Source organism: Martes martes (genome assembly GCF_963455335.1).
Source record: "Martes martes genome assembly, chromosome: 14".
NCBI classification, from domain to species: Eukaryota; Metazoa; Chordata; class Mammalia; order Carnivora; family Mustelidae; genus Martes; species Martes martes.
This window is the reverse complement of record NC_137902.1, coordinates 31,666,902-31,937,856: the sequence shown is the minus strand read 5'-3', so window position 1 is coordinate 31,937,856 and position 270,955 is coordinate 31,666,902. Positions and strand designations below refer to the sequence as shown.

Here is a 270,955-nt window from a genome sequence, read left to right as displayed (position 1 = left end):
GGGAGGTGACCATGGGAATGGAAAGGAAGAGACGCCTCATTGAGTCATTCATTCATTCGACGGATGTTTCTTCATCACTGAGAGCCAGAAACTGTGCTAGATGTAGGCACCAGACTCATAAAGGGAGATGGGGCATGGCTCGTTGTGGGCTGGGAAACAAGTGACTGTCTGCTAGGCAGAAAGTAACCAAACATGAGCCCCTAGATGATAAGAATCATCGTGTGGCCATGAAGAGAAATGGAGAAAGCAGAAGAAAGACCTAGCTTGGGCATCGAAGAAATAAATCCTGAATTTAGTTTGATGATACAGTAGGACAGGAAGACGGAACTATCCAGCAGGCAGGTGGAAATGTGGACTTGAGCAAGAGAGCGTAGGGAAGACAGAAGACGGACACGTGGATACCTCTATGAGGAGAGAGGCTGCAAACCCAAAGGGAGCACCGTGACCTTGGAAGGTCTGAACTGGCCTGCCTGACCTCCATTCCAGACTCTGAGCAGAGAAAGCACAAGGTAGCCCGGGTACCAACCTGCTGCCTCCCTCCTGTCATTCCTGACACTCCAGCCCCACTGCACATGTGGAGATGAGTTTTCAGAAGTTGCTTATGTCGAGCCTCCAATCGGACTCCCGTGTCACCTCTGGCTTGAATAGTGCTCCCCCCGTCCCGGCTAGGAAAGGGTGTGCTGCAGCCAGATGGTAAACTGTGAACAGAAATAAACTCTCCTCACATGTAGCAAGTATATTTATATCCAATCCTATAATATCACTGCAGGCGTAATTATAGCCAATCCTCTAATCGCGTTGCGGATATCAGGCACCCAAACCTCACCAAATGCGCTGCAGAGACCAGGAAGATGGTTTTTGGGGTGGGGGCCGCTGGGCCAGCTGCTGCCCTGTGAGACAAATGGATGAAAACAGGGCAGGTTTACAGCTGACCAGGGGCTCCGCCAGGAGAGGAGAGACATGATGATTCCACGGGACACACAGCTCACATTCCTGTTTCAGTAAAACTGCAAGTTCTTAGCTTTATTTTGTAAAAAAATTATAAAATCAATGCTTATTCACTGTATAAGGTTTAGGAAAATGAAAAATCACCCAGAATCCCACAATATATTTGTCATTGCCGCATTTTATTTTGTATGCATGTGTTTTGTGTTAGACTATAAATAATGTCTTATATATTGTGTTTCTCACTTAATACCATGAGTACTTTCCTATATCATTAATATATATTCCCAAGCATTATTTTAAAACTTCTTATTGTGATATGTTCATATGATGGAATGGTATACAGCAGTTAAAATGGATAACCTAGAGCTTCATATATAAACAAAAAATTCTTAATAGAAGATGAATAAAAAGGTATTTTTAAAAATAATAATATATATTATATATAGTTGTATAAAATGTAATTATACATATTAAATAATTTTCAAAAATAATATTGTATATTGTTAATGCTATATGTTGTTTTATATTGTTAATGTTGACAAACATGTAAAAGGTATAGAAAAATAAATGGAAGGAATTTTCTCTGGGGAGGGAGGTTAGAGGTTGAAGTCAGGGATGGATGTGAAGAGGCTTTCATTGTTTCTATAATTTGTTGTTTCTTTGAAAAATAATCTAAAACAAATATGTCAAAATCTTAAGACATTAAATCTAGGTGAAGAATACATGTGTGTTCATTATTGTCTCTGTATTCTACTGCCTGTATAGAATAGCTTATTACTTTCTGAATTAACAGAATTTATTTGCTACAGCAGTTTTAGGTTTACAGAAAAGTCGAGAGCAGAAAAGTATGGGGGTGTTCTTCTACCCATTCTCACCCCTCTCCCAACACGCACACAGGCCCCTCTATTAGGAACATCTTGTCCGACTGTGGTACCTTTGTTACAGCTGAACCGATATTGGTATGTTACTATTAACTAAAGTCCATAGTTTACATAAGGGGTCATTCTTTGTGTTGTGTATTTTATAGGTTTTTTTGTGTGTGTTTTTTTTAAAGATTTTATTTATTTATTTGACAGACAGAGATCACAAGTAGGCAGGGAGGCAGGCAGAGAGAGAGGAGGAAGCAGGCTCTCTGCCGAGCAGAGAGCCCGATGCAGGGCTCGATCCCAGGACCCTGGGATCATGACCTGAGTTGAAGGCAGAGGCTTTAACCCACTGAACCACCCAGGCGCCCCTGTGTGTGTGTTTTTTTTAAAGATTTTTATTTATTCATTTGACAGAGAGAGATAACAAGTAGGCAGAGTAGCAGGCAGAGAGAGAGGGGGGAAGCAGGCTCCCCGCTGAGCAGAGAGCCAGATGCGGGGCTCGATCCCAGGACCCTGAGACCATCACCCGAGCCGAAGGCAGAGGCTTAACACACTGAGCCACCCAGGCACCCCAGGTTTTAACAAATGTATAATGACATGTGTCTATCATTACTGTCTCTTGCAGTACAGTTTCGCTGCCCTAAAAATCTTCTGCTCCACCTACCTAGTCATTCCTCACTCCTCCCTCCCTCCACCCAAAGCCCTGGCAACTGCTGGTCTTTTCCCCATAGTTCTGCCTTCTCCAGAATGCCATAGGGTTGGAATCATACAGTGTGTATAGCCTTTGTAGAGAGGGTCCTGAACGAATTATTTTTAAATCAAACATTTAAAGCCAACTGTAACAAAGAAAACAAAAACCACCAGGAATTTACTATTTTGAGGTAATCACTCTTAGCCAGGAACACCGTGTATCTTTTTTTCACGTAAATGGCATCATAGTATCTAAACAATATATTATGGAATCCATGCGATTCAGAATTCTTTCTAAAGCCTTCAGGAATGTTTCCGGGTATGGAATATTCTATCAGTGAGTTAACCAATCCTTTACTGTTTTCATCTGTGGCAGGAAGCATTTCTGGCCTTGGAGAGCCCCTCAAACTAGAAAAGGCCTTTGAAGTCTCTCCAGAGAATTAGGAATAGTCAGCCTTCTAGATATGTGTCCCCTGTTAATGTGCTTGACATTAACTGTGAGTTCCCTGCAGTCAAAGACAATGTTTGCCAAATTTTCTCCTCTCATTGCAAGGTCCAGCACATGGCAAGTACTTGGTGAACATGGGTGGAATGGATCTGAAGTGCCTCCAATCCAAGTGATTTTGGGGTCACCTCTAAGGAAATTCCTAAACCATGGAGGGGGCAAACTTCAAGAGCTTGCATTATTCACTAGGAACCTAAGAATGGGATCAGGGAGCCCTGTTTTGTGGAGCAGAGCTAGACCGGTGCCCAGAGGAACTGGGTCGCTGGGCTTGGATGGGAACAGAGGCCAGTGGGTGTGTCTGTCTACCAGGAGGCTCTGGCAGGTGGGGGTGAGAACCACCCCCGCTGCCCTGGGGCTCCACAGTGGGGAGTGTCTATAGTGTTATGTAGGCCCAGGGAGTGCTCAGGCTCCAACTTTTCTTCCCTAGGTTCAATCATACCAGTTGAGACCTTGGGATCTACTTTGGGACTTCTGGTCGCAATCCCAACTTGGCCACTTTCAGACTATTTGGTTCTGGACAGGTGGCTAAGTCATGACGGCTTCAGCCCCCAAAGGGGCCACAAGAGCCTGGCCGGGAGGAGCTGTGAGATGAGGTGATACAGGCAAAGGACTAAGCAAAGTGCCTGGCACTCAGCAAATCAGAGGAATGACAACAGCTTAGCGTCTGTTCTTAATAAAGCAAGGTTTTTTTTGAAAGAGCCAAGCCAGAAGGCCAGCAAACACTTTCCTCCTAGACAAAGGCCCAGCACACTTCATAAGGGCCAGGTATGGTCTGGATTTAGGTGGGTGGGGACCACAGGAGCAGGAAATGGAAACCCCCATTAGTTGACTCAAAAGGAATCTGGGGGGCTCTGATGATTTTTGCAAGCTACCTGCCGGTGTGTGTGCATTCCCCGTGTTTTTATGTTTACTCTCAGATGTGGCCATCCTCAGCTGCTATCTTTTGATGTTAAATCCAGCCTTTGCAGATATATTTTCAAATGGATGCATGGCCTTTGGAGTCACCTGATTCTACTTCCCTCTCAGTGAGGGGATTTCTAGCCATAATATCCCTACGTGTCCCTAGGAGACAATCTGGATCCTCCCCCGACTTTTTCTCAGTCATTTCCAAGCAAACCTTGTCAATTGCATCTTCAAAACTGACCTTGGCTCTCTCCTCTTCCTGCTATTGCCATTGCCGTGCTTCTTGAGCAAGCCTCCTGCAGCCCTCACCTAGAGACGATCAGCCCCACCTGGCCTCTTTCTGCCCACACTTCCAAATCCCCAGTCTCTTCTCCCCCAAAAACCAGGGTACCTTTTAAAAGTGTAAATCTGACCATGACTCTCTCCCCATCATAGATGGAGTCCCCCAGAAGCACTCCCTGAAATAAGGACTCAGCAGCAATTGTTTTAAATGCTCCAGGAGGAGCCAGTGAGGGAGTGGGGGAAGCTGGACAGGGCAGCACAAGACACCAAGCAAAGGAGATGCCTGGGAGCCTGCACCGCATCCAGAACTTTGTTCCTGCTGAAGATAAAGGCTAGGTTTTCATATTCCTGCTCTATTAGCAGAGTCCTTGGCCAAGGAGGTTAGAAGGAGCTCTCTGTGCACATGGGCCAAGAGCTCCCAGGACCCAAATGCTAGCTTTGGGATTAAGCTGCAAGAACTGATCATTTAAGCCAAAGTGTGCAGAAGCTGGGAGACTGGCACAAAGAAAATGTGACAGGGACCCTCAACAGAGCACCGACTGGATCCATTCCAGTTCCCTCCCTATTTCCTGTCTCAGGTCCTTGTTCATATCCTTCATAGCACATGTCGTACTTTATAAGTAGTTTATATAATTATTTGTCTCTCTCTACTTGTTTATAATCTGTTTTCCCCACTACAATGAAATTTCTAGGTATAGTGAGCACATTTGTCTTGTTCCCTTTTATACCCCAGTCCCTAGAATAGAGATGGCACATTGTGGATCCTCCACAAAAATTTTTATAAATGGACAAACAAATGGTGGGAACTTGGTTTGGACACCTTCAGGAACGGCGATCTCCTACAGCATGAAGCAGCTCATTCCACTGCCAGGAAACCTTAATGGAAAGCCTGTCGCAAGACTGAACTTCCTTCCTAGTCTGCTTCCTTGTCGCACCAACTGGTGTCCTCTCTGGAACGGCTCAGGAAATCACTGTCTCTTCCATGCCGGTCCCTCAAATGACCAATGTCCCACCTTTCTCACCTCCAGACTAGTCAACCCAGATCCTCCAGAAGTTCCTTGGATGACATGGGTTTTAGAGCAGTGGCCTCTGTCATTTCACTAGTCTGAGAAAATTCTTGTTATCTAGCTAGACAATGCAGAGCCATCTGTCCCATACCATGCTGAATACACCCAACCTTGGAAGGCAAACTGGGTCAAGCCAGATGAGAATCTGAGCGAAACTAAAGATTACCTAGTCGGGGCTCCAGAGTCAGCAGACCCAGCTTTGAATCCCAGATCCACTTATTAAATGACTGATCTTAGACAAAGTACTTTGTTTCTCTAAAGCCCAGTTGCTTCATCTGTACAATGGGAAGAATAAGAGCACCTCCATAACAGGGTGGGTGTGAGAGTTAAATTAAATAAGACAACAGATGTAAACCACTTAGCAGAACACCGTGCCCATCTTTCATGGCCTGGGAGCTTCCCCAGATCTTACCTCTGATTCAACAGCTCTCTTTTCTCCCAGTCAAATCCTCTTCTGAACCCAGCTCCGTTTCAGATACCTCTGCACCCATTCAGTCATGATGAGGCTTCCAGGAACTGCATCCAGATGTTTTCTTGGTTATTGTTTGTCTCCTCGCTGTTCCTGCACAGCCATCCTCCCTTTCCTCCTTACTTGTCCTTCTTGCTCACTTAATCCTCTCCTCCTGTTTCTGGTCCTCCCTCCCATCTTTCTTTATGTCATGGAAACTCTAACCAGAACTTTTTTCTCTCTCTCTCTCTCCTCTCCCCCGCCCCCCATTTTCTATTCTGCCTCCTACCTGGGCTCCAGAGAACCAAGAGGAAACGATCGACCCGGTGAAAGTAAGATCAGTACACGGTACCTCTCTCACCGCATAGTCATCTGAAGCCACAGGCTTCAGTGGCTTCCTTGCCACAGACTGAATGGTAGAAACCAAGGTCAAATGAGGAGCCAGCAGCAGTGAGGGCAGAGGAGAAACAGGGCATTCTCTTCCCCCTCCCCTATGCATATGTTTCTCATTCCTTTCCATGCCCACTGCATTAGTACACTACGGTGATAGCTGTTTGTCTTGTTCTTGACTTTAATGGAAACGCCTCTAATAGTTTGTCATTAATTATGACTTTCCCCCCTTGGCTTTGTGCTAAATAGCTTTTATCCAATGGGGGAGCTCTCTTCTACATCTAGTTTGCTAAGCTTACGCGATATGTCATTGTGGTCACTAGACTTGAGTTTCCAGGTTGGAAGTAGAGCCCTGAAAACCAGGGAAGCAGGGAGGTAAGTAGGTTGGCTTGGGAGGTAGCCCAGGAATATCAGAAGGAAGAATTGAGGCCAAGCCGGTAGGTTGGGGGACGATGCCGCATCCTGTCCTGAGGGACTGTCATGGCACCGATAGAGCTCTTCATATTCTGCTCTCAGACTAAGTGTGATACTGCGATTCAAAGACTCTACTGGACCCTTGAGGGTAGCAATGACAAAACTTGGCTCTTGTTATAGTTCTCGTTTCTTCTTTTATTAATTTAAATAAGCAATTCTGGATTTTCAAGAAGCCTTTGGACCTTCTTGAATTGGAGCAGATAACTGAAACTTCATCCCTTTTCACGTGAAAGCTTTTTGGAGGTGGATCTGATCCTGGTTTTCCATTCCAGTCAGTTGCTGTGAAAGCCACTTCTTGTTCTTGCTGTGGGCAAATCAAGCCTCTTTTTCTCCCTGATGGAAATTCAGGAAGGAAACCAAATCATTCCCAACAGAGACAAGAGCTGACCACAGTACCATCCACAAGGGCTTTTAAAGATTTCAATCTTGCATGTGAGAACGTTGGCAACCGAGGCCGGTGGCTCACTCTCCATTGTCAGCTTGACGGAGATGTGGTTCTGCCATTCTGACAGGAAGATCTTTTTTGATGGGGAAGAGGTTGCAATCGAAACACTGCTGAGGTCCACTTTAACACTGGGGAACTGTGGTAAAAGCGTTTGTGACAAACATCCAGAATAAAGTACTAAACACTGATAGCTCGTATTTCTCAAGAAACCAACCTGCACATACTCTGGAATTGGTGAAAGGAAAGGACATTCTAAGCAAAATTACGCCATGTGGCGTCGATTGATAGTTATTCTACTGATATGTGGTGACTTTGCGGTTTTTTGTGTTGTTTCTACCACGATTGACGGAAAATTTGCCAGTCTGCTCCAGGATCACCAGGAGATGATTATGCTTGACTTCTTTAATTAGTTCCACTCTTAACTGACGAGGGGTGGGGAAAGTAAGTGCTAAGCAGCCTGTCACAAAGGGAAAATTTAAACCAACTGGTAATGTGTCAGACAGTTTGGAATAGTCTCAGAAGGTGGCAAGTAAATAAAATCTATGAGGAAAAGTTGAAGGAAGTGACATACCTGAGCCTTACAAAGAGAAGGTGACAGGCTCATATAGTGCCTGTTTCTAGTACAGTGAACTAGATCATCAACACTCCAAAAACACCTTCTGTGCTCAGCAGACAGTGGTGCCCTGGAAAAAGCAATGGCTTTAGCTTAGAGGAAGGAGGCTCCAGCGGCAATTCGGCCAAAGGGGGACTTTGGCTTGTCTACCTGTTTCCACCTCTGTCAAATTGAAAAACTTGGACCACTTTGGGGTTCCCAGCCAAGCCTTCCTTTAAGGCAATCTAAAAGAAAAATGTTTGAACATTTCACACCGCTCCAAGGATATAGGACTTTTACTTTATTACATAATAAATGATTTAGTGATCAGAATTATTCAAACGTGAAGCTCACCAGGAATAAGAGTAATAAGAGAGGTGTTCGGTGGTAAGAGTTTGGGAACCAGTCTGTAAGACACTATGGAGAAGAGACCTTGCAAGCTTTGGCTTAGAGACCTTAGCTGCCAGCACAGTGCCTCCTTAAGTGCTCATTAAGCTTCCATCAAATGCAAATGCAGAGAGACCCCCAATAAACTCCCATGTACCCATTACTCAGCTTCAGGAATGATCCCTCACAGCCAGTCTTGCTTTTCTGTGCTCCTACTCAAGTGACTTCTAAACCTCCTCACAGATTATTTTGGTGCAAGTTCCAGATATCATATAATTTCACCCACAAACATTTCAATATGTCACTCTGAAAAGTCAGTATTTTGTAAATACAGTATCATCACACTTAAAATAAATATCATCTAATGTCAATTCAGTGTTCAAATTGCCCTGATTGTGTCCTAAATATTTTTTAAGGTTTGTTTAAGCTCTAAAGATTGCAACTGGGTGAAATGTATATTAAATTTTGTTTAAGCCACAGTCACCCCACATGCACCACTCACACACACATTTCTTGTGACTTACTTGTTGAGGGGACTAGGTCTCTTGTCCCAGACTTTCCCTAAGTCTGGATACTGTTGGTTGCCTCTCCAACTGTCATTTAAAGTACACTTACCTTGTACTTCCTATACACTGGTAGTTAGATCCAAAGACTTAATCTAGGGGCTCCTGGCTGGCTCAGTAAGTTTAGCATCTGTCTTTCGCTCAGGTCATGATCCCAGGGTCCTGGGGTCGAGCTCCACATCGGGCTCTCTGCTCAGCAGGGAGCCTGCTTCTCCCTCTCCCTTTGCCTCTCCCCCTGGCTTGTGCTCTCTCTCTCTCTCTCTCTCTCAAATAACATACACAAAATGTTTTTTTAAAAAGACTTAATCTAGTTCAGGTTCTTCTTCTTCCTCTCCTCCTTCTCCTTCTTCTTTGTCAAGAATGCTCCATAGGCAGCTTTTTGTATTTCCACCATGCCCTGTTATCTTTCTTTTTCAGACATTGGCCGGCGTTGAAGATCATGGCATAGATAGATCCATTATTTCATTAAGAGTTGTAAAATGTTGGTATGTTAACTTCATGTCTTAGCTTCACTTCTTCATTTACTTCTATAAAGAAAAACTTTATATCTGGCATATTTCTATACAGAAAACCTCCTAATCAACTATTCTGTTATCCCGGCACACAGCTGGAAAAAGAATAGCAGAATAAATGCTATGTCTTTCCTTTTATTTACTAGTTTCAAAATAATAGGCTGATTCCCTAGGATCCTTCAAAAGATGATAAATGAGAGGGCTTTTTTTTTTAAGCACTACTAGGAACTCATGGGTTTAAATATATATGAGAAGTTCGAGTTCGATGCAGTTACAATCCTTATTGATTATCCCATCATTGGCCAGTGGCATTGTGGGAGCCTCTAATCTGTTCCAGAGTCCTGTGGACCAGCTCTGGTGATGTTTGGTAGGTTCTTAGTTTCTGTAGACTCAACTTTGGAGATAACTTCTAAGGTCCTCCTTAGCATTGCCCTGGCACCAGGGAAATAAGAGCCCCTGCCCTTGGCCACACATATCACATACACTGAGACATAAAGTATTTTTTTCCCTCTTTTCAGATTTCATAGGAAAGTTTTCTGAAAGTTGGGTGACTGATTGAGTCAGGGAAGGGAGGGGTCATATATGGACCCAACTGGTCCCCTCAGGCTGACATGAGGGCTGAGGCTGACATGACAAAGGGTTGGGGAGTGGGCAAAGGGGAGGGATGGGAGATAAAATCCCAGCTTCTGCCCTCAGAAATCAAGGAGAGACTGCCTGGGCACCTGGGTGGCTCAGTCAGTTAGGCATCTGCCTTGGGCTCAGGTCACGATCTCAGGGTCCTGGGATCGAGTCCCAAATCAGGCTCCCTGATCAGCTGGGAGCCTGCCTCTCCCTCTGCTTCCCACTTGTTCTCTCTCTCTCTCTCTAATAAATAAAATAAGATTTTATTTATTTATTTGGCAAAGAGAGAGAGATCACAAGTAGGCAGAGAGGCAGGCAGAAAGAGAGGGGGAAGCAGGCTCCCTGCTGAGCAGAGAGCCCCTATGCGGGGCTTGAACCCAGGACCCTGAGATTGTGACCTGAGCCAAAGGCAGAGGCTTAACCCACTGAGCCACCCAGACGCCCCACAAATAAATAAAATCTTAAAAAAAAAAAAAAGACTGCCTACGTCAGTTTAAAGTTGGCCCCTCAAGTCAACACAAACGGGTGTCTAGACAGAACTTATTCCTCTAACTACCCTCCTGCACATTCCCCCTGCCCCACTCCCTGCCTTTGACTGGGTTGCCACAGATTTGGGAGGCACTTAGAACTGCTGGTACTCTTGAATTGGAAAAATAAGGTGTCGGGGAAGGTAATCTGCCTCTGCCCTAACTTTAGGGCCTTCAGTCAGTTTGTATCCTGGGATTGGATGCAACCAACCAACCACCCACCAGGGTCCTGAGGCCAGCTTCTGCCCTGCCCTGACCTCCCTAGTATGTCCATGTAACTACAACTCAGGTGTCCAGATGGCAGGAACAACCCAGGGAGAACCTTGTTCCTTAGCTTCCGCATCTCAAAGAAGTGGAGTGGGCTGTTGGGGGAGAGAAAAGCTCGGTTGGAGCAGAGGGCATAGCTTGATTTATAGCTTTTAAACATTTACAGCTTTTAAACATTTAGACATATCTGCCAAATGATAGGGCAGCACTGGTCCTCGGCATGAGGTCCATGGCTGCTGGCTGCTGTGCTGTCTGGAGTTGTCCTAACTCCTTCCTCACCTAGATTTTCTTTGTTAATCTCTTCCTTCGAATAGGTGACACACTCAACAGCCTTTGAAAAGATTATTTTTTTTTAATCAGTAGGAGCTAACTTAAGCCAGTTTCTAGTGCCTGCATGTGCACACACACACACACACACACACAAAACCCTTAACTAAAACCATTGTTAGGAGGAGCACTGGGTGAGGAACCAAAGCACCCAAATTCTTTCCTTTACCTCTGACACTCCCATCCCTATCATCACATCTTTTTTTTTTTTTTAAGATTTTATTTATTTATCTGATAAAGAGAGCATGCGTGCGAGCACAAGCAGGAGGAACAGCAGGCAGAGGGAGAGGAAGAAACAGGCTCCCCATCCGGCAGAGAGCCCAATGTGGGATTTGATCTCAGGACCCTGGAATCATGACCTGAGCTGAAGGCAGACGCCTAACAACTGAGCCACCCAGGTAACCTTCATCACATCTTTAAAAGCCAGACTTATTATCTTCTCTTATAACCAGAGCTAACGCAATCAGGTGAAATAGAAATAGTAATGATTAAAAATAATGATGATAGCAATAATACCTTTTTTTTTTAGACTTTTTATATCAGGAACCGTGTTAAGTGCTTTACATAAATTATTTTATGAATCTAATCCTCAAAAACAACATTGGGTTCGTTAAGATGGCTTTGACGTTGTATAAGAGAAACCCCAAGCTGCAAGGGCACCTTCGGGCTTGGTTAACTTAGAGTCCCAGTGAGATTATCAAGGACCAAGGTTCTTTCCATCTCTTTGCTCAGTTGGCTCTGGTCTCCAGGCTAGCACTCCTCATGACTGCAAAGTAGCCACCGAATTTCCAGGAGTCACGTGGAACATGACAAGGTTTAGCAGAGGGATGGTCTCTTCCTTGTAGCTCTTTTTGATGAACAAAAAAATTTTCCAAGAAGCTTCCCCTGGATCACTCCCCCAACATGAATGGCCAGAATTGGGCCATACGCACATGCCTAATCCAACCACTGACCAGGAGTAAGGTTACTGCAATGGGCCTAGACCAAATGTAATTCACCCCAAGTTGAGAGGGGAAGAGGTGAAACACTCTGGAAAAAAAGAATGAGACTTTTGCAGCAAAGAAGGGAGGAAACTGCTAGTTGACCAAGAGTGTCTGCTACAAACTTTGTGAGATGTGCAGGAAAGGTAAAGTGGCTTGCCCAAGGTCAAACAACAAGTTAGTGGCAGATGTGGGATTTGAACCTAGAGCTGTCTCTAAAACACTGTCTCTGAACCTATGCTCTGGGCAGCAGTTAGTCCTCACTAGGCTCCGGGCTTTTCGGTTTTTTGTTTTGGTTTGGTTTTTTAGTCATCACTAGATTCTTTTGCCTTTGAGGAACTCAAGTCACTAAGGCTATCCTGGCTGTTACGTGAGAAGAACTGGTGTGGGAACTACCAGTCAGTCAGCTTCAAGGGACAAAGCAACAGAGCTAACTTTTCCAGCTAGTTCAACACCTCATTCAATCCCTTCTCCCACGGCTTGTTCAATCCTCTTCAGCTGTGGTGGAGAAGAAACATAGAACCACAGCAGGCTTCAGTCCCAGATTTCTGGCTTTCTGAGTGAGTATCATAAATGAACAAACATCCCTTTTCTTTTTTTTTAATATATTTTTTAAGATTTTATTTATTTATTTGACAGACGGAGATCACAAGTATGCAGAGAGGCAGGCAGAAAGAGAGAGGGGGAAGCAGGCTCCTCACCAAGCAGAGAGCCCAATGCGGGGCTCGGTCCCAGGACCCTGAGATCATGACCCGAGCCGAAGGAAGAGGCGTTAACCCACTGAGCCACCCAGGTGCCGCCAAACATCACTTTCCATGTCCTTCCATTTTTCCTCTTATTCTGGTATTGCCTCCTTTCAGGGAATTCCTTCTCCCAAACTTTAATCATTGGTTCTCATGGGGATTTTCAATGACAGTGCTGAGAAATGACATCAAAATTGTTGACAATGGAAAGGATGGTCCCAACCAATCAGAAGGGACATTTGCAACAATGGTAAAGCAGGTCCTGGAGGCTCCCAGCTGGGTCAGCAATGAACTCAGTTGCTGGATCATGAGGAAATGCCAGTTGTCCCAGGAAGAGACACATGGCCATGGACATGGAGGACAGGAAACTCAGAGTCTGGGGCCAGTAGGTATTAATTAACAGGTAGGGCAATATTTCATTTAATGGGTTCTCAATTTCAGATATTGCATTTACCAGTTCTAGAAAGTCTATTTGATTCTTTTTTATATATAGATTCTAATTCTCTGTTGAAATTCTTTATTTTTACATATATTGTGTCCTTTTCTTAACCTGTTTATAATACTTATTATAAAGTCCTTGTCCAGTAACACAGTATCAGAACTGTTTGTAGGTCTGTTTTCATAGGCTGATTTTTCTCTTCATTATTAGTCATATTTCTCTGCTCTTCACATGCCTCATGATTATGTAAAAGAACCATAAATGCTGTAGATGATATTATTTTCCTCCAGTCGTGATTCTCTTTTGCTCCTGTTAACAGATGGGGTGAGAGAGAGCTCATCCCAATCGAGTTGCCTAGGGGCTTGACTATAGCTCTGTGAGTCCATCCCAACTCTGGGTCATCTTGTTCCTTGGAAGGAGTCCATGCAAGCTTTTGACTGACAGCCTGGCAGGTCTCTCTCTTTCTAACCCTCAAAGCCTGTGGAAGATTCACTTCTGTTCTTAGGAGCTCACACTCTTTGGTCTCTTGCCCCACACAGTTTCAAAATTTAGCAAATATCTTGAGGGAGACACCCACCGTATGTTGGATGCAGCCCTCTTCCTTCTAAGAGGACTTTGTTTCCTACATACTGCAAGTCTGGGAAATTTCCCTTTGCTAGTCAGTCGATACTTCTAGCCCAGCATCTCCTGCTCCATCTTGGAATTCAGCCAGTGTCCCCCGTGGGGAAAACCGGCCATGTACTTAGAGCTACTCTCGATTCCAGTGTTGGGCTGTTCCAGATCACAACGACCAAAAAAAGTTCTGCCAGTCTCATGTTGTCCCAGTAAACACCTTATTCCTGGGCCAGCCTCTATCCTTGGTCCGCACCCAGTTTTGGCAAATACCCCCACGGAAGAAAATGATTACAGATTATCAGCTCATTCAGAAAATGCTCCTTGGGGAGGCACCTGGGAGGTTCAGTTGCAGACTGTCTGCCTTTGGCTCAGGTCATGCTCCAGGGTCCTGGGATTGAGCCCCGCATTGGGCTCCTTGCTCCGTAGGAAGCCTCCTTCTCCCTCTCCCACTCCCCCTGCTTGTGCTCCCTCTCTTGCTGTATCTCTCTCTGTCAAATAAATGAAAAAAATATTTTAAAATAAATAAAAAAATGATTTCTGTAACTTGGCCAGTTTTTTCTAGTTGTTTCAGCAGAAACATTGGATTGTTGCTACCTCTGCTACATCCTATCCAGAGAGGAAGTCCTATGAAATTATTTCAAGATTTAGGCATGTGTGGTCACAGGGGTATATGTGGCTGAATCAACCCAGATCATGCCTCAGAGGATGATACAGATCTCCTCTGTATCTCCACTACAGAGAGGACAGCTGGCCCAAGTAGACCAACCAAAGTTCTTCTGCATTGGAATGGGAAGATGAGCCTTTTTATTTTTGCAGTGGTTGGGAAGTGGGACAAAGCCATGAGAATAAGTTTCACTTATTCACTGGAAGTTTCCAATGACTTGGTCCTAGGCTCAAGGAAGAAGCCAGTCTCCAACAGAAGGAAATGAAGCCGTCACAAAAAGGAGAAGCATAGGAGCATCCAGACAATGTTGGGGTCCCTGATTCTAGTCACTCAAGCTCGCTGTGGTTCGCTTACTCAAGTCACAAGTTTCTTTTATGCCAGAGCTAGTTCCAGTCTCTTGAGAGGCTGGGTCAGCTCTGTTTTTTGCACTTGACTTTATGAGACATCCTAGGTCCATATAATACGTTATCCTCTTCTTCTTAAGCAAGGGAAAGATGGTTTATGTTACCTGTAACTCAAAGAGTCTTAACTAAGACTGCTTCTTTAATGATGGGCAGGCATAGAAGGGCCTAGTGAAAGCTAGAGAAAGAGATGGGGGATGGATGGTGACTAGCGCTGAGACCTCAGCTTTGGGTCATGAATCCTCACCCCAAGGAGAGATGGGTGGTTCTGGATTCTGGACACTGAGCCCACCGTTGGAGGAACTTCAGACTTGCCTAAGAAGTTATCCAAATCTGCCTGCCAAAACCATGCTGTTTTATGTTAACCAAACTGGGAAACTGCTTCCTATCCTCAACAATATTAAGATGGGAGGGAATGGAAACAGGAAGATTCCCGTGTTTGCACATTTTACCTGCTCCTGGGGCTCCTGACTTGCAGATGAGCCTGAAGTTTACACCAGAGGGTAAACAAGATAGCTATTTGGACATCACACACCACTTTGCCAGTTTCCGTACTCTTGAATTATTTACCATCTAATTGTCTGCATTGAAACAGAATCTGGAAACATGGAGTCAGAGATGTAGCCTTATTTGTGAGTTAGAGAAGGAAAGCTAGAGTCCAGAAGCCCCAAGAGCAGGAAAGCTTCGTGGCTTTCTGAAGTTCTCTTGCTTTGGGAGGTTCTGTGACCACAGGGCGGGGGGAAGCAAAGCATCAGCAGACAGAGCCACAGGCTGGAGGCGCCCCCAAACTAACCAGTCCCATCTCTCCTCTGAGGCCACAATCCCTGGGTGCCAGTCTGGACTTAATCACCCTGAGCCTTGATTTCTTGTCTGCAAAAGACAGACTGCGAAGGGGGATGGGACAGAAGAATAAGCCTCTCTTCAGATTTAAAAGACTGTTAGGACAAACTTTATCTTCACCATCATAGCAATAATTTCCGATAGGAATAAGTATTAGTAGCTGTGAAAAAAAAGAAAAATATTCTAAAAATACTTCAGGCAGTAACAGAAACTTTGGAAAGTTTGGAAAAGTATAATGACAAAAGTCACTAGTACTCTCACTATTTGGTAAGAATCACTCCTTATATTTTGATGTATTTTTTTCCAGTACTTTTTTTTAAACCAAATATCTGTAATAAAATTGGGAAACATTAATTATATTATTAAAAATTACACTATTTTATAGCCTAGTTTTTTTCTATTCAACATTTTGTTGTGAGCTTTTCCCCCATGTCAATAAATATTCTTTAAAAACAAGATTTTTAACCAACTGGGTGCTAAGCTGGTTAAGCGTCTACTTTCAGTTCAGGTCATGGTCCCAGGGTCTTGGGATAGAGCCCCACATCAGGCTCTCTGCTCGATGGGGAGGCTGCTTCTCGCTTTGTGCTCTCTAGCTCTGTCTCTCAAATAAATATGATCTTAAAAAAAAAAACAAAACAGCAAGATTGTTAGGGATACCTAGGTGGCTCAGCTGGTTAAGCATCTGATGCTTGATCCTAGCACAGGACTTAATTTCAGGGTTATGAGTTTCAGCCCCGTGTTGGGCTCCCCGCCTGGCATGGAGCCTACTTAAAAACAACAAGATTTTCAATGGCTGATTGTTTTCAAACAGTTTGCTGTAAAGAGATCCAGGATTAAAATATTTTTAACTAGGATTCAATGGATTCAGTTTGATTTCACACTGAAATCTAACTGTGGGACCGCACAGGATGCCGATCACAATATGGAGTCACAGTCTGGACAGAGAGGATCAGGAGCAGATGTGCAAACGATTGTTTCCCACCAGGACAACTTCGGCTGCACAGTGGCCCATGGGCAGGAAGTGAGAGAGAGAATACGGTGGGTGGATGGTCAGGGTCAGTGTGGATGGGAGCACCCAGGTGAGGGTGTGTGAGTGGTGAGCAGATCCTAGAAAACCCATGACTCTAATCACTGGAAATATTAATAATTGCTATTATGCCATTCCCTATGCTCTTATGGCCTAAAATCTGTAGTCCAAGTGCCACCTGTATATTCGTATTTCCTTCCAGTCTTTTTTCTAAACATAATAGCTTTTTTTTTTTTACATTGGTGAAATCTATAGAAAGAATATTTTTGTTACCTGCTGTTTTTTTTTCATTTATACAAATGCAGTCTTCAAGTTTAATTTGTATAAACTTAGGATAGAGGAAAAGGAACTGTGTATCAATAGAAGACAATTTATCCATTTACTAGTTAGGGTCTTAGTCACAACAATTTCCACTCAAATCAACATGATTTTGAAATTTGCAAGGAAAACGGTCCACTTACAAATAGTCGTGGGGAGGAGATATACACGTACACACTGTGGAGTCGGCTGATGCCTCCTTTTCCTCGCAGGCAACTAAGGGGAGGGAAAAGGGGTAAATAAAGGCATGTCAGGGAAAGTCAGAGAAGCATCCACACCTGCTCGTTGTATCAAGTGTCTAGAGACTCTCTAAATAATTCAGTTGCAGCCGGCTCCCTCCAGGGGCAGGTGCTGAGGAGAGTTTCCAGACAAGCATCTCCTCTTGCAAAGCTGGAGCTGACCTAGGATCTGATTACTTGAAAAGGGGTCCAGTTAGTAGCTATGGCAATCTCCTTCTTCAGCCTTACAACTTACCTTGCGTTAAGCTTCTAGGGAAATACTACTGCTACAGGCCGCCATGGTGGGGAAGAGCTCTGAAGCCCAGGTGTCTAGGTTCTACTACTTCCTAACTGTGTGACCTTGGGCAATTTACTCAACCTCTCTTATCCTCAGTTTCTGTACCTATAAACTAGGAATAAGAAGTCACTCATTGAGACTGCTGGGACATCACATGCGAGACTCCTACTATAGTGTCTGATACATAATAGATATCTCCTCATAGTGTCCCCAAACACATGTCCTAAGAAGAGATGTCTGTGCTTTAAATAAAAGAGCAATGCCCAGAAAGAAGAGAAAGATATTCCTTAGAACAAAATAAATATAACAGCTAACAGTTTTTGAAGGTTTACCATAGGCTGGACATTGTGCTGAGTGCTTTACATATAATCTCACAAAACCCGTTATCAAAGTTCTGGGAAGTTAAGACACTTACCCCTAGCAGACAGCTAGAAGATGGCGGAATCAAGGTCCAAACCTGTTCTGTCCCTCGTCTAAAAAAAAGCCTGTGTTCTTACCCTCTAGGCAAGTTGGTTTCTGAAAGTCATTTTACTGTGCCAGCACTTGTCTCCAGGCGGACAACCTGAGGGTGGCAGTGGGTAGAGGGCGGATCTCCTTAGGTCCATGCGGCCAGACTGCCCTCTAGTGTTGGAGGACTGTCAGGGCCACATGGAATAAAGAGCGAGTGGCTTTTCCTTTGAGGTGGCAGTGAACGCTCCTCCCTTCCATCCTGGAGTGCAGTCTGCCCAGTGCCTTCCTGTTGGCCAAAGGGTTCTCCTAGGAATGGGGGTCAAAAAGGTGGTAAAGACTGGGAGTTAAGGAGAGGGACTATCTCGGGACAGAACAGCAATTCTCAGACAGGTTAAGCTTCAAACCACTGGGTAGAGGGAGTGTTTCCTATTCTTAGCACACAGCATATACTAGGTGCTCAGTGAGTACTGAACTAAGTTTTAAATCTCTTTCTCCTTATGAGAGTTCTGCCAGTAGGAGAAGTTATGGAATTATTGGTTTTTGCCAGAAACACTAGCAGAAAATACACTGCAACATGTAACCCACCATCCACCCTAATAGATTCCAAGGAAATGTTCATGTTCATGACCAGGTAAGAATGACGACACTCCTTGGTTGTTCAGAAATGAGCTGCAGTCAGTAAAGATGTGTTATCATTTTTGGCTGCCACCCTCACACCAAGTCCCTAATGGTCCAAGGGTCTCAAGAAGGCACCCCCACCTCCTGCTGCATCCACAACACTGCCGAAGTGGTCTGCTTCACCAGGAGGTCAGTGAACACCTGTAAGCACTGCTGCTAGCTGGACCACTGGGGAACGTTAAGACAGACATACCAGGAAGGGCCCTATTGCTAATTGTGGCTAATGCTGATGGAGCTTCTTCCCTGAGCTGGGTGTGCAATCTAGCTCTCCCAGGTCTCTCCTCACAGGTAGGTGGTAGTCTCCTACTTTTTCCAAATAAGGACACTGAGGCCCATTTTGGTAGAAGTAACTCTGTGATGTTCACACAATTTAGAAATGGTAACACAGGCTGACTCTCAAATGGTAACACAATTTAGAGATGGTAACACAGGATGACTCTCAAATGCAAGCTCTTTCCAATATGGCACTAATTTTTTGGAATAACTGTTACTGTGACTGTTGCTTTTTTCTAAAATATAAGAACCTCCAAGAGGATTAGCCCCATGGAGCCATCAGTTTACAAACAAGTGGCTTTTTTTTTTTTTTTTAACACTTTGGTGGTCTAGTTTTCTCCAGCCTAATTTCCTGCAGATCTTCAGTCTGTACCCGCTGCCTAGGGCAACTCTAATTTCCCACTTTCCTCTCCAGAAGTGCCCAGGAATTTTTCCTTTTCTCCATCTCCTACAGAGCAATTCGGCTTTCCCACATCCTACCATAAAATCTGATTTACAAAACCCATCAATGAGCTCAAGAGAACAAAAGGGGCTTCTGGAAAAAGCTAGTCTTAAGAGGGGGTTTAGGGTAATTGTGGCACACAGTGCTAGTAGCTTATCCAATGTTTATCCTTTCTCCTTCCTTATGAAGAAGATCCTGGTTTTTGTTCAGGAGGAATGTGCCCAACTGTAAAGATGTATTTCTCAACCTCCCTTATAGCTAGAGTTGTCCACATGGCTGCAAGAAACAGTTCTTCCCTAAAAGCCATGTTGTTTAGGTGAATGGACGCTTCTCCCATCTCCCCAAATCAGAGTAATTTTCTTCCCCTATTCAATTTCTCTTCTCCATTACCAATAGACTCCTTCTTAGAGCTACAGTATGCCCAGATTAAAAAGTCACATTCCCTAGATCCCTTGTAGAAGCTAGGGGTATCATAAGCCAGTTCTGGACAAGCAGTTGGATGGGTCTTCCTGGAAAGTCACTTGGACGAGGCAGCTGGCACGTACTCCTTTGCCTGTGGTTCCTCCTATTTCCTGCTGTCTGGAACATGGTCCTGATGGTAGGGAGATCACTGTCATGTGGATGAGGGCCTTACCCTACGATGGGAGAGCAGAAACTGAAAGGAGCCAGAGTGCCTGATGACAACATGGAGCCACGGCCTCAGCCCTGAGATGCCTACCTCCAGATCTCTTCTTACTGGAGATGAAAATGAACTTCTATCATGTTCAAGCCCTAGCTGTTCGCATTTCCTGGGACAATGCAACTCAATTCCTACATTTACTACAGTGATTGATTCAGGCCAGTTTAATAAGAGTGGAGGTTAGGACCTCTGTCTGATGGTAGTTTTACCGGATGCCCTCCCATCATCCAACCCACATTATTAGAAATGCAAATTCTCAGCCCCAACCCCAACCTACTGAGTCAGCAATCTATTCTAATAACCCTGTGGGTGATTCTGAGACTCTCAAATTTGAAAATCACTGATTTATAGAGATCTGCAGAGAAAGGGAGCCAAGCCCTGATCAAATCAGGCCTAACTACATGTCTGGATTTCCTCAATTATGTAACCCAATAAATACGCTTTCTTTTGTGAAACTAGTTAGAGCAGAGGGTTCTGTTACTTGTACCTGAAAACACTCCCGCAGTTGCAGCCTCATGGTCACTATCCTCACAGGGCACAAAATAGTACCCAGAAATATTCTGTTCCATGTCCGTTTGAGAGGCAGAATTAAGGAGTAACCACATCGACAACAATGGCTCCAGTCAAAAAGGAGACTTGATTAGATTTAAAGCCTTAGCCAGACAGGACTGTCAGAGGATGCATCTAAATAGGCAGAACCGTTGTGCTGGCTTGGAGGTTAGGAACAAATCTCTAGTTCAGATGCGCGCACACCGTGTGTATTCTGCGCTGTCCTGCAGTGCTCACCTGTTAAGTGAGACCCGGTCTCTTGCCTTGCTCCCACCCCTGCATACAGCGGGCCTGCTCACCTCAGTCAAACCGGGACCACCTCTTCTTTCAGGCAGAGCGTGCCGTTCACCTGGGTCCACCTTCTCTTTCCCAGACCCCAAATAAGGTCCCTACTGCTCACTCCCTTCTCAGTAGCAGCTGCCCACAAGCTCTCGGGGCTGAAATGTTTGATCTCAGGCTCAATGCTCCTTACTCAAACGCGGAGGGCAAAGCTGGGCTTCTGGGGACTAGATGAAGCTGGGATGGGAAAATCTGGCTTCTGCAAACTGCCTCATGAGTAACAGGGGAAAACTCTGGTTTCTTGTGGAGTACAGAGCCAAGCACACAGCTGGGACCCTGAAAAATCAGTGAGTGACCGCCCTTCCCCTACGGAGTGCTTGCCATGTGCCTGTGCGGTGCCAAACATCTACCTTACCACTTAGATCGAAGATGTTAATGTTCCCAGGAGGAAACTGAGGCTCCCAGAACCTAAGGAACTTGCCCAAAGTCACTATTTAGTAAGTGGCAGAGCAGATAACTGAACACAGGTATGTTACCCAGAGTCTCCTATGATGGAAGGGATAGAACTCAAACACAAACTCAACCAAATTCAAACTAGCCTAAGAGGGGCAGGGGCGGGGGAGGAGGAAAGAATGGAGTCTGGCTGGCCTCCCAGTCTAGTTCAGGCAATGATGGAGCCCGGCAAAATCTCCATATATCCCCTGGCTCCCTTTCCTCTGTGTTGGATACTTCTAAGGGCTTGTTTTTCCTAATAACTGCAGTAAAAATTTAGCTCTACTAGCATGCCATTTGGCCAAGTTTAAATCATCGTATGTCCAGCCCTGAAGCAGTCACTGTAAGCAGGGAAACATAGTACTCTGACTTATCAGAGCCGAGTCATGTGACTACCACTAAAAATAGTACAGGATGGGGGTGATCAGCATAACCTCCCCTGAATTAGAGACTGAGTGGGGTTACTGCAAAACGCAGGAGAGATGGTTCCACAACATAAGGGATCTAGAGCAAGTAACACTGATTATAATCTAGTCCTTGACTGTCCAATTTTCTTTCCATAAGAATACTTTAAGAATTTATTTGAAAGAGAACGAGAGCAAGTGCACACATGTGCACAAGCAGAGGGAGAGGCAGAGGGAGAGGGAGGAGGCTCCCCACTGAGCAGGCCAGACGTGGGGCTCAATCACACAACCTCTGCTAAAGGCAGACATTGAACCCACTGACCCACCCAGGAGCCCCCATATGAATACTTTTCTCAATGGCCCCATAATGTATATACTGTATCACTCACATACTTTTGGCTGTAGCAGAAAACCTAAACTCAAGTAAACGGCTTGACAAATGCTTGTTATCTTACATACCCCAGAGGGCCTTTTCCCCTGCTTGGTGGGGTAGGGGAGAGCGCCAGGGTCGGCTGGTTCAACAGCCTGCTGTCCGGGGTTGGTAGCTAGGAAAGGGCAGGACCACAGGAGGGATTTCAGAATAAAAAGTTCCCTTCCTACAGGACAAACCATAAGTACTGAAGACAGCCTGCGTGGGGATACTTACGAGGGAATGGCTGCCTTTTGACCCTCCTTTGGGGGAAATCTCTTTACTTTTGGTGGAAAAATAAATGCCTATGGCCCGTGGCCTCTGTAGAAGAGGACTAAGCCTGAGGTGGCTATAGGAGAATGGCCCTGTTGGATGACTGAGCTTTAGCTGTGTTTTCCAGCCCAAACCCCGTTTCTACCCCCTGCCCCAAGAAGGGTGGCCACCCTGGGATTCTTCTGCTGTCAGCTGTATGGGATGTAATGCCTTCACTTAGAACTTCTGCTCAGCACTGGTGTGTTCCCTGCTCCACAGACCTGTGTTTCAGCCCCACCTCTGGCCTTCTGCTTGGATCAGTCCCCTGCCCCAGTGCTCGGCCCACTCCCTACTCCTGTGACTCATCTTGCTCAGGGCCCGGATTCAGGCCTGCCTCCTCAGTGGCGTCTTCCCCAGGGCCCTGGCCTTCTTGGGTCACTTTCTATTTTCGACTCCAGGGGTGTTTGCTATCTGTTGGGAGCTGATTGTGGTATTTGCCATAGTTTCTGGCAGGACTTTTGTCTATTGCCTTTTCAGGCAAGCTATGCCGGAATTCCCCATTCCGAGGGCAGGGCGGGTGGGGTGGCCTGCCGGACCATGTAAGGGTCTGGATGAGAGGGAGAGTTGGGAGCCGGCCTGAGAACACGCTCCACAGGACACTGGGATTCTTTTGCTCATAAAACATCTTTGGAGGCTAAGCAGCAGCATGTCAGTGAGCGCTTCTCTCTTTGGTAGGGCCCCCATGAGACAAGAGAGCTTTCAACTACAGACTACTGAGCACCAGGGACCCTAAAACAGGAGCTGGATGGAGGGTGGGTCTTCCGAAGTGAACCAGGATGTCAGGTCTGGGACCACAGCTGCCCGAGTGGAGGCTGTGTGGTCCTGGCACCGTGGCAGCACACTTGTGCTGTCCATACCCGCCGACCTCATTCTGTCACCATGCTCTCAGTCCTGATGCTCCGGGGCCCAATCTCCTGTTTTCCTCTCCTCTGTCAGGCTGGGTCCGTCCTCTGGGATCTGCCTTCATGGACACATGAGGCAGACAGACAGTCTCCCCAACCAGCTTCCCGAGAAGAGACAGCGTGTCAAAGCAGGCGTGCGGGCCCAGGGAGGGCAGAGGAAGAAGAGGGCCAGCGCAAGCGAGGGTGCGGACTTTAACCACACATACAGGCTTTTCATAAGAACTTTATTTCTCAAAAAGGGGGAAGAATCCAAAGTATTAAAATAACCTTCTAAGTTTTGTTCTGGAGGAAAAGGGTAGGATGACAAAATAATTTATATAAAAATTTCAAGCATAATTGCTGTAGATACTTCATCCCGGGACTCGCAGCTCCAGGTTCCAACGGCATCCCCAGTCGTGCTAAATCTTCTGGGCTTGGAGAGACACAAGCGTCTGGAATGCTGCTTTATCTTAATCCACAATAAATATAAAAGGTCAATCCTCTCCGTGGAAATGATTCAGTCCATTTTTGCGACTGTTTCTGATAAGAATGCTGAAATGAAGAGCTGCCCCTCTTCTAAATTCCAAGTCTTTCCTTTTTGAAGATGAGTGTGAGCGTAAGGAGATGAAATGTGGAAAAACATATTAGGTGTGATGGGCTCTAGTGCCAACCAAACGTCAGGGGAGATGTTACCTCATTGAGGCGATAAAAAGGTAAAAGCGGCCATGATTTTCCCGTTGACTTTTTTGTGGGGAAGCTGCACCTTTCTGTTCCTATCATGAAGGGAACTGGGCCATATGAAGCGACATCCCTAACTGCAGCAATTAAGCGAAGCCCCCATTCACAGCGATTATTTTCTAACTAAAAAAAGAGATGGGTGAATTGGAATATGCACATTAGCCATCCCTGGCGTAGCCAAATGGAGCCCAGAAGCATCTAGGTGCACTTTCCAACAGGCAGACCCTTCCACGAAGTCAGAGATGAGAAATGGCTCATCCCCTGAGATTCTTAAGACAGGTTTAACTGTGAAGACTTCTTGAATCTTTCCCGGCTCTTCTTGGAATGCTTTCAGTTGGTGTTTCTCTGAGGCACAGGGAGGTTCTCGTGAAGGTATTTTAAACTTCCATGTTCTGAGAAATCCGAGACCACATGGTCCTGCCCTCGCAGCAGCCACTTAGTGGTGAGCAGTCCCTCAAGTCCCACTGGTCCCCGTGCGTGGATCCTCGATGTGCTGATGCCCACTTCGGCTCCTGAGGAAAAGCATGGATGAGGATGCGGCTTTTCCCAGCCCCTGCTTCCTATCCGCCCACCAGACCCACAGCTCTTCCTCTCTTCATGTGCCACCCTCTCACCCCACCCACTCCTGCTCCATCCTTCCCAGAGCAGCTTGAGCTCCACGGTCCCCTTCAAGGAGTCCTCCGGTCATTATGAATCATAAGCCCTCTACTTCTGATAAAACACAATGTGTGGGCTCTCCTCCACACTTTTATCCCAAATGCATTTTGACAATACTAAGAGTGCTGGCTGATATTTGCTTGGTGTCTAGACTGTGTATCATAATTTGACATTCAGGCATTTTTTGAAGTATACAACAATGTCCAGTATCAAGGTTTCATCTCCTCAACAATTCTCTAAGTCCCAGAATGGAAGGGATGGGACAAGTTCTCAGTATCCCCCAGAATTCTTAGTACATAGGCACTCACTAGACAGTTACTGAATACACGAAAGGGGACTGTTCGTTTTCCTTCCCTCTTGCTCTAAGCTTAGACTCATGGCGTTAGGGGTTTTCCATGGTCTGCCTGGGTGTACCGCATGGGATACAGTGAAGGCAGGGTTCCCTTGTCTGTCACAATTTTCCTGAGCATGTACTATGTAAAAGGCACCATGCTGGGCCCTGGGGAGGCAGTGGTGAATACCCAATGCAAGGTCATGTTATCTTAGAGCCCATACTTCTGTGGGCAAGGCAGTCAAAGAATAGTTTAGCAAATAATTCCTTGTGGTGCTGGGAGTGCACAGAAGGGTGCTGGGACAGACTATGTGAGGTGGGGGGCCACCACACCGGTAGAGTGGTTAGGGAGAGTCTCCCTGAGAAGGGACTTTCCTCTGAACCCTGAACAATGACAAGGATCCAGCCACTGGAGGGGCAGGTGGAGAGGCGCTGCAGGCAGAGCCCTGAGTGAGGATGTGCCAGGGAGTAGTGGTTGGCAAGGACAGTGTGACCACCAGATTTGAATTCTGGTTTAATAGCAAAGGGACCACAAGACTTCGGGCATATGGTCAAACCATCTTCCTTGCTTCCACTCATTTGGAAAACGAGGAACAGAATAGAACTCATCACGTAAAACTAAGTGAGAAAATGCATGTGATACACTTAGCACAGTGCTGAGAATATGTAAATGCTCAATAAACACCCTCTGTCACTGTTATTAATGTACTTCATAGGAATTTAACTCAACCAGAGTTTGAGCGTTTGCTCTGAGCACGTGATGGACAGATGATGGAGTGGTCATTTGCTCTTTCCCCATCCTGGACTTTTGCTTGCAAGCTAGGTACCTCAGCCCCTAAAAGTATGCTGCTATTTCTTCATCAACAACATGGCAAATGAAAATCAGTGAAAGGAAGGGATGTGACAATTAAATCAAAACCCCAACATAATAGAAATAGGTAACTAACAGTAAAGAGCCTAATGACTAAGAATAACTGGGTAAAATTCTCTTTAATAACCTTTAGTAATTCAGTGAGAACTGTTCTATAGGCAGATCTATTCAAAAGTTCAGAAGAATTAAAATAATTCTCAGATGTGTCACAAATGCCTATTGGTGCTCTTTATAATGTACTCCTGAAAATCAGAGACCGTCTGAAAATCTCTATACTGGAAATGGAGATTTTCTTTTGTTCTTTCTTCATGGGGCTCGAACTCATAACCCTGAGATCAAGAGCTGTATACTCTACCTGAGCCAGCCAGGTGCCCCTGACTTTATTTCTAATGATGGATGGGGAGAAGGGTAGGGGGAGGGGTGTCTTTCTTCCTTTCTTTTTTTTTCTAAAGTTACTTTTCTGAAGCTTTTTATTTCAAAGGTGTGCTTTAGAAATAAACCTTGCACCTCTGGACTTACTTGTTTTTGATACTGCCTATTTAAGCCCAGCATACATATTAAAACCTTCTATTGTCTTGTCCTCACGGGGAATCCCTCTCAGGCAACCTGGCTTTGTCTCTTTGAAGGAGTGAGTCTGCAACAGCTCCTGAGGGACCTCGGCATGCACACCTGTCATGACCTGTGCACGCAGGCATGCTGTGCTCTGCCCGTACTGTAATAGGAACAACCCAGGCTCTGGACTTGTCCAAGTGTGGGTCTGGGAGACAGTGGGGGCTTTGGGCAAGTTACTTCACTTCTCTGAATTTCAAAGATCTATGAAAAAGAAAAACAAGTACCTACCTTCTTAATACACTAAATGTTTAGAGCACAGGACTTCTCCCAGCCCATGGTTGCTCTGAGGATTCTCTCTCATCAACCGCCCTCCCACAATTCTTCTCTTTTATCTTAATCAAGCCTGTGACTTCAAAGAACAGGTGTCTCCTCCACCCTCACCAGCTCCTTGGACACAGTGATTCACAAGGGGCCTCTTTTTCTCCTGATCAGAATCTTTCTTACCCAGTCCAAACCGGTAGCCATCAGAGAAGCGAGTGCTGGCGTTCCAGAACACACAGGCACTATCTACGTGCTGGAGAAAGAACTCTGCTGTTTTCTCTGCAGCATAAAGAAAGGACACTGAGTTAGGGTGACCCATGGAAAATATCCCGCCTTATAGTCACACATTGGTGACTGACCAGGGCTGGGCCCAGGCCCCTGAAGAGCTTCCCCACACATTAAACATGGAGACTTGTGAAAAATCTGAAAAGGAAGAAGGCTAACCCAGCTTCATCAGTCCCTGTTATGGAAAGAGTAGTTGCCTGGAAAAGACTGGGTTGGAATACAGATCTCCCCCTGTAGACATACCCTTCATGCTGCAACAGCTTAACATACTATCTCTTTATAAGGCTCCGGAACCAGAATCCCTAAGTCTGAATTCCAATTCCATGCCATGCCCACTAGCTGGGTGACCTTGAGCAGGTTTCTGAACCTCTCTGTGCCTGAGCAAAATGGAGACTAATAATATTATCTAGCTCACAGCGTGTGTGGAGGATAAAAGGACTTGACATCCACAGAGCACTCACCCCAGAGCCTAGCACACGTAAGTGCTAGTAAACATTAGCTATTATTATTGGCGGTGTTGTGATTCCCCAATAAACCAACCACAGATCCCTTGAGGGGCCATGCTGGCTGCCTTTCCCGCTGGGCCTCCAGTGCCTGACAACTTGGAGGTCTCTCAGTACACATCTGTGCAATGAATGAATGTGTGTGAAGAGCTGCTTCTGCCCTCAGCCCCCTGAGCCTGGGTTTCCTCAGCTGTAAATGGGTTTATTCCAAAAGCCTGGTGAGACTGTTGTCTGGATTAAATGTAATCCCTGCAACAGAGAGTGAGTCATCTCCAGAGTGTAGCTAACCATCTCTTCCCTGCCTCCTCCCCTGGGGCCGCTGTGACAATACAATGAGGCAGCAGATGGGCAAATACAACCAATGCCAGGCATTATCATAGTCTATTTGGACTATGTTTTCCTGTAGCCAGAGGGGCTGAGAGGAGCAGGACCCCATGGAGACCAAGGTGGAAAAACCAGGCGCCATATGCCTGAGGCACGTGTGCACATGTGCACTGACCATTCTCCGTGACGATAACATCTGTGTGCGAGCTGCCGTACTTGTGGATGTGGTCAATGGCCTCCTGGACGCTGTCCACCACTTCAATGCACAACTCCAGGTCCCCATACTCCGTTCGGAGGGACTTCACTTCAGAGGGGCTGAAGGTCAGATAGGAAGCGAACTTGGGGCCCGCGTGAATTTTCACCTGGAGCAGAGGAAGTTGAGGGGTGACAATATAAACACAGCAGGAGGAAGCCAGCTCACATTTCTCTAGGACCAAATAGCCAGACGAGCCTGAAGGGGGGAGCCTGTGGGTGCTACGGCACAGATGATTAAACCAGCCCTGCCTTCCTTTAGAAGCAGCGCTCCACCCTCCAGGATGCTCTGCTTGGGAAAATGCCGACTGGCCGCTTGCCAGCAAGGAGCCCTCAGTTAAAACTGGAACAGGGATTTAAGCAGGAAGCCTCTGAATGTTAAGAATGTGCAAGGCATTTAACAGGCTACCAACATAAGCCCTCGACCACTGGCATCTTACTGAAACGAACACTTGACTACAAAAATCCCATCCCCTGCATATGGGACTCAGATATGGAATCACATGGAAAGGGGGAGATGGCTCGTATACATTTCTACTCCTTCCCTCCAGAGAGTCATAGGTGTGCTTTAGAGGAAAAGAGTATTTAGTCGGTAGCCAGGTCAAACTGTGGTTACTTGTCAGACTTCCAACTTTTGTCAGGCCCCACCTCTAGGCTCAGCTCAGTGACAGACTTGGGGGCTAATTGTGCTCCTGGCTGGAGGAATTTAAGATCTGGGGGCTGGACACTGAGGGACCCCCTCACAAGTCTGATCCCACTTAGGCTTCATTCTCTGAGACCTCCATAGGGTAGCGCTCAAGCCTTGATTCTTGGGGACCAAGCTCTTGCTTTCGCTCAAGTTACAACAAGTGGTGTTTGTCCTATTCTTGTTGTTCCCAAGGCCCTTTACCTGGAACCCCTCTCCCTCCAGGCCTGGGGACCAACCATGTTCTCCTCAGGGAGAGGAAACCCATTCCTGAGTCCTAGCTCTGGGCAAGTCACCCTGCTGGTTTACTTCTGGCAATACAAAAGTATTACATGAAGTACACATATTAACTAATTTTGATTCAAAGAATATTGCAAGGCAATCTTGAGAATGACTAAGGATATCATGGGTTTGTCTGAATCAGGAACAGAGGTTTATTCCTGGCTAAAGGACAATTTTCCTCCTGTCTAGTTCAGTTCAGTGTGTTGTATGGCATACACAGGTGGCCCATCAAATAGGCCAATAGTATCAAGGAAGGTCCCAAACATGAGTGATCATGTAATCTAATTCCATTTTAATTTGTGGGGTGCATTTTCATTTTCAAAACAATCCTTTCAGGCTCTTACTGGGACCATGCCCACCCATTTATAAGATGACTGGGGCCTTCCTTTCCAGGTAAAGGATGAAAGGGAAAAGACACACTCAGGGTCAGAGCAACCAAGGCCAGCAGCCACTTTCTCTAAATGCTGCGCTTGTTTATGTAATTATGAAAGGGTGCCATGACATCAGATATTAAAGTTTACAATGCGTTCTGCCAGAAAACTTGAGATTGCCCACTCTTGCCTGGAGAGCATCTATTTTCTTGCAATTAGGAACTTAAGATGGAACATACATTTGTCTGAAGCTTACCGGCACTGGTTTTTACAACCTCAATGAAATGGTAATAAAACAATCTAGAGAGAACATTATATAAATTGTTGACTCCCAAATATCATCGTATTAAGTACATCAATACTGGTAATTGAAGACACTGGTGGAGGGGTGGACACATATAAATCTCTGTTTGAAAACATTTCTGCACAATCTTTCCAAATCAAACCCAAGCAGAAATGTGTGTTCAGAAATAAACTTTAAGGGGCGCCTGGGTGGCTCAGTGGGTTAAAGCCTCTGCCTTTGGCTCGGGTCATGATCCCAGGGTCCTGGGATCGGGCCCCGCATTGGGCTCTCTGCTCTGCGGAGGGCCTGCTTCCTCCTCTCTCTCTGCCTGCCTCTCTGCCTACTTGTGATCTCTGTCTGTCAAATAAATAAATAAAATCTTTAAAAAAATAATAATAAATAAACTTTAAGCAAGGCTGCCTGAATAAAAGGATCCCAGAAACAGAACTGCCACGTGATCTGTCTTATCTTTGCCCTCTCTTAGCACTTACCACATTCCATTCTGTAATACAGCTATTGGAGTATAGGTTTCTTCCATGTACCAGATTTTGACAAAGCAGGGATATGTCTTACTCGCTGTCTACTGAGCACAGAACTATGTCCACAGTAAATGCTCAAAAATACTGCTTCTTAAATTGCCATAAATGGTATGGCAGCTGCTCCTGGTCTAATCCCACAGGCTTCGAAATCTCAAAATGGAAGACAGGAAGTGATGTATGAGTCCTGGGACTTGTCATACCTGTTCCACTCTCAGCATGTCAATGATCTGGTCAAATAATGGTGTTCTCAGCAGATCTCGGTGGATTAAGAGAGTCTCCAAAGCATTACAGGCAGCTGGATATTCACATTTAGAGTCTCGGACTGAAAAAAGGAAGACAAAGAACTGTTCCTAGTAATGTGCTCCCAAGCCACACAGGATCTGATAAATATCTTGCCTGCAAACAGCAGGGGCCCCATCCAGCTCACCCAGTCTGGTGACTTTATCGACGCTGGCCTCTGAATCCACATACATGTGGCAGATCCCCTCACTGTGCCCCATCACTGGGATTCCCTTAGCAGCTTTCTGGATATCTCTGACCAGCTGGGAAGAGCCTCGTGGAATGATCAGATCTATCATTTTGTCTAGGCGACAAAGATCTTCCACTTCTTCTCTGGTATTCACCTGAAGAGGTACAGAATAAAAACAAAAATGACATCTGACTTAACGAAATACAAAGTAGCAGCACTCAGAGTGCTGCTGACCACCTCTATCCTGCGATGAAGCACTTGTCAAGACACTGGGGTGATGGCCTTTTCCCCTCCTCTTTTAATTTCACCCATACGTCATGTCACTTACAACAGAAATACAAATACGTATGTACGAGAATGTTCATAGCAACTTTATTCTGTGTAGCCCCAAACCGGAAACAACCCTAAAGTTGGCCAAAGGAAGAAAGGACAAGCATATACATGTAAATGGAACACCACATGGCGACAGACAAGAGAAAACAACGGCTGGAGGTAACATCGTGGATGACCTTCACAGACATAAAGGTGAACGAAAGAAATACAACACAAAGGAGTGCCTGGGTGGCTCAGTTGGTTAAGTGTCTGCCTTTAGCTCAGGTCATGATCCCAGGGATTGAGGCCTGGCATCGGAGCAGGGAGCCTGCTTCTCCCTCTTCCTCTGCCCATCCCCCCGCTCTCCCTCTCTCTCAAATAAATAATTTTTTAAAAACCCGAACAACACAAAAGAGTGTATTTTGTATGATGCCATTTATAATGAAGTTCAAGAGTAACCAAAACAGGGGCACCTGGGTGGCTCAGTGGGTTTAAGCCTCTGCCTTCGGCTCAGGTCGTGATCTCAGGGTTCTGGGATTGAGCCCCGCATTGGGCTCTCTGTTCAGCAGGGAGCCTGCCTCTCTACCTACTTGTGATCTCTGTCTGTCAAGTAAATAAATAAAATCTTAAAAAAAAAAAAACAGATTCAATGTGAAAGAAGCAAAGAAGTGACCATTGCAGGGGGAAGAGGGCCATACTGATTAGGAGGGACACAGGAACCTTCTGGGGTGCTGCAAACATTCTACAACTGGATAAGGCTGCCAGTTATGTATGTGTGCACTTGGATCCATGGAAAAAGTCCTAGAGTTGTTCACATAAGATCTGTACAATTTACTGTATGGATACTATACAGCAGTAGGAAGAGCACTGGAAGGAAACCTGTCTAATTAAGCTAGGATGCAGCAGAGCCGGGATTTGAATCCATCAGGTCTGTGCCCTTTCCACCCCCCATGTTGCTATAGGAAAAAATCCAATTCTTGTCAGTGAGTATGTAAGACAGCAGGTTTACAGACACTGTCCAAGCAGCCAGCAGAATCCCAGCATGTTGGAGTAAGTGGGCCTCAATAGAGAAAGAGAAGGATCTGGAGTCAGGTGAGGTTCAAATCTACACTCTCCCACAGACTGTGATTTTCTGTGAGTTACTTTTAGCACTGAGCCTGTTTTTTCCCTAATACTGATGGCATTTTCCTGCTACAGTTGTTGTGAGGGCTGAATGAGGCATGGATGGAAGCTGCCTTGCCTACAGCAGGTGCTCAGTAAACTCCGGCTATTACAGTCCAGTTCAATGACTCCACTAGCTGATTGAGGAGAGTAAGACGATAGTTAAAATAACGAGCACAATGACAACAGTGATAATAGCATGACCTCATACTCACATGCTGCACAATGGCTTCATAAACTGTGTTTCATCTGACTTGCCCTAAATCACTCTGCCAGTGGGCAAAACCCTGACCTGACACTCTACGTAAGTGTGCCCCAAGAATGAAGGGCTACCAGGCATTCTTATAAATCACAGTGCCAGGGCACAGCTGTACGACAGTGGCCTTCCCAAGCCACTGACGACTTCTTGGGCCAAGGAAGCCTCTGGCATCATCCAGGGTCAGCAGGTGCACAGGACCTGCCGCTCCTCCAGTCAAGCTTGCCTGTATAAGTGGCTTGGCCTTGGGTAACCTAAGCTTTGCTTCAAACACCCAAACACCTGACCTGGGGTTCTGTGCCTGATGGGGCTCATTCCCAAGGACCTACCAGCTGTATGGCCTCTTTGACTCCATGGATTGAGAGGGCCTCTTGGGCCAAAAGGTGAAGAATCCGATTGCTGTGTGTGGCCTCCTTCCCTCCTTTGAGTAACAAGCCGTTACCACTCGCAATAGCCAAGGCTGCCACCTGCAGATCAAAGAGGGGAGCAGTGAGCCAAAGGGAAAAAGCAACCATTGCAACAGTTAGCACTCAACTGAGTACTCCTCCTGTGCCAAGCACTGTGTAGTCACTTTATAAAACCTAATCCATTTAATCCTCAAGGATTAAGGGAGGGAAGACTCCCATGCTCACCCTATGTCCTAGAGTAAACAGGTGCTGGTTTTTCACCTGTTGTTTTTAAGTAGAACTGCTCCTACTTAAAGAAAGCTGGTATCATCCTACTGGTCAGTATGGTGGGAAAATGGTTCCAGATTTCTGGGAGAGTGGGTAAACAGTGGGGCAACCCTCTAATGCCACCTTATGAATCAAGGCATGGCTGCTTAGTAAAATCTTAGTAAAATCTTTGGTTTCTCAACATTAGCCTGAGATAGTCAAATTCCTTAAAGAGGTTGCATTCTAGTTTCCTTGAACTACTAAAAGTTTTCCTGAGAGATTTACATCCAGGAGACCATCTGTGACACTAGCAATAAAGGATCTTTTTCACATGGGCAAAACCAGCTACTAGATGAATGACCTTGCAGGAAGCTAGAAGAGGTCAGGGAATAAAGCGCCCCAGTGAGCTGAGACATGGAAATGTGCTCCTGCATTGTGCTGTGAAGGTTTTATCTGGGTTCATGTCCCAGCTCCACCCTTTACAAGTGACAGGAATAGGAACTTCTATAAACTTCAGTTTCTTCAACTGTAAAATGTACATATGAATGCCTACTTTGGAATCACTTGGAAGAATCAGTAACATAAATTAAAGACCTGAAAAGTCCCAAAAATTACCTCTGGGGGAGGAAAAAAGGTAAGACTTTCTCACCAAAAAAAAAAACAGAAAAAAGAAAACTATCTTTGGGAGACTTATTTCACGTGCTGAAAATACATTCTTCCCCTACCCCAATGGCAGACCCATACCTGGGGCAGACAGTCAGGGCGGGACTCAAAGATGACCAGCAGGACTCCAATTGGGACAGTCACTTGTTCTAGTTCCAAATTTTTGGCAATTCTGGTTCGGCGCAAAACACGCCCCACGCTATCCTGTGAGGAGGCTGCAATTTGTCGAAGGCCGATGGCCAGGCTGTTCAGTTTGGATGTGGAGAGGCTCAGGCGTTTCAGCAGAGGAGCTGCAAGTCTCCCTGAAGAGGTGTGAAGAACACAAGGTAAGGGAGCAGCTCTGGGCAGGCTGCAGCTGCTCTACTGAACACACTGCGGCACTGTGTGAGGAACAGACACGAGCTTAGGGGGTCTCGAGCAGACAATGACATGCCCCTTATACAGCTTCTCTAGAGGGCTTTTGGCAGGATAGTTCACCATATAAAGGCCCTAAGCCAATACCCACTGTGCCGGCAATTTCAGTTCCAGAAATCTGTCATTTGCGTGAGCAAACTTGCATGTAACGAGATACTTGTTATAGCATTTTTACAATAGAATAGAATAGAATAGAATCAAAATTCAACTTGAAAATTTAGACAATAGAATACTATAGAATAGAATAGAATCAAAATTCAACTTGAAAATTTAGACAATGAGCTATAGTGCAGTTGTACAAATAATGTATCTATACAAACTGCTATGGAAAGCTGTCCAGGATACAGTTTGTGAAAAATGCAAAACTACCAAAAAGCATGCATGATAAAATCCTATTTATCAAATTTTGCATACACGCATGTGGACATGGAGATGTCTGCTGATGATTTCTCTCAGCATTATTTTAATTTTTTGTAACAAGCTTATTTTTATAATCAGAAGCAATAAAGATGCTTTCTTTTGAAATAAAAACTTAAAGAGAATTATGATAATTTCACATACAGCATTTTCTTTCAATTTAAATACACCATTTGCACGGTGTGACTGTCTACACACACACTCCTGATACACATACACACACACCAGAAAAATCACCTGGAAACACATAACACAAATCATTACTATAGTTAATGTTGAGATGAGATGATAAAAAATTTCTGTTTTTTTTTTCTTTCCTTTTTTTTAATAGTTACATCCACCAAGGTAAAATTATAAAAAGTTTTCTACTTAGGAGGAGAGGAACCAACATTATATTAAGAAAAAAATTAAATCATCATTTTACCAATTACATCAATCCATTTTCTTCACTTTTCCCTATGTGTTTTTTTTTCTAAAGATTTTATCTATCAAAGAGAGAGAGTGAGTGAGCACAAGTAGGGGGAGTGGCAGGCAGAGGGAGAAGCATTCTCCCTGCCGAGCAAGGAACCCAATGAGGTACTTGATCCCAGGACCCTGGGATCATAACCCAAGCCAAAGGCAGATGCCCACCCAACTGTGTCCCTCCCTATGTGCTAACAAGTTTTAAACACAGTGTTAAACGTTACATTCCAATTTTCCACCTCACAATGCATGTGTTTTCCATGTTGCCAAAACCGTTGTAATTACTGCTAAATACTCCACTGAGTTAACGTAGCTTAATGCACTTAACTAGATCTATGTTATTAATAAACACTGAGGTCGTTTGCAGTTTTCAGGGTGATAAATAACCCTGCTCCAAGAATCATTGCATACAGAATGGTTTTCTCTTACTGAAATAATTTCTTAGGATACATTTCCTGAAATGCACTTACCGAGTTAAAGGGGACCACCACGCTCATGTATACCCAGGACTTTGTTCTTAAGCCACTGTGTGTCCTTATGAATTTCCAGAGAGATATAACTGGGATCAAAAGTCAGAGGTCTGCCAACAACTAGTTGTGTGACTTTAAGCAAAAGCTTTAACCTTAGTGGATCTTAATTCTTTTACTTTTAAGCAACTGGTAAGATTATCATCAAAGATTTCTTCCATTTCTGAGAATCTATTTTATGACTTTCCAATACTGCAAAAATTCAAAAGACCAGATGTAAACTCTAAAGGAAGTTCCAAAGCAATAGCTCAAAATGTTTTAAGAAATCAAAGTAATGTTGATGAGCCAGCCTTGCAAGGTTTCTTTGAAGGGAAGACCACTAATCTGGATGTTTAATTTAAGGCACATTTATTCAAGAGAAAAGGAAATTCAAAGCCTCATAAAATCACCCCCCATTTTTTTAGGGTGGAGATACAGAGAATTAGGAAGGAGAGAAAGACTGAGGCTGACTTGACTCTCTACGTATTTAGCTGTCTGCAGTGTGAGTTTGGCTGTATCACTCACTCTACCATTTGCACCTCAGGGGCATTTGTGGATGGCATCTGTTGCTAGCTCTGGGCAGACTACGCACTGATTAATTAACTACACGATACGCTATCTCTCATCACAGGCCCCACAAACTACTTCCACAACTATTTTACATGCATAGTCCATATGGGTTTGAATCCTGGATCTGTTACTGGCCATATGGTTTTAGGCATATGTCAGCTTGCCTGTGCTTCAGTTTCCTCCTCTATAAAATAGGTATAATAAATATTAACAAACTCAAAAGTACCACGCTATAAAGATAAAATGATATCCTGTCTATAAGCCTTTTAGCACAATGCCTTGCAACATGGAAAGGCCTCAGTAAGTGTTAGCTGTTATTAGTGGAATGTCTAAAATGACGGGGTCCTCAATCTTTTTTCTGCACTGAAAATGCCACAGTATCCATGGCTCATGACCTGTAGGTATAGAAAAAGCCCTCTGGAGGGCTGCACCAGGGTATCTGGGAAAGGAGCTAAAGATGGTATGTACAATTTGAAAATGCCCAATGAATGTTAGCAAGCAACTCTTAATAAAAAAGATGTGTAATACATGATTTCTTCTATAACAATCTCATCTTTAGGCAGACTATGACATAAGAACTATTAGTAAAACAAAGAACAAAAACCAAATGAAATCCTCCATAACACTGACTCCCAGTCACTTGGTCTTTACCCTCTGCCTCCTCCAAGTCTTTTTTGTTGGCTAACAGGATCTCCTCACGTTGGTCCGTCAACAGATCAGCCAGATGATGGATAATCTCTGCTCTCTAGGAAGAAAGGTAAAAACATTAAACAAATAAGCAAACACATTAATCCAAGAAGAACGTACAGCATACTTTTAAACCTACTCCTCTGAATAAGCCAGGTCTTGCTCCTAAACCCAAGGTCACCACTGACTGAAATGTCCTTACCTCCTTTCAATCCCCATCTCAGCTCTCACTTTTTCCTTCCTCTCTCACTACTAATCTCCCCAGTGAATGACAGACACAATCTGTCCCCAAGGGAGCCAGCATTTTGAATCAGCAGAATATAGCCACCTCCGCATACTCAGTATCACTGGCTATATAGTTTAACTCCCAGGTTTTTTTTACATAATTATTTATTTAATGAATTCAGCCAAAGGGAGAAAACCAAGAGACCCCAATCCTTACCCACCTAGATTAAGAAGTGTAGCAAATGAGTGAGATTACTGAAGGAGCAGAGGGAAGTGGCTTAAGAGACAAGCTAAGCTCTTCCTTTGCTTTCCTCTCTCTACTTGTAGTTGTTTTAAATTCTCCTATTCCTCAGGCCACATTGCTTCCTTGAAGAAACCTAAATGCACAACTCTCAAATCTATCCTTAACAACACAAGCCTCAAGAAGCCAATCCCCAGCTTCCATCTGCCTCCATTTCCAGAATCTTCGCGTCTGCCACTTCCCTGTGGGAAGAACCCTGACTAGAGAGCAGGCTCTTGAGCTTGCATCTAATAGGTAAGTTAGGTGATTCAGATGGGTTAGAACAAGCAGTTTTCCTCCATTTCCCTGTCCGGGATGTGGCAGGATTAGGGAGCTTCCTTGGTCTCATCATTTTCATGATGTTTTTGATCAAAACATCAGATTGATGAAAAGCTACCTTAGGCCTCAGGCTACAAAGACAAAAGGGAAAATAAAATTTGGAGAAAGAAAAAAGGCAGAACAAATCTGAATCATACCTATAACTAGAATAACTCTCTGGGGCCATGAGGAATGAAGGGGGAGACAGGCTTGACTGTGCACTAAACCTTACAGCATGACTCACTCTGAAATCCAACAAAACTATTAGCTAGGGTTATTACCTGCTCAGGTTCCAAAGTGGCCAACATCCTTCCTCCTGATCGAGCCATTTCTCCCTGCTGCTCAACGGTAGGACCTGTAAAAATATTTGCAAACATCAGATCACAGACTGCTACCCGAGCATGTGCACAGAATGAATGCTCGGTGTTTTGGTGTGTTGTTTCCCAGAGGTCACTTGGACCGATAAAATGGCAAAAGAATAGACTAGATTAACTCAAGCACAAATACAAGAAACTTGTCTGTATTTCTAAACTGGACAACATAATTTATATCTTATGGAGTTCTTTCAATTCCACTTTGGCTTATATTCTCTAATATGTTTCCATTTCTGAATGCAGATTATTTGACAATTCAGTTTTTGTGAACAATTCAGAGTACATATCATGTCTTACGCATCTTTGCATCTCTAGGCATCCAGCATGGGCCTAGCAAATGTTTCTTAACAAAATGGATGCTTATATTCTTTAACTTAGTGGTTTTAGAGAAAAACAGGAAGTCTAGCAGGGCAGGTTAGCTAAATTTAACAAAAGCAAAGCAAAATCCAATTTTGCAAGAGTGTTTGAGACAATAGCAGAATTCATGATATCAACACATCGATTTTATGATCTCTGTTCCTAGAGGAGACCTTGGTCTTCAGTCTCATCTAGGCCATGGTGTGGCTACCTATCATTCACAAACCATGGGACTCTATAAAGAATTACTTACCTGCAGGCTTTACTTCAGAAAAGAAGGTGCCAACTTTCTTTCCCTCCACGATATCTGTGATGACATGCCCAGACACCTTTGGGTGGGTTCCGTTGGCAATAACCACAGAAGTGCCACCTTGCAAAGCCCAGAGGGCTGCTTTCACCTAATAGGAGAGGTTAGATCCCATCATGAGATTCAGACCTCTGCAGGGTCTAGTCATCCACACTATAAACTTGCAAAAAGACAATACAATGTGATACTGAGCAATCGAAGTATATGCAGGAATGTTTCCAACAGCTCAGAAGGTCTGAACACACACTCAGCTCATGCCTTCTTCCCAGCCCAACTTCAGCATGTGCTGCCTAATGCTGAGTCAATTTGCCCTTTATGCTCAGTGTTCAGTCTGGTGTTTGACCTGAGTCTGAGCCTGAGTTCTTTTAGCCTTTGCATACCTTTCTCGTATGTCTCTGCCATTGCCACATATGATGCTGTACCTTAAGGGTATTACTTCCTAGAGTAATGGGAGGGAAGAATTTCTGAAAGATTTCATAAAGAATATTTGAGCTGGGGCACCTGGCAGCCTTAGTCCATGGAGTGTGCGACTCTTGATCTCAGGGTTGTGAGTTTGAGTCCCATGCTGGGTGTAGAGATTACGTAAAAAAAAAATAAAAAATCTTAAAAGAAAAAAAGAAAGAGGGGTGCCTGGGTGGCTTAGTCAGTTGAGCATCTGCCTTCATCTCAGGTCATAATCCCAGAGTCCTGGGATTGAGCCCTGCATTGGGCTCCTTGCTCAGCAGGGAGCCTGCTTCTCCCTTTCCCTCTGTGTGTATGCCCACTCTAGCTCTCACTCTCTCTCAAAATCTTAAGAAAAAAAAGAAATTTTTGAGCTGATAACATTAGATAACATTAGAGGATTTATGAATTATGAAAAACATATAGACCCTGCCCTTGACAAGTTTACAATATGAATGCACCATATAATATTAGTAAAGAGAACACATACACAGACACGACTAAATATAGGTACACAATATGCATTAAGTCCGTATTTAGATGTGCACATTTAAGTACGTATGTGCTTAGTATCATAACCATTAATTCCCAAACACTCACAAAGTAAAAAGGGTAAAATATTGTCTGGTTTCATATCTGTTACAGGCAGTAAGAGCATCAGAGCCTTACCTTGGCTTCCATGCCACCCATTCCTACTCTTGACTTGGTTCCAAAGGTCACAGACTGCTGATCTCCAGGATAAAATATATCGATGAGCTTTGCATCATCTGACCCTGGGGGACTGTCAAAAAGACCTAAAAAGCAGACAAAAGTCAGTAATATTGCTGTAGCGGAAGGGAGTGTCCCCTAAAACAGACCCCTGGGCACCTGCCAGCCACTCTGTACATGACTGAGCCAAATGAATTCTGTGTTCTAACAGCTCTAACCAGAAAAGGGAAGAAGGGATGTGTATAGTCTACCCATGTTGAAAATCAGCGACAGGAGGACTCTCTTTACATACTTTTACAACCTGGCTTAATGAATGAATGCTTGCTAGTATCATGGCATGACCACATCCTTGGCACAAAACTTACCAGCCCTGCCCATTGTCTACAGGGAAGCTGTCCTCGCCTCTGCCACTGCTACTTATGATGCTGAATTAAGGAAGTAACTGAAAAGGATGAGTGGCCACTGCAGAAGATACAGCAGCCGTATACTATAACATGACTGTCTCCAAGTGGGATGAAATGGGAGACAGGTTTTCATTAGCTCTCACAGCACCCTTTGAAACAGCCACTGATTATACTCTGCATATTATGGGCAAGCCGATGTGAAGGTTAGGCTGCGCCAGCAGAAGAGCACAGGACTCCCAGCATTCAGTCTAGATTTATCATCACAAAGCCCATGTCCCTTTTATAACCAAACAGAATAACATAAAATACAAGTTACATGAAACACTATGCATACAACCCATGATTAAAAATCTTCATAATTTCACTTGTAAAAAGAGCAAGTTGGAGGCTTGGAAAGAAAAGTCATGGGCCTGTGAAAATGGAATCACTTTAAGGCCTGCGTGGGACACATACAGAGAGGAACTGCCCTGGGCTGGGGACTGGTCAATGATATCTGGGCAGTGATGTTTTTGGTTTAAGTTACTGCTTTTCCTGTGTGAAGATACAGCCCCTCTGCTTCATTATTCCAAATCTCTAACACAACCCTGCTATACACATCCTCTCCAGGAGAAAGGTATCAAAGGAGTGATGGAAATGGTGTCCAGTATAGAATAAAGCAGTGCGAACCGTGGGCAGGAATTACAGGGGGAGGAAAAACCACCTCACCACCTCTGCCCACCACAGCCCAGCACGCATAGCTCCTGGATTCAGGGCTGGAGTCCTTTCAGAAGGCACTATGCTATAAGATCATAAGCGTGGATCCCAAGGCTGTTTTGGTTTCATACAAAAATAGCATGGGCAAGGTTGTAAAGTTCTAAGCGAGACCTTCTCAAGAGATGCTGAGGAGGGCCTAGCATTCTGGTATTCTGCCTGCTCCTCTCTTCCCCTTATAGTGGCTTCTCAAACCCATCAAGAGCATATTTAAAATTCTAATATCATGCTAAAAATCAACATTCAGTGGATAACTAATCAGGGTTAATAACCCAAGCCTGTTTTATATACCTGAATGTTCATAGCAGCCATTAGTTATAATAGCTCAAATGTCTACCAACTGATGAATAAGCAACTAAAATGCGGTGTATCTACAGAGTGGAATATTATTTGGCAATCACGAGAAAAGTACTGATATATGCTATCACACTGATAAGCAGTTTTAGTGTTTGAGGCTGCATTAAAAATGTTTCCTAGAGTCTAGTTCAAATTGGGTGTTATATACTTAACTTTCAAATTCATGTCCTCTACCTTGCTAGGCAGTACAGGAGAGGGAAGGGTGTAGATTTTTAAACTGAACAGATCTAGTTCTAAAACCAGCCTCTGCTAAGCACTGTGTGACTCTGGATATACCATTTAACTGGTGTGAACTTAGTTTCTAATTTCTTCACCTGAATAGCAGAGCTAACCTATCTACTTTGTAAGACTGCTATAAGGATTCAAAAAAATTGACATTTATAAAGTACCTAGCACAGTATTTGTGCATAGTAGAAATTTAATAAAAATCTGCAGATTAACTGAAAACCCTTCCTTTCTAGAGTGGCTCACTCTTATCCCAACCTAGCTATTCCTGTCCTGAGATTTCAAATTTACAGTGGATAAAAATGGCACCAAAACTTCTTACAGGTAAAGAAACTGACATATAGGTATGATATATCAGACTTCCCACAAGGGCAGAAGACAGATCAATCCATCTATATCTGCCCCTACCTCCATGAGGCAGCTCCCTGCTCCTAATCTTACACCCATGGAGTGTAAATGGAAAACAAGTCCTGCCAAAGTACCCTGCCTTGGGTCTGGGCTGGGGACCAAATAGGTTTTTGTGATCTCCTGGGAATGTAATGAGAGCCCTCTGGGATCCTGTTAGGTTTGGCCTATTTTAGACACAGCTACCATATTCCTTATGGGTCAAAATGTAAACTGGGAACAGCTTACAAGAGTGAGAAGAGTGAATGGAGAGTCAAACCGGAACCAAGAGGGACCCCTCTGAGGAAGGGGAAAGCAGGGTAGAATAGATTAACATGTAAGACCATGGTGGCCACATAGGCAGGACTTCTGCAGTGGCTCCAATTTAATATCACCTGTCTCATGATTTACATTAAAAACTGAAAGTGATCAAACCACAGTGAAATAGCACTTCACACCTATCCGCGAAAAGGCAGATTATAAGAGGTAAGTGCTGGCAAGGATGTGAAGAAACTAAAACCCTCATACAGGGCTGACAGGGCTATAAAATGATGCAGCTGCTTTGGAAACCAGTCTGGCACTTCTTCAAAAGGCTAAACATACACGAAATTACCAAATGATCTCGCAATTCTACACCTAGGTAAAACAAAAAACATGTCCGCACAAAAATCTGGACATGGATGTTCAGAGCGGCATTTAAGTCTATCCCCTGACAAACATGTAAACACAATGTGGTACGTGTGCACAATGGAGTAGTAGTTGGCAATAAAATGAGTACTGACAGATGCCATGACGTCCATCGATGAACCCTGAAAACATTATGCTAAATGAAAGAAACCAGTCACGAAGGATCACATATTGTGTGATTCCACTTCTACAGAATGTCCAGAACAGGAAAATCCATAGAGACAGAAAATAGATGAGAGGTTGCCTGCGGTGGAGAGTGATGGCAAATAGGTACAGGGTTTCCTATTGGGGTGATAAAAATGTTCTAAAATTGTTGTCAGGGTTGGGCAACTGTATGAATATACCAAAAATCAATGAACTGAATAGTAAATCTTGAATAGCTGAGCTATATGGTATATGAATCACATCTGTATAAAGCTGTTCTAAAAAGCAAACCTGAAATGCTGGAAATGACAATATTTCAGCATTCAAACTCCATCTCCCAGATTCCCTTACCTTCTTTTTTTTTTTTTTTTTAAGATTTTATTTATTTATTTGACAGACAGAGATCACAAGTAGGCAGAGAGGCAGGCAGAGAGAGAGGAGTAAGCAGGCTCCCTGCTGAGCAGAGAGCCCGATGCGGGGCTCGATCCCAGGACCCTGGGATCATGACCTGAGCCTAAGGCAGAGGCTTTAACCCACTGAGCCACACAGATGCCCCCCCTCACCTTCTTTTGAGCCATAAAATCCCTTTGTTAGACCATATGGCTCAGAAAAAAATGGTCCATAGGGTAAGAAAAAAAAAATCAAAAGAACTCAAAGAGAGGAATTCACATGCTCCCCCATTTAGTATTTAAAACAAAGGCTGGATTAAAGGAAAGGGCATCGCTTTGTACCTTCTACATCTGAAAGAACGATCAGGAGGTCAGTTTTCATTTCCACAGCCAGACGCGCAGCCAGGCTATCATTATCTTTAACACTAATAACCTGGAATGCAGGTAAAAAGTTAAAAGTGAGTGAACTATGCAGCTCAAGAAGATGTTCACAGAAGCACTCTGCTAGGTTCTGGCAGGCAAGATTAATGACTGAGTGTGTGGGTGACAGCTCTTATAGGCCCCTTCTGTCTCAAAACACTGTGCCTACTGCCCCCCCCATTTCAAAACATGCACCCTTCTCTCCATTGACTGACACAAGCCATGCTCATAGCACCATCTAAAACCACTATAGCACCTCACCCTGTTGAATGAGACCCTCCCCAACTTCAGAAGAGCGTATGCAGCCACTGCTCCATGAGGCCAGCTTCTGTCCCAATTTCCCCACCTTGTTTAGGCCAAACTTCCGGTGTTAGTACATGCAGCACAGCATAGCGTTAGACTCCAGCATGCTCAACCCTTAGGAATACTTTACCCACATTTACCCCCTGGAGATCACTATTGGGCTCAGCTGGGGGTACGACAGCATCATTCGTGTTGACAATGGGGACGATGTTCATTCGGAGGAGCTCATGAAGTGTCCCATTAAGGTTCCGGCGCTTCTGTTCATCGTGGAAATCCAAGTTGGTCACCAAAATCTAAAAGTTATTAAATGGATCAGAAATGCAGAAGGGAGAAAAATTATGAACATCCTAGCAACAACATACAAAAGATGCTAAGAGGAGGGGAGTTAAACTCTAGGTTTCTGGATCCCATACAGATTGGAATGGAACACTTATCTGTGGATACTGATCTAATTCTTTCAAAGATGGGGAAAAAAATCAATTACTTGGCATATTTAAGGAAGCTCAAGACTTCTTGTAGAAGTACTTTAATTCTCAAAGAGCAACTAAATCTCTTCTATTTACAGCATTAAGAAAATTAATGTATGAACTTTAGAGAGATATGCTTTGGAGGAAGTGATGTCCATCCATCAATTTCTAAAATATCTCTGTATCCTAGCATCAGATTCAGGGGCTGGCCACAATAGGCACTGAAACATTAGGTGAGTGAGCCAAGAACAATCTGCCCTGGCCAGAGAAGTGTAGGAGACAAAACGGAAGAGGGCTGCGCTGCCTCCCCTGCTCTGTCACCAACCATGGCTGAGGTTAGCAAAGACGGGGTCTGAGCCTGTGTGACTAGTCTCAGAGGCTTATGAACACGAGTCTTCAGTCAAAAACTGAAAAGAAGGTCTAGACTTAACTTAGTTCAGGGGAGGCTGAACTAAGCTACTCAAAGGTCTAGTGGTGAGTTGGATGTGGGGGTGGGCAGGAAGCTCCACTTCCTTGTTTACAGCAGAGTACTAGGCAATGGCTACCAGGAGAAGGTAACAGAGAATAGCAAGAAACTAATGGTAATAAGCCCTGAAGCTCATAAATAAATGTTTCAATGAAATCCCTCTAATGTTTAAGGAAGAAGGTTCTTGCAATGTGGGACAGGCTGAAGTAGGAAAGGCAGCAGGCAGATGGTCAAGAAAGAAGGTACCCAAACAGTAAAAGTAGGCATAGTGAAGCCCAGAGGGTCTGGTTATGGTAACTGAGAAGATGGTAATGCAGACTTAATGATAAAAAAAATGTAGGTAAGGAAGACAACATGGTTATATGAACAAGGGAAATAATCTACTCACTCATTTGGTAAAAGACTTATTCAATACTTCAGGAATGTCAGGCCCTGTATGAGCTGCTGAGATAGAGAATAAAACTGTTGATAGTTTGGGGAAGGTGGGTTGGGGCACATTTTTTTAAGGACAGATCACGAACTCTTTTTTAGGAAAGTCAATCCTGTAGGAAACAGAACCTGGTCAAAGGCAAGTCTATAGATTCTAGCCATAGGGGTGAAAGGTCAAATGATAAAATAAACATGTGTGTAGGATAGGCAAGCAGGAGGTATAAAGGTCCAGTGAAAATACCTGTTGCTCAAACAGTTTAACAAAGAAGGAGTAGAAGACAAGAGCCGTAAGAGAGAAAAGTATGTGCATGGAATTGGGCAGTCTGTTAGGATGCAAATCAATCTCATTTTTATGAAGAGAAAACAAGCTGCTCTACTTAAGTCTTCAACCTGACTTAAAAAAGCCACTGATGATGGTCTTTAATTTTAAGGTTTTATTAATTTATTTTTAGAAAAGAGCGAGAAAGAAAGCATGTGCAGGCATGCAACAGGGGGCGGAAAGAAAGGAGATAATCCCAAGCAGACTCTGGTGAGTGTGGAACCCAACATAGGGCTCAATCCCACAACCCCAAGATCATGACCTAAGCCAAAATGGTCAGATGCTCAATGGCTGAGCACAAAGGCACCCCTGATAATGGTCTTTAAAACAGGACTACTAAAGACAACAAGAAGCCACAGAAGGTACAAATGGCAGAGATTTCTTACAGATAAGATCCTAGGGAAGGCAAATGTGTGAGATGGTCTCAAGGATGGATGTTTGTTGGAAATCGGAGGGGACCGAGCTCTTTCACGTCAATATTAATGGAAGCCACGGCTGATGTGCAGTGACTTTTAATGCTACTTTCATTAAAACCAACCAACCAAAAAAACAAAAACAAAAACAAAAACAAACCCACAAAAAAACCCAAAAGCATCATATCCGGGAAAAAACAAAACAAAAGCAGTTACTGGACCTAAGTTTCCTCATCTGGCTCCAGACATTTTTAAAAAAATTAAAGACGAAATTGCCATTGGATTGTGGAAAAGAAGAAAGCTGATAATAGTGACTGACGGAAATTAAGATTTCTATTATATTTATGCTAACAGGAAAAAAAAATCTGAAAGAGTGGGGTACCCAGCTACAGAAAACAAGTGGACAAGTCCATGACTTTCTGCTTCAGCTCACTTACTCAAGAACACTCTGGAACAATACCACAACGTAACTGCTAATAGCACTGTGAGAATTATGAAGAACCAGAAACAGCAGTAGGAAATGAAAGACCAAAATCTGAAAGGATGTATACATAACAACATCAAATATGTAAAATAACACCTATGTAAATGGTGGGATCAGGGACAGCAAAGGAGTTGGAAGACAGTAACTTGGGGAGTTCAATTTTTTCCAACTATTTTGTGAAATGACTGTTAACTTGTTTTGTGATATTTACATGTTTCTAGTGCATAGTGGTACTGATGATCAAAGATATAACTGAGGGGCGCCTGGGTGGCTCAGTGGGTTAAAGCCGCTGCCTTCGGCTCAGGTCATGATCCCAGCATCCTGGGATCGAGTCCCCCGCCTCAGGCTCTCTGCTCAGCAGGGAGCCTGCTTCCTCCCTTCTCTCTCTGCCTGCCTCTCTGTCTACTTGTGATCTGTCTAATAAATAAATAAAATCTTAAAAAAAAAAAAGATATAACTGAAAAAATAATTACGGAAATTTAGGTAAAATGTGGAAAGAAGGTTCTAGAACATTTCAAGGGCACCCACTAAAAATGTATAAATAATTACGGAAATTTAGGTAAAATGTGGAAAGAAGGTTCTAGAACATTTCAAGGGCACCCACTAAAAATGTACAAGTTTCATAAGGACGGGAACCATGGTTGATTTGTTTACCACAGTATCCCCAATGCCTAACATACTTCTTGGTATACCATAAGTGCTCAATAAATATTTCCTAATGAATGAAAACCAACCATATGCATTCTTCTTTCTTATCAATGCTTGATAGAAATTTATTATACAAGGCAACCAGGTATAAAGAGGGGTACCTGGGTGGCTCAATAATTAAGCGTCTGCTTTCAGCTCAGGTCATGATCCCAGGGTCCTGGGATGGAGCCCTGCTCGATCTGGGCTCCCTGCTCAGCAGGAAGCCTGCTTCTCCCTCTCCCACTCCCCCTGCTTGTGTTCCCTCTCTCGCTGTGTCTCTCTCTGTCAAATAAATAAAATCTCTAGGGAAAAAAAAAATAAGATAACCCAGTACAAAGAGAAGCAAGCTGCCCGAAGCCAAAGAAGCCAATGAAAAAAAGATACCTAATTTTCCTGTCATCAAAAATATAAACAGTAGTAGCTATAACAGTTACTAGCATAAAACAAGTGCTAATAATTACTGGGAATGACACTGCATTAAATGCCTTTCATATATTTTCTCATTGACTTCTTCCAAAAACCCTCTCAAGTAGGCACTGATGTTATCTTCTTTTTTCAGATGAGGAGACTAAGGCACAAAAAGGTTACACCTAACAGTTTCTCTGCATTTCCCAAATAGCAAGTGTGAAGTTAAAGCAGTCTAGCTCTAGAGCCTTGCTCATCACCCCTTTGCTTCACGGGAATCACCCTCGAAGTTCCCACACCTCTCTGCAATGGTGAGCCTCTCACCTGGGCAGCACAGATGCTGTACTGGGTAAACATGGCCTCATACAAGGCCATCAGTCCACTCTGACCAGCGGCTGCGCAGGCTCGTGCTTCTAAGACTGGAATTGCCTGTAACACACAAATAGATACAGTGTGGTTGGAGTGAGGCAAGGAGGTCTATAGACCCATTACAGGGGCTGGGGAGGTAGCACTCACCATCTCTTTCAACTGGTTCTGCCCCGAGTGAAGAGCCTGTCGGACACTCTGAGACAGAAGGATCTCATGGCGCAAGCGTTGCTTGCCAAAGGCTACGGCTCCACTGGTTACCAGCATCATCTCTCGGCCTTGATTCTGGAGCACAGACACCTAACATTGAGGGAGGAAAAGTTACGAGTTATTACTGTATCATCTCTTTCCTCTCTCACAAGAGACTCAGGTAGGGTAGATGACTGAGTGGATCCCAAATGCTGGTTTATGGACTAGCACTGGGCTGGCTACAGAAGAATCACCTGAGTTGTTTGGTAAAAATACAGATTCCTACATGCTATCTCAAATCTGCTAAGCAGATGGCAGACAGAGATCAGACCTTTTGAATGAGGGGATTCTGGTGTGCAGGCACCTTTGACATGCACAGCACTTGATGGTACCTGTGGGAGTCTACAGTGCAGAAGGCCTAGTTGTTCCAGAAAAAGAAGTCTGGAGCTAAGAACAGCAATGTAAACTTAGCAGATGGCATCTTAGGTTCTAAGGCATGATGTGTAAGATTGAGGCTCTTTCTGAGGTATGTTGATCCCTATGAGTCACCTTAGGCTAAACCAAGGACAGATGCTGACCCTGTTCTGCCCTGTCTGCCCAGGTTGAGCTGTGGTCACTTTGTTCCCTACTTTGGACAGATGTGAAAGATCCAAAGACTCAAGCTACAAATAGAGTCCATAGTCCTAATATGTCCACTCCTCCTGATGTTTGAGCACTAGAAGCTCAGGAACTCACCAACATCTGTGATGAATCACGACTTTGAAAAACAACTTTTTACAATAGAAAATTTCATACTTGGGGCACCCGGCTGGCTCAATCAATGGAGTTTGAGACTCTTGATCTTGGGATTGTGAGTTCAAGTTCCATATTAGGTATAGAGATTAAAAAATGGAACAAATGCTCCACACACAAAAAAGGGGGAAAAGCAAAAAAAGAAAATTTCATACTTAACCACAGTGGTAAGAACAGTTTCATAAATCCCCACAAACCCATCACCTAGCTTCAACAACTATTTCTCATGCCAATTTCCCAGTCTCTGGTACTGCTTTTACAGCTAGCCCCACAATTATTTAATCTTATTTTTTTTAAAGATTTTATTTATTTGACAGAGATCACAAGTAGGCATAGAGGCAGGCAGAGAGAGAGGGAAGCAGGCTCCCTGCTGAGCAGAGAGCCTGATGTGGGACTCGATCCCAGGACCCTGGGACCATGACCTGAACCGAAAGCAGAGGCTTTAACCCACTGAGCCACCCAGGCGCCCCACCCCCACAATTATTTTAATACAATTCCCAGGCCCTGGACACACCATTTCGTCTATAAACATTTCAGCAGTAATTGCTAAAAGACAGAATATATATGCATACATCTAAAAACCAGTGTCACCTAAGACATTTCAATAACTCCTTAACATAAAAGATCCAATCAGCTATAGCACTACTCCAATTTTTTCAGCTTGCCAAATGGCAGTGAATGAGGGGTCCAAAGATGGGAACGCCAAATCAGAGTGTAGTTTTTCTTGAGGCCTCCTAGGACAGAGCTAGGACTCGGCCTGGGCCTCCAGGACTGGGAGAATTTGTACCTGCTGCTAAGTGCACAGTGTGAATGATGCCCCTGGAGTTGTGCAACCAAGGGGTTCCTTCTGAAGAGGAGGCTCTAAGAGTGGATTCCAGGTGGGGGACCAGGACAGGAACGAGTATGACATGCTGGTGGGCCAGGGAGGAAGTAAGCTTGAAAGCAGGAGTGGTGGTCTCACCAGGGAGAATGGGAAATAAAGTACATCATTCCATTAGGCAGTTATGTGTCAGTGAAGTCTCTTACAATGTGGCCCTTTCATAAGTATCAGCAGAGTCAAATTTCACCTGCACCTGGCTTTGTAAATAAAGTTATACTAGAACATAGCTCTCCCCATTCATTTACGAACTGCCTATGGTTGATTTTGTGCTACATGGTAGAGATAAATATTTGAGACAGAGACCATCTGGCCTACAAAGCCTAAAATATTTACTATTTGGTCTTTTGTAAAAAAAAAAAAAAAAAAAAAAAAAAAGTTTACTGATACCTGCTTTTGGCAAAGATATGTAGTAGGATATGTAGTATAATGTTTGAAACTCTCACATCAACCCTTCTTTACTGATAGTCTACGGTCAGCCTGGCTTGCTTGCATAGCCAGTGGGGTATAAAATCCCTACTGGAAACTTCTGCTTTGCGCTCTTTGAAAGGTAAGATTCCCTGCACGGATCTCTTAGTAATTTGATCTGAAGACAGACTGTGGTCCTTGTGCAAATAAAGATGTTGGAGGACTTGGGCACAGATGTCTCTGAGACCCCAATGCCTGCCTGCACTCTCTCTTGCTGCCTCGTATCCTTTGCCTTTATTTATTTTATTTTATTTTTTTTTTTAAGATTTGATTTATTATCTGATAGAGAGAGACACAGTGAGAGAGGGAACACAAGCAGGGAGAGTGGGAGAGGGAGAAGCAGGCCTCCCACTGAGCAAGGAGCCTGGTGCGGGGCTCGATCCCAGGACCCTGGGACCATGACCCGAGTCAAGGGCAAACGCCTAACAACTGAGCCACCCCGGGATTCCCCCCGACTTTTTTTTTTTTTAAATCCTTTGCCTTTAAATGAAAGTCTTATATGGGTATTTTCTGTGGATTCTGCCAAATCCTTTAAAATATATTAACTTGGAAAATCTTTGTAATGATAGCTCACATTTATTTCCTAATTAAAAAAGAAAAAGCCTAGCAAAACAGGAACAAAAAAAGCTCAATATTCATAAATATCCATCTGGGTACTCAACCCTAAGTACTTATCAGTCACCTGTAGAAATTTAAAAATCCAGGTGCTGAATGTGAAGCCTAGGAATCTCTAGGCCCCTAAGACAATTTTAATGTGCAGCCAGGATTAAGAATCATCAACAAAAATCATCACCCAATGCCTGGGTGGCTCAGTTGGTTAAGCATCTGCCTTCGGTTCAGATCATGATCCCAGGACTCTGGGATCGAGCACCAAATTGGGCTGCTTGCTCAGTGGGGAGCCTGCTTCTCCCTCTCCCCCTGCTTGTGTTATCTCAAATAAATAAATAAAATCTAAAAAAAAAAAAAGGGAATCATTGACATATACAGCTCCTTATCACTAAGAAGCCTGAGGGATGAACTACATGAAACCAACTTTAATCCTTGACATCCCTTTGATTGCCCTGGGATGCTGGGTTCACTGGTACCTTTACTGGAAAGGAACCTTTCCCTCTCTCACTGAGTTTTTCAGACGGGGTTACATCTATTGTACTCAAATTATTTTTACCAGCTGATAAGCCTGAGCTGATGGTTAGGATGGGTTAGGGATAAAATTAGGGTTGGAAAAAAATCAAACAAACTCCGTATTATTTTTATTCACCAGAGTCTTCCATCTTGGCAATTACCTGCTCAACAATAGATGCCAGGCGCCCCAAGGCAAGGCCGCACTCATCCCCCCGGGTTACTACAGCACTTCCAAGCTTCACCACGATTCTCTTCGCGTGCTTCAGCTCACTGCGGTGGGCAAAAGACTTGCCATGTGTACGACTGAGGGGTACAGTGATAAAGGGGATGTTGCTCCAAGAACGAACATGTCTGATGGCTGAAGGCTGGACACGATCTGTAGCTCCCAAAGTCAAATGCAAGAAAAAAGATTAATATATAATAAAAAGTTCTCATTAAAAGCATACACATGCAATATTAATCAGTTTAGTCAAAAAATAGCCTTATCATTCTTAACTGAGTCAAACCAGCTAAATCAAAAGCCGGTATACCCAGCATGTTCTTATTCTAGTATTGCCTGGAGTTCACACCCAGTATACAGGTCCCAGATATACTCAAACACTGTGAAGAGTTTAAACAAAATAATCTTTCCTGAAGACAAGTTGGCAAAATACACCAAAAGTCTTTATGTTTATGTCTTTTGATCCAGTAATTCTATGTTCAGAAATTTATTCTAAGAAACTAATTAGAGATAGAAACAAAAAGATTTATCAGAAGGCTGCATCAGTGTTATTTGTAACAGGAAAAATCACAAGCAGAGTAAACATCCAAAAAAAGGAAGAAGGATTAACTTTTTCATAATTTTTAATAACATAAGAAAATGCTCATGATGTTAGTTTCCTGTGTCTAAATGCACAGAAAAAAGATGAAAATAAATCAGAATGTTAATGTTTTTATTTTTGATGGAATTACAAGTGATTTCAATTTCCTTCCTTATTATCTATGTCTCCCAAATTTAAGCAATAAAAATACATTGTTTAAAAAAAAAAATAGCGTGCTTTTAAAGAAACCATACCACTATAAAAAGAGAGTGAGCCTGACTAGCAAAGACAATAAAGGGCAAAGTAACTGGTATGAGTAGTAAAAAGCATAACTGATCCACCTACAAATTTTCCCTCTGACATGGTAGCATGATTCCAGATGTCTGTAACAATGATTAAAAATAACTGGATAGCTTTCTGAAGGACAAGGAATGTTGGAGTCAGTTACTTTCAGTCCTTTTGGACATCTGCCTCTAAGCAATCCTTTCCTGATTCCTTTTTCTTGCAATGCTGTACAGAGTTTCTAAGGAAGCAAATATTAAATACACACACACACACACAAACACACTCATATATAGGTATATATTGTCTTGATTAAAAAGCTGAAGATTTATCTACATAAAGCCAAAAGTAAAACAGTAGAAGCTCAATGTCAGGCACTGAATCCCTTCACCACCCTTACGGATCCAGCTCGTCCTGCTGGCTGCTTACTAGTTACGCATTAGCCCTTTCACAAATGAAGAGACTTCTCTACTTTGAGCAGAGCACACAGCCACTAGTCAAAGGCTACATTTCCCAGACTTTTTATGCAGTTAGACATGGCAGTATGACTTAAATTCTGGTTAGTGAGATACAGTGAAAATGTTACATGGAACTTCTAGGAATTTCGTTCAAAAGAAAAGTATTTCCTTCTTCCTTCATCCATCCTGCTGCTTAGAACATGGGTATGAGGCAGGAGCTCAAACATAATTTTAGAATATAAGCAAAACATCAAGAACTTTGGAGTAAGAAGAAAGGAGGAATGTGGATGCCCAATGATTTCACAGAGCTATTCTGAAAGCCCTGGACTGCCTCCCTTCTTAGAGAACCCCAGGCTCCTTTCAAAAGAGAGAGGGGTGCCTGGCTGGTTCCATGGGTAGAGCATGCAACTCCTGAACTTGGGGTCATGGGTTCGAGCCCCACGTTGGGTGTAGAGATTATTTAAAAATAAAAATCTTTAGGGACGCCTGGGTGGCTCAGTTGTTAAGCGACTGCCTTCGGCTCAGGTCATGATCCCAAGGTCCTGGTATCAAGTCCTGCACTGGGCTCCCTGCTCAGCAGGAAGCCCGCTTCTTCTCCCTCTTTCACTCCTTCTGCTTTATGTTCCCTATCTCGCTGTGTCTCTGTCAAATAAATAAATAAATAAAATCTTAAAAAAAATAAAATAAAAATCTTGAAAAGAGAGAGAGAGAAATAGGGCGCCTAGGTGGCTCAGTCGGTCAAGCATCTGCCTTTGGCTCAGGTCGTGATCCTGCGGTCCTAGGATTGAGTCCTGCATCAGGCTCCCTGATGGTGGGAAGTTTGCTTCTCTCACTCTCTGCCTCTGCACCTCCCCCCTGTTTGTACTCTCTCTCTCATGCTCTCTCTCGCTCAAATGAATAAATAAAGTAGTTTTTAAAAAAGAGAGAGAAATAGACTTCTATTCTATTTGAGCCATTATTTTGGAGTTTCTAGTATACACACCTGATCTAATTGTATTGACACAGAAGAATGAGTGCCCAGACAGAGAGCCAGGTGAGGCCTTGCTGATGGATGGTCTCACTCAGCACAAATAGACTTTCTCTTGGTGGGATTCCCTGATTGTAAGAAGCAAGTCAACATGAGTACTACAGGTCCTTAGCAGGACTAAACTTCAGGTACTTCCTCCCTAAGAGGTCTCTGTGTGTCATTACAGGCACTTAATAAATATTTGCATGAATTACTATAGTAATCATTCCAAGCCACTATTCTACAATGGTACTACTGCAGAGTAACTTCCAACACTCGTATCAGCCATTATCACCTCCCTTTATATTTACAGACAGATTTCCCAGATTTCTCTAGAGCCACTACCTCTAACCCCCAACCACTAACTCTTCTAACTACAATGTAGCTTCTATTGTTTTCTTTATGCTGTAACAACCAAGAGAAAATGAGCAGAATCTTATTCTCATGGAACAGAAGATCAGTGTGTTCTCCTCCTCCTCTGCTTCCTTCACACACAAATCTTAGAATGAGTATTTTTAATGAAGCAGTAAAGAGTCCTTTCTTCCCTCTCTTAAATGACCACTTTAAAAAGTGCTTATGTTTTAGGTTTGTGGAGATACGAGAAGATGACAAGGTCTTTTTTTCACAGCAGGCTTGCAGTCCAGTTCCTGGCACAAAGCTGCTCACTAAGTCCATCACCTGGGACGGAACCCGGTCCTGGAACCCTTGCTCACCCACAGATGGGTTGTCTCTTCCTGCTGGGGGGAGTCCCAGGGACTACCAGGCTGGTCTGTTATTGGGGCCAAGTTCTGTGGAGAGTTCCCTTTCATTAAGTTCGTCATCAATACAGGTACTGTGCCTCAGTCTTCAGTGCTATTATCATAAGCAATAATACACCTAAGTCTAAGCTTAGAAGTTGTATATGTAATTCTGTCTTCATTAACCTGGCAGAGAGAGGACTGGGTTTGGACCTGGGACCTTACTGGCTATTTGCAAAGCTCAAAGCTACACCCCACAAAAAAAAAAAAATAAATAAATAAAAAAAAGCTACACCCAAGTATCAGTATCCCTTTGATATCTGTCAGGACTAGGCCTGATAGCCATTTTTCTTTCCTGTCCCTGCAGATCTTGTCCTGTCATGGAGAGTGCTAAGCATGGGTGAAGCACTGTTAAGAGGGCACTTAAGGACACAGGTAGTGGCAAGCATGTCAGTCCAGGTGATCAAACAGCAGAAACCAATCAGAATCTAGCAGGCCAGGTTAGCATGAAAGAGGCTCCTGATCCATAGTCTTTATCAGCAAAGATACCGGCACACCTGGGTGCCAGGCAGTCAAGGGTCATTCTGGCTATAGGCAACTGGGTCACAGCAGATAGAGCTGACAAGGTTCAAGAGGAAACAACTATGAATAAGGTTTCAAGCAAGTAAAGGCTCAGTTACATCCAGTGGATTCTAGCACCAGGGAGAGTTCTATGGGGTCCAGAGCTTTTTGGGCTTCCTGTTCAACAGTGCTGAGGACCTACATTACTCCCAGATTAAGCCTACCTTTCTTGGGGGCATTTTTTATGTTCCACAGTGTTGTGTATTTTTTTGAGTCTGTATTGAGGACTGAGAAGGCCTTGATTAGTTAGGAAAAATCCAAGGCTTCTGGAAGAGCAATCTCTTCCCATCTTCTAGTGAACCTTTAGGCTCTAAGTCTCACAGAAAAGCCATCTCCTCCTGGTTAGTATAAGGGGATACTGAGAGGTAGGTGTGTGCACTGTGTTGGGGGTGGGTGTGAGAAGAGGGTTGTCCATATTCCTCAAAAATGCCATGCACCATACTCCAAGGGAGGAGAAGTCTGTTACCTTTTCAGCATCAGAGTCCTTATGCTCAGGAATCAATGAGCCTGTGTTCTACGCCTGAACAAGAGAGGACCCTGACAGGATTTCTATCTCCTTTCCTGGCCTTCCATTTCCTTTAGTGTTTAAATGTATATGCTTTCTCACTTGGCCTTTCCTATTTCTTTTCTGTTCTTCTGCTTATCACGGTCAGTGAACACAGGGCTCCAGAATTCAGAGGAATGTGGATACAAAAATCGAAAAATCTAGCGAAAAGATCAGAAAGTACCTCTTCCTATGAATTAGACTAAAGAGAATAAACAATAATAACAATAACAAAAATGCTGAATACCTACTATATACTAAGAGCTATGTTAGGTATCCACACACCTTTTATAGAGGCAGAGGACATAGAAAAGGACAGGTATAGATTCTGGAACTAGACTGACTGGGTTGGAATCTAAATCCTTCTGCTTATTTTCTGTTACCTTAACTATCTCATAAGGTTGCTGTAGGGGATAAAACGAATTGATGCATGAACAAAAACTGACACAAAATAAACACTCAATAAATATTAGCTAGTATTATTAAAAAAAAGTGTCTGCTATTGCTATCATCATACTGAATTCTCATGAGTTAAGTCTCATGAGTTAGGTATTATCATAAGTTAGTTGGTGTTATTACACTCACTTTTTAAATGAGGAAACTGAGGCCCAGAGAAGCTGAGTAACTTGCTAACATTACCAGATTGCAAAAATGGCCACAATACTTTGAAGCTTCTTCCATCAACAGGTAGAATCTGTTCTCCCACCCCTTAAATCTGGGCCTGCTCTATGACTTGTTTTGACTAATAAAATGTAGCAGAAGTAACACTGCATAAATTCTGAGCTTAGGCCTCAAGAGGCCGTGTGGCTTCCACGCATGTTCTTCTTGGGAACCCTGAAACCATCATATGAAGAAGTCATGTTTAGCCTGCTGGAGGACAGGAGACCATGTGGAACAAAGAGGATCCATCATCCCAGCCGAGGTCATTGAGCCCTCAACAATCAGCCCTGAGCCAAAGAGCTCTGACACAAAGAACTACCATGCAACTAAGCTGGGCCCAACACAGAATTGTGATCTAAATCTATAGTTCTTTTAAGTCACTAAAGATACTTAGTAAGTAAGTAGCACAGCTAGTTTCAAAACCCATGGTGCCTGGCTCAACCTTGATCTTTTCTCCCTTGTATTCTTCCTTATGTGAATGGGAACACAGAGATTTTTTTTCTAGACAATGATAAGCTTCATTAGTTGATAAGCAAGTTCTCTTACAGTAAAGTCTGGAGACAGACTACTGGCAAGATTTAACTGATACCAAGGAGACAGCCACTCAAAACATGATAAACAGCCTCTCAACAAGTGCTGCTGGAATAACTAGATGTCCACAGACAAAACCATAAACCTTGACCTAAACCTTACAAAATTTAACTCAAAATGGATCATACACTTAAATGCAAAATATAAAGCTATAAAACTTTTAGAAAAAACACAGGAGGAAATCTTCAGTATGTAGGGCTATACAAAGCCCGTAGACTTGACCCCAAATGTACAATCAATGAAAGAAAATATTGTTAAATGGGACATCATCAAAATAAAAAAACTTTTCTCTGTGAAAGATCCTCTAAAGGAATGAAATGACAAGCTAAAAATCGGGAGAAAATACTTTCAAACCACTTATCTGTAAAGGACTGGTATCTAGAGGAGAAAGAACTCTAAAAATTCAAAGCTAAAAAACAATATAATTAAAGATGAGAAGGAACCATTTCACTAAAGAGGATTTAAGATGGCCAACTAGCACATGAAAGATGTTCAACATTGGGGTGCCTGGGTGGCTCAGTCGGTTAAGCCTGCCTTTGGCTCAGGTCATGATCCCGGGGTCCTGGGATGGAGCCCCGCATCGGGCTCTCTGCTCAGCAGGGAGTCTGCTTCCCCCTCTCTCTGCCTGCCTCTCTGCCTACTTGTGATCTCTGTCTGTCAGGTAAATAAATAAAATCTTAAAAAAAAAAAAACCCACATGGAGGTATGATTACACACTTATGACAATGGCTAAAATCAAAGGGTGACAATATCAAATGTTGATGAGGATGGAGAGAAAGCGGACTGCTCATACACTGCTGGGGGGCGGGGACAGAAAATGGTACAGTCATTCTGCAAAAACAGTGCAGTAGTTTCTTACACAACTAAACATACAACGGCTATATGATCCAGCAACTGAACTCTCAGGCATTTATCCCAGAGAAATGCAAACTCTGTCCACACAAAATCCTGCACACAAATGCTCACAGCAGTCAGATGCATAAAAAATTGGAAACAACCAGATGCCCTTCAATGGGTGAATGGTTACACCAGCTGTGGTATACCCATACCATTAAACACTACGGAGTAATAAAAAGGAACCAACCGATACACACAGCAACTTGGATGTCTCTCCAGAGAATTATGCAGAGTAAAAAAAACCCATCCCCAAAGATCACATACTGTATGACTTCATTTATTTAACATTTTTTGAAATGACAAAATTATAGAAATGGAGAACAGATTAGTGGTTGCCAGATGTTAGGGATGGGGAGAAGGAGGACAGACATAAAAGATAGGAGTGAAGGATCTTGTAATGGTGGAAATGTTCTTATCTTGACTAGGTAAGTGTCAATATCTGGATTGAGATACTGGAAGAACATGTAAAAGGGCATAGGGGATCTTTCTGTATTAGTTCTTACGACAGCACATTAATCTCCAGGGTCTCAAAATTAAAGCATAACTACAAAAAAGGGTAAGGAACAAAAAGAGCCTGTAAAAAAACTTTGGGAAAATAGAGGTAACACCTCATTTGAAAATTTAAAAAAAAAATTTTTTTTAAAGATTTATTTGACAGAGAGAGAGATCACAAGTAGGCAGAGAGGCAGGCAAAGAGAGAGAGAGAGAGGGAAGCAGGCTCCCTGCTGAGCAGAGGCTCATGCGGGACTCCATCCCAGGACCCTGAGATCATGACCTGAGCCGAAGGCAGAGGCTTAAGCCACCCAGGCGCCCGAAAATTTTTTTAAATTTTAAATTAATTAATTAGGCATACAAAAAGCTATAAAAAATTAATGTGTACAACTTGATGATTCTGTAGACATGTATACACCTGTGAAACCAACACCACAGTTGATGCCATAAGGCTATCACCTCCAGAAGTTTCATTTTATTGATAAATACAAACACTTAGAGCATTTCACCAGTAGGTTGTTTCCTTGCTTACTCTTTGTCCAATTCTGCCAAATTACACTTTTTTCTCCTTTAAAACCTTGCTTGAAACACACTTCCAAACTTCCCACATCCTTCTAAGTTTCCTGTGGTACGTACGGGATCTGGAGAGGGCTGTGGATTGGAGCCAGGGAAGGAGACGTTGGCGGAAGGGCTGGAACCCGGAGCAACAGACTTGTCTCAACATGCTGCAACGTGGTCACTGATCAAAGTATCTGTAGAATACATTTTTAAAAGATGAAAATGAAAATAATAGGCAATTAACTTTATTTTCTTCCACTTTCTTATACTCTCAGAGTAAAAACTTGACTCTTCTGCTCCAAACTCCTCTGTATTAGGGACACTCCTACCTGTTCTGTATACAGAAAAGAAAGAGACAAGAAATGGCTCCTTCCCATGTCCCACCTCTATCCTTCCTTTGCTAGGACCTCCTTAGTTTTTATGTAAGCAAATGACAATTCAGGTTTATAAATATTCTGGTGACAAAGTTAAAGTACAAGGTTTCTGTATTGATACTAAATCTTCACTACAATTCCTACACCATTCGGGAGACTTAAACAAATAAAAAACAGATCCAATAACATCCAATAAGCGGCCATCTCCACCTTCCTGCTATCCCCTTCCCAAAAGGAACTCTGAAAGCCACATATTTGAAATGTCTGTCCAAAAAGAGGATGGGCAGGCCAGAGGCTACTGTCATCTTTCCTCCTGCTGTCCACAGGAATCTAAAGCTCACTCCCGCATGTCTGAAGGAGTGCAATGCCTGCAAAGGGTCGGCATTTTAAATGACTATGGTCATATCCCATAGAGGATGAGTACCTGGCTAGAAACCTGAGCTGCGAATATGGTGGTTATGGGCATTTTCCTGCCCTGGGTCAAACCTAAGGTTTCAGATAAAGAATAGTTTATTTCACAAAAAAGTAGGGGGCTCCCTCCTATATATGCACATGAGAATAAGCCATTCATTATTGCACCTCTTGTGCTACGGGGACATTGCTGTTTTCACAAGATAAGAAAAACACTGCACCCTCTTTGCTTGCAAGCTTCTTTTTAACTTTTGCTCTGTGGATTGGTGAATATATTCCAACCCTCTTACAAGTGTCTCAAAAGACTAGCCGTTAGCCCCACAGTGAAGAGAAACAAGGAGTGGTATGTACTGCTCTTCAATTTATATTGCTCAAATGAACAGAAAGGGGGAGAGAAGAGATTGGCAGAATACATCTTACATCTGCTGTAAAAGATATGTCATCCAATAGAATGTGTTAAGTGCTGTCTTTGTTGACTTCAGTTTGTGACAGTCTGGAAGATCCCAAGAGAAAATTGTCTGCGTAATATTTAAGGAGGACATAAGCCCATGGTCTTTGTGAGCTGCTTATATAAATTCCTTCAGTAGTTGTTGTTGTTTTTTTTAAGATTTTATTTGTCAGAGAGAGAGAGATAGAGAGAGCACAAGCAGGGTGAGTGGCAGGCAGAGGGAGAAGCAGACTCCCGGCTGAGCGAGAAGCCCTACGACAACTATGACAACTAATCCCAGGATACTGGGGTCATGACTTGAGCTGAAGGCAGATGCTTAACTGACTGAGCCACCCAGGCATCCCTCCTTCAGTAACCATTGCTAAGCAATTATTTACATATGAATTCTCCAAAAGGAACTTCAAGACAGTAAAATAAACAAATTGGGACACTAAAATTCTAGTTCTGTCTCATGAAAACTTTCTCAGCAGCTGTAGCATTCAAAATTGGATATAACCTGACAGGTTATCTTTTAACTGGTTTATATGCTACTGTTGCTTTTCCCACCTGGATTATCAACTTCCCACCTACAGCAGGGTAAATTGGACAGGGAACATGGATTGTGGAGGTGGACAGATTTGGGTTTCAGCTCTGTACTTGCTATGTGCTTTCTGGAAGATTACTCAATCTTTCTAAGCCTCAGTTTCCTCTGTTGTAAATCAGGGACAATAACAGTAAGGACTTCTTGGGATTATTGCGAGAATTAAATGAGACAATGCATGGAATCTTGAGTACAACAGATGCTCAACAAATGTCAGCTGTGGTCCCTCTTCTAAGCACTAATGATGTCCTACAACTTTCTCTTTATTTCCTTCAGGATGTGTCACAGGCATGAGAATTCAATGAATATTCTTTGATGGACATAATCACAAATTAAATTTACTGCTTACCTCTCTCTTATCTAATAACTGAAAGCTCTGAATGTTCAAGGTCACTAACTTGTTAGGTTCAAAACTGACCTAGAAACCAAACCTCCCTGGCCTCTCCCCTGTACCACACAACTTCTGACTGACGGCAATGAATGGTTCTCCTGTCAGAGCTCATTAGGCTCTCTAAAGCAGACAGCTGATTCCAGGGAGCAAAGGGTATGTGTGTGTCTAGACTCAATGTCTTATCAGCTAAAAAAAAGTGCCCATGTTTTGACTCAGGTCATTTCTGAAGCACCTCTTTCACTCATGTTTTTATTTTTGTTGTTGTTGTTGTTTAAGATTTTATTTATTTATTCAACAGAGAGAAAGAGGGAGAGAGAAAGCACAAGCAGGGGGAGCGGGAGGCTCTCCGCCCAGCGGAGATGTGGGGCTCGAACCCAGGACCCTGGGATCATTACCTGAGCCGAAGGTAGACGCTTAACCGACAGAGCCACCCAAACGTCCCTACTCGTTTTTTAAACAGAACGCCTTTATCTTACTGATTTGGACAAAGAACTGAACTTTAGTCCCAACAAACTTCATCCAGAAACACAGACTTGGTATATGGTTCAGCACTCAAAGACAAAGACCGTGTGATAAACCTAGGCGCCTCAGAGAGCAGGGGATAATGATGGGGGGCGGGGAGTCTGGGTGCGCCCTGGAGTGCCACGGAGGTACTCCTCACAGACCGTGTGCCACACTGCAAAGGGCAGTCGTGAGCGAACGCCCCCGCTGCCGGGGGCCTGGTTTTGAAAGAGAGGGTCACGAGGGCCCGGGGGTGGGGTGCGGCAGGGGACCCACACACACGCCGCGGAGAGTCGGCGCGTGGCCGATTACAAACCAGGGTCCATCACCGGCCGCGGGGCAGGTGCACTGGAAGCTGACCCCGGACTCCCCGGGAAGGGTCGGCTGAGCCCTCAGGCCTCAACCCGGAGCGGTTCCTCCACGTGGGAGGAACCAAGCGCGGCCGCGGAGGTCAGTGCCCCAAGCCCCTCGGAGCCCATATGGGACCACCACAAGGCGGCCGGCGCTCCCTGGGCCGCCCAGGCAGCCGCCGTCAGTAGCCGCGAGCCCACGCCCAGTCTCGGGCCCGGCCTCCCCAACCGCCCGCGTCCCCGCAGCCCCCTGGGTCGCCCGCGGGCTGGCGTTCACCCTTTCCCCGCGGCGGCCCGAGCGCCCCATCAGCCCCCGCGGAGGCGCTGGCGCCGCGCCATTCCTGCCGCCATCCCCGCCGCGTACCTGCTTCACGCCGCCGCCCGACCCAGCTGTCCGGCCCGGCCGCCTGGTCCGCAGTCCACGCCGGGCAGATTCTGGCGCCGAATAACTCGCCTTTTTCTTCCGTCCACGTCCCGCAAGATGACGTTACGTCAGCTGCGTTGGAGTAACGCAGGCCCCGGAGCCTCCGCTGCTGACGTGGGGCGAAGGGCCGAGCCGGAGCTACGCTGCGGCAACAGCGTAGGCCTTTGGAGAATCGGGTCTGCGCTCCACGTGGCGGGGCCCCGCCTGCCCACACCCGGGCAGACGCCGGGAGGCGGGGCTCGACATCTCGGGGTGAACGTCCACCTTCCGCTGGGGTCGGAGGCCCCACCGGGCTTCGCAGGGAGGCAGGAAATATGCGTGACTCCCGCAGCGGTTGGTAGATCCCATAGGTGTGTCTGTCAGTGTTGAACATTATACCCCCGGCGCGCCTCAGAAATACGTTGGAGAATCTACAGAATCCACACTTTCGGCAAACTTCTGCTGTTGAAATGCGAAAATTTTGTCACTGCAATAAAATGATTTGCCGCCTAGGTGTCTGGAGATTTCCCCAAGGGTCTCAGCCCAACTCCTGTTCGACAAGGGCATTGGTGAGAGTATTACATTTAAAAATAGTTTTATTAAAAAAAAAAGTTGTATTTAATCCCTGACAATGGGAACTATTCCAAAGGTGAATGCAGATCCACCCTTTAAATTAGAACTGAGTCTCCCTCTTCCCTTCTTGTGTTTTCCTCAGAGGGCGTGTTTTGTATGGGCACAGGCAAGGCTGGGCAGGTGTAGGGGTGGGGAGCTGCACAGCACTTTACTGGAGGTCAGTGACAAGGAAAGCGTCTTTCTCTTCTTGAGAACATCCTGGGCCGACTTATTCATTTCCTCATTCATCAATTGCCTACTTGATGTGCCAGGGTTCCCTAGGTGTGGAGGAAGACATCGCCCCTTCCTAGATGAATTCTTAGCCTTACGCGAGAGACAGGAGAGCCAATGATTACAACACAATGCGATTAATGCTAGAGGAGGAGTCAGGTAAGGCTTTAAAAAGAGAGTAGACATTTGAATTGTGCTTTGAAGGACAAAAAATAAGTCGTTCACCTAGAAATGGGAAGCAGGATCATATGAGGAAGAGGGTATGCAGTAAGTAAAGGCATGAGATGTCCTATGAGAAGACACTGCACAGGGACGCCTGGGTGGCTCAGTTGGTTGAGCGGCTGCCTTTGGCTCAGGTCATGATCCTAGCGTACTGGGATCGAGTCCCACATCGGGCTCCTTGCTCGGCAGGGAGCCTGCTTCTCCCTCTGCCTCTGCCTACCACTCTGTCTGCCTGTGCTCGCTCACTCTCTCTCTCTCTAACAAATAAATAAATAAATAAAATTTAAAAAAAATTTAAAAAAAAAATAAATTAAAAAAAAATTAAAAAAAAAAAAAAAAAAGAAGATGCTGCACAGAGGATGTGAAAAAAGAGATGTGTTTGGTGGGGGGGCCATCTTGCAAGAGGATTTCTGTGCCCCACTAAAGAGCCTGAATTTTATCATCCTCAAAGATAGAGAACCATGACTTTCAAAGTACCGGAATGGCACAATGATGAGAAATCATTGTGTGTCTGAAATCAGTAAAGAAGGGTAGAAGCTGGGAGGCTGGGAGGCTGTTTAGACTAGTGCAAAGACCCAAATAAGAAATGGTCACCGGAAAGGAGGCTCCAGCAGTGAGCACGGGGAGCATAAAGTGGGGAGAGCTGACATCACTTACTACTTTAAATTTGGGGGGGTGGAGAGAGAAGAGGAGGGATTCTTGCAAATCTGATGATGTTGCATCATAGTATGTTAGGAAACAGATGGGAGGTAGTTCTTAGAGGTGAAAGATAACAGTGAACATGAGTTGAGTTGTCAGCTCTTTAGCTTTGAAGTAGGCTGGGGGACACAAAAGTAGTAAAAGTGCTTTCCAGTAAGTTTCATCTGGTACTTCAGCTTTTAAGATTCTTACCATGAACTTAAATTAGGTAACCATGGGGATAGCTAAAGTCATTAGAGACAGGCCTTCTCCACTTGAGAAATCCTTTCCTAGTTCTTAAGTCGCATGTTGCCTTAGGTAATTGCTTGTCTGCCTTCTCTGCTAGAATATAAGATCTTGAGCATAGAGCCATGTAATAGACACTCAATAAATACTTGATAAATAAATGAATTTAATTCCTTTGGGTTTAGTTTTCTCAAATAAGAAATGGACTAACAACTCTGTCATTGTCTATTCCATAGGGTTGTTAAGAGGAAAAGATACAGAAATCCTTTAACACTGTGCATTTCTATTTTATTACTGTTATTTTTTATGGCTATTTTACTATTAATATTCTACCCAGTGAGGAGAAAGGAATGGGATATGTGACTATGGATTGGGAGACCAAATCTAGAAATATAAGCTAGTTTGTGCCTCTGCAGAAATAGGGGAAATAACTTAGCCATGGTATCCTTCCTGCATATGATTTTTAAAATGATATCTTTTTTTAAGATTTTATTTATTTATTTGACAGACAGACATCACAAATAGGAAGAGATAGATAGAGAAAGGGAAGCAGACTCCCTGCTGAGCAGAGAGCCCAATACGGGGCTTGATCCCAGGACCCTGAGATCATGACCTGAGCAGAAGGCAGAGGCTTAACCCACTGAGCCACCCAGGTGCCCCGATATCTTTTTTTTTTTTTTTTAGATTGGAGGGATCTTTTGTCTCAGCAAGTGGAAATAGAGCTGGCCATGACTAGAAAGTCACAAAGGAAGTGGACTATTTAGAACTGGACTGTAGGAATGCAGGATTGAAGACTATTCCTTTACATGATATGGAGTATTAGTTTAAGTTATCTTAGCCTTGGGTTCTTTAATTGTTGATAATAGAAACACCCAAATAAGGCAGTTTAGTAGAAGGAGTAACAGTCTCCAAGAACAAGAGGTAAAACTGAATCTCATGAGAGGTGGGTACAAGGAACTGGAAGTTGGGGACTAAAACTACCCTTCCTCTCTGGGTCTCTTATTTATACTTCTCTCTGCACATCTATTTTTCTTTTCCCTTTTAAGGTAGGCTCTTCATCAGTTAACACTTGGTGGAGAACAGCTTCCTCAGCCCTCAAATATCCTTAGTGCCGGCTCCTGACTGACTTCCCATCTTGGTCCCAGTTCCGAAGTCTTAGGAGAGAAAATCTTACTGGCCTAACTTGGTCCAGGACTCCGCTTTGGACTGGTCAGCTGTGGAGAGGCAGAATCATGGAGGTAATGTGAGCCTGGAGGCTGGGCCTACCCTTGGCAGAACTCTGAGTGATAGGAATTCTAAGAGAAAAGGTAGTAGGCTAGGCTGGCAGACATATCACATGAGTTGGCAATGACAAGACAGACTTAAATGAAATCCGTTTCAGCCACACTATACACGTAGTTCTGCAAACCAGGTTGCATATCAGAAGTACCAGGAAAGCCTTTTAAACATACAGATTCTTAGAACCTCCTTTTCCCACCAGTGAATCAGAATCTTGAGGAATAGGGCCCAGGAGTCATTATTTTCATAAAGTACCCCAGAAAATTATGATATGAGTGGCATTTCAGAACCCCTGATTCCAAAGACAGGCCCAAAATGCCAAATAAATACATCAGTAGAAAAGGGAAGTTACTCATACAGAACATTCTTACATACACTAAACGGGGAGTATTTTTTTGGGGGGGGGAGAGTATGTTTTCTTCAAAATATAGTTTTATGATTATAAAAATCAGAAATGCTTACTATTAAAAAAATCCTCATTTTGGGGGGCCTGGGTGGCTCATCTGTTAAGCATCTGCCTTTGGCTCAGATCATGGTGCTGAGATGGAGTCTGACATCAAGTTCCCTGAGTACTCAGCAGGGATCCTGCTTCTCCCTCTGCTTGCTGCTATCCCTGATTGTGGGCTTGCACTCCAGCTCTCTTTCTCCCTCAAATAAATAAAAATCTTTAAAAAACTATTAAAAATCCCCGTTTTGACATGCTAGCTTTCCAGACTTTTGTTTGCCTAAATACACATGTATAGCTTTTGTTAAAAAAATGAAATAACAGAATATATGCTCCATTTTGTAGCCTGTTTTGTTCATTTAAAAATAGATCATATTGTAATGAAGGTAAGTCTACTCAATTTTCAGTGGTTGTACAACACTGCAATCTATGGATATATTATATGTAATTCTCCACTGTTGGATATTTTTCCCTCCTTAAAAAATGTCCAATAAGTGGAATTGTTGGGTCAAAGTTTACCAATGACTTTAAGGGTTTTGATACATATTATCAAATAGTTATCTGCCCTTCTCTCCAAGTTTCTACCAGTTTATAATTCCCCAGAAAGTTTTTGAGAGTACTTGTTTCTCCACCCCGGCAATATTTGCCTGGGATTTCAATTTCATTCTATCCAAACTGTACATATCCCTTTAAAATAAAACTTATTCCTTAAATTGAATACGTGGTTACAATACAGACCTTTCGTGCAGTAAGTCAAATAGCTGATAACTTATAGAGATAAAGGGAGGGAACTAAGAAGACTGCATTGTGCTATAGATGGTTTTTAAAAAAAGTCTTGAAGGTCTACTACAAGGAGAGTGACTAGAGAGAACCATAAAATCTTATCTAAGGTATATTAAGTAGTCTTGTAACTGGAATCTATGTTTACAAGCTAATTAAATTAGCAGAGAGGAAGAGAACACTTGAGGTATTCCTGTCTTGGAAGAACAGATGTGCTGATTTCTGGTGTAAGATCTCTATGTATTACAGTTTAAAAGGGCATGGCAGAGCACATGAAATGCCAGGATACACCCCCAAGGATGGTGAAAATAAGACAGACAATATCAAGTGTTAGCAAAGATGTGGTGAAATTGGAATACTCACACATTGCTGGTGGGATTTCCACTTTGGAAAATACTTTGGCAATTTTTCAAAAAGAGAAACACAGAGTTACCATATTACTCATAAATTCCACTCCAAGGTATATACTCAAAATAAATAAAATTGTAAGTCCACACAAAAACTTGTACATGAATGTTCAAAGCCACATCAATCATAACTTCCAAAAAGCAGGAACAACCCAAATGTCCATCAACTGATGAATAAAATGTGGTATAATCATACACTGGAATATTCATCATCTATGCTACAACAGGAACTCTGAAAATATGCTACAGACACTAAAGTTCACATATTATGATTCCATTTATATGAGACATCCAGAACAGGCAAATCTACATATAGAGAAAACAGATTAGTGACTGCTAGGAACCCAGGGGAAAGGGGAAATGAGAAATGACTGCTAATCAGTGTGGGCTTTGTTTTTAGGGTGATGAATTAGTGGTGACGGTACATAAATTGGAATATATTAAAAACCACTGAATTGTATTTTAAAAGGGTGACTTACACAGTATTGAGTTATATTTAATTTTTTTTGGTAGAGTGATAGGATGGTTTCATAGCACCTGGGCATGGGACTAAGCATGTGAATAAAGAAATAGAGGGATCAGATTCTAAGAAGGACTTGTAGGCTGTTGGGAGTAAATTAGATGTCTCCTACCCCAAAATATAGGGTTGTCACATAAGCTTATTCCCCTTTAAGAAGCCCAAACTGGAGACCCTGAATCCTCCAGTAGCTTGTGGTCTGTTTTGTTACAGGCCTCTTTGGAGGCAGGGCTGCTGAATTCACATTAACATCTTCATAACGGACTCTAATGGGAACCTACCATCAGCTTCCCAGGTCCTGACCTCCCCGGTGCAGAATGTCCCTTGTACAGAAGCACTTCCTCCTGGTTTGGTAATAACTGCTATGAGAATCTTGCCACTTTCCTCCAGGGAGGTAGGTTACTTTTAGGGTACTTTGGAGTGGGCAAAATGATAAACCCATCAGTGATGGCTTCTACAATTAGCATTTTCTGCTCATGAAGTAGGATTTATTATAACTAAGTATATGCTTTATTAAAAGGCAATTCTAGATTCAGATTAATATGTTGTGGGGGAAAAAAAAGACTATCTCCCAGCTCTCTCTGCCTGGATTTCAAGTCCCCATATAATGAGCTCCCATGTTACTTAACCCATATCTTAGTGTCTCTTTTGTCCATTCAGCGTTTCTACTACAGTCACTTTAGGCTCCCAACCTTCTGGCTCCCAGCATCACCTTCACCCTTCCATGCTCCCTACCAATCTTACTTATCATGCTATGTTTAGCTCCACTCCCAGGAAAAGAGCCCAAGTACTTCTATTTGAATGCCACTGTGCAATGTATGAAAGTTTTTTCCCCACCTTTTTAAACCTCCTGCACATAGATAATCATGAGGTGATCACATGTCAGCTTCTGTGTGCTGCTGGAATTAGTACAACAAAGCTCTCTCAGTTTTGTTTCTCCTCACCGCAATGGAAGAAAAGTACAGAAATGAGCGGTAGGACCATTTGCTAGTAAAAAATGGGGGTCTGGGATTCCACAGTCATTTTGGAAACTGACTAGAAAGAGTTGCTCTCCTCACTCATGCCCAGAGAGAGTGTGGCCCAAGGGAATGGGGAGGGGCGAGATGAAATCCTTAGCCAGCAGTTTTCAGCTCCTCTCAAGTCCAGAGGGTATCTATTCCCAAGTTCATCCAGGGGACAGCAGGAGCACGTTCCTTTCAATGCTGGGTCTCAGTGTGCCTGTGAGCAGATGGATGAAGATCCTGCAAAACTTTAGTGAGGCAAACACAAACTGAAGGGCTGGAGGCAGGGCTCTTTGTGTTCTTCCTAGCTTGAGAAGTAGAGAACCTAATGTGTACTTGGTGGTCTGCACAGTCCTAGGCAGAGAACCATGATAAAGAAGGTATTTTTATTGCTTTTCGAAAATCCCTTCTTTCACATACAAACATTCCTTCAGTTAGGTCCTCTGTTATCTTATACACTCTCTTCTGGTCACGAGCAGGTATGGACCTATCTAGCCAAGATAAGTAGGCTGTCTCCGAACTTCCCATAGGGAAAATTAATATCTGATTCTTCTTGTTTCACCTGGTTTCTAGCTTGAGAACTCCAAGTACTAAGAGACACAGGATAAGGATGGGAGAGGCTGAGCCTTTTTGAGAGTCTACTCTGCTGAATGCCACTTTGAAGGGAAAAAAGAAGTCGAACGGCAGTTTCCAGTCTATTCTAGGTTGGCCCCTTGGAGGCTCTGGCTTCTGGGTAATGTCCACAAAGGTCACAACAGTTGTCAAAGGTACATCTATTATTTGCTGGGAATCCTGCAGGAAGAAAGTCCATGACAGGTCAGTGCTTGGAACCCATTCATATAGCTCTCTAACTTGATTGTTACTATTACTTTCCCTGAAAAAAGACCAAAACCAAATTGCTCTAAGCAGGATATGCCTTTTTCTCACATTGGTCCTATGTAGTTCTCATTCTATGATACACAGGAAATGAATTTCGTAGCAGCAGTCCACGACACTAGAACCGTGAACAGTTACACCTACCTAAAGACTGAAAAACTGACTCTACCTTCCCCCAAATGGGGAGCTGGCTGATATCAAAGAAGCCAGCTGGGAAAACTGCTGCTGTTATGTGCTTAGCAGCTTTACCTTATCAAGTCCCAGAAGGCTCCAGGCTCTGAAGCAGTACACATGTGCACATACTAGTGGCATTTCTAGTCCACTTCAATTGCAGAAAATGTGAAACTTCACGGGAAAAACAAAGAACTCGTAATGTCGATAAAAAGCCCACCAGACTGACAGAATCTTAGGGTTAGAAAGGATCTTCTCAACCACCCAACTCAAGTCAAATGAAACAGATGCTCCATGAAGAAGGGACCTCATCAAGCTGACTCAAGTATCTTTTTTCTTTCCCCCAAGACTTTATTTATTTATTGGAAGAGAGAGACACGGCGAGGGAGGGAACACAAGCAGGGGGAGCAGGAGAGGGAGAAGCAGGCTTCCTGCCAAGCAGGGAGCCCAATGCGGGGCTTGATCCCAGGACCCGGAATCATGACCTGAACCGAAGGCAGACTATTAACAAGTGACCCACCTAGGCGCCCCTCAAGTATCTGATCTAATACTACACATAGCTTTTGGTAGATACAGTTGTAGCCTGATGACTGAAACAAGTTTATGTAAAATGAATTCCTTTTGTTCTCTTTGCTTATCAATCAGACTTCTGATTATAATTTGACAGTAAATAACTATCTTGTTGAACCAGAAATGATTATTTCCTCCACTCACCTTTGTTTACCCTGATGCTACATACTATCTGCTGTGGCCTTTGGCAACAATAAAACTAGGCTCTGGGAATACAACTTTTTCTGGAATAACCCTTCTAGGTACTTAAAAATATGGGTATGGGGCCAGTGCTGTGATGATCTTGCATGTCATATTAACTCTTTGGAATTTTTTTTAAAACAGTGTAGTTCCTGAGGGACTTGGCACAGAAGTAATGTAACTTTGGGGCACTGAAAGAACCACATGCATTCCAGGACAGCCATCTTAGGCTAAAGCTGAAAAGGCAACCCTGACTCCAGCCAGGCATGGAAGACTGGCTGAGAATAACGAAAGAAAATGGGGGGACAGAATATAACATGATGGCAGGCATGAGGTAGGGACAGAAAGTGGTTACTGAATTATACCCCCTCAGTGTGATCAGGCAACCACCCCTTCCCCACCTCAATAAGAGATTGGATAATTTAAATAAGAGAAATTCTGGATTTAGGGACATTGGGCATAAAGGAGGACAGAGTGATGTATGGAACTAAAAATAGAAAATTTTTCCGTATAATGAAAGCCTTTCCCTCATTTAGTTCCAAAATGCTGACAGATGGTCTTATATCCACACCTGTCAGTCAATAATCAGGAGGGTCTTTTCTGGAGAAAATGATCAGTTTCAGCAACAAGACAAAAAGACTGACATTTGGCAGTTCCATAACCCCAAAAGCAACTGTACCTAACTGCCCTACTGAGGAGGCCACCAGTCAGCAAGTTTCATTCATGAGCACAGAGCTTTCAATTAGCTTTAACTGCTTACTCTTAGGTTGGACAGACAGCTAGGGACTGCCAGATATGTGGGGAAGCTTCTCACATTAAAGAGGAAAAACTGTACCAAGTGAACAGAATAAATAAACTCAGAACAAATAAACAAGGAAAGATAAAGATCAAACTTAAGATCTTTATTTTTTATTTTATTTTTTAAAAGTTTTATTTATTTAAGTAATCTCTACACCCAATGTGGGACTTGAACTCATGACCCTGAGATCAAGAGTCATGAGCTCTTCTGACTGAGCCAGCTAGGTACCCTGGATATTTAAATATATATAAAAAAGGATATTATGAAATGAAAGAGAAAATAAGAGCTCTTAGATTTTAAAAATGCATAGTCAGAAAAAAAAATCAGTAAAAAGGTTAAAGACAGGTGAGGAACTTTTCTAGAAAGAAAAAAGAGCTAAAGAAAGAGATAAACAATATAAAAGAGTGTGAGATGTCTTAGCTTTTAGCTCAAAGAAAACTAAAGAAATAAAATGAGGTAATTATTAATTTCAGAAATAAAACATTTTGCTTTCCATGAGGACAGGGATGATGTCTATCTTGTTTTCCATGCATCATATCTACAGCATCCACCATAGCACCTGGCACAAAATAGGCACTGAATAAAGATTTTTTTTTTTTTTGGACAAAGGAGTAGAGGTATTTTTGGAGATAGGGCACTAATACAAAGTAGCAAGAGATAATAAAACAACACAAGGAAGAAAGCATACCATAGCTATTTAATAGCCAGCAGTTACAGATCACTTTGACCCCCTTATTCTTTCAACACTGTAATTAGGATCCCTAAAGGTTATGCTTCCTTCCTTCATATATTTATTTATAAATTAATATTTCAAATGAAATGCTTTTTTTCCATATATTAAAATACTGCCTCCATAACTGTGTGGAGGTTTGGAACCAATACAGTCTAGCAGGAACTTGAATGTACTTGAATGTACTTGAATGTACTTGCCAGGTCACTGGATAAGACTGAATGTTACTGGCCCATTTTAGAATTTGTGTTTTAGTACCACATGAAGAACAAGGTTTTTAAGTTCAGTGTGTTATTCATAAATTCTGAAGACTCAAGTTTTTCTATTGCGTTTTAAAAGTTATGTATAAGCAAAATTAGAGAATTCACATTAGCTTTAAAGTGTAGTCAGAGGGGCACCTGGGTGGCTCAGGGGGTTAAAGCCTCTGCCTTCAGCTCAGGTTGTGATCTCAGGGTCCTGGGATCGAGCCCCTCATCAGGCTCCCTGCTCAGTGGGGAGCCTGCTTCCCGCCCCCCTCTCTGCCTGCCTCTCTGTCTACTTGTCTCTGTCAAATAAATAAATAAAATCTTTAAAAATAAATAAAATGTAGTCAGAGATGTATTTTCTTTTTTTTTTTTTTTTTTTTTTTTTTTTATTTTATTTATTTGACAGAGAGAAATCAGAGCTAGGCAGAGAGGCAGACAGAGAGAGGGGGAAGCAGGCTCCCGCCGAGCAGAGAGCCCGACGCGGGGCTCGATCCCAGGACCCTGAGACCATGACCTGAGCCGAAGGCAGAGGCCTAAACCACTGAGCCACCCAGGTGCCCCAGAGATGTATTTTCTAAAAGTGTTTTTCAAATTGCAAATTGTGACCCATTAGTGTCTAGCATTAAACAAAAACCAGAATCAACAACAGAATAGACAATATCACACAGCGTATTGCATAAAATATTGTTTTCTAAAATTTTTGTTTCAGTTTTATATATGTGTGTGCTATAATGTGGGCTATGTTGTAAAATACATTTCTTACCATGGGTGACAGCCAACAAAGATTGAAAAATACTGCTCTAATGCCTGCTTATCTCTTTGGTTTTTTTGCTTTAAACCTTCTCGATATGCTACTTCTATGGAAATTTGGAACAAAAAAAGTTATGATGATAAAAATAATAACAATGTTATGATGAGCAATATTTATTGAGTATTCACTATATGCCAGGAAATGTACTATTTTACTTTTATGCTCTCAATTAATATTTATAATTCAATGAAATATTATTAATAATCTCCATTTTATAGATGAGAAAACTTAGATTTAGAGAAATAACTGGATTTAGACCTAGGTCTGACTGACTCAACACCCGTGCTCCCTAAACTGTAAAAAATAGGTCTCCTAGATAATCTAAAAAGTTTGATAATCCATTTAAAGATAAAGATGAAGTGAACAGGGGTGACTGGGTGGCTCAGTGGGTTAAGACTCTGCCTTCAGCTCAGGACATGATCTCAGGGTCTTGGGATCCAGCCCCACATCGGGCTCTCTGCTTGGCAGGGAGCCTGCTTCCCCTTCTCTCTCTGCCTGCCTCTCTGCCTCCTTGTGATCTCTCTCTCTTTGTCAAATAAATAAATAAAATCTTAAAAAAGAAAAGATGAAGTGAATATTATAATTCTATAAAGGTTCAGAGCCTTGATCCTGTGATGCTACATTGTTCTTGTCATTCACTTATTGTTTTTTGTGTGTGTGTTTTTTTTAAAGATTTTATTTATTTATTTGACAGAAAGAGACACAGCGAGAGAGAGAACACAAGCAGGGGGAGTGGGAGACAGAGAAGCAGGCTTCCCGCCAAACAGGGAGCCTGATGCGGGGCTTGATCCCAGGACCCTGGAATCGTGACCTGAGCCAAAAGCAGATGCTTAACGAATGAGCCACAAGGTGCCTCTATTGTTTTGGTTTTGACTGATCCAGAATATTCTGCAAAAGTAATTGTTTCTTTCTAGCGATAACTTTATTTTTAAATTAAAAATGTTTCTATTCAGATAACATACATATTGTATTTTATTAATTCCCAAACTTAAAGATCCCTTTAAATGCTCAATTAGTACAAAATTATAAGCAGCAAAGTACCATGTAGGTAAACCCTATTTAATTCATGGGTTTGTTATGAGGATGCAACATTTACTAAAAGAAATTTGTAAAAAACACTACCAGTAATTATCACAAAGTAAATGACAATAAATGTTTAGATATTATTATCATACAAGAAGACAGGGAAGTGTTTTGCTTGAATTCTTCCTTGCTTAGTAGTTTGTTTTTCCTTTGGGGACTTCTAAAAATTTTGCTACTTCACTTTTTATAGTGAGAGGAATTTAAAGTGTTTCTAAAGCAACATCTGTACAATGAAGTCATTCAGACAGTTTGATTCAAAATTTAACTGACCATCTAGCAGCTTCATTCCAAGGGTCATAAACACAAATGCTTACTGTTCTAAGCAGAGAACCTGAATGAGAGAGTGGGATGGCTAAGGGTGCGTAGGCATAGGTTATGTGCAAGGGGCCCTCTATTTAAAAGTGGAAACAACCATTCAGTGACAAGAGATTTTATGCCAGGCAGGAGTGCAGGATTGCTATTGCTAGATTTTCAAGAGAAGTCAGAAATCTGGATGTCAACATGAAATTTCCTGATTTTTCAACACGGCACAAATTTAAACAAAACAAAACACTGTGGGTAAAATGAAACAAGTGTATAGTCTAACTCTAGCCCACAGCCTACAGCGTGCCACCCAGCTTTACTTTTTTTTTTTTAAATTTTATTTATTTATTTGACAGACAGAGATCAAAGTAGGCAGAGAGGCAGGCAGAGAGAGAGGAGGAAGCAGGCTCCCCGCTGAGCAGAGAGCCTGATATGGGGCTCGAACCCAGGACCTTGGGATCATGACCTGAGCCGAAGGCAGAGGCCTTAACCCACTGAGCCACCCAGGCGCCCCCAGCTTTACTTTCATGCCCTCACTCAGATACAGAAGCTGACTGACATGGCCATGAGACTGCTACCAACCACATGGCCAGTGGGTAGGGAGAAAATCACAGGACATAGATCTTCTGAAAGTTTAACTCGTCTTTTTACTTTAGAAGCTTTGGGAACACGTACACTAGCTTTCTCTGAATAGTCTCTTGCTATTCTACGAAAAAAATTTCATAGGGAAATCCTGAGAGACAAGCCTGTGTGGATAAGGATTTGAAGTAGAGGACAAATAATCAAAATATAAATGCATTAAGAGAAAGTGAGTATGTTTATAGGACTTCAGGAGAAAATATCCACTCATGACTGAAGAAGTAAGAAAGTCTTTCAATACAGATGATAAAATTGTCTCTTTATTATAGAAATAAACATTTGTATTTGCTTAATTTTTCTGAGATGACACTATTGTTTCACAACTTCTTTTATGTTTATAGGGGCATGGCAACTTTCATGAGGGCAAGTTACTCAAGTCAGCCCTTAAAGTGACAATTTTTGTATAGTCAACATGACCTTTGCACATCCTTTAAATCGCCATAAGTAAAGGCATATGATTTTGTATATTCCATACCATTTCTTGGTACGTTCAACAGAGTAATTTTTGGTCCATGACTGGAATAGATTCTATCTTCAGTTATGCATGAATGAAGCACAGCTGAAATTCTCAATTGTCAACCACTTAGGCCAGTTAGATGTGAATGACTATAAAGTGTGATTTTGTAGAGGGGGAAAACTAACCCAAAAAGCTAACCTCTCCTAAGTACTAGAATAAAATAATGATTAAAATATCTACATAAGAGAGAGGCACTGGGTCGCTTCCATGCCTAAGAGAACCAGAGATTCAGAGAAAGAAGAATACTCCTGTGGGTATCTTCCCAAACTACATAGGTACTTGCAAATAAAGATACAGTTTAGAAAAACAAAACAATTTATTCAGTGTAGGATTTGTAAAAGACTCAAAGAGTCTTATAGAAATACTGCTATTTTATTCAGTAAACCAATACAGAGAAAAAATGGAGTGCTCTCACTAATAATTTTGGGTAACTTGAGTTTCAACCCTATCTGTAGGCAAAGAGAGCGAAGGTACTCAACCCTGTTATAAGAAGGAGCTGAAGATATTTTATTTTTGGCCTACATGTAGTCTCTAGTTTATTTCTTTTCTGGGATATAAATGCAATGACATATAGGTAATAATTTCTATTAGTTTCAGTTTTCATTAGAAGTTAATAAACTGGCATGCAATTTATATGTGAATCAGTTCACTGGGACTTAATCATTTTTGTTTTTGCAATTCTAAAGCTAAGGATTAGATACTAAAATCAAGGCAGATGTGTTAAAGGTGTCTTAACACACATCATAAATAGCAGGTATATGTTTACTCTGTAGTAAAATTATCTGTCTTAATGGAGTGCAATCAATCAAGAATTGATGACTACCAACTAGCCCCAGCAAAAGCTTTAAGCAATGAACAAGCTCAGAGACTCTGATAAGTATGTGACTGTCATACTGAATGCACAGTTATGGAGAATGTTTTCTGTAGTTAATCAACTGGTATAGTAACACTGGTATGATAATTGAAAAGACATTAACCTGTATTACAGTGTGGGTTCAGGAAATTAAAAGAGAAAAGAAACTGGGGAAAAGGATATAGATTGTTTTTATCATGACAACATGCTAGTTTCAATAACCAAGCAGAGGGACTGACTTAGAAGTTGTGTCAGCTCACTCAATCCAAATGTTGGCTGGTAGCATAAATCGGCTCTCATTGTCAAAAAGTGATCTGCTTAGGGCGCCTGGGTGGCTCAGTGGGTTAAGCCTCTGCCTTCGGCTCAGGTCATGATCCCAGGGTCCTGGGATCGAGTCCTGCATTGGGCTCTCTGCTTGGCAGGGAGCCTGCTTCTTCCTCTCTCTGCCTGCCTCTCTGCCTACTTGTGATCTCTCTCTGTCAAATGAATAAATAAAATCTTTAAAAAAAAAAGTGATCTGCTTCTCATATAGCTTGTAAGACAATCTAGGCATTGCAAGGTCCTTTATGAGCCATGACTTACCTTTATGGATTGGCACCGGTATAGGAACCGGGCTCCTGACACATGAGCTTGTGGGTTGGACTGGAGGCCTATATATGCCCACAATACCTGGATCTCCAGGGAAACTGGTATGACACAGCAGGAAGTACAATGTATAGCCTGTAGAAGGGTAAAGAAGCATCTGCTTGAATTGCTGATGGTTGCCTACAGTCAGTTATCATGCATTAAGTAGCTATTGTTTTTTAAACATTATATATAACAGAGAAGGTAATATGTCTTAAAGAACACAAAGTTCACAACAGATCATACTATTAGATCTTAAAAAATTAATATTCTAAAATGGGAATGACTAACATAGAGATTAATAAAAGGTGAGCTCATGTACACTGGTTATGAGAAGTGTTCTATGAGTGGTACATAGTGCTGTGGAACGCCAAGACAAACTGCCACTTTTTTTTTAAAAAAATATTATTTATTTATTTATTTGACAGAGAGCGAGATCACAAGTAGTCAGAGAAGCAGGCAGAGAGAGAGGGGGAAGCAGGCTCCCCGCTGAGCAGAGTGCCTGATGTGGGGCTCGATCCCAGGACCTTGAGATCATGACCTGAGCCGAAGGCAGAGGCTTAATCCACTGAGCCACCCAGGCGCCCCCAAACTGCCACTTCTGGTTAAGGATGGCTTCATGGGACGGGGATGAGTAGTATGTGACTGGAAGGAGTGGTGATGGTAAAGGAAATTCAGGCAGAGAGATGGCATATAAAAAAGGTGTGCAAGCAGAACAGCTTATGATGCCATGGAGGGACATTCATTAATTAAACTGAATAATGGTGGCTGAGAGTCATCTATGTGCCAGGCATGATGGAGGCACTGGCCTTGAGCACACCACTTGAGTGAAGCCAAGGATTTGGACACAGAAGCAGTGAAAGGTTAAGGAAGACATTTCCTTCTAGGAGAGTCCCATCATCTATAGAAACAGGACTGGTTTTAATTTTGATATCCATAATTTACACACAAAACAGGAAAATAAATTTTTGTGAGAACGTGTTATTTGTCTCCTCACCGAAACACTGCAGTTGCTGCTGAGAATCCTCGTCCACTCACTCTTCCGGGCTGGGTCAGCATTACCAAAGATGGCAACGAGTTCTGGGCTGGTCTTTCCACGAAGAGCCTCATAAGTCTCCTGCTGTAAGTGGCTGCAGTCCACCTTTTTCAGCCTGAAATGAAACACCACGGAGGCTGCAGTTCAATGTTAACATATTAATCCAAACATTAAAAATGATACTATAAAGTAAATGAGAAGAAATAATCCCTATTATTAGATACAGAAGATTGTCAGAAAACTTTTAGCAATATTAACATTATTTAGATTATAAACTCTCCTAACTAGCATTGTCATCCAAAATATGAAAGTTGTCCTATCAACATATTCTCTACAGAGACAAAATTGTGGAAAGTGATGCGGAAGCAAAGAGTTACCTGAGCTTGCATCCAGATACTGCATTCACTCCAAATTGTACTTCATGTCTCCTAACAGAGCAAATTCCATCACCCCGACTCTGTAAGAGGGTCATCTGAGGCAGAAAGCGAGGGTCAAGGATAGTATAACAGAGTAAAAAGAAGGCAGATTGGAAAATTCACACTCTTATTGTGTCCTTAACACTGTATTTTACCAATGTCATGACACTGTTCAAGTCACAAATTTGTTTTTTAATCTAGTAACTGAAAAACACACAGAGACAAGAACGATTTCCCCAAAAATGGCTAACCACATAGCAGTATAAAACTATTTCATTAAAACAACAGGAAGTGAGTCATGATCCTTACCTTCAGCCAGTTTAACACATTTTAAAGCCTTTGGTAGCAACAACTTTGAGAACATAATGTATTAATGGCTCAGTAAAGAAAGTCCTGAACACCTAAAAAATCAGGGGACCTCAGAATTGGGATACCCAGAAGATGAGCAGCCACAGTTTTTCTCATCAGGCTGCAACAGGCTACCCAGCTCCAAAAAAGGATACAGGGTGATTTAAATCACCAGTTATGGCCAAAAGTGGCTTCCCAACAAGATAGCCAGGATTTCCACTTCTAGGATGAGTAAAAGAAGTAGCTATGCTCTGTTGAAAAGCCTGCGGAAAGAGGGAAAGTCACTTACAGAGAAAAGCATGCTCTCACACCTTCCACTGCCTGGCTTCATACCCTTCCTTATCGCAAAGCAGTAAGGTCGCTGCGCTGAACAATCTGGCTCCCTTCCACAGTGGAGCATTTTGCAGAAGTTTCTTGCAAAACTTCCATGTTTTACTTTTTATTCACTAAAATAGGTCCTGAGTGATCTTAAAATTCTTTCAAGGATTACAACCAAGGATCGACCAACCCTGTTTCTCAAAAATTACTGTCAATTGAGGGTTATGTTCAGCCTGGCTAAAATGAGAAGAATTTAAACATAATTTAGAAGTATCTTTTAATTAACTACAGATGTTCCAGAGATAAACTAAGAGACATGGGACTTGGTTGATCACTTGAGGGCAGAGTGAAGAAGAAACAAGAGTCTGCTAGGTTCAAAAAGAAGAAGTAGAAGAAAGTCAAAAGACAGTTATCACGATTGGAAAGTTAGATTAAGGGGAAGTGAATAAAATGCTGACTGCTGTCACATTATATTTTGTCATGTTCATAAATATACACAAGCAAAAATTTGTTGTAAGTATATAAACTCAAATAATGCAGAAATATAAAGAGTAAAAGTGTGAAACAAAAACCTGCTGAACGCGCAAAAATATGAGAAAAGGTAGTTAAAGAATTTCTGTCGTAGGTTGGCTGAGTTTATGATTCAAAGTGACTATTTTTTTCTAAAAATGGAGTTTGGATTTGAGACTAAAGTACTGCTTCATTGGGGGGCCAGATAATCTGAGAAAATGTTACTGAATAAATGTTGTTAAATATCGTTTGTAGTTAAATTATGAAATACTAAATGCTGAAGCCTCAACTGACAGATTGTAGGCCTTCTTTTTTTTTTTTTTTTTTTTTTTTTAGGCTGGGTGTGGAACCCTAGGCCTTCATATTCTTAATCTATTCTGCATGCATCGCAGAAGCACAGAAATACTGAATTTCTAATTTCTAATTCAGTATTTCTGCCCCCCTTAGTCCCCCATAGAAGAAGGGTTCTAACCCTGAAGCGAATGATAAAGTGTTGCTCTAAGGAAGTGCCTGGCTCGACAGTCAGGTTGGTTTGTCCAAAACTGACAGAGACTTTCTGGATTCCAAAAGTCCCATTCGTCTCTATCTCATAGATGACCTGAAATACAAAAGTAGAAATCAATTAATATAAATTGTTTAATGGGCCAATTATACAGAAGATTTTCTGTCTCTAAGAGTTTTATTATACCTGAATGAGGGTACAACATAGTGACTATAGTTAATAATAGTTTATTGTATATTTCAAAGTCATTAAGAGAGTTGGTCTTAAAAGTTTTCATTGCAAGGAAGAATGTATAACTGTGTAGTGATGAATATCAACTAAACTTACCGTGGTAATCATTTCACTATATGTGTATATATGTGTGTGTATGTATGTATATATGAAATCATCATGTTGTACACCTAAAACTAATGATATGTCGATTATATCTCAATAAAAGAAATAACTGAATGAGGGAGACTAAACAAGTAATCTTAAAAATACCAAACACAAATGCCATGAAGAGAAAGACTTCATATAATATCTACACAAGCAAAAACAGACTGGATAGAGCTCTTTGAAAGGGTTCGTGGGATAAGTTTATGGTAAGTATTGAAAGGGGAAAAATGAGTTTTGACTATGTGCAGAGAAGATGAGTAGAGAGGGAGCATGGAATGGACACCCAGTTTACTTGGCTCTCCCAATGTCTGAGGATGAATGAAGATAACAGCTAGAGATGGAAGTCATAAGCAATTGAAGGTAACCTTCGATTTCTGAGCAGTCTTTACAATGATGCTTAAGATAATTCTTCCTTCTGTAGGATAATCAAAAGGGAGAGAGGAGGAAAAGAAGTTGTCTCTTCTATTTCAGAATTTTCAGATGATACTGATTTTGTCAACAGAAGAAAATGTGGTAAGAACTATAATAAACCACAAATGGGTAAAGAAAGAAGAGTCAGAAGTAATCATAGTCTTTTGTATATGAAATACTGGAGGATGGTAGAAATGGAAATTGAAATATGGTAGGAAGGGGAAGGTGATGGGCTCAATTCTTGACATGTTAAGTTCCATGCACAAACATTCATGTGGGGTTGCTCTGGTACTTAATGGAAGATGAGGCACCTCTGGTAATGTTGATCAACAAACATCAATCCAGAATCTGACGTCAGCGTCCTCACCTGGGAAACCACATTCTGACAAGTGTTTCCAGACAAGAAAGGAGGATCAGCTTCTGAGACAAGGGTTACAGGAACCTGGAACTAGCAAGGGAAAGAAGCAAATCAACTGAAATCAAAGCAGTATTTTCTCTTCTAGCTATATATCATGCTGAAATGAGTATTTTTCATTTTTGACCGCCTTCCCCTCTCCTTCCATTGCCAGCCTACAAGTTAAGATCAAAAATGATTTTAAGTCAGCTCTTCTCAAAACATATTTCTCAGAACATTAATTCCACTAGATATAAAATAAAGGTTCCACAGTCAAATAAATTTTACAATTTTTTGTGGGTTTTTAAAAAAGTTTTTATTTCCCTTAAGTAGTCTCTACATCCAGTGTGGGGCTTGAACTCACAACCCCAAAATCAAGATTTGCAAACTCTACTGAACCATCAAGGTGCCCCCAAATAAATTTTGGAAATATTATATTCGGTATTCCCCTCTTAGAGAGTACCAAGTCCTTTAGTACATTAAAGACTCCAAGAAGTCCACTCTAAATATAGTATTTAACTTTACTTAATCCAATGTTTCCCAAACTTATCTAACACTTTATGAACTTGTATTTCATGTAATGCTTATTAATCATATAGAACATACATGGGAAAAATGTTTTAGATTCACACTTAAGGGTTTGATATATCACACATAGATTTCCTTTCACAATTACTCTAGACTGAAACTGACTCAGATGCAAAGGGATCAAACAGTCTCCTTCCTTTCCAGTGATAAACAGTATCATACCTTCAAATTCTGCGGATCAGTCATACCTTTTGGAACCTAGAATAAGAGAGTAGCAAGAACTGTGAGTATGTATACACCTCACAGAAAATATCCAGGAGCTTGTGGTTTCACGTGTGGGGAGGAAAAATCAACACATTAGAATGATTCTTCTCTTCTACCTGACTCTTTATACCAAAATGCTCTGAGTAAAGCTGAGGGGGGGTTGGGCTACAACATACCCACTCTGAGCAGAGCTCTAGTGAACAGAAAAGCAAGAGGTTTTGGTAAAAGAGTGAAATGTCATCCCCTGCCACCCTCCCAAGCCAATCCCATTATCCAGAAGGGAAGAATCTCTTATTCTGGACATATATTCCCCAACTCTTTCATCTTTCTTCGGAGGGTAGGGTTTCCGGGCCCTCTGTTTTTTTATGTAGTTCTTAGGCATTCTGACTTTCAGTTCAGTGCTTTTTCCACAACCCAACAGAGGAAGCATGATGACTTTACAAGAGTGACAGCAGGGAGGAGGGAATACCACCTTTAAAACTGTGAAGTTATAATAAGAGGCAGCATTGAGGGCTGGATCCAAGGTGCAGCTACTTGTCAAGTTCTTGAAGAAACGAGCACAGGTTGTACTTTTACTCTCCAGAAAACCTTAGAATGCAAAGAATTAAGGGAGTGATAAAAGAGAAAGCCTATTTTATTTTTATGAAAAGCAATTTTTAGAACTTTTTTTTAAAGCAATTTCTAAGAAAGCCTATTTTAAGTGGAATAAAAAGGTTGGAACTCCTGTTTTGGACTCACCTGCAGGATTGTTCTCGGCACAGAGCCCCCAAGCTCCAACTCCCGCAGGCTGCCTCAGCAAGCTGATTACAGACCATGTGGGGAAGTAAGTCAAAATGGGGTCCCCAGCCTGAACAAAGTACAGTAGAAATTTATTCACACTGAGATTGGACTGAACTCCACCAGAAAAAAAGAAGTAGAGACAAAAATTAACTCAAGGGCTTGTGAATGTGGATAATACTGTCTTCTAAAAGAGTTGACCCCATTGCGGGGACGGGGGGGGGGGCTACCTCAAAGATACCTGGTCAACTGTCAGCCATGAGGGAAAAACCACACCAAACAATCCCGCCCCTATCCCCAGGCTCACCCTGTAATGAGGTGGTGGTGACTGGGTTTGGAATGTTGAAGTGAAGGATCCGCCTCCAAACTCTGTAGCGAGGGCCTCAAAGTGGGTTGCATTGACCTTTTGAAGCTTCTGGAAATAGTTTAATTTTGCTAAAATGTTTTTTAAAAGAAAAGGGGTTCAGATAAAAGAAAAATATTTATTTAGAAGTACCTGGCACACCAAGTAACTGCTTTTAAAAGGTATATATTTTTTTAAAGATTTTATTTATTTTTTGACAGAGAGAAAGAGATGACAAGTAGACAGAATCAGGTGGGTGGGGGTGGGGGGAGCAGGCTCCCTGCTGAGCAGAGAGCCCAATGTGGTGCTCAATCCTGGGACCCTGAGATCATGACCTGAGCTGAAGGCAGAGGCTTAACCCACTGAGCCACCCAGACACCCCTAAAATGTATTCTTATTGGAGCATAATACATAGCAAAGTCTGTAAATGCACTATTCTTAAGTGTACACTCAAAAGAATTTTTACAAATTGCTACACTCCTATTCTTACTACTCAGATTAAGTTATAGAAATTTCCCCAGAAGACTCACAATCAATAATATTCCACTTTCAAAGATAACAGTTCTGATTTTTATCAACGTCTACTGCATGTATATTCTGTTGAAAGAATTACTGCTTTATTATTAAGATCTAAGGTAAGAATATGGTCGACAAATGCCAGGCAGTTCCACATCCCTGATACCAGGAATGTTATTAGCAATTTGTGATGAAAACAGGAGGTTCAATAATGCTCACATTTGCCCCATACCAGATAAGTCTCCAGTACAACAAAATGGTACTACTTCTGTCAGAACATGGCAAAGTTGGAAATAACATTCAATTTGTCCTCTCCTTCCTGTTTCTTCTAAACTTCGACTGACCAGTCTCAATAATAATGTTTCCATCTCTCAAGTATATGAATTTGTTGTTTCTCCCCTTTCACTTCACAATTTCTGCATTTAGAATTTCAGACACTCCAAAGAGGTATATTCTGTAATAAGTCTATACTTTATAACAATACAGAAATCTATTCAAGTTCCTGCAGCCATCTCCTTATGGCTAACAGGGATGATTGGAATTAAAGTTCTATATGGGTTTTCTGATCCACAGCCAACAGGGCATAAAAAATTGCAAATGTTCACTAATAAGAGAGAAGGGGCAGGTGGAGAGGTGGAAGAGGGCAGATGATAGAAATTCAAAAGACAAAAGAAAAGTTTAAAAACAAAAGTACAGACACAAAGCCAATTTTCAACAAATGCTAGGTAACAAGCATAGTCAACACAGCTCTACTCACAATCATTCACATGGACACAAAACTGCCTAATTCCATTTGAATCCACGAAAACTCTTGAAGGAAATGGGGAATTACTCCTGAAGATAAGAGAGTTGTCCACACACACCCAACTTGAAGACCTGAGAGGAAATAGTATGAAGAACAGATACATTTAGAAGCGGAGGGTTAGATCCAAAAAAGTGCTGCATGGATGTCAGCCAATGCCGAAGAGAGGCCTCCTTGGGCAACCACAGGACAACACAAAGGTCCTATTCTATTGGACTGCCCTACGCTGGAGAATTCGAGGAGGAACTTCACTCCTGGGTAAAAAACCAACATGATTCCACTTACAGAAATGCAAGTGGGATAAAAAAAAATTAAAAATTAGAAAAAAAAAAAGAAATGCAAGTGGGGGCTGAAGGCAGGAAAGATAAATCTTCCTACTTCCAAATATGACCTATTCTAGGGTCCCAGTTTTCCTAGGATTCACCCGACACACGGCAGCTCACCTCACGCTGCCTGGAAGGCAGAAGGAGAAAACCGTCCTCGGATGGAGTAGATAGCAGTCCTTGTCGCAGCAGCAATTCATGTCGCAGGTACCAGGAGTCAGGTCACAGACACAGATCGGTAAGACTATGAAGATAAAGCAGAGCGAACGGGATGAGGGTTCCCAAACTTCTGAGCGCGAATTCCCCTCTTCCAATAGCCCCACTCCCCACTTTGCGGCATTTCACTTTGTTCCCAGAATTTCAGATCGAAGTCAGTGGTTTCCATTCCCACATCTCCTCCTCTCACCTGGAAAGAGGTCTACGGCCCCATTCCCAGGTGCAGAGGGGGTCACTACCGTAGGGCCCACCGTAGAGATCCCAGACACAGGCCAGGGAGTTTCAGAGCTCTCCGAGGAGGACTGAAGGGTCCCGCCCGGCGACCGCGGCCCCACGTCCGAAGGGGTGGGCACAGCCCCTGACGGGGAGGATGAGGGCTGAGACCAGACGCCCTCGGGGACCAGCAGGAACAACACCTGCAGTAGTGCGAGCTGCGACGTGCACATGGGGCGAGATGCACACGGGGAAGTCAAGACCCCTCCCGCCCCCCAAGAGTTCAAAGTGGGTTTCAGCGGTCGCCAGGCGCGTCGCTAGAGGGTGGGAGGGAGGAGTCGCATCTCGCCTGACGTCATCCGCATGCATCTGCTTATTGGCTCAAGGCGATGGCCGAGAGCTCCTTAGCCAATAGAAATCGGCGTTGTTACAGTTCTTTTCCTCGGCTTTTAGTGCGCGCCTTCCTCCTTAGGCCAGGCCTCGCACCGCCTCCGTCGCTTGGTAACGGCCAAACTCGCGGGGGAGCCCTTGCCTCTTCTCTCCGCTAGGTGACAGTAGAAGGTCAGCGGAATGACAGGTGCGGCGGAGTGCCGCGCCGGCGTCACAGCCCACAGGACCGAGCTCTTCATCCACAGAGGGAAACCCCAGAGGCTGGAACCAGAATTGCGTATCTTTCCCACCACGGATTCTAAAGATGAGAAATTCTAAGGAAGGATAATGATCTCCGGGTGGAAAATACACAAAAGTTCATATACACATTAAAAAAAAAGTTCCCTCTAAATATTGTATTTTTTGGAAACAGAAAGATTAGGCTTCTTAAATTTTAACGATGAGAAATTATAAAAAAATGTAAACCGCAATAAATGCTGCGGTCTTAAACTGTAGACTTCATAGTTGTTATTAGAGAAAATAGAGAAGGGGGTGAGAAATGGAGTGGGGAAAAAATGTGAGAAGCTACGAAGAGAAAGAGTAAGGAAAGGAGGGGTTTTGTAAGAGCTGAAGGGAAAGTAAGACGCGGGAATGGAAACAGTCAAGGGATAGAGAAGACAACTTATATTTTTGCCATTAAAATTGCCACTTGCTGTAACCCTTTTCGGGAAGTTTGGGTCTTTCCCAGGAGGGGCGGCGTTTTCTTCTCATTCTCTAGAGCACCACTGTCCAATAGAACTTCTGCAGTGTTGGAAATGTTCTCTGTCTTCCCTCTTCAGTTTGGCTGCCATGGCTATATGGGGGCTTTTTGTGCCCTAGAAATGTGGCTCATGTGACTAACGAGCTGAATTTAAAATTTTTAGTTGATTCCAAGTTAAATAACTACATGTGACTACAAGCTACCATATGGGGTACTACAACTCTGGATGATCAAAATTTTGCTCCCGCTGACCCCGTGTATTCCTCTGTCTGCACAGGTCTGACATCTGGATTATTTCAGTTGCTTGTTCACAGATATAAATTGAGATCTGTTAAGATTTGTCTAAAATCTGGTATACTTACCTAAAACCTACCCAATACCTCCTTTTCCAATGAATCACGTAGGCAGATAAATTTTAGGACCCCTGACCTTTCTTACATTCTCTGACAGGGTATTGACTTCTCACGTTTTGAAGTCAGTAGCTAAATGTATCTTTGTGTTATAAATGTTCTTAAATATTTATTTATTTATTTACTTATTTAATTTTTACTGAAGCATGATTAACATAAATGTTTCCGGTATACAACATATTGATTCAACAATTCTATATATTACCCCATGCTCAGCATGGTAAATGTAACCACCATCTGCCACCCAGAAACATTATTACGATATTATTGACTATATTCCCTATGCTATACTTTTCGTCTCGGTGACTTTATTTTAATGCTGTAAGTCAAACAGATTTCCATATGATTGTATGATGGATGGCTATAAGAGATGTGTATATTTGTGTTTGGACATAAAGCTTTTATCTACCTTACTAGTAATTTCTGTCAGAAAGGACCAAGTTCAAATTATTTAAGTTATATCTATATTTACTAGAATATAAACTCCACAAACCAGGGGATTTTGTCTGTTTTGTTCACTGATATGTCCCATGCCTAGAACAATACCTAGGACATGTTAGATGTGCATTAAATATTTTTTCAAAAGATTGTTTTGTTGAACTCTTTGGGTTTAACACAAGAATATTTAGAGTTTGTATTATTTCAGGATTGCACGTATTTATGTTAAATTTCTATTGTACAACTACCTGGAGATTATTTTAGATTTAAAAATTTGGAATTTGCACTGTAACAATCAAGGTAAATCAATGATATATTATTCCTGAATTTATTAGTGTTGGTAAAAGAATCTGTTGATTGAAGTAATTTTAGGGTTGAATACAGGGAAATAACATCCCCAAATCTTTTTTTTTTCCATCCCAGGATTTTTCTGAATTGCTTTTTCTTATTTTTAATTTTAGCACTTAACAATTTTTTATTATTAATTATTTTTATTAACATATAATGTATTATTTGCCCCAGGGGTACAGGTCTGTGAATTGTCAGGTTTATACACTTCACAGCACTCACCATATCACATACCCTCCCCAATGTCCATAACCCAACCACCCTCCCCACACGCCCCTCCCCGCAGCAACCCTCAGTTTGTTTCATGAGATTGTGGTTCGTCTCCCTCCCTATCCCATCTTGTTTCTTTCTTTCCTTCCCTACCCCTCAAACTCCCCACTCTGCCTCTCAAATTCCTCAAATCAGGGAGGTCATATGATAATTGTCTTTCTCTGATTGACTTATTTCACTCAGCATAATACCCTCTAGTTCCACCGATGGCGTTGGAGATGGCAAGATTTCCTTTCTTTGATGGCTGCATAGTATTCCATTGTGTGTGTGTGTGTGTGTGTGTGTGTGTGTGTGTGTGTACAATAAAGATGTGATATATATATATACATATGTATATATATATATCACATCTTCTTTATCCATTCATCTGTTGATGGACATCTAGGTTCTTTCCATAGTTTGGCTATTGTGGACATTGCTGCTATAAACATTCAGGCGCACGTGCCCCTTTGGATCACTACATTTGTATCTTCAGGGTAAATGCCCAGTAGTGCGATTGCTGGGTTGTAGGGTAGCTCTATTTTCAACTTTTTGAGGAACCTCCATGCTGTTTTTCAGTTGCTGCACCAGCTTGCATCCCCACCAACAGCGTAGGAGGGTTCCCCTTTCTCTGCATCGTCTCCAACATCTGTCATTTCCTGACTTGTTAATTTTAGCCATTCTGACTGGTGTGAGGTGGTATCTCATTGTGGTTTTGATTTGTATTTCCTTGATGCTGAGTGATGTTGAGCCCTTTTTCATGTGTCTGTTGGCCATCTGGATGTCTTCTTTGCAGAAATATCTGTTCATGTCCTCTGCCCATTTCTTGATGGATTATTCCTACAACACGCAACAACAACAACAGAAAGAGTATTTTTGCTCAACTATAACAAAAATGAGGGGGAAAGTAACTGTTCTTAAAAATTCATTAAGTGCAAAATCTATAAAGAACTTAGCACTTTACAAATTTTAAAAATAGTTACTTACCCCCTCATTTTTGTTACAGTTGAGCAAAAATACTCTTTCTGTTGTTGCTGTTGTGTGTTTGTAGGAATCTGTGATACAGAACTCTCAATTATTTTGGGATCTAATATTAAAATCTAAAAGATAATTTTGTTGAGGGAGAATGGAATTTATTCACATATGTCCTGCAAATACTAGTTTTAACATGGAAACCAAGTCTGCATGGAGCACTGGGTGTGGTGAAAAAACAATGAATACTGTTACGCTGAAAATAAATAAAAAATTTAATTGAAAAAAAAAGAAATAGCTTAATATGACATCATTTCAGAAGCAGATATTTCTAAATTAGATCATATGATACTAGCAGCTGTATTTGGTATTAAAGAGTTCAGTATGTACTTAGAGATAACTGAGATTGAATCAGGATGGCCAACTGAGAGCGAGTTCTAGCCTCTAGCCTCTTCCAACTCTTCCTCTCTTTCCCAAATCTAAAAACTACAAAAACCTTACATGGGTACACAAACTCATGTGCATACCTTAATACTGAAAAACATGAAGGGGTGCTCTCAGTGGACCAGGCTTTATGAGAATCCTTGAAAAATAGGAAGCAGATGGGATTGGATTGAAGGTAGACAAACAAAAGTTGCATAACAGAGGCTTACTGCAGAAATGCAAGGTGGTTCTTGGGGATGTTCTAGGTACACAGAAAAAAACCCAACTATTGGCATCAGTAGGGCCCTTGGACAATGTGTGAGTTATTGATTGGGGAACCGTTCTAGGAAGAAACAGTCAGCCTCTCCGCCTTACTCTCACTTGCACATGCAGTGGGTAGCAAAAGAACTTGCTCCTAAAGCAGGAAGGGGCAGTCCATGTCAGTACTTTTGCTGAAAAGCTGCCATGGCTTTTATATGTGGGAGGAAAAGAGAGACTTCACACCTTGAAGACTGATACGAGCTCACCTTGGGAAGCTGCACGTGCAGCATTCCTCCTTCAACACCCTCAAGGCAGAATGAAAAAGAGAACATCTACAAACAATATGGGTTATAAAGACATTATTACCTTCCACAGAGAATAGTAAGACCTGAACCTGACTTTTTTTTCTTTTTAAGATTTTATTTATTTGAGAGAAAGAGAGAAAGCATGAGTGGGGGAAGGGGCAGAGAGGGGAAGAAGGAGGGAGAAGACTCTCCGCTGAGCCATGAGCCTGATGCCGGGCTTGATTCCAGTACCCCAAGATCATGACCTGACCTGAAGGCAGTCACTTAACCAAATGAGGCACCCAGGCCCTCCATTGAAACCTGAATTTTTAACAGAAATGAGGAAAGCCATAAAAAGTTGAGTAATGTCTTAGAAAAAGCCGCATTATAATTCTATACCTAGCAAAATATCCTTCAGAAACGAGGATGAGATAATGTGTTTAGAAAACAAACATTGAGAAAGAAGATCACCACCAACAAACCCACACAAAGAATTGCTAAAGGGAGTTATGCAGGCTAAAGGAAAAATGATCCCACATGGAAGCAGAGAAATATAAGAATATGAGCAATGAGAAAGATAAACACAAGGTCAATACATAAACTCAACTGTATTATAAATATCTAAAATTTTAGATGGTAAAGTTTATAATAACAAAATATTACATACCTAAGATCTCTGAATATCAAACTGTATATTATTTCTGAGAAAACTAAGCCTAAATAAATGGAGAGCTACATGAAATTAATGGCTAGGTAGATTTATGAATGAAAACATGTCAGTTCTTCCCAAATTGATGTATAGATTCATTACAGTCCTAATAAGATTCTCGGCATTTTTGGGTAAAAATTGACAAGCTGATTTCAAATGTCATGTGTAATTGCAGAAGACCAGGAGTACCCAAGAGAATCTTGGAGAAGAACAAAGTTGGAGGGCCTGTTCCTACTATATGTCACCTCTTATTATTAAGATAAAATATTTATTAGAAGAAAATGATATGGCTTTGACTGTAGGATAGACCAGTGGAAAAGAATGGAGTCCAGAAACAGACCTATACATATGTGGTCACTTGATCTATGACAAAAGTGTGATACTACAGTGCAGTGAGGGAAGGATGATCTTGTCAGGAAGTTGTGCTGGGCCAACTGGATATTCATACAGACAACAGTGTATCTTGCCTCCTAGCTATACATACCCAAACATTACTTTCGCATGGACTGGAGGCGGGTAAAACAATGAAGCTGCTACAAGATAATATCAGAGAATATTCTTATGATCTCAGGGTAGGCAAATATTTGTTAAACTGGACAGAAGAAAGGATGCCTTTAATATAAGAGGGGTATCTACTTCTTCTCTTCTCTCTCTTTTTTTTTTTTCCTTTTCTATCTCATTTCATCCTCTGCAGACTGTCTACAGTCCCATCTTTTCTCCAGTCTGACTCTGTGCCTTTTACTCTAGGCAGAGGCTGCTACTTGCTGACCACTATCCATTCTTCCTTCTCTCTCAGATACACAGAGTCCGTTTTTTTTTCTGAGCATAATATAACCAACAGATGGTATTTCCCAGCCTCCTTTGTAGCTAGGTGGGGCTATGCCTATAGTTCTGACCAATGAGATACACATTAAAGAACAGATGGGACTTTGGGGAAAATCTCTTGAGAAATGAAGGCTATTCCTCTTCCTCCCTCCCTTCTCCATCCTGCTGCTTGAATTCTGAGTGAGATGGCTGAAGCTCGAGATGTCATCTTAGAACACTGAGAAGACATGTTAAACAGAGGTAAGCAGCAAAATGGAAGAAACTTGGATTCCTGACAGCCATGGAAACTTCAACCCTGCCTGGAACTTTCTACCTCTGAACTTCCTTCATATGAAGGAGAAATGATTTTTATTAAAGACACCAGCTCTTTTCACCGTGCTGAAACTTGCCTTCCCTCCCCATTCCACTTGGATGTAAATAGACGTTGCTGGTTATGGCCACAGTACCCTTCCATTGCATGAACATACTGGAACTTATTTAACCAACCCTTTATGGATGGATAATTAAGTTCTTTCCATTTTTTTGTTATACATAAAGCTAGAGTTAACATCCTTATAGATATATTTTGGTGCCTATGTGGTATTTCTATAGTATAAATAGCTAGAAATAGATTTATTCGGTGACAGAATGTGCACATTTAACATTTTGAGAAATACCACCAGAAAGATGATACTAACTTCCAGCCCCATCAGTAAAGTGCCTGTTAGCCTCCCACCAATCCTGAATCGTTCAATAATTTTGCCACTCGGACATATTTTATCTTTCTTTACTTTGATTACTGGTAAAGAGGAACATCGTTTCATGTTTATTGGTCATTTGCACTTCCTATTGCGAATTGTGTTTGCTTTTTTTTCTTTTTTAAATTATGAAATTATAAGTGACTACCATCTCATTGTGCAAAACTTAAATGACACACAACTGTAAGAGCAAAGAGAGACACTTTTCTCCAGCGTGTCCAGTCACGTTCCACTGCCCACAGTTTTATGTACATCTACCTAGTCTTTTTCCATACATTTCCATATGAATATACATACACATACAAATGCTATTTTTTTAAACAATTTTTTAAAAGATTTTATTTATTTATTTGACAGACACAGAGCACAAGTGGGCAGAGAGGCAGGCAGACAGAGAGGAGGGGATGCAGGCTTCCCGCTGAAAAGAGAGCCTGATGCGGGACTCGATCCCAGGATCCTGGGATCAGGACCTGAGCCAAAGGCAGCAGCTTAACCCACTGAGCCACCCAGGCGCCCTACAAATGCTATTTTTATATAAATAGGATCATATATATGTACTGTTCCACAGCTTGCTTTATTTTTAAATAGGATTCAGTACTACGAAAAACCCATTATTTAACTATCCCCTTATCTTTTCTCTTGCTATTACATTCCCAAAGCAAACATCTTTTTAATATATTTGTGGGCATGTGTGTGAATTTCTTTGGACGGAGTTGTATAAGGTAGATCGTTGGGTCAAAGGATGTGCTTTCTGATAGACCCATCTTAGCTTTCCCAAAGGTCTGCATAACTTTCTACTTTCACCAAGTGTATGGAAAGTGCTCATTTCCCCACAAGCCTTACCTACATTCGATAATTTTTAGCTGATGGCCAAAAAAGAAAAAAAAAAAAAGAATCATTTTGTATTTCCCTGACTAATGGTGAGGTTGAAGCTATTTTCATGTTTATTGGCCATCGATAGTTTTATCAGGATTGCTTGTTCGTGTCCTTTACCTACAAGAGCTTTTCTATTGGGTTATGTGTGGATATATGTTGGGGTTTTGTTCAGCATCTCTTTCCCTAGCCCCTGGTAAGAGAATTCTTATTTATTGTGAGGCATCCATTCCCTGTGGCTTCAATGATGAGTGTATGACCAGGCCTGGCCTTCCTGAGTCCTGCAGCTCCTTAGCCACGGTGGTGAAAGAACGGGCATGTAATTCAAGGCAGGCTAAACAGAGCTTTCAATAGAACTTCCGTGGGGACTATTGGAAAGAAGCTTCTGCAGAGATCTCACGAACTAAGGACTGTGTAAGCCTGAATTTGTACCATGTGTAGTGTCTGAGGAGAAACTCAGAGGCTGGCAGAAAGCAATGAGAACTCAGTTCTGTTGTCGTTTTTTGGGCTCTAGATCCAGCTGTACCTAAAGCCCGATCTGCTTCTAAACGCTGAAGTTTTGGGAGCCAATAAAGTCCCTTTATTGTTTAAGATAATTGAATTGTGTTCCTGTTCTGGTTAATATAGGTTATTTGTATTTTCTTACTGGTTTCTAGAAAAGTTTGTGGTTTTTAAATTCTAGACTTAGACTTTATGCACTATATTGATTAATAAAATTAGCACGGCCTTCCAAAAAAAAAAGACACTAGCTATTTAAATCATAACATATTTTAGGGGTGCCTGGGTAGCTCAATGGGTTAAACCTCTGCCTTTGGCTCAGATCATGATCTCAGGGTCCTGGGATGGAGCCCAGCATCGGGCTCTCTGCTCATCAGAGAGACTGCTTCCCCCTCTCTCTCTGCCTGCCACTCTGCCTACCTGTGATCTCTGTCTGTCAAATAAATAAATAAAATCTTTAAAAAAATCACAACATATTTTAGTGGCTTACTTAAACTTACATACTAATTAGAACTCTTTTTTTCTAAAGGTTTTATTTATTTGTTTGACACACAGAGAGAGATCACAAGTAGGCAGAGAGGCTGGGAGAAAGGGAGGGGAAAACAGTCTCCCTGCTGAGCAGAGAGCCCTACGCTGGGCTCCTTCCCAAGACCCTGAGATCATGACCTGAGCCAAAGGCAGAGCCTTAACCCACTGAGCCACCCAGGTGCCCCCTAATTAGAACTCTTAAAGACCATGATTACTTTATTTATTTATTTTATTTTAAAGATTTTATTTATTCATTGGAGAGAGAGAGACAGAGCACAAGCAGGGGGAGTGGCAGAGGGAGAAGCAGACTCCCCACTTAGTAGGAAGCCCCGTGTGGGGTTCATCCCATGACCCAGGGTTCCATCTCAGGACTTGGAGATCATGACGTGAGTTGAAGGCAGAGGTTTAACCATCTGAGCCACACAGGTGCCCACACATGATTACTTTAAATATAGTTGGAAAAGGGTCATCTGGGTGGCTCAGTTGGTTAAGCGGCTGACTCTTGATTTAGGCTCAGGTCAAGATCTTGAGGTCCTGGGATTGAGCCCCGTGCAAGGCTCTGCACTCGGCAGGGAATCTGCTTCAGGATTCTCTCTTACCCTCTGCCCCTCCCCCCTGTACCTTTCCTTTCTAAAATAAATAAGTAAATTTTTTAAAAAAAGAAAAAGGGCGCCTGGTTGGCTCAGTGGGTTAAAACCTCTGCCTTCGGCTGGGGTCATGGTCCCAGGGTCCTGGGATGGAGCCCCGCATCGGGCTCTCTACTCAGCAGGGAGCCTGCTTCCTCCTCTCTCTCTCAGCCTACTTGTGATCTCTCGGTCAAAAAAAAAAAAAAAAATCTTAAAAAAAAAAAAGAAAGAAAGAAAAAGCCATACAGTGCACCGTACTCTGTTGGTTGAAGCAGTTATAAGCCCACCCAGAGAGTATATGGATCCCCTATCTCTCTAGGGGAAATACATCAAAAAATTTGAGGCTAACTTTTACAACTGCCACAAAAATATATAAAATTTGAATACCTTTTTATACAAAATTTAAGTAAATGTAAAAGTCTTTGAAATTCAGTGTCTTCAAGAAATTATTTTTTTCTAATACAGTAAAAATTACCTGCCAAATTTAAAGGCAAGGCGAAGCATAAATAATACTGAATCTCAAAATTTAAATTTATTTAAATGAAGTTGATCTCAAAATTTAAATTTATTTAAATGAAGTTGAAAATTTTAACTCAAGTTTAAAAAACTTAATTAGGTCTTGTTAAATAAATATTGTTATAAACATGAAACTCTTTATAATTGTAGCTGCCAATGAGAAGAATAGGAACTGTGTGTCTTATATGTTACATCCAGACTGCCATGCGTACAAACTTAGGATGTAGTTGTTTAATATCACAAATTGTTCCTCAGTTGCCACGTGTAACTGTTGTAAAAACTGTGTGAAATTTTGAGTAGTGGATATAAGGAGTTCAAGAAAATGAACACTTTGCTCTATTAGAAAATACTTCACCATTCAAAACCTCTATTGCAGTCATTTTATTTGAAAAGAAAGATATGATGATTTAATTTTTTTTCCTAATTATTTCTCTAACTCAAATGCTCCCCCATTCTGAAACAAGGCCCATCTCTGATATCAGCAGTGCCTCAGTCTTCAAGTCCGCATTTGGACACTGTCATCTTTTCTTCAGGGACACGGTGTAAGAGATACGGCAGAACTTTTCTTCTGGGGCCTGAACTGTGTGAATCACAGCAGCAGGTAGGGAACATTGTGAGTTGCCCACTGTCATCCCTGAGCACTCGTCTCCTCGGGGACAGAAGTGTCTGTGTGATTTTCACTAAATTCATCATTTTGGGTTTCTGGTTTATGGGTCCCTGTAAGATGTAGGAATAAGTATTAATAACCCCTTACCTGGGTTAGAAGGTGGTGCCACCTCTCTGGAGCATGACCTTTTAAATTTTGTCTGTTTGGTCACTCTCATTGCTACCTCTAGTTCAGAGTTTATAATCCAGGAAGCTTCCAAGAACGTGAAATTCCTTCAACAGTGTTTCCGCAGAATGGTTTCAGACCATTCCGCAGTAAATTATGGCCCAGTTCAGGTTCAGAAGTTGATGGGCTGTCAATTTTCTCCCTGTAGTGCTTAGTCCAGCAAATGCAGTCCAATGGTGGGATTTGTCTGGGTAAAACATGGAGGAGCTCCAGCATCTGGAAATGTGATCACACTTGTACTCACAATGTTTCCTGACCTTTAGATTTGAGTGATAGTTTTGGTTCATTGAATTTTCTTAATTATTTAAGGGGGGGAAGGGGGCTTGTTTAACCAAGAGGAACCCTTGTATCAATGACTTAGACAAGCTCCAAAAGATGAGGTCTCCATTTACATTTACTTTCTAGAAATTTCCTCTCCATATCTGAGAATTGTAGTCAGAATTCAGTCTAGAGATGATTCAAAATACCTACCTCCTATGTGGAAATTGTTTAGAAATTTCCTCTGGTTCACTCTATGCAATTTGCACTTCATAATTGTATTTATTTTAATTAATACCTATTTCTTTGTGGAAAGATTCTTTCACTAGTCAATCAGCCATAAGGACTCAAAATGTGCTGTGGGGAGAATGAAATCTCTTTCCCTTCTCTTTCACTGTATATTGGTCTAATCGATACTTATATTCAATATCAATCTTTATTTATTTGTTTGTTTTTTAGAGGGGTGGAGGGGCAGAGGTTGGAGATCCGTTCCAGCGTGGAGCCTGATGCAGGGTTGATCTCACAACACTGAGATCATGACCAGAGCTGTAATCAAGAGTCAGACACTTAACTGATGGAGTCACCCAGGTGCCCCTCAATATCAATATTTATAATTCATTTAAATGCAGGGATTTCCTTCTATTTTAAATCTAGAATCTATTGTTACTTTTCTCATGGCTATTTACAACTAATTGTAGAATAAAGTAACTTGCCCCCACTCATAATTAAGGAAATCTAAGATATTAGCTGGCACCTGGTAGACATATTTTTATTTTGATTGAATGTCTCCTAGCAGTGATGAGAGCAAAACTCTCGAAGGCTTGATATATATGGGAAGCCATTTTAGATTTCTTTCTAAGTCAATATGAGTGCACATAAATTTTGTTTAAATCAAAAGCCCGACTTATGGCCCACCAAGCATACATTGTATACCTGCTTTGTAAATGAATAGCCTAAAGGAAAACTGTCTTGTCCTTAAGATATTGATCAACACTCCTATCCTCTGCGTTCTTATTAAAACTCATGATTTCTGCCTGTATGTTAACCTATAGTCTTTTGAGCTTTTACAAGTTGTTCATACAGGAATTCAGTAAAGTGACAGAATATAAAATCAATGCACAGAAATCAGTTGCATTTCTATATATGAACAACGACACAGAAGAGAAATTAAGGAGTCGATTCCATTTACAATTGCACCCAAAACCACAGGATACCTAGGAATAAACCTAACCAAAGAGGCAAAGAATCTATACTCAGAAAACTATAAAGTACTCATGAAAGAAATCGAGGAAGACACAAAGAAATGGAAGAATTTCCGTGCTCATGGATTGCAAGAACAAATATTGTTAAAGTGTCAATGCTACCTAGAGTAATCTACACATTCAAAGCAATCCCTACCAAAATACCATCACCTTTTTCAAAAACTGGGACAAATAATCCTAAAATTTGTATGGAACCAGAAAAGACTCCAAATAGCCACAGGAGTGTTGAAAAAGAAAACCAAAGCTGGCTGCACAATTCCGGACTTCAAGCTCAATTACAAAGCTGTGGTCATTAAGACAGTATGGTACTGATGATAAAACAGACACATAGACTGATGGAACAGAATAGAGAGCCCAGAAATGAACCCTCAACTCTATGGTCAACTAATATTTGACAAACCAAGAAAGAATATCCAATGGAAAAAAAGACAGTGTCTTCAACAAATGGTTTTGGGAAAATTGGACAGCCACATGCAGAAGAATGAAACCGGACCATTTACTTACACCACACACAAAAATAGACTCAAAATGGATGAAAGACCTAAATGTGAGACAGGAATCCATCAAAATCCTTGAGGAGAACACAGGCAGCAACCTCTTTCACCTCAGCCACAGCAACCTCTTGCTAGACACATCTCCAAAGACAAGGGAAACAAAGGCAAAAATAAACTATTGGGACTTCATCAAGATAAAAAGCTTTGCACAGCAAAGGAAACAGTCAACAAACCAAAAGACAACCGACAGAATGGGAGAAGATATTTGCCAATGACATATCAGATAAAGGGCTAGTATCCAAAATCTATAAAGAACTTATCAAACTCAATAACCCAAAGAACAAATAATCCAATCAAGAAATGGGCAGAAGACACAAAGAGACATATTTCCAAAGAAGGCATCCAAATGGCCAACAGACACATGAAAAAGTGTTCAACATCACTTGGCATCAGGAAAATACAAATCAAAACTGCAATGAGATACTACCACACACCAGTCAGAATGGCTAAAATTAGCAAGTCAGGAAATGACAGATGTTGGTGAGGATACAGAGAAAGGGGAACCCACCTACACTGTTGATGGGAATGCAAGCTTGTGCAGCCACTCTGGAAAACAGTCTGGAAGTTCCTAAAAAAGTTGAGAATAGAGCTACCCTACGACCCAGCAATTGCACTACTGGGTATTTACCCTAAATATACAAATGTAGTGATCTGAGGGTGCATGTGCACCTGAATGTTTATAGCAGCAATGTCCACAATAGCCAAACTATGGAAAGAGCCTAGATGTCCATTGACAGATGAATGAATAAAGAAAATGTGGTATATTTTTATACAATGGAATATTATCTAGCCATCAGAAATTGAAATCTTGCCATTTACAATGACATAGATGGAACTAGAGGGTATTTATTATGCTAAGCAAAATAAGTCAATTAGAGAAGGACAATTATCATATGATCTCACTGATAGGTGGAATTTAAGAAACAAGGCAGAGGATCATAGGGGAAGAGAGAAAAAATGAAACACAATGAAACCAGAGAGGGAGACAAACCATAAGAGATCTTAATCATAGGAAACAAACTGAGCGTTGCTGGAGGGGAGGGAGGTGGGGGCATGGGGTAGTTGGGTGATGGACAGTGGGGCAGGTATGTGTTGTGGTGAGTGATGGGTATGTTGGTTAGACAAATGCATCACAGACCTGTACCCATGAAACAAATAACACATTATATGTTAATTAAAGGGAAAAAAAAAAAAGAAAATCGGTTGCAAATTCAAAAAAAAAAAAACAAAAAAACAAAACGAAACAAAAAACTAAGTTGTAATAAAAGACCTAAGCCTGCAAAAACTATTCATTCTCTGGAGCCCTTTCTTTCCTATGAAGAATGTGTTCCCTGGGCATCTGTCCTAACTTGAATAAAATTCTTTTTTTTTTCTTTTAGACATTCTAAAAGGTTTGTTCATTTTGTGTTGACAGCAGCACCCTAAAAATAACACCAAAATAATATTATCTATCTATTTGATTACTCTTAGCAGTCTGATGCCACAACCCAAACAAATTTAAAATTTCCATATTGGGGTGACAATTGTATAAATATCAGAGAATTCACAAAAACTTTATGTGTAAATTAAATTATCTGAGTATCCATTCCACAGCCCCCCGCCCCCATTTTTTTTTTTTTTTAAATCCTAATGTAAGTTTATTGTTGTTCAGGTATTACAAACCAGAGCAATCTTTGGCAGGTTTAGGAATATAAAAATAGTAGTTTACTAAGACTATCTAATCACTGAATATATTTAAAGGATTTTATTTATTTGGCAGAGAGAGGTCACAAGTAGGCAGAGAGGCAGGCAGAGAGAGAGGGGGAAGCAGGCTCCCCGCTGAGCAGAGAGCCTGATGTGGGGCTCCATCCCAGGACCCTGAGATCATGACCTGAGCCGAAGGCAGAGGCTTAACCCACTGAGCCACCCAGCTGCCCCGAATGTATTTAATTTTATTTGAATTCTCTGTTCTTCTCCAGTATTCCTCTGTTCCTCTCCCCCTCCCCTTTCTTTCTTTCTAAATGCATATTGGATAGTCTAGCATTTTAAATGGAGTTCTACCAATTGTATTTCAGAGAAACACAAATACGGACAATGAAAATTACCTATGTGGAAAATGGCTTGTCATATCTGAGGGAGTTTTAAGAATTCGTTTCCTTTAGCTTCTCTGGGAGGAGGGTGTATGCAAAACTTTCCTGTGAGTAGTCAGTCAGTCCTGAGCTGTTAGGCTTCTCACCAGAGTTCAGGAGGGCAATATCTGTTTCCTCAAGATGGTGTGATAATGGGGTATTACAAAGTTCCTGGTGTGAAGCGAAGAGATAACAGCCAGCAAGTTCATTAAAAAGAGTAGATTTTGCTTTAAGGAAAAGGGCAAAGCCTTTTCCTTCCCTATACTTTAAAATCTCCTGGCTCCCACCCACACAAAGACCTGAAACAATAGCGTCAACAGTAAGAATGACACCTCTACGTTAACTCTTATGAAATATCTTCTTTTGTTTCCTTAATGAAACATTTGTCTCCATCTTCCTCTACCTTCCCCCTTGGGTAAGAATTGACTAATGCATTTTCTCAGTGGTGTACATTTCAAAACAAATCATCTCCTCTGCCCCAGAGTTCCTTTTGTTAAGAACTTTAGGCTGGCCAAATGAGGGACTACACTGCTATACTCTTTGGGATCTTAAGGCAGTAACAATGTGATAGCCCTTAAGGAAATATTGTCTTAAATCAGGGTTAGGGATATCCTAATTCCTGATTTGTAACAAGGCAGAATCTCTGAAATCCCCATTTAGGAATAATAACTGTAACTTTATTAATTCCTTGGATCTGGTGATTTCACATAGAAGATGTTCTGCCCAGTGTTCCTCACTATAACCTAGGGGTATCCTGTCATTAGGCTTATGCTCTACATTAGAAGGGAAGTGAAAAGAGAAAGGACAAAGAATCGTGATCTTGGGCATAATTACTGGATCATCAGAAATGTTGAATAATATAAGGATAAAAGAGGAAGTGGTTAAAAGGGTGAAGCCCACTGTCAAATGTAAAAGGAAATAACTAGGGAAAGAAATGACTATTTGTTAGAAACTGATATGTAATTAATTGAATATAGTTTTTTGGGTGAGGGATTAGTGTATTTATAAATACACACTACTTATTTATGCCCTTTTTCATCTAAAAAAATTGTGGGAGCAGATAGTTGTGTAAATGTCTTCCTAATTGAAAAAACACAGTGAGAGAAAATAGTGGCCTTTCCTTCCTGAATGAGTTTAGAAGTGGCAGCACTTGTCATCCCTCTGGAGCAGTAGTACCGGCATACTAACACCTCACATTCGTAATCACAATAACCTTTGTAATTACAGAGCATTCACATTCTTTAGATTTGTATAATAGCTTCGTTAGATCGATGACCTAACAAGGAACCCTCGGAACTAAATGACTTGTTTAAAGTGGCATCATTCCTAATTCTTAGACTGAAATCTCTTCTCATTTAGGTAGTGCCGGAGCTCGTTTCTGCTGCTTGAACTCACAAAGACGTTTTCCAAGGTCCTTTCTCGTGACAAGGTCTTTTCTTTGGTTTTAGCAAATATACAAATGTATCGCAGTATTTTAATTTTTGTATTTTTATCGTGCTCTTACAGTCAAATAGTGTAATTTTTTATAGTCAAACAGTGCTTTTAAGTATAGAAATTTGGAAACCGTGGAAGGCAGATGATGTGAACACGCGTGGCCCCACAGATCTGCTCATTCTGCTCCTCCCTGCTCCGCGTCCTGAGAGCAGACCGTGTCACTTGGCTTCTGGTTAGGTTCAGTGGGAGATGGGAGAGCGGGGAGAGCAAGGCTGGGCATTTATCCCTCGGCTTCTTTCCCTGCTGGGCCAGATTGGCAGTAACTGTCCTCTTTAACCCGGGGTATAACAGACCCTGTGGACCCCCCACCCGTGTGCCCTCAGTCCTCACCACTCCTTACACATGATGGTGGCTCTTTCCTGTATAAACACGTGCCACTCTCTGCCCGAGGCCTTTTCGTGGCATGGGCGCAGGCCCGGCCCATGCACAGGGCGGGCAGGTCAGTGGTGTGAGATGGTTGATCCCCGAGGAGCAGCTCTTAACCAAGGATGTTTGGGACCTGGTGGATAAGCCCTGCAGCTTCCTCTCCCCCAGGTAGGGGCAACTCCGAGCCGTGTTCTTTATCGCCTCCCAGGGGTTCCTATCAAGACTGAGTCCGAACTGTACTCAGTGATGATCTACTGATCAGTGTACCTGGTATTGGCCTCTTTCCCTGTCCTGTCTCACTGACTCAGCCCCTTCCAGTTCCTCCTGGGACTGCCTCCTAAATGAACGCCTTGTGGTGGAATCTTAGCTTCAAGGCCGGTTTCTGGGTGACCCCAGCCCAATAAAGAAGCCACAATTCTTGTCAGGCAGCTGTCTCCCACAACCACAGCTTACTTTGTGGGTTTCAAGGACCTCTTCCTTCCTCTCCTTGCCGCTTCAGGCCAGCCTTAGTCACGGACACCCATTGTTACTAGCCCCAAGGTGATTCACCATCCTATGTACACACAGCTGCAAGACAGGCTGGGCACCGTAGTCTTTATGATAGGCAGCTAAACAATAGGTATTCTTTCAGTGAAGAAAAAAATTAGAATAAGAGGAGTGAACATCCAGCAGCCTGTCACAGAGGCACACTTCAAATTCTAAAACTTTTTGAGACCTATTGTGTGAGAAAATGAAATGATTGAAAGCAACACTTATTAAGCCAGCAATGATTACAATGCCATGGCCACCATAATGTCAATAAATCGTCATGGTTATGTACAGTCTGCTCTTCAAGATGATTGCTGTTTGAGAAGATCTGGTTCTGCTTCGGCTGTGCTCTTCCTCTTGGAGGCAAAGGTCTTGCACTATCTCTGTGTTGCTGACCTGATAATGTGCTTACCTAAAACTCCCAGTTACAGCAAAGCTGTTCCCACACCCAGCCGTCCGATGTGCTTAGTTTCGTATGTCAGGCGTTGCTGTGACAGTATTTATACTCAGCTGTGGCAAAAATAAATTTTTTTACATGTCAGAAAAATGTGAGGGCTTTGACTTCTTGAGCATAGTGAGTGAAAATCCCCGTGTTAGGTATTTTAGAGGAATGAAATGAGTAATAAACAGTCCCTTCCCTCCAGAACTCTAATAGTAATGGAAGGTGGGCTGAAGACTGAAGGGAAATTTGGGGTGGGAAGCAATGATCATCAGTGTAAGTGGCGGGATACTTTGTTAAGATGTTAATTATAGCGGGTCTCCCTCCCCTACAAAAAAGATGTTAATTATAGCAGGTTCCCAATCTTACCTTAGCTTGTTGAAATTCCCCAAGGTGCTCTGAAGCATAGGGTAATGAGGAAGAAATAAAGGGGTACCTTTGAGGGCCAGAAAAGAGCAGAAATTCTGGAGCACTGGGAAGGGGATGGAGGTGGGGGGGGCATGGATAGGAGGGACCCCTGCTTGTTCTGTGTCCTGGTGGGTGAGACCTCAGAAAGGGTGGTTATATGGTGCCTTGGGGAGGCTCACCTCTAGTACCAGAGCTTCTAGTGGAGGCAAAGCCCCCTTTTAGCCCTATCCCATTTAGGTTTAGCATTGGAACAGAAAGCCTGTTGCATTTCATTTTGGGCAGTGAGAATATCATGAGTGATTAAGGCAGGTGGGAGATTAGAAGTCGTTCCCTGATTTTCTGATACAAGGTGCTTCTCCCAAATTCTGGTGTAAACCACAATTATGATTGTGATGGACTTTCTTGCCAGCTCAGAGGGAGCTAATATTGGCCTTAAACTGATACAAAGAAAATAAAGATAGGTGTCCAAATATTTTTCTTAAGTGTCATGGCCTAAGATTGAATCTGTTTCATGCATAAATGAGACAAAAGAAGAATATGACAAGGTTTCTGCAGGAGCCCAAGCAATGTAACATAGCTATAATAAATCATGGCATATTATTAGCTGTTTGGGAGCACGGCTGTCTCTTTTTCAGTTTTTTTTTTTCCAGGCTAGTGCAGTTAAATAGAGGAAGGGGAACTAATTATTTTCCTCCCTGTTTCTGTTCTAGCTTGTTCCCGTTTCATAACACAAAGCATAATAATCAATAATTGTACGTGTGGTAAAAATGTATATATTAGTCAAGTATTAATGAAGTATTTTCTGGTAAGTTCTTCTTCTTTCCCTTAATCATATATATCCTTTGAGCATATTCTGTAAAATCCCTGTTATTCATCCTCTGGTTTATAGAGGCTGAAGAAACTAGTTCATGAAGCATTATGGCACTCAGAGTACAGATCCCTTCGCTCCCCCATCCCTTCCTCCCACAGACACCTTTCTTAACTGGCAGCTTTCTCTTTGTCGTTCCAGAGGCTTCAGAGCAGAGACCTCTATGCAATTTCTGTTTTTCCTCAAGAAATTATGGCGAACAGTCGAGTGGGTAGGCTTAGAGATATTTTCTATATATAGTCTGTATATCCTTGATTGTAAAACACTTGATAAAAACAGATTTTAATGTTTTGAAATTCAGAATGTGTCTTGCAATCAATGTCAAAAGCAATCTGTCTGTTTCCAGGCAAAACTGTGAGTTAGGTTGTGTTTGTCGTTGTGCACGAGCATGCTTAGTGTTGTGTGGAAGCTATCTTTTCGTCTGATTGCCAACTCAGATGAGTTATTTATAATGGTACTTAATGCAGCTGAATTTTGTTTTTACATTTTATTTTACCTGATTAAATAATTTTCATTCTTTATCATAGTTCTTCACATTTTTTTTTTCATTTTATCTTTTCACTCATCTCCCTCCTCCCACCCCTAGCCTCTGGCAACCACCAATCTCTTCTCTGTATTTATGAATTTGGTTTTTTGTTTTATTTTAGATTCCACTGCAAGAGAGATCATACAGTATTTGTTTTTCTCTAACATTTCATTTAGCATAATGCCCTCGAGTTCTGTCCATGTTGTTACAAGTGGCAATATCTCATTCCTTTTTTTATAGCTGAATAATATTCCATTATCTTCTTTATTCATTCATCCATTGATGGATACTTAAGTTGCTTTCATATCCTGGCTATTGTAAAGAGTGGTGCAATGAACATAGGGTTGCAGATATCCTTTTGAGGATATCTTCAGATAAATGCCTAGAAGTAGAATTGCTGGATCATATGGTAGTTCTATTTTTTATTTTTTGAGTAATCTCCCTACTGTTTTCCATGGTGGCTGTATCAGTTTACATTCCTACCAATGGCATGAACAAGGGTTCCCTTTTCTCCATACCTTTTCCAAAACTGGCCATTTCTTAACGTGTTTGATAAGAGTCATTCAAACAGGCATGAGGTGATGTCTCACTGTGGTTTTGATTTGCATTTCCTTGGTGATTAAAAGATGCTCTTTTCATGTACCTGTTGTCCATTTGTATATTTTCTTGGGGAAAAGGTCTATTCAGATCTTCTACCATTTTAAAACCACACTGTTTTTTGCTGTTGAGTTGTATGAATTCTTTGTGTATTTTGGATATCAGCCCCCTATCAGATATATGATTTGCAAATATTTTCTCTCATTTGATAGGTTGCCTTTTCATTTCGTTGATGGTTTCCTTTGCTCTGCAGAAGCTTTTTTGTTGCCGTTGTCCCACTTGTTTCTTTTTGGTTTTGTTGCCTTTGCTTTTGGTGGCACATTAAAAAAATCGTCACCAAGGCCCTTGTCAAGGAACTTATTGCCTCTGTTTTCTTCTAAGATTCCTATGGTTTCAGGTCTTACATTCAAGTCTTTCACCCATTTTGAGTTAAGTTTTGTCTATGTTGGAAGAAAATGGTTGAATTTCATTCTTTTGCATGTAGCTGTCCAGTTTTACCAACAATTTCAGGTGAATTTTCCTTTAATTCTAGACTCCCAGTTGGCTTTTAAAGATTATAATTCAGCAAACCTAAACTTATTTTATTTTTTAAATGTGAAAAATTGTCTGTTATATATCAAACCATGAATTTGAAAAAGGGGATTGTCACGTACTTTCCTGAACCAGTCAGGAAACTTTCAGAGTTGGGAGAGATTTGTGTGCCCAGTTCATGTGCTGAGTTGTACTTGGGAATGATACATCTGCTGAAGTATTCTAGCTAACCTTTTCCCCTAAAGCTTTTATGAAAATGCTTAATATCTAGTGGAAGTAATATAAAAATGTGCAAAGAAGAGTCAGTAAATGAATGCACAGGTGATGCTCATTGGGGGTAAAATGTGCATGAACTGAGCAGCAGCCTCACAGGGAAAGGAAAGCTGCTATTTTGCATCAGGCCCTGGATTCTGTATGTAAGCATGATGATCTCATGATTAGAATTTTTTCTGGTAATTTCTGTGCCTGCCTGGGTTTCCAAATGCCAACGGCTCAGGTGAGACTACATCCCAACCTTTCTCAAGATGGGGGAGGTATCAGTTATGAATGAGCTAGGGGAGAGTAGGCAAACCCAGGGCCCTGGCACGGGTGGGTGCGGGGACTGAGCTTCCAGGATTGGGTTCATTTTGCAGGATCAGACCAGGGGTCACTGTCTGGAGGCTAAGATAACGTCATTTTCCTGCACCAAAATGGATGCGTCAGTCAGTTGTCTGGGAACCAAGAAGTATCGTGTGATCAGAGTTGTGAAAGACCAGTTTGGGCTGGGAAATGCATAACATATTGGTGACTGCAGGAAGACTTACTTCTTCTCACCTCAGACTCTCACCATAAGTAGGCTGGACGTAATCATAACAACCTCCTGGCTATTTTGAATGGCTAGCCAGAAGAGTAAGATGTAAAAAAGATTTATATTTAATGTTTTCAATGGCAATTTGAGAAAGATCAGAATAGCCACTTAAAATCAGCTATTTAGTAAACATACATGCAAAACACTGTACTAGGTGCTATGGGATATGAAAAGATGTGGATGGGGAGGAAAGAAAAAGAATTTGACGTCAGAGTCAAGAATTTGAAGTTAATTCTAGGCTATATAGACAAGATGTATTACACACGAAAAGAAGCCAGCAATGCAAGGCATTAAGCAAGTGCCAAGTAACTTGGCATTTGTGAGGAGGGAATTATGCTCTCAGAATTTGGAGGAGGGAGGCTTAGCTGGAAGACTAAAGATTTAAGACCTGAACTAGACCTTGAAGATGAACTGGGAGAACCAGCTAGGCTAAGTAGGCTAAGTAAGTCTGAAAACCACCATTATTTTTTCCTGCTCTCTTATTTACTCAGGTTCTGCTGGCCCCCAGTGGATGAGGGGTCTAAAGTAAAGGAGAGCAGGATGCCTGACTTTGGGCTTGGCCTGCTCCCATGTTCGTCACCGCTGGCTGATCTCTGCAAAGGCGGAGGCAACATGCGAGCTTCCTGCTATGGACTGGCCTGGTATTGTGGGCTATTATTGTCTTCAAAAACTGGGTGTGTGAACCATGCTGTGAAGGTCTTGAGCATAAACTTCTAAAGGCCATGTGTTCTTTAAAAAATTCCCCTGCCCCCAGGACCAGTAATGTCTAGAATTCAAAGACAGAGACTTATGCCCTTCGGAATCTTGATTGCCTAGCAAGTACAATCAGGGGCACTTAGAGTTGGTAAAGTATGGCAAATTTTTCTTAGCTCCAACTTTTCTCCCTCTCAGAGCTACTTTAAGTTCTCTGGCAATGTTCCCATTTAAGGGTGGCCCTCTGGAGAAACGTAGGCACTTTCCTTCCTTTTATTATTATTATTTTTTCAAATCTGGACTCAGCCGTCGTTACTCCTTCCTGCCCTCCCCTGGTCCCAGAGTTTCTGACTTCTCCCTTGAGACACTTATTTGGAAACTTTCTGAGCCAGTGAAGAATCAACTTAGAGGCTTTTTTACTTTTAGGCCAATGGGAATATTGTGTGTCATGGATAGAAAGATTTGAGTACTACAATTATCACACTGAGTCTATATAACAAGGCTATTTCCATGTCTTGGCACACAGCCCGAGTTAACTTTGCTTTGCTGGATGTAGATACAATTAATTTTGTTTGAACAAGAGATCACGTGTAACAAATGCTTTTGCAAAACCATGTCTGTTCAGGAGTTACTTTAATACATATGTGCCTCAGCAAAGCGTTTTTGTACAACAGCTGGGTTTTTTTTAACACCCTTACCCTGTTTAACTTAACATTTTAAAAAATGAACTTTTTATTTTAGGGTAGTTTTTGATGTACAGTGAAGTTGTGAAGATAATATAGAAAGTTGCCATACACTTCATACCCAGTTCCACGTTATTAACATCTTCAATTAGTGTGGTACATTTGTTACAATCAATGAACCAATATTGATACATTATTATTACTAAAGTTCATACTTTATTCGGATTTCCTTAGTTTTTTTTTTTTTAAAGATTTTATCTATTTATTTGAGAGAGAGAGAGAGAGAGAGAGAGAGAGAAAGCATAAGAGGGGAGAAGGTCAGAGGGAGAAGCAGACTCCCCATGGAGCTGGGAGCCTGATGTGGGACTCCATCCTGGGACTCCAGGATCATTACCTGAGCTGAAGGCAGTCACTTAACCAACTGAGCCACCCAGCCGCCCCCGGATTTCCTTAGTTTTTATACAAGGTCCCTTTTCTGTTCCAGGATCTCATATTTCATTCAATCCTCATGTCTTCTTAGCCTCCTCTTTGTTGTGGTATTTTCTCAGATTTTCCTTGTTTTTGATGACCTTGACAGTCTTGAAAATAATGGTCAGATATTTTGTAGAATGTTCCTCAATAGGGATTTGCCTGATGCCTTTCTCATAATCATACTAGCGCAATACAGTTTTACCGCAGAGGTGAAGTGCCATTTTGAACACATCACACCAAGGACATAAACTATTATCAGCATGACTTATTGCTGTTGATGTTCTCTTGGTCACCTGGCCGAGGTAGTGTTTGTCAGGTTTCTCCACTGTGAAGTCACTCTTTCTTCTTCCCATCCCACAGTCCGTACTTTGGAAGGTAGTAACTATGTGTAGCCCATGCTTACAGAGTGTTAGCCTCTACTTCCTAGAAGGCAGATAAATTATTTGGAATTATTCTTGTCAGGGGGTCTGTCTATTCTCCTTCATTTATTTACTCAATAATTTATATCAGTATAAATTCAGGGTATTTATTTTATACTTTGGGTTCCGGTTGAATGCTATTCTATTTTGCTGCTCACATTCTTCCGGTTTTGGCTATTGGCTCCTGCGTCAGTTCGAGCTCCATCACTGTGTAGGCTTTTGATCACTCCCTTACCTTCTGGCACTCGGAGATACTCCAGGCTTGCCTTGTATATGTCCTGCCCCAGTCCTAGAATCAGCCATTTCTCCAGGGAGTTCTGGTTCTTTTTATTGGACGATTTACTTTATTTTTTATCTTTTTAAAGATTTTATTTATTTGACAGAGAGAGATACAGCAAGAAAGGGAACACAGCAGGAGGAGTGGGAGAGGAAGAAGCAAGCTTTCCGCTGAGCAGGGAGTCCAATGCACAACTTGATCCCAGGATACTGGGATCATGACCTGAGCCAAAGGCAGACCCTTGACGACTGAGCCACCCAGGCACACGGGGAGAATGGTTTTAGAACAGAAACTTTGTCACAATCTACAGTGCTATAGGATTCTTAACTTCCTGAATGATTTGTTTTCCTAATTTGTATACATTAAGCTTCATTCTTTGTCTTCTAAAGTTCTATCAGTTCTGACAAATGCATATTGTCATGTATCTACCACTACATATCATGCTGAGTAGTTTCACCACCCTAAAAATCCCGTTTCTCGTATTCAACCCTCTCTCCACCCCCAATGAATCTCTGGCAACCACTAGTCTATTTACCATCTCTATTTAGATGTAATGTTTAAAAAATATTTAAATTAAAAAAATTTTAAGTTGGGGGCACCTGGGTGGCTCAGTGGGTTAAGGCCTCTGCCTTCGGCTCAGGTCATGATCCCAGGGTCCTGGGATCGAGCCCTGCATCGGGCTCTCTGCCCAGTGGAGAGCCTGCTTCCTTTCCTCTCTCTCTGTCTGCCTCTCTGCCTACTTGTGATCTCTGTCTGTCAAATAAATAAATAAAATCTTTAAAAAAAATTTTAAGTTGGAACCTTTATAAACTGACTAGACTTTCATAGATAAGCAGTACTTTTTTTGTAATGAACATCTTTGACCTAAAAGACGTTATCATACCTGATTTAGTTATCGTACCTGATTTGGGGGGCTGCCTCTAAAAGTAGCCATAAAATCTTATCATTGTAATAAAGTGACAGTTCACTCATTGTTTCTGTAGACCTCTGAGATGTTTAGAGGAAACAGGGCACTGGGGGTTGGGGGAATAGGATGAAGGAGGTAAAGAGGATATTTCGACAGGAAATGTAAGAAATTTTAATTCATGCAGGGGAAGAGAGGGGCAGTTTTTGTAGCTCAGATAAGAGTGCTTATGAGTCAGTTGTGAGATACTTGATGTACACTATGATAATCCCTGGGCCACTTAGGCTCCATGGAGCACTGGGGTCAGGTTCCACATTGACCTTAAGTTTAGAATCTTCCTTTTAATTCTGCAAACTCCTTCTTGCGTGTCTGCTCTTCTTGCAGTTGCTGTGATGTGTGCTGGAGGCCTACCTTCTTCTGGTGCTACTGTTTGGGCATATACTTCCCTTTTGGAAGAGATGGACATTCTGCATCATGCAAGGGTTTTCTCTAACTCGGGGTTGGGGGCTTTCCTCCCTGATTACTAAGGTTTACCCTGGAAATACCTGGGTCATCTCAGGTCATACTTCGCTACCCATTCCCTTCTCTCAACATGGCACCAGCCCCACAGTTGCTGTTGAATATATAGGATTGCTTTAAATTTGGGGAAGGGGAGCATGGGTAGATCCTTTGTGCTATAGGATGGAAGGGTCTTCTGCTCTCATTCTCCTCAGGGGTACTGGGTTTATAGTTCTGAAAAACAAATAGAAGATGTTGGAGGGGAAAAGGTAAGAGACACAGAAGAGAAGATAAAGTTTTGTTTAAACTGAACACAGATCTAGCATATAAGTGGATAGGAAAGGAACTGGTACTTGTTGAGTACCAGCCATGTACTAGAGTCTCTTTTGGGAGTCCTCATGTATTTTTCCCTCTTTCCCCCTTACAGTGACTCTGTGATATAGATTAAAAACAAAATCTTTATTTGACAGATAAAGAAACTGAGGTTCAGAGAGGCTCATTAATTTATCTCAGATCACACATAAAGAATTTGAATCTATATCTCCTTAACTCTGAAGCACTAGTGGCACATTAAAATCATCTAGGCCCTTGAGGTGCCTAGTTGTCTTAGTCGGTAGAGCATCTGACTGTTGACTTCTGGTTCACTTGATCAAGCCCCAAACTGGGTGTGGAGACTATTTAAAAAAAAAAAAAATCACTTAGGACCTTAAAAAACAAGACAAGCAAACAATAAACCTTGCCCGAGTCCTATCCCAAACCAAATTAAATCCCAATCTCAGAGGGTAGAGTAGGGATGGGCATTAACAATTCTTAAGTGCCCCAAGAGATTATAATGTGTAAGCCAAGGTTGAGAATCTTGGCTCTGCTTGGACAGATGGTATCTCTCCTACTTTCTCCTAAAAGAAGGAAAGAGGTGTTTTCTGAACTAATGTGCATTCTAACTACTCTCAGAGCACTTTTAGATCCAGCCTTGTTCTCTATTTCCTACTCCTCACGGGGGTTCTGATTATCTCTGAATAACTGTAAGCAAGCAGATGGAGTCTGGGCAGAGGTTATTATTGATGGAAGAGAAGTAGAAATTCAATCCAGTAAATTAATCTGTGTTTCTCTTCTATTTTTTGTTTTAAAAGATTTTATCTATTTGTGAGAGAGAGCACAAGCAGGGGACCTAAGTGGCAGGCAGAGGGAGAAGCAGGCTCTCCACCATGCAGGGAGCCTGATGTGGGACTTGATCCCACGACCCTGGGGTCATGACCTGAGCTGAAGGCAGACGCTTAACCGACTGAGCCACCCAGGAGTCCCATGTGCTTCTCTTTTGATAAGCCATGTATGTATAGTGCTGATAGACTGTCAAAGCACAATGTCAAATAGTGTCAAGAAAATTTCACATGATTTTCAAAATGTGCTGGCAAATTTTGTTTGCTGAATATTCAAACACCAACACCAAATAGTACTGACTTAATATCTTGCTTTACATAGGGTGAAAGAAGATGGAGCTTGGGTCTATTGCTGGTGGGAAAAAAATGTACGAGTTCCTGAGATTAGATCTGTCAACTGCCATATAAGATGTAATATTTTACTCCACGATTCTTTAAACATTATGATTTACCATGCCTCTGGCATCCCTATCAATTATAGAAACCCATTCTTTCACAGTCTCCTTTTAGCTTTGAAAGCAAACACAAGCAAGGACTGTTAAAAAAATTCCGAAAGGACATTACCTCAAAACGACATGTTAAACATTATGAAGAACATTTTAGTATATTCAAATATAATAAAGGCCAAATGGATAAATATAGACATTCTTGGAGTTGGAAAAATGTCACTTCTTACAATAGTTATCCATGGCATTAATTTTAAGATACGTAAAACCATAGTGCCTCCTTTCATGAGTTTTATCAACAGAGTTCTGCTTTAATGAAGAATTAGAAACAGTGTAGAGACCAGAATGCCCATCCTCCACCTCATCCTACCAGCTACCTCCCCGATCACGACCCACCAGAGATGCAGATGCTCCATCCCTGCTCTGTCCAAGTCACATGATTCCTGCTTGCTTGGTCATTGTTGGGTATATACAGAGTCCCTCAAGTTGTCAAACCACACCGTGGATACTGCACTTTGGAAAGAGTGCTTGATTATTGCACTACAACCTGGGCAGTGAATATAGTTTTCTGGCTTGTACTGGTGTAATGGCCTTTTAGTTTTGACCAGTTCGTTGTTCAATTACTTTTACTTGTCTTACAGATGATCTCTTCCATCTGACTATTTGCCCCTTAAATGAAATACTCAGCCTATTTTGTGATCATCATCTTGCCAGATTGTAGCAATTTTTGTCACTGAACCTTGTCATCTTTCAGCCCCAAGCCAGTTTTACATATGGTTTACTGACTCAGTGAACATTCATCTGGGCTCTGAAGTCCTTGGGGCAATTTCCTCATCTAACTATTGCATATTATCAGATAATCTCCCACTCTTTGCCTGGGACTCTTTTTTATCAGAAAATTTCAAACACACAAAGTAGAGAAAATGGTAAATCCAATCCCCATGTACCCATCACCCAATTTCAGCAGTGATCGCCTTATCCCCACTCCGGTTTTAGCTGTGCCTTACCGTAGCCTTCTCTTCTTTTTGATGCTCATCCCAGATTTCTTTTGAACATATTTCAGTATGTATCTTCAAAAGACATGGGTTTCTGAAAAATTATAGACCCAATGCTGTTAAACACCTTTAAAAATTGAATAGTTCTTTAGTATTATCAAATACTATCCAAATAGTGTTCAAATTTCTTCAGTGGTCATGGAGTTTCTTTTAAATTGGTTTGAATCAGAATTTCAAGGTCCACATAGTACCTCCGGTTAATATAACATTTAAAGCTCTTTTTCCTAGAAGTACCCCATCCTTTTTTGTCTTCCCTGACATTCGTTAAAGAACTTGAATTGTTTTGTAGTATTTCCTCCAGACTGAATTTTACTGATTGTATTCCTGAAGTGTCTTCTAACAGGGTTTTCTGTGTCTTTCTTTAAACTGGTAGTTAGATTTAGAGGGTTCAGTTTTTTGGCAAGACTACTTGAGAAGGGGTGTGTGTGTGCATGTGTGTTTCAATCAGAAGCCTTCAGGGAATGCTTGTACCTCCTTTTGTGACATCAGCAGCCATTGACGATTATTACTCAGCCTCAGCACTCAGCACTTTATTTGGTGTTTGTACAACAGTGATACTCTAATGCTATCAATGTTTTGCTTTCATTATCTGGAATACTTCATGAAGAAACCTTCCCTCATCAAATATTTGGTCGTTCTGTGGTACAATCTGTGTAGCAAAGGCATGCTGTTGATATTTACCCCTTTTATTTGCTTTCCAAATAATGAATTGGTTCCAAAGATGAACAATGATTTCTTTAGATTGTCATTAATAACATGTACATCTCAACATCCATTGCAGTTATTATGCCTTATTGCTGTTCAAATTTTTACTACTTTGGCTAGTAGGAGCCACTTGAAGTCGGCTCCTGAGTCCAGCTGACACAACTCCAGTAGTTTTAGATAGTCTGTCCTTCTGATATGACAAAATATTCCAGTCTCATAGACTTTCTGCCTCAGGCTTGGAATCAGCTATTATTTTTGCAAAGAACTTTGGTTCATTTTAGTGGAAAACAGTATTTAGAGATCACAATCTTGTGCCGAGGTAGAAGATGATCATTTAGTAAAGACCTACAGGGAATGAGGGAATGAGTTGTGTGGACTATTTGGGAGAATAGCATTGCAGGCAGAAGGAACAGCAGGTGCAAAGATGATGAGCCTGGAACAGAGGGAGCAAGATAAGGGAAAAGAAAGTGGGAAAGAAAGTCAGAGAGATAGTGGGGAGAAGGGCAGGTAGGGCCTCATAGGCTGTTGGAAGAACTTTTGATTAGCTTGGAGTAGATGGGAGCCATTGGAGGATTTTGAACAGAGGAATGATATCATCTTTTGTTTTAACTGAATCACTATGGGTGCTGGGCTGAGAATGGACTGAACAGGGTTTAAAGCAGAATCTGGAGCACCAGAGAGAAGGCTATCACAGTAAACCAGGTGAGAGGTGAGGTGGCTCTGGCCAGTGTGGTAGTGGAGGTGATGAGAAGGAGTCAGGATCAGGATATATTTTGAAAATGGAACCCACAGAATTTGCTAAATTATTGGACTTGGACTGTGAGAAAAGAGAATTCAATGTGACACCAAGCTTTATGGACTGAGCTATAAATGAAATAATAAAACACCATAATAATATGAGTGGCGTCTCTTCTGTGGTTCAGTGCTATGTTTGGAGGGTGGTGGTGAAAAGAGAGGTCAGGCCAAGCACCACAGGGGACTAGATACTTATACAGAGTCATGAAGAATATGTGGGAGGACCAGGTGAAAAAGAGGGGAAAGAACATTCTAAGCAGAGGGAGCAACAGAGGACGTAGAAGGTTAAAGTTTGGAAAAGGCTGTCTTGTGTCAGTACAATTTGTGTTGAGTCTAGAGTCCTGAAAGGACGGTGGATTTGGAATGATGATTTGATTTTGGAACATAGGGATCTGGCAGGAAATGAGTCTAGAGAGGCAGAGGGGAACCGTACATATTCTATGGTAAGAATTTGAATTTTGTTTTATGAATGATAAGATTAGAACTTTCTAAGCTTGGGAATGACATTATCAGGTATACACTTCAGAAAGATCATCTGGGCAGTTCAGTGAGAGAGACTGGAGGTATAAAAAAATGAAACATCCATCATTTTAAGAATTTATCAAAGATCCTTTTATCATTAACAGAAAGGTAAATATCTTCACCCCTTTTGAAGAACTCCCTCTGTCCTTCTGAGTGCCATTTTTATTTTCTACTCCTATTACAAATAACAATAACATGAACAATGATGATGATATTTTTTTTCTCTTCAGAAATAGGATTTTTTTTTAAATAAATTTTCAGGCCTTTAAAAAGACACACATAAACCCCATCTGTTTTGTAATTATTCTTGGATGAATGAGAGGCAATATTTACTTAACTACATAGTGTTTTCATATGCCAAGGAGGGTGTGAACACCAGACAGTATGTTTTAACTGTAGCACAGAACATGTTACCAGAAGAAGCATTTGACATTTAGTCAAAAGGTTCTCATAATTTGAGGTGGAGGCTAAAACCATGTTTCTATTACAGTATATTCAACTCGGTGAACTTCAAATCTTTATGAGGTGCTAGTTACTATAATGAGATTTTACCTCTTCTGGTTGAACCAGAAGTTGGGTGCTTAACTCTTGATAGCTTCTCTCTCTGTGATGTCATTGAAAGAGAAATGAATCAATTGTCAAAGTAACCTTTGGTCAACTGTATGATGTCCAAGTAGAACATGGTAGGGGTTGCTTTGAATTTTATTTTATTTTACTTTTTTATTATTTTGAATTTTATTTTTGTTTGAAATAGAGAACTATTGCCACAGCGCCCAGTATGGGGCTCTCTTTGACATGTTCGTGTTTGTTGTTTGTTTCTCCCACCTAAGCCCTTTCATTTGATCATTCTTTTCTCCTAGCTTTGGAGGTCTGTTTCCATTCTGTAGTTCACAGGGTATTTTGGGGACATGCTGTTTTTCAAATTTTCCTCTAAAACAGTGATGACAAGACAGTCATAAACCCATTATAAAAATTGTTGATTTTTACAAATATCTCATTATCTTACTTATCACAATAGGACAAATATCAAACCAATATTCTTTGTTAGTGATGGAATCTAAACTGGCTCTAGAGAAGACATCCATTGGATTTTTCATTTAACATAATTAATTGTTAGTATAAATGCAAAATCCTGCAACTATGAACCACTTAGTAAGATAAAAGAAGAGTTTTGTTGTGCAGACTCGGATTTATTAAAACACCAAACATTTATTGAGCACATACTCTGTGCCGGTCACCATGCAATAGATGTCCGAACTGAAAAGTCTGCCCCTGCCTTTCTTAAAGTCTTATGGAGGATATATTTTCTATATAGAGTCAAAAACAATTTGTAATGGTCACTAATTTAATGGTTTATATGAAGAAAAATGTCTTACTGTATAACTGGCTTTTGACACGAGTTCTCATGTTAGAGAGGCGGTATACAAAAAGCATGAAGTAGGAATCAGAAACCGTACCTACACCCGTGCTCTGCTATTTATTCATGGATTCAACCATTTATCAAACATTTATTGAGAGCCTACACTGTGGAGCAACTGCATTGGGTGCTGGGGAGCAAGGCAGCAAAGAAGAGAGGCCATGCAGCCCCCTGCTCGCACGCTCCCTTTCTGTCGACAAGAGCAGACAGCTGAAAATCTCCTTGCCTCTCACCTTGGTTAGACTAGAGGTCTTCGGTCTCTTTCCAAATCTAAAATGCTAAGGTTTGGGGCACCTGGGTGGCTCAGTGGGTTAAAGCCTCTGCCTTCATTTCAGGTCATGATCCCAGGGTCCTGGGATCGGCCCTGCATCGGGCTCTCTGCTCAGCGGGAAGCCTGCTTCCCTTCCTTTCTCTCTGCCTGCCTCTCTGCCTGCTTGTGATCTCTGTCTGTCAAATAAATAAATAAAAATCTTTAAAAAAAAATGCTAAGGTTTGTTATAGCCTCGTGCAGGGCGAATCTGCCCAAGGGGCTTTGTTTGGGTCTTGAGCACTTACCTTCCTCTGGGAGGAGTGTCTTGTCCTAATTTCAAAATAACATCGAATATACACAGTTTTAAAATGTTTTGCTCGGCCTCTCGTCTGCATTTGGGTCATCTTGGCAAAGCCTGGGTGTGGCAATTCATGCTCCCAAGACTTCAGAGGTAGGAGGTTAAAGTTTGGAAAAAGTGGACGACTTGCGTCAGTACAGGTGGGCAGCTGCTCCCAGCGGCAGCCTCCTTGGCCTTCCCACCAATAACGCGGCTCCTCCCGCCACAGCGTCCATCCGTGACCCGACCTGCTGCTCTTCGGCTCTCTGAGCCTCGAAAAAGGGATTGCTCATCAGAGGACCAGAGGGGATCGGCTTTCAGGGGCGGGAAGGACTGTTCTTGAGTCCCACAGTTTTTCCAGTGGGTATCAGGAAACGAGCTTCCTGTTATCTGGTTCCAAAACTGCAATAAGTAAATAGCGTTTTTGCTTGCAGCCAAGATACGTATCTCAAGGAGAAAAATGGATTTCTGAGGCAAAGAGAGAGGGAAAGAGAGCTCCTTGAACATACATTGCTTTAAGAACACGAAAAATTACCACCCGCACAAGTATCTTCGTGGTCTTTAGGGAAATGAGCAGCTGGACTCAGCCAATCTCTTCTTTCGAGTGGAGTCAATGAAAGAGACATAGGGTTTGAGGTTCCTTCCGAAACGGGGCCGGCTAATTTAGCCCCTCCCCTGAGCCCGAGGGTCTGTTATATCTCGGTTCCTTGAGTACCTCTCTCACTGAGACCGACCACAGCAAGCAGAGGCTGAAAAAATAAAGAGCAAAGAGGAAGAAAACAAAGACTGCCAGTTATGGAAGATAGAAAGGGTAAGAGCAAATTGATTTGATCTGAATCCTTAAGAACAACCAAAAAAAAAAAAAAAAAAAAAAACCCTCCAGAAAAGCCCAGACCAAAAGCAAGTACTTGAAAGTACAAGAAAGTACAAGAGGCATAAATCCCCAAATGAACTTTCCCACCCTCTCCTTCTGAGAGGAGGCAGAGAAAGAACTTTGGGAAACTTTTTAGGAAGCAAAGCCTGGGGGGTTTAGTCAGGGGTGGCTCTTGAGCAAGCTGGAGGGGCTCATGAATATTCACGAGCAATTTGCATGCAGATCTGGTGTTTTAGCGGCAAATGACTTCTTCCGTCCCTTTGCAGTATAAGAAGTAGCTGCCTCATTTGTAGTCCAGAGTCATCTTGCTTCGGGTCTGTACCTCAGTGAGTTTGCTTGAAGATGCTGGGCTCTGCGTGTAGGAGATTTGTTTTGTTCTCGAGTTTCCTGCGTGCTTTCCTGTTGTGAAATTAGCAAAGGCTCCTCTGCCAGGAGTTAGACAGAGAAGTTAATGTGGCAAGAGGCTGTCACAACAGGACCCGGGAGTACGTCTTGCAAAAGACTGAATGTTTCTGGGATTGTGTGAATGTGTATGGGAGCGGGGGAGAGGAGTGAAGGGTTGGAGGGATGAACAGTTTTATCTTGAAAAAGCAAGGCATATCTGAGTGACTATATTTAGATTGTGTCTAAAAACTATAAGAGCAGCCTGGTTTTCCAGATGGTGTGCGGTCTCTGTCTTTTACCTCTTTTGGGCATTTTCTGCCATCGCGGAGAGCCAGCTGCTTGCCAGCCCATGGGAGCCAGGAGGAGTCTCCGCAGCGGTGTGGCTGTGTAGGGTTGCAAACCCTCCTCTTCATCATCTCTAATTTCTGATATTCCCCACACGTTTTTATCACATAGCACGTAGAGCAAAGGGATGATGAGTAGCCAACAGATTCTTAATAATGTTGGCAGTTGTAGCTGTTAATGTTTACTAGGTCTCTACTCCGTGCGGAGAGCTTTTCTAAGCACATTACCCATATTATTTATTCCTTTTATTCCTTGAACTGACTTAAGAGGTGAGTGCTATCATTATCATTCCCATTTTCGAGGTGGTAGAGTTGATACAATGTGAGAGTGGTTTGCCTCGGGATCTCACGGTTAGTGAGTGGTGAATGTGGATGCAGGTAGTTGGACACAGGGTCTGTGGGCCCTTCTTTCTGAACTCCCACATTGTTACTCCACCTGAAGGCTCCCGCTTCGGCCCTGACGTGGTTGATTCTGGATTTCAAAGCCTTGAAGCTCCTGGGGAAATGACACTTACTGAAATCTCAAGTCTGAGAAGGAATTTGTGCTTTGCTGTCAGTTCACATTCATTTTTCTCATGTGGGGCTCATGGCCATTTTCTACAGGAGAGCCCAGGTATTGTCATTTTTACCCTCTTACCAAAGGAAGAGACTTGGGGTTTAGGGACTGTAATCACACAGACCAGAAATCCCCTGCCTCTGGTTTCTCTTCAAACCTCAGAGTGAGCCCAGTCATCTCTGAACTTCTGTCCCAACCCCCAGCCACTTTCAGTTCCCCAAGTGACCTTGCTCCTTTCCTCCCCCTCACACTGTTGCATGGCACTCGCCTCTGCCCCAGAGAGGCCTGTCTGGCTTTCTCCTTCCCCTTCAGTCTGGAGACAAGCTGTCTAGGTTTGAATCCCAGCTCTACTATTTACTAACTATGTGCCTCATTTTCTTCATCTGTAAAATGAGGAGAATAATAATATCTACCTCATAAGGTTATTATAAGGAATGAATAAGGGATTCATGTAAAATTCTCAGAACAGGATCTGATGCATAATGTATGTGCTCAGTAAATGTTAGCTGTTGCATTCATTCCTTCAGGCTTCGTCCTGGTTGTTAATCCCTGGGTTAACCAAAGTGTTAGTTAATCTCTAACACTTTGAACCTTAGATTAGCCCCTGTCTAGGATGTTTCTACAACACCTCACAGCTTACACCTAAACTGCTGCTCTCCACACTCATCCGCATTCCTGCCCTCTGTGTCGCTTACCCTGACAATAATTTCTTTATCTACCTTTGGATCGGCAGCACCTAATGCAATGTTTAGCACATAATGGGAACTCAACAAATATTTAATAAACTAAGTATTATTACTTTAGTTGATGTTTATGTAAGAATCAGGAGGCTGGTTTAAAAGGGGACCTGTGACTCTTCTGGTTATTGTGTGTGGCACTGTGAGCAGCAGAGTCCCCCACGACGCCCTGTGAGAGGTGGGGCGGGAAGGCCCGCAAGCAACCAGTGCAGGTGCCAGTGCAGGAAGGTTGTGGAGACGTCGGAGCTGCAGATCAGCCTGCAGAACTATGATTCTCTGAAGGATGAACACTTCTCAGATATCGTCAGGCTTAACTCTCCTCCCCACCCAAGTTCTCTGTATGTTTTGGGGGACTGGCAGCACTGTGTTGAGAGGCCAAGGCTGTGGATATTCCCTGCCTAGACTTGAAGGTGCTGAAGAAACTCAACAAGGATAAAAAAAATAATCAAGAAGCTGTCCAAGAAGTATGATGCCTTTTTGGCTTCAGAATCTCTGATCAAGCAGATCCCACAAATCCTGGGCCCAGACTGAATAAGGCTGGCGAGTTCCCTTCCTTGCTGACGCACAGGGAAAACAGAGTGGCCGAAGTGGATGAAGTGAAGTCCACAGTCAAATTCCAAATGAAGAAGGTGCTGTGTCTGGCAGTGGCCATTGGCCCGTGAAGATAATACATGATGAGCTCGTGTACGACATCTACTCGGCAGTCAGTTTCCTGGTGTCATTGCTCAAGAAGAACTGGCAGAGCATCCGGGCTTTATACATCAAGAGCATCATTGGCAATTTCCAGCATCTGTACTAAGGCACCATTTAACAAACACTAGTGCTATCAAAACAAACAAACAAACAAAGAACTAAAAGGGGACCTATGAGTTTGCAATAGAGTTCCCACTGGTACATACTGTTCTTTTGTGCGCTCTATTAAGACATCCCTCTAAGTGAATACACTGAGAAATGAGATGCCTCCCTCCTAGGTGGGTGAGCTTCGGAGCTGATGTGGCCCCATGCCAGAGAACCTTAGTTCAGGCGGTCCAGCTCTGGCAGAAATTCCGCCCCACTCCCCGTTCAGCCAGGGGCCAAACTGGAGATTTCAGATGCCTCCTAGTACAACCCTGCTATCTCTGAACAGAACATCTGATTCCAGAAATAGTGCCGCCCCAACCCCATCAAAGAGCAACCTTAGAGTCTGAGACAATGTTCTCTGGTAATAGAAGAGAAACATACACTGCAGAGGTTGGCCCTGGATAAAATCATAAAGAACATTAAATTTGTTTCCAGCACCCTCCCTTTCCTCTTCCTGGCATACCTTCAAAGCAATCCGACAAATATTATTGTGTGTCTACCATTATGTCCCTATGCCAGATGTGTGGGATATAAACAGTTTGCTCACAGTCTAGTGAGGAAGACAGATATATATACAACCGACTCTAATGGAAACCAGACTCTGTGAAGTGCTAATAATAATAGCTAACATTGATTGTTATGAGCCAGGCGCTGTCTCACATAATCTTCAGGACAAATCTGTGACATAGGTTTCTGTATCTTAGAGCTGTGGAGAGAATGACTCATCCAAGGTCACAGAGCCAGCATAACAATAGGGGGAATTTATTTTATTCAAGTGTAATTAACATACAGTGTCATATTAGTTTCAGGTGTACAATATAATGACTTAACAAGTCTCTCTTTTTAAAAATTATTTATTTATTTATTTATTTATTTGACAGACAGAGATCACAAGTAGGCAGAGAGGCAGGCGGAGAGAGAGAGAGAGGAGGAAGCAGGCTCCCTGCTGAGCAGAGAGCCCGACACGGGGCTCCATCCCAGGACCCTGGGATCATGACCTGAGCCAAAGGCAGAGGCTTTAACCCACTGAGCCACCCAGGCACCCCTTAATAAGTCTCTTTTTAAAAAGATTTTATTTGGGGCGCCTGGGTGGCTCAGTGGGTTAAAGCCTCTGCTTTTGTCTCAGGTCATGATCTCAGGGTCCCACGTCGGACTCTCTGCTCCGTGGGGAGCCTGCTTCCCCCCCATCCCCCCGCCTGCCTCTCTGCCTATTTGTGATCTCTGTCTGTCAAATAAATAAATAAATCTTAAAAAAAAAGATTTTATTTATTTATTTTTAGAGGCAGGGAGTGGAGGGGGAGGGAGAAGGACAAGCAGACTCTGCGCTAAATACGGAGCTTGACATGGGGCTCCATCTCACTACCCTGAGATCATGACCTGAGCCAAAATCAAGACTCAGATGCTTAATGGGCTGAGCCACCCAGGTGCCCCAACAATTCAACAATTCTGTACAGTACTTAGTGCTCATCATAATAAGTATATTCTTCATTCCCTTCACCTATTTCACCTATCCTCTCACCCACCTCTTTTCTGGCAACTACCAGTTTGTTCTTTGTATTTAATAGTCTATTTTTGTTTGTCTTTTTCTTTGTTTCTTTGTTTTATTTCTTAAATTCCACATGAGTGAAATCAGATGGCATTTGTCTTTCTCTGACTGATTTATTTCATAACATTATACCCTCTGGATCCATCTATGGTGTTACAAACAGCCAGGTCTTATTCTTTATTCTTTTTTATGATTGAGCAGAATTCCATTGAATATATATACCATCTCCTCTTTTTTTCTTTTTTTAAGTAAGCTCCACAGCCAGTGCAGGGCTTGAACTCACAACCCTGAGATCAAGAGTTGCATGCTTCACCGGCTGAGCCAGCCGGGCACCCCTACCACCTCTTCTTTATCCATTCATCTATCAGTGGGTGCTTGGGTTGCTTCCATAACTTCGTTATTTGAAATACTGCTGTTATAAATACAAGGGGGCATATACTTTTTAAATTAGTTTTTTTGTTTTCTTGGGTAAATACTCAGGAGTGGAATTATTAAGTCAGATGGTGGTTCTATTTTTATTTTTTTGAGGAAAATCCATACTGTTTTCCACAGTGGCTGTGCCAGCTTGCATTCCCACCAATAGTGCATGAGGATTTCTTTTTCTCTACATCATCCCCAACACTTATTATTTCTTGTGTTTTTGATTTTAGCTAATCTGACAGGTGTGAGGTGATATCTCATTGTGGTTTTGATTTGCTTTTCTCCCTGATGATGAGTGATGTTGAGCACCTTTTCACATGTCTGTTGGCCATCTGTATGTCTTCTTTTGAAAAAAAAATGCCTATTCATGTCCTCTGTCCATTTTTTAATTGGATTATTTAGGTTCTTTTGGTGTTGAGTTATATAAATTCTTTATATATTTTGCATATTAACCCCATGTCAGATGTGTCATTTGCAAATATCTTCTCCCATTCAGTCGGTTGTCTTTATGTTTTCTTGATGGTTTCCCTTGCTGTGTAAAAAAAAAATTTTTTTTTTATTTTGGTATAGTATCAGTAGTTTAATATTGCTTTTGTTTCCTTTGCCAGAGGAGACATATCTAGAAAACTATTTCTAAGGCTGATGTCAAAGAAATTACTGCTTGTGTTTTCTTTTAGGAATTTTATGGTTTCAAGTGTCACATATAGGTCTTCAATGTATTTTCAGTTTATTTTTGTGTATGGTGGAAGAAAGTAGTCCATTTTTTTTGCATGTGGCTGTCCAGTTTTCCCAATATCATTTGTTGAAGAGACCCTGTTTTTTCCATTAGACATCATTGCCTCCTTTGTTATATATCAATTGACCATAAAAGTGTGAGTTTGTTTCTGGGCTCTTTATTCTATTCTGTTGATCTATGTGTTTATTTCTGTGCCAGTACCATTACTGTTTATAGTACCACAGCTTTGTAGTCTATCTTGAAATCTGAGATTATGATACCTCAGTTTTATTTTTCAAGATTGCTTTGGGTATTTGGGGTCTTTTGTGGTCTCATACAGATTTTAGGATTATTTGTTACAGTTCTATGAAAAATACTTTTGGTGATTGCATTAGATCCATAAATCTGGGTAGTATGGATGTTTTAACAATATTGGTCTCCCAGTCCATGAGTGTGGGATATCTTTCCATTTGCTTGTGTCATCTTCAGTTTCCTCCATCAATGTTTTATAGTTTTCAGGATGAAGGTTTTTTGCCTCCTTGGTTAAGTTTATTTCTAGGTATCGTATTCTTTTTGGTGCAATTGCAAATGGGATTGTTTTCTTAATTTCTCTTTAAGTTATTACATTGTTAGTGTATAAAAATGCAACAGATATGTGTATATTAATTTTGTATCCTGCAACTAAACTGAATTCATTTATCAGTTCTAGTAGTTTTTTTTTGGTAGAGTTGTTAGGGTTTTCTATATATAGTATGATGTCATCTGCAAATAGTGAGAGTTTTCCTTCTTCCTTACCAGTTTGGATGCCTTTATTTTCTATTTCTTTTCTGACTGCTGTGGTCAGGACTTCCAGTACTATAATGAATAAAAGTGGTTAAGAGTGGACATTTTTGTCTTGTTCCTGATCTTAGAGGAAAATCTTTCAGTTTTTTAACATTATGATGTTAGCTGTGGTTTCTTTTCTATATGGCCTTTGTTATGTTGAGGTATGTTTTCTCTAAACCTACTTTTTTTTTTTTTTAAGATTTTATTTATTTATTTGACAGAAAGAGATCACAAGTAGGTAGAGAAGCAGGCAGAGGGGAGGAGGAAGCAGGCTCTCTGCTGAGCAGAGAGCCTGATGCGGGGCTCCATCCCAGGACCCTGAGATAATGACCCTAGCCCAAGGCAGAGGCTTTAACCCACTGAGCCACCCAGGCACCCCATCCCTAAACGTACTTTGTTGTGTTTTTATCATGAATGGATTTTGTACTTTGTCAAATGCTTTTTCTGTGTCTGTTGAAATGATCATATGATTTTTATCCCTTCTTTTGTTAATGTGATATATCATGTTGGTTGATTTCCAAATATTCAATCATTCTTGCATCCTTAAAATAAATACCACTTAATTGTAGTGAATGATTTTTTAAATGTACTGTTTGATTTGGTTTGCTAATACTTGTTGAGGGTTTTTGCATCTATGTTCATCAGAGTTACTGGCCTGTGGTTCTCTTTTTCTGTAGTGTCTTTATCTGGTTTTGGTATTAGGGTAATACTGGCCTTATAGAATGCATTTGGAATCTTTCCTTCAGTAGAGAGGAAATCTAGACCCACATATTTATGCTACAAAGCCTGGATTCCTAATGAATAAATTATCTTCCCTCCCTAAGAGCTGTAATAGAAGTATAAAGAAAATGGCTTGAGAAACAGAATAGGGAGTGATGATTTCTGGGAAAACTTCTCAAAGGATGGGAACTTCATTTGGATCTAGAAAGATGAGTAGTCTGATGCACAACAAGCTCCTATCAAGTCCCAGCAGAGCTTAAAGACCTTTTTTCTCTCTTTTATCAAAACTACAGCCTATATTTAAAAGTAAAAAGCTCTTTTACCTTTTTTTAAGTTCCAAGCAGGAAACCTGTTTTCATGTCCATCCTAGAGATTTGAAGGCAGAAGTCCAAAGTGTAGGGTTGGGATTACCTGCCATGGAATTTAATAAACCTTTGCAAAGTAATCAAATGCATATTAAATGATTTCCTTAATCATGATTGTCTTCCATGGTCATTAGGTACATGTGATAAAGAGGTTTTACAAATGATGGTGATTGGTCCTACTTTTACTTGGCTATACCACATTTTAAGAGTATTTTCTTCTTTGTGTTGTCTTTTTGGTTGCCTTTGCACTTTAAAATCAGTGATTGTGCCTAGGGGCATAAACATTAAATTCCACCTGCCATGGGGTTGAGCAGTGCTGGGCTCAAGCCTGTGCAGGGTGAAGGTGAGGCCTGAGGAAAATCATATAGGGTCTGTTCTTTGCAAGTCTTTGGAGGGAGAATGGGAAGCCCTTGTGGTAAAGAATCATCAAACCTCTTGATGGTTTAATGGAAGCATAGAAGAGCAGAGGCACTAGCTGTGTCTTGGTGAATGAATGTATGTGTGTTCTAGGCAATATTTCTCAAACTCTAATGTACATGCGCACATCGGGAATCCTGTTAAGGTGCATATTCTGATCCAGTAGCCCTGGGGGTGGGGCTTGGGATCCTGCATGTCTAACAAGCTCCAGGTGATGGTAATCATCACATTTCAACTAGCTGTATTATAGGATCACTGCATGTCTTAGTCTCAGGGCTTCTTTTGGTACCAATGACCAACCCTTACATTATTTTCAGTTCAAGGGGGAAAAAAAGAGACGTGAGTTATTTTTATTGTGGCTTATTAGGCTTATTAGTTATTTTATTGTGGCTTATGATATTATTATTATTTAATGTGGCTTTTATTGTTGCTTATTGTGGCCTATTTTTATTGTGGCTTATTAGAAAAGTGGGGGGCAGGATGGAAAGTTAGGAATATGGAAGGAAGGTGAAGTAGATGCAGAGAAGGAGTAATCCAATGTTGGGAAAGAGAAAAATAGGTGAGACGAAGTTCTCAGATGACTTCTGAGGCAGCTGAGCCATGAGTGGCTACCTAACTTTAGGAAGTACGGAATGGGTGTGAATGAGAATGACCAAGAATTTCCCTTCCAACAAACCATGGTAGGCGCCAGGATGCCGGAACCAGGCCCTGGGTCAGGTTGGCAGGGTTTAAGAGGTGGGGTCAGAACTGCTGAACCATAAAATTGAAACAATATTGCTTAAGTGGCTAAAGAAAGACTCCGACACATGCACAAAAAGACATCTGAAGCAATGTGTCATCAGCAAAATAAATTTTTAGGCTTTGTGCTGAAAAGGTAGAATAGGGAGGGACCTAAACAACGCTTGTTTCCTGTGAACAGGATTAGTTAACAGAAATTAATAGTGCAGTACTCACATATTGTAATTTAAGCTATGTAAAAACGTTGCTGATACCATCGTTTGCTTAACGTTTTCTTTTTATTGCTTTATTTTGGTGAGCTTAGAAAGATTTCTTGCATAGAAATAGAGCTTTTTCGTAGATTTACTTTCTTTTTCTTCTTTTTTGGTCAATATGGTAACCAAGGCTGCAAAGATTACAGCTCCTAATCCCTAGCTAGAATTCATGTATGTTATCTTATATTGAAAAAAAGTCTTGGCGGATGTGATGACATTAAGGATCTTGAACTGGGGAGATCACCCTGGATTATCCAGATGGGCCCTAAATGCAATCACAAATGTCTTTGTAAGAGGGAGGGAGCGGGAGCTTTGACACACAAGGCAATGTAACTACTGAAGCAAGATGCTACTCTGCTGGCTTTGAATATGGGGGAGGGGGCCACAAACCAAGGAATGCATGGAACGTAGTTTAGAAAAGGATGGCAAAGAAAGAGTGGCCCTGTCAACACCTTGATTTCAGCCCAGTGTAACTGATTTTAGACCGGTAGAACTGTAGTAAGGCAGTAAATGTGTATTTTGCTTTAAGCCACCAAGTTTGTGGTAATTTGTTATGGCAGCCATAGGAAACTAGTGCGTTATGTTTTTAATAAATGGAGATGGTGGTAGCCTTAGTTAATCTACAGGTTTAGTGTGTATCGGGCCACCTCCTGCTCTTAACAGCTGTTAACTCATTTCTCAAATAGGCGTTTGAGATTTGTACTGTTTACTGTTCCTGTCTTACAAATGAGAAACTGAAGAAGGAGTGGTTAAGTGACTTACCTAAAGTCTCTCCATTAGTAAGTGTTGAAGTTGAGATTTGAGCCCACAGTTGTTGACCTTATTATTATTTTGAGATATAATTCACATACCATATAATTCACCCACTTAAAATCTACTTTTCCATGTTTTGGGGGGGGATAGTCACAGAATGGTGCACTCATCCCCACAATCAATTTTAGAAGATTCATCACCCCAAAAAGAAACCCTATATTCATTAGCAGTCACTTCTATTCCCTCCTTATGCACCTTTTCTTCTCCACAGCCCCTGGCAAACACCAGTCTACTTTCTGCTATAGTTTTGCCTATTCTGAACACTTCATATCACATATTCCACTGTATGGATAAACTACATTTTATCATTCAGCAGTTGATGGATATTTGGGGTGTTTCTACTTTTTGACATTATAAATAATGCTACTCTGAGCACTCAGGTACTAGTTTTTGTGTGGACCTTTGTTCTTAATTCCTCTTGGATATATACCTGGAAATGCAATTGGTGGGTCATATGTCTATGCTTACTCATTTGAGGAACTGCCAGACTGTTTCCCAAAGTAGCTGCATCATTTTACATTCCCACCAGTAGTGTATAACCATCCTTACCTAAACCTTTTAAAATTGATCTTTGATTATAGTCATCCCCTTGAGTGCGAAGCGGTATCTCATGGCCTAGATTTGCATTTCCTTGATGGCTAATGATTGTGAACATCTATTCACGTGTTTAACGGGTATTTGTATATCTTCTTTGGAGAAGAAACCTTTGCCTAATCCAGTCATGAAGACTTGCACTTACTTTTTTTTCAAACAGTTTTGTAGTTTTAGCCCCACATTTAGGTCTTTGATCCATTTTGAGTAATTTTTCCATGTGGTATGAGGTAGGGGCCCAACTTCATGTGAATATCCAGTTGTCCCAGCACCATTTGTTGGAAAGACTGTTCTTTTCCCCCAGTGAATTTTCTTGGCATCTTTTTTGAAAATCAATTGACTACAAATGTGAGGACTCTCAGCTTTATTCTGTTGATTTGTATGTCCATCTCTGTGTCAGGCCCACACTGTCTTGATTACTTTAACTTTGTAGTAAGTTTTGAAATCAGAAAGTGTGAGTCTTTCAATTCTGTTTCTTTTTCAAGATTGTTTTTACTATTTTGGCTCCCTTGAATTTCCTTATGAATTTTAGGATCAGCTTGTCAATTTCTGCAAAGAAATCAGCTGGAATTTTCATTTTGTTTTCCATGTATCCTCTTATAAAATCCAAGTTGAGTCTGTTTTCATGCAGGAATTTAAATATAGTAGTTCACATTTATTTTACTTGCCATTCTTGTTTTAGTCTCCCTCGTGTTTAATGTTTTCTCATATTATGCTTTTTGCAGTACAGACTCTGCACTTTTGCTTATTTGCTTTTATCTGTATTTTTATCTGTGGCTATCTGAAAAGAAGAACATTCCTGAGCTTAAGTTTATCTTCATATCAAAGTAAAAACCAGAGTAATTTTGACTGTGTCATGAAAGAGAAGAGTTTAAGAGCTTTTGCTTCCCTGGGTCCTTGTTTCTTATTTTAATTATTTAATCTGATAATATTATAAATTTCAATATTGAAAACTCTATTAGTCATTTATTTCATAGGTGTTTCTTTTTATTTAGATATTAATAATTATACTCATCCTTCCATGTATTTAGTTGGTTTCAGTATAGTTCTTTCCTCACTATGCCTTTAAATCCCATCCTTGAGTTTTTAATTTTGCTTCTCTTCACAGTCTAGTAGGCATACCAAAGTAATTTTTTAGAAAGGGCATCCATGTGGTAGGAGAGTGACAACTTGTCTAAATATAGAAATCTTATCCCCCTCAAGTAATTGGAGATAGTCCTCCATTGTCTTGAGATGTCTGATGCTGAAAAGAAGTCTGACAGCTGTTTTTCAGCCCAAACTTTTTTCTGTTCTCCCTTCCTGACATTTATACTTCTTAAAGTAAGACAACTGAGCATAGACTTCCTTTCATAGATTTTGCCTAGCATGTGGTAAACCCTCTTGATTTCCAAATTCAAGACTTCTTTAGGAGCAAGAAATATTTCTCTTGTCATAACTCCGATCAGTGTTACTGCTTTGTTCATTTTTTTCCTTCAAGGACTTATTATTTGGATCTCTAATCTCTGAACACCATCTACCTTTCCCTCTCCCCCCTTCATTTGTATCATTTGTATTTGTATTCATTTGTATCATTTGTATTTGTATTCATGTTTCTTTGTATCCTGAGAATATTTTCCTGAGACTGTGTTCTATATCACTGATTCAATTTTCCTTAATTATCTCCCATATAAACTTTCATTCAACTGCAATGTTTTTGGTTACCATGAAATCTTTTATCTTAGTCCATTCTCTTCTCATAGCAACAACCTCTTGTAGCTAACTAAAAAATAAACAAAGAGAATTTCTTTCTCTTTCCTGCATCATATCTATTTTAGAGACAAGCTTTTCCTTCATTATTCTTTCTACTTTACTGCAAAATTTATTTAACCTAAGGCCTTACCCTTAAAAAAAAAGGAGATTCCTTTTGTATGTGTGTACAAATGAATATGTGTATTTTTCACTTTATTCTAAAAATAATTTAAAGACGTGTTAGGGGAAATTCATCCAGTCCAATGTTAGAGATGCTTGGAATGCCTGGTCTACACTTGGCTCCATCAGGTTCCCTTTGGATCCTGGAAGAATGCAGTCACAAAGTGCTAGATCCCCTTTTATGTGTGGGAAGATATTTCAATCCTTTAGCCAAAATAAGCTCACTCAGATCCAGGGTAGAAGTCAAAGGTCCTGTTGCCATATAGTCATGTTTGAGAGGGTAGTCTACAGTTGTCAGAATTCTCCGAATATTGTTGTCCAGAGGCACAAAGACATCCAGGAAGGACCCATCTCAGGACCCATTTTCTTGCTCTTATCCCTTCCTCACTGAGAGCAAATTTATGTTGCGGTGGAGAGTGAGCTGAGTAATGCCTTTTTATGGAGATCAATTCTAAGGTCTCTTTATACTCATGATAGACACATGGCTGCCAACTCACAGATGCAAAACCGAACTCAAACAAACATAACAAAGCAAGACAAAACAACACACCTGGGGCTTCCCAAAGAATTCCCCCTGCCTCTCCCATCACACTCTGCTGTTCTTCTCCCATAGTGCCCATTTGTTTTTCCAAGTTAATGGGTCTTGGGAGGGCCAACTAAGGCCTCTGCTTACTTATCTCATTATGCTTCCATGTCTCAGAAGAGATGATCCTGATGCAGGCTCCCTGTTGAGCAGGGAGCAGGACCCTGGTATCATAACCTGAGATAAGGCAGATGCTTAAACTGACTGAGCCACCCAGGTGCCCCGATTAGTATCATGTTTTAATTCTAATGGATTTGCATTTCATTTGGGGGGAAAACCCATTTCTTTTAGGGAGTAGTTAGAGATTTTCACAAGAATGTGAGAGAGTGTGGCAAAATATTTTCACTTATGTTACCATCATGCTTGTGGTCATAATACTTGGCTTTGTAAGATCACTGTGACAGTAGTCTAGGCAATGAAACAAGAAGTTGGTGAACATTGGGGGAGACTCATATTGGGTTTCTGCCATAGTTTAGTAGGTGAGAAATGATGGGGATTTTACTAAGGCATTGATGGTGCAAGGTGTGAGGGCAGGGGAACGATGTGAGGAGCTAGATTTAGACAATATTTCTGAGGTAGAGTCTGAAGTAGAGAGCTAGGTGGTTTGTTGGGAGAAAAGGAGAGGGAGATATCGAGACTTATCTTAACATTTAAATTTGAATAATTGGGTTAATAAATGTTTATAAAGTAAGGCTGGGAGGGGGGAAGGAGAGTAGATTTGGCAGGGAAAGAAAGAGATAACGAGTTCATCCTGGCACGTGCTAAACACGTGATGTTTATGACATCAAGGCAGACATACTCTGTTGGTTGCTGGAAATGTGGATCTAGAGCTTGAAGAGATCTGGCTGAAATCCAGAGATAACAAGAGTTGGAGCTGGAACATGGAATCAGTGGTTGAAAGTATGGACATGAATGAATCTCCCAGGAAAGTGTCAAGGATTAAGAATTGGATTAAGAAGAGGATTAAGAATTGGACATCAGAAACACCAACATTAACAAAGGGATGGGAAGAGAAAGGATTTAAGAAAAGAGATTCAGAATTTCTTCTGGTATTTGTGCTTGCACTGCTAATTTAGATGTTTTCTGTTACTTATTTTGATAGCTGAATACTTTGTTTTCTTACATTCCTGCAGGGATGCCCTCTCCACACCATCCCTGTATAGTGATACTGCAAGTTTTGGTTAAATTAATATCCAATGTTTCCTTTAGCAGACTAGGTAAGAATTGTTAGTGCCTTAGATTTTCTTTCCTATATGGTTTTTTATTTTTACTGGCATTAATAAGGCCTCATTTCTTTATCTGTTTAGTTTTCTTTGTCTCTATATTACTAATTCTTTTTGCAATCCCTTTGATATAATTTCCTACATAGTCAATAATTTTTCTTTTTGTCCTTCTTTTCTTGTCTGTTCCTTTTTTAAAACCTCCTTTCTGAATCTGCTGTCCCATCCCCATCTAAGCTGGTTGCTCTCCTGGACTGCTGAATAGCTGTCCTCCTGGGCTTCCCCTGACCTTTCTCTTGTGTTGATTCTCCGTTTGTACTATATCTCTTCCTTTTCCTAGGTTCACTACCTCATTTGGGTGGAGCACATCCTTCAGTAACTTCCTGAGAAAAGGTGCATTGGAGTAAAAATGTTGAGGCCTTTGTGTCTTTTGGATTTTTGAAGTCTGATGCTATTCTATTCCCAATTATTTTTATGTCACTTGTTACTCCCACCCCACCCTCTGTTTTCTAGGAAGTATTTAGGATTTTTTCTTTATCCCTTAGGTACTAAACATGTATGGTGATGTACTTTGGTGTGTGTTTATTTTCATCTATTGTGCTGGGCACTTAGCCCCTCCCATCTGGCAACTCAGATCCTTCAGTTCTGGGAAATTTTCTCATATGGTTTCTTGGATAATTTCCTTTCCATGGTTTTCTCTGATCATTCTTCCTGGGAGGTATGTGAGTCAGATGCTGTCTTTCTTGTATTAATAATTTTAATTTCTTGTGTTTTCTCCCCATATTCTTTGACAGCTGACTCTATCTTCTAGGACATTTTCTCAACTTTATCTTTCAAATTTCAAAGAAATTTGTTAATTTCTTTTTTTGGTTATTATAAATGTTTAAATATCTAAAAATGGTTTTTATTTTCTCATGTTTAATTTAAACAAAACTGTACACACTTTTGGTCTCATAGATGCCATATTCTCTCATCTCTATGAGGACAGTAATTGGAGGTTTCTTCTCTGTTTTCTCTGGGATTGTCTGTTTTCATTTCTGTCTTTCCTGTTGAAAGAAGACTTTTCCCACATATTGTTTTTATCTTTACACTATTCTGTCAGGTTGATATTATTTTCATTTTATGGTTAATGTGTCTTAGAGAGCATATCATTGTTTTATTTTTCTTACAATGGATGTCTGAGAAAGTTACCAGAAATCAGCCAAATCCACAATCCAGCTTCTTGATCAAAGTTGCATTCTCTCTTGAGTCCTAAAGTTTCTTCTTATCCTCCTATACTTTACTTTCCCCAACCCCCAGAGACAGTTGTTTTACTATATTCGACAGCTCTGTTTGAAAGATTTGCTCTTTTTCAAGTTTAATGGAAATATTTCTTCTTCCCTGCATCTTCCTTCTTCTTCTTTTTTTTTAAGATTTTATTTATTTATTTGACAGAAGAGATCACAAGTAGGCAGAGAGGCAGATAGAGAGAGGGAGGGGGAAGCAGGCTCCCCGCTGAGCAGAGAGCCCGGTGCGGGACTTGATCCCAGGACCCCGAGATCATGACCTGAGCAGAAGGCAGAGACTTCAACCCACTGAGCCACCCAGGCGCCCCTGCATCTTCCTTCTGCCATTCACAATAGTTCTTCCCTCTGAGCCATAGAGATGGACAGTTCTGAATCCCTCAGATATTTGAAAGGATATTATCAAGACCTTTCCACATCTGCCATCCCCCAGCTGAAGAGGCCTTGGCTTTCCTACTGTATTTCACTGTTTTGTCAAGCTCCCATTGGCTAACATTTTTAGAAAGCTCCTGGCTGTCAAGGCCTCACTTTAAGTGGACTGTCTATAACTTAATACAGACTCCAGATGTACTTTGAAAGCCTGAGACTTGAGTGGGGGTACTGTCACTTTATTAATGTGTCTTTTTTTTTTTTTAAGATTTTATTTCTTAATTTGACAGAGAGACACAGCAAGAGAGGGAACATAAGTAGGCAGAGTGGGAGAGGGAGAACAGGCTTCCTGCCAAGCAGGGAGCCCAATGCAGGGCTCCATCCTAGACCCTGGGGATCATGACATGAGCCAAAGGCAGATGCTTAATGACTGAGCCACCCAGGTACCCCTGATTTTCTCATTTTAAAGCTGAAGAAGTGAGGCCAATGCCATATGACTTGGAGGACCAATGGTGTGATGTGGTCCCTAGAAACGCCAGACTAAAGGCTGACAGTGCTAGAGAATTGAAGTGCACACATTATATCTTGTGCTAATTTTTTATAGCAAATATTATTGAATGGAAATATTTAATATAAGTTACTGAGGTGTATTACATCTTTCTCCTTCTTTTAACAGAGCATACCAAGCATAAAAAGTTTTATTTGAGGGGCACCATGGTGGCTCAGTCAGTTAATCGTCTACCTTCATCTTAGGTTGTGATCCCAGAGTCCTGGAATGAGAGCCCGGGGGTTCCCTGCTCAGTGGGAAGTCTGCTTCTCCCTCTGCCCCTCCCTACCTCCCTCTCTCACCCTGGCTTGTGATCTCTCTCACACTCTTCTCTCTGTCTGAAAGAAATAAAATCTTTAAAAATAAATAAATAAATATAAAAGTTTTAATTGATAGGTCAAGATGATGACACTGACATTCTGAACATTAATTCTTATAGTTTTGGTTTTTTTTTTAATTAAATATTATTTATTTATTTTTTATTTATTGGACAGACAGAGATCACAAGTAGGCAGAGAGGCAGGCAGAGAGAGAGGAGGAAGCAGGCTCCTGACAGAGCAGAGAGCCTGATGCTGGGCTCGATCCCAGGACCCTGAGATCATGACCTGAGCCGGAGGCAGAGGCTTTAACCCACTGAGCCACCCAGGCGCCCTAATTCTTATAGTTTTTTTTAAGATCAGGGATTAGGTATTATTCATATCTACATATCCAGTATCAAGCACATTCCAGACAATTAATTGTTACTCAAATCAGTGCAGGTATGAATATATGAATGAGTACATAATGAATGGATAAATGAAATTATAAAATAGCAGTGACTACTAAAGTTTTTAGGCCTGTTTGCCCCTATACTAAGTCTTCAACAGACTTCTTTGCTTTATGAGCTCATATGTTTGCTCTTTGTACTATTTTTCCTTCATTCATTCCTCACTGTTAGTGTATGAAATGGAACATCCATAGATAGGAGATGTGCCTGAAGCTCTTTGTAGATGGGGGAGAGTAAAAGGAAGTTGTCCTAGGTAGTCCAGATCATTGCATCCAAGGGAGACAAATAAACTCATGTTTGATCCAGGCCATGGTTATAGTCAAGGGCTTTGATCCAAGGTGTGGGGTACAGCTGCAGAGGCATCTGGGAAGTACATTCTTATCTGTTGCCAAGTCATTGGGCAGGAGGTCTGTCTGAGAGTCACTAGAAGTTGAATTCAGATCCTACATGAGAGGAGTGGACTGAAACCAGTAGAGGAGGTCACACCCATTTGGTCAACATTTGTGGTCTGACTCTAGTCCTAGAGTGGAGATGAAACAAGGACCAGGACCTGGGTAGCCAGACGGACTCTTATACTCTGGGATGGATTTAGCTAAGGTTTTCCCAGATTCTCCCAAAGGTGGGGTTAAATTCCTTCCAGGACAATCTATGATTGGAAGCAATCATAAATTTTCACATGCTGTAGGAGTTAGGTAGAGTTGATCCTCAGGAGATAAACCTGTAATGTCTTCACCAGAGCAGGGCAAAGCTGGACAGGCACAGAGAGGGACAAATTGCTGATAGAAGTTCTGTGAGTAGGAGTTTCTTTCTCTCCTTTCAAACTTCTGCTCTCCAGTTTGTTAATGTCTCCCTCAGAATACACTGCTCTGAGTGGAAGATAGTACTGCAGAGAGAATGCCATGAAGGCATTGATTTGCAGTGGTCCATAAAGGACTTACATTGTGCTAGGCCCTATGCTAAGTGCTTGACTTTCACTATCTCATTTATCCCTACAATACTTTTTGCCCTCATCAAGCTATAGAGCAAAAAAGTTTCTGTCTTTTCTAACACCCCAAAAAAGTTCCCCATGATTCAATACTTACTTGTTTACTTTTTGTTAATTCATTGAATGAAGAACTGGAAATCACTGTGGGTGGTACATTCCCTTTCCGCATAGAAACCGTTATCTTTGTTTTCTCACTTCTCCAAATGGGTCTGTCAACCCCTATCACCTCAAATAACTTGACCCAGTCCTGATCACCTGTGCCGCACACATACACACTCTCTTAGGCTTAAACTCACAGCAAGCCACCCCATCACTATCTTGGCCTGTTGGAATGACCTGAAAACCCTGGAAGTAAGATGTTGACAAACTGGGTGAGTGGGTATGTCCAGAATGGGAAAGGATTCAGAGACCATGTCATATAAGGAAGCAGTGACATGAATGTGACTGGTACTAAATGGTAGTTCTAAAGAAAATGGGAAACTTGCTCCTGGTCAGTTAGGAAGGTTAGCCAAAGTATTTTAAGAGACTATCCAATATTGGAGGAAAGGATTACTAAAGGGCCATTTGGGAGAAGTCATAGGTCTTAGGACAGGCAGTCATGAGCAGTAAGGATGTAAAGGAAGGAGTGAGAACTTTCCCTGTTGCCTTAGTGACTACATCCTGCATTAGTTCATCTCAGCTCTTCCTGTTTTCTCTTTCCCCCCCCACAGTCATTCCATTATTTTGTCTGTTTATGAATTGATGCTCTAAAGCTCTAAGTCTGTTTTCTTGACTCCTTGTCTTCTGTATCACAAATTCTGCAGTTTCAGGATTCTTGGATGATAGTGCAGATGGTGAAGTGGAGGCATAAAGAATATCTAGGACAGGGGCACCTGGGTGGCTCAGTGGGTTAAAGCCTCTGCCTTTGGCTCAGGTCATGATCCCAGGGTCCTGGGGTCGAGCCCCGCATCGGGCTCTCTGCTTGATGGAGAGCCTGCTTTCTCCTCTCTCTCTGCCTGCCTCTCTGCCTACTTGTGATCTCTGTCTGTCAAATAAATAAATAAAATCTTAAAAAAAAAAAAAAAGAATATCTAGGACAAAAAGACAAAAGACTGGAAGTAGAAGGCTTGGTTGAATTGGACACCTGGCTGCGGACAGGTCCGGCGAGTTCCTTGCTCTTTAGTCTCAGCTTTCACGTACCTATAAAATGGGATTGTTTGTGTGCGTGCGTGTGTGTGTGTGTGTGTGTGTGTGTGTGTCTTCTGTGTCCTAGGGAGTTTCTCTGAGGACCAAAAAGAGAGGGGACATAACTCTGTGTGCAAACTGTTGTTGAGACCATTGAAACATGAAGTTTTCTATCATTGTTGCTATGGTGACACTACCACTTGCAGGATCTCCTTTAAATTAGAAACCCCCTAAGCCACAGTGAATTGTGTAGTGGGGCATTACTATGATGGAGTCATAAATGGAGAATTTATCCATGATTCTAAAAGGTCTTCCAAAAAATAAAAATAAAAATAAAAGGTCTTCCACTCCAGAGTCACACGAGAACAGAAAGCAAAGCTTGCTTGTTACTTGGTTTCAAGTCTTGTCAGCTTCAAATGGATGTTTCTGGGAGTCCTTGGGTGGCACATCAACCTGGCATTTCGAAGGAAGGAGGCTAAATCCTGATAAGACCTCAGAGCAAACAGGGACTCTGCTATTTCCTTTCTAAAAAGGAAAACAAATTCTACTTGTTTGGGTGCATGTGAACATATATGTACCTGCTTGTTCGAATCCTTCTCCCCCATGCCTTCCTTTGCTTGTTCCATTTTAAAGGTAGAATAATCTGACACCCCAGATTTTATATAATCTTCTACTTTAGGACTCTGACGGCATTCCTCGACATTTTGCCTAAGTAGCATTACAACTTCTTTATTTCACAGGTATGCATAAAAAACCAATATCCTTTTACATTCTTCATGGCATTTTGATGGTAGGAAAAATATCTGAGCTTATTTTAGGGGAAATCACAGGACAGAAAGAATAACAAATATTTATGGTTGCCTTGGGAACTCAGCTTCTAGATATTACTGAGTATGAAAAGGAGGAACAAATTTGGAGCTGGGGCAGTTGGTGACCCAGCAGAACAGCTGGAGGCCCTGAAAGAGAGGTGGAAAGAAGTAGATCTGTATAAAAAACTGGTGTATCATCATTTTTTTCTTTTTGTCTGTTTCTGATTGCTATATTCTGCCTCCTGAGGGAGGAATATGATGAGATGCTTAATATAACCAAATGATTTTCTTGTTCTGTGTGTGTGTGTGTGTGTGTGTTTGTCTGTGTGTCTGTGTGTCTGTGTGTCTGTGTGTGTGTCTGTGTAAAGATCAGGGTAGTAATTTGACCTTCTGCCAAATTGTCCTCATAAGACAGGGTTTCAAAGGGAAGACAATGAAGCCAGGAAATCCAGCTTTTTATACTCCTGGATCTTTCTTGGAACAGCCTTATATGTGTGACATTACAGCATCAGCTGCTCATGGGTGTAAGTTCCTCAGAACACACAGACTTTATGGGGGCACTAAAAATGTCCTATGTGGCTTCTTGCCAGCATTTCCAGTATTGACACCAGCAGCTTGTTGCTCTGGCCACCCACGAGACAAGGGGATTTCTGTGAGCTCACATGTCTCTTGTAGACAGTGGGCCTAAGGAGAGAGTGTGAAGACCTGGAAAAAGACTCTGGCTTCATTCCCTAGTCACTCCAAGGCCTTGGTGGACCCAGGACATGGAAGTTCTGTACTTATACAGCCTTCTGAGTTGCACACTGCATTTGACTTGCTGTTATCCCAGAAAACATTTGATGTACACCCCAAACACTCAGGGCTTGTTGGAAAGCACCCTTAGGCCTAATACTCCTTCCCCTGGAGTTGCCAGGCAGTGAAAGAGGGGAAGAGTTACTGGTTGGGGAAAGAAGTAAAGCTGGAGGTCACACTGGGGGTAGGATCCAAGCATCAGAGCCTGCAACGCTCCAAGGCTCTCACCACTCCATTCCAACAGGCCAAGATAGTGATGGGGTGGCTTGCTGTGAGTTTAAGCCTAAGGGAGTGTGTATGTGTGAGGCACAGGTGACAAGGACTGGGTTAAGCTATTTGACGTGATAGGGGTTGACAGGCCCATTCGGAGAAGTCAGAAAACAAAGGTAACAGTTTCTATTGCCGCCCAGCACTGGTGGGGACCCTCTGATGAGGGCATCACATGAGTAGCTTGCATGACTAGACAGCTACTTTGGAAGGCAACCCTTCTGATCACTGTTCCATTGCCAGAACTCAGCTCTTCTTTGATTCTGTACTCTGTCTGCATCTCCCTTCTGTTGTCACAAATTGCATTCAAGAGAGTCTTTTGTTCCAGGCCAACTCCACTGGCCTCCCAAGAAAAAGATGCAGAGCAGAATGTTCAAGCATTTGGATGAACCAATCTTCCAATCCTAGCTCTGCTCTTACAAGCTATATCACTTCAGGCAGATAACTCCTCTGAATTGGTGTCCCCACCAGTACAATGCAATTAATATTGTATTGGTTTGTTAAGAGGATTAAAGGAGGTAATGCAAGTCCACCCCTGGCTTTGGCTTAAGCCACAATTGCTGGAGCAATCTGTCGTGGCCAAGATCTTGAGGTCACAGGACATATGAAAGGCAGCCATAAAACCTAACCTAGAAACCTAAGAGGCAGAAACTACCTGTGGTGACCTTTTTAGAAGATGGCTATGTAAAATGGCCACACTTGACGGAAGGAAATGAGTAGGTGGGTAGGTGGGGGAGGGTAGGGGAAATAGAAAAGGGAAAAGTTAAATGAGTGTCAGTTCCTCCTAATAACTAAGAGCATAGCATTCCCAGCTTCAGACACACTTGTGTCCACATCTCAGCTCTGCACCTACTGTGTGACCATGAGCCCATTACTAAACATTCTGAGCCCCAGGTTCCTCAAATGCAGACTGGGCTAATGATCTCTACAGTGTTGTGAGGATTTCGCGGATAATGCATGTAGTGTTTAGCACCCTGCCTGGTACCCAGCAAGCACATGACAGATGATGGCTGTGAGGATGACAGCTTATCTGGTCTAGAGTCTTGGGGTGCTGCTCTTTCCATCCAAGAAGGCAGGGAGGAGACAACATGGGTACCTGGTAAAACTGGGTGCTGGTAAAGTAGATGTGGTATCTGAGGGTTTCATTTATGGGCCTCTCTTCTACCTCCTGAGCCTTATGTTCTTGCAAACTGTGGCCCAGTACCCTTTGCTCCAACCCACCCCAAGGGGCAGTATGCCCCCTGCTCCCTTCCCATATTGCCTCCAAACACATGTTCTTTCTGTGCAGCTTTGCTGCAGCCAGGTTTGGGGAACATTTCATTTTAAGGTGTGGAGAACCACACAACTCCCTTCTACTTTTAAGGCCACCAGAAGTGTTGCTTCTTTTCTCCCCTGAATGGGAAATGAGTGAGAAGCTGTGGAGTAGAGGGTACTTTGAGCCCCAGGACTTGCATATTGCCCTGAAAGGAGCCTGAAAGACAAGCCTAGAGGAAGGGCAGGATGAGCAGTGGAGGAAACAAGTGTGGGTTTCGCCAACCTCCCTATAGCATCCCCCTTCTTTGCCTGAGAAGGTGAACCCTGATTCTAGAACCTGAAGCTGATGTTGCTCCCCAAGGAATAGGGTGACTCAGGACTGAGAGTCACCAAGCTAGGTTCAATCCTAGATTTGGTTCCCAGCACCCACAGTCAGCAGCAAAACCTGGCTCCTAAAACAGCAAATTTAGTGGGGAAAACTATCAGCAAATACTGAAGTGACAGGAATCATCTCATCCTAGACTATTCTATCATGAGGAAAAGAAGAACCCTGGAAATCTGGGAAATTTAAAAAATTTCCAACACCATTTACAGCTGTAAAAGAAAAAAAAAAAGAAAGAAAGAAAAGAGAAAGAAAAAACCTCTGGGGACACCTGGGTGGCTCAGTTTGTTAAGTGTCTGCCTTCTGCTCAGGTCATGATTCTGGAGTCCTGGGATTGAGCCCCATGACAAAAACTGGGATCCCTGCTCAGTGGGGATTCTGTTTCTCCCTTATCCTTTGCTCCTCTTCCTACACCCCCTCCCCCCAACGTGTGTGCTCTCTCTTCTCTTTCTCTCTCAATTAAATAAATAAAATCTTAAAAAAAAAAAAAAGGAAAAAAAGAAAGAAACGCTGCTGGTTACTTGGATATTGCACACTTGCCTATCTGATTTTCTACATTGATTAAAAATGAAGTTTTGGCCTTGCAAACTATAGTCATCATTATCCTAATAATCATAATCATTGGATTTACGTTCATATAGCCAGTTTCGTACACATTATTCAATCCTTTTAGCAGCCCCATCAAGTCGGTATTACTGTTAATCCTCCTTTTATAGTTGAGGAACCAAACGCTGAGAATGTGACTTACTCAAGATCCCAGATCTAGTAACCTCTAGGTGTTGCTTTGCTGTTGCTTCTCCATTTAGGTAATGAGCTACCATCATTAGAATGATGCACAGAAAGGTCTCGGGCTATGGATTTTGCCTCTTCTAATGTGAAGCATAATAAGCTGCATTAATTTTCAGGAAAAGAGCTGAGAGAGAAAAAGGAGAATAAATCTACGACTCATTGATACAACTTTTAAGGAACTTTGATTCTAGAATTTCAGCCTTTATTTTGGTCATCTTTTTTTTCAAATCAAAGTTTAACCTATTGAAATTATCGCTGCTTCTACTGTACATCAACACTAATGTCCACATGTCACAAGGATGGGTCTCCTAATTGGTTGGAGGCAATGAATTCTATTTCTTATTCATAGTTAAATGTTTTAGGAGATGGAGGGAATGTTAAGATATTGTTTGTCTGTAAGAAAATACAGAAGCATGAGATTGGCAGCTCGATGCAGGGCGTTGGGTGAGGATCTAAAGGAGGGCGAGTGAAAAGGACATTGTTGTATGAGGGTCAGATAAACAACGGCAGGCAAGTGGAGGCTTTGGATGAAGTGTTTTAGTACAAATTACAAAGCAAGGACAGAAGCAAAATAAACTATGAATGGAGATTTTCAACTAAAGGAGGACTTTGCAAATTGGATATGCTAGTTAACATTTGAAAAATAGTATACCACCTGATCTTGGAGAAGTTGCTTAACCTATCTCATTTGCATTTTCCTTATCTGCAAAACAGGAACTAAAACAGTATTAACTTATAGTTAGTTCCTTTGAGAGTATTAAATGAGAGAAGACATGAACAGACATTTCCCCAAGGAAGACATCCAAATGCCCAACAGACACATGAAAAAATGCTCAACATCACTCTGCATCAGGGAAATACAAATCAAAACCACCATGAGATACCACCTCACACCAGACAGAATGGCTAAAGTTAACAAGTCAGGAAACGACAGATGTTGGCAAGGATGCAGAGAAAGGGGAACCCTCTTACATTGCTGGTGGAAATGCAAGCTGGTGCAGCCACTCTAGAAAACAGTATGGAGGTTCCTCAAAAAGTTGAAAATAGCTACCCTATGACTCAGCAATCACACCACTAGGTATTTACCGAAAAGATACAAACATAGTGATACAAAGGGGCACATGCACCCCAGTGTTTACAGCAGGAATGTCTATCTTAACTAAACTATGGAAAGAGCCCAGAAGACCATCAACACATGAATGAATAAAGAAGATGTGGTGGTATATATACAATGGACTATTAATAGCCATAAAAAAATGAAATCTTGCCATTTGCAAAGATAGAGCTAGAGGGTATTATACTAAGGGTATGATACAAGGGCATACTAAGGGTATACTAAGGGTATACTAAGGGTATGAATAAAGAAGATGTGGTGGTATATATACAATGGACTATTAATAGCCATCAAAAAAAAATCTTGCCATTTGCAAAGATAGAGCTAGAGGGTATTATACTAAGGGTATGATACGAGGGCATACTAAGGGTATACTAAGGGTATACTAAGGGTATGAATAAAGAAGATGTGGTGGTATATATACAATGGACTATTAATAGCCATCAAAAAAAAAATCTTGCCATTTGCAAAGATAGAGCTAGAGGGTATTATACTAAGTGAAATAAGTCAATCAGAGAAAAAAATTATATGATTTCATTCATTTGTGGAATTAAAGAAACAAAACAGAGGATCATAGGGGAAGGGAGGGAAAAATAAAATAAGGCGAAATCAGAGAGGGAGGCAAACCATAAGAGACTCTTAACTATAGGAAACAGAGGGTTGCTGGAAGGTGGGGGTGAGGAATGGGGTAACTGGGTCATGGGCACTAAGAAGGGCATGTGATGTAATGAGGACTGGGTGTTATATACAATTGATGAATCACTGAACTCTACCTCTGAAACTAATAACACACTATATGTTAATTAATTGAATTTAAAATAAAATAAAATAACATTTTTAAAGAGGGTATTCAGTGAGAAAAAAAAATTATATGATGTGCCTAGTACAGTGCCTGGCATGAAGAAGGTCACAGCAGATGTTGGCAACACTTTGCTCCATTATCCCCACCCAACCCCTTTCAATTATGAAATTCTGAAACATTTACTGGAAATCTTATTTTCCAAAAATAGAACATGTGGAAAATTCTTGATATTCCTTGCAGATACTTTCTGCAAGTTAGAGGAAGATTTTAGTGCCCTTCTTCCTTGATTTAACTCTGGTTCAAAAGAAGGATACAGTTTAGAAGTAGGAGAAATGACTAGTTCATTTAGGCATTAATAATCCTGAAGGAGGAAAACATAAGGCAACCAGACATATGGCCTCAATTTTTAAGAACGCAGATTAAAGAAAAAAATCAGAAAGATGATAGGTGAGATCTCATGGTCGGATTTACCAAAGAATATTGCACAAAAAGGGTAAGAGTCTAAAAGTGGACTAACCAACAACGTGAGAAATCTGATTGTGTGACCATAAGTAATCTTAATGGGAAAGAAAAGTGAAAGGCATTTAAAACACTTATTTGAACAGAGGGAACTTCGAGAAGGAACTTTGAAATTATGGGTGAGTTTAATTCTATTTTATGTATTTCTCTATTTTCTAAAAATTTCTATGGCTTTTATAAAATAAAGTTTCCCCACAAGGATTTGTACAATAGAGAAAAAAGATGGCAAGTAATTGAGAAGAACATTTAGAAGCTAGGAGATTCTTTTAAAAGTAGCATCCCTTGGGCTAAGTATCACTTGGAGATGAGGCGTGCAGGAAAAAATGCTAAAGATAACAAAAAAAAATTATTTTGATTACGGTTCAGTGCAAGACATGAACAGGAAGAGGGATTCACAACTGTAATGGATTATGCAAAGGAATTGGAACTTCTGAACTATTTTGCTTCAATCTAGAAAAATGCAGTTCAATCAATTCAAAGTAAAACATGCGTTATTAAGAAGTCATTGAAACAGACAGGGAGTTATTAAGAGAGTCTATGACTTTCCTAAATGAGGTTAAAGAACTTTGCAGACATGATGGTCTTTAAGTCCTAAGAGTTAGTGATCCAAGTTACAAAATACTGGCGAGGATGGGCTCAGGAAACTCCACATGAGGTTGATTCTTGGCAAAGTCTTAAAATAAATATGGAAGATTTGTTAGCACCTAGAAAAGAAAGCCCCAATCACTTGAAACTGGCATGGATTTATTAAGTCAAGTTATATCAATTATCCCAATTTGAAAAGTGTGTAGGAGGGTGCCAGAGTTAATAACTCTTGGCAGTCTCTCAAATTCATAGAAATAGTGTATTTTATTTCAGCAAGAGGTTCATCGTGCTTTTTATAGAAAATTTCAAACAAAACCAAAAAGAATGACATGATACACCTCTATATAGCCATTACCCATCTTTAACAACTATTAATATTCTGAGATTTTTGTTTTCCCTATTACTTTCCCCTTTACCAGTTCTTTTTATTGTTGGTATTGGAATGCTTTAAAGCAAATCCCAGGTATTATATCATTTGTAAATACTTCATTATGAGAAAAATGTATAACACAACAGGCTGAGAAAGATATATAACGAAGTCTTTCACGATGTGTTTAAAGATGAGCTGGAGAAACATGGACTGGGTAAGAATGAACTTAGAGGACTGGCATTAATGTGAATCATGGCTAAATCATGTCCACAAATGGTTTGGGATCCACCTTGAGGCAAGGTTATAGGGGAATTTACCACTAGGTTCTGTCCTTATCCCAGTCTTATTTGGCACATTTTACCAATGATTTGAATGAAACCGTTGGAAGCACATTTAAGAAATTGGCCAAAAAATTCATGGCTTTTAGTGAGAGTGCAATATATTACACGAAAGATTTAAGTATTATCAGACTGGAAAGATGGGCTGGAGCCATAAGGCTGCCATTTAAATGATACACACACAAGAGAATCTTGACTTGGAGATTATTTGAAAAAGATTTGTAGGTTTTACTGGACCACGATTCTCAGTATGAGTATCTAAAACAACTAGTCATATTAGGTGGCATCAATTAAAGTTAACTTTCCGGATTAACGATGTAATAACTTCACCCTCTCTGCAGTATTATCCTCAGTTCAGAGCAGTGTGTTTTGAGAGCAACATTAACAAACTGAAGGGCATCTAGTGGTGGGTAATTAGGACGACATGAGATCTGTCTATCATAATATGTAAAGAATGGTTAATGGAACTGGGGCTATTTATCCTCAAGAATGGGAAACTGGAGGATGGGATTTGAGTATTGGCTATCTTTGAGGATTTGGAAGGAAGTTTGTTAATGTAGAAGAAGTAAACATACTGCATTGTGCTGTAGCTTAAAGTTGAGGTCAATGGGTGGGAGAATAAAATAAAACCTGGATCGAGGTAAGAGCTTCCTAGCAATTACAAATGTCTGGCAATGGCCTGGACTACACGGGCACGCACCTCTTTCAGTGGAGAAGGATATGGCAAAGGTTAAGTACCCAGCTTTCAAGAGTTCCGTAGAAGCAGATTTGCTGCTTAGAAGTTTGAAACCTTGGCTGCACATTGTATGCACCAGGAGGCCATTAAAGGACAACAACTTCCAGGTCTCACCTCCTGCAATTCTGATTTAATTAGTCTGGGGTGGAACTCAGGAGTTGTTTTCACAGAGTTCTCCAATGACTCTAATATATAGCCAGAATTGAGGCTGGTGTGATGGAAGATCCAAGCGTGGAGATTAATTAATTACTTTAAGTGACAGAAAAAGTTTACAGTCTGGATGGCTCAATGGGTTAAATCTCTGCCTCCGGCTCAGGTCAGGGTCTCATGATCCTGGGATAGAACCCTGCATCGCATCAACCTCTCTGCTCAGTGGGGAGACTGCTTCCCCCTCTCTCTTTTGCCTGTCTCTCTGCCTACTTGTGATCTCTCTCTGTCAAATAAATAAAATCTTCTAAAAAAAAAAAAGTTTTGAGTGCCATGCAGAGTGCCAGCTAGTGTGGAGTTCATAGAAGGGGTCTCTGAGGCATCCTTGAGGAAGTGACTTTCAGAAGGCTGAGTAAAAAATAGCTAAACAAAGGGGGTGGGACGAGAATGTTCCAGGCAGAGGAAAAAGATTGTGCTTGGGGGTTGCGGCAGGGGCTGAGTGGTGCAGTGAGGCTGAAGGGAGGTGGAGTGAGGGGAGGGTGGTAGTAAGAGAGGTTGGAAGCCCTGGAGCTTGTGGGTGGGACCTGTGGCGTGCAAGAAGGGCTTTGGCTTTTATTCGAAAGTAATGGAAGCTCTGCAGTGTTTGAAGTATCTAGTGGGTGATGTGGTCATACAGCCACTTTGAAAAGATCACTCTGACTCTAGTATGGAAAGTAAGTTGTTGAGAGGCAAGAGTGGATGCACGGAGACCAGTTAGGAGCCTGCTGTGGGAGGTGGTGGTGGTTGGACCAGGGAGGTGGCACTGTGGTGGAGGGGGATGGGTGGGCATCAGAATCTTTGGGAAGCAAGACCCAGGACAATACACGAGGTTTCAGAAACATTTCCTGAATGAGTGGGTTGCTTGGATGTGAAGGGGAAGACGAAATTGAGGATGATGCTATTGTTCTTGGTATCACAACTGTTTGAGCCGTAGAGATGTTCACTGAGCTGCGGATGTTGAGCTATGGGAAGCTAGAAGAGGACCAGGTTTGGGGGAAAGGGGGGGAAGCATGCATTCTGTTTGGGTAGAATAGGTTTGAGGTGTCTGTGAGTCATCAAGCTGAAAGGGCCAGGAGGCAGCTGTAAAGTCAATTCAATGTGTCTGGACTAAATAGAAGTTAGATTATTTCCCACATATGGACAGTGGTACCTGAGGCCACAGGGTGATCTGGGATCACTCTATTCACTCTTTTCATACAGAGCTCATTAGTTCATACAGAGCACATCAGCTTCCCAAAGTCAGTGATAGATGTTTAAAAAAATTTTAGTCTAGAAAATGAAGACTTGGAAAGTTAAGTAACTTCCCCAGTCAAACAGCTAGTAAGAGGCAGGGTTGAGAATCCATCCTATGAGATTATCACATACTAAAAAGATGCATTACTACTTAATCATATCGTCACCTCTCCTTAATCAGAATGACTCATTCGCAGAGACAATGTAGGGTTAACTGTGCTTGCTTAGAAAGAACTAGCTAACTGTGGAGTTCCTTCTATTATAAACCTATCATTTGGGGCTATTATTCTTTGTAATTCAATGAGAAAATATTCCATGGAGTTTATGACTAAGCCCTAATCCAGATTTGGGATTTACTACACAAACATTTGTCCTCTTGTTTCCTACAGTACATGCAGACTGAAGTTGAGGTTTCCTGGCAACTCACTAAAAATAGAACCATGGAGTTGAGAAGTTAAAACACATCTGAAATAATCAAATCCCATACCCCTTTTCTTGATGGAAAACATTGTATACTAAAAATTTGAATCAATCTTATCCATTCATTTATTCAGCTGATGTACAGAGTACTGACATAGGCCAGACTGTTTGCTGGTTTCTGGAGATCTAAAAGATACACTGTTCTCAAGGTACTTGTTCTCATAGAGGAGACTGACACAGGTTAAAGGCCATTGCAGCACTGTGGGCAGGTGCCATGAGACAGATGCAAAGGAGGGTATTTATATTTAATCCATCATTAGAGCAAAGGCAAGAGGCTTTCTGCAAGACTTTCTGGAAACAATAACACATAAACTACTTATTCTCATCCTCAGTTTCCTCATAAGGTAGAGTTAGAAGGGAGGAAGGAAGAGTGTTTAAGGCAGAAGAAAGAAGCAGAAACATTGTGCAAGGCATGAGGATATGAAAAAGAAGGGCCAAAGTAGAGACAGACACCTTGAACAGTACTGGGGGACATGGACTCAAAATTGTTGTTAAAGAGGTTTACTTTTATTTTGAGACACATTGCTCAGAGAATCGGGAAGCTCACACTGGTAGGGTTGTAGAATCAGATCTGCATTTTTTAGGATGATGATGTTAGCTCTAAAGTAGAGAATGAATTGGAAGGGGAAGAGCCCAGATGTGGGAGTCTTTCTGAAAGCTGTCATAGGAGTCTGGGCAAGGAATAAAAAGGAGGCAAGTGAAAGGATTTGAGAGCTATGTAGTAGGAAGAATCAATAAAACGCAGAGGGTTTTGTTTGTTTGTTTTGAGTTTGTTTTGAGGGAGAAGGAGGAGTTTAGGGAAACTGGTGGCATGGTGGTGAGCTTCACTGAGCATATTATGCAGAAAAATTAGAGTGGGAAAGAGAAAGTTAACATTTAGACATAGAGATTTTGGCTGTAGAATATCAAAGCAAATATGTCCAGTAGGTGACTAGAATTATAGATTTGGAGCTCAAGAGAAAGTTCTGGACTGGAAATATAGATCATAGCCTCACCACCATAGAGATTAAGGAGTCATTTTCATACAGATTAGGGAGTCATCACCATTGAGTTGGAAATATGTGTATAAAATGAGATGAACCAGGGTTCCAAGATGGAGCACTGTGGAATGTTCCTATTTAAAGGGTATGGTGAGAAAGAGAAGCTAGCAAAGCGGGGTCAGAGAAATAGGAGGACTATTACAAGAGCCTGGTGTTATGGGAACCAAGAAAGGAGAGACTGTATGTAATAAGTTAGCAGTGTCAAAATCTACAGAAAATTAAAATACTGAAAAACATCCATTGGATATTTCTGTGAGTGGCTTCAGTGGACTGGTGGGACAGAAGCCAGGTGTGGCAGATCAAGGAAGGATGCGTTGTGAGGAGGTGAAATTTAGGAATACACAGAGTATAAGGAGGGGAAAAAAACAAATTAGAGGAAGTCAAATCTTTTTTTTTTTCCCTTTTAATTTCTTTTCAGCGTAACAGAATTCATTGTTTATGCACCACACCCAGTGCTCCATGCCATACGTGCCCTCCATAATACCCACCACCTGGCTCCCCCAACCTCCCACCCCCCGCCCCTTCAAAACCCTCAGGTTGTTTTTCAGAGTCCATAGTCTCTCATGATTCACCACCCCTTCCAATTTCCCTCAACTCTCTTCTCCTCTCCATCTCCCCATGTCCTCTATATTATTTGTTATGCTCCACAAATAACTGAAACCATATGATACTTGACTCTCTCTGTTTGACTTATTTCACTCAGCATAATCTCTTCCAGTCCTGTCCATGTTGCTACAAAAGTTGGGTATTCATCCTTTCTGATGGAGGCATAATACTCCATAGTGTATATGGACCACATCTTCCTTATCCCTTTGTCCGTTGAAGGGCATCTTGGTTCTTTCCACAGTTTGGCGACCGTGGCCATTGCTGCTGTAAACATTGGGGTACAGATGGCCCTTTTTTTCACTACATCTATATCTTTGGGGTAAATACCCAGTAGTGCAATTGCAGGATCATAGGGAAGCTCTATTTTTAACTTCTTAAGGAATCTCCACACTGTTCTCCACGTGGCTGCACCAACTTGCATTCCCACCAACAGTGTAACAGGGTTCCCCTTTCTCCACATCCTCTCCAACACATGTTGTTTCCTGTCTTGCTAATTTTGGCCATTCTAACTGGTGTAAGGTGGTATCTCAATGTGGTTTTAATTTGAATCTCCCTGGTGGCTGGTGATGATGAACATTTTTTCATGTGTCTGGTAGCCATTTGTATGTCTTCATTGGAGAAGTGTCTGTTCATGTCTTCTGCCCATTTTTTTAAAAGATTTTATTTATTTATTCGACAGACAGAGATCACAAGTAGCCAGAGAGGCAGGCACAGAGGGAGAAGGGGAAGCAGGCTCCCTGCTGAGCAGAGAGCCTGATGTGGGGCTTGATCCCAGGACCTTGGGATCGTAACCTGAGCCGAAGGCGGAGGCTTAACCCACTGAGCCACCCAGGTGCCCTTCTTCTGCCCATTTTTTGACATGGTTATCTGTTTTGTGTGTGTTGAGTTTGAGTTCTTTATAGATCCTGGATATCAGCCTTTTGTCTGTGTTGTCATTTGCAAATATCTTCTCCCATTCCGTGGGTTGCCTCTTTGTTTTGTTGACTGTTTCCTTTGCTGTGCAGAAGCTTTTGATCTTTATGAAGTCCCAAAAGTTCATTTTCGCTTTTGTTTCCTTTGCCTTTGGAGACATATCTTGAAAGAAGTTGCTGTGGCTGATATTGAAGAGGTTACTGCCTATGTTCTCCTCTAGGATTCTGATGGATTCCTGTCTCATGTTGAGGTCTTTTATCCATTTCGAGTTTATCTTTGTGTATGGTGTAAGAGAATGGTCGAGTTTCATTCTTCTACATATAGCTGTCCAGTTTTCCCAGCACCATTTATTGAAGAGACTGTCTTTTTTCCACTGGATATTTTTTCCTGCTTTGTCGAAGATTATTTGACCATAGAGTTGAGGGTCCATGAACACTCATGAATGAAATTGAAGAAGACACAAAAATATGGAAGACCATTCCATGCTCTTGGATTGGTAGGATAAACATTGTTAAAATGTCTATACTGCCTAGAGCAATCTATACTTTTAATGCCATTCCGATCAAAATTCCACTGGTATTTTTCAAAGAGCTGGAGCAAATAATCCTAAAATTTGTATGGAGTCAGGAGAGACCCTAAATTGCTAAGGAAATGTTGAAAAAGAAAAACAAAACTGGGGGCATCACGTTACCTGATTTCAAGCTTTACTACAAAGCTGTGATCACCAAGCCAGCATGGTACTGGCATAAAAACAGACACATAGACCAGAGGAAGTCAAATCTTAAGAACTGCTGTGACATGGGTCAGCTCACTGGAGATGCTGGAGGGGGAGAGCTGGAGGCAAGAGGAGTGGAATGAACATACCAGTTTCAGTAAAGCTCTAAGAAGAGAGGAAGGGGCCTTTCCCCACCCAGTCCTGAGAGAATAGGTGAAAGGTGGGCCTAATAGTGTGTTTGTTATCTAGCTTAACTATTCCATCCCTAAAGATGGGTCTACCAGTGTGTCATCCCCAGATGTCAGTTCTAGGCAACAAAGACTTCCGCAGAAGGTAGAGTAAAATTTTCCTCTTCAACTCATATGTTCCCCAGAGCCTTTGGGTTTGCAGGAATTTCTGTAAGGAATTTAAACTATTTTAGCCATCATTTCTAAGGACCCTAATGTATCCTGAGCTTTTGCTGAGTTGGAGACAATTTCCCTTCCACTCAGAACAGTAGTATAATTCCAAAGAAGAGAAAGCATATGGAATCACTCTTGTCTGCTTTGGTTCCCCAAGTCTGTTTCCTTGTCTGGCTGCACCCCTCCTACCTCTGTGAGTCTGAGCAGGTAAGATAGCAGACGGTCTGGGTGTGAACAAGAAGTGCGTGGAATTTGCTGCGCACATCGCTCTTGTGGTCTCCATATTAGATCTGTATTCTACAGGCAGCCTCTGTCTTTAAGGGAAAGACTATCTATTTCACCTACTGGAATAAAAAGAATGAGAATCCCACGAAACCAAACATGCAAAGGATGAGTATATAAGACATAATACCCACTTATTGTTTAACAATCATCAGCTCATTTTTAGCCTGTTAGAAAAATCATGGCAAGAGTGCTTGGTGGACATGAAATCACAGTAGGGGGAGTTAATCTGTTATCTTAGAGAGGACATCCTTCATTACCATGGAGAAAGAACTTTCAGGGAAATGGCGTACTTGATTCCATGGGCCAAGGGATCTTTTCCCCTAGACCATGCTAGAGACACACACCACACTGTCCAATTCTTCTAGTTGCCTTTTTACTCAAAGCAGATGACCCCACCTCACCGTGTTTATACATTCTCTCTTCACTCAGGGTGCAAAACTGAGTAGGACCCCACATTCTTAGTTATATTCTGGATTTGAGGAAATACTATAGTCATGGTGATGTAAGAAAGATGTTTGGGTTCAAAGCTGACAGCCAAGAAAGAATTCCTGATACATCTTTGGTACAAAAAGGTGGTTTTATGAAAGCATGGGATAGGACCTGTGGGGAGAATGAGCTGTAATGGGTCATGGGTAGTGGCCCATTATATAGTTTCAAGTTGGGAGGAAGTTAGGGATAGCAGAAGCCTCCCAGGTATTTTGGAAACAAGGTTTCCAGGATCCTGAGGGAGCTAGCTATTGTTAGGAAAAGGTCATTTATTACTGTACAATAAAAACTCAGTCACGAAACTCTTCAGATGTTTATCAGTAGGTCATATGCTTGGAAGATGTTTGCCACCTCACTTGAGGGGGGTAGAGATAAAGGAAGTTTCCAAAGGAATTTTTATATGTTAATGTAGATTTACAGGATCCTGGGGATTGGGCTAAGATTGCCTTTTGCCCTTAGCAAATTATTAACATTGAGGCAGCTGAGTTCCTAGAGGAATGTTCTGCCTGGTTCAAGGACTTGTCAATGGACTGTAGGTAGTAAGGACATTTAATAATTTTTCTCCTGCTGTTGTTTCCCACATCAACAGGACTGAACATACCTTTTTAAAAACGCTTGGGCAAAGTTGGTGGGAGCTGCTCTCAACTGTTATGTGTTGGTCTTACTAGTTTTGCTCTAGAAGGACACCCCTTTTTCCAAGGTCCAGGATCTTTCCTTAACCTTTCCTTCCTTCCACCTCACTAAATGAGTACAGAAAATAAGCTAAAAAAAATCTAGGGGATTCTTAGATTGTCCCTCCCAAATATCAATTGTGTCTGTTACACCCTTGACAGGAACTAGATACTTAACTTAAGGTTGAGTTCTCACCTAAGTATCTAAAGTACAAATACTCTGTGTTCATGGTTAAAGAGAGACAAAGATCTATGACAAAGTTGCCATGGGCATTTAGAAACTTGACTGTATCTTATCCAGAGAGCTGTTCCCTCTTGTGTTGTTATATAACAGCAGAGATACCTGAGAGGAAATGCCAAATTTCCCTCAAAATAAAGCTCCAAATCCACCCAAAGTCTGGCCAAGTGACACCTGATGATTCTGCCCCAAAGAACAGAAAAGAGATTATACTGATCTAGGAAGGATGAACGAGTGGGAGTTAGGGGGACCCAGAGATGGCTGCTTGGTCTCATCAGGTTGGTGAGTGGGTAGCAGGGTGGCAGAGTGGGCAGAGAATCGGCAAGGTCAGCATCAAACTACCAATGCACAACTTTCTATTTACCCATTCCTTACCTTCTGGGTTCCCAGTGTCTTTGCCCCTTTACTCCAAACTGGAAAACTCTGTCAATTTTTCTTCTTTAGCTCAAAGCCTTTGGGCTTTTAGGAATTTCTATTAAGAATTTTGAATTACAGGATGCCTGGGTGGCTCAGTCAGTTAAGTGTCTGCCTTTGGCTCAGGTATGATCCCAGGGTCCTGGAATCGAGCCCCACATTGGGCTCCTTGCTCAGCTGGGAGCCTGCTTCTCCCTCTGCCTGCAATTCCCCCTGCTTATGTGTGCTCCCTCTCCCTCTCTGACAAATAAATAAATTAAAAAAAAGAATTTTAAATTACTCAGAGAATCAGGAAGAAAGGAGGGAAGGGGGAAAGGAAGGAGGAGAAAGAAGGGAGGAAAAAGCGAGAGGGAGAAAGGACGGTCATGTGGTAAAATATTTTAAGAATTGCTCTGCGTGGAAGGGAAGCAACATGCAAGCTTGGGACTGCTATCCTTGAGGGGAACTGCTTGCTCGGTTAGCCCTTGGATGTTTCGAGATTTCAGAAGGGTCCTCACCGTTCTGAGGGTTGGTGGGGATGGGTCACTGTGCTTGGACTGTGCATGGTTTGTGCTGGGTACCTGCTTTCCTTCTGAGAGTCTGGAATATCGGTGAGTGCTGAATGGAAGGTGCCTCTGTAGCCAGTTCTCAGTAAAATCCCTGGGCACTGGGTCTCTGGTGAACTTCCCTGATAGACAATATTTCACATGTGTTGTCCCAACTCACTGCCGGGGGAATTAAGTATGTCCTGTGGTCTGCACTGGGAGAAGACCTCTGGAAGCTTGTGCCTGGTTTCCTCCAGACTTATTACCATGCCTTTTTTTTTTTTTCTCGTTGCTGAGGATTCATATCCTTACACTGTAATAAATCTTAGTTGTGAATATGACCATATGCTGAGTCCTGAGTCCTAGCGAATCCATACTCCTCCACCCAGTGAGAACACACTGTACACATTGTTTCACATTTTGCTTTTCACATATAAAATATTTCAAAGACAGTCTGCATCAACATTCATAGATCAAAATCCTTTTCATGCCTGCATAATATTACCTATAGTGTATTAGGATTATATATCCAGACCCTAATTAATGGACCTTTAGTCATTTTTAGTCTTGCTATTACAAATAATGATGCACCAAACATCCCTGTACATGGATCTTTTTGTACATTCATAAGTATTATCAGCAGGTTAAATCTTTAGAAGAAGAATTCTTGGGCCAATGGATATATGTACTTTACTCTTTCATAGGTATTACAAAATGTCCACCCACTAAAGAGGTTACATGTATTTTTACTCCCACCAACATGTAGGAAATGCCCGTTTCCCCCACAGCATTATGGTTAAATAAATTTCTTTACTGAATTTCCTTCCTGAAAAGTCACATTCCTTAGATGCATAGTTCTATGGATTTTAACAAATGTATACAGTCATTTAACTACCATCACAACCAAAATATAGAGTATTTCTACCATCTCTGAAAGTACCGTTGTGATCTTTGGTAGTCAGTCCTCTGTCTCTGAACCTCGACCCACTGATCTGATTTCTATCCTTAGTTTTGCCTTCTCCAGAATATCATGTAAATGAAATCATACAGTATATAGCCTTTTGAGTCTGGTTTCTTTCACTTAGCATAATGCTTTTGAGATTCATCCATGTTGTTGTAATTCTCAGTAGTTTATTCCTTTTTTGTTGCTAACTAGAATTCCATATGGTTGTGTTGTAATTTAGGTATATTCACTAGTTGATGGGCACTTGGGTTATTTTGAGTTTTGGGTAGGCATATGTCTTAATTTTCCTTGGATAAATGCCTACGAATGGGATTGCCTGGTCATATGGCAAGTCTATGCTTGACTTCATGAAAGGCTGCCAAACTCTTTCCAAAGTGGGTGTGCCATTTTGCATCTCCAGTAGCAACATATGAGAGTTCCAGTTACTCCACATCCTTGCCAACATTTTGTTGTCAGTATTTTTATTTTTTTTAATTTTGGCCGTTCTAATAAGTATGTAGTAATGTTATACATTTATCAAAGTAAAAAAAAAACAAACCTTTGCTATCTTTGGTAAGTGATAAAAGCGGTCTCATTTTTTCATTTACATTTCTTTAATTAAGGGCAATTAGAAGACATTTAATATGTTAAGAATATGTATTTCTCTTCAAATTGCCTATTCAGGTATTTTTCTATTTAGGTAGGTTGATCAATTCTTCTTCTTTTTTTTTTTTTTTAAAGATTATTTATTTATTTATTTTACAGAGATCACAAGTAGGCAGAGAGGCAGGCAGAGAGAGAGAGGAGGAAACAGGCTCCCCGCCCAGCGGAGAGCCTGATATGGGGCTCGATCCCAGGACCCTGGGGCCATGACCTGAGCTGAAGGCAGAGGCTTTAACCCACTGAGCCACCCAGGTGCCCCAGTTGATCATATTCTTAATGATTTTTAATGACTCTATATATTAAGGTAACCAAATAGTTCGTAGTTGTTGTGAACATTTTCCTTAGTTTGTAATGTTTTACTATGTTTATGGCATATTTTGCTACAGAAATATTTTAATGTTTTATATTAAATACATCTCATGGGTGCAAAGATGTGGAGGTAGAAATGAGAGAATTTATGAATGGCAGGTATAGAACACAGGGGACTATAAGTCTAGGCAACCTGGGTGAGTCAATTTACCCAACCTTGGCTGTGACCCCCAAACTAGTGATATATGGCCAGTACAGATTTTCTTAAGTCTGTCTCACTGGCTACAAAGAACCAAAGCTTATTGACAAATGCAGCTGCTTTGAGAAAGGGTAGAGTCCCAAGGGTGTAATTCTTCAATTCAGATGTGGAAGAGGATTCATTTAGTGAAAGCAATGTACTTATTGCAGAGACCATCAATACATGAGATTGTTATGCTTGTTGGCCGGGACACAGGGAATTCCTGTCTGCGGTCTCAGTGATATCATTTTGCTGGAAACAGCCCTCCTCCTTGCCAGCCCTATACTTGAATATGGAATTCCATGATGACCACAAAGACTTATTGTGCTCCATGAAGTCTATGGGCATAATAATGCAGGAGAGGCCAGAAGGGATATGGATGAGGAGGTGGATGGTATGGTGGGATGAAGTAAGGGGAAGGAGAGTGAGGAAGGGGACTCCTTTGCTTCCTTATTTCCCACACACAGAGCCCCTATGGGCATTTGATTTCCGCAGTCATTAACATTTTTAGAGTCAAGCATACCAAGCGAAAGTCAGTTACTTGCTGCTAATCTGAAAAGAGCATAGCTCACAGCAAGAACTGTGGCGTGGGGGGCATGGGGTTGGCGGAATCTGATTTGGAGGAAGAGCTTGTTCTGTACCCCTACTCCCATTTCCACTGTCTGGTGTCTCTAGATGGGCTCCTCCCACCCAAAGCTGAACCTCTGAAGGGGTTCACTCAGGATGGGCTAGGCTACTTTGTTAAGATAAATGCACTCCTTTTCTAAAGAGTTGTGAAATGAGATTAACAATCTAATTAACATTTCAAAGACTAGGAATAAAATATCAAATAAAAGCAAATGACTTCCTCTGAAGTCTGTGGTTCAAGAGATCAGTGGGACAAGATGTGAGTCATCCACTCAGTTATCCATCTCTACCTCTCTTTCCATTTCGTCTTCCACCTTTCCCTTCCCCTCTTATTCTGTCTTCTTGCACATGTCCCCAAAGCCTGAGTCAATTGTGTTTTCCCTCCCTCTCATTTGCCTTTTGCCCTTTAACTAACCGGTCATCATTGAGGCCTTGCAGTTTATTTTTAGTATTTGTGTATTTATTGACATTGTAGTGACTTCCTTGACTTAAAAACAGAGGCAGGAAAAAACCCCCACCAAATTAAACTGCTTTGTCCTCAACCTAGGCTCTGGATTTATTAATTGGAAAAATATGGGGAGGGGGGGTGTGAGATGGAGTAAGATCTTTCCATTTGAACAGAACTTGGGGTGAATTCTTTTGCACTGAGTCTAGGAACAAAGCTGAGTAATTTCTACATGTCCCTAATCCAGAGCAATGGCTGAGGCAGTGAAATGGGCGTGAGAGATCTGGATTGAATTCTTCTCTGCTGTTTGCAAGATGTATGACTTTGAGCAAGTCCCTTAACCTCTTGGGGAATTACAATCTAAGCTTCTGTTACTCAGCTCCAAGCTTCTGACTATCATGGACTGAAAACTCTATTTTAAAAGACACAACACTGTCTGGTGTCATCTGTGACAACAGTCCTGACAACCCCTACAGCCAAATCCCCAAAGTCAGTCACTTTTCACTTATGGATGTTGGGATTGGGTCCCACATACAGCGCTATTAATGTGTGCCAGGCACTGTACTAAGCTTCAGTCATGTGGTCCAAGATAGGGCAGTGGTTTAAAAGCCTGGCCTCTGTGCTTACTTCTACATCAATATAACTCTGAGCAACTTCCTTAACCTGTGACTGAGTTTCCTCATCTGTAAAATGACAATGATGATGATGATAATAGTACCCATAATTCTGACCTTATTTAGAAAAGGGTCTTTGCCAATGTAATTAAAGGTCTTAAGATCATTCTGGATTTCAGGTGGGCTCTAAATTCAATGACTAACATCCTGATGAGAGAAAAGAGAGAAACATGACACACACAGACATAGGGAGAAAGACCATGTGCAGACAGTGATTAGAGAGATGCAGCCACAAGCCAAAGAATGCCAGGAGCCAGCAAAAGCCAGACAAGGCAAGAAAGGAATCATTTCCAGAGACTTTGGCCCTGTTGACACCTTGATTCTGGACTTCCAAAATTATGAGAAAATAAATTTCTGTTGTTTTAAGTTACCAAGTTTGTGGTAGTTTGTTGTGGTAGCCCCAGGAAGCTGATACAGACTATAATAGCACATCTACCTCCCAGGAGGGTTAAATGAGTGGTTATATTTAAAGTTCTAAGGGTACAGGGAGCCTGGGTGGCTCAGTCTGTTGAACGTCTGCCTTCAGCTCATGTCATGATCCCAGGGTCCTGGGATGGAGCCCCACATTGGGCTCACTGCTTAGAGGGGAGTCTCCTTCTCCCCCTCTCTCTGTCTGCTGCTCTCCCTGCTTGTGCTCTCTCTCTCTCTCTCAAATGAATAAATAAAATCTTTTTTAAAAAAAGTGCTAAGAGCAAAATGTGGACTACAGTGAGGGCTCTTGAAGTATTGGCTGCTATGTATTGTTAGCTCACTGGATCTTACCTAGCAACCCTATGAAGTAGGTACTCTTATGACTCCCATTTGCACATGGAGAAATGGAGGCTTAGAGAGGCTAAGCAAAGGTGAGCTTGTCTGGACTCTGCTCTAACTTGACCCACCCTTCAGAAGTCCCTGGAGTTGAACTTTCTGCTCATGGATCCTGGTTGGCTCGGTGACCCCTCATGATGTTCTCGCAGCAAAGATTCTTTAGTACTGATCTACCAAGACCAGAAGGTATAGAGAAGACCTCCCATGTAATGGTGTTTATTACTCCTGGATACATCTTACCAACCCTGGTCTTGGCACAGGCTCTGCTCCAACAGAATCAGGCTCTGTCTACACTTGGTTGGTTGATTGTCCTATGACCTGACCTCACCGATGTAGCCTCAGCACCTCATCACAACAGATAGGTGTGTGCTGCCTAAAAGGAACCCGCCTCTGCCCACCGCAAACTCTAGGGACTTCAAAGGCCCCTATGCTACTGAGCGTAGACTATACAAATGATTAGAAATAAGTCAGATCTCTTAGTAAGGCAATGTCCTTGCTGGAACCTGCAAGGTCCTATAAGAAAGCAACCCGGTTACCCACCTGACCATCTTTTATCATTCTCCCCTGCATCACTCTCCATGAGTAATGACCTCATGGCCAGGTACTGTCCCACCTCAGGGCCTTTGCACATGCAGTCTGGTTGCCTTTAATGCTCTTGCCTAACAGTTATGCATGCTTTCTTTTTACCCCTTTGACTCTCATCAATATCACCATCTCAGAGAGGCCTTTCTTATTCAACTTATCCTTCCTCTTCACCTTTCCTGCTTTTTTCCCCTCCTTAACACTTATGATGTAACATGCCATAAATGTTACTTATCTTGTTTATTGTCTTTTCTTTCAAACTATGATATAAGTACCACGAGGATGGGGATGCTTATCTGTTTTGTTCACTACTATAGCTCAGAGCCTAGGACAGGACTAGTGCACAGTATAATGTATTCCCTAGATAATTGTTGAGTGACTAATTGAAAGAATGAGTGAAGCAAAGCCCAACAATAACTATGAAACTCCCCAACTGAAGTGGGTCAAGTCACGAAGTATCTAGAAGCAGCACACAAAGAGAGAACTAGTGGAACAATTGAGCTTTGAAGCATATGGAGGGAACATAGCCTCTTATTGAGCTTGATTTTATTTTTTTTAATTTATTTTATTTTTTTTATTTTAAGATTTTTTATTTATTTCTTTGACAGAGATCACAAGCAGGCAGAGAGGCAGGCAGAGAGAGAGAGAGAGAGGAGGAAGCAGGCTCCCTGCTGAGCAGAGAGCCCGATGCGGGGCTCGATCCCAGGACCCTGAGATCATGACCTGAGCCGAAGGCAGAGGCTTAACCCACTGAGCCACCCAGGCGCCCTTGAGCTTGATTTTAAAGGAGACAAGGAAAATAATGTGGTGGAGAAAGAGGGGAACAGACTTCTAAGTGATAGAAATCTCAGATTTCTCTGGAAAAATCAAAATACAAAATTCATTTATTCATTCAACTGGGAACACAGCAATGACCAACTCAGCAATGACCAAGGGTACTTACATTCTAGTGGTCATCATGTCAGGCAATATGATCTTGGAGAAAAACATCTGCTTACTGGAATGGTGATATTGGAAGGGCTTATATTTCCAGAGGGCTGAGAGGTCTAGATCAGTGTGGCTTTTCTCTGGCAGCCTGTAGGAAGCTACCTTAGATTCTTGATCTGGAAAAGCCCTGGGAATGTCAGTTATGGGAGATTTCTGCAGCCACAGGAAGGATGGATTCTCATAGGGAAGGGCATTGGAAAGGGTGAGGTCCGAGAAAGGGTGGTTGTACAGAGGTGGAGGTGACTGGAGGGGGTGATATCACCATAGAAGAGGGTGGGTCAAAGACGTCTGTAATGAACTGAGAAATTGAGAAAGGATCTTAAAGCCCCAGAGTGTTAGAGCAATCTAAATGTGTGTCGCCAAGAACAACTACTTGAGGGAAGGGAAGGAACAAAATAGGAGAGTCGGTGCAGGGACTTTAATGCCGGGATTTGGGACCAGATGAGGCCAGATTAGGACCAGTCCCTAACTTCAGTGACTGTCCCATCACTGGCCTTTGTGAAGGCCCACAGGAAGGACCACAGTACTCTATTGCTGTTTACCCTCCAGCACTTGTCTGTGTTTGCTCTTCTCTGTGTGACAAGCCACGCTTAGTCCAGATGTAACTGATCAAACTGGAAATGGTCTGAAACTACTGAGTCATACAGGATCTGCAGAGTAAAACTTTTGTGGTTTTTGCCTAAAACCTACCACACCTTTCAACACTCCAACTCTTTTTATTAATGTAGTAAATTTTAAGATATTACATCTTTGGTATCATGAAGTGAGATGGCTGGGATTTCTCTATTTGGCAGAATTTTGATCTTCCCTTTAATAGGATGCTAGCTGTAGATGTCAGGAGGGCTGTTTGTGTAAGAATCAAAAGATCATTTTTTCTTTTTTGTTCTTTTCCTCTGACATAGCTAATTGGCTTGAAATCAATCTGTTTTCACAAAGCTTGGGTTTCCTTCAGTTTTGTCTCTCAAGTGAAGAGCTGAACTTTCTACCTGACTCTCACCTTAAATAGAAACATTTTCTTGCTTGTCATATGAAAGGGAAAAAATGGGAGGGAAGCGGTAGCCTTGACTCCTCCAGTACAGTGAGACAATTCAAAGGAAAACAAACACAACACTTTGCCATTACATATTTTGATAAAAAGTGTTCCTTGAAATTGTTTTTTGAAATGCCATTTCACATTGTGTGATAGAAACTGAATTTCTGTTATCCACAAGGCAAATGAAGGGCTTTCAGTGAAGTGGGGGAGAGACAGTCACTGTGAATTTTCCATAGCAATTTGATTGTAGCAGTCACAGCATCTGAAAGAGTTCTGGGGGCCAGAGAAGAGGGGACAGTAACCTAAGTGGTTCCCTTTTTAGGAGCACATCCCAGCTAAGTCCCCTCTGGACCCCCATATCTAGTGGTATGGCTAGTACCACTCCTAAGAGGAGATTAAGGGCTTTTGAAAACTACCTGCCTTAAGCCATAGAAAACATGGTAGTATTTTAATTACTCCTCCCTGGTAATCTAGCCAGTTACATGAAAAACAAATTTAGTCATTATTATTTTATTTTTTTGTAATAAAGCTTTTAAAAAATGTGTATGAGAAATTCCGGAAGTTTCTCTCTGATCTAAGTTATTTTTCTTGTCATATCTGTCATAAGAGTATGATGAAAATCTTCAATATAGTCTGAAAATATGGATGTCATTGCAGAAGCTGGGCAGATGTGGAAAAGTATATATCTTCTACCTGTCCAGGAATAATAATGTAAGTAAATAACTTCATTAGGAAATGGAAGAGACAGAGTCATGTCAGGCTGTTTCCCACCTCAGGGCTTTTGCAGCTGCTGTTCCCTCTTTCTGGAATGTTCTTACTCCTTCTCATGGCTGGTATTTTCTCATCATCCAGGTCTCAGTCAAATGTCGCCTTCTTGGAGAGGCTTTCCTGACCCTTAGTTGAATCCTCCCACCCCAACTCCGCTGCATATCCCATTCCTTGGTTCTAATTCCCATTAAGCTGTGTAATATCCCTTAGTTTTAATTTCTTCTTAGTATATATCGTGACCTGGAGTTGCTGGTTTATGACTTCTGTTCTGGCTTATTTATCTCCCCAGCCAGATTGTGAACTCCTAAGAGCAGGGACCTTGTTGGTCTTTGTCACTACTAAGATTAGTGCCCAAATAGATGCGGAAGGAAAATGAGAGCAAAACTGTCATATATGAAAACAAAATAACTAAACAGATAGATTTTGGGGGGAACAGCTTGAGGGAGCCAAGCTTTCAAAATTCAGTTTAAATAGAAACTGCTGCAGTGTGCTGCCCTTGGGTATTAGATTTGTAATTGTTCATCCCAAGTGCTGCTTGTAATGAGCTGTGTTTGTCAATACCATCACTTTGGGAACTGAGGCAGGTAGTACCTAGGGTGTTCTTTGCCAGATTCTAGAGCCCTGGCATCAAACAGGAGACTTTTGCCACTCCAGTTATATCAGGATATTTTGGCTTCAGAGTATTAAAATCCCGACTCTAACGGGGTCAAAGCATAAGTCGCACGGGAAGTTTGGAGCAGGGATTATTCTTTTAGTAGTTCAAAATGCTGTGAAAGACTCAAGTTTTGTCCATTTCTCTGTTCTGCCATCATTGAATGTCATCTTATCCAGGCAGGGTAATGTCTGAGGAAGACAAGAGTGCTGCCATTCTTTTCCTAGACTTGCTCCAGCAGACTTCCTCCAGGGTCTCATGGGCCATTTTTGGGTATACATGCATTGTTGAACTAATCATTGGTGAGGGAATGAGATTATGCACAACAATAAGGCCTGATCCTGAACTTGAGGGGTGGAGTGTATCCTTTTCTCACGAGGTATGTGGACTGCTTGGGGAGTGGCAATCATCTGAACAAAACTGAGGTTCTTTTGGGAGGGGAGAAGGAGAGGAAGTGTTGTATATTTCATCTATTGTTCCTATGTTTGGAAGCAGTAGCTAATGGGATCGCTAAAACTTTTAAGCTTTGTACTGTTCGGTCTGATAAGTAAAGACTAGTTTACGATTCTAGAGGTTGATGAGCAGACTGGAGACCCATACGGTTACAGTCCTTTGGATTAAGTCCAAGCTTCTGCTCAAGAGCTTGGGGAGGAGCTCCTGTTTCAGCACGTGGTGCCTGCGGCTGTTCAAGTGGGAGACCCAGAGGGGGAGAGTCAGTCGGGCTCCTCTTTTAGCTGTTTTAATCCCAAGCCCTGTCTTTAGAGAAGTGCAATCTATTCTGCAGAGCCCATCTCATTCCGTGTGTTTCTTTATTGCTTTATCTTATCCTTCTTTTCCAAAGCCTGAGAAAAAAAGTTTAGGGATAGTTTGGGAAGTTGAGAGAGGAAGGGAGTGAGTTGTCAGAATGGAGGAGTCGGGTAGCTTTCCATTTCTTGTTCACTTCTGCTATATTTACCAAAGTCACTTGTGCCTTTTATATAATTCTCTGCTTGGAGCTTTATTATGTCCCACGACAGGCTGAGACTAAGAATAGATGAGATAATGTAAATGAAGAAATGTTCAAAACTTCACAGCCTCTACACTGTTACAAATTACAACATTTAGTGTGGTTGAAATGCAAGGGGTGCGTCAATCCAGAAAATGGCATGGAATGTTGGGTCTTGGACATTTGATGATATTTTCTTAATACTTTTGAACATCTTAAACATTTTACGGTAGATTTTAAAAATGAGGGCAATCCTTGCTTTATTTTGTTGTTTGTACCCTCACAGACCCGCATGACCTATTAAATAGCCAATTTGGGATTCTTCCCTGTCCTCATTCCTTATCTGGTCATTGACCTAATTCTGTCCATTCTCCTTACTACAACCACTAACAGTCTTGGCCCTTATCACAGAACAGGCAAATCCTTTTGTTCTCGAATTATTTCCCTATAACAAAGATGAACTTTTATCTGTCTTTGATGTCTCCAGATAGCTAGCACGAGACCTTACCGAAGTGGAGGAAAATCAATGTTTTTTTGATTTCTTGTTGATATTTTCTTTTCTGCTCTTGGTTTTAGAGTCTGAACTGAAGAATTTCTGTTCCAGAAATATACTGATCATCCTTGGCTTCTCCTGTATCATAGCTGTGATTGCTTTGATCGCTGTGGGGCTGACCCAAAACAAACCATTGCCAGAAAATGTTAAGGTAACTCAAAACTGAGGGGGTCTGGCTGGGGTGCAGTGGGGGAAGGGGAAGGAGGGTATGGTAAATCAGAGCATAGAGGAGGGGTGGAGATTCTGGCAGCCCAGGAACAAGTCACTATCCACCGGATTAGGGAGGTAAAATGGAGTGATGCTCACTGGGGAAGAGGGAATGTCTTGAGTCAATTGGTGGTGGGAAGAAAATTATCTTTATGCTTGTTCAGCAATAATTGTTAGTACTTTGAGAGAAACAAATACTTTATTCACTACATCCAGATATTATGTGATGCTATTTTGTGCTGATATTCTATGACTTAGTGTTATCTTTACTTCTTATTCATTGTTTCACTGTGGATCTGTCACAACACTGCACTCTTTGATCTTCTTACTCAATCATCATTACTATACCAAAATAATTAAATTTATTAGAGAGCATTATATAAAGTAGTTTGGAAGTCAAAGATTATGGAGAAGAATTTTTCCTCATTTTCAGAATATTAAAGAAAGCATCAAAGTCAATTAAAAAACACAGAGAACCACACACATGTATCAAATACAGTGATTTGAAATTAATTCATGGGTAGACATATTTCTTCAAAATTTCCACATTTGAAGAGCTAGTTAATATCATTAAAAATAATTAGGGTCATTAACTCTGCTGTGATATATTTCTACTTCCTTCCAAATTCACCAAAGTAAAATTTCAAAGACATGAATATCTTACAAGTAGCTTGTAATGTCACTATTTTATTTAATCTTAGTTAAAAAGCATGTGAAAAATTTAAGTTTATGTTGTAAATACAACATTTTAAACTTTCATTGAAATTAAATAAATGTATAAATAAATAAATCTAAAAGGGCCCAGAATATACCTATTTGCTAATGTTGTACATATTGGCACATATATACACGTAGATGATGACATGTCTAGAAGTTAACTTGGCCATGGAGGCTCTGGAATACATGTGCAGAAGTTTATTTTCTTGTATTTGAAGACACCAAACTGTGAGACTAGAATGACGGATGCATATGCCAGGCTTCTAAAGCTTTTGCCACCCACCCAAATCAGTCGCTATATAGTGGAGGCCTGGATGTTACATTGGCATTCCTTTATGACATGAACTCAACTCAGTGTTACTGTGCACAGCAACCCCTTTGTCAGCTCAGAAGGCTGATATTATCTCATTGTCAATGTTCTCTTGCCTTTTAATATTGAGTGATGTTGGCTCTCTTGGCAAAACTTCACTCACAGCTGAAGCCTCGTGACATCTTTGTTCTGCTATTTGTTTACCAGCTCCAAAAGTACATGATTGCCTTCTTGATTTGACCTTTTTACATGTTCATTATTGCATCATTGGAGAAGGGGACTGCCTAGGAGGCAAAATCCATGACAGACTTGAGCTCTGTGTTCCCAGTGAATACTTCTGGTCATGGATGACTTTCCTGCATTTGTAGTGGTCATCATTGACTCTGTTGTGATTCTGTGTTGTGTTGGCCCCAGAAAATGGAACAGGTCTTTAAATAAGAGGTATGAGTATTTGAAGAGTAGATAGTGGCATATGAAATGGATCTTTATAGCAATATCACTGGTTTATTTTACACAAAGACCAATTTATATATGGAAACTAGTCATTTATTAAGATCATATACTAATTTAAATAAGATTATTGGCAAATATTAAGGACAAAAATATTTTAGGAACTTGTCTTTGGTGATGGCTTTAAGCTATGCATACTTAATTTGATAGTCACTAGCCATATGTAGCTATTTCAACTTAGGTTAATTAAAATAATATAATATAATATAATATAATATAATATAATATAATATAATTTTGTTCCGTAACTGTACTAGCCACATTCCAAGCACTCAATAGCCTCACGTGGCTGGTGGATACTAAACTGGACAATGCAGACTTAGAACATTTCCACTGGGGCAGAAAGCTCAATTGGACATTGCTGCTTTAGAGCATACTCTTTGATAATATCCTCGAAATCATTTGAAACTAAATTTGAGGAATAAGGTATATGATAAAACATTATAAAATCCAAAATAAGGAAAAAGAAATGAGACTTTTTCTTGCGTGGTTTGTAAACCAGTACCAGGATCATCCCAGATATCATGAGCTACTAATGTGCTTTGAGTAGTTTGTTGGAATAAACTTACTTCCTTTCAAAAATGATAATTTAAAGGATAATATTTATTTCAATATTTGTACCTGGTATATTTGTTTTAAAAACCTATAACATTGTGGGGCACCTAGGTGGCTCAGTGTGTTAAACCCTCTGCCTTCGGCTCAGGTCATGATCTCAGGGTCTTGGGACTGAGCCCCGCATTGGGCTCTCTGCTCAGCAGGGAGCCTGCTTCCTCCTCTCTCTGCCTGCCTCTCTGCCTACTTGTGATCTCTCTCTGTCAAATAAATAAATAAAAATTTTTTAAAAAATTAAAAAAATAAAAATAAAAACCTATAACATTGAACTTCCAGGGAAGACAGTGGAGTAGGAGGACCCTAAGTTCATCTCGTCCCATGGAACACGATAGTATCCACATCAGTGTAAATAACCCAGAAAACGATTTGAAGACTGATGGAAGAGTCTCTTCACAGCTAAATGTAGGGAAGAGGCCATCTCAAAGAGAATAAGAAGGGTGGAGACACATTTGGAAGTTAAACAGACCTGTCTATAGTGGGGAGGTACGATACAGGTATGGAAAGGGGAGAGGACAAGACCATCACACCAAGTACCCCAGGTGCACAGGGATTCTGCATGAAACCAGAGAGGCTTAATTTCCTGAGTTCTTAAAATCAGCAGGAATTATTACCTGGAAATTTGAAAAATAGTGGGCTCAGTTCTGGAAGAGTCAGGAAGGTGAGAGGAAACAGTCCCCACCTTTAAAGAGATAGCACCCTTAAATAGCCCTGTGGAGACACAGCATAGAAGCAGCAGTTTGAAAAGCACCTGGGGTGTGCAGGAGGGAGATTTGTCTACTAATCTCAGAGCATGTGCTTGGAGGGGCAGGGATCACTGGGAGACTTCTCCAGGAATAAAGGAGCTAGTGGATGCCATTTCCTTCCTCCACCGTCCAGCATAAACACATGGATACCTGTGACCCAGCACTTCTCCAACAACACTACCTAACTTGCTAATAGCCTGCCCCACCCTTGTGTTCTCCTGTGGACCTGCTGGTACCAGCCAGGCCTCACTCCAGGTCTTCTTTCACTACAGACCTTACTAATACCACCCACACTGCCCCCAAGTGCTTCTTGAGATCCACTCCCTCCAATCTAGCCAGCCTTGGTTCTGGTGGCTACAGGACCCCTTTCACAACACCCCTAAGCAAACCTTGCTAGCACTGTGTGCCCGTCCCCCCATTCCTGCATTCTCCCGTGTACCTGCCCCCTCCAGTGTGCCCTTAGCAAAAGCCTATCCAAAGTGGTGCCACAAGCCTGGCAGTGTGCAACCAGCCCTGACAGGCCAGCACCACTCCAAAGTGACTCCTGTCCTGGGGACAGTGGAAGAGACCACACTACACACACCACACAGACCAGTCTGACTGTAGCACCAGCAGAGGGCTGGCAGCTGATGTCTGGTATGACTGCAGGTCCTGCCCACCTATGAAAGCCTCTCAAAAGACAACACACAAAAATATGCCCTATAGTTTGGTGTTACTGCATCTCTGGCAAACTCCTGGTCTGACTCAACTCAAGCTGCAAGTGGCCCAAGACTGGCCCACTAACAACACAGGGACTAGACCCTGCCTATAACAGGCAAAGAGACCCATCACAGACAGCTGGACTAAAGGCAAAAGTGGCTCAGCCACAACAGCGGGACACACACATTACATATAGGAGATACCTCTGAAGTGCCAGGTTCTGGTAAACAGGGGACGCTGTGCGGTAAGGCACTATAGGACTTCTTCATAAGGCCATTACTGTCAAGTACATGAGACATAGCTATCTTTCTCAACAAAGAGAAACAGATGCAGAGAGTTAGACAAAGTGAGGAGGCAGAGGAATATATCCCAAATGAAAGGACAGGACAAAATGACTGCAAGAGAGCTAACAAATAGAGATAAGTAATATGCTTGTAGAGAATTTGAAGTAATGGTCATAAAGATACTCACTGGACTTGAGAAGAGAATGAAAATCTTAACAAAGTGATAGGAAACCAAAAAGATGGGCACCTGGGTGGCTCAAGTGATTGAACAACAAGCTCTTGGTTTTGGCTCAGGTTGTGATCATAGTGTTGTGATATCAAGCCCTGTATCAGGCTCTGTGCTCAGCTCAGAATCAGTTTGGGATTCTCTCTCCTTCTCTCTCTCTCTCTCTCCCTCCCCCTCTCTCTCTCTCTTTCAATAAATAAATAAAATCTTTGGGGAAAAAAAGGAAAACAAAAATGAACCAGAGATGAAGTACTCAATAACTCAAATTAAAACTACATTAGATGGAATAAATAGTAGACTGGAGGAAGAAGAAGAATGGATCAGTAACTGGAGCACAGAGTAATGGAAAGCATCAAGCTGAACAGGAGCTAAGAAAGAAATAATTAAAACTTAAAAAACAGGGAACTCAGTGAGACCATCAAGCATAAAAACATTCACATAATAGGGGTCCCAGAAAGAGAAGAGAAGGAAAAGGGAGCAGAAAATTTATTTGAAGAAATAATAGCTGAAAACTTCCTGAATCAGGAGAAGGAAACAGAAATCCAGATCCAGGGGCGCCTGGGTGGCTCAGTGGGTTAAGCCTCTGCTTTTGTCTCAGGTCATGATCTCAGGGTCCTGGGATTGAGCCCCGAATTGGGCTCTCTTGCTCAGCAGGGAGCCTGCTTCCCCCTCTCTCTCTGCTTGCCTCTCTGCCTACTTGTAATCTGTCTGTCAAATAAATAAATAAAAATAAAATCTTAAAAAAAAAAAGAAAGAAATCCAGATCCAGGAGGCACAGAGAGCCCCCAACAAAATAACCCAAGGAGGTCTACACCAAGACATATAGTAGTTAAAATGGCAAAAAGTAGTGATAAAGAGAATTTTAAAAGCAGTAAGAGAAAATAATTACTTATAAGGGAAATCCCACAAGCCTCTAGCTAATTTTTTAGCAAAAACTTTGCAGGCCTAAAGAGAGTGGCATAATACATTTACACTGATGAAAGGAAAAAACCTGCAGCCAAGAATACTCTATCCAGCATGGCTATCATTCAAAATAGAAGGAGAGATAGTTTCCCAGACAAACGAAAGTTAAAAGAATTCATGACCACTACCAGAAATGTTAAAAAGGACTCTCGAGTGGAAGGAAAAGACTATAAGCATGAGTAAGAAAAATAGGAAGCACAAAAGCAGAAAAATAAGTGTAAATATAAAAATCAGTCAAGGGATTCACAAAATAAAAGGATGTAAAGTATGACACCATATACTTAAAACATGGGGGAGAAAGGAATAAAGAATGGATTCAGACTTAAGCAACCATCAATTTAACATAGATTGCTATATGCATAAGATGTTATACATAAAGCTAATGGTAACCACAAATGAAAACCCAATAATAGATATGCGAAAAATAAAGAGAAAGGAATCCAAGTATACCACATAAGAAAGTAGGAAACCATGAGAGGAAACAGCAAGAGAAGAAAAGAACAGAGAAGAACATAACAACCATAAAGCAAGTAACAAAATGGCAGTAAGTACATACTTATCAATAATTCGTTTGAATGTATATGGACTAAATGCTACAATCAAAACAATCTTATCTACAAGAAACTCATTTCAGACCTAAAGACATATGCAGATTGAAAGTGAGGGGATGGAAAAGCATTTATCATGTAAATCAAAGTGAAAAGAAAGCTGGGATAGCAATACTTACATTGTACAAAATGGATTTTAAAATAAAGACTGTAACAAGAGACAAAGAAGGACACTATATGATCATAAAGGCATTGTTAAAATGTCTATACTGCCCAGAGCAATCTATACTTTTAATGCCATTCCAATCAAAATTCCACCAGTATTTTTCAAAGAGCTGGAGCAAATAATCCTAAAATTTGTATGGAATCAGAAGAGACACCGAATTGCTAAGGAAATGTTGAAAAACAAAAATAAAACTGGCGCCATCACGTTACCTGATTTCAAGCTTTACTACAAAGCTGTGATCACCAAGACAGCATGGTACTGGCATAAAAACAGACACATGGACCAGTGGAACAGAGTAGGGAGCCCAGATATGGACCCTCAACTCTATGGTCAAATAATCTTCAACGAAACAGGAAAAAAAAAATCCAGTGGAAAAAAGTCTCTTCAATAAATGGTGCTGGGAAAACTGGACAGCTATATGTAGAAGAATGAAACTCGACCATTCTCTTACACCATACACAAAGATAAACTCGAAATGGATAAAAGAACTCAACGTGAGACAGGAATCCATCAAAATCCTCGAGGAGAACATAGGCAGTAACCTCTTTGATATCAGCCACAGCAACTTCTTTCAAGATATGTCTCCAAAGGCAAAGGAAACAAAAGCAAAAATGAATTTTTGGGACTTCATCAAGATCAAAAGCTTCTGCACAGCAAAAGAAACAGTCAACAAAAAAAAGAGGCAACCCATGGAATGGGAGAAGATATTTACAAATGACAGTACAGACAAAAGGTTGATATCCAGGATCTATAAAGAACTCCTCAAACTCAACACACACAAAACAGACAATCATATTAAAAAATGGGCAGAAGATATGAACAGACACTTCTCCAATGAAGACATACAAATGGCTACCAGACACATGAAAAAATGTTCATCATCACTAGCCATCAGGGAGATTCAAATCAAAACCACATTGAGATACCACCTTACACCAGTTAGAATGGCCAAAATTAGCAAGACAGGAAACAACGTGTGTTGGAGAGGATGCAGAGAAAGGGGAAGCTTCTTAAACTGTTGGTGGGAATGCAAACTGGTGCAGCCACTTTGGAGAACAGTGTGGAGATTCCTCAGGAAATTAAAAATAGAGCTTCCCTATGACCCTGCAATTGCACTACTGGGTATTTACCCCAAAGATACAGATGTAGTGAAAAGAAGGGCCATCTGTACCCCAATGTTTATAGCAGCAATGGCCACGGTCGCCAAACTGTGGAAAGAACCAAGATGCCCTTCAATGGATGAATGGATAAGGAAGATGTGGTCCATATACACTATGGAGTATTATGCCTCCATCAGAAAGGACGAATACCCAACTTTTGTAGCAACATGGACAGGACTGGAAGAGATTATGCTGAGTGAAATAAGTCAAACAGAGAGAGTCAAGTATCATATGGTTTCACTTATTTGTGGAGCATAACAAATAATATAGAGGACAAGGGTAGATGGAGAGGAGAAGGGAGTTGAGGGAAATTGGAAGGGGAGGTGAACCATGAGAGACTATGGACTCTGAAAAACAACCTGAGGGTTTTGAAGGGGCGGGGGGTGGGAGGTTGGGGGAACCAGGTGGTGGGTATTAGGGAGGGCACAGATTGCATGGAGCACTGGGTGTGGTGAAAAAACAATGAATACTGTTATGCTGAAAATAAATAAAAAATTTAATAAAAAAAAATAAAGGGAACAATCCAACAAGAAGATATAACAATTGTAAATTGTATAACAATTGTAAATATGCAGGTGACTCAAATTGTAAATATGAGGTGACTCAAATAAACAAAATTAGAAACGAAAGAGGAAAAATAGCAGCCAATACTACAAAATACAAAGAAGATTATGAGACTATTTTGAAAAATTATATGCCAACAAACTGGATAACCTAGAAGACATGGATAAATTCTTAGAAACATACAACCTCCCAAATCTGAATCAGGAAGAAACAGAAACACAGAGTAGACCTATTATTAGCAATGAAATTGAATCAGTAGTCAAAAAACTACCAACAAACAAAAATTCAGGACCAGATGTCTTCCTTAGTGAATTCTACCAAACTTTTAAAGGAGAGTTAATACCTAGCCTTCTTAAACTATTCCAAAAAATAGACAAGGAAGGAAAACTTCCAATTTCATTCTCTGAGGCCAGCATTACCCTGATACCAAAACCAGATAAAGACACTATAAAAAAAGAGAACTACAGGCCAGTAACTCTGATGAACATAGATATAAAAATCCTTAACAAAATATTAGCAAACCAAATCCAACAATAAATTTAAAAAAACCATTCACCATGATCAAGTGGGATTTATTCCTGAGATACAAAGGTGGTTCAATATTTGGAAATCAATCAACATGATACATCACATTAATAAGAGAAAGATAAAAGGAAATATACCTCAACGTAACAAAGGACACATATATTAAAAAAAAACCCATAGCTAACATCATAATGGTGAAAAACTGAAAGCTTTTCCTCTAAGATCAGGAACAAGACAAAATGCCTACTCGTACCACTTTTATTCAACATAGTACTGGAAGTCCTGGCCACAGCAATCAGACAAGAAATAGAAATAAAGAAATAAAGCTGTGATCACCAAGACAGCATGGTACTGGCATAAAAACAGACACATGGACCAGTGGAACAGAGTAGAGAGCCCAGATATGGACCCTCAACTCTATGGTCAAATAATCTTTGACAAAACAGGAAAAAATATCCAGTGGAAAAAAGACAGTCTCTTCAATAAATGGTGCTGGGAAAACTGGACAGCTATATGTAGAAGAATGAAACTTGACCATTCTCTTACACCATACACAAAGATAAACTCGAAATGGATAAAAGACCTCAACATGAGATAGGAATCCATCAGAATCCTCGAGGAGAACATAGGGAGTAACCTCTTTGATATCAGCCACAGCAACTTCTTTCAAGATATGTCTCCAAAGGCGAAGGAAACAAAGGCAAAGATGAACTTCTGGGACTTCATCAAGATAAAAAGCTTCTGCACAGCAAAAGAAACAGTCATCAAAACAAAGAGGCAACCCACGGAATGGGAGAAGATATTTACAAATGACAGTACAGATAAAAGGTTGATATCCAGGATCTATAAAGAACTCCTCAAACTCAACACACACAAAACAGATAATCATATTAAAAAATGGGCAGAAGATATGAACAGACACTTCTCCAATGAAGACATACAAATGGCTACCAGACACATGAAAAAATGTTCATCATCACTAGCCATCAGGGAGATTCAAATCAAAACCACATTGAGATACCACCTTACACCAGTTAGAATGGCCAAAATTAGCAAGACAGGAAACAACGTGTGTTGGAGAGGATGTGGAGAAAGGGGAACCCTCTTACACTCTTGGTGGGAATGCAAACTGGTGCAGCCACTTTGGAGAACAGTGTGGAGATTCCTCAGGAAATTAAAAATAGAGCTTCCCTATGACCCTGCAATTGCACTACTGGGTATTTACCCCAAAGATACAGATGTAGTGAAAAGAAGGGCCATCTGTACCCCAATGTTTATAGCAGCAATGGCCACGGTCGCCAAACTGTGGAAAGAACCAAGATGCCCTTCAATGGATGAATGGATAAGGAAGATGTGGTCCATATACACTATGGAGTATTATGCCTCCATCAGAAAGGACGAATACCCAACTTTTGTAGCAACATGGACAGGACTGGAAGAGATTATGCTGAGTGAAATAAGTCAAACAGAGAAAGTCAAGTATCATATGGTTTCACTTATTGGTGGAGCATAACAAATAATATAGAGGACAAGGGTAGATGGAGAGGAGAAGAGAGTTGAGGGAAATTGGAAGGGGAGGTGAACCATGAGAGACTATGGACTCTGAAAAACAACCTGAGGGTTTTGAAGGGGCGGGGTGGGAGGGTGGGGGAACCAGGTGGTGGGTATTAGGGAGGGCACAGATTGCATGGAGCACTGGGTGTGGTGAAAAAACAATGAATACTGTTACGCTGAAAATAAATAAAAAATTGGAGAAAAAAAAAATACCCCAACTGGAAACAACCCAGTGCCCATCAACAGTAGAATAGGTAACTTAATGGTGAACTTCTCATAAAATGGAATATTTTACAGTAGGAAGATGGAACTAAGAGGGAACTCTTCCTCAGCAAACTTGCATGCCTCAATCCAGAAAAAACAAATAAATAAGTGTATAATGAAAAAAAAAAAAAGAAATAAAAGGCATCCAAATTGGTGAGGAAGAAGGAAAACTTTCACTGTTTGCAGAAGACATGGTACTATATATAGAAAACCTTAAAGACTCCACCAAAAAACTACCAAAACTGATAAATGAATTTAGTAAGGTCAGAGGATACAAAATCAAAATATAGAAATCCATTGTATATCTATACACTATACATATATAATGAAATAACAGAAAAATAATGTAAGAAAACAATCCCATGGGGGTACTGGGGTGGCTCAGTCAGTTAAGCATCTGTCTTCAGCTCAGGTCATGATCCTGGGATCCTGGGATGGAGCCCCGTGTCAGGCTCCCTGCTCAGCAGGGAGTCTGCTGCTCCTTCTCTCTTTCTGCACCCCACCCCCACCGCTGCCCCCCACTGGTGCTCTCCCTCTCTTTCTCTTGCTTGGTCTCTCTCTTTCAAATAAAGAAACAAAATCTTAAAAAAAAGAAAGAAAGAAAGAAAACAATCCCATTTACAATTGTACCAAAAAGAATAAAATGCTTAGGAATAAACTTAACCAAGGAGGTGAAAGAACTGTACTCTGAAAACTATAAAACACTGATGAAAGAAATTGAAGATGACATAAACAAATGAAAGATATTCCATGCTCATGGACTGGGAGAACCAACATTGTTAAAATGTCCATACTACCCAAAGGAATCTGTGGATTTAATGCAATGCCTATCAAAATACCAAGAGTATTTTTCACAGAACTAGAATAAATAATCCTAAAATATATATGGATTCATAAAGACCTCAAATAGGCAAAGCAGTCTTTTTTTTTTTATTTGATAGAGTGCGAGATCACAAGTAGGCAGAGAGAAAGGGGGAAGCAGTCTCCCCACCGAGCAGAGAGCCCAACGTGGGGCTTGATCCCAGGACCCTGAGATCATGACTGGGTGGAAAGCTTAACCCACTGAACCACCCAGGTGATCCTAGCCAAAGCAGTCTTGAAAAAGAAGAACAAAACTGGAGATACCACAATCCCAGATTTCAAGATATACTACAAAGCTGTAGTACGATAAGCAGTATGGTACTGGCACAAAAATAAATGCACAGATCAATAGAACACAATTATGTTGTCCGTTAATCTTTGACAAATGTAGCAAGACTGTGCAATGGGAAAAAGATAGTCTCTTCAACAAATGGTGTTGGGAAAAACTGGACAGCTGTATGCAAAAGAATGAAACTGGACTATTTTACACCATACACAAAAATAAGCTAAAAATGGATTAAGGACTTAAATGTGAGATCTAAAACCATAAAAATCCTAGAAGAGCACAGGTAGTAATTTCTTTGATGTCAGCTGTAGTAACATTTTTCTAGATATGTCTCCTGAGGCAGGGAAACAAAAGCAAAAATAATCTATTAGCTTCTGCACAGCAAGGAAAATGATCAACAAAACTTAAAAACAAACTACTGAGTGGTAGATTATATTTTCAAATGGCATAGCCAGTAAATGGTTAGTATTCAAAACATATAAAGAACTTATACAGCACAATACAAAAAAACAAATAATCCAAATAAAAAATGGACAGAAGATATGAACAGACGTTTCTCCAAAGACGACATCCAGATGGCCAACAGACACATGAAAAGATGCTCAACATCACTCATCATCAGGAAGATGCAAATCAAAATCACAATGAGATATTACCGCATACCTGTCAGAATGGCTAGAATCCAAAACGCAAGAAACAGTAAGTGTTGGTGAGGATGTGGGGAAAAGGGAACTGTTGTGCACTGGTGGTGGGAATGCAAACTGATGCGGCCACTGTGGAAAAGGGTATGGAGCTTCCTCAAAGTTAAAAATAGATCTACCATATGATCCAGTAATTTTACTCCTGGGTATTTAACCAAGGAATATGAAAACATTAATTCGAAAAGATATATGCACCCCTCTGTTTATTGCAGCATTATTTACAATAAGCAAATTGTGGAAGCAGCCCGTTGTCCATGGATAGATGGATGGATAAAGAAGATGTGGTATATATACACAATGGAATATTATTCAGCCATGAAAGGAATGAAATCTTGCCATTTGCAACAACATGGATAGAACTAGAGAATATAATGTTAAGTGAAATAAGTCAGAGAAAGACAAATACCATATGTTTTCATTCATATGTGGAATTTAAGAAACAAGCAAAAAAAGAGACAAACCTAAAAACAGACTCAACTATAGTGAACAAATTGATGGTTACCAGAGGGCAGGTAGGTGAGGGGAATGGGTGAAGTAGGTGGAGTATACTTACCGCGATGAAAACTAAGTAATGTATAGAATTGTGGAATCACTATATTGTACACCTTAAACTAACATAACATTGTATATAACTATACTTGGATTAAAGTAAATAAAAACATATCATCTCTTTATGACCATACCTCATTCAGCAGCTCTTCACTTGTTCACAAATTCATGTATTAACAATTACTAAGTATCTGTATTAGGTTCTATACTAGCTATAGAGTTGGGAAGCCAGTATAGATATGATTGAGCTTACTATCTGGGGAAGGAAACACATTTAATAGCTGATACAAATTATTGATTATAGTTGTGACGAGTGCCACCAAGTGGAAGTGTTGGGAGCCAGGGCAGTCTTGCCTGAAAGAAACGACATTTACAGTAAAACGTGAAGTGTGATTAGAAGTTAGCGGAGATAGAGAAGGACAGAGAGTATTCCAGGCAAAAGGAAAGGAAGTCCAAGAATCTCACAGATAAAGATGGTGAGGGAGATGGTTCAGTCAGTCTTGCCACTCAGGCTGAGGATTTTAACTTTAATCCTAAGAGCAATGAGAAGACAGTAAATTGATCAGATTTGTGTTTTGAAACGATCACACTGGCTGCAATGAAGTTGAGAGTGGGGTGATAAGAACAGGTATAGGAGACTAGACTATTACAGTAGTGTGGAAGGAGGAGAAGGTGTAGAGTTAAATTTTTGAAGAAAATTTTTTTGTTTTTGAGGTATTGGATATCCAAGGAGAAATGTCAAAGCAGCAGTTGGATAATCAGATCTGGACCTCGTAGAAGAGGTATAGACCCACAGTGCTCATTAGAAATATCATGCAAGCCACATTTTAATTTCTCCAGGAGTCACATTTTTTTTAAAAGATTTTATTTATTTATTTGACAGAGATCACAAGTAGGCAGAGAGGCAGGCAGAGGGAGAGGGAGAAGCGGGCTCCCTGCTGAGCAGAGAGCCCGATGCGGGGCTCGATCCCAGGACCCTGGAATCATGACCTGAGCCGAAGGCAGAGGCTTTAACCCACTGAGCCACCCAGGCGCCCCCGGGAGTCACATTTTTAAAAAGTAGAAAGAGATGAAATTAATTTTAATAACATATTTAATGTAATCCATTACATCCAAAATACTATCTCAATATTTCATCAAAATAATGATTAATGAAATACTTTCTGTTATTTTTTTCAAATTCCAGTGTGATTTTTAACTTATATCTCATCTCAATTCAGACTACAATTGGCCCTTGAACAACATGGGGCTTAGGAGTGCCACCCCCACCACACAGTCAAAAAATCCATGTACAACTTTTGACTCCTTCAAAACTTAATTGCCTAGTATTGACCAGAAGAAGCCTTACCAATAACGTAAACAGTTGACTCACACATATTTTGTGTATGTATTATATACTGTATTCTTACAATAAAGTGAGCTACAGAAAAGAAAATGTTAAGAATATTGTAAGGAGAGAAAATACACTTATAGGACTCTACTGCATTTATTGAAAAAAATCCATGTATGAACGGGCCCGCACTGTTCAAATCTGTGTTGTTCAAAGATCAACTGCAGTTAACATTTCAAGTGCTCAAGAACCACGTGTGGCTAGTGGCTGCCTTATTAGACAGTACAGGTCTAGACTAAAGATATGTCTCTAATGTCTTTGATGTATTGAAGCCCTAGACGTGGATAAGATTATAGGAAGGGGGTAAAAAGCAAGAAGAGGGCAAGGATCAAGTCCTGAGGAATTCTAGCATTCAAATATAGTGCTTGCAGTTTATAAATCATTTACATTTTTTCTTCCCAGGAATGCTGTGAGGAATGAAAGATCACCCTCATCTTACAGATAAGCAAAATGAGGGCCTTTGAGTTTCTCTGGCTCAAGGCTCAGTATCTCATAGATTACTGCAAGAATCAAGCGGGATAAATAAATGCAAATGTGAAGTGATGAGCAGGCATCCTGGCCCACTGTGGACACTCCGTGACTGGTAGCTCATATGTTATCATCTTTGCAGCCTGTCTGCCTGGTCACAAATTGTCACTTTAGACCCCCTTCTTTCCATCTAACTCATCCTTTTCTAACCCAACCTGGGTCAGCCCTCCCATCTTGATGATCCAGTCCTGTCATCTTCCTGCCTGATCTAGTTTGGGGTTAGCCTTACTGGGGTGGTGGTGGCCTCATGCCCAGGCCATATCTAGCAAAATACAAGAACTCCTTATTGTACTGATGTGTTGTTTACTTGCCCAGCTACTGAGGTGCTAAAGGTATTGAGGATAGGGCCTGGGTTTCATCTGTTTTTTTATACATTTTATTATTCATTCACTCAACTTATTCACTTAACAAATAGTCATTGACCATCTATTCTTATTTTAGGCCCCAGATATATAGCAATGAGCAAAACTGGCAAAGTCCTTACCTTCATGGAACTTATGGTCTAGTGGAAGAGATACTTATCAATCAAATAATCACAAGATAAATGTTAAATTACAACCAGCAATCTGACTTGGCTGGTTGCCTCATAGAAGTTTGCTGACTCAGTGAAGAGAGTAACATCTTGAACACGTAAAACTGCCTCCTACTTGGATGTGAAGAGCATGTGACGACCAGCCTGATGGCAGGATTTGTCAGTGTGGGAGGCAGGCCCCTGCCTCCCAATCCCCTGGAGATCAGCGTTCCCTATTCTTACCCCCAGACCCTACTCAGTTTGAATCTCCATGTTGCAGGATCTGAGAATCTACACATTGAACAGGCATCCTGGGACATTCTCAAGCCACTGAAGTCTGGGAACTACTATCCTATAGATATGTAATGAATACTTTAAAAAAAAGAGGCCTTAATGAACTGAAGATTCATCTAGCTGTACCTAAGTGTCCCCTGGGAAACTCCCTTTGTCTGGTGGACCTGGGTGGGGAGGTTGTTTTCAGATATGTTCAGTTCATCCCTCTCTTAATTTCCTGCTCATTAGTGAAAACTGGCATTTAGCGAGTTGTCAGATATTCCTTTTAGCACAAACCTTGCACATTCTGACACACACACATCCCCACAAGGTTCTCTTGAAGGCACCAGACTGACCCAATACCAAACTACGTGCCTTCATTAAGAGCTACCACTTCTGTGGAAGCCTGTTGGCTCAGGGGCCAGACGGTTTTGATTTCAATCCCAGATCTGCTACTTTCTGCTATGAGACTTGGGCAAGTAAGTCTCTCTCTCTATTCCTCAGCTTCCTCATATGTCAAATGGAGGCGGTTGTGAGGATTACCTGGGATGATACCAGTGACTCCCTTATCAGAGTAGCCAGCACACCAGAAGCCCTCAGTGGAGACCAGCTGTCCACACTGCTTTGAGGGAGATGAATTCTAGGGAAGGCTCTTTGCTGCTAATGTGTTAAGGTCACTGAGCCGCTGTTCCCAGGATTTCTAGCTGCTGCTGAAGGGTAGTGACCTGTCTCCATACATCTTTTTCACAAGGAACTAAAGTGCAATTCTTCATTAAGCATTTGTGATTGTATTGTTTTATGGAGAATTTGGAAGGACTTGCTCCAATTTTCAACCTCAAATACTCCTGGAAAATATCTACATTATTTTTACTTCACTGGATTTTAATGTTGTCTTGTTTAAAAAACAATACCTGGAGAGACATCTGGGTGGCACAGTTGGTTAAGTGGCTGACTCTTGGTTTCGGCTCAGGTCGTGATCTCATATTAGTGGGACTGAACCCCACGTCAGGTTCTGCGCTCAGTGCTGACCCTGCTTAAGATTCTCTCTCTCCCTCTGCTCCTCCTGTTTGTGCTCTCTCTCAAATAAATAATTCTTAAAAAGAAAAAAACCCACAATACCTGGAGCTGGATGGTGGTGATGGTTGTACAAATTGTTAATGTACTTAATGCCACTGAACTGTACACAGAACTGTACACTTAAAATGGTAAATTTATGTTCAGTGTATTTTACCACAATTAACAAACAACAAGGAAACCGTGGTTTGTATCGAAAGTCTAGTAATTCTAATTGAAGAAAAAAGAAAAGCAGAAAATGGTCTCTAATTGTTTATAGGCCCTGCCAGCATTACCGTAGCTAATGGAGACCTGATTTGTTTATAGAGTTTATAGAGTACCAGAGTCAAATTCGAAAGGATTGGCTTTGTTTATTCAAAAGGACTCACTGAGACAAACTGATGACATTGCTAAAAGTGCAGTTAAAGCTACAGGGACTTTTAAGAAAGATTCTGAAGAACCAATATGTCTGAAGTGACCGAGAGAAGTTAATTATCTTACCGTTGCCCATGTTCCCTAGTTTATGGGGGTTTTTTTGGGTAGTGGTAGTAGTGATGGTGGAACTGAACCTTGATGGTACTACTTTATATTAGACTGTGAGTACTAAGTTCTTTTGGGATTGGAAGGAGTTCAAAAATCATACAATCCTAACCCTCTTCATTCATTCAATTCAACAATTGCCTGTTGAATTCCTTCTTTGTGCCTAACATGTGGTAGGATATCCTGAGGTGGGTGCTGGACATACCATAGTAAGCAAAACAGACCTGCCCTAATGTAGTTCCGATCCTTATGGGGAAGACAGATATTAATCAAATAGCCATATAGACATGTAGTTATGCATCATGGTAAGTCCTGTTTTTAGAGCAAAAATATGGGGACTCTGAGCCATGGATTAGGAGGGTAGAATTAAATCTGAAAAGGTCAGAGAAGGCTGGGATCTTAGGTGAAGGGCATTCTGGCTGAGGCTCTGGAATAGAAGTTATGTGTCTTATAGGGAACTGAGAGCTGGCCAGTGTCAGGGTGAGTGTTTTCTGAATGAGAAGACTCACAGTTGGGTGACAAGTGGGTTGAGATCTGAATGAGAACAACCTACTTCTGCAGAGCCAGGAATAGAAGTAGATCATCTGATGCTCAAGTTTTCTATTTCTTTCTGCATCTAGAAAGATTTACTCAGATGCCTGGACCTTGACATTGTGCAGGTAGAATTCCTTCCACCTTAAAGAGAGTCTTGGCTCATGTCCCCATGGCCTCCAGTCTCTGTGAGCTCAGGGTCTGTGGCCACCCACATCGCCAGGTCTACACCAACGGCCCTACATTGGTGTCTCTATGAACCAAGCAAGGTCATTTTTATTGTTCCTTTTCCTGAAACACTGCTTCTGTTCACTCAGAATAACTTATGAGTATCAGTTATGATTGCTAAAATCATGTGGATGATCAAAAACTAGCCAGGATAAAGTTGTATACACACAGTAAGATTGCAGCCATATAAAAATTGTGTATTTAGGAAAGACTGGAAGGAGATAAATCAAAGTAACAGTGATATGTAGTTGGTAGGATCTTAAATGTCTTTTTTCCCCTTTCCCCTTCATTTTATAGATGTTATTTAGTAAACTTTTAGTATTTTTAAAAAAGAAAGTAATATTGAAATAATCTTAGGGGAATGTCAGAGCTCTTCATCACCACACATATATTTAATTTTTCTTTAATGTGTAAAATGTACTCACAGGGCTTTTTAAAATATGAGCTACAGAGAAACACTGGATAGGAGTGTTAGCATGGTGTAAGGCACAGCGTTGGTCAAAGCCTTTCTGTTGGGTAGAGATTTTTATTTTAAACAGAATTCTGTCGTCATGGAGTCAGGGGAATGCTGGCTCAAACAAAGTTAGGCAAGCTTCTCTACTGCCAGACTCTCTGAAGTATTCATTACCTAGTGGGTTTGTGAGCCCAGGAGAGAGAGAGAGAAAGCACTCAGCATTCCCCAAACTCCTGGGAAGGCTTATTTGCCTAGATCCTTGCAGGCTTAGTGTTCTCTGGAACATGCATTGGAAAATGCTGGTATGGTGAAAAGTAACAAAAGATGGCACCTACCCGGGCTCTAGATGGGTCTTTGAAGGCTTTCACCTTCTGTACTTCTTAGGTAGATCCTTGAACTCTACTGGGCATGGTCTCTCATCTCTCAAATAAGAAGATTATGTGGAATAAACTTATAGCTCTAAGATGGGCCAGCTATGAAAATGAGTAAATATGGTGACAGTTTTACAACAATGAAAGGCAAACTTCCAAAATGCCCAAACAGAATTTTCACACAATCAAGCTTTTATCTGTCCCTCAAGCTGCAAACTGTTTCCTAAGAGAAAAAATATTTGGCACAATTCAGCAGGTTAGCATTCCAGTCCACTGTATACATAAGGTGGAAAGCCCTCAGCTCCTGTGTGACAGAATACACCATACCTCCCACTCAAACACTTGATAAACCAAACGTAGCAAAAACTTTCATTTCTCCACCACCTCGCTGTCTAAGGCCTTCGAGAAACAGGATGATAGAAGGAAGGCTGGTTCCTTTGCTCTGCGGGAAGGGTGACTTTCATGTCAACAAAGAATAGAATGTCCTGATCCCAGATAAAGGCTGCTCGCTTGCTGCTGCTGCCTCAGATTTTATCATAGGCCACCGTGGTTGGAACATTTTCTGGCAGCAAGATTTCACAGACCCTCCTAGGAAACAACAGAATTTTCTGCTGTGTAAACTCTCAGCCTCTCTCGACCCCAGAGGCTGCCCATGGTTCCAAAGGCCCCAGACGCCAGGCATTCCCGATGGGCCTGCAAGAGTCACGACCTAAGTCAATTCTTGGTTTCCTCTCACTGCAAGCCTGTTTACCGAGGAGTCTGTCCAGCTTGCTCTCTCGCCAAGTATACAGGCTTTTTTCTTTTAAGGTCATAATGTTCATTGCCATAGGGAGTCCTGCTGTGCCTAACTAGGCTGAGAACACTGGAGGTTGTGGAAGGCCAAGGATCTGCCCTCTGCTGCACACTGATATTCTCCTCATCTGGAGAAACAGAGTAAAGCTTGACACCACAGCAAACTCAGCTTTTAGCTATTGCCAGTGGTCCAGGGAGGTCTCTTGAATCCTCATTCTTCTTTCCTCCCTGGAAGATCTTAGGTTCTTAACAGGTAATAAGACAGTATGGGAGGCTATGTATCGAATGACTGCTGATTTAAGCATTATCAAGAGGCAGATGGCACTTGGAGATCCACAGCAACAAAGTGTGGTGGGAGTGGTTAGCTCACATTTTAGGCGTGCCTCCTTTTTCTCTTCCTTCTGCTTCCCTGTTTACTTTCTTCCATGTTTCTCTCTAGCAGAGGGATAATAAATTAAAGTACAGGTACCATCATGCTCTCCTTACAAGCCCCATGGCATTTTTCCTGATCAAACTTAGGGGTGTAACCAAAGATGAACATTAAATGATCAAAAAGAGCATTTGGCAGTCTACTCCTATGTAAATACCCAAAATAAATGAGCTTATATCCAAAGAATGACATGGGCAAGGATGTTCCCAGGGACTGTATTCCCAATAGTGCCAAACTGGAAGCAATTCAAATGTCATCAACAGTAGAACGGATAAAAACATAGTGCATATAATGAAATAGGAACTATTGTATAGCAATGAAGAGGGATGAACTATGGATGCACACAGGATGCATCTAAGAGATAGGGTAGAGCAGAAGAAGCTAGACATAAAGGAGGCACGCTGTGTGAGTCCCTTTACGGCAGCTCAAAGATAGGCAAAACTCATCCATGGGGACAGAAATCAAGACAATGGTTACCCTCAGGAGGAACGAACTGAGAGGGGCAGTAGAAAACATTCTGAATCTTGATCTTGGTGGTGTGGTGTATATGGGTGTGCACATATGCCAGAATTCACTGGGATGCACTTTGCTGTAGTTATCCTTCACTAAAAGTCTTTAAAAACTATTGTTCTGCCCTTGCTCCTATGTTTCTCTGTATATGGAGCATAAGATCTTGGGTCTAACTCTGATCCAAATCCAGGCTCTCTCACCAATTAGCTGTGTATCTTGAGTAAACTACTTAACCTCTTTGTACTTTAATTTCTCACATACATAGCAGGGATAAACAAAGTACCTACCTTACAGGACTGTTCTGAGGGTTAAATCAGAGAACTCTCACGAAACGTTTCGTGCAACACCTGCCCAGTAAATTTAATATTCTCATGAAGTGTGATGTGGGGACTTGGCTCTTTCCCCTTTCCCCTCTGACCAATGAGTTCTTTCTCATACTGTCTTTCCCCTTCTTTCTTCCCACCTTTTCCCCTTTATTCTTCCTTTCATCTCCCCTCAGTCATAAGAGCCCAAAACATGAAAATACTTACCTTTTAAAATGTATTAAATGTATAGTTATATTCATAATGAAAAATACATGCTTAGTATTTTCCATGTCTCTCTTCCAACGCCCATGCCACATACCAGACCAATTAAATCCCGTATCTGGGGGCAGAACACAGGTATCAGTAGCTTTTAAGGCTCTCCAGGTGATTTTGATGATTCCAGCGTGCATACAAGTTTGGGAACTACTGGATTTATGGCTTTCTATTCCCTCTATGTTGTCTCAGCTGCTTCAACATCTGGTTCTGATTCCTGGCTGCCCATAAGACTCACCTGAGAAGCTTCTGATCAGTAGTGAGGCTCAGGCCCCACCCTGGGTAAGGCCTGGAAAATTCTAACATGCCACCAGCACTACGAGCCATGATTCTAGAGAGATTGGTGTCCTGGTAGTTCTTATGATCAGGGCAACACCAGGCACCCCTCCCCATGTTCATCTTGATTTAAAATATGTCTCCTCGGGGCATCTGGATGGCTCAGTGGGTTAAAGCTTCTGCCTTTGGCTCAGGTCATGATCCCAAAGTCCTGGGATCAAGCCCAGCATTGGGCTCTCTGCTCAGCAGGAAGTCTGTCTCCCCCCCCCACCTCCGCCTGCCTGTCTACCTGTGATCTCTGTCTGTCAAATAAATAAATAAAATCTTTTTAAAAAAGATTTTATTTATTTATTTGACACAGAGAGAGATCCCAAGTAGGCAGAGCAGCAGGCAGAGAGAGAAGGGGAAGCAGGCTCCCCGCTGAGCAGAGAGCCCGATGCGGGGCTCAATCCCAGGACCCTGAGACCATGACCTGAGCTGAAGGCAGAGGCTTAACCTACTGAGCCATCCAGGCACCCCATAAATAAAATCTTAAAAAAAATATGTCTCTGGGGCGCCTGGATGGCTCAGTGGGTTAAGCCTCTGCCTTTGACTCAGGTCTTGATCCCAGGGTCCTGGGATCACATCAGGCTCTCTGCTCAGCAGGGAGCCTGCGCCCAGCCCCCCGCCTGCCTCTCTGCCTACTTGTGATCTCTGTCTGTCAAATAAATAAATAAAATCTTAAAAAAAAAATGTCTCCTCATGTTTTTGAAGACTCTTGTCTTTGTTTCCTTCTGTTGCAAGCTGAGTATGGGGAAGCATAATGTAATCCTGATAAGTTCTTGACTTGTTTTTCCCCTCAGTATGGGATTGTGCTGGATGCAGGCTCTTCTCACACAAGTTTGTACATCTATAAGTGGCCAGCAGAAAAGGAGAACGACACAGGGGTGGTGCACCAGGTAACAGAGTGCAAGCTGAAAGGTAAGAGGAAGGAAAAGGGGAGGGAGATAGTGGGGGATGAGAGGAACGTATGTGAGAACATGTATGGCAGGTGGCGGGAATACATGAGGAAAAGGACGTTCAGTGAACAACACGGTGGGGCAGCTGCTGCTGTTATTTTATTGTCATTACACAAATAATACTGAAATCAGTCCTGAATGATGGAGCCCTTGAAGAAGAAACAAATGTAAAAGTCGTCAGGTCATAGTGGCTCCCATCACACATCTGTGTGTCATGCCCCAAGTATGGAAAATGCATGATTTCATCTTCATGGTCTCCCTGGGAGCTATGTCCTACTATTCCCATTTTTTTTTTAAAGAGGGCACTGACATAGAGAGAGGGTATGCCACTTGTTAAGGTTGCTTGAGCTAGTAAGTGATGGAACTGGGGTTCAAATGGAGATCTGCCTAATTTTGAACCCGTGACTTCTCCAGTGGCTCTCAAATTTGAATCTGCAGCAGAGCCAATTGGAGGGTTTGTTAAAACACAGATGCTGGGTCCCACCACCAGAGTTTCTGATGCAGTAGTTCTGGGACAGGCCCCAGAATTTGCATTTCTCACAGGTTCCCAGGTGATGTTGATGCTGTTGGTCCAAAGAATTGTTGCCCTTAGTCTTTATCCTCTAAGCTACAGCCTGGAAGAAATCACAGATTCCTAGGGCTGGAGCTTGCGGCTCATTTAAATCTTGTTTTCAAAGAAGGAAGCAAAAACCTGGAAGACTAGTGACTTACAAGTAGCAACAGACGCAGGACAAGAGTCTAGGTCTCTTTCCTGCACTCCAGGCTTCCTTCTACTCTGAATCACCACATTACAGATTGATTTTTTTCCTCCCTAGTTTTCTTCTAAGCTCACAGAACAGGTTAAAGTTGTCAGTTCAGCCCTTTCCACTCCCTCCACTCAACACCCCAGCATGCACTGAGTGTTACTGCACCACACTGTCTTCTCTGACATTGATCTCTCTGGGCCTTTTGAGGTAGGGTCCCACTATTTCTTAGACGGGTATCTTAGCTCCCAGAAGACTGACTTTTACTTTGATGGTCTGTGAGGTCCCCCAATTTTCAAAGTGTGCCAAGAAAGCAGCAGAGAGGAGATGTTTCCAAGGAGCAAGTCATTTTACCCAGGAGCCTGATATCCTCAGACATTGGCCCCATCCGTTGTGAGACAGAAGGTTGAGCATTTCTTAAGCCCAAATCCCTCTTTTTTTTTTTTTTTGGCTTCTATTTAATTCATTGCATTCCATTTTTAAGAAGTGTTGGTATTTTTTTAAATCCAGCAGCTGTCTTTTTTTCTGAGACTCATCCCAGGTATGTCTGGCCAAAGAAGTGCAGGACTTTTCCCCTCTCAAAAGAGTTCTCTAGTCAAATATTTAGATGAAAGGTGAGTGGAAAAAATTCTTAAAGGCCAGAATTTTTTAATCAAAACAGTTACCTGATAACTTAGAGCTGATCTTTTCATTACTGTTAAACTGGCTTTTTAAAAACCTGTGAAAGATATGGATCACATATCTGGACAAAGATCTTTAATGCATATTTTCACTAAAGTGTAGATGTTTATTTTAAAGAGAGCTGAGATTGTTAAGTGTAACTTACAAAAAAAAAAAAAAGCTTCTTAGCAACAGTTAGTTTTGCTCTGGAATCGGAAAAACAGTTTTACTAGGGAAACCAGGTTTTCAGAGAGGAAAAATTGCCAAGGAGACAAGGATTCTATACCTGTTTATTCTAATAAAGAAGAAACTCTGCTTCAGAAATTTCAGGGACTGTCCATGATCACATAGCTAGTTAGCAGCAGCTACTGTCTTTTCAGTAAAAGCCAGTGTGCCTGGTGTTTATTTTAATTTTTCTAAATTCCTTATTTCTCCTTTTAGGTCTTCTAGGAATTAGTGGTATTAGTTAGTTTTGTAGAAAAAACATCAAAAAGCAGATCTATAGGGTAACTATAAGAGCCCCATTTAAATTTTTAAATGCAATTTTTAATTTAAATTCTAGTTATTCCCCCTTAAAAATATGAGAACCTATTAGGGAGATTATGCAATTGAATGTGAAAATTGCGCCATCCAGTGGCAAAATTACTGAACAGTGGACAGACCCAGCCTGAGGTCTGAAAATAGACCCTACCAAGGCCAGGTTCAGAGTTACCCTCAACGTATAGCAACCTAACCTATCAAGAAATTGTCTTCTTTGGTTTTCTCATAAAATGCCACTGTTTTGCTCTAATATTGCCCAGGTGTGTCCTGTACTTTTAAAAAAGATTGTCATTTGCTTCTACATCTTTCCTTAGGTCCTGGAATCTCAAGATATGCTCAAAAATTAAGTGAAATAGACATTTATCTGACGGCATGCATGGTAAGAGCCACTCAAGTGGTTCCAAAGTCCCGGCACCAAGAGACCCCTGTTTACTTGGGAGCAACAGCAGGCATGCGTTTGCTCAGGTATTGTAGCACGTGGGGACACAGTGTCAGGGGTTAGGCAGTAGTGCGAGAGCCTCTGAAGTTACGGGATAGCACCACGCTTCCCTAGAACCCCACCTTCTAAACATCCTACATGTCCACACTTCAGGAAGAAAATCTCAGTAAGTGGGTACAACTCCCAAACTCTTAGTATGTGTAATGGTGGGAGTTCAAGTGTGGAAAAGAAAAAGTCCTCCTGCCCATCTCCCTGCAGAGAATTCAAGGGGGATGGGGCACAGAGAGAAATGTTGAGCCTGTGTTCTCTGGGATTTGAGGCTACCAAGTTAGCCATCCAGTATCTGGGAGGAGAAAGACCGGAGGAGAGCCACGGATGTCCCAAGACCCAAATAATCACAAATAATATTCTTTGGTCACCGCTTAGTACCCGTATAGGAGATGAGAGTTTCGATACAGGTCATCAGTTCTTTAACAGAGGAGTGCTCAGAGATACTATGGGAGCATACTTGGCTCTGCTCAGAATGGGAGGAGAGTACACATGAGCTGAATCACAAAGGATGAGTTGGAGGGCAGGCAAAGGGCATATTAGAGGCGGAGAAGATGTCACACATTCCATTACCTATGTTTCTTCCACATCTGCTTTGTGGCAGACACTGTTCCAAGTGCTGGGGATACAGGAGTGAAGAGAACAAAGTCCCTGCATTCCTGAAGCTTGTGTTCTAGTAGACATGCAAAGGCAGGGATGAGTGAGAGACCAGGGCATATTCAGAGGACTATAAATAGTTCTGCATAGATAGAACATAGGCTACATATAGTAAAAAAAATAATAATAATAAAATGATGAGGCAGCTTGTATTTGTTGAGCCCTTGCTATGTTGTTAGACCTGTGCTTAGTCATCATAACTCTATGAAGAGGCATTATTAACTATTATTAACCAGATAAGGAAGCCGTGACTTACAAATGTTGATTAAGTCACCCCCAGGTCAGTCACATGCCTGGTAAGTTGTAGAGCCAGGATTCTGAGTGGAATTCCGAAGAGGCAGGGTCCAGCTCACAAAGTGCCTTGTGGGCCAGGCTGGGAATTTGGTGTTTGTCTGAGAGATAATGGGAAGCTGTTGGTCACACTGGGAGAGAGGTGGATTGGGAGTGGGAGAAGGGGAGGAAAACTGGGGACAGGGAAGCCAGGCGTAGGGTGTGAAGCTATTCAGATGAGTGTTGAAAGAGTTCAGTGCTGGTTGGAAGGCGGCATCCTCTGGCCCAGAGTCTCTCAATGTTGGGAGTAATTGCATTCCATTTTCACTAGGACACCATTGGAAAATTCCTTCTTTAGGTCTCAACATTTCAGACAGACCCAGGAACTGAGGTATAATATGAGGCAGATTTTTTTTCCCAGTCTGGCCCCCCAGGGGAAGTTGGGTATCTGTCTCAGGACATTTGCCACCTGGTATCTGCTATAGCCATAATTAAAAACCTCAAGCAGAACCTGACTCTGGAACCAGCTTGAAGCCACCAGTGATGGCTAATGTAGCATTTGTCATCTCCAGGTGTAGTGTTTAAACAACATCCAGCCACCACCACCACAAAAATGAAAATTACTTTGATAATATTTAGGAGCAACAAAAAAAAAAATGGTATTTTTAGGAAGAGCAGCCTATGTAGGGAGCGGAAGCATCTGGATTTGGAGAGGAGGGCCAAAAGACCAGTTCCGCCTCACCCAAAGGGAGGGCTCCTCAGACAGCCGTGTGTGGGGATCTCCATCCCTTCGTTTATTCCAGGGAGTTAGGATTCGCTTCCTAGGAGAACTGCTGGAAGCTGTGACTAAAAGGAGTACTTGTAGTTATTCAGGCAAAACCGGTAAACACAGCTCTTCCTTTGCGCAGGATAGAAAATGAGCAGTTGGCAGACAAGGTCCTGGCTGCGGTGGCGAGGAGCCTCAGCAACTACCACTTTGACTTCCAGGGTGCCAGAATCATCACCGGCCAGGAGGAAGGTGCCTATGGCTGGATTACCATCAACTATCTGCTGGGCAAATTCACTCAGGTGATCATCTCGCAGCGCCCAGGAAGGTGGCTCCCCGGAGGGGTCAATGCCATTGCGGTTTTAGGCAGTATACGGATCTGTAGCCAGAATGAATGCTGGGTGAATGGACACGTTAATTTATCCCCACATTTGCAAGAATTTTATTACAAGAATTTTTCCTTTTGGAGAATAAGGAAATCATATCTTCACCTTAGGGAGGCAGAGAGGAAATTAAATATCTATCATTAAAAATAAGAATAGCTAATATTTGCCTAGTGCTATGTGTCTTGTACTTGTCTTGTACTGTGCTAAGCACTTTTCTTTCTTTCTTTTTTTTAAAGATTTTATTTATTTATTTGACAGACAGAGATCACAAGTGGGCAGAGAGGCAGTCAGAGGGGTGGGGGAAACAGGCTCCCTGCTGAGCAGAGAGCCCAATGTGGGGCTTGATCCCAGGACCCTGAGATCATGACCTGAGCTGAAAGCAGAGGCTTAACCCACTGAGCCACCCAGGCGCCCCATAAGCACTTTTCATGTACTGTCTGATTTCATCTTCATAAAAACTACATGAGGAATTCTTTCATTTTCAAATCTCAGATTGAGGCCTAGAGAAGGTAGTTATCTGCTCACATGGGTCACATGGCTAATGAGCAAATGAGTGGAGATTTGAACTTGAGTCTTTTCAGTTCAGATTCCTTGATTGTAAACACTGGCTATGCCACTTCTGTGTTGCTGCAGTCTGAGCTCTATCCTTGAAGCCCCTCTTTTCCTGCTTTGCTGATGTTCCTTGTTGATCTGATGCAGACTGAGGAGCATCCAGTGAGCTTTGTGTCACCTTATGCCCCCTTTCCCTCACCCTAGGAAGTCCCCGAGTCGAAGATATAGTGTGAAGCGGGTGTCCAGAGACTGCTACCGCTGTTGACTGTACTCTCTTTCAGAAACCGAGTTGGCTCAACCTGAAGCCAAATGAAGACAGTGCTCTTGAAACCTACGGGGCTTTAGACCTTGGGGGAGCCTCTACACAAATCACTTTTGTGCCGCAAGACAAGAAGATCGAGTCTCCAAGCAATGCTCTGCACTTCCGCCTCTATGGCAGGGACTACAGCGTGTACACGCACAGCTTCTTGTGCTATGGGAAGGATCAAGCACTCAGGCAGAAACTGGCCAAGGACATTCAGGCAAGTATAACTGAATCCAGATCCACCCTCCCCACATCTGGGCCACCGGCCCCCACATCCTGTTGTTGTCTCTTTCTACTTCAGTAATTGGTCTGAACTTGGTTACTGTACTTTCCAAACCTTCTCAAGCAGGATATCTAACTACATCTGGTCGACCCCTGTGAATCGTCCCATCCAGACATCACCTCCTGTGTTTGTTTACTGCACTCTCTCCAAGGACACGACTCAAATCCTTTCTTGCAAATAATTTCTCAGCCCTGTGGCCTTGACAGTGAAAATTACATGCTCAAGTATTGTTGGGAGGGATGTGTAATTTACAAGCTCTTAGCACTTTTTTTTGGTTTAAATATATTTTTTTATTAAAATATAATGTATTATTAGCCCCAGGGGTACAGCTCTTAGCACTTTTTTTAAAAATATTTTTTTATTTATTTTCAGCTTAACAGTATTCATTGTTTTTTCACCACACCCAGTGCTCCATGCAATCTGTGCCCTCCCTAATACCCACCACCTGGTTCCCCCAACCTCCCACCCCCCGCCCCTTCAAAACCCTCAGGTTGTTTTTCAGAGTCCATAGTCTCTCATGGTTCACCTCCCCTTCCAATTTCCCTCAACTCCCTTCTCCTTTCCATCTACCTTTGTCCTCTATATTATTTGTTATGCTCCACCAATAAGTGAAACCATATGATACTTGACTCTCTTAGCACTTTTTAAGTCTCCATTTCCTACAGCGATAGAAAACGGGGTTGTTAGAAACAACCTTTAAGTTTCACTTAGAGAAAACACGAGAGTTTATCCATCAACACTTCCAGTCTTGTCCCCAGACGCTTTTTGTCTTCTGAAGACAAGAAAAGTTAAACATACTCAAAATCATGTGAGTACCAGGCACACCCTGACAAACACACACAGAGCAAGGCTGTCACACCCAGCTGTTCCCTGTCTCCACTGAAAGGACAACCGGTTCTCTGCTCTCCTCCAAAGCTCCTGCTCTGGTTCTCAGAAGCACTGTCAATAGGTAACTCCCACTGGAGTAGGGGATGCTGAGAGACACCTACTGAGCCCCAAGGCTCCACCAAGGAGCCCCCTTTCTTTACACAAGCCAAGCCCCCTTTCTTCCTTTGAACATATCAGGTTGTAGGTTAAAAGTCATTTTGATACTCCCGGCTTAAATGATCTAAGGTAATTTCAAGGCATGTGGCTTCTGATTTTTTGCTTGGAGGTTGGTGTTGGGGGCATGGGCAGACGTCTCCTGGAGAACTACCCAAGGCTCAGACTTGTGAGAGTCTTGAGAGTTTTTCTTGTGAATCTGCTTCTGACCTATGTATTTCATTTGTACTAACTAAGCACTAGGGGACACTTCAAACTAATGGCATTTCTGCCAGCTTGAGCTCTATTAGCTTTCTATGAATAGCAAAAGTTCATTCACATCTGATACCATTTCTGGTACCTAGTATACAAATCTGACTGTTCCCAAGGGTGAAAAAGGCATGGCAGGGGCATATTGATGCCAGTGCTAAGATATTATAAAATTCCTACACATTAAGGAAGTCAGAGTGGTGCTTTTTGCACCCAGCACGTTTGCACATGATGTCTTCAAGTGATTTTTTCCATACAGGGTACAAACGGAACCCTCAGGGACCCATGCTTTCACCCTGGATACGAGACAGTAATGAACGTAAGTGACCTCTACAGTAGCCCCTGCACCAAGAGATATGAGAGGACTCTTCCTTTCGATCAGTTTCAAATCCAGGGCACTGGAAATTATCAACAATGCCAGCAAAGCATCCTTCAACTCTTCAACACCAGTTACTGCCCTTACTCCCACTGTTCCTTCAATGGGATCTTCTTGCCACCACTTCACGGGGATTTTGGGGTAAGTTTGTAAAATAATAAGGTATATTGGTGGGACGCCTGGGTGGCTCAGTGGGTTAGGCCTCTGCCTTCAGCTCAGGTCATGATCTCAGGGTCCTGGGGTCGAGTCCCGCATCGGGCTCTCTGCTCAGGGGGGAGCCTGCTTCCCCCCCACCCCTTCTCTCTCTCTGCCTGCTTCTCTGCCTATTTGTGATCTCTCTCTCTGCCCATGAATAAATTAAAAAAAAATAAGGTATATTGGTTAGGACGATTTGGGTTGCAAGTTGTGGAGTAGGTGCCTATGAAGGGTTTAAATAGTAGGATTTATTTTTTTCCCATATGATAACAAGTCTTTAGGTAGATAATTCAGGGTTAGTTCTTTGGTTTAACAATGTCAGGATTTGGGATCAGCTTTTCCATTATGTTCTTGGCCTTTATTTGTGGTGCTAAGATGGCAGCTACTGTTTCAAAAAAAGAAAGAAGGGGGGGCACCTGGGTGGATCAGTGGGTTAAGCCTCTGCCTTCAGCTCAGGTCATGATCTCAGGGTCCTGGGATCGAGCCCCGCATCTAGATCTCTGCTTGGCAGGGAGCCTGCTTCCCCTCCTCTCTCTGCCTGCCTCTCTGCCTACTTGTGATCTCTCTGTCAAATAAATAAAATCTTTAAAAAAAAAAAAAGAAAGAAAGAAGGAAGTTTCTGTTGATTACATTTCTGTCCAGTTTTGCAGAAGTGCCAACAAATGTCTTTTTCAGATGTCACTGGCCAGAATTTGGTGAAATACACACTTCTAAACCAATCTGTGATAAAAGGGAATGGATTACTGTGTTTGCTTTAGACTAATGACTGTTCATCCTTGGAACTGGGGAGTCTTTCCTATACATAGTGCTTTCTTCTACATGGGTGAAATCAGGAATCTGTAAGCTAGAAGAAGGAGCGGGCTGTTGGGTAGGCACACCCACTGGGATCTGCTACTTAATGTCAGTGATCTGGCTTCTTAATGTCAGAAGAAGGAAAGGCAGCAGTTAGATGTCTCAGCTAAAGGCTTTCCTCTATAAACTGAAGTTAAAAACACAAGAAATCCCAAGGAAATATTGAGGATAGCATCATTTGCATTACATTTTGAACAGCTGGGGGGCTCTTTGAATCCCAGCTCCACTTCCTTCTTAATTACTCTAGAATAAGATAAAATATTTGAGCAGAGGTAGAAGAGGTACCCCCTCATCTACTCATAATTCAAATTTCATATTTTGGTCCTGGAGACAAAGCATTATTGTAATCATAGTTTAGCAGAATATTGCAAAAATTCTCTACCACCAATCAAGAGCCAGTTATAGACTAAATAACATATATGCATTATCTTTTTAATTACTTAAGATCTCATACATAGAAACAAAGGCTTTTGTCTGCCTTCACACTCTTTCTCCCTTTTTCAGAAAACAGCATGTGAGAAGGGAGGTTCAACTTTCCTATGGGACCCCAGAAGGAGAGGTTTCTCCCAAGTCTCCTGGCTCAGCCCATTGTCACAGAAAGAGATCCCTGAATAGAGCACAGGCCTTGTAGTAATTGTACCTGGTTTAAAATCTGGCTTTGCCACTTGAAAACTATATGAGCACTTCATTCCTATCATCTCTGGGAAAACAACAATGGGCGGCACTGTTGATCCAGGCTTACCTTTACCATGGCCCAGACCACAGTTACTCCTCGCCTCGAGGTTCCTGAGGGAAATGACATGCCGGGACAATGCCTGGCAGAGTAATACTTGGTGATTATTTAGCTCTAAACCCAAATTCAGAACCAACTAGAACCTCACCTGGATGCCCTTTACCTAAGCTGGCACTGGTTGCCCATATTGGACTTTTTTGGGCCAACGCCCTTGCCTTGAATCTGTTGGATGATAGAAGAGGGGGCCACAAAAGGGAGGAAGGTGGCTAGGGGTGCTGGGACAGCCAAGGGCCCTTTTCATTCCAGTCCCTGATAGGAAGTACCTCTGAAGGAAAGGAAATACACTGTTGTGTATTGACTTTTTAACATTTCACCTCCTGGGAAACATAGCCCAATTTCTGTCTTTAAGCTTGAGCAAACCCTTTCTATTGAGGGTGGCAGTAGTGGAATTTCTTGCCTTTGAAAGTGATTCCTCCAACCTAGGTAGGGAGAGGTGGAGTTGGAAGGGGTGAAGGAGGCTTGAGCTTCCCTGGGATGCCTTTATTTGGTCTCTTAGTCCCTCACTGAAATTGTTCTCCTCACAGCCTTCTGAACCTCAGCTTGATGGTCTTCTTGGATTAGCTCATTGCTTTCCCCTGAATAGGATCTTTTCCCTCTGAATATAGCCCTTAGGGTTAGCAAGATACCTGTACCTATTCCTGCTTTGTCAGTTTCTGTTACAGAACTTGTTTTTCCCTCTGTAATTTCTCCCTAAAGTCTAAAGATTTATTGAGCCTATTTCCTCATCTATAGAATGAGGACAGAAATGCCTATCTCATTGCTAGTTGTGAGTGATAAGCCAGACAATAGTAGCGGACTGGTAAGTATCTACCAACCAGCTCTCTGGGGATGTAGGGGCTGGTTTGTGACATTTGCCAGTTTATGTGGTATAAGTACTCCTACCATGGTCTAGTTTAATCAACATAACACCAGCAGGCTCACAAAACTCTTCAAATTTTAACAGCTAGCTCTTGTGAGTGGGAAAGAGCCACCTCCAGCATATCACTGCCAATAGCAGAAAGCTAACATACCCTAGCACCAGGTGGGTCTTTAGTAAGGTTAGTTCTTTCTCCTAACAGTCCTTTCTCTAGGCTGTTATACCTGCAGTAGTTCCCATCGCCCAGTCCTGTGTCTGGAAGCATAACTATCTGCAACACAAAAATGCAGTTGCATTCCAATTATTTCCAGGACCAGTTAGCCTAGGTGTTCTCAAGCCACAGCATTTTTAGGGAGGGACTATTTGCCACAGTTGCATTCAGCACTGGTGATTTAATTCTTACTCTGTAAACAGAATATAAAAAGCTGTCATTTTTCTTAGTTTGGCTACATTGGTTGCTAGGCAGAATCCAATTTGTAGGCAAATTAGAAACACCCAAAAGGAACAGGGAACATCTGCAGGGAATTATTTATGAGGTAATTTAGGAAATTTTTAAAAGATCACATCATATCACTTATATAAACAAGAAAGAATATAAAACAAATTCAAGAGCGAACTGGAACTAAAGAACATTAAAAACTTGTTTGTTTCTATAGGTATACATATATTTGCATGTGTATGTGTGTGTGTATTTAGCTCTGAGCTTCCTAGTAGCCAAGGGGAAAAAATAAGACATAATCAAATATAGTTTTCATTAGTGTAGCATACCCAGTCCCAGGGCAAAGCAGAGATATTCTGAAATTGATTCTCAAGGATATTTTATAAAGGAGATTTTATTAGACAATGTCTTTGACCATATTTCTTAAAATAGCAATTTCTTATAGCAACTGTAACCTAGAGGCGTAATTTTTTTTTTAAAGATTTTATTTCTTGGGGCGCCTGGGTGGCTCAGTGGGTTAAAGCCTCTGCCTTCAGCTCAGGTCATGATCCCAGGGTCCTGGGATCGAGCCCCGCATCGGGCTCTCTGCTCAGCAGGGAGCCTGCTTCCTCCTCTCTCTCTGCCTGCCTCTCTGCCTGCTTGTGGTCTCTATCTGTCAAATAAATAAATAAAATCTTTAAAAAAAAAGATTTTATTTCTTTACTTGATAGAGAGAGACATCATAAGTAGGCAGAGAGAGAAGGGGAAGCAGGGTCCCTGCTGAGCAGAGAGCTCGATGTGGGGCTTGATCCCAGGACCCTGAGATCATGACCTGAGCCGAAGGCAGAGGCTTAACCCACTGAGCCACCCAGGTGCCCCGAGGCGTAATATTAAAAGCCAACTCAGTTATAGCAATTCTATGATGGACTAAGGCAGTAGAGGTCTTTGATAGATGCTCAACTGGATAGAAAGAAAGAATTCAGAGTGGCTGGAAAAGGGGAGACATACATCTTTCAGGTCATCTTCCATAAATATTAATTATCTAAGCTGGAAACTGGAAGATGAGGAGCTGAACTTTTGAGGCTCTATGTTCTCTAACGATGGCCTAGACTGTTACTATTCTCAGTTGCTGCTTAAATATGGTCCCACAGGTTATAGACACCAATCAAGTAAAGGTTTATATAGTAAGATTAATCCCTAATTTGGAAATTAAGAAGCTGATCACAGATTTTGACCTCAGTAGTCTAGGGCATAGGGCATCTCCCCAGTACCTAAAGGCAAGGTCATGGATTCTTAGAACTGAGTCAGCATTTCCCTTGAAAATCACCTTTGGGGGCACCTGGGTGGCTCAGTCGGTTAAGTGTCTGCTTTCAGCTTGGGCCATAATCCTAAGGTCCTGGGATCGAGTCCCATGTTGGGCTCCCTGCTCAGCCGGGAGCCTGCTTCTCCCTCTGCCTGTTGCTCCCCCTGCTTGTGCTCTTTCTTTCTCACCCTCTCTGTCAAATAAATAAAAATCTTAAAAAAAAAAGAAGCATTCTGAATAGGGCTAAGGTTTCTTTTTCATTACATAATATAAATAAATCAAGGAAAAAAAATATTCATCTTAAACCTCACCAACCCATCCCATTAACACTTAATTTTTCTTGATTAAATTCTAATGCATGTTAGTGTAAGGAATATTCCACCCCAGAAGAGACATTTCCAAGGGATGTAAGAGGCCAGATTAGATATTAAACTCAAGTGAGTGGGTTTCTGAAGAGCATATACAGACAGGAAAACCATCAGGCCTCGACACATGGAACCCTTTGAGAATGACAGATAAAATGAAAAAATAAATATGAATATGAGTATGAGTGGGCTGGTTCTGGAGCAGGGGAAGAGAAAGAGATGGCCTTATTCTGGAGCACAACTGTCCAAGAAAGAAAGATGAATGGACACATTCCCAGCTCAGACAGCAAGCAGGATCCACCCTTGAGTCTAATTCTGTGACTTACTCTCTACTGTGGCTGAAGAGAAATTAGTCATTTCTATAGTCTATTTTATATGGAATATGAAATGAAAACAACATTATTATCTGAGAAATGTTTAAAAATCTATAAAAGAGAGAGTTTAAAAACATTACTTCAAATTTGATTCAGATGTTTGTCACAGTTAGAAGGGCATATTTGTATTTATTTTGTTTTTCTATTCCTTATATAATGGCATCATTCTACAGTTGCATGTGGTTCATTTGATTCTACTCTGAGAGAGGACTCTAAACCATAACCTGCACAGTCAAAGCAACAGCTGGAAGCAAAATATCAAGATTGTCTGGACCAGCCATTCGTGTGTGTGTGTGTGTGTGTGTGTGTGTGTGGTAAAATATGCATAATAGAAAATTTGTCATTTTAACTACTTATAAGAGTACAGTTTCGTGGCCTTACATACTTTTAGATTGTTGTACATCCATTCCCACCATCTAACTCCAAGAAGTTTTTGTCTTCCCAAACAGAAACTCCACAAAACGCTAATTCCCCACTCCTCTTTCCCCTCAGACCCTGGCAATCACCATTCTACTTTGAGTCGCTATGAATTTGACTATTCCAGGTATCTCATATAAGTGGAATCATATACTTGTCTTTTTTCACTTAGTGTAATGTCTTCAGTAGACCAGTCATTCTTGGCTCTTTAAGGGATCACAAGACTTTCTGGAGAATGTATGGAAAGCTAACAATTGTCTAAACAGGAAAATAGACATGTAAAGGCCTTCTGAAGTTTTTGCGTACAATTTAAAAGACATCATGATTCCTTGAGATGGACCTGTGAGCCCCATGGTAAGAGCCCTTAATCTAGAACAAAAGGTACATAGAAAGTAGAGATTAAAGTAGAGCCATGAGCCCAAGCAGGGCAATGGCTCGGACTGAATGCCACCAACAAATGTTAGAGGCCAGTCTCTTTAGAAGTATGGAAAGCAAATGTAGACACATGTGCCAGAGACAAATGACCCTGAAACTGATCCTATGCCTGCCTCTAAGATGCTTCCTGCCAGGGCAGAGCGAACCTAATATCTAACAATGAAAGCAGGCAGGCCATGCTAGAGAAGTGAGTTAGCATGAGTAATCAGGTTAGATGGGGGAGGGGAGGAGGACATGTCAGGTGGTCAATTTGGGGCAGAACTTGTGATTAGACTGTAATACGTGTCCCTTCTGTGCTTCATTTAATCTTTATTCCAAAGTGCTAGCAATATGTTTTGGATTGGATCTCTGGAAAAATGATTTGACAAACCCCCTTTCTTCCTTTACAAATTTGGCTTTGGGTTAATTTTTTTTGGATTTGTTTCCCTGGAAACGTGATAAAGATGGGAGTGTCAGTTGTATTATCAGGCAACAGTTCTTATGAAAAAAATGACCCCTGAAATAAAGTGTATCTGGATTGGAAGAAATAAATGAACTATGCTTACTCTGTGGGCTTCTCTAGTCTGAATAAAGGCTTATGTATGTAGAGTATGTAACAAAAGGCTTTATTTTTATAGGACTTATTTACCCGACCATCATACCCTCTGTTACTTGTTTGAGTTGCACTATCTTCCACTAGAGGGGTGAGATTTTCATCTGCTTCCGTCGCGGCTTGGAACATAGTTGTTGTTCAGACAATAGTTGTTGAATGAATGCATGCATGATGTGCAGCCAAAAGTCAAGGAAGATGTGGAATGAAAAAAAAATGGCCGTTGATTTTGCCAATTAGGAGGTTACTGGTGATTTTAATGAGCATAGTTTTAGAAGCCATGTCAAAGTAAACAGTTCCCTTGGGTACGCTCTAAAGCTGGGGGAGTAGGGAGGACAGTGGGTAATTGATACCACAAAAAAATAAGAAAATATTTGAGAGAGAATAGATGTCGCACTGAAACCAGCTAAGTTAAATTGAACAGGAATGCATGTATTGCATTCTGTGTAGGTTAAAAGTTGCACAAAATTTGGCTGGCAAGAATGGGTATTGTCTTTATAGGTTGATATTATCTGTCTCCCCAGCTACATCCGGAGGGCCTGGAAGGCACAGGTGGTGTACATTTCATCTTTTCATTTTTAGGCCTGCTAGATGTATTATTGCTAGAATGCCTGGAATATTGCATATACTCAGTAAAAGAATGTCAGTATTTGGAGTATTCTAGTAAGATGTCCAGCATGCACAGAAGCCTGAAGGTGAGAAAGCACAAAGTGTGTTCAGAGACCTGAAAGTAGTTCAATGCGTTTTTCTGTGTGGGCAGCCAGGAGACTTGCCTCTGGTATTTTAGAAGCTTTTCCCCCTAAGCTTAAAGATCACCTTTGTGATCATTAGATGCCTTTGTTTGAGGTTTATGATCTGTAAACCCAGAGATTTCTACAGTACAGGAAAATGGTGGTGATTTTAGGAAGACTGAAGATGAAGATGTGGTTCAGGGGTTTAGAAAGAAATGATTTTGGGTTTTAGAATAAACGAATAACACTGTTTAAGGGGCATATAAAGGACCATTTGTGGGACTCACAGGAAATAGAACATATTTTAAGCTTCAGGGAAAAATCGCCTCCTACAGTTACAGAATGATCTAACCTTTTTGAAAGAAGATCTCATAAGGGGGCACCTGGGTGGCTCAGTAGGTCTAATTAGTTTCGGCTCAGGTAATGACCTCATGGTTCACGAGATCGAGCCCCACGTCAGGCTCCACACTCAGCGGGGAGTCTGCTTGAGGATTCTCTCCCTCTGCTCTCCCCTCACTCTTTTCCTGTCTCTCTAAAATAAACAAGTATATCTTAAAAAAAAAAAAAAGATCTCATGAGGTATGTATAGATATTTTAAAAATTTAGGTCTAATACACTTGTAGTAAAGTGTGCACATTTAAAGGCCCGAGCTTGATAGTTTATAAGGAAAACACCTGAGAGTCCATCAACTGGGTGAAGATACAGGATATTTGTTCCCTTATCCACTCTCCCAGTTGATAAGCCCCCCTCCAAAGATAACTACTACTCTGACTTCTATCATGATAGATTCGTGTTGCCAGTTTTTGGATTCATACTATGTATTCTTTTTTGTCTGACTTCTTTCACTCAGTATCATCTAAGATTTATGTATGTTGTCGTGTTTAACAGTAGCTCTTTCCTTCATTGCAATGGAGTATTCCTTTGCATGGACACACTAAAATTTATCTATCCATTCTATAGTTAATGGACATTTTAGTTGTTTCCAGTTTGAGGATATTATGTACTGTTTTATGAACACTCTTGTTCATGTCTTTTAGTGCATATTTCTACTCACAAAATACATTTGCCTTCTGACCAAACATTTTACCCCAAGGAAATCATCTCAAGGAAAGGTACAAAGATGCAAATACCTTGTAGCATTATTTATAATAGTGAAATATTAGAAAACCTAAATATTCATGAATAGGAGATTACATAAATTATGATATATCCATAAATAATAATATTTTATAGTCATTTAAATGGGTAAACTGAAATCTACAGGGAAACGTGCCCATATTGTATTATTATCAAGTGAAACCAAGCAGGATTATAAAATAATGTGTCTAATATGATATTTAGGTAAAAAATATATATATATTTTAATGTTTTACATATATATAGATGCAGGGATTAAGCAGTAAATTATTAAAAGTATTTTTCTCTAGGGGATGGTTAGATGAAGGGGTAACTTTTCTTTTTAACTTGTACTAATTAAATTCTATACAATAAACATGTGTTATCTTTGAATAAGAATTTTTAACACATATGTATTTTGAAGGAAAAGAAGAGGGCAATTTTTGTATGTTGAAAAATAAAGAAGAGCAGGATTCTGAGATGTTAAAGGGAAACATCTGTAGGTCAGGGAAGAATTTTCAAGAGTCCATGGCATGCAGAGCTTTGGGGGTAGGCGGTGGCATAGACCAGGAGTTTGTGCTGACAAAGCTACGTACCCCACTGATGGTCCAGTATTTTGCTGTATCTGCCTACACAAATTTTCTGTTAAGTTTTTGTTAAAGATTTTATTTATTTAAGAGCGATCACAGAGGGAGAGGGAGAAGCAGATATGCCACTAAGTGGAGAACCCGATGTGGGTCTCCATCCCAGGACCCTGAGATCATGACCTGAGCTGAAGGCATATGCTTAACTAAGTCACCCAGGTGCCCCCATTTGTTAATGTTTTTTAAAATTTTATTTCTTTAAAAAACACATGTCACACCTTAGCAAAAGCAAGTGAATTTCTAGATTCTTAAGTCATTAAGCCCTTTGCTGGTAGAATGAGCTCAAGGAGTAATATCAGAAAGTCTTTTGAAATGTCCCTAAATGAAATTTAAAGAAATATTTATTATAAAATTTAAGACATGCTTGTTATAAAAAAATCAAACTATACAAAAAGTTTAAAGATCCAACTATATGTCACATAAGAAACTTACTTTAGATTTAAGGAACTCACATGGGCCAAAAGTGAAGTGATGAAAGATATTCCATGCAAGTGCCAACCGAAAGAAAACAAGGTGGTCATATTTATATCAGACAAGATATGCTGTAAGTCATGAAATGTCACATGAGGCTAAGAAGGACATTATAGAATGATAAAGGGATAATTCATCCAGAAGATACATTAATTATAACTATATATGTACCCCCAAATCAGAGCACCTGAATCTTTGAAGCAAACATTGACAGAACTGCTGGGAGGAAGAGACAGCAATGCCATAATGGTAGGAGATTTCAGTGCCTCACTGTCAATACGGGATAGAACAATCACAGATTCGAACCACACTATAAACCAAATAGACCTAACAGACACATATAGAACATTCCACCCAAGAGCAGCAGAATATATAAACTTCTCAAGTGCACATGGAATATTCTCTAAGACAGGTCACATCTTAGGTCATAAAACAAGTCTCACCAATTTAAGAAGACAGAAATTATACCAGGTATCTTTTCTACACAGTAGAACGAACCCAGAAGTCAATAGCAGAAGGAAACCAGAAAATTCACAAGTATGTGGAAATGAAAGAACACACTTTGGAACAACCAAAATCTTCAACAAAACACTGGCAAGCTGAATTCAATAGTCCATTAAAAGAATAATATACCATGACTAAGTGGGATTTATCCCTGGAATGCAATGATGGCTCCATACATAAAAATCAATTAGTGTGATACAGCACATTAACAGAATGAAGGATGAAAACTACACATCTCAATAGGTGCAGAAAAAGCATCTAATAAAGTCGAACACTCATTTCTGATAAAAAGTTTCGACAAAGTAGAAACAGAAAGAAATTGCATCAGTACAATAAAAGTCAGGTATAAAACCACACAGCTAACATCATACTCAGTGGTAAGAACTGTAAGCTTTCCTCTGAGATCAAGAGTCAGGCAGGGGTGCCCAATCTCACCATTTCTATTCAGCATAGTACTGGAAGAACTCACCAGAGCAGTTAGGCAAGAAGAAATAAAAAGAATCCACATCAGAAAGAAAGAAGTAAAAATTATCTCTGTTTACAGATGACAAGATTGTACATAAAGAAAACCCTAAAGTCTACACACACAGCAAAAGAAACCTGTTTGGCTCATCAAAACAGAAAACAAACTGGTGGTTGCCAGAGGGGAGGGAGGGCGGGGGATGGGCAAAATGGCTGGAAGGAGATGGGAGATACAGGCTTCTAGTTATGGAATGAGTAAGTCACGGGAAAAAAGCACAGCATAGGGAATCTAGTCAATAGTATTGTGTTAGTGTTGTACGGTGACGGATGGGAGCTACACTTGTGGCAGGCCTAACATAATATACAGACACACTGAATCACTGTTGTACACCTATAACTGATGTAAAATTGTGTGTCAACTATACTTCAGTTTAAAAAAAAAGAAAAATAAGAAACCCATTAGAATAAATGAATTTAGTAAAGTTGCAGGTACAAAATCAACATCCAAAAACCAGTTGATTTTCTATACATTAACAAGGAACTATCTGAAAGGGAAACTAGGAAAACAACCTCATTTACAAGAACCTCAAAAGGAATAAAATATTTAGTAATAACCTTAACTACGGAGGAGAAAGACTTGTACACTGAAAACTACAAATCACCGATGAAAGAAATTAAAGACAAATGCAAAGACACGCCATGTGTTCAGTGAACAGAATGGTGGCTAGGGACAGGAGGAACGGGGAGTTGCTCATTAACAGGTATAAAGTTTCAGTTACTCTAGACGATTCAGTTCTAGAGATCGGCTGTTCAACCTTGTCCTTATATATAGTTAACAATACTGTAATGCACATTTAAAAATTTAGGAGGGTAGATCTCATGTTAAATGCTCTTACACAACAAAAATAAAGCATTTAAAAGTACACCCTAAAAAGTCCTCCTCTCCTTCCTGCCCCACAGTCAGTTCACTAGAGAAAAATACTCTGAGTAGTTTTAATTAATAGGAGGGAACATTTCTGGGCATCGGCTATGCATACTGGAGCTGTCCAGTCTCTGGATTTATCCAGTTTCTCAGTCAACAGAGATCCACCCAGCGTCTCTTACCTTTGAGGCCGTGCTCTAGGAATTTGAGAGCGGTTTCCTGCCACTTACACATCTTTAGCGCTGCCCCCTGTGTGCCAGGTGCCATGCCGGTGCAGCAGACTCAGCCGGGAACAAGGCAGTGGCGGTCCCTGCCATCGTGGCACTGGCCTTCTAGAGGGCAAGCAGATGGAAGACCAGAAACACAAACAAAAGCAAATTAGACTGTGGCAACCACAGGGAAGAAAGCAGCAGAGTATCGTGAAAGGGAATAAGACACTGTCCTAGTCCAGGGGGACGATTAGAAAACATGAGTCAAGGTGAAGGGAATCCCTACAGTGGGAAGAGCAGGTGTGCCACCGCAGGCAGGCAAAGCTCGGCAGTGACTGGAAGGCCTGGGGGGTGGCGTGTGCAGGTGGCAGTGGTAGGAGGTGGTATTGGCAAAGTGGGAAGGGTTGGAGCTTGCCTGGCTTTGAGAGACCTGGTAGAGTTTGGACTTTATTCTACGTATAGTTAGGAGTCTTCGAAGGCTTTAAGTCGAGGAGTAATGTGATCCACTTTGTTTTTAAGTGGCCATTGGAGTGGGTAGGTTAGTGGAGGAGGTGGGACAAAAGTTCAACTGAAGGGTGAGAAAAAGGAGGGGAAAGGAAAGACATGGAATTCAGTATCGTAGAATTTCCCGTGAATTTTAACTGAGTATTTTCCTTTCTACTCATTTGTACTCTTTTCCGTAGTTCTCACGTGTGATCGTGATTTTAAAAAACCTTTCAGTTATGCTTAGTTCATGATAGACTTCAATAAATATTTGTGAAGTAAAGGTTGACTAGTTAAAGAAAGCAGTACATGGACATTTTAGAAATAGGCCAAAAAAGCAGAAATAAAAAGGAAAAAACGCCTTACAATTGCCATTCAGAGACAACTCTTAGTATCTTTGTATAGACGTTCCCAGTTTTTATTTATTAAAAGCTCCCATATCATACAGTTTTTAAAAGATGGGATTTTTTTTAACCTTTTTTTTTCTCTCCTCATTTTTCTTTCTTCCAGACTCTTCCATTAAAATTATAGAGAAGTTAGTTACCAGGTGGCTCAGAAATGCATGTCAGCAGTAAAGCGACAACAACAAAGTAACACCTCTTCTAGGAACGAAACAACTTTTGGGTCTGGGATATTACTTGGTTCATTAATGTACTCAAAAGAGATTTCCAGGCACCTTCGCCAGGGGTTCACCCTTCTGGAGAGTGAATCAGTGTCCCTCTATGTTGGACACAGTGCAAAACTGCATTTTTTCTTGCAGGCATTTTCGGCTTATTACTATGTGATGGAATTTTTAAACTTCACATCAGAGGAAATGCCCTCACAGGAAAAGATGACGGACACTATGGAAAAATTCTGCTCTCAGCCTTGGGAGGAGGTAAGTGATGAGAAACGGCAGTTGTTTGGTATCTCTCTGTGCCTTTGACGGCACAGAGGATGGGAGTCTGCTCATCAAGTCCTGCTACCCGAACGGAGACCCAGCGAAGACGTTAGAGGATCCCAGAGGGCACACTCATCCCGGAGTGCGTGCATGGGCATTTCTTGATAACTGGGCATATACCGGCTGAAGACAGCACGGCCTTACTGTTCTCACCTGATACCAAGCAAGCCTGGCAGTCCGCAGCTGCTGGTGTGAGGTCAGCAGCTTGACTCGGTCTCAGCCGTTCCTTCTTCAGTTCTGTCATTAGGACTGCTTTCTTCACAGACACAAGATGTGGCTTCAGAGATCACTCATGTTCAAGGTCAGAAGAAGGGTAGAGCCAGATACATCTGTTGCATTTTATAAGAAAACATCAGTTACCCCAGAAACTCCTTAGCAGTCTTTCTCTGACATCTCATTAGCTTGGACTGGCTGGGAAAACAGAGTGCGGGATTTTAGGACCGGCTTAGACCCTTAGACCCAGCGTGAGCTACGCTCTGGAGCTGGGTACACTGTCACACATTCCTCTCCCCACACCCCAAATCAGTTTTATTAGCAAGGAAGACCAGCAGTTCACAGAACCTGCTATAAACACCATTGTGGCAAGACCCTTTCTTGTGCCTGGGTCCCAGGTACTTCCTACTTATTCATAAATTTGAAGCACAGATGTTTCTTGTCTGAGGCACTGAGTCATTGAAGATCTAATACTACCTGGTGAAAGTTTCCAGGGAGGAGAGAGGTATGGGGTCTACTCTAATCAAAACAGATCAGCTAAGGGTGGTGCCCAGCGGCAGCTGTTTTAAGTTGACAGTGTTGCACACTTGAGTGGTACTTTCATTCTGAGTAGGTGTCATTAACTAGAAATGGATGCTTGCCTCCTTGGCGCTGACAGAGGAAGGAAGGTTGTGCAAGAGCCGGAGGTATGGACTTATTCCTCCATATTTTGGCTGAGTTAGAACAAGAAGGAAGAGGACTCTGGGTGTTTTGAAAGAGCCCCTTGAAATGCCTCATTTGCAGCTAGTAGTGATCTGTGGAGGAAGGTGAGCATCTTGGAGTTGAGGCAACTTGAAACAACCCTAATGCATGCCTGTGACAGAGGTAGATTTAGGCTGCTTTTTGGAAAAAAAAATTTTTTTAAAAGTAGCCTTTGTGCCGAGCATGGAGCCCAGTGCAGGGCCCAAACCTATGGCCCTGAGATCAAGACCTGACCTGAAATTAAGAGTTGGACATTTCACTGAATGAGCCACCCAGATGTCCCTGGGGGGAGAAAAATTACTTCTTGTTCAGTGTGAAAGCTCTATCACATCTTTTCTCCTTACCCTCATCTGGTTTTTGTGTGTGTGTGTTTTTTGTTTGCTTTTTTTTTTTTAAAGATTTTATTTGTTTGACAGAGATCACAAGCAGGCAGAGAGGCAGGCAGAGAGAGAGAGGAAGGGAAGCAGGCTCCCCGCTGAGCGGAGAGCTCGATGCGGGGCTCGATCCCAGGACCCTGGGATCATGACCTGAGCTGAAAGCAGAGGCTTTAACCCACTGAGCCACCCAGGCACCCCCTGCTTGTTTGTTTTTAATTTCATCAGGTTACATTAGGTTGGCAATGCCTATATGCAGACCTGTAGGTCTACTCCGATAAGCCACATGAGTTGCTGCTCAGAGGTCCTGGAAGTAGACTCATTAAGGCCTGCACTTGAAAGAAATTCTGTACTCTTTGGCAGGGGATGGGGGTAGTTGTAGAGTGAGACCTAGAACCTCACCCAGAGCCTTGATGTTGAGGTGGGTGTTATGACCTAGGGTTCATTTTCCCCAACTGCCTTGTCTGTCCGTATGGAATGCATAGGTTTCAAGTACACTCTTACAGGGCAACTCTTTTCCTGCTACTCCTGTGTGACTGGAGTTTGGGAATGTCCTTCTAGACACCTTTGGCCAAGAGAGAACTGACAATTGTTAGACGTATCTTATTGCTGAAAAGTGAGCTAGACACTTTATACATATTCTATCGTGCTGCCTGTCCCTGCTTTGGCGGGAGAAATAAAATGCAAACTACACCTGTTGATGTCCTCCAAATCCTTGGGGATGCCCCCAATCCTTGAGTCCCTGAGGAGAGGTTAGGAAAGTGAGTGAAAGTGACATATCATGCTTGTCTTCTGATTGGTTAATTAGAAGGTCGGCAACCCTCTAATTTTGACAACCAAAATAATCACTTTTCCACTCAGAAAATATGTGCATTCAAGATCTCTGGTCAGCCTACGAGACTGATGCTGTAAGATTCTGTGTATACTACTAACTAGGATTTCTCCGTATATTCTGGGTCCTGACATTCGAACTTACGGACTATTACTCTTTCTAGGGAAAAGCATCCCATTCTTGAAGACTTGCCATGCCCCTTCATCTGGGGGAGTGATAAGGGGCAATGGGCAAGGAGAAGAGAAGCTGGTACTATCCCACTGCCCTAGGAATAGAAAAGAGAGAGGAGAGACTGGCAGAGAGAGGGTTAGGATAGAGAAAAGCAAACCATCTTCCCATTTGGAGAGAACACAGTGTTGAGTCCACAAGCAAAAACATGATCAGATCTGGACTGATGAACCAGGTGAATGCTTTCAGGTTCCATATTTTTTGGCTACTATCATAATTAATTGATTAATTATGATAATTAATTATATCATTATAATATATTATTATATATTAATATTAATTATTATATTGTTCTATTATATATTTATATGTAATAAATATATTATATTTCATATATAATGTATTATATTTATTATTATGTTGATTATTATATTAATTATACCATCATAATTAATTATGTTAATTAATTAATCCTCAGCAGATTAGACTGCATGGCAGTGTACATCTTTCCAGGAGGAGGGGGTAGGAATTTGTAGAATTCAGGAAAATTAGACCAAAATGGCATTCCCCCAAGGGATAGGCCAGCTTTTAAAGACCTGTGGGTTGCAGCACTTTCCAGTTTGGCCCAAGTGGATTCTTGGAATTCCATACCAGTTTTTTGTTGAACGGGCCTGCTGAGACTACATCAAATGGGAGGAGAAGTCTTTCCATGAAGGAAAAAAAAGAGTGCAGTTACGGTAAGATGGGGGCAGGATCTGGATAGGCACTGATGTCACACCAAGGTCTTGGGAGAATGTCCTATACAGAGGAGCTGATGGAAGAGTAGTTTGTTTCTAGGACTATGAGAAAAAGACAAGTTCCATGTTGGGTCATACAGAGAATTCCACCAGAGCAGGCCAAGGCAGGCTAGGTGTGGACTTAGCCTTCTAGAGATTAGGGGCTGGCAGAAACCAAGTGAGGAAACAGACCCCAGTTAGCAGTTAGGGAGTTTAGAGATGGGCGGTTGCTTGGGGAGAGAGAGAAATCTGGGCAAAAGTGGGGTGGTGGTGGTGGGCGGGCAGGCAGCCAGGGAGTCCTACATATAAGGCATCTGGCCTGACTCCTAGTACTTGATATATGTTTAACAAGTATTAGTTCTCTCTCTGCCCAGGGTGTCCAGGAGGGAATGCCTGTTTTCAAGAGCTGAGGAATAGGGCAGCAGACAAAACTCAGGGCTGAGCTACAGATGTTCTCGTCTGTTGTTCTCTGAGGGCCAGCAAGGAGCAGAACAAGCTGTGGACATCTGGGCATATATTTACAACAGGAGAGGTAAGAGTCAGCAGGCAGCCTTCGTTTGGAAGTAGGGTGAGCAAACACATGGACTCAAGAAGACCCCTTTGCATGACTCATAAGCAACAAAAGAGGTCAGCTAAGGGCTGAGGACAGAAGGTGAGATGTTGGCACTGTTAGCAGTGCTGAGCAAAACATGTCCTAAACTGTGTTGTAGGGTTTCTCAAACTTGACTATGCATGTGATCACCTGGGGATCACATTAAACAACACATTCTGTATTGGTAATTCTGGGGTGAGGACTAATAAGCTCCTGGGAGACCCCAACACTGTTAGTCCAGGTACTAAACCAAGTGGCAAGGCTTTTTTTTTTTTTAAGATTTTATTTATTTGAGAGAGACAGAAAAAGCACGAGTGGGGTAGGGACAGAGGGAGAAGGAGAAGCAGACTCCCCGCTGAGCAGGGAGCCCTATGTGGTGCTCAGTCCCAGGACCCTGAGATCATGACCTGAGCCAAAGGCAGCTGCTTAACCAACTGAAATCCCCAGGCGCCCCATGAGTGGCAAGACTTTTTATGACACTCTTTCTTTAACATGCTTCAGATGCACTAATTCCTTCAGACACTCTGAACTCAGACTCTGGTCAAGAACATAGAAAAGTCTGATTAAACAGACTAATGGATTTCTTTCATGCAAGATTTTTCAGTTTTTAAAATGTTAATGTGATTGTGAAACGGAAGTTTCTGAAGGGGTGAAGAGGTATACTGAAAGTCTGTGTTTTGGAACTTACTAGATCATGGAAACCATTGTTTTCCTGGAGCACTTGTTGATATCCCACAGAACCCAGTGGAGGAAAAGTTTCCTTAGCAGACTCTGAACTATAGCCCTGCACCCACTGAAGTTTCCTTAAGAGACTCTGAACTATAGCCCTGCACCCACCCACCATCCCCAGGTCTCTCTAAAGAAGACAGCGCTCAGGCCTGGGTGAGGTGGGCCTTTCTCCTGTCTCGATCGACTCAAATAGTGAAAGGGGCCGTGGGGAGGTGCCTGTTGTACACGTGTGATATTTCTTTCACTTCACTTCCAGCTGAAGACACATTTTGGTGATGTGAAGGAGAAGTACCTGAGTGAATACTGCTTTTCTGGAGCCTATATCCTTTCTCTCCTTCTGAGTGGCTATGGTTTCACAGCTGATTCCTGGAAGAACATTCATTTCATGGGCAAGGTAACTTGGGGACTTGTTAGATTGTGGGGAGGTTGGGTGACTGAGGCAGCTTTGGGCTTGAAAGAGGTAGAAGTCAGTCTGATGTCCTGTTCTACCATTTCACCTCTAACCCAAGCTGACATTTTGTATCAAGCCCTGCTGTGTTGACCAGCCCATTGATCGTTGATTGAAGGAGAGCTATGGGCATTCTCAGCCTCTTCTTTCTGCTCATGCAACAGTGACTAGCTCCTTATAAAACAAACAGTGAGATCTTAAATGTAACTGTGTTTCAGTAGTCTCAGTGTTTCTGTTTGCTGATTTCAACATCCATCCCAAAGGCCCCGTCCATGATCTGGAAATGATTATTATGGCTTCTTATAAGGACTGCAGGTGTTGCTGGTTGTCGCTTCAAGGTTGACTAATCTGAAAGCTTAGCATAAAGAAGATGAGTGATTGTCAACGGGGGTCTTTGCTTAGCAGGCTTAGCCAGAGCCTTACAGAAGCAACCTCACTGCTGTTCTTTACCATAGCGCCACCTGCAGGTATCCAGGCATAGAGAAACATTTACATTGATAGGCAATTCCTGCTTCAAAAATATCAAGAGCTGTGCTTCTCTGCCTTTTAAACCCATACCCACTAATGGCAAAAACAATTAACTCCCTTTATTAAATATGGTGACTTCAAGCAAAGCAAAACATTGAGGCTCCGGGGTGTAGCAGCCTAAAGGATGCTATTTTCATTACACTCTTGTTGATATTGATCTTGCTAATTCAAATGCTCATCTTTTTCTTGATTTAATTCCTAGTCTTCTTTAATTTCATCACAACTTTTTTGTCTGTCTGAAGGATATGTCTGTGTCAAATTTGCGAGTGATTTGTATTCTTTGGACTTCAGTGAATGATCTAGTATTTCTAAACCATAGGCCGTAACTCCTCTAACTCTGGAAACTTCCTTGATACATGCCGTCAGACAAGGTTCCTGCGCCCCGTAAAGGGAAGCGGACCCTTCACAAATTGCTAGTTCCCAGTACTGACTGGTAAAGGTTTAGGGGAGAGGAGCATTTCCACACAGAAACTGGTCGGAACGTAAATTGGCACAACCTTTAGGGAGACTGTTGTGGCAATGTGTGCTAAAAGCCTTAGAATATGCATGCCATTTTACCCAATTACTTCATTTCTAGGATTTATAAATAATCGGATAAAGTGAGTAAAAATAAACGTAGAAGGCAGTTCATGCCAGTGATGATCCTTTGAGACATGAGATGGTGTTTAGAAAGGTATTATTAAGTGAAGAAGTCTACATATAACTTAATTCCATGTTTTGTAAGGCAAAAGACATGCACAGAGAAGCCTGGAAGCATGAGTCACAAAAAGATGATAGCAGCAACTTCTGAGTGGTGATTATAGCTGGTTTTTATTTTCCTTTTTAGGATTATCTGTATGTCCTAATTTTTCTACCTTGACCACACACAACTCATGTAATAAAAACATTTTCAAAATTATTTATTATTCACAGACTATCTACACTCCAGTATGTTTGGAGGTGATTGGAAAATACTCCTAGGAAGATGGCAGGGCCAGAGCATGTCTTAACATTTAGGAAGAATCCCTTCTGAACATGTGTACAGTATTCCAACTTCCATAAAGTAACACTGACTTGCTGGGATTATTTCCCAGTCTTCCTTCATTGAATCATAAAGACGTCCTAGTTACTTAAGGATGAGATTCCTGGGTGATGTAGATGTAAGAGACCAGGGACCATCATTATTGTCTTATCCTTTGCCTGCTTTCTGTCACCATCCTGCCTTTCACACCCTTCCCTCCACATTCGCTTAAGAGGAATGCAAATCTCCAAAGGTGGTTTGAAGTAAGTTCTTCTGGGCAGAGGCACTAGACAGTTATTCACCAGATTTCTCTGAATTTCAGGAATAGAGCAGTGAGACTCCCAACTCTCCTTCATTTGCTCAGGCTCCATTTTCCCCACAAACATATTCCCAACTTAGAACATAAAAGTAATCCAGCTAGAGAATTGAACGTGGTGCTCTCCACTTCCTGATGCTGTGTGATGAATGGGATTGCATGAAAGCTCATTTCATCTTCAAACCAGAAACAACAGCGTATCCCCACTGTTTGCAGATCCAGAGCAGCAATGTCGGGTGGACTTTGGGCTACATGCTGAACCTGACCAACATGATCCCAGCTGAGCAGCCGTTGTCCACACCTCTGACCCACTCCACCTATGTCTTCCTCATGGTTCTCTTCTCCCTGATCCTGGTTGCAGTGGTCATCATAGGCGTGTTTATCTTTCACAAGCCTTCATATTTCTGGAAAGACATGGTATAGCAGGAGCAGCTGAAACCTGCTGGCTGGAGTGAGAAAAAGACTTGGCCAAGGAGCACCTTCCTCCACAGTGGTGTGCAAGGTCATCCTTCCTTGCTCACCAAGGCCAGTCTTGACCAGCACGAAGCTTCCTTGGCTTTTGCTGAAGCCTTTCCATGGAAGGTATTCACCACCTTCTGCCTCAAGGACTACCCAGAAGACATCGTCTCTTTTGTGATTCCTTCCCAACTCCACTTTTCTCTTTTGTACCCTGTGCTTGTATGGGTCTTAAAGACCTGTTACCTTTCATGATCTCTGCTTTATAAAAAAAAACAAAAAACAAAAAACAAAAAACAACCCAATCATGACTTTGTCCCGAAGAACTCAAAAGAGTCTTGAGTCCTGGGCTGGTAAGCTGCACTGGCCAAGAGAAGATCTCAGGAACTCGTTCAGTTGTACTGATACAGACCCTTTCTTTCTCCTGTTGCCCATTTATGAAGAATGCCATACAATGCCTTTGGAGAGGGCAAACACCCATCTCATTCCCATCCTGCTGTTTGCACAGGAGAATTTTCTAGAGTAGACAAATATGTGCCAGGGCCAAAGAGTCTTGCAAGAGAATTTATGTGCTTATATCATTAATATGATATTCCAATCCAAAACAGGGTTGTGGATGAGTTATATATTCTTCAGTGATGCCAAAATTCTATGGAGTGGGACCCCCCAGACCAGAGATTTTTTAAAAAGCTGATATAACATCTAAGCATTCAGCTACCAGGGCATACTACATGGCAGGTATACATGTCAGGAAGAAAAATACAATTACAATGAAGAGTTTGGAAAATACATCCTTCAATGCATCTACCAGGGTTTTATTTTTATTGTAGTAATACATATAAAGTCCACCATTTTAATGTGTACAATTCAGCTGCATTTTGCACATTTGCATTGTTGTGCAACCATCACCACTAATTCCAGAATATTTTCCCCATCAAGAAATTAGCTGGAGACAAGTCCAGCCCTGGGTAGGTTCAAACAACCAACCTTTCAGTTAACAGCCAAATAAGCTCATCAGTTGTACCACAAAGATGCCCATTGAGTTTTAAAAGCCATGCCATATCTTTTTGTCCCAGGGTTTAATGTAGTGAGAGAGCTACAACACGCCTTTCTTCTGTCATGGTATTTGCTCATCAAAGTGTGCCAGGAACCAGATCTGAAAGTGTGGTTGCCACCCCTGTCACACAAGTATGGGCTCTATTTACTTATTCCATGGACTATTTTGTGGGAGAAGCAGCAGCTATGGACCTTGTCACAGAAACATGAAGAGACCCTGTACTTTCTTCTTTAATGACTGCTGTGAGCAGGTGGAGTGGTGATGTGTTACTCTGAAGTTGTCCCAAGCTCCCCATCTCTGGATTTGGGGACTGACTGCTGAACTAATACAGGGTGGGGCTGGGGTGAGGAAGGAAAAGCTTTCCTACAAACTGGAATCCAAATGTCCTTATATTCTCTTGAATAACCAAGTCATTTTTTACAACCAGGTGAATACAAGCTTACAAAGCTGTGGATGCGAAGTTTTTCTTTTCTGCCACTCACAATTGAACTTGCACTTGGATTAGGAAAGAGAAGCCAAGTTTGAATATGTTTAAACTCTTTCTACTAGTGCTAGTGGTTATATTGTTAAACTTAGTATTTATTGAGCATTTGTTATGTCCCATGCTCTGTGCTCAAGTGCATTACATTCATTTTCTCACTTAATCCTTATAACAGTCTGAAGGAAGCTACTACCACTCCCACTTTATTGAACCAGAAACTGAGGCTCAGAGAGGTTAAGTCACTTGCCCAAGTGGCTGACCTAAAAGCCTGCAATGCACTTAACCATTATTTTCTCTCCCAAATATACTAGACTGTCTCCTTGTAACCTCTAAACTCACACTTAACTCTGTATGAATACAGGGATGACTGGCATGGGAGAGAGGGAAGTAGACAGATGACCTGTTCCCTGATGGTCTTGTGACTTAATATTGCTTTAAGTCCACAAAGGCTGTCATGGCAACACTGATATCCTGTTCACGTACTATGCATGGTAACGTACATGGTGTATGATACTAATCAAGGATTCCCCATATTCCTGGCTTCTTAATTATAGTGCTTGCTCCCTGCACAGCAATTCTGCATCAAATAAAAATGAAAATAAAAGGTCATAAAATAGAGCCAGCAGCAGCTCCTTTCTTATGTCTACATATACAAAGCACTGTCACGCACATTCTCTGTTTTGATTCTAAAAAACCCCATGAGGGTGTATAAGTACTATTTCCATTTTATAAATAAGGGTCACACAAACTAGTAGGTGGTACAGCAGATACGCAAATTCATGTCTTCTGCCCCGAGTTTATTGTTTTGTCTTTTCTAAACACTGCCCATCAACAAGCTGGAATTAGAATTCACCAGTTTCCTTCAATAAATTGAAATCTTTTCTTATTCCTTTTTTTGTCTTACAGCCTGGGTCCAAAAAAAAAAAAAATCCATTAAGGTATTTGGAGTCAAATTCCACTTGTTTTAAGTCTCAACTCATGGAGATCAGCTGGCACAATCTGATCTCATTTCTGTTGCAGGGAAACATGGTTTTGTGGCAGATTCAGGAATCTGCTTTGGGCCATTCTAGATGAGAAGGGCCAAATAAAATGGGTCACTGTCAATTGATTTTAATATTGAATTGGCCACTGGTTATAAATGATTACCATTCCTTCCTGGCCATTCACCTAAACTGGGTTCCACCATTCCTTAGAAGGTGGGAAATTTATTCTATGAACTCATAATGGGAAAACATCAGAAATGGTTACTTCTGTAAACAAAAGAATGAAGTTATGCAAGTAGGCTCTGTGTGTGTGTGTGTGAGAGAGAGAGAGAGAGAGAGAGAGAGAGAAATTTTCACCTTACCCAATTCTTTAATAAGAAATATAAAATGCAAAATAGATGTTTTTAAAAGTATACTTCATTCTGGGGCACCTGAGTGGCTTAGTCAGTTAAGTGTCTGCCTTCGGCTCAGGTCATGATTTCAGGGTCCTGGGATCAAGCCCCATGTCAGGCTCCCTGCTCATCGGGGAGCCTGCTTCTCCCTCTCCCTCTGCCCCTGCTCATGCTCACTCTCTCTCTCACTCGCTCACACTCTCTCAAATAAATAAAATCTTTAAAAAAAAAAGTATATTTCACTCTAATGTTCTATCAGTCAACAAGTAAAAGAAGGTGCAATCAAACCACAGAACTAAGAAGAGTTTAAGAAAGTGACTATATCCAAGGTATTATCATTTCAACATGTAGTTCACATAAGAACTATTATTAATATTTGTTTTTCATTTTAAGTTTTGTAAGCTGTTATATATATTGCAGTTACAGCACATCTTAATCAGCACTAGCTACATTTCAAGTGATGGAGAACCATGTATAACTAGTCTACTGCACTGGACAGCACGTGTCTAAAAATACATTCAAACCTAAAAAGACACAGGCAGTACTCTGTCTTTCTAGTGAGGGGAAATTTTTTAAAAAAACAGCCATAGATACTGTAACATCTTGCTATTATTTGTTATATATGAAGTTAAAATATTCTTAGACATTGTTCTTCTTTAAGATCTCAGCTCAGAATTTCACTTTATTCCTCAGATTTTGTTGCCTTCTTTGTGAAGGCAGAGATGATTGTTATTGAGGCCAAGACACCTGATGAAAGACTTTTGGAAAATGTAATCTGGATTCAAAGATGATACAACATAATTTTGATGATTATATTCCATAATCAAATTGTACATTTGAATCTTAAACTAAATATTAGTTTTTTAATAGCTCACAAAGATTACCATATTATATTAAAATTACTATCAAAATATATTCTTATTTATTGTCAGTTTGAAAGATGAACTGAATTTCACCCAGAAGGGTTTGATCCCTCTCTGGTTCCGATTCTAACAGTTGCTATCTTGTTAGAATAGGACAGCTGCTTATGGTTAGTTGTGCTCACTAACCATGTTTCTTTTCTGTTTGTGAGTTTTATTTTTTAAATTTATTATAACAACCTTAGAGTGGTAATATACTCTAAGTGGTAAGCCACAATCCACTTTGATTTTCAAGTTCATGGATCTGCGTCAGCTGGGTAGCTCTCCTTCAGGCAATAGGTTTAGTTCAGGCCTCCTTCTGTATCTTGCATCTCTTACAAAAAAATGAATGGCAGGAACAGCAGAGAGGAAGAGGGAACAAGATGCCTCTTACAGCCTTGGCCAGGACAGGCCTCTGTCACTCTCATCTACATCCTACTGACCAAAATAAGTCATATGACCAAGCCCAACAATTAGCAAGTTGGAGAAACACTGGAGGAATGGCTAGGTCATATGGCGAAGGAAATGGATGACTCATTTAATACAGAAGAGGAGTGAAGCATTGGGCACAATGATTGAACCTACCACAGTGTCTCATTAACTAAAACATAAAGGGTGTTTTCTATCCATTACAGTCTACTTATATCTTGCCAGGGAATATTCTTTATTTAAACTGTCATTACTTCCAAGATGTCATCAGTCTGCAACTTCTTTCCAGAGCCTTAATCAGGATGCTGTAGCAGCTCGCAAACTGGCCTCATATTCTAAAAAGGGCTCTCTATTCTAGATTTCCTAAGAGAACATGCATCTGTTTATTTTATTTTATGCGTTTAGGACAATGTGTAGTTAACTACCCAAGTTTTTATTTTGTACATGAATCTAATACAACTGAGTACATTTGGTTTTATCACAGGGAGAATGGGTTTTTTAATAATGGGGAAAGGAGTATCTCCATGAACCTTCTCTAGAAAAGTGGCATTTAAGACTGTACATGTGATAGAAGCATTGCTATACCTTTTGCATTTATCTATTTTAAAAGTCTAAATTTAAAATGGTGATACAGTGATGGCATACCCTTCATCAGGACCTGGGTTAACTTTTTGTTTTTATATCCCTTTTGAATGTATAGTGAATAGCAAAGCTCACCAGAGAACATGGATCAGTCAATGACAAATGAGATTCGGTCACCTAAGAAACAGCACCACTCCTTATAATGAAGTTCTAAGAAAGGGGAGGTAACCCTGGGAGCTGGGTGGGGAACAGTGTGTATTTAGAATGACCTAAACCAAACTCAATTTTTCCTCCTAAATCTGCCCCGCCTCCTGAATTGTATCATAATTAATGCCTCAATGCCACCGTGTCAAGTAACTAGGACTTCATCAACATCACGTGCCCATTTTGCCTTTGCAACAGTTTTCATTTTGATTCCTCTTTCTAATCTTACTGTTATCAGCCTAGTGAAGATCTGACGCCAGGAATGGCAGCTGTGTCTCCAATCTATTAATGCCAGAATAAGCTTTATAAAAAACAGTCTTTGGGGCACTTGGGTGGCTCCCAGTCTCTGAAACATCCAACTCTTGATTTTGGCTCAGGTCATGATCTCAGGGTGTGAGATGGAGCCCCACAGCAGGCTCCATGCTCAATGCAGAGTCTGCTTGTCCCTCTCCCTCTGCTCTCTCTTTTTCCCTCTCTCTCTCAAATAAATCTTAAAAAAAAAAAAAGCTTTATTACATTGCTCCCTAACTAAAATGGCCAGTAGCTTTCCATTGCCTACAAAGTAAGGTCAAACACTCCAACAGACATTAAAGCTTTTTGAACCATGCCTGTGAGCTCTCTCTGGGCTTACATCCCACTCCACCTCTCTGATGTTACCTACACTCCAGACAGGGTAGACTGCTTCTTCACCCAACACTGTTCAGGTTATTTGCTCAACTTGAACACCTTTGCCCCACTCTACCTTCAAAGCTCAGCTGGAATGCCTGCAGTGAAGCCTTCAGGCAGTAGGTTTAGTTCAGGCCTGCTCCTGTATCTTGCATCTCTTACAAAAAAATGAATGGCAGGGACACCAGAGAGGAAGAGGGAACAAGGTGCCTCTTACAGCCTTGGCCAGGACAGGCCAAGTTCACATCTCCAAGTCAGAATAAACTGCTGCTTCCCTGTGCTACTGCAGCCCTAGGCCTAGGCCTGCATTAGACCTCAGACCTTTCTATTCAGCATCCAGCTTAAGCTCCTCAGAAAAGGTAAGTGACTTACTTCTTTCTGAAAAGTTGGCCTCAGGGGTATTTTAGCAGGAACTGATGTAACAGTCCTAGTTAACCTCCCTTTCCACTGCAGGAAGGCTGGTCCATACCACTACTTCTGGTTCAGTATTCTTATTTCATTATCTCTTGACATGACCTGTATCTTCCTCCAGCTCTTCAGGGCCAGCTCAACTCCTGGTTCCTCAATGACACCTCCTTGCATTACTTAAATTGAATGTTTCCTTCTTGGACCATGCATTTAGTTTCTGTATAGCTCACCATCCAGCGACTGATCACACATACTATTTAAGTAGAATTTTAAGGATCAGAATACACCTTAAAAAGTTATCCTTGTCAGAGCATTTGGGTGGCTCAGTGGGTTAAGCATCTGCCTTCAGCTCAGATCATGATCTCAGGGTCCTGGGACCGAGCCCCGCATTGGGCTCCCTGCTCAGTGGGGAGTCTGCTTCCTTCTCTCTCTCTCTACTCCTCCCTCCTCACTCTGCTCATGCTCTCTCTCTCTCTCTTGCTTATTCTCTCTCAAATAAATAAAATCTTTTAAAAAATGGTCATGCTTATCAAAATTTAATGTGTATATAACTCACCTAGGAATCTTGTTGAAATAGAAATTAATTCTAATTAATAAAAAATAACTCTGTAGGTCTGAGGTGAGGCTTAGGTTCTCCATTTCCAACAGGCTGCCTGGTAACGCCAGTGCCGCTGTCAGGCCCACTTTGAGTATCAAAGACCTAGACTACTTTAGCATCCCATGGAGTTCCTTCTACTGGCTCTCAGGTAAGTGGTCATCTTCCGCCGGACTGCCATATGTCACTTGGCAGCCTGTTCCAGTGGCCAGCTCAAGGGCAATTTACAAAGCTTCCTCTTACTCTTCCACAACATTCCTCAAGGGTTTCTTTTTTAGTCAGTTTTCTGTGCCTCAGGAGATTTCTGTCTGCCTTTGGGGAGCCACTGCCTAGCACTCAGTGAAGACCTGGTGTGCCTCAGAGGGATTTCTCCCAGCATTTCTGCCAGCGTACTACCCCTGTGCTTTTGGTAGAAACCCATAGGAAAGCTGGTAAGTGATCCATAATGCAAGCCTACGTGGAAACTTTAAAAATTCTATGAAGTTCAGGTGGTTCCTTATTCCTGTCTACAATGGATTTTTCCTTCTCCTGTCACTACCAGTGATAAGAGAGTTATTGACTTAAAAATTTAGTTCTAATGGGTTTTTGAACTCTATGATTTTGTAGCTTAATCAGCTAGGTGGAAGCTATAATCTCTTGCTGTATGCCCACAATAACTACTCATAAAAGGAATAAAAAGATCACAAAGAAATTAATTTTTATAAAGTTTGCAACCAGAAATGCAATTAATAACTAAAAAAAGAGCCTCAATAAATCAAATTTCCAGTTCTGAAAAGGCAGTAATTATATATATTCTACATTATAGTTTCTTTATAAATACTCTTACAAAAAATTGAAAGATATAGATGGCTAATTTTGTAGTAACATAAGTTACCTTTTGACATACAACTTATTTTTTTTTTAAGATTTTTATTTATTTATTTGACAGACAGAGATCACAAGTAGGCAGAGAGGCAGGCAGAGAGAGAGGAGGAAGCAGGCTCCCCGCTGAGCAGAAAGCCCGATGTGGGGCTCGATCCCAGGACCCTGGGATCATGACCTGAGCCGAAGGCAGAGGCTTTAACCCCTGAGCCACCCAGGCGCCCCGACATACAACTTATTTTATTATGAAATGATTTTTGGCCCAGTAATAATGCAAAGGGGGCAAATATAGATAAGTGGTGGGCGGTTGTTAAAGTGAACTATTCAGCACCAATTGCAGTTTTTTCTAATGGTAAGTCATAATGCTCCCTCTCCAGCTCTGCAATTGACAGGCATTCTCTAATTATAATCAGTAGCTTAAAAATATGACCTTTTGTGCTGTTCCATATCTCTTGGATTTCTGCCTCCACAATAGTCAACTGAACCATCTTCTTGGAATACACATGAAGATGGGAGTTCCTGTGAAGAATATGCTGTCAGTCTGTTCTGTCTCCTGCGGTTAAATCCATGTGAAGAATGTATTCTTCGATTATCTTCTGGATACACCCGTCTAATAATGTAACAGAAACAGTTATTTTTAATTTTTTATTATTAGAGTTTTCAAACATAAACAACAATAGGAAAATACACACCCATGTGCCCATTACAGAACATTCAACACTTGTCATCATTTTGCCAGTGTTGCAGAAACAAGTGTTAATTATAATCACAGAACAGGATTCAAACTTTATGGGGGGCACTGTGCTAGAAGAAGTGAGTATACCCTTTCACCGACAGTCAAATGGTGAAGGGGGGAGCAGAATCCCTGCATGATGCAACATGATAAAAGTAAGAATGCATCTCCCATGAAAGGAGGTAGGCCCCTCTTTACCCTGCAGAGAGAATTAGGTCCATAGCAGCTATAGTTGCCTGTTCCTTTTTATATTATGAAGTTAGATTAGCAGAATCATTTCAGTATAGCAGCAAATCAGTGGGTTATGTAGCTTATAGACAGTCTCTTTTAGAATATTTCTTTGACACTGAGAAGCTGAAGGCTAATGACTCACCTGTTTTAAATTGTAAGTTTTGCTTTTCATGTATGTTAAATTAACCTTTACTAAAATATACATTTGTGGGATAATTCCAGCATATTTTTAATGTAAATATTTGATAGTGTTTGTAAAGAATTCTTATTTCTTTTCCTACTATAGTCCCTTCTTCTCCAAGTTGTTAATATGCTGTTATACTTGGGCCAGTCAGTAATGGGTAAGTGGAAAGAAGAGTCAGGTGAAATCCTGTCTTGGCTGTCATCTGCCCTTCTCCCCCTCAAACCAAGGTCTCTTTTGGTCTATCTCAATTTTTCCTTTAGGTCTCTTCATTTGATCAGAATACCTTTGAGCCATGTTCATCCTGTCAATGGCTAAAGAAGTTAGTAAATTAAGAAAAACTACGTAATTTAAAACAAAAACTCCAATCTGACTTCTGTTGAGTAGTTTAAATCAGTATGGAATATCCTTTTATACTGAAACTTCTATTCTTTCACATAGGATGCTTATAATCCTGACCCCAAATCTGGTACTGAGTGACAAGAACAAGAAAAAGAAAGCCAAACACACCCTCCTTTGAATACTATAATCCTCCTAATCCAGAGCATCATCAGTAACAGAGAAGCTGTCCTAAGAGGAGTTGAGAGATTTCTTTTTTTTTTTTTAAGATTTTATTTATTTATTTGACAGAGAGACAGAGATCACAAGTAGGCAGAGAGGCAGGCAGCGAGAGAGAGAGGAGGAAGCAGGCTCCCTGCTGAGCAGAAAGCCCAACACCACGGGGCTGGATCCCAGGCACCCCGGAGTGAGAGATTTCTATTGACCAATCTTGTCTTTTACCCTGTCCAATAGAAGACATAATAATCAGGGAATAGAGTAAAGTTATTACAAAAGAAATGAAACAAAGTTCTAGCTTAACTAGTACCAACTAGTAGCCACTGGTAACCCAGGTGAAGATGAACTGATTGACTGGTTTTAGAATCCCCAAACAACAAGGGAGAAGTGATAGTCACTTCCAAAGGCAGTGGCCAGGATCTGCCAAGGTGGTATAAAAACCCTGCATACCTGTGGATTCACGAAATGCTTGTTTTCTAACATGTTTACATGTCACTGGTAGCAATCAGGGATAGGACTGAAAAGGATGGTTTTGCGGCTAAATCAGTATTTGCCTCTGACCACACTGTATCTGCAGTTCTCAGTGCCATAGGCCCTGAGACGTGAGGAAAGTGAGGAAGGCAGGGAAGATGCTGGTAGGAAAAGGTAGGAGAGAAAAAAAGAAAAGTTTTTGAGTAAAACCAGGACAGCCCATAGCCCACGGGTAAAATTCACATCTCTCCAGGTACGTGTAGAATAATGTACAACTGGAGGAAACATTCTGAAATGAAAGTAACTCTCCACTCTTCATCTCCTTTCCCAAACCCTCCCCCTCTTCTATGGTCTTACTCTCTATCCCAGCACAGTGCTCTATTTTCCTGGATTGTCTTTTTATTTCTATCCCTTTTCCTATCTTATCTCGTTTCTTATCTCGTTCTTTCCCTTTCAGATGGCAGGCCTCCCCTCTTCCTGCCTTGCGCTTCAGTTTCACTGCAGTCCCTGCTTTCCTGAAGACGCTCCCAACTAACGGCACCAAGAGGTGATTACTGCAGGGCAGAAAGGACTACTGCGTGTGTGTATTAAAAAGTAATTTGTAGGGGCGCCTGGGTGGCTCAGTGGGTTAAAGCCTCTGCCTTCGGCTCAGGTCATGATCGCAGGGTCCTAGGATGGAGCCCCGCATCGGGCTCTCTGCTCAGCAGGGAGCCTGCTTACTCCTCTCTCTCTGCCTGCCTCTCTGCCTACTTGTGATCTCTGTCTAATAAATAAACAAAATCTTAAAAAAAAAAAAAAGTAATCTGTACCAAACAAACAAAGACAAACCAAAAAACAGAACAAAGAGATGGTTACCAGAAAGGAGGTAGGTGGGGGGCAGGGTGAAATCGGTGATGGGGATTAAAAAAACTAAACTTATCTTGATGAGCACTGAGTAATATACAGAATTGCTGAAGCACTTTATTGTATACCTGAAACTAATTTAACACTGTATGTTAACCATACTGGAATTAAAATTAAAGAAAAAATAATTTGTAGGACAGCTAGAAGGAATACAGTTGATCCCTGAACAACTGGAGGTTAGGGGCGCTGATCCCTGTGTAGTCAAAAATGCACGCGTAACTTTCGACTCCCCTAAACTTAACTACTAACAGCCTGCTGTTTACCAGAAGCCTTACTGGTAACATAAACAGTTGACTTACATGTGGTCCTATGCTACATGTGTTATATACTGTACTCTTACAATAAGCTAGAGAAAAGAAAATGTTATTCAAAAATCGTAAGAGAAAATACATTTACAGTACTATACTGTAAAACATCCACATATAAGTGAACCTGCACAGTTTAAACCCTTGTTGTTCAAGGATTCACTATATTTTTAAAAATCCTTATCTAAAAGCCACAATATTTCTCTGAGAAATCTGTTTCTAGTTTTCTGTTTTGTTTTGTTTTTTTACTACTAGCTTACAGTGAAAGGTTAAACCATTTAAATCTAATTTGTATATTTACTGCAATCGTGGGAAATAAAGGTAAATTTATAATTCACAGCATCAGAAATAAACCTTCATCACAAACTAAATCTATATAAGAATAAATCTGAATTTTAGCTTTGGGTGATAATTTATACCACTTTTATACAAATACCTAATCTGGAAGAAGTCTGAGTGTTTTGTTGGAGTCAAGTACCGTTAATTACTGTGCAAAACAAAATGACTCACTTATCTAAATGCCAGTCAGGATTTATGTTATCAGGAAGTGGGGAGTCCGGAAAAGACCGTGGTCTTTGTGAGGATGTTTCCTGTTCAAAATCCAAGTCTTCCAAAAGAACCCGTTCTTGTGGATCATTACATGGGTGGTTACAGGAAGATATATGCCATGGTTTTGTTCCACTGTTGAAATCAAAATCTCTTAAATGCCTTCGCTTTTTAAACTTTGGAAAAGGTGGTAGTCTTTGTCCATAACCTCTATTAACATATTTTTTCAATGACATTTTCTCTGAGAAATCATTGTTGGAATGGTCATGTAGAGATCCTTGTGTGTGCTCTGATATGACATCGGTATATTCTAAATCTTCCAAATTCATTTCATCATGAAAACAGTTCTGGTAGAAGGGTTTTTGCCTTCGGAAACCACCACCCCTGCTGAGAAAATGAGAACTCTGTACAAGTAATTGGTCCTGAAAATCACCACAAAGTGGGTACTCATGGTGGTTATAGAAAGGCCGTCGTTTTTGTCCCCAGCTTCTGTTGATAAAACCATAATCTTTTGTTGGAAATTGTTCCCAACAGTTGCTATAGGTCTGATGATTCTGAATGGAATGTCTCCTTTGTCCATCAACTTTGCTAACAAAATCAAAATCATCTCCAGTATCTGGTTCATGGCAGTCACTGTGAGGCTGGGGATCATGAAATGGTCTCGGTCTGGTTCCACGTATCTTGTTATTGAAATCTGTTTCCTCTTGAGAGACATCATAACACTGGTGATTAGCAAAGAATGAACATCTTGGTCCTGGTCCTTTGTTACCCAAATCCCAATTTCTCAGGTGTCTTTCTTCTGGCATGCTGTCACTACACCTGTGTTTATACAAATCCCCATGCCTCTGGGAACATCCATTGTTGACATAATCATAATCCTTTATCTGTACATCATTTCGAGGGTGCTGGTCACTAAGAAGCCTTGACCTTTTCCCAGTCCTGCTGGGGGGAAAACAGGCTATAAATACTAAGTATTTGAATAATAAAGGATAAATCTATGCCATTAGCAAAACCTCCCTTTGTTCAGCTCAACAGGACATAAATTGTGATGTCCCCTGAACTGAATTGTGCCACATTTTCATTTTTCTCCTTTGTTTGTGCTTATGAGCCCCCAAATCTCTCCTGTAACTATTAACTTGTAGATTTCCAAACACAAGTGTGTTGTTATTAAACAGTAATTTTTTCTCCTAAAAACTAGACCACAACACATTTCACAACATTTTTTCATTTAGAGAAATGTCATAACCAGATCACTTTTATCATAATCTATCTGATGGCTTAAAGAAGTAATCTTACAAATATGGCTGATGACATGCTAGATTATTGTACCAACTTCATGTAAGACAAAGTAAGAAAACATGTATTGATTTTTATATAATTACTCCTAAGAACTACTAATGGAGCTTATAATATAAAATAATTTGGTGTAAATAATACATTTTGGCTATTTCTAGTTTTTTAGTTTTATAAATAAGCTGCTATGAGCATTCATGTCATTTCTGTGTGTGAACAAGTTTTCAGTTCTCTGGGATAACTGCTCAAGAGTGCAAATGCCGGGTTGTATGCTAAATCCATTTTTAGTTTCATAAGGAACTGCCAAACTTCCATGACATAGAAAACATACCAATTTGAAAGGGTCGAGAAGAGGAACAGATAGCATTTAGAATAGAAATAACTATTTAAAGACCCAGGATGAGATACTATAATTGACTAAAAAGTTAGAACTTTGTTTCCTAGCAACAAGAAAAGGAAAGTTTCATAAAAACAAAACACAACCTAAACAAAGATTAACAACGAAACCCTTCAGTGTCTGAAAACAAAATTACTGGCACCAAATTCTGAGACTTTCACAAGGATTTTATTCACTGAAGATAAACAAATGCTTCCTTGGAATGGGGGTACAGACATTATGTGCAGGAAGAGCCTGTGTCAGAGCAGACAGGCGCTGCCAGGGTAAACAGAAGAGCTCTGTACAACTCTTCACACAGCTCACGCACATCCTGTGATGTTAGCTAATGCCTACCGCAGTGCCTGGCCCTGCTCAAGTCAGGACTCCTTCTAGGCAGGTGGGGCAGAGAGTAAAAGCTGTACCACTCAGGTGGCAAAATGCTTCATGTTTTGGGGTGAGATCTGAAGCTGAGAAAAAGGAGGAGAACAGGAGACTATTGCCTAGTCCAGCTTGTATTAAATCAGTTCACAGTAGATCATCTCAATTTCTTGCTACATATTTCAGTTTGAAATTTCAAGTGCCAAATATTCCTCTTGATTTAAAATAGTATTGTGTATCCTGTGATTATAAAAAAAATGCCAGGAGAAGAGTATAATTTTTTTGGAAAGATAGAGAAAAAAAGGTTGTAAGAAAATTTTAAATTCTTTCATATGAATTTATAAATATATATGATATATATGTATATAAAATATATACATATATATATCTATATATATGTAAGTCAGAGGAAATTCTAGTAACATTTGATAACCTTAATCCACTTCGTGGATTACATTGGTAGAATAAATACAAATTATTACTTAGAATCATAGCATTTTAAATTTTGAAGGGATCAGAGAGATTACCTAATTCAATATTTGCCAAATAGCTTGGAGAACATTAGTCTTCCATATCATGTTAATGCTAGTTCTGTCAGGGGGGGAAGCAGTTTTGTACTTGAGTAAGTTAGGGAAATGCTGGGTTCAATAAAATTTAATAGATTTCTTTACTTCAGGAATTTGAAGGGCTTCTAATAAGCTAGTGTTCATGGTGACATCAGCTTGCATTTCCAAAATTTATTTGACTTAACACTTTTTATTCCTGTAAAACTAATAATACCTCATAAAATACTAGTTTCATATGTCCTTAAAATACAACTTAAGAAAGGCTAACTGATCTTGTCCAATGCTTTATGTTATACATTAAACAACACTGGCCTGAAAACGTTATGTCATTGGCTCTATATTACCTACAATTTAGAAGTGGCAGAATCAAGATTTGAATGCAGACTTCCTGACACCCAGTCCCATGGATTTTCTCCCCTACTCTATCATCATTAATATGTATCTAAACTATCATAAAATATTCATCTACAATTATGTTGCTTTTACCCATGAAAGTCTTCATTTGGGGACCAATCTCCAGATTCTTCCATAGAATTAGATGGGAGATTTGCATCTTCATCAGAATCCCAGACATCCATTCCAAGATTACTAGAGGAAAAATATCAATAAATTTTTAAAAATTCTATCAAAAATAAGATCATATGCTTTTACACACATAAGCTGAGCACAAAATAAGGAAGAAAAAAGCACAACTGCACACTATTTGCATCACAGAAAAATCTGTGGATATTTTGCCATTTTGCCTTAGTGAAAAGAATAAAGCTTAAGAACCATAAGGGAGAGGTCATCAGTCAAGCAAAATTTTAGGATGTTCGGATTTCCAACTTTGAGGATGTAAACAGTATCTCCTGTGGCCAAGAAATCATAAAAATTAAGGGCTTTAAGCATAGGCACTTATGAGGAAGGGTGAGGTAAAGGGGGAGTGGGAATAATGTAAGACACCAGACCTCCCTAACTCTTTCCTTCCGTATACCTCCTCTGATTACCCACTTCCACTATCTGAAATTACCTTGTTAATGCCTTCCCCAGTACCATAACTCCAATCATTGACTCTTCCATGCAGCAAATACTTGTTAGGTGCCCAAAATGCGCCAGGCACCATTCAAACACTTAAAAATATGGTAATGATCAAATCAGGCAAGTCCCTGCTCTCAAAGGAGAGGCAGACCATAAACAAGTACATAAATTATATAATTTCTGATAGTAATAAGTCCTTTGTAGGAACTCCAAGGTAGTATAATAGACAGTGACTGGGAGAGGGGGACAATATTAAGTAAGACAGGAAAGGCTGATTCTCTGAGGTGGTGACATTTGAACAAAGAAATCAGTTATGCAAAGACAGAGCATTCCAAGTAGAGAAAATATCAGTGCAAAATTCCCTCATACATGGCCTCGTGAGACTGCACAGAGACTTAAAAGCTTCATGAGGAAAGGAATCTAGTCTGTCTTACTCACTGCTGAATTCTCAGAGTCAAGCAGAATGCCATGACACAGTAGGTACTCCATAAATACTTGTGGAATTGTGGAATAGAAAGGATGAGTAGTGTGTTCTGTATCGAAACACTTAACACTTTGTTATATCTGCTGGCTTTACTCACCTGTCTCCTTGAGGGCAAGGCCGCTTCCCCGGCCTCTACAACTGTTAAGCACTATGCCTGGCATACAGAAATGCTTAACAGAATTCCTGAGCAGTATATCAGAGATGTTAAATGAATACTGTATCTTTATTGGAGAAGATAAAATTAAGTGGGAGGTATTCTCTAGGAATGACTCACTGAATTTATGCCAAAGGACACTTAAGTTTTTTATACTGTTACAATGTTGTTTAGTTTCAAAAAGTAGAAAAATGACTATCTGAACATGCTATAAAGGCAATCTTTTCAGGGACAGAGGGCAGAGAAGGCAGGAAGAATTATATCTCAGTGTCTATAAATGACCATCACTATACCTTAGGAGAATATTAATATTAATATTGAGTTCAAAAATTATTTTTCTAAATTCTAGTAAAAAAGATGTTACCGTTGTTCTGGTACATACGCTATCTATTGGGAATAACATTTCCTCAGATAAAGGCTATAAACGAGCACATGGAAAAGGCTTCAAATGGAAGAAAAACATGAGAGAAAATTTAATTGAAAAGCTCCTGTAAAAAGTAAGAAATGAATAACCAGTAAGTCTTCCTCCCAGGGTACCTGAATAAGTACTAAGAAGGAAATCCCTAGCTCACAGGCCTAATTCAATTTTTGGTTAAATTTTATTTAGCCTCTTAAACTCTGAAAGACAATAACGCTTTAGTGCATTATAAAACAGATGTGGTCTTTAAAAAACAAATACAAAAGTCATTCTTTTCATGAGCTATTATATAAACTTGCCCAAACACCTATGATTTGAAAAGAAAATGTTCCCTACATAAGTGTGAGAAGCTCAGGTGTGAGAAAGATTTGGGGGTCATACAGTAAAAATAAGAGCTGAAGTGACAAGAAAATGGGAGTACAGGAATAAAAGCCAAAGACAGTCTTATCAAACATCTACAACAGGAAGGACGAAGAGGAGACAACTAAAGTGAATGAAGCTATGAGAATATTAGGAGGCAAACCTGGATAGTACTGTGTGCAAAATAAAAAATTTAAAGTATATGTAGAGAGTGGTTAATGATGCCAGATATTGCAAAGAAAAGCTATAGGATGTGGCTAGGTTGGTGCTGACCTCTGATAAGGAAATTTTAATTAAGTGGTAAAAACAAACTGGATACATTTAAGCAGAGAACAAGAAGGTAAAGAAATGGAGGCAGTGATCCTGGACAAGTGTTTTTAAAAAACTGGATAATGTATCAAGAGAATGGAATGGTAGTTTGTACAAGATGTAGAAATCAATGGAATGCTTCTAGGTATTTTAAAAATTCTGTATATTTAAGGTATACATTTTGATGTTTTATTATACATATACATTGTGAAATAATTGTTATAATTAAGCCAATTAACATATGCATTACTTCACAAAATGTGTGCTCACGCATGTGTTAAGAATTTCAAGTAAGTAGGGGCACCTGGGTATTGAAAATCAGGAACTGGAAGAGGTACCTGCACTCCTATGTTTACTGAAGCATTATTCCCAATAGATCAGATATGGAAACAACCTAAAAATGTCCATCAACAGGTTAATAGACAGAGAAAATATAGTAAATACACACAATGGAATATTATTATTCAGCTTTTTTTTTTAAGATTTTTTTTTTTTTGACAGAGATCACAAGTAGGCAGAGAGGCAGGCAGAGAGAAAGGGGGAAGCAGGCTCCCCACTGAGCAGAGAGCCCAATTCGGGGCTCGATCCCAGGACCCAGAGATCATGACCTGAGCTGAAGGCAGAGGCTTAACCCACTGAGCCAACCAGGCGCCCCTCAATCTAATATTTTTTTCATTATACTGTGCAACCTCCCACATTTTCAGAACAGAAACAGAAAAATTAGGGGGAAAAAACCCAAATTCATTGTGCTGTGTATTTTGACTTAAATATTCTTGAGATTTGTTTTAGGAGGCAGTTAAGTTGCTTGGAAATAATTTGATCCTCTTACATGTTGCTTTTAAGAATTACTAGGTAAACTAAGAGTAGTGTTCAGTCCAGGGCTAACTATTCCCCACCAGTGAAACAAGACCCTTCTAAGTACTACCCAGTATCCTATCAACTAGTCCGTTTTCCAATCTGGCTGGTGGGAAAAGGCACTACTCCTGGCTCTGTGTGAAAAACATTCCCTCTAATCTTCCAGTATAACTAGTTTCCTTACATGCAGGGTGCCTCTCTACTGATCTAGAGACTTCTCTCTCTGTGCAGCTCTCTCCTCTGCAGCACTAGCTATGTTGGTCTCTCTGATCATTCTTTCTCCTTAACTTAGGGTATCCATCTGGCTCTGCCATGACTCTCCCTTTCCTGTGCCATGGCCTGGAAACTCTAAGGCAGTAAACTGGAGCAATCCTGGGTCATCGATGTCCATGGTTCACCATTTCTTGGAGATAATTGTCCTTTATCCCTGCTATCCAATTTCTTGAAAATTATCTTCTCATATATTTTCTCTGCTTTTTAAGTGTTTAGTTGTTTGTTAGTTAGGTGGGAGAGTAAATCTGGTTCCTGTTACTCTGTCATGGTTGAAAGCAGAAGGTCTAGTGCTATCATTTTTTTCCTGTTCTAAAATCTTGGGTCTAAGAACTCTCCTACTCTATGAACTGGCCAATAAAAAATTCCTCTCTTTTAATAGCCTTTTGTTTTATTTTAAAATATTTACTTATTTGACAGAGAGAGGGAAAGCACACAAGCAGGGGGAGAGGCAGAGGGAGAAGGAGGCTCCCCAGTGAGCAGGGAGCCTGATGTGGGACTTGATCCCTGGATCCTGGGATCATGACCTGAGCTGAAGGCAGATGCTTAGTTAACTGAGCCATCCAGGCACCCCTACTTTTATTTTTCAATAATTAGAAGCACAATTAAACAAATAAATTATTTATTTATTTACTTTGAGAGGGAGAGAGAATAGGGGGAGGGGCAAAGAGTGAGGTAGAGGATCTCAGGCAGGCTCCATGCCCAGTGTGCAGCCCGAAGGGGGGCTTGATTCCACAACCCCAAAATCATGACCTGAGCTGAAATCAAGTGTGTGATGTCTAACTAACTAAACCACCTAGGCATCCCTCTTATAAATTCTTAAATATAAATAGTTCAGTAAGAAATACTTGGCAAAAGTAAGTACCAAGTATGGTGACTACTATGTCCAATTTTACATGAAAATCCCTTTATAATAACACACATAAAAATTCTAACATATAAACATCTAAGCTGTAAACAGTCTTTCATCCTTAAAGTTAATATTGTATAGAGGTATTACATGAGCAAGATGGAGGGATAGGAGCTGCCAAAGTTCATCTCTCCCCAAAACAACAAAGCAATAACAAACTACAAACTGATAAAAACAGCCTGAGAAAGCTCTGGACCAGAATGAGGAAGCAGAAGAAACCTTGTGGAGCTCAGAAAACCAAGCATTATACCTGAATCACCCCTTCCCCCAGTTCAGAGCAGCTCAGTGCCAGGAGGGATCCCCTTGGAAGGATTTCACCCCACCGAGGTAAAGGAAAGCTGGAGAACCCCTGCAAATCTTATCAGTGTAGTTGTTTGTGCACTGTAATGGGAACATAAATTGGTACAACCATTACAGAAAACAGTATGTTGGTTCCTGGACGAATTAAAAATAGAACTACCATATAATTCAGCAATCCTACTCCTTGGTATTTATCCAAAGGAACTGAGATCATCATTTTGAAGAGATCTCTGCACTCCCATGTTCACTGCAGCATTATTCACAATACCCAAGATATGAAAACAACCTAAAAGTCTTTCAATGTGTGGATATAAAGAAAAGGTGGCAAACACACACACATACACACACACACACACACACACACACACACACACACAGAATATTACTTGGCCACAAGGAAGAAGGAAATCTTGCTATTTGCAACATGGATGAATCTGAAGGGCATTATGCCAAGTGAAATAAGCCAAACAGAGAACGACAAATACTTTCTGTGGAATCTAAAAAACCCCAGCTCATTTCAAAGAATAGAACTGTGGTTGCCAGTAGGAATAGTGGCAGGGGGAACAGGGAAAACACAGTTCAAAGGGTACAAATTGTCAATTTTAAGCAGCATAAGTTCCAAGGATTTAATGTACAGCATGGTGAATAGAGTTAATAATATGGTACTGTAAACTTCAAAGATGTTGAGACTTTAAGCATTCTTACCCCCAAAAAAGAGTTAAGCGAGGTGGTAGATATGTTAATTACTTTGATCTTAGTAATCATTTCAGAATATATGCATATATCAAATCACAATGCTGTATACTTTAAATATATACAAGTATTTGAAAAGTACTCCTCAATAAAGTTATATTATATATTAAAGTAATATAAAATTAAACATAAATATAAAATTTATTGAAACAAAAACAAAAAAATTTATAAATATAAAATTAAAATATAAATATTAAAAGTATAATATAAAAGTATTCCTCACTATAGTTATATATTAAAATATTATATAAATATTAAATTTTATAAATTGTTAAAGTCTTGCTGCCCTTGGCTCTAACTTTAGGCTCTGGAGCTACATCTCTACTTGTATGCTTCAAAAATAAACACCTGACATACTTATGTCCCATTTAACATTTCCCACACTCCCTTCTTGCATGCTGGGAATTCATTTCTATAAAAGCAATAATCAGGGTCAATGAAAACTTTGTTCATTGCACTTGGGAGCCAAAGGGCACCTGAAAAATCTATTACTAATTTCTGAGAGAATTTAACTGCCTCAGTGCTATGTTAAAGGAGAGCTGGGACTCAGTTATCACTCATCTTGGTTTCTTAGTGATTTAAAATGTGATACACATACCTGAACTCAATACTTGAAACGTGGCAAAACCATATGTATAGTAAAATTATTAACTCCTTTGACTGCGATCTGAAACTTTAAATGCTGACCTTTAAAGTACATTAGTTTTTTAATCAGCTGCATCATACTACATCAAGTAAAATTCCTGCTATTTTCATCTGAACTACTAAGCCTTCCACATCTTGTCAGTGTAATTTTTAAAAAAAATCAACAATTGTAGGAGTATACTTCTTTCTCCATAAATCTCATCATATTGGTTTCAGCTCAGCAGTTTGTCCTATTAATTTCAATTCTGAAACCTGGTTTGTTATTACAGTGATTCCCAAATGTGACCTATTAGCAACAGAAATCATTCTGAATGCATTAAAAAAAAAAACATAAAAAATTCCTAGGCCCCTCTTCAGACAGTCTGATTCACTAGGTATAGGTGAGCCAAAGAAGTCTACACTTAACATGCCCCCAAGTAACCCCCAAATAGCCATATTTGAGAATCACTGTTCTCTCATACTCATTAAACCAAAATTGAAGACAGCTTCTCAAATAAATACATATACACACATATTTACAGCAACACTATTCACAATAGCAAAAAGGTGGAAATGGGGGTGGAGGGATGGGTAAACTAGGTGTTGGACATTTAGGAGTGCACGTGATGTAATGAGCACTGGGTATTATATAAGACTGATGAATCACTGACCTCTACCTCTAAAACTAATACATTATATGTTAATTAATTGAATTAAAAAATAACTATCACAAAAAAATAAATAAAAAGTGAGGTTTAAAAAAAGGTGGAGCTAAAATTAACAAGTCAGGAAATGACAGGTGTTGGCGAGGATGTGGAGAAAGGGGAACCCTCCTGCACTGTTGGCAGGAATGCAAGCTGGTGCAGCCACTATAGAAGACAGTATGGAGGCTCCTCAAAAAATTGAAAATAGAGCCATGCTACAACCCAGCAATTGCACTACTGGTATTTACCCCAAAGATACAAATGTAGTGATCTGAAGGGGCACCTGCACCCCAATGTTCGTAAGTAGCCACATCCACAATAGCCAAACTATGGAAAGAGCCCAGATGTCCATAGAAAGATGAATGGATAAAGAAGATGTGGCATATATACACAATGGAACATTATGCAGCCATCAAAAAACTGAAATCTTGGCATTTGCAATGATGTGGATAGAACTAGAGGGTATTAATGCTAAGTGAAATAAATCAGTCAGAGAAAGACAATTATCATATGATCTCACTGATATATGGAATTTGAGAAACAAGGCAGAGGATCACAGGGGAAGAGAGGAAAAAATGAAACAAGAGGAAACCAGAGAGAGAGACAAACCATAAGAGATTCTTAATCAGTCTCAGGAAACAAACTGAGGGTTGCTAGAGTGGAGGGGGGTGGGAGGGATAGGGTGGCTGGGTGATGGACATTGGGGAACGTATATGTTGTGGTGAGCAGTGTGTATTGTGTAAGACTGATGAATCACAGTCCTGTACCCCTGAAACAAATAATACATTATATGTTAACAATAATAAAACATATATATATTTTTAAAAGGTAGAAACAGCCCAAATGTCAACTAACAGATGAATAAACAGATTGTAGTATATATACAATGGAACATTACTCAGTCATAAAAAGAAATGAAATACCAATATATGCTATACACAGATGAATCTTAAAAACATGGTGCTAAGTGAAAGAAGTCAGATACCAAAGGTCTATTGTATGACTCCATTTACATGAATTATCCAGAAGAGGTAAACTCATAGACACAGAACGCAGAATGGTAGCTGCCAGGAGTTGGGGAAAGAGATTAATGGTAAGCAGATACTTTATGGATACGGGGCTTCTTTTAGGGTGATGAAGTTGTTTTTCATTCAATACAGGTGGTGGTCACACAACATTATAAAAGTACTAAATGCCATGCAATCATTCATGTTAAATTGGTTAATTTCATGTTTTATGAATCTCAACTCAAAAAAAAAAAAAAAAAGATAATGTGAGCCTGGTATTTAAGACATCTAGAAGGTTCAGAGACATACCAGGATAGTAACCTGGAGAAAGTAATAGTACAGCATATTCTTCATGTTATGACAAGACAATGTGCAGATGTATTTTGTTCCAGCACTGAGGAAGAAATAAAATTAACCCACAGCAAACAGAACAGTTTAGAACACATTAGGAAGCTAAAGAATTTGTTTTTGTAAATATGGTTTTACTGGAACACAGCCTATTTGTTTATGTTGTCTATGGCTGTTTAAGGCTACCATGGCAGATCTGTGACAGATGACATGGCCTGCAAGCCTATAGTATTTACTATCTGGCTCTTTAAGAAATGTTCCCCGCTCATAATAGAATGTAGAATCTTTAGGACCAAGCCAGGTTCACAATGAAGCAAAGACCCAAATGGAAAAGGCAAGAAAAAAATAACAAGCCCATAGTCATGGGGCCCTCTGTGAAGAGTTTCTGAAGTATTCAAAGCTTTATCTTTGAAGGGCGGAGTAGACAGTGATTAGGTGTTTGTGAACCTAATGAGAAATACATCAAGTGAGCACTCAGACCCACAACAATGAGGTATTTAGATGTAATCTAGTTGGCTATAAAAACTTTACTAAAGCTTTGGAAGAAAGTTTACACTTTCTCCAAGTCTAAAATTCTCAGTAAATACAAACCTTTGGGAGGGTAGTATGTAGAATTTTCTGGGGGCCAGCTGAATTCTGGATAGTTAAAATGTAGAAGTTGATCGAGAAATATCTTCTTTTTATAAGTGACTAATCATAAGGAGTTTTTTTTTTTTAAAGAATTAACAATTATCTCAAAGGGAAGCAGAAAACTTTCAGATTTTGCTTTCATCTTCATTCATAAGAAACATTTTCAGAGTCTGAATTTATTCACAGGAATTTCGTAAGAAATTATACTTTCAGACTCTGAATTCAGTTAGTCTCTAAAAGCAAGGATATAAGTAAATAATGTCTACTTTCCCTATTTGGTATATGAAAGACAAAAGTTTTTCAAAGCATTATCAGATCAAAGAATTTTCAGGAAAAAAGGTAAAGGTGGCAGCAAATTCTCTCCAATAAAATTTTCTCTAATCCACACTGCTTTCTCCTGATATGGATGTGTAGTTACAAGTGCTGGGTTAAGGAGAGGGATGGAACTACAAACAGGAAGAGACTTTGGGTCTTTATTTCAATTTTAGAGCTTACAAAGTCTTCCCAAAAGTAACTTTCTCTTGCATCGGTTCAGTCTGGGCACTGCTTTACATCTCTTGTGTTTTGTTTTGTTTTTTTTTAAGAAAAAAAAATTTTTTTTTTAGATTTTATTTATTTATTTGACAGGCAGAGATCACAAGTAGGCCGAGAGGCGGGCAGAGAGAGGAAGGGAAGCAGGCTCCCTGCTGAGCAGAGAGCCCGATGCGGGGATCAATCCCAGGAGCCTGAGATCATGACCTGAGCCAAAGGCAGAGGCTTTAACCCACTGAGCCACTCAGGTGCCCCAAGAATTTTTTTTTTTAAGATTGTATTTATTTAAGAGAGAATTAGAGAATGAGAGAGACAGAATGCACGAGAGGGGAGAGGGTCAGAGGGAGAAGCAGACTCCCCACCAAGCAGGGAGCCTGATGTGGGACTCGATCCTCAGACTCCAGGATCATGATCTGAGTTGAAGGCAGTTGCTTAACCAACTGAACCACCAAGGTTTCCACATCTCTTGGTTTTTTTTTTTTTTTTTTGCAACCAGTAGTCTCTGGCTTAAATTTATGTTATCCTAAAATCTTAAGGGCCAAGGATCTGGGGAAGTAGGTCATGGTCAGTTGGTATTTTCATAAAATGGCAATGTTGCTGAGCCTTGTATTTGCAGATAATCTGCAAAGGACTTTAAAGCACAGAAAGCAGATATTATATTAATACTTAAATTCTGGAATAGTTAGAGTATCACATTTGTCGTGTGGTCATAGTAATGAGCAAGCAGATCCTACAGTTTCCTATTGATTTTCATCCTCTTTCCATTTCTTGCCAAATTACTCTAATGAGTGGGCTCTAACTGCCCATTTTCTTATCTTTGCATTTTTTCTCCAGTTAATTTTCTTTAATCTGTCTAGTTTAACAAACATCAGCAGTAAAGCAGTGTTAAATAATTTTAATTTATAGCTAAACTTAACATAGTTTGACTGTGATACTTATCAGCTCAGGAAGGGAAGCTGTTGAAAATTCTCCCAATTGGGAATTACCATACTGGCAGAATGGAAAGTCAACAGAATGAATGAATCTAGGCTCCTGGTAAGGACACTGAAGATGGCTGACAACAGGGTCCAAGCTGGGTAGGGTCAAATGTCAAACCTAATCACATGGATTACTCTCTTTCTTCCTTCAGGGCTTTAGTCACATGTCACCTTTTTAGTGAGGCTTTCCTTGGTGATCCTTCTAAATCTCAACTTTCCCCATCATATCGACATCCTCTATTCCCCTTTCCAGGTTTACTGTCTTCCATAGTATTTAACTCTGAATCACAAGCTACATATTTTACTTATTTAAATTGTTTATTGTTTGCCTCCAACTAGAATGTAAGCTCTATATTTTAGTCTGTTCTGTTAGCCGCTATATCACCAGCATCTAGAATGGTGCCTAGAATATATCAGATTATTTGATAAACATTTATTGAATTACTAAATTTCACTCTCAAAGTGAATAAACAAGCAAGCGGTATCCTGGCCCATCTTAAATTTTTTGTCTGCGTAACTTGCTTGATGCATTTTTTTTTAAAGATTTTATTTATTTGAGACAAAGAGAGAGAGAAAGAGCATGAGCGGGGGGTGGAAGAGGCAGAGGAAGTGGGAAAAGCAGACTCCCCACTAAGCATGGAGCCCAATACAGGGCTCGATCCTGGGACCCCAAGATCATGACCTGAGCCGAAAGCAGATGCTTAACCAACTGAGCCACCCAGGTGTCCCTGCTTGACGTGGGTTTTTTTTTTTTTGTTTATTTTACGTAGGCTCTGCCCAATGTGGGACCTAAGCTCAGATCAAGCCCAGAGCTGAGATCAAAAGTCAGATGTTTATCGACTGAGCCACCCAGGCGTTCTGTTTGATGTAGTTTTTAAATAAAGTGGGCACAGGATTTCTTGCCAAAGAAAAATATGCTCCTCTATGATGATACATAGTCTTAGTATCACCAATCAGTATACATCTCAAGAAGCAACTGCATATTACTATTAAAATAAACTGCTATTTCTATTTTTTCTAAGAGTCCCTTCTTTATTTACTTGAGAGAGAGAGTGAGAGTGTGAGCGCCCATGAGGCAAGGAGGGGCAGAGGAAGGAGGAGAAACTTCAGCAGACTCCACACTCAGCACGGAGCCCCACATGAGGCTCTATCTCATGACCCTGAGATCACGACCTCAGCTGAAACTAAGAGTTGGACTCTGGTGTCCCTGAGTTGCTATTTCTAAAAGGCAATCTCAAACTATTATAATAGAGGATGATCAATAGTTCTGTCAAGGAAGTCAAATCATTTACTTACTAAAGGGTACATATTTCAGTTTACTCAGGTTGGCAGTCCACGAATTACTTAGTCAATTTATATGATTTAGCACACTGGCTCCCAATTATGAGGAGCTTTTAAAAATCAAGTTCCTGACATTTCTCTTCCTAAACACCACACCAAACCTACTAAATTAGCAGCTTATATGGGGGGCCCTAGGAATCTGTCTTTTTAAAATATATTTCACCTATACCTACTATATTGCCAAATCAAAAACTACCATTTTAGGAGTGGCATCTCAAGGTTCCTCTGATATGGTAAGGGTGACTAACTGATAATACCTGTATACTTAAAGCTTTTCCAGTCCAAAATAATTTCGTCCATGCCCTATGATGCTAAATTTAGGAGATGACGAAGTCTGAATTTTTTGACAGGGTAACAATAGTGGATTTTAATTAACTATGATTAATATTCTTTAAAAGTTTCCTAAAACTTCTGAATATATTTAGCACAAAAATCAGTTACAGCCAGCAGAGTGTCCTAATGATATACATATTAGTTTTCTTTTGGTTTTTATATTTAACAGTATGAATTATAACAAAGGTTTTAATTTAAGAAACCTACAAAGGATAAGAAAGAAATCTACTAAAGGAATAAGATCCTTGGATAAGATACAACTCACAGTCCAGTTTAAAATTTACCTTCTCATGGGTCGAGTTTTGAGATCCTTTAAGTACACACATCCATCTATTCGATGACCACGGGCCTCACCAAAAGCTAAGAATAATCAATGAAGGATTAATGTTGATCAAATAAAATTAATGAGGTAAATTTTGTGACAAGATCCTTGGATTTTGTTCACCAACTAACAGATTATATAATAAAATGATTTATTGTGGTAGCAGTGATGAGATCCTAAAAATTTTTATTTTTATATAAAAACATCACAACCTTAATTTTTAATGTTCCCGTGTTTTCTTTTTCCATTCTTTTAAATAAATGGCTATATGAAAAATCTAGTTAAAAATGTATTAAGTTGAAAAGGTATTAACAGAAAGGCAATAACTAAATAAAAAAGAAAGAAATCATTATTTTCTATATTTTAATTCATTTAAATGGCACTAGATATTTTCATAACATTGGTCCTTGCTTTTAGCTAAACTTTCTAAAAATACCTTGAATTGCTGTATCTGGATCCCAGCCTTCAACATCGATAAGGTACCTGAATTAAAAATATCATTTTAATTTTACAATATAGGTAAGGCTGAATTTTAAAATTTTCTTCTCAAGAAGACAGACTTGAGAATTTAGCACCTATATCATTCTTACCTACATATAAGGTATCCTGTTCTGTTAATTCCATTGGTACAATGAACTCCAATGAGTTTATCTATAAAATGTGAAAAAATATTAAAAAGTATGAAAAAATTAAGATGAAAAAAGCGTAACATGTTTTATAAGTAATTTATAATTTTTTTTCTTTTTTTTTAAATTTTTTATTTATTTTCAGCGTAACAGTATTCATTGTTTTTTCACCACACCCAGTGCTCCATGCAATCTGTGCCCTCCCTAATACCCACCACCTGGTTCCCCCAACCTCCCACCCCCCGCCCCTTCAAAACCCTCAGGTTGTTTTTCAGAGTCCATAGTCTCTCATGGTTCACCTCCCCTTCCAATTTCCCTCAACTCCCTTCTCCTCTCCATCTACCCTTGTCCTCTATATTATTTGTTATGCTCCACAAATAAGTGAAACCATATGATACTTGACTCTCTCTGTTTGACTTATTTCACTCAGCATAATCTCTTCCAGTCCTGTCCATGTTGCTACAAAAGTTGGGTATTCGTCCTTTCTGATGGAGGCATAATACTCCATAGTGTATATGGACCACATCTTCCTTATCCATTCATCCATTGAAAGGCATCTTGGTTCTTTCCACAGTTTGGCGACCGTGGCCATTGCTGCTATAAACATTGGGGTACAGATGGCCCTTCTTTTCACTACATCTGTATCTTTGGGGTAAATACCCAGCAGTGCAATTGCAGGGTCATAGGGAAGCTCTATTTTTAATTTCCTGAGGAATCTCCACACTGTTCTCCAAAGTGGCTGCACCAGTTTGCATTCCCACCAACAGTGTAAGAGGGTTCCCCTTTCTCCACATCCTCTCCAACACACGTTGTTTCCTGTCTTGCTAATTTTGGCCATTCTAACTGGTGTAAGATGGTATCTCAATGTGGTTTTGATTTGAATCTCCCTGATGGCTAGTGATGATGAACATTTTTTCATGTGTCTGGTAGCCATTTGTATGTCTTCATTGGAGAAGTGTCTGTTCAATTCTACCACTAGTAGAATTCTTAGTCATTAAATTTAAATCTAGTATGTTAAAAGGACACTATCAAAGGTACAGAAAAGAAATAGGCTTTCTATGTTGACCCTACTGTATCAAAAGGTGAATTTTTAAGGATAACCATACGAAGGACAAAGTTTGTATCATGATCATGAATAATATGCTTCAAACATTATTCAGAAAGAAATAATTTTAAACTTACTTCTTTGATTTTAATTGCCTCTGCATTCAGTGAAATGTACTAATACTTTCTGGTTAATATAAACACCTATGACATCATTTCTCCTTTAAGGCACATTATTTAAAACCACAGTTGAAGAATTAGAAGTAAGATGAATCTACTGATCTTTGTGGATGGGCCAGGAACCTTTTTTTGCATGGTGGAAATGACCTATCTTAAAAAATTTCCCTATAGTGAGGTTAAAGTTTGAGTACTTCCCTAGAGAAGATGGATTTTGAGAGCCACCTTCATCTTCTGGGCATCAATTCTGAGGAAATTTTTCAGTAAGATTCATGCTCCAGATGTTTTTTCTTTACTTGTATTCATTCACCTTTCCTAGCCTGCCAATTGCCAGAACTTCTCAAAAGAGCTGATTTGGCACCTTTCTTCAGGACCATGTGTGAAGAAAGATTCAGGAAGCATTCATTTAGTGTTTGTTGGGACATTGTTTTCAACTGGCACTGAATTTTCAACTGGCACCCACATTTCCAAGTCTTCAAATTATTTTCAAATACTATAAATTTGGGGGTGAACATATTTAGAATCAATAATGAGATAGTAAATAGTAAGAGATTTTAGAAACCTATTTTCATTATTTTGTGGTCTGAATGAAATGGAATTCATTTTTGTAAAAATAATAGAACTGATTTATGGCCTTTTTATATGAAGAGTGATCATTATCTGAAATATTTTTCTCAATACGTACATATATTTTTCAAACATCTCCATATGGCTTTATACACACACAGACACACACATACACAAGGGTGAGGTTTTCATTTGAGCAATGATAGCTCAGGTAATTCCAGCTGAATCTATCTGGCACCTCAATGAGTTCGGAGTCTAGTATGGGAAGAGCCATAAGTAAACAAACATTTGCCATAATACATGGTGAATGCACACCAACGTGTTATGTGAGTACATAAGACAGAGCCCTTAAATTTGCACTGGGGCAGAGGTTTCAGAGGTAATTTGAAAGAAACACTGAGATAATCCTGAGAAATGAGAAGAAGTTCACCAAGAACAAGATGGAAAACATTTCAATAAAGGAGTTGAGTGTACAAACACTAGGAGGATAGATAGCGCTTGTGTGGGAAATAGACATGTGAGACATATGGGAAACAAATATAAGAGGCTTTTAGAGGGGCACCTGACTGGCTCAGTCAGAAGAGTGTGCAACTCTTGATTTCGGGGTCATGAGCACGAGCCCCATGCTGGGTGCAGCAATTACTGAAAAAATAAATAAACATATAAAAAAGAGGTTTTTAGGAAGGACGCCAAGGATCAGGTAATGAAGCATCATGTTAAGGAATCTGGTGCTTATTAGATGGGATACCACTGAAGGATTTTAAGCAAGAAAATGACATAATCAGATGTGCATTTTATTTTATTTTATTTCTTTGTATTTATTCATTTGAGAGAGACACAGAGAGAAAGATCACAGGGAGGAAGGCTACAGAGGAAGAGGGAGAAGCAGGCTGCCCCATGAGCAGGGAACCCGATGCAGGGCTCAATCCCAGGACCTCAAGGCCATGACCTGAGCTGAAGGCAGTTGCTTAACTGAGCCACCCATGTGCCCCAGATGTGCATTTTAGACAGATAAATTTGTGGAAGTCTGGAGGAATGACTGGTGGAAGGAGAGGCAAGAAATCTATGCAGGAGGCCATCAAAATAACCCAGATCAGAGAGGGCAAGAGTAGATCTGGGGAGGTAGGGGCAGGAGAAGGAAGACTGAGTTCAGTTTTTGATGTGTTCAGTTTATTGGTGCCAGATGAACCCCTTGGTGGATACAACGTACATGTGAACACTGACATGGAGTTCAGGAGAAAGGTTTGTGCTAGAGATACAGATTTAGGGGGCCAAAGTTAAAAATAGGAAAAGATGAGACAAAGTGAAGTGAAAAGATTTTTTTTTTTTTTTAAATCAAACCATTGTATTGAGGGGATTAGGGAAGGAGTGGAAGGACTGGGAGGACAATGAGATCTGACATCCAGGATCTCCCCAGCTTTGCAGTTGCCAAAAGCAGGACACATTCTTAAGAAGAGTAGGCATCAAGGATTTGAGCAGGACAAAAGGCAGAGAGGAAGCAGAGGAGGGGGATTATTAGTTAAGAAAAGAAAACTTGCAAAAAAAAAATATTAGCTAGAAAACTGAAAAACACTTAGGTAGGAAAAAAATTGAGGAAAACAATATCATAGAAGCCAAAAGGAAAATTTTAAGGAAGGAATGAGCAGCAGAAGTTAAGCTTACAGAGATTTAAGCAAGCTAGGGATGGAAAACTATTCTTTGAATTTCTACAATCTTCCAATTGAACTATAATTAGAGAGCTGCAGAAATCAGATTATGGGTGGTCAGTAAGAACCTCTTTAGTGAACAGTAATGGAATGGGCACAATGAACGGGGACAACTCTTCCAAAAGTGTAATCAGCACAGGAGGGAAACAGAGCATGAAAGAAAGAATTAAGGTTGTAAGAGGGAAAAGAGAGGATTATTTTAAGACATAGGAGAGGCCCGTGCTTGTTTATATGTTGGTATTACAGAGTTGAGAATAAATAAAGAAAATGTCCTGAAGAAGGCAGGATTGGAGGAGACGTAGAGGTCTGGTCTGCTTTTCTTAGGAAAGCAGAAGAAAGGAAGAATATGCGAGTATGGATACAGGTGAAAGTAAGAAAGAGACCTCTGTTTTTCTTGAGAAGTGGGGAGCTATGCTATATGAGCTGAGGAAGGAGTGTGTTGTAGGCAAGATTCAGAAGCAGATGAGTGAGTTGGTTGGGGATAGGGAGAGGACTGCCAAGCAGCAGAACCCAACTGAAACTCTTAATCAACAACCCACGGTGGCACCCAGATAACACTGTGGAGGTATTTTCTCTAACATGCAAGAGAAGGGAAGGAGGACTGTTGGATTAAACTAGGGATGAGTATTTTTGCATTGGAATTTAGAAAGCATTTCTTAAAAATCTACTAGTGACTAACTTTTGGAATAAAGATAAAAAAGGGATGTATATTGGGACGCCTGGGTGGCTCAGTTGGTTAGGCAGCTGCCTTTGGCTCAGGTCATGATCCCAGGGTTCTGGGATTGAGTCCCGCATCGGGCTCCTTGCTCAGCAGGGAGCCTGCTTCTCCTTCTGCCTCTGCCTGCCTCTCTGTCTGCCTATGCTCACTCTCTCTGACAAATAAAAAAGAAAAAAGAAAACTGTAAAAAAAAAAAAAAAAAAAAAAAGGATGTATACTGTTAAAAAGGAAACAGCAGGCCCAAACTGGAATCACTTAACTAAACCCCACCAAGACTTAATACCTAACCTAAGTGTAGCTTCAGCTTCTCCCAGAAATGTGACTTTTAACCAGCCAACTTGGAATTTCCTGGGCAGCACAAGGAGATAATCTAATAGACCCTTTGCGTTCCCCATAGGAGGGTGGCCTTAACCTAAAACAATGTGTTCTTTACTAATAATTTCCTCTCTGCCTTTAAAAATCTTTTCTTTTCTGGATGGAGCTCCTTTTTATTTGCTAGATGGGATGCTACCCATTTCATGAATCACTGAATAAAACCAATTTGATCTTTAATTTACTCAGTTCAATTTTTGTTATGTAATAGTATCTTTTCAGTCTATATAGGAAGCCGTGTTTTTACAGATTTTCTTTCTCCACTTGGTTTTTAAAATCAAGAACTTAAGATCATATCAATGTTCTAGTACCCAATGCATCACAAACTTTTGGTATCATAGATTAAAATGTAACTTTATTCTGCTCAGTAGTATCTAGTAGGAACAATGTTTTGATTCATTAAATCTGTTTTCCTAAGATAAACAGTTTAACTAACAGCAATTAGCCCCTCTCCCCTCTGCCTAGTCTTTGGGGAAAATAAGCTTATGAAGTTATTTTTTGATTTGCGGGGACAGACACAATAAAAAGTAGAACCTGTAGATTCAGAATAAGGCTGCTGTGGGCAGCTGGCATTGTAACCACTGCAATCAGCCTGAAACCGTGAAACCAATTCTATTTCTCAGGCTCTAACTGAACAGTTGGTTAAAGAGGAGCCATTAGCAATACATCGGAAATAAGCCACTTTCCAAGAAGTAGGCCTTGTCACCTGAAATTCTTCCCTAAGTCCAGGAAACTAGGCAGGCAGTACCAATCTCATCCTTTTCTTTCTGTTCATTTACCCCCAAATGGGTTCCTTGTCCTTTTTACATTTCTGGGTATAAAAAAATTGTTTAATTCAGGAGACTGATGCAGGAAAGTAAAGGAAAATTGATTTTTATTGTAATTACTTAGCTCAGGTACAGGAAAAGGACAATGAGAAGAGAGAAGTTAAGAAAACTAAAAGGGAAAACAGAATTGATTTTGTCAGCCAGTAGGACAGGGAAGGTAAGAGACATAACAAAAAACCATGGAAGACTAATAGGCAGAGAGAGAAAGGAAGGCATCCAGAGATAATCAGATGTAGTGAGAGTAAGAGAACGAGAAATCTGATGAGTGTAGGTGTCATCAGAGAAATCTATTCTATACCCATGCTATCCATAAGCAGTATTTATTAGCCACTGGGACTAATCCTAGGTACAGTCTAGTTTACAAATTTTAAGTTTAGTAGCTCTTATGACCCAAATAGGAAATCACTAGAGTGAAGATGCTCATGTGGTCAGATCACCTCAGATCACCTCTGAGGTCTTCCAGTCTAAGGGGAAGCCTCTACCAGAGGAAAAGGTAAGTCCTTGACCACTAAGCATTAAGAACACATGTGGTCCATATACACTATGGAGTATTATGCCTCCATCAGAAAGGACGAATACCCAACTTTTGTAGCAACATGGACAGGACTGGAAGAGATTATGCTGAGTGAAATAAGTCAAACAGAGAGAGTCAAGTATCATATGGTTTCACTTATTTGTGGAGCATAACAAATAATATAGAGGACAAGGGTAGATAGAGAGGAGAAGGGAGTTGAGGGAAATTGGAAGGGGAGGTGAACCATGAGAGACTACGGACTCTGAAAAACAATCTGAGGGTTTTGAAGGGGCAGGGGGTGGAAGGTTGGGGAACCAGGTGGTGGGTATTAGGGAGGGCACAGATTGCATGGAGCACTGGGTGTGGTGAAAAAACAATGAATACTGTTACGCTGAAAATAAATAAAAAATTTAATTAAAAAAAAAGAACACATGAATAACACTTTGTTTTTTAAAGCAGCCTTTTAAAACTATAAAATACATGTCCATTATATATAAAAAACAACACCTAAAACATGGGAAGTACAAATATGAAGACAAAAATCACAATCAGATGCCACTATTAACACTGTGACGTTTATCTTTCTGTTTGCTCATATTTTTGTTTATAAATATAATTATGTAGTGACATTGTCATTTAAAAATACCTCACAAGCAGTTTGCCAAATCACTGAATACTTCTCTTTTACTTGGTTTTTAACAACTGCCTATTATTCCATGTGTATGTAAATGCTATAATCAACTTCATGTTTAGTGATCCTTTAGGGGCCTTCCAAGATATCAATATTTTAAACATATCAGTGAATATTCTCATTCACATGTTTATATATACTTTTATTTATAAAATAAATTTATTATCCTGTTACTTATAATTCTATTATTTATTATTAAATTTATTTAGGTAAGACATCCCAAAATACATTCATGGAGTTAAAAGGTTTACATAAGACTTTATCTTTCTTTTCTGTAGGAAGCCAAACTGTACACCAAAAAGACTAAGATGTAACTTCCTCTATGCTACATATTCTTTTTTTTTTTTTTTTAAGGTTTCTTATTTATTTATTTGACAGAGAGAGACACAGTGGGAGAGAGAACAGAAGCAGGGGGAATAGGAGAGGGAGAGGCAGGCTTCCCACCGGGCAAGGAGTCTAATATGGGACTTGATTCTAGAACCCTGAGATCTTAACCTGAGCTGAAGGCAGACATTTAATGACTAGCCACCCTGGCATCCCTATGCTACATATTCTTTCAAAAGTTATTTCTAAGTCAATTTTAAAATACTGAGTTATATTTTTGTCTGTCCTGGGCTGTCAACATTTAAGGAATGCTGTAGGAAATCCATCTGTAAAGCAAAGAATCATCCCTCAATGTACCTTTTCTGTATGCTTTACTTTCTTCAAACCAAGTTTTCTTTAAATGAGGGGCATGCATAGATTATAATCTAAAGAAAATCTTTGATAATGTCCTTTTAACTAGAAGTATTTAAGTAAAATATGTATATTGTATCATCTTTAAGTGATCTACAATAATTTCTATTAAAATAATATTTAATTAAATAGAAACATTTTGATTACATTAAAGGTTATTAATTACCATTTTCTGCATTTTCCCACAGGAACTTTCTGACCCACTTTTTGAACTGCAGAATAGTAGCATTGTCAGGGACTTCGAGTCCAACAGTATAAAGTTTTTTATAATGAATGCTTTTAGGTAAATCCTAGAAACAAAGGAAAATAGAATGCAACAATTATGTCATTAAAAAAACATATTCTTCAACCTAATGAAACTTACTATTCAGTATTTTTTAGATCAGGTACAATGATTATACTGAAGGCACACTTTAGATCAATTTGTGCAGAACTTTTGTTTTTTATTAAAGATTTTATTTATTTATTCTCAGAGAGAAAGAAAGAGACAGGGAGTATTGTGTAGAAGTGGGGGCAGGGGCAGAGGGAGAAAGAGACCCTCAAGTAGACTCCCTGCTAAGCATGGAGCCTGACATAGGGCTCAAGCTCATAACCCTGAGATTGAAATCAAGAGTCAGATGCTCAACAGACTGAGCCACGTAGGTGCCCCTATTTGTGTGGAACTCTTTTGTAGTCTACATAAAAAGAGGCTATAAAATAAGTCTAATTCCTAGAGGCCAATGATAAGGATTCAAGTGATGAAGCAGACAAAGTGTCAACCTAATATACAAGCTTGAAGTGTTAACTCCAGGGGCACCTAGGTGGCTCAGATCGTTAGGCATCTGCCTTTGGCTCAGGTCATGGTCTCCAGGTCCTGGGATTGAGCCCCACATCGGGCTCCCAGCTCAGTGGGAAGTCTGCTTCTCCCTCTCCCTCTGCTTCTCCCCTTGCATGTGCTCTCTCTTTCAAATGAATAAATAAAAGATCTTTAAAAAGATAAAGTGTTAACTCCATACTTGGTGTTAGAATTCTAGGTATCAGCTTAGGTTATGTAGTAAGCCTATTTTAATATTTCCCTGACTCATTCTTAAGTTTGCAAGGGAGTCTAAAGTGGAGACCCTAAAAAGGGAAGGGCTAGTTTAATCATTTAAGTAAAATCAATTAATCAATTAAGTAAAATCAATTAATCAACTAACAATATTCATTTAAAGAATATCAAGGTGATGAGTATAAATGCTTACGGTCAGATCCTAGCAGAAGGTAATAGTTTTGGAAAAATAAGGATAATGACCTTTGAACAGTTATATGCCAAAAAAATATGCATAACAACAGTCCAGCAGAAGCTGCAAATGTTAGGCCTTGAAGAGTGGGTAGAGTTTTAGACAGGGAGAGAGAGGAAAAAATTCCAAGTTTCTGGAATGACTTAAGACACAGAATCAAGAATGTTCATGAGATAGTGAAGAGATGGTTTGTTGTGAAACAGAGAAGAGCCTGATGAGAAGGGGGTCAGATTAAATTGGGCCTTGAAAAACAGAGAGAGGAGTTTAGATGTGATGCATTCAAACAGTGGGGAAGGCAGGGAGACCTGATATATTTTTTTTTTTTTTAGGAAGGACCTGATATGGGCATGAAAATTATGTTTAGGCACAACTAGTCAAAGATGTATAAAAAAGGCTAGCTGTTGAATAATAAGGTAAAAGATCTGGAGAAAATGAGACACATTTTAGAAGGAAAAAAATCTACAGGGTTTGAAGACAGAGGACTCAAATGATTTGAACCCAATACACTCAGTAATGGTGCTTTCAGGTGAAACAGGGCAGCTGAAGAGATTGCAAATTTGTATTTTGGGGAAGGAGTGGTATGGAAGTAAAGAAATGATGGTGTGTGTAGTTATATGTATGTTGAAGATATCAAAGACTATATGTCACCTAATCAGGGCAGGAATGACAGATGACATCTTTGATGGCACCAATTCAATCGAATAGCAAGGCTCAAGAGTTATTTTCCTCTATAACAAAGTTTTAAAATTCTCTTGCTCTCCACAGCCCTTAGCTAAGTCGTGTCGCTAAGACTTGGGACAGGGAGGGGAGGACTGGAGGATGATGAGGCCTAGTGGATCCTAATCTCCTGCTTCAGCCAGCACAATTCCCCTGTTTATCTGCTTTGTATAATGGGCTTCAGATTAAGATTTAATTGAAATGATTTTTTTTTAAGATTTTATTTATTTGACAGACAGAGATCACAAGCAGGCAAGAGAGGCAGGCAGAGAGAGAGAGGAGGAAACAGACTCCCTGCTGAGCAGAGAGCCCGATGAGGGACTCGATCCCTGGGATCCTGACCTGAGCTGAAGGCAGAGGCTTTAACCCACTGAGCCACCCAGGCACCCCAACTGAAATGATTTTGCTGCAAAAAAAAGTTCAAAAAACACTGTTGTACAATAATATGTATCTCATGTTTTTTCTTTTATCTTTTTTCTGTTGCTTTCTTTTCCACCATGCTACTCTTTCCCTTGGTTTCCTTGTTCCCTTTTGTGCTTTTCCTTTTTTATTTCTATGTACACTCAATTTATTCTATATATTTGTTCTCCTATAAGAAAAATATTCCATTTTTTTCCTCTCTGCATAATCCATGATTTTAGGAAAAAAGGTACTATATGATTATGTGAAGGATTAAGAAGATCTCTAATAAATTCCACATGGGAAATTCTGAAATTTGTATTAAAATAACATTGAGTTACTTTCTTTAAAATGCAATATTAAAAAATCTTTTCTATTTCAAGATGTATCTATGATAACAAAATACATTTGTAACTTTACCTTAACTTCATAATATCTTGTGGTGTATGTTAGATCGATAATTAATCCAAGTTCCACATTTAGTGCTTTTATTGCACTTATCAAATCTTTTGGTGTAAACTTCTGGGTTGGAGTAAGTCTCTGATTAACTGCCTATAATGAAAAATGAACAGTAAGGTTATGAAATACAGATAAAATATACCTAACATAAAATAAACAAGGAAGAGAAAAAACATAAGAAGACAAAAAGAATCAGTGAAAACTGTCATAGCTTTAAGAATACTGGCAAATCTCGTAATGAACTGGAGCTGTGAGAAGAGCCTAAACATATTTACATCATCTGCTTCAGTGATTTTATATATGTCCTTGTCACCAAGGACTCAGAACACTTTAAAAAGGGACTATCCTGCTTGGATCCACTGGAATTTTCTTACACCAAATTCAGTTTAAAATAAAGTTATTAACCATGAGTGAAATATAGTTTTGGAGTAGAGTTCTCATACTTGCCCAACATCACAGGCTAGATGGCAGTCAAGATTTTAACCCAGAAATTTTTACTTTTATCCAGCTCATGATACCAGTCTAACTCATTTGATTAAATGTCATTTTTCTCCCATATATGAAGGTTCTTAGTTTCCATATTTATATTAAGTAGAGTGAGATTTTAAAATGTCACATATGGATTGTCTGGAGATAAATCTATAGTTTTGGTCAACATTTACAGATGTTACCAGCATTCTTCTGGTGTATTTGTTATTGCTCTCAGTGGTGTGTGCTGATGGTACAACAGATTTGATTTTTGTATTATATGATTAATAAGAAAAAAATCAGTTAACATAATGTACTACAAAGCCAAATATAAATAAGTTTTAAAAAGTTTAAGTTTAAAAAATTAATTCAACTTGGGAATAAAAAGAAATGAACTGTATGCTACATGAATGAATCCTGAAACATGCTAAGTGAAAGTAGCTAGTCACAAAAGGTCACAGACTTTATGATTCTATTATATGAAATGTCCAGAACAGGCAAATCTATACAGAAAGTAGATTAATGGTTGCCAGGGGCTGGGGCAGGGGAAATGGGGAGTGACTACCAATGAGTACAGGGTTTCTTTTTGAGGGGATGAAAATGATCTGGAATTAGTGTCATTGATTACACAACTCCATGACTATATTAAAAACCACTAAGTTAGATACTTTAAAAAGGTGAATTTTATGGTATGTGAATTAAAGTATTAATTATATTTAAAAAGTAACTTAAAATTACTTCTCAATATATTAAAAAAGTAACTAAAGACCAGTGAAAGGGAAAAATCTGAGTTAAATTAGGAGGCCAGTATAAAAGATTCTGAACTGTGTACTCAAAAATTCCCAATGTCAGAGCAAGTAGGAGAAACTAAAGCTGCCACAGATCTGAGGCCATGTAAAATATGGCATGGGTTTCAAGTATCTTTTGATTTTTTTAGGAAATTCTATGCAAAGGATTTCACAAATTAGTAAAGGAATGCTGATTTTTTCGCGGGGGGGGTGGTTACTCGAAAGTTATCCATCTTTATTTTTGGATTATAACTTTTAAGTAAATCAAAATATAAAAAGCAAAAATAACATTAGGATTCAAGATATTTTCTCTCAAAAAGGTATTTGATCTTGTTAAATGCTTTCAATAAAGCAAGTTGAACCCTTAAAAAATTAATTCAACTTGGCAACAGAAAGAAATGAGGTACGATACACACTACAACATGGGTAAGCCTTGAAAACATTATGCTAAAGAAGCCAGTCACAGATATTATCATTCCATCCACAGGAAATGTCCAGAACAGTCAAATCTATGAAGACAGAAAGGAGACTAGTGGTTGTCTAGGAGGCAGAGGGTGGGAATGAGGGAGAAAGAGGAGTGACTGCTACTTTGCTTGGGTATTTGGGAGGAAGTAAGGGTGATGAAAATGTTCTAAACTTGTAGTGACAGCTGCCCAACTCCATGAACATACTAAAAACCACTGTGTACTTTAAATAGGTGAATGTCAATAGGTGAATTACATACCAATAAAGCTGTTATTAAAAAATTAGTCCCAAACTACTCCCTTACACTAGCATGAACAACTGATAATTATATGTATTAAAAATTTACTGTTCCTTCCATCATGTCAAACATTTGCTGGAAATTCTACATATTAGAAATTTCACATATTTTTATGAAAAAAAAAAGCATAACATTAAGTAAACATAGATCACATTAGTCCAAATTCTCCTTATAAGATAGATGAGAAAATAATATACATACTCCCTTTAAAGGAACTTTAAAAGCAATAAATCGTGTTCCAGGTAGAGGATGTCCAATTGGCGTCACAGTCCTCCACCTGCAATGAAAATAAACAACTAAATTATAATACAAATATTTTAATGACTCAGATGGTAAATAAAGACACTATTTTTTTTTCATGTGTCTGACAGCCATTTGTATGTATTCATTGGAGAAGTGTCTGTTCATATCTTCTGCCCATTTTTTGATATGATTATCTGTTTTGTGTGTGTTGAGTTTGAGGAGTTCTTTATAGATCCTGGATATCAGCCTTTTGTCTGTGCTGTCATTTGCAAATCTCTTCTCACATTCCGTGGGTTGCCTCTTTGTTTTGTTGACTGTTTCCTTTGCTGTGCAGAAGCTTTTGATCTTTATGAAGTCCCAAAAGTTCATTTTCGCTTTTGTTTCCTTTGCCTTTGGAGACGTATCTTGAAAGAAGTTGCTGTGGCTGATATCAAAGAGGTTACTGCCTATGTTCTCCTCGAGGATTCTGATGGATTCCTGTCTCACGTTGAGGTCTTTTATCCATTTCAAGTTTATCTTTGTGTACGGTGTAAGAGAATGGTCGAGTTTCATTCTTCTACATATAGCTACCCAATTTTCCCAGCACCATTTATTGAAGAGATTGTCTTTTTTCCACTGGATATTTTTTCCTGCTTTGTCGAAGATTATTTGACCATAGAGTTGAGGGTCCATATCTGGGCTCTCTACTCTGTTCCACTGGTCTATGTGTCTGTTTTTATGCCAGTACCATGCTGTCTTGGTGATCACAGCTTTGTAGTAAACCTTGAAATCAGGTAACGTGATGCCGCCAGTTTTATTTCTGTTTTTCAACATTTCCTTAGCGATTCGGGGTCTCTTCTGATTCCATACAAATTTTAGGATTATTTGCTCCAACTCTTCGAAAAATACCGGTGGAATTTTGATCGGAATGGCTTAAAAGTATAGACTGAGATAACACCTTACACCAGTTAGAATGGCCAAAATTAGCAAGATAGGAAACAACGTGTGTTGGAGAGGATGTGGAGAAAGGGGAACCCTGTTACACTGTTGGTGGGAATGCAAGTTGGTGCAGCCACTTTGGAGAACAGTGTGGAGATTCCTTAAGAAATTAAAAATAGAGCTTCCCCCCCCAAAAAATAAATAAAATAAAAAATAAAAATAGAGGTTCCCTATGACCCTGCAATTGCACTACTGGGTATTTACCCCAAAGATACAGATGTAGTAAAAAGAAGGGCCATCTGTACCCCAATGTTTATATAGCAGCAATGGCCACGGTCGCCAAACTGTGGAAAGAACCAAGATGCCCTTCAATGGACAAATGGATAAGGAAGATGTGGTCCATATATACTATGGAGTATTATGCCTTCATCAGAAAGGATGAATACCTAACTTTTGTAGCAACATGGACGGGACTGGAAGAGATTATGCTGAGCGAAATAAGTCAAGCAGAGAGAGTCAATTATCATACGGTTTCACTTATTTGCGGAGCATAACAAATAACAAGGAGGACATGGGGAGATGGAGAGGAGAAGGGAGTTGAGGGAAATTGGAGGGGGAGATGAACCATGAGAGACTATGGACTCTGAAAAACAACCTGAGGGTTTTGAAGGGGCGGGGGGTGGGAGGCTGGGGGAGCCAGGTGGTAGGTATTATGGAGGGCACGCATTGCATGGAGCACTGGGTGTGGTGCAAAAACAATGAATTCTGTTACACTGAAAAGAAATAAAAAAAAAAAGTTAAAAAAAAGAGACTTTTTTTTAAAATAAATAGGGCTTCACTTGTTGGTTAGTTGCTTTTTGAGTGCTATCATGCATGAATTTTAATTTACTGCTTCCTCCCTCAAAAACCACAAAAACAACGGAAGGTTTTACATAGGTACAGCACTTCTACAGTAAATAAGGCAGCATTCATTCCTGATAAACTTCCAATGCCCAAAATGATATTGTCTTTGTTTTTCTTGGGCAACAGTAAGAGAAGGAAAATAGTTTATGAATTTTGCATCACTGTCACTGATTATATATTAAGTAAAAAGCAGTAAAAGGTATTAAATGTGGGAATAATAAAAGTAAAATATGAAAACCGACAGTGGTTTTTTAAAAAGATTTTATTTATTTATTTGACGGAGGGATAGAGAGAGAGAGATAATGCGCAAGTAGACAGAGTGGCAGGCAGAGAAAGAGAGAGAGAAGCAGGCTCTCTGCTGAGCAGGGAGTCCGATGTGGGGCTTGATCCCAATACCTTGGGATCATGACCTGAGCAGAAGGCAGCTGGTTACCCAACTGAGCCACCAGGTGCCCAAAACCTACGGTGTTTTAGTAGGGAGGAAACAAATCTTTTTCTCAAGATGATTATTTTGGATATGTCTTATTTTAATTTCTGATTAATCTTGAATTAAGAACTTTAGCTCATTAACTTTAAATATCTTGATTTATCTATAATGACTTTTTATGAATAATAAAGAGAAATCTGGTATTAAAAATAACTCCTAGGGGGGAGTCAAGATGGCGGAGAAGTAGAAGGCTGAGACAATATATATTGGGTAGCAGGAGATCAGCTAGATAGCTTATCTAACCATTGTGAACACCTACAAATCCAACGGGAAATCGAAGAGAAGAAGAGCAACAATTCTAGAAACAGAAAATCGACCACTTTCTGAAAGGTAGGACCTGCAGAGAAGTGAATCCAAAGCAACGGGAAGACAGACTGCAGGGGGAGGGGCCGGCTCCCGGCAAGTGACAGAGCAACGGAGCACAAAATTGGGACTTTTAAAAGTCTGCTCCATGGAGGGACATCGCTCCAGAGGCTAAACCGAGGGGAAGCCCACGTGGGGTCAGAGTAACCCCAGGTCCCGCGGGGTCACAGAAGGACAGGGGGTGTCTGAGTGCTGCAGAGCTCGCAGGTATTAGAGCGGGGAAGCCGGCTACAGTGACAAAGCTGAGGAGTGAGCTCTCAGCCCGGGGTTACCTTGTGTTGGTCGCAGGCTGGGTGGGCTCCGAGCGCGGCCAGAGGCCACGGAGACGGAAGCGACCGGGCACTTTTCTCCAAGCGCCAGCAATTGACCGCTTTCCTACCGGCGCGACCGCAGGCCAGGGAGGCAGGGCGGTTGGGCGCTTTTCTCTGAGGGGGCACTGAGGAGCGGAACCCCAAGCTCTCGGCTCCTCTGGGCCGAGAGATTGGGAGGCCGCCATCTTCATTCCCATCCTCCGGAACTCTATGGAAAGCGTTCAGGGAACAAAAGCTCCCGAAAGCAAACCCGAGCAGATTACTTAGCCCGGCCCCTGGCAAGGGTGGTGCAATTCCGCCTGCGGCAAAGACACTTGAGAATCACTACAACGGCACCCCCCCCAGAAGATCAACAAGAAACCCACCCAAGACCAACTTCACTCACCAAGAACAGCAGAATTCTAGAGGAGGAGAAAGCAAATTTTATCTGGACAAAATGACAAGGTGGAAAAACTCCCCACAAAAAAAAGAACAAGAGGCAGTACCAAAGACTGGGGACCTAATCAATACGGACATTGGTAATATGACAGATCTAGAGTTCAGAATGACGATTCTCAAGGTTCTAGCCGGGCTCGAAAAAGGCATAGAAGATATTAGAGAAACCCTCTCCGGAGAGATAAAAGCCCTTTCTGGAGAAATAAAAGAACTAAAATCTAACCAAGTTGAAATCAAAAAAGCTATTAATGAGGTGCAATAAAAAATGGAAGCCTTTACTGCTAGGATAAATGAAGCAGAAGAAAGAATTAGTGACATAGAAGACCAAATGACAGAGAATAAAGAAGCTGAGCAAAAGAGAGACAAACAAATACTGGACCACGAGGAGAGAATTCGAGAGATAAGCGACACCATAAGATGACACAACATTAGAATAATTGGGATTCCAGAAGAAGAAGAAAGAGAGAGGGGAGTAGAAGGTATACTGGAGAGAATTATTGGAGAGAATTTCCCTAATATGGCAAAGGGAACAAACATCAAAATTCAGGAGATGCTAAGAACGCCCCTCAAAATCAATAAAAATAGGTCCACACCTAATCACCTGATAGTAAAATTTACAAGTCTTAGCAACAAAGAGAAAATCCTGAAAGCAGCCCGGGAAAAGAAGTCTGCAACATACAAGGGTAAAAACATTAGATTGGCAGCGGACCTATCCACAGAGACCTGGCAGGCCAGAAAGAACTGGCATGAGATATTCAGAGCACTAAACGAGAAAAACATGCCGCCAAGAATACTATATCCAGCTAGGCTATCATTGAAAATAGAAGGAGAGATAAAGAGCTTCCAGGACAAACAAAAGCTGAAAGAATTTGCAAACACCAGACCAGCTCTACAGGAACTATTGAAGGGGGTCCTCTAAGCAAAGAGAGAGCCTAAAAGTAGTAGATCAGAAAGAAACAGAGACAATATACAGTAACAGACACCTTACGGGCAATACAATGGCACTAAATTCATATCTCTCAATAGTTACCCTGAATGTTAATGGGCTCAATGCCCCAATCAAAAGACACAGGGTATCAGAATGGATAAAAAAACAAAACCCATCAATATGCTGCCTACAAGAAACTCATTTTAGACCCGAAGACACCTCCAGATTTAAAGTGAGGGGGTGGAAAACAATTTACCATGCTAATGGACATCAGAAGAAAGCTGGGGTGGCAATCTTTATATCAGATCAATTAGATTTTAAGCCAAAGACTATAATAAGAGATGAGGAAGGACACTATATCATACTCAAAGGGTCTGTCCAACAAGAAGACCTAACAATCTTAAATATCTATGCCCCTAACGTGGGAGCAGCCAACTATATAAATCAATTAATAACAAAATCAAAGAAATACATCGACAGTAATACAATAATAGCAGGGGACTTTAACAGTCCCCTCACTGAAATGGACAGATCATCCAAGCAAAAGATCAACAAGGAAATAAAGGCCTTAAATGACACACTGGACCAGATGGATATCACAGATATATTCAGAACATTCCATCCCAAAGCAACAGAATATACATTCTTCTCTAGTGCCCATGGAACATTCTCCAGAACAGACCACATCCTGGGTCATAAATCAGGTCTCAACCGGTATCAAAAGATTGGGATCATTCCTTGCATATTTACAGACCACAATGCTCTGAAGCTAGAACTCAATCACAAGAGGAAATTTGGAAAGAACACAAATACATGGAGACTAAACAGCATCCTTCTAAAAAATAAATGGGTCAACCAGGAAATTAAAGAAGAATTCAAAAAATTCATGGAAACAAATGATGATGAAAACACAATGGTTCAAAATCTGTGGGACACAACAAAGGCAGTCCTGAGAGGAAAATATATAGCGATACAAGCCTTTCTCAAGAAACAAGAAAGGTCTCAAATACACAACCTAACCCTACACCTAAAAGAGCTAGAGAAAGAACAACAAAGAAAGCCTAAACCCAGCAGGAGAAGAGAAATCATAAAGATCAGAGCAGAAATCAATGAAATAGAAACCAAAAAAAAAAACCAATAGAACAAATCAACGAAACTAGGAGCTGGTTCTTTGAAAGAATTAATAAGATTGACAACCCCCTGGCCAGACTTATCAAAAAGAAAAGAGAAAGGACGCAAATAAATAAAATCATGAATGAAAGAGGAGAGATCACAACCAACACCAAAGAAATACAAACAATTATAAGAACATACTACGAGCAACTCTACGCCAACAAATTTGATAACCTGGAAGAAATGGATACATTTCTAGAGACATATAAACTACCACAACTGAACCAGGAAGAAATAGAAAACCCGAACAGACCCATAACCAGTAAGAAGATTGAAACAGTCATCAAAAATCTCCAAACAAACAAAAGTCCAGGACCAGACGGCTTCCCAGGGGAATTCTACCAAACATTTAAAGAAGAATTAATTCCTATTCTCCTGAAACTGTTCCAAAAAATAGAAATGGAAGGAAAACTTCTAAACTCATTTTATGAGGCCAGCATCACCTTGATCCCAAAACCAGACAAGGATCCCACCAAAAAAGAGAATTACAGACCAATATCCTTGATGAACACAGATGCGAAAATTCTCACCAAAATACTGGCCAATAGGATCCAACAGTACATTAAAAGGAGTATTCACCACGACCAAGTGGAATTTATTCCAGGGCTGCAAGGTTGGTCTAATATCCGCAAATCCATCAATGTGATACAATACATTAATAAAAGAAAGAGTAAGAACCATATGATACTCTCAATAGATGCTGAAAAAGCATTTGACAAAGTGCAGCATCCCTTCTGATTAAAACTCTTCAAAGTGTAGGGATAGAGGGCACATACCTCAATATTATCAAAGCCATCTATGAAAAACCCCCCACAAATATCATTCTCAATGGAGAAAAACTGAAAGCTTTTCCGCTAAGGTCAGGAACACAGCAAGGGTGTCCGTTATCACCACTGCTGTTCAACATAGTACTAGAAGTCCTAGCCTCAGGAATCAGACAACAAAAAGAAATTGAAGGCATCCAAATCAGCAAAGAAGTCAAACTATCACTCTTTGCAGATGATATGATACTATATGTGGAAAACCCAAAAGACTCCACTCCAAAACAGCTAGAACTTGTACAGGAATTCAGTAAAGTGTCAGGATATAAAGTCAACGCAGAGAAATCAGTCGCATTTCTTTACACTAACAAGACAGAAGAAAGAGAAATTGAGGAGTCAGACCCATTTACAATCGTACCCAAAACCATAAGATACCTAGGAATAAATCTAACCAAAGAGGCAAAGAATCTATACTCAGAAAACTATAAAGTACTCATGAAAGAAATTGAAGAAGACACAAAGAAATGGAAAAATATTCCATGCTCCTGGATTGGAAGAACAAATATTGTGAAAATGTCTATTCTACCTAAAGCAATCTATACATTTAATGCACTTCCCATCAAAATTCCATCCATTTTTTTAAAAGAAATAGAACAAATAATCCTAAAATTTATATGGAACCAGAAAAGACCTCAAATAGCCAAAGGAATATTGAAAAAGAAAGCCAAAGTCGGTGGCATCACAATTCCAGACTTCAAGCTCTATTACAAAGCTGTCATCATCAAGACAGTATGGTACTGGCACAAAAACAGACATATAGATCAATGGAACAGAATAGAGAGCCCAGAAATAGACCCTCAACTCTATGGTCAACTAATCTTCAACAAAGCAGGAAGGAATGTCCAATGGAAAAAAGACAGCCTCTTCAACAAATGGTGCTGGGAAAATTGGACGGCCACATGCAGAAAAATGAAATTGGACTATTTTCTTACACCACACACGAAAATAGACTCAAAATGGATGAAGGACCTCAATGTGGGAAAGGAATCCATCAAAATCCTTGAGGAGAACGCAGGCAGCAACCTCTTTGACCTCAACCGCAGCAACGTCTTCCTAGGAACATCGCCAAAGGCAACGGAAGCAAGGGCAAAAATGAACTATTGGGATTTTATCAAGATCAAAAGCTTTTGCACAGCAAAGGAAACAGTTAACAAAACCAAAAGACAACTGACAGAATGGGAGAAGATATTTGCAAACAACATATCAGATAAAGGGCTAGTATCCAAAATCTATAAAGAGCTTAGCAAACTCAACACCCAAAGAACAAATAATCCAATCAAGAAATGGGCAGAGGACATGAACAGACATTTCTGCAAAGAAGACATCCAGATGGCCAACAGACACATGAAAAAGTGCTCCACATCACTCAGCATTAGGGAAATACAAATCAAAACCACAATGAGATACCACCTCACACCAGTCAGAATGGCTAAAATTAACAAGTCAAGAAATGACAGATGCTGGTGAGGATGCGGAGAGAGGGGAACTCTCCTACACTGTTGGTGGGAATGCAAGCTGGTGCAACCACTCTGGAAAACAGTGTGGAGGTTCCTCAAAAAACTGAAAATAGCGCTACCCTATGACCCAGCAATTGCACTACTGGGTATATATCCTAAAGATACAAACGTGGTGCACCTAAGGGGCACGTGCACCCGAATGTTTATAGCAGCAATGTCCACAATAGCCAAACTATGGAAAGAACCCAGATGTCCACCAACAGATGAATGGATAAAGAAGATGTGGTATATATACACAATGGAATACTATGCAGCCATCAAAAGAAATGAAACCTTGCCATTTGAGACGATGTGGATGGAACTAGAGAGTATTATTCTTAGCAAAATAAGTCAATCGGAGAAAGACAACTATCATATGATCTCTTTGATATGAGGAAGTGGAGATGCAATGTGGGGGCGTTGGGGGGAGGTAGGAAAAGAAAAAATGAAAGAAGATGGGATTGGGAGGGAGACAAACCATAAAAGACTCAATCTCAAAAAACAGACTGAGGGTTGCTGGGGGCAGGGGGGACGGGAGAGGGTGGTGGGGAAATGGACATTGGGGAGGGTATGTGCTATGATGAGTGCTGTGAAATGCGTAAACCTGGCGATTCACAGACCTGTACCCCTGGGGATAAAAATACATGATATGTTTATTAAAATAAATTAATTAATTAAAAAAATAACTCCTAGTCATATAATTATTCCCAAGTTATTTTTGATAAATCCCAATTATAACACATGAAGATTTCTTGAAATGAGCATTTTAATTCCCTGCTTACTTCTCCAGCTTCATTTCTGTACCATCCTTTCCTTCTGCAGGCTCTGGCTACACACTGTTTCCTTTCCTTAGTCCTTCCAATGTTCCATACTATTCCTTCTCCCATTTCACTCCTTTAGTCACCCTCAGCTTGCAGCTCCAGTATTAGTTCTCAGGAACGTCTCTGTTATCACCCATTCCCATTAGACATACCCTTCACCTTCCTTCCTGGCACTTAACAGTTTGTAACTATACACATGATTATGTGATTTTTTTTGGGGGGGGAGCAAATCATGGTTTCTCTCTTGATCATAAACTGTGAGATTGACCATGTCTGTCTTTCCTCACAGTACAATGCCTGCCACACCAGATACTCCATAAGTATTAAATAAATGTTGAATAAGTTTGGTTTCATAAAATCACTATTTAACATACTGATTATACATGATTAACAGAATTATTCATTATTCATTAAGAATAATGAAGGTCATGGGCGCCTGGGTGGCTCAGTGGGCTAAAGCCTCTGCCTTCAGCTCAGGTCATGATCCCAGGGTCCTGGGATCGAGCCCCACATCGGGCTCTTTGCTTGGCAGCGAGCCTGCTTCCCTTCCTCTCTCTCTGCCTGCCTCTCTGACTACCTGTGATCTCTGTCTGTCAAATTAAATAAAATCTTTAAAAAAAAAAAAAAAGAATAATGAAGGTCAGAGGTAATAGGATGACATTCAAATGTGGAAAAAAAAAATATATATAGCCAAGCAAGAATTCTGTATCATTCTATATCCAGCAAAACTATCCTTCAAAAAAGGAGTGATAACTATGTTTCACTCCTTTCCTTTGTAAGAACAGAAATTTGATTCTGATTATTTATCTGAAGTTGAAAAATATAGTTTCTCAAGTTCTTTTTTTTTTTTTAAAGATTTTATTTATTTATTTGACAGACAGAGATCACAAGTAGGCAGAGAGGCAGGCAGAGAGAGAGGGAAGCAGGCTCCCTGCTGAGCAGAGAGCCCGATGCGGGGCTCAATCCCAGGACCCTGGGACCATGACCTGAGCCGAAAGCAGAGGCTTTAACCCACTGAGCCACCCAGACACCCCTCAAGTTCTTAAATACAATCCAAATGCTACCAAAATCCATAACAAAGCAATGATGTTGGACTAGTTTTCTTTCTCTTCAAAAATTAGAAAATTATTTCTAGCATAGTAAGAGGCTTTATTTACAAATAAAAAGGTCTCATTTTTACCTTTAAATAACTCATTAACTCTTAGATTTTTGCTTATGACTTTTTTAAAAGATCATTTCTTTGATGGAATTCTTCACTTGTGGAATAAGATGCTCTTGAATACTTATGACATTTATCCTTTCCTCAACAGCACATCTAATTCTACTATTACGAATGACATTCAATTATACTACAATAATTCCATACATATGTTCATCTAGTTTTGATATCCAGCTGGAAGCTATACTTTTTGTACTAACAATACAAAGGAACCATATGGAAGCAATATCAGACCATCTGCTAATATTGCCAACATTATTACATATATTGCTATAACGTGCAATTTTTTCAATCCATTTATTTCCACAACTAATGCTTCCATAATGACATAAATGACAGTATCTAAATAAACTAGTACTTCATTTGAATTATCTATTCAGCTACTTTTTTTTTTAAAAGAAAAGTAAGCGAATCTATATACATTCCCAAGATTTGCTTCTGAAAGGCAATACTTTTGGGGTTCTGGTTTTCAGACAGATAAAATTTTATTATACTCCAAGAGAAGACAGAAATCTTTACTCTACACAAATCCAAAAAAACTTTTTACAGAATTCTTGGCCACAATGTAAGATAAAAGCCAATTACCACTGCAAAATTAAACAAAGAAATAAAAGGTAGAGACTGTATGGAGAAAACCTATAATGTTCTGACTGCTACCAACAGATCAGTAAGTTGTTGAGCTACCAATCATGGCAGCCACGTGAATGAATGAAAATACTAATTTAGGATTAATAAAAGCAGGAACAGAAGAAGGCTATAGACAATATCTACTAGAAAAATCTCTCCACCTATTCAAATACTACCCTATCCTTGCAGATTAGTTTAAAACATCATTTCTTTCATAAGGTCATCCTTTATTACAAAACACCCTCACGACTTAAAATCACAAAGAATAGGACAAACTGACCTCATGTACCTCCTGCTGTATACTGAGAAGGATATAATAATACCAAAGTAGCATTGTTGCCAAAAAAAAAAAACCAAAACAAAAAAAGTTTAACCTGAATATAATTAAGGAAATGATCAGCAAACTCAAAAAGAGGGTCATACATAACGAACTGCTTAGACTAGGGATCAACAAACTTCTAAGGTCAGATGGTAAACACTTTAGGCTTGTGGGCCACACAGTTTCTGTTGCAACTATAGAACTCTGCCGCTGCAGTGCAAAAGCAGCTATAGGCAGTATGTGCATCAGGAGTATGGCTATTTAAAAAAAAAAAAAAACACTTTATTTATAGAAACAGTTGGGTCAGCCCATGGGCCATATTTTGCCAAACACTGGTCTAGACTGAATAAATGACAATGTAATGAAAGACCAAAAAAAGACTATTGTAGATGGAAACTAGAGAGACAACTAAATATACACATGACCTTTCTGGGATCAAAAACAAACTCCATCATAATTATATTGGGAAACCTGGATATGGATTATAAGAATATTATGTCAATGTATAATTTCCAAAGTTTGATGACTATATGTGGTTAAAAAGGAAATTATCTTGTCTTTAGGAGATACATGTTGAAGTATTCAGGAGTGTACTGTTATGGCCTCTGCAAGTAAATCAAGTGGTTAAAAAAAAGTGGGATAAGTGCATATGTACACATATGAAGATCAAGCAAATGTGGCAAATTAGATTCTAGGGCAAAGGTTACAAAATATTTACTGTATTATTCCTACTTTTCTGAAGTTCTGAAATTTTTAAAAATAAAAACAGGAAACAAACGATGGCACAATAAAAAATATAATTAGTTATACCCTGTCCTTAAAAAAAAATCTCCTTTGAGTTCTTTCTTCTCTGAACTGCCATTTCTATTAACTCATTGAACCATAGAGTTCAGCAAGCTCTTATTATGTCTTAGTCTCTAAATTTCTTCTGGTAAGTCTTACCCTCACAAAGCACTTGATATGGTAGTAGGTATATAGTGTATGTTCAATAAACTCTATGCTAATAAAAGACTAGGATGGGACCATAAAAACATATGAACAAATATTTCCCTGAGCCATAAACCCCACTAAAAATGACATGTAACAATATCTCACCTAACTGAAATAATATCTGTACACACCAAATAAATACAGTGATTCTAGGAGAAATTAAACAGAAAGTTGTAGAAAAGTAAATGAAAGTACAGATAAATGAAGTAATTTTACTAATACTGATTAGCCTGTCTGGAACCAGAGTTTAACCACATTCTGGTGATAATTATAAGGTAGTAGTAATAACAATTTACATTCCCAGACTTTAAATTTTTCAGAAATTTTCATTACCTCTTTTGGGCCTCATATGACTCTATATGATAGACATATAGAGGTATGTATTATTTATACCCAATTGAGAAATGAAAAAAATGAGGCCAAGAGTTGGAGTTGCTTAGTATCCCAGTGTACCACTGGTAAAGTCAAGACTTGAAGCTAAGTCTTTTTGCTTCTCCTTTAAGGCACATTCTATATTTGGGGCAAAGGAGGCAGGATAGTATAGGTAACTTTTTGTTTAGGAGCCAAAGGCAAAAGGGGGGCGGTGAATTTTACACTTGGGCTTTGAGCTTTTTAAAGAGAACAGTGTACTCTATAGGCAATGAGGAGGAACTAAAAAAGATGAAGCCTCTACCCCACGGTGGAAATTTAAGCTTTTTAGAGTTTCTTCCTGATTTCTGTGCTATTTTCTTAGGACTCTGAGCTTGATTTTATTTTTATTTTTATTTTTTAAAGATTTTATTTATTTATTTGAAAAAGAGAAAGAGTGTATGGTCAGGTGGGAGGGGCAGAGGGAGAGGGAGAAGCAGATTCCTTGATAAGCAGGGAGCCCAGTGTGGGGCTCAATTGTAGGACCCTGACATCATGACCTGAGCTGAGGGCAAACACTTTGAGTCTCCTAGGGCACCTTGATTCTATTTTTTAAGAAATTCCCCCACACCATAATCTTATTACAGACCCCTATGAAAATGAAATTTGGTGGTAATTTGCATTCATAAACAGTGTGTATACACACATACACACATATAAAGGATATATATTTTTTAATAAATTTTTACCTACCTTGCTAGATCTCATCACATACCTATGCTTAAATAAGCACACATTTTCCCCATTCTACAGAAAAGGAAACTAAAGTTAATTATTATAAAATTATTTATTCAAAGTTATACACCTCACTAGTTGAAAAAGATAAAACAGAATCCAAAGTACTCCCATTTCAATGGTGTCCAACTTCCAAGCTGTAACATAAAAACAAAAAATCTCCTTAACTGTTCTACCCTACATAAACAGCTGTACTTTTGTTTTAGATTTACTTATTTGAGATAGAGTATGTGTTTGTATAGGGTGGGGAAGGGAAAAGGGAGAGGGAGAGAGAATCCTAAGCAGACTCCCCACTGAGCGTGCAGCCTTGAGGCAGGGCTTGATCTTAGGACCCTGAGATCATGACCTGAGCTGAAATCAAGAGTGGAGTCACCAAGGTGCTCCCCAAGTAGCTATACTTTTAAAAAAGGATAAGAGGCTCCTGGGTGGCTCAGTCAATTAAGCGTCTGCCTTTGAGTTCAGGTCATGATTCTGTGACTAGGTTCCTTGCTCAGTCCGCTCCTCTCTCTCCTTCTGCCCCTCCCCAGGCTTGTGCTCTGCTCTCTCTCGTTCATTCTCTCTCAAATAAATAAATAGTATCTTTGAAAATAAATAAATAAAAGAGAATAAGAACTACTAAGATTCCTTTCCTCAAATATTTTACCCAAATCACTAGGAATTTAGTGTATAAAGAGATCAATTCTCCATCTAAACAAACACTGGGTCGGTGGTAGGAGCGGATGTCTTCAAGGGCAGAAAACCAGTCTTAACATTAAAACTTCACTTGCCAAGTTCTGAGTCCCTCTTGAAACCCTATACATTTTTAGTTCGTACCACCTCCTTAGTTAAAATGTTCTGTAAGTTTTCTACTCACTGGATAAAAGGAGTAGGTAGAGAAAGAGATGGTTAGTCACAGAACAGCGATAGCAGCTGCAATGACACTGCTGATGTATTAAAGAGGGATGGATCATGAAATTCAGTGATTAGAGCACTGGAAAGTAGCTTGAGATCAAAAGAAAAGTCACGTAGGTCCCCTTCCTTTCCTTAAACCCTCAAATCCCATTGTTAACCTTAGCTGTTGAAACAACTGTAAATCTAGGTCTTCCTTTTAGTTCCTACCACAGTGCTGTCCACTTACTACTTCAACACTGGGTAACTGCAGCGGTCTTTGATAATGTGTCCCCTTTGCCCTCAGATTCTCCCCCATTTATCCCTTCCTAAATGTCACTGTTACAGAATCTTTTGTAAATACCATCATTACAGGATAAATTTCAAATCTGTATTTTAGACAGCCTTATCCTGTATATTAAATCTTAACCTTTCACCACGGAGCCCACCTGGAAATTGTGTCTCAGTCCAGCAGATCTCCTCAGAATCCCACAAATACAGAAGTTCATTCTTCTTTCTGTGTTTGTGCCTTTCCTTAGGCTCTCTGACCATCTAATCATGGTTTCTCAACTGAGCACTAACTCAGTTAGTTAGGGGCTAAATAATTCTTCCTTGTGGGGAACTGTCTTGTGCATTACAGAATGCTTAGCAGTATGTCTGGCCTTATCCACTAAATGCCAGTAGTACCCTCAACCCCAAGTTGTGATAACCAAATGTAACTCCAAATAACCAAATATTTCTTGAAGGGCAAAAATCACCCCTGGCTAAGAACTACTGATCTAAATCCAAGTCTCACTTCAAGCCCTAACTCAACCCTGTAAGAAATCTCCAATCATCCCCCTCTCTCTCTGCCTGCCTCTCTGCCTACTTGTGATCTCTGTCAAATAAATAAATAAAATCTTTAAAAAAAAAAAAAGAAATCTCCAATCACTAAAGCCTATAGTCACCTCTCCCTTCTCTAAACCTATATGAAATGTTTTGTTTGTAAGGGACTAATTTTTTCAATATTGCTTGATGACAGTTTCCATCAAAACTAGGTTCCATGTATATTATGTCTTGGCAACTGAAAACATTAGGCCTGAAAATAGTTCATTACTAATAATTCCAAATGGTAGAACATGCCCAAATATCCTCAGAATACAACTATATGAGAAGTATTCTTTTAAAGCTCCCGAGAAAGCTGAAAATTAGCTCAACAGCTAATGCAATAATTCAGGTAACAAGTGAATAATCAGACAGAGGCATCAGATTTTAATTCCATTTTAAAAAGTTCATTCTAAGCTATTTCAAACATAGGATTTCATTTTACTTCTCATCCCACCCTACAATCTAATTACCAAAACTTTTGTTTAATGCTGCAGTAATTTGCATCTTACGAAGAACGAAGTGCCAGATATTTAACTTACTGTAGATACACTTATTTCACAAAGAATTTTTTAAAAATTGTACTTAAAGTATGAAAATATAAGCAGAAAATCAAGAACATGTAAACATCAAAACATACAGATCATAAAAGCCAGATTCGATGTTAACTAAATTTCACATTCACCTCTCAGCTTTAAAAAAAAAAAAAAAAGCAAATGAAAAGAAATAATTTGTAAATTCATTACATATTTATAAAATACCAAAAAGAATCAGACAACAGTGAAAAGGAAACATTTTCTATTACTGAGTCCTAAAATAAATCATTCACAAGACTGGGCATGAGTCAGTGAAAATAATTGTTCAAGGAATTAAGGCAGTATAGTCTGGGCACCTAAATTCCAAGTGGTTCAGCTTGATCCACTGGAAGAAATGGATGGACTACAGAGCCTTGAAATGATCTGCTGGTCAACTTCTTTAAGCCAAGCTTTTGAGAAGTGAAGAAAGGACAATTCTGGATTCTACTGTCTCATAAGAATCTGGTATGCTGGTGTTTTATATCATTTGCTGATAACAGATCTATACAAGCTAGAGGCTTTATGTGTACACCACAGATAAAAAGAACCAAACCCACAGCATTAAGCACATGGTAAGTAATCATTACTTTTTCTTAAATCCAGACAATAAAATTGGTACCTTAGTGAGCAAGTAAAGGAGCTAGAACTGTTGCCTAGATAGAGGACAAACCCACTTAAATGTAAATTCTTAAATAAGTACTTGATTGGGTTCTTTCCCTTTAAAGAGTGGATCTCTATTGCAGATATATATATAAAAATTTCAAAAATTCTTTATAGAAATATTAGATGTCTTGTTCCAAATCTATGCCTGCTAATCAGAATTTCCAAAGGTGGGATCTACTAGAATTAAAAGTAGTTAAAAGTAGTTTCGGCATGGGAAATTTTCAGTTACCAGTTACAGTATTTATTTATTTATTTCCCCTTTCCAGTTAGCTAACCTAACATTCACTTTTCTGTAGTAATCACAGCCTCTGTTGACACCTTCTGTATAGTGCCACTATGTCTTTAAGTCAGGGAGATCAACTACCCATTAGGGCACTTCCAATCTTATGGAGATATGTCAGCAATCAGTTGGGCCTCGTTTTCTTCTTAAGCCTTCAAGTGTTCTCATCTTCAACCACTAAATATCGAAGGATGCCTTTGAAAATCATCACCCTCTTCATCTTTCTGCAAACATGTGGAACAATCTCACTGAAAAACTGAACTTCAAGAGCACTTTTTAGGAGAGAGGTCTTGCTAGGGAATGAGCAACAGCAAATCTGAACTTCAATTAGTTTTTGTTCTGATTACTATATACTTTGGGGCCAGTTTGCTTTTATTTGTTATTTTTTTAAAAGATTTTATTTATTTGACAGAGAGAGATCACAAGTAGGCAGAGAGGCAGGCAGAGAGAGAGAGGAGGAAGCAGGCCCCCTGCTGAGCAGAGAGCCTGATGCAGGGATCGATCCCAGGACCCTGAGATCATGACCTGAGCCAAAGGCAGAGGCTTTAACCCACTGAGCCACCCAGGCGCCCCTGCTTTTATTTTTTAAGTAAAAAAGATGAAAA

At 40.8% G+C, this 270,955-nt stretch overlaps 3 protein-coding genes, 1 long non-coding RNA gene and 1 pseudogene across 6 annotated transcripts; 2 read left to right on the top strand and 3 right to left on the bottom strand.

The window, feature by feature from the left end:
* Positions 1-23,432: 23,432 nt before the first annotated feature.
* On the bottom strand, positions 23,433-62,637 carry ALDH18A1 (aldehyde dehydrogenase 18 family member A1). Of its 2 annotated transcripts, none has more exons than XM_080823345.1 (18): positions 62,392-62,637; positions 59,051-59,166; positions 51,488-51,702; positions 48,029-48,178; positions 47,837-47,941; positions 43,977-44,135; positions 43,462-43,552; positions 39,741-39,865; positions 38,577-38,721; positions 37,874-37,947; positions 36,734-36,827; positions 33,795-34,015; positions 32,727-32,864; positions 30,627-30,822; positions 30,400-30,521; positions 27,963-28,149; positions 26,859-26,954; positions 23,433-24,455 (listed from the first exon to the last, which is right to left on the bottom strand). In XM_080823345.1, exons 2-18 carry the CDS (start codon positions 59,136-59,138, stop codon positions 24,274-24,276), a joined length of 2,388 nt encoding a protein of 795 aa, XP_080679471.1. In that variant the 5' UTR covers positions 59,139-59,166; positions 62,392-62,637; the 3' UTR covers positions 23,433-24,273. The 2 variants fall into 2 exon arrangements, with proteins under 2 accessions (XP_080679471.1, XP_080679472.1); XM_080823346.1 differs by having other exon boundaries at positions 43,983-44,135; positions 62,392-62,572.
* Positions 62,638-68,345: 5,708 nt separating this feature from the next.
* Positions 68,346-85,776, bottom strand: TCTN3 (tectonic family member 3; the record flags this gene model as incomplete). The annotated part of the gene is made up of 14 exons (XM_080823194.1): positions 68,346-69,639; positions 77,207-77,344; positions 78,246-78,399; positions 78,662-78,756; positions 79,204-79,311; positions 80,349-80,474; positions 81,535-81,615; positions 82,312-82,347; positions 82,826-82,941; positions 83,092-83,200; positions 83,438-83,565; positions 84,747-84,865; positions 85,235-85,358; positions 85,521-85,776. 14 exons carry the CDS (start codon positions 85,774-85,776, stop codon positions 69,406-69,408), a joined length of 1,824 nt encoding a protein of 607 aa, XP_080679320.1. The 3' UTR covers positions 68,346-69,405.
* Positions 85,777-108,564: 22,788 nt separating this feature from the next.
* On the bottom strand, positions 108,565-118,468 carry LOC308354769. Its single transcript, XR_013967902.1, has 3 exons — positions 117,585-118,468; positions 113,543-113,624; positions 108,565-111,166 (listed from the first exon to the last, which is right to left on the bottom strand). It is a non-coding gene; the product is annotated as an uncharacterized lncRNA (long non-coding RNA).
* ENTPD1 (ectonucleoside triphosphate diphosphohydrolase 1) lies at positions 118,338-216,448 on the top strand. The gene is made up of 10 exons (XM_080822443.1): positions 118,338-118,427; positions 164,818-164,945; positions 186,611-186,728; positions 189,024-189,174; positions 191,032-191,191; positions 192,109-192,348; positions 193,964-194,221; positions 206,980-207,096; positions 211,841-211,978; positions 214,093-216,448. Exons 1-10 carry the CDS (start codon positions 118,412-118,414, stop codon positions 214,297-214,299), a joined length of 1,533 nt encoding a protein of 510 aa, XP_080678569.1. The 5' UTR covers positions 118,338-118,411; the 3' UTR covers positions 214,300-216,448.
* LOC308355452 (large ribosomal subunit protein uL1-like) lies at positions 119,805-121,310 on the top strand (annotated as a pseudogene). The gene is made up of 2 exons: positions 119,805-119,831; positions 120,662-121,310. The product of its transcript is annotated as a large ribosomal subunit protein uL1-like (transcript).
* Positions 216,449-270,955: the final 54,507 nt, after the last annotated feature.

Coding starts and splice junctions, on each gene's coding strand:
- ALDH18A1 (XM_080823345.1), bottom strand. CDS start 59,138: ATGTTGAGACAAGTCTGTTGCTCCGGGTTCCAGCCCTTCCGCCAACGT. Junction 39,866..43,461: donor CGTTCTTTCAGATGTAGAAG/GTACAAAGCGAT, acceptor TCTGCTTTTTAG/GTCTTTTTGACAGTCCCCCA. Junction 34,016..36,733: donor AGACTTGGAGGAGGCAGAGG/GTAAAGACCAAG, acceptor ACACCTCTTCAG/GGAGACTTGCAGCTCCTCTG.
- ENTPD1 (XM_080822443.1), top strand. Junction 186,729..189,023: donor AACAGAGTGCAAGCTGAAAG/GTAAGAGGAAGG, acceptor ATCTTTCCTTAG/GTCCTGGAATCTCAAGATAT. Junction 191,192..192,108: donor TGCTGGGCAAATTCACTCAG/GTGATCATCTCG, acceptor ACTCTCTTTCAG/AAACCGAGTTGGCTCAACCT.